Genomic DNA, 218,749 nt, shown 5'->3' with positions numbered 1-218,749 from the left:
TAAGGACCATTCCAGAGGTGCATGTTCATTAATTGTTTATGGTTGAAGCATGGGAAACAGTGTTTAAACCCTTTACAATGAAGATCGGGGAAGTTATTTTGATTATTACGAATGATCTTTGAAAGACAGGGTCCTGAAAAAGGGATGTTTCTTTTTTGTTGTTGCTGAGTTTATCCATCTCTCTCAATGTAAGCCTGCATTGGTTGTTTGTGAGTGTTGCATGGAGATTTAGTGTCAGGAGTTCTTCAAAAGCCTTAGTGAGTTGACAAAGGACAAGGTACTTAAAACATATAGACCGTTAAACTCAGTCACATCTAGTGTGTGGGAGGAGGGGTGTTTTGTAGTAAGGATGATCACTTACTGCAAAGGAGAAGGCCACAGATCCTACACCTCGCTCAAACGTGCCAAGTCCTATCTGTTGTAGGGTGATCAGTGTGGAGGAATCCCATATGTGGACATAAGGCTGCAGGGGCTGAGAGACACAATTAGACGTATAGGACTTGATGATAAGTGTGACCATTTACAGTACATAGATTTAGTAAACATTTTTCATTCATAAATTGCCTCACCTTGCCATCCTTATCCACCCCAGCCGTCTGTCCCGACGCCACCCGCACCTTGTCTGGATGGATGGTTAGACTGAAGGACAGACAAATTGTGATTTTTACACAGCATCACTTTCTTTTCACTTGACAATCAATTCTCGCATTTTGCTTGCTCAACAACAATTTGTGTTGATTTTGTACAGTTTGTTGTATTTTGTACACATGACAAACAAACTTGAATTATGATATGAGTGGTCATGGTTCAACGTGAGCCACTCACCAGCGGACACAGTCTGTGTGTTTGCTGTAGTGGCGTTGAGTGCGGTTGTTGATGTGGTACAGCACCACCACACACGCGATGAAGTATACTGCCTCCCCCGACGCCAGCAGGTACAGGTTGGCTCGGCAGTCGCGCCCCCGGTAACCGTAACTATGCGGCTCCAGTCAAGGTGACATCACTGAAACGTCTCATTGGCTGATCAGTCTAAAATCATTCATTCAGCCTAAAGCAATTTCACTCATAGCTACACCCATAATAATTGTTGATTTATGGGTGACACAACTTCCACTGACCTGAGGAGCGGATGGCTTGGCTCAAGGACATTAGGGAATTTACATACATGTCTCTATCTGACTCATGGGCAAAATGGACTTAATGGCTTTCATCCAATAAACTTTGCACTATAGGATATCAAATATTCTAAACAACCATGACTGGGATTTAAAAACACACAGTATGTTGCTAGATCAAAGCCCCATTGGTCGTGACTTGTGGGAGGGACTTAGGAAGGATACACCCAATCGAGTTCCAGTTTCTCTACAGGTGGCTCCATCCTCAGGTCATCGTAGTTCTGGATGTTGGAGGGGACGTACATGGTGATTGGTCGGCCGCGGATGAACATCTTGATTGATTGACCTGTCAGCCAATGACAGATGAAGAAACATGTATGACAAGACTGGACCATGGATACATATTTGTACATCTCCAATTGCTACCATGATTCAATATGAAGTTTCGCAAACCTATCCTCAACCAAAGCCTTGGTGATGCTACAATATCTACACCACAAATCACATTTAGATCCTAATTAATTCAATAATGTTAAGTCAACAGTGCAGTGCCATTAACCTGTATGAATCCCAAGCCCAAGTCTCAGACCTGCATGTAGTTAGTTGAATGACATAACAGTTAACACATAACATCCCCTATGATGTCTCGTACCTTGGGTTCCTCGTCTCGATCCGGGAGAACCTATGAGAGGAAGAGACAAATAAACACAGGGATCCGAGCAGAACTAAAATCACAGCCGATTGCAGCAGAGCAGATCCTGCTCTGACATTACGGATCCACTGGGACCAGTTTCAGAGCCGCTCGAATGTGATCTATGAGCAAACCAGTGGGTTGGTTTTCCAACATCAGGCCTGGTCACCTAAACCAGTGGTTCCCAAACTGTGGGACGCGCAATTGTTGGTCAAATCCCAAAAAATAAACATCAGAGCCTGACAAAATGTTCAACAGAGAACATAACATACTGTTTTAGGGAGGTGGAAGAAGAGGGATTGTCTGAGTCGTGTCCTAGCTTAAAGCATCCTGGGTATACATTATAGCTCAATAACCAGGTGAATCTCCTCTTGAAACGGACTGCAATCTGGGACCAATAACGTCTCACACTCCAATTTAAAAAGGTTGTGGAGTGGAGAGGTTGTTGTTTTTGTTTTTTTACACGTGTTGTGAAAGGTTCTGGTTTGGGATGTTTCTGGTGCGAAAAGGGGCTTGACCCATCTGCATGTCTCACTATGAAAAGGTTGTTAGGTTGTTAAAACTAAAAAAGGCAGGGCCCACGCCACAGGTTGAAGGAGCATGGGAGGGAAAGTCGGTACAGTTGAACTACTGTAAGTTATTATCTAGCTCTTTTATTAGTCATTGGTGACACTACATGGAATTTTCCCATAGGCCTGCTTCATACTGTTCCTGGACCCCGTCGAATCAAATCAATGACAGAATTTGATTGGTTTAAAATGTAGAGGTATTTCCACACTATTGCCATTCACATTTCCAAGTATGGACATTCAGTTAGGATATAGTGAGTTCAATTTTTTTTAAAGACCTGGTTACACTTTTACAACCCTCTCACGATGCAGAAGAGACAGTTGCAGAAATGACCTAACTCGTGTTGAATTCAGGCAGACCTGTCCCGGGCCAGCTCGGAGAAACAGTAAAAACACGGGAATACATCTAGCCCTGGCAAGCTCACAGAAAGAGAAAAAAATCTATATTTTTTTTTGAAAACTGTCCTTCTCGGGTAAAACAGTCATCCATCATCCCGTCAGGAGTCTCGGAGTGCTGCGGCAACATGGTTAACCACAATGGATGGCTTTCCAGGGAGAGTCCAATGCGAGCGTCCCAACCCAGAACGGAGTGGCGGGGCACTAAACAGACACTCTGTGTTTAACATCAGGAATGGCTGCCGAGCTGCCTCATAAACACGCAAGTGTAAAAAAGTTTCTCTGTGATCACAGTATGATGAGGGATATTTCTGACCAGGCTTATTTTAGTTTGTGGCAGAGGGATGGACTGTGGTGGACTCTGAGTGACCTTCGAGCCTAGAGACGACTAGAGGATGGGATGCAACGTCCAGTGGCCAGTCACTTTTTACGACTGTCATTATTATAATGTGTAGAGTATTAGTAATATTGTTGTTGTTGCAGTACGCTCCTAGTATATACAGACATTAAGCTCTTTTGAGGCTCACTCCATGCACCCTTTGTCTAGTAGAAACCCCTTGTCTTGTGGCTCACTGATCAAATTTACAGACTATTATGCTAATCGGATGGGCGCATCAAACTGATTTTCCGCCAATTGAATCCCCATTAGGTCCAACTGGTAAAAACACAGAAACAATCAAAGAGGGAATGTCCTCTTAACTCGCTCTGGTTTAGGAATGAGTCCCCATTATAAAGCTAAACCAGACTTCAAGCCAACGCTCATAAAAGCTACTATCTTTGACATCTAGTATGCAGTTTCGTGTCCCCAACTAAAGAATGGGAAGTTAACACATCAAAAATGAGATAACCTTTCAGCCTATAACTATGTTTAAGCATTTACAGGCCCCCTAAATGGAGGCTATGGACACATTTAATAATAGGTAGAATAAAACACAGGTTAGCTGGAGCTGTTATGTACGTATGGGCTATTCATCCTATCCAGATCTGGCCTGCAGTCTGTCTGTGAGTCATTTAAGCCAATATAGAGACTATGGTTGGATAATACTTTGTAGAGAGTCTGGAGAGAGTAGTGTTGTTGGATATACATTACCTGCACTGGCGATGAGATCTTTGGTCCGGCTGTGAGAAAAGAAAAACAACCATAACTGTAAAGACATTATATCCAAGAGACTCTTTCAGACACTTGGACCAACCGTTATATTATACAGTCTTTGGGCCCAGCTTACGCAACTTGGGAAATCCTAAGACTTTTCAAAAGGAAAGGAATTTTATTATACTAGAATAAAAGGGCACTTGTTTTCCAATGAGTGACTATTTAGTGAACTATGTTTCTGCGGCCGTAGGAAAATGAGATGTGGCGATGAGTTTGAAAGCAGCTCTTGCTGATGGATCAGATGGGCCTTCTCTCACCTCTCCAGACTGGGGGATCGGGTGAGGAGGTTGGCCGAAGAAGCTGCCTTTTTGTCCAACCGCTTCTTGGTCTTCTCCTGGGGGTCCTTTGCCAGTTTCTCACTGTTCCTGCGAACTCTGGACAATGAGGATAGGGAGTCTGTGTAAGAGGATTTATGTGCAGGGTTTGAGACAGACAACCACACTTGTGAACACAAACGCATACTTGCGCAGAGACATGCACACACACGCGCTCAGATGAACTATGAATGTGTGTGTTTCAACGTGTATTCTATGTGTATTCTATGTGTATTCTATGACGGGCCAGAGTTGTCCTGTAAGCCACAACAATTTTCCTGACGATGTGCTCAATAATCAGAGGAAATTGCCCTCGTCATGTGACAGGGATGTTCGAGGTATGTAACAGGAAGTAGAACTAGGAAGTGAAACCCAGCTGACTCCCTTCCCCTGAAGCCTGTGGCTCCTACTGATTATACACACACTAGGTACATTATGTAGACAGCATTTGTGTCTAAGTATGTAATGTAACTGAATAGCCTAGTTCATATTAATAGTTTGGATCTGGATAAAAGTACTTCATAACTTAAGACTTCCTATCCATAGCACCGCTGGCTCTCATGGTGTGTGGCATGATAGAGCTACCTAAAACATATGCTATCAATCAGCAATAGGCCTCTTCCAAGTCATAACTAGCAAACAAAACATCAACACACACACACAGAACACAAATCAGAGGAATAATGTAGCAATTATTTTGTGATTATGGCGCGGCATGCAGCAAAATCAACAAATCTACCAATGAAAAGCCCCCATTGAAATGTCCACATGCAGGAAATCATGCGGAATCAATCCATGCTTGAAGGAGGAGAACTTTGTTAAAGGGTGACGCTCAGGTTTGATCATCAGGTTAGTGTGGATTCATGAACACAACCCCAGTGTTATTGTTACACCGTGTGAACTACTCAACGTGTGTTTAACGGCAAACCCCAGTTGTTCTGAGCGCAACCCTTAACATTGATTCAATGTCTTATCTGTAGGGCATGGAGTTTAACTATGGTCCAGAGTTTTTCCTGATCAGATCATATTGACGGGAGAAAAAAAAAAAAAAAACTACTCATCTGACACGCATAACTAGGCTACCACTTCTTTGGGCTAAGATCAAGTTTTGTTCTAGACATAACTAGGCTACCACTTCTTTGGGCTAAGATCAAGTTTTGTTCTAGACATAACTAGGCTACCACTTCTTTGGGCTAAGATCAAGTTTTGTTCTAGACATAACTAGGCTACCACTTCTTTGGGCTAAGATCAAGTTTTGTTCTAGACATAACTAGGCTACCACTTCTTTGGGCTAAGATCAAGTTTTGTTCTAGACATAACTAGGCTACCACTTCTTTGGGCTAAGATCAAGTTTTGTTCTAGACATAACTAGGCTACCACTTCTTTGGGCTAAGATCCAGTTTTGTTCTAGACATAACTAGGCTACCACTTCTTTGGGCTAAGATCAAGTTTTGTTCTAGACATAACTAGGCTACCACTTCTTTGGGCTAAGATCCAGTTTTGTTCTAGACATAACTAGGCTACCACTTCTTTGGGCTAAGATCAAGTTTTGTTCTAGATATAACTAGGCTACCACTTCTTTGGGCTAAGATCAAGTTTTGTTCTAGACATAACTAGGCTACCACTTCTTTGGGCTAAGATCAAGTTTTGTTCTAGACATAACTAGGCTACCACTTCTTTGGGCTAAGATCAAGTTTTGTTCTAGACATAACTAGGCTACCACTTCTTTGGGCTAAGATCAAGTTTTGTTCTAGACATAACTAGGCTACCACTTCTTTGGGCTAAGATCAAGTTTTGTTCTAGACATAACTAGACTGTGTTTTATTCATTTTTATAGATATGCGCTGAAACGGCTGCTGCTTGGGACAACGCGGCCATTTTGAAACGCTGTATTCTAGATCCCCACATCAAAGAGGTGTTGACATGGCCCCCCCAGCTTATCCCAGCATCCACTGCTATTGTATACACAGGGCTGAGCCGCATGACCCTTAACACCTTTTCCACTGTGCTTGATTCTGTGTGTGTGTGTGTGTGTGTGTGTGTGTTGCCTCTCAAGGACGTGTCACTCAGCATACGATGAGCGCTGTCATTATGAGGGCACAGAGCCTTATGTTCCCAATCACCCTTATTTAGCCCCCGGCTCAAACACATGGAAAAATATCACCGCAGCCGGATCCAGCGGGAGAGAGAACGTAATGTATACTCCCCAGTCAACAGTCTACCACAAACTGATTCATAGATTAGAGTTTTGACACTGGGGGTCTGTAGAAGCACAAGCATAGAGAATAGGATATTTATCCCCAAAAGCCATGCAATCAGGCAGGAATAGAGAAGAGGAGAAGGAGACGATAACGCACAAGGGTTTATTCTGGCCCTCCAGGATAGTGGAGAGAGGTCCGCTCCGGGGGCTGGGGGGCAGGTCCTTAGGGGGGACTGGGGACCCCGAGATTGGGGTCTGGCGGGCTGAACTCAGGCTCTCCGTGGAGCCATTGGGGTCCTGGAGGTCCTCTCTCTGGAGGCTCCTGATGGTGGTGGGGTGGATGGGCTCCTCTACAGAAGACGTCCTGCTCAGGTCCTTTTCCTTCTCCACTTCCTCATCATCCTCTTCAAGCCCCTGGATGCGGTGGAGCTTGGCCTGGGACCCCTCAGTCAGAGAGATACCCTTGGGGAGGGCATCTTCCAGGGAGAGGCTCTGGATGTCACTGGTGAGAGCCAGGGGGACCCCGTCTAGCCCCTGGTCCTGCCCCAGCGGGGTGAGCTCTGTTTGGGTAGCCCGATCATATGTAGGGGCCTTACACATAGGGGCTAGGGATCCATTGTCCCCATAGTGACCATTCTCACCTTCAATGTTGTTTCCCACTTGGCTAGAGACACACACAGTGTAGAGTTGAGATCAACAAGTAGAAAACATCATACAGTATCAAAATTAATCCAATAAGACTTGACCATTCAAGTTGACAGCTAGAAATCCACATTCTGGTCACTAAGTCCAATGTCTTGACTGAACAAACGATGCCCTATTTACACACGTTGATAATCTAAGAGCACTATCTTTATATAGGTCTCTCCTACCCACACAGTCCCTCTGTGCTGGTACAGTACCTGGTGGCAGGGTGGTGGGTGCCATCAAGGGCTGAGCTGGACGACAGTTTACGAGAGCTGGAGAAACCATCAGAGCAGAAGACTTGGTTCAGGACACGGGCCGCTGCAGGGTTCACTGAGGTCACATACAATAAGACACAATCACACACATTGAGGATGGACATGGCATTGAAGCACAAGACAATGGTCATAGGGATGGGATAACATTCAATTTTATTAGATTCTATTCGATTGGCTTCGGGTACTGTAGACTTTTTGACATTAGTTAAACCAAGTCGTTTAAGACTGCGATCTGATCTAAGGTGTGATGGTTGGCCACCCACCTGCGATGAGCTGCTGTTTGAGCAGGGGGATCAGCTGGTCGTGGAGGCGGAGCCTGCGCAGCGCGTCGGCCAGTGACGACTTGAGCAGAGTGATCTCGTTCTCCTGCAACTGAAGGCGCCCTTCCATCACGGACACCCGGTCTGGGTACTCAGCGCTGCTGCCTGCCGACACATCATCTGTGCAGGTGGACCAAGACAACCAATCAGGAGATGGTATGGAACTAGATGGAACTAGACAGTCTGGAACTAGATGAACCATTGGTAAATGCTAAGTACGGACTAGGACAACCAATGAGGAGCCTATATCCAACTCCATGATGTCATGCCATTGTAACTCCCACAGAAGTGGTATAAACCAAGCAGTAGCAATGCGTACGCGGAATACCGTGAAAGAACTGTAGAGAAGGAAGAACTTCAAAAGATGGGCACACTTAGACATGACCGCAGTGAGTGTTGTAAATACTGCTAACAGCCTACATATCTTCCTCAAAAGAGACAGGACACACATTGTCCATGAAGGTGGGCCTGTGAAGCCAACATTAACGTGCCCATCCAGCACTGTTTATAACTTAAAAAGGAGAAGATGAAAGTGTCGATGAGTTTGGAGAGAAATGGTTTATTCACTTCAATATCACGAGGCTTTGATGCTGCTTACTGACTGAATCAAGTCAAATTTTTTATCAAAAATAAAGAAGGCAGGAGACCATTGCCATTATTAGGAGAAAAGGAGCTAAGCGCATGTGTTTCTGGTTCTCTCGACCGTTTGCAATTTCCAGGGGCAGCCTCGCAAAAAGGAGTGGAATGTTCTAATTGTTTATCATCAGGTTGTGTTTAGGGAACAAGGTTTAGCTCAAACGGTTGTTAAGTGTCCGCAGACTTACTTTCTCTAAAGTAAGAGCGTCTCGGGCCTTTTCCATTATAATTCTGTCTATGTCCACGTTTCCTGCGAATTTCCTGAGACATGGCAGTCGGAAGACTTGTTTATCATCAGGTTGTGTTGAATGAATGGATTTTAATCTGTTGGGCTATTAATCAATCACCACAGGTTTACACTTTCTCTGTGTGTACAACATGTTGGGATTAGATCTATTCTACCATCCTGTATGTTTACATTTCCAACTAATTTCCTCTGAGGTGAAAGGGAGACAGAAGGCATTCCAGGGTGTCGCAATCCATGTCATGTGACTAATGATCAGACCCTGAGCCAACTGCAGCTTTTTTTATTTATTTTTTCCTTCTTTGCAGCATACACAACTTCCTGCTTTGGTTGGCAACATTTGTTCTATTGTGTGTCAGTATGTATGTGTGTGTGTTTGTTTTTACTATCCTTGCGAGGACCAGAAGTCCTCACAAGAATAGTAAAACAAGGACAATTTGTGGGGACATTTTGCCAGTCCCCACAATTTCACTGGTTCCCACAAGAAGAAAAATGCTATTTTAGGTTTAGGGATTAGGTTTAGGGTTAGGGAGTTAGGGAAAATCGGATTTTGAATGGGCATCAATTGTAAAACAAACGTTTGTGTGTGTGTGTGTGTGTGTGTGTGCGTGTGTCTACAGTTCCCGGTTGGAAAATCCCCTGCTTCTTCTATCACTTTATGAAATACTTCCTTCTCCATAAATTGGACACATGTTGCTATGGTAACCATACCGACCAATGACCACGCAGTCCAATAAAACTGTCATGTCTCCCTGGGTCTGGGGAAAGATTAAGTCGTCTGATTTGATTAAGAACCTGATCATGGATAAATAGACTGATTCTCCGGGTCTACTTTTGTAAAACGTTCTATGACAATAACGTTTGAATTGATTTAACAAGTACACAGTCATCTATAGGTCACCTGACATGTCAAAGTGCATGGTGGTTTGAATTACAATTACGTATTCTGTATCATGCATATGGATCTGTAAGAATCTCGATGATGCACTTAAAAAACAGTGTTTCTGTGGGATGAAATGAAAACCGACCACGTGGGTGTATCACCATGAATCATGTTCCAAACATGCCTTAACAGCTCTGCGATCTACTGGGTTGAAGAGGCTTATATACCTTGAGAATCTGGCACAGCGGGTTCATGTGATGCAATGACTGATACCAGGCCAAACTGGCATCCAGTGGGTGTGGCTTCCGTTCTCCAAAGTCCATTCCAAGAGGACGCACACAACTGTCAGTTAACGTCAACTAGGAATACTGCCACATTCTTCCTCTCTTTCTCCACCTCCTTCCTATTCCTCCTCCCCCAGGCCTTCCCATGCATCATATCCAAGTTGGGGAGCTTATCGTTTCCTTTATTGTGTGAAAGTGACTCACAGATTGTTACTTTCCCTTCCTCCTTAAAACCCTTTACCTACTGTCACTGCAGGTGATATAGCCTATGCTACTACTCAACCCTCATGCTGACACAAGCACTGTAGCAGTCAAGCGATCGTCTAACAGTCATTGTTGTTGATAATAAGTATTTATAATGCAAGTGGGCTTATTCCCTTTTGAGGATTGAGGAGAGGAGTGGTTCTGACTGAGTGCCTCTCACCCACTTACTACTGAGCACTCGGCGAGGCATTTCTTAAGAATGTCTAAAGCCACTTGACTGTTTCGCCTTGCTTAGCTCGTAAGGCAAAAACACCACTTTAAACGGTTGGGTAAGAATGCAGTGGCCAAGCAAACATGCAAGTCCTCCCAAGAGGAGAACCAGTTTGGCTTATCGGCTTGAAAGTACGAATATATCCCTCGCCTTAAGGCCCGACAAGACTGTTTCGCTTTTCAGAGACAGACGGATTCCAGTGATGCCTTCATTCGATACACCCACACACTCAATCTCTGGACCAGAACCATGGCTCCACTCCACACACACAATGGGGTCTTTGAGGCTTGCTGGGAGGGAGTCTCTGTCTGCTGTCTGTGTTCAGACGGACTTGGCCAACCGTGTGCAGAGCCAGGCCTCTCACTACACACACACACACCACAGAGACAGAACAACAACAGCAATGGAAGAATACAGTGACATTTCACCCAGTATAATATTAAGGAAATGAGAGAATGACGCTAAAGAGATATCTTCCAGTTATATTAACATGACAGTAGTAGAAGTTTTTTGGATTCATTTAGGTCTATACTTTAGAACCATAGCTATATACTGTATATCTAAGGCTCTGGTTAAAAACGGCGTGTTAGACACTATGCCATGGTTTTGATACATTACCTACAGTACACATATTCTCGCCAGTTGAAATTCCACACTTTCAATGTAAAATCAGAGGCAAACTGTTTTTTTTTTTCCTTCTCTCAACTCCATGAACTTGGTCATGATGACATACACAGGCAAACATGACTTCACACACATTTGTTTGAAGAGGTCTTAGAATTTAGCGGGTAGAGCAAGACTACTGTACTCTAATTAAGGATAGGAAACACCTGACTCAAAAGTGGGTGAGGTAGGGCACAATGTCCACTAAGGAATGTTGATATTCACCAGCACAACGAGGAAGTCTAATCTCAGAGTCTTGATTAAACAATGTGGTTGTGAGGCTCTATGGCCGAGTTTAGACAGGCAGCCTAATTCTGATTTTTTTTAACAATTGATCTTTTGCCCAATCAGATCAGTTCTGAAAAAGAGCTGCTCGTTTCACATTAGATGTGATTGGTCAAAAGACCAATTAGTGGAAAAAAATATCAGAATTGGGCTTACGGTTTATGGGACTCAGTTGTATCGTAACACAATAATTAGGATCTGCTCCAATCCGCTGGCTTTAAACCAGAATCAAAAGCCAGCCTTCCAACTCTTTTGGAAAATCTCAGCTGACTTGATCAACTGTGCGTGAAGCATTAAGCAAAACAAAACCCCCCCAAAAAAATTTGTAGCCAAAAATGTAACCAAGTAATTAAAAACGTACGGGAGAGACAATGCAATGGACTGTGTACAGGAGCAATGAAACATGATCTATTCACTTGTCGATACACTCTTCCATGCAGTATTGTTTGATCACTCGCTTTCTCCCAGGCTCGTTCTCGCTCACACGCGCTGTTATAGTCACAGGGCAGGAGGGTTTAGGGTCATTCGATTTTGTGTGGATGAAGGGCGAGTGGGTGGCGGATTGAATAAAAATGTCCATAAATGTCTCATTCGTGTGCAATTTATATCTGTAGGCTTTTTATTTCATTATTTTAGGCTATCTGGTATTAGTGCGTAAACCTAAGCTTTGGGGCATAACTGTCAGGCGCCAGATAGCCTACGCGTCAATCACTTTTGGGAACGAGCAGAAAAATGTCAGGTCGAACCACGGAGGCACAAAGGTCAATGTCAGAGTTGAATTAAATAAGAGAAAAGCTGCGAAAGGAGAGTTGAAAATAAAGAGAAAGACCGGAAAATTAATGTTTGGGAACGATTTGGCTAAGTGGTAAAAGATGATGATAGCAGTGCAGGCTTTGTTAAGTGTGAAGATTGTGAGGCGCCATACAAATTTGACAGTCACAAGACGGGGACTTCAAATAGGCCTATGCCATGTCAAGGGACCTGTAGCCTACTGGGTTAAATGTAAACTGAGCCTATATATTAACTCCTGCAAAATTAAGAATTTCTTGCAGTACAATGATACACAAAATGTAGGCTAAACTTGGACTCAGGAACAGGAGTGGAGATATATTATTTATTTCAGCATCTTGAGAGAATGCGAATGTGCCGTTAAATACCGTCTGTATCAGTAGAGACTGGAGGGTAGGACAGCTCATAATCATGGCTGGAACAAAGCAAATGAAATGGCATCAAAGCACATGTTTGAAACCATTCCACTGATTCTGCTCCAGCCATAACCACGAGCCTGTCCTCCCCAAGTAAAGTGGCACTAAACCTCTGTTCATATAGAGGTGCTATCTCTATTAGTATCATGAAAGTTGATAGTATTTCAACCACATAAAATATACATCCAAGCCAAACTGAAATGTTATCAGAAACATGTTGGGTCTGAGTCGTTTTCAAATGTTTCTATTTACAACCGGTCAAATTGATGTCATATGGACATTTTGCACAGAAAATGTTTACAGTTTTTTTTTTTTTTTTTTAGAGTTAACCTACTGCATTTTCACCCCGGTCCCTAAATCTCTTCACTCTGCAGAGACGACAGAAAACTTCACAGATGTCAACTAAATTGAAGCATTCATTCCATCAATTTATGACATTACTTTGGTGAGCAAGAGTTTATTTAGTCTTCTAGGGTAACATATAATGACAGAAGAGAAGCTACATGCATCTAAATTATACACAAACTGACAACAACAAACAAATTGCCTACCAAAATGTCTGAAATTATAAGCAGAAACATCTAAATCAGGCAAAAGAAATCCGGCACCCCCTGTCAAAAACCCGTTCCGCTGTCTCTGACTGTGGCCCGCAGCGCATTTTCTATATTAGTGGGTTAGGGTCGGGTGCGGGTCACAGATTTTCACTTTAGCCTATCACAAACGGTGCATTCAGAAAGTATTCACAAGCCTTCTCTTTCCCACATTTTGTTACGTTACAGCTTTATTCTAAAATGGACGGAATAAAACCAATTCTTTAATCCATCTACACACAATACCCCTCTAAAAACATGTTTTTGGAAATGTTTTCAAATGTATACAAGAAAAGAAACAGATATACCTTATTTACACATATTCAGACCCTTTACTATGAGACTCGACATTGAGCTCAAGGTGCATCCTGTTTCCATTGATCATCCTTGAGTTGTTTTCTACAACTTGATGGCCTCCATCATTCTTAAATGAAAGAAGTTTGGAACCACACACTAGAGCTTCCTAGAGCTGGCCGCCCCGGCCAAACTGAGCAATTGGGGGTAGAAGGGCCTTGGTCAGGGAGGTGACCAAGAACCCGATGGTCACTCTAACAGGAGTTCCTCTGTGGAGATGGGAGAACCTTCCAGAAGGACAAACCATCTCTGCAGCACTCCACCAATCACATCTTTATGGTAGAGTGACCAGACGGAAGCCACTCCTCGGTAAAAAGCACATGACAGCCCACTTGGAGTTTGCCAAAAGGCACTTAAAGAACTCTCAAGTGTCACGTTTGGACGAAACCTTGCACCATCCCTACGGTGAAGCATCATGCTGTGGGGATGTTTTTCAGTGGCAGGGACTGGAAGACTAGTCAGGGTTGAGGGAAAGATGAACGGAGCAAAGTACAGAGAGATCCTTGATGAAAACCTGCTCCAGAGTGCTCAGGACCTCAGACTGGGGCGAAGGTTCACCTTCCAACAGGACAACAACCCTAAGCACACAGCCTAGACAACACAGGAGTGGCTTTGTTGAGTGCCCCAGCCAGAGCCCGGACTTGAACCTGATCGAACATCTCTGGAGAGACCTAAAAATACCTGTGCAGCGAATCTCCCCATCCAACCTGACAGAGCCTGAGAGGATCTGCTGAGTAGAATGGGGAAAACTCCCCAAATACAGGTGTGCCAAGCTTGTAGGGTCATACCCAAGACGACTCGAGGCTGTAATTGCTGCCGAAGGTGCTTCAACAAAGTAATGAGTAAAGGGTCTGAATACTAATGTAAATATGATATTTCAGTTTATTTTTTAAAACGTTTGCAAAAATGTCTAAAAACCTGTTTTTGCTTTGTCATTATGGGGTGGGGGGGGACTATTTAATCCATTTTAGAATAAGGCTGTAACGTAACAAAATGTGGAGAAAGTCAAGGGGTCTGAACCCCTTCCGAATCCACGGTATAGTCTGGCGGTTGCGGATGGGTTATCAGCTATTGCAGGGCGGATGAAGAAAAAAACAAACAAACAAAAACAGCTGACCCACGCACCATTAACACACACACAGAGAATGACTATCACATCCTAACTTCAGGCAAACACATGTACAGAAACAATCTCATGAGGCAACAACACTCCCACAACCCCAGTGTTTCTGCAGGAAAGGGGCTTAACTTCATACACAAATGAATGACGTAAACTTTGCACAGGACAAACATTGTATGACAGTGTGTGTATAAGGTAGAGTGTGTCTTGATTAACCTCAGATTGTGTGGGCCTGCACCTCTGAATCAAAGGGCTTTGAACATTAGCGTTAATCTATTTTAATGAACACAGATATTAAAGATAATGATAGTGCACTATCTGTTGTGAAAGGAGCCATACTAGTATTTCATGCCAATAATCACAGGTCTGATCTAAGCAAACATGGCTTCTGAGTCATAGGGGGTTATGAAAGATGTAGCCAAGAACGTGGGCAGAATCTTTGAGCAATTGCATGAATGCCAATATACTGTATGTAAGGTTAGCCTAGCAATATTAGCCCTCTCCTGGTAGCCCTACAGCTGCTGTTGCTAATGCTAACCATTAAAACTGCCACCACTAATGAAACCGATAATAAAGAGCTCCATTTCAATACATGTACCTATAAAAGCTAGTGTTCGGAGTACATTTTTCATGGAAAACAGTCTCTGCCATAACACTCCTACAGCAACCAGTGGGTGTGCCGGTGTGGTACCTATAACGTCTTCACCATAACAATTGGGTGAGAGACCTTAGCCATTTTTTAAAGGATACAGTTGGGCCTGGTTGGGCACTTGCAGGTACAGTTGGCATGTACAAAAGGTACAGTTGGGCACTTGCAGTCCCAGATTGCATTGCTCTAGGTAGGTCTGCACTCGCAAAGGAGAGTTACTGTAAGATATACTACATGACCAAAAGTATGTGGAGACCTGCACGTCGAACATCTCATTCCAAAATCATGGGCATTAACATGGAGTTGGTCCCCCTTTAGTGCTATAACAACCTCCATCCACTCTTCTGTGAAGGCATTAGTGACATTGGGTACTGATATTGGGCGAATAGGCCTGGCTTGCAGTTGGAGTTACAATTCATCCCAAATGTGTTCGATGGGGTTGAGGTCAGGGCTCTGTGCAGCCCAAACCATGAAAACAGCCCCAGACCATTATTCCTCCTCCACCAAACTTTACAGTTGGCACTATGCATTGGGGCAAGTAGCATTCTCCTGGCATCTGCCAAACCCAGATTCGTCTCTCAGACTGCCAGATGGTGAAGCGTGATTCATCACTCCAGAGAACGAGTTTCCACTGCTCCAGAGTCCAATGGCGGCGAGCTTTACACCACTCCAGCCGACACTTGGCATTGCGCACGGTGATCTTAGGCTTGTGTGTAGCTGCTCGGCCATGGAAACCCATTTCATGAAGCTCCAACAGTTATTGCTCTGACGTTGGTTCCAGAGGCAGTTTGGAACTCGGTAGTAGTGTTGGAACTGAGGACAGGCACTCAGTGTTCCCGTTCTGTGAGCTTGTGTGGCCTACCGCTTCGTGGCTAAGCCATTGTTGCGCCTAGACATTTCCACTTCACAATAACAGCACTTACAGTTGACCGGGGCAGCTCTAGCAAGGCAGAAATGTGATAAACTGACTTGTTGGAACGGTGGCATCCTATGCCACGTAGAAAGTCACTGAGCTCTTCAGTAAGGCCATTCTACTGCCAATGTTATTTCATATGGAGATTGCATGGCTCTGTGCTCAATTGTATACACCTGTCAGCATTAGGTGTGGCTGAAATAGCCGAATCCACTCATTTGAAGGGGTGTCCACATACTTTTGTATATATAGTGTACCTCGTAACTATGCATTTATTCATGAAGAGGCTTTGACTTTCAGGGGGATGTTCAAGAACGTAGCCAATAGCACTCCTGAACACATCGGGAAGTAATTAGAGGTTTGTGTTCTTGGTCCGTTTTTAGGGGAGGTATGGTATTTATAGTTGTGAACGGGAGCAACAGATGGGAATAGGATGTCCAGGAGGTGAAAGGGAAGAGGGGGACATGTTTCCTTTCTTCCAGTGCAATAATGCTGTACTTTGTTAAAGAGAACCAGCGAGGGTTGTTTGCTTACACACACACACACACACACACACGGTCACATGCACAAGTGTACAGGCAGCCCAACTCTAATCTTTCAGCTCTTTTGCCAATAATTGGGCTTTCCGTGTAAACGTAGCCCAACAAGCATGCACACCACACACAGCTATTACACATTTCCCTGCTTCTTGTTTTTTTTTGTCGTTACAACTGGCCTGAGGGTGAGTCACAGTCGTTTAGAAGAAGCTGGAGAGGAGAGATTCACAATGGCTGACTGGACGGGGCTGGAAGCAATCGAGAGTTGGCCACAGCTAAAGAGCTGAATTAGAGTGTGGTCTCTGGTCTGATTGGAGTGAGTGAGTGAGTGAGTGAGTGAGTGAGTGAGTGAGTGAGTGACACCCTCTCCCTCCCCCGCGCTCCCTCGATGACAGTGAGAAGCTCATACTTCAAATTGTTACTCAAGCACTCAGTCAAAGCCAATGTTTGTCCAGGGTTGAACGACATATCACAAAGACAGATCAGAAGCATCACAAAGACGATACGCTGACAAACGACAATACTGGTAGGAAATTAAAACAACATTCCCTGCTGGCTTTATACGGACCTGATGGCAGTGACTGAAAGACCGTGATTGAGTGAGAAACTAACAACGCCTCAACACCTCAAACTGCAAAATTGTCATTCGAGGGCTCAGTTTAAGCCAATGTTTTTCCAGAGATTGACGCCTTATCACAAAGACGGATCAGAACCGTCACTGATTATTGGCTGATAAAAACAACAATACTAGCAGGAAAAGAAAACGACACAATTGCGACTGAATCTTGGGTGAGGCCAGGTTTGGATAGGTTTCTAGCTAGTTTATAACCTTGCAGGATGTTGCTCTAGTATTCAATTTCACGATCACTTACTGTATATGCTAAGTGGCCTGGGTCATCTAAGGTCTTATTGATGAGGAGCCAAGCGGGTTTGGACAGAGAAAACGGACTCTTTGTTCAGACTGCATTTGCCCAAGCCGCTCCCTTTCTCATCCAATTTGGAGAAAGTTTCAATCAATTTGCTCAGCTCCCTCTCAAAAAGACTATTGCCCAGGCTGACTTTTTGAAGAACGGTAGTTTCATTCAAGGAAAAAGTACTTTTTAAATCAAGGTAGTGGTTTAACGGTTATGGGGACGCTATCGTCTCAATCTTTGTTTTTTAGATGTTCACTCTTCTCCAATTCCACTTTATTCTTATGTTGCTGTATCAAAGTCAATTTCCTATATATCTAGAAGGTCACCTTCATATTTTGGGCCTATTTGAGTGATTTATCATAATCTCCACCCGGCACGGCCAGAAGAGGACCTCCCCCTGGAGCCTGGTTCCTCTCTAGGTCCTTTCTAGGGAGTTTTTCCTAGACACTTTTCTTCAACATCTGCATTGTTTGCTCAATGGTGTTTTAGACCGGGCGTCTTTATAAGCACATTGTGACAACTGCTGATGGTAGAAAGGGATGTGTCAAATAAATGGGATTGATTGATCATTGTTATTTCATTGTCGTTTCAAAGAGTCTAATTTGAGAAGTGGATATTCTTCCAACCCAGACTCTCGGGAAGAGTCTGCAGTGACAGCTGGTTGAGTCTCTCTCTCACATACACAGACACACAGCGTCTTCCCACAGTTCGCCCACCCTGTCAGCTCCTTCCTGTGAACACCACCACCCTGGCAGCGTCACCACCGACAGAGAGCGTCCGTCCCCGTCACTCGTCCCCGGGAGCCGTGTGATCACGAGCACGTCGCCACCACAACACATCCCTGTGCCGTACTGTACTCCCCTGCACGGGCGGTGGGCGATGCGGTCTTCAGTCTAACTCGTCACTCTGAACCCGAAAACAGACAGACATATCACAGTCGAACACTCACGGTCTCACCCTCACTGCCTGCTGGTATACCTCCCTGTCCAAATATTTATTTTTATTTTTTATTATCGTGTGAGAGAATTCAGAGTAGAATTGTCTGATTGAATGGCGGTAACTGTGGACTTTCATCTTCATCAATCCATAACACACCCTCACCAAAGCCTACCATATAATACTATGTACTTGATGCCGGCTGAAGATTAAACATTGGCCGCAAATATTGAGGCTAAACACAAGATGAAGGGGATCTAAGCAATCTAAAAATAAACATTTTTAAAAAAGCACAAGGAAATTTCTCTTGAGCAGTTTGGGGTCAACACTGTCACTGAGCTGATTGTGATGCCAAGTCTAAATCAGAGGGAAATTATGCAAGACCAGACTTGCTTTGCTTGCAGATAACAAAGCTATGAAGTATTCTGTTGAACTGCTTGTACAGGCAGCATAAATCTTACAGAAATAGAGGTATGATCTCACACACACACACACACACACACACACACACACACACAGAGACGATGGTAGTGCAAAGAGCTTCTGGATATAGTCAACTGTTAAAAGCCCCTACCTTTTTCTCTCTCAACTTAAAACATATCTGAAGTTAAGTTTAAAAAATATATATGTTTACGGTAGATTTCGGCTTTATATGGGTGATTAATGTAACAGCTCAGGGTACTCGAGGGACTGGGACACAGATCTTGTCAGAACAATGAACCGATTTGCAATTTGTAAGAAACACAATTATAAACTGCAATGAAAATGCAGTATTGAATGAAGTTATCGGACATTGACAAGTTCTTAGACCCTCGTCAGCATTGATTTGTGATTGGTGACTGAGCAGCATGGTAGTGTCAGCTTGCCGTGGAGAGAGACACAGAGACGAAGGTGATTTGATGGACAGTTCAGCCTAACACCCACAGAGGCAGACAATGACCCCTGAATGTAAACTTGCGGACTCACACCGACACCCCAATCCTTCTTACTGAATAACACATAGCGCTGATCTGAGGGCAGTTTTGTTTCTTAAGCCCTCAAATGGTTGATTGCTGTCGGGTGAGCTGATCCTAGATCTGTGCTGTGTGTTCCCCTGTGTGCCTAACCGCCCACTATTTTACAAGACTGTAAACGAAACATCAGCACATGAGTTGGGACAGCAACAGATGTGGCACAATGGCACATTGTACTTCCGTCATTATAGAAGCAGTAAAAGTTCCATTGTCAAAGGTGCAAAAAAAAGGAGGCATAAACAATTAGCATAACAGCCACAGACTTGTTGTCGAGAGCCATGCGCACTGCTTCTTAACACAGCGCTCATCCAACCCGGAAGCCAGCCGCACCAATGTGTCGGAGGAAACATTGTGCACCTGGCAACCTTGGTTAGCGCGCAGCCCGCCACAGGAGACGCTGGTGCGCGATGAGACAAGGATATCCCTACCGGCCAAACCCTCCCTAACCCGGACGACGCTAGGCCAATTGTGCGTCGCCCCACGGACCTCCCGGTCGCGGCCAGTTACGACAGAGCCTGGGCGCGAACCCAGAGTCTCTGGTGGCACAGCTGGCGCTGCAGTACAGCGCCCTTAACCACTGCGCCACCCGGGAGGGCCTGCAAATGACTTTTTAATGAGCTCCTCTCTTGCTCAACCTAGGAACATCTGAAGTTGCTCTGGTGCAGCTGGAGGTCCAACAACGACAGTAACTGTAGAGAGACAGACACAGAACCAAGGGGAAAATCTGGCATCCGGGTAATTCGTTGGCATCGAAAATGGAACTTGATACTTTGTGGCCTCCTATCCATTTGGGTGAGAAACAAAGTAACATTCAAGATAACATTCAGTTCCCACGCCTGCCATTCCATTCACTTGAACCTCACACACCCGATCTCCGGAGAGACTATGGGGGGGATCGAGGTTACTTGGTTTCCCACCTGTCTATAGGATACAACAAAGTGCAATTTCGTGATTGAAAACAGTGAGCAAGAACATGTTGTACTATCAAGAGTGTTTTTGCAATAAAAAATCCCTGGCCTTAGGTTATCATCAAATGGATGTTGCTCATTTATAACAATTGCAAACATATGTTTTCCGTTTTGCAATTGCATATTATGCACATGAAGTTTACATGCTGTTTTGTAATTTGCAAACTGATAAACCCCCAGACGTAACTGTTCTATGGAGTGGGCTTGACAGGTGAAAAAGCACACAGCAAATTCTCAAGTGTTAAATCAACGCAGACTGTTTAATGTCACACTGTTCCAGTGTCTATATGGGGCCACACTTTTCAGGGTTAAATTAACACTTTGCTTCGTGTAAAGCCTTATTTGCATATTTCTCAGTGTGCCTTGCCTTGAGAGTGAATTGCGAGTGAGTTACCATCCATGACTGTGTTTGTCAGTGACAGAGAAATGGTTGTTGCATTCATTCATTTTCAGACCTGTGGCCTTCACCTAGTGAAATCCTAAGTGAATATGTAATCATTAAAATAAATGTATTTAAGACAATAGAATATGTATTTCATAAGGCTGTATTTTAAGGGCCTAGTTTAACCTTAATTCAGTGGCCTGAAACTCATGGTTTACAGGCCACATCAGGCCTGTAACTTACATTATGCTGGCTTGAAAAGTGACTTAATTCCTATTGGAATCCAGCCAGAGTGGGGATATCCAACGTTTTACATGTTTTATTCAGCCGCAACCTGCATTCAGAAAGACTGCCCGGGATTAGGAAAACCAAGATACACTACACGACCCAAAGTACGAGGACACCCCTTCAAATTAGTGGATTCGCCTATTTCAGCCACACTAGTTGCTGACAGGTGTATACAATTTAGCACATAGTCATGCAATCTCCATAGACAAACATTGGTAGTAGAATGGCCCATACTGAAGAGCTCAGACACATCATGGTAGGCCACACAAGATCACAGAACGGGACCGCTGAGTGCTAAAGCAAGTAAGAATCATGTTTCCTCGGTTGCAACACTCACTACAGAGTTCCAAACTGCCTCTGGAACCAACGTCAGCTCAATTACGGTTGGTCAGGAGATTCATGCCAGGAGAACTCTACCTACCCCACTTCATAGTGCCAACTGTAAAATATGGTAGAGGAGGAATAATGGTCTGGGGCTGTTTTTCATGGTCGAGCAGCCGCACACAAGCCTAAGATCACCATGCGCAATGCCAAGCGGTGGCTGGAGTGGTGTAAAGCTCGCCGCCATTGGACTCTGGGGCAGTGGAAACCTGTTCTCTGGAGTGATGAATCACGCTTCACCATCTGGCAGTCCGACTGACGAATTTGGGTTTGGCGGATGCCAGGAGAACACTACCTACCCCACTGCATAATGGCAACTGTAAAATATGGAGAGGAGGAATAATTGTCTGGGGCAGTTTTTCATGGTTCGGGCTGGGCCCCTTAGTTCCAGCAAAGTGAAATATTAACGCTACACCATTCAATGACATTTTAGACGATTCTGTGCTTACAACTTTGAGGCCACAGTTTGTGGAAGGTCCTTTCCTGTTTCCGCATGACAATGCCCCAATGCACAATGCGAGGTCCATACAAAAATTGTTTGTCGAGATCAGTGTGGAAGAACTTGACTGGCCTGCACAGTGCCCTGACCTCAACCCCATTGAACACCTTTGGGATGAATTGGAATGCAGACTGCAATGAGCGGTTTGACAATCAAGTATTCACGTGGTGTATTAGACTACCTAAATCATCTAAATAATTTCAGTAAGGGGTGCAATAAGACCTAGTAACAGATAGGATTAGTTTAGAAAAATGTGTTATTTATAATTGATTAGCATAAGATTAATGAATCAATGTGCATGCAAAAACATTGAAACAAACCCCCCCCCAAAAAAATGTTTTACAAAATCAACCTGCAATTGAGCATGCTGGGAAATTTGATAAAATATAGCTGTGGTTTTGGTTCAACTCTGATTATTAAAGGGGCAGAGGAGTCAAAAACGATTTTTTTTCTGTGTTTTACATACATTTCCACATGAGGTTGAAATACTGTTTTATTATGAAAATTATGATAATACACTTTTCCTGTTGGATGTGTTTAAAAATACTGCATGAAATGTTAGCTTGTTTTGCAGGGTGGGTTTTTTGGACTGCCTGTATAAATTCAGAGAGTTTGCCCTCCTCTCTGCCAATCATAATAGCTAGTTCAGGTTACACATCCCTCCCGTTCAGTTCCGCCAATTAGGCCCCTCTCTCAGACCATGCCCAGGAAGTCCTAGCAACATTTTTGCTTGAGAAATAGAATCTATTTTTGTTTATTTTTGCCAATTTTAATTGAAAACTATCACATCAAGGTACTTAAATTGTTACCCAGAAATGATTTGATAGAGATAAAAAACAGCTGCATTGGGATTACACTGAGGTTCTTTTAATTTACACCATCAACACTAGAAATGTTACAATGAAAAATCTAAACTAGGTAACACAGGCCAATTTACTGTGTAGTCTACTTAAAATTAAATAAATATAAAGTTACCTAAAAATACATTTTAAATGCTGGACTTACCTAGACTATTCGTAGAACCATCCATGATTGATTGTCCAGGAGTTATTTACTGTTTTCTAGTAGTGAAGTTTGTTTTTTGGTGTATTTTCCATACTGTATGCCGCTGCTTTACCTGAGGGTGTCAGAAGTCGTTCTTGAGAAAAGAGAGGAGGCACGCATGGCAACGAACGTACGCAGTTGCCGGAGAGGATTGACCTAAAAAAATTCACTCAAATACTTACTGTACATAAATCCAGGAAATGAGCTGAGCATCTGGTGGGCAAATGCACAATCGCCCAATAGATTCACATGCACACCGCACTAGAATTGCCAAAAATATTATCCTGGAGACAATGATAGGTTAACTATCGCCTCGTTTTTATATGACTACACGTGCATGCAATAATATGCTCCTTACTGAAACTTGTAACAACTTTTTGGGTTACATACACATCATGATGTATATAAACACTGGATTGCTAACGCCATGTATTGGCCATTGAAAGGCTCTAAAGAAACTGGTCGGCCATATTGGCACTCCCCAGTAGGAGCAGTCCTCCATAGGAATTAATGTGATTCTACATTATTTCAATTAAATGTTTCATAGACAAAATTACATGTATTTAAGTATTTTGTTGTTGTAGTGGGGACAGTAACAGTCATCTAAAAAAATGATACTGTTGGTAAATATTTGTCTTTCATTTTTTATTTGTGTTTAGCTCACATAATATAATGTTAAAGTGTCTGTAATAGAATAAACATGGCAGAAACGAATGTAGACATTAATAAGTGCATTTCTATAGTTTCCCCCAAAAAAATACACGGTAAGGGAGTGCCAGTATGGAGGTGAGGTGGCTTCAACACAGTGCCCCCAAAATAATTCATCTAGTGCATATATAAATCATTGGTTACACCCCCCAGTCGTCCAAAAGTTCAGTTCAACTGATTAGATTTTCATAGATTTCCTGCCGCCTGGTGGCGTGTTTGTGTACCGCATGTACAAATGATGGCGGAATGGAAGTCGGCGTCCTTGTTTCTGTTATTATGGGGGAATGAAAACGTGGTTGAAACAGGAAATGCACCCGGCATTCTTACAGAAACACTTTTGAGGAGATGGAAAACTCGTAATAACGAGTATTGTGTACGTTGCCCATGCGTCGTCAATGTGTCACCTTGTATTCTGGGCGATTATGGGACAATGAGAGCTCTCCTTCAAGATGTGAATGGGAGTCAATTGGGCGTTTGCTCAAAAAGTACAACATTACAACTATTTTCCGAGATGTGAGATAATTAACTTGTTCTCTATAATATCGTATAGCTTTTGAATCATGACATCATATACTTTAAAGAAAAATAGGCAGGTTTCTCGACTCATACCCTGACTATTCTGCACATCTATAACTCCAGTGTTAAATTGCTATATTGTAATTATTTCGCCACTATTGTCTATTATTGCCTTACTTCCCTTATCCTACCTCATTTGCACACACTGGATATAGTATTTTTCTATTGTATTATTGACTGTACTTTTGTTTATTCCATGTGTAACTCTGTGTTGTTGTTTGTGTCGCACCTGCTTTGCTTTATATTGGCCAGTTGTAAATGAGAACTTGTTCTCAACTAGCCTAACTGGTTAAATAAAGATGAAAAAAAATCATTAAAAAAATTACGCGTGTTATACGTTCCTCCATTCATTACCAAATGGGATTCCTATCTCATGCATTCTGTAATATCTCTGGTCCTTTATACCACAGCGGTTTCAACATGGAGGTGCCCATGGAGAGACATGTCTGAAGGAGACTGAAGGAGATACAAAGGAGATTAACCTCACCCTTTCACGTCCCCGTGTAAGTATCGGGCTTCTTTCACACACAAGTTGATAACTTGAACACTTATAGCTAGCGTGAAGATAAGTACTTAGTTAACTAGCGTTCCACAGTGCGTTACAGTATGTCGGTTGTCTCTTACTGTCAATGATTGTGTCATGCAACCCTCAAAACCACAGAGGTTGATCAGCAGACTGCACTTATGTGCTTGCAATTTGTAACAATAATCATGCGGATGCAGATGTATAATAGTGTACATGTGCTATTTGTCCCATCTGCTTATCTTATTCATCATGTCACTGTTTTCTCTTAGGATCCACATGATGCATGTACCATGAACTGTGCCCGCTGTCTACTACGGCTCCAGAGTGTGGGGTTCCTGGCCCCCTCTGTCAGAGCAGCTGTCCAGCATGCTGCCCTGCTTCAGCCAGCCACAGCACTGTCCCAAATAACAGTACACAACACACGTGGTCAGGTAAGGCACTCCCGAGGGGGGTCAAATATAGTCCTCTTTAAAGTAAACTCCAGGGTAAGAAAAATAAGAAGCTTAAGATCTCAGGTCTCTTTTTATTCACACTGCCCTTGCCTTTAAACGAGGAACTCAACTCTTGCCAGTTCACTTCACCTATTTTGTGGTTCGAGTCCTCTTTTGAATTCACATTGCTATGTTTAGGGAAGGTTTTTACAAAGTGCAGGACAAGCCATTCCATCAGAACGTGTTATCGGGCAGCTAGCTAGCTATACCTGCTTGCATTTTGGAAGCTAATAGATTACAATTATGTCTAATCTTTTAACTAAATGCAATCAGAAGATAATATTAACATGTCAATATTACTGGTAACAGAATGAATGGCAGAAGAATAACAGCAGGTGAAATAATGCTCTAATTGAAAATGGTACACCCAATGTAGGCTACTGCGCCTTTAAGAGCTAGAATTGATGTTGTACGGTTATGATTCTCACCGCGTATGTTGTCTTCTCTCGCATTATTCCAACCCCACAATTAATGAACAGTTTATGAAGCTCTCATCGTCTATACAAAATATCACATATTGCAAACAAATAATCTTGCACTAAAAACACCACACATTTTTTGTCTTTTTTTTTTCAATGTCGAAAAACGGCACACGTTTTTTCCGCAAGCCTGCACAACATAATTTTCTCTCTTTTGTGGCACCAATGTGAGGGTTTAAGGTAGGGGAAACGGTGTTGAAGTAGTCTAGTGTGTGGTGCGGGAATAATCACAAGCGAACCTGGGGTGCTTTGTGTTCACATTGGCCTAAAAAAGGGAACCGGACCGCGAAATTCAAGCAAACCGAACGTTCCAGATGCTCTCAGTTTGGTTCGCTTCGGGGGATATTTTTGAGGGTTCTGAGTCCCTTTGGAGTGTTAACAATGCACACAAAAACATCTCAAGGGGACCAAGGGTGAAACCTTTAGGAAGTTTCCCAGTTAATCACATCATGGTAGTCTGTTTTTGAGTTGATAATGATCATTATGCTCAATTGTAGGGTTAGGATGACGACAATATCAAGTTAACCTTTTATGCATTTTGTTAGAACTATGTCGACTGCTTGTATCTCCTCGCCAATGTATTTCTTCGTTATCAACAGGCACTCAGGCGTTTCCATGGCAGCCCTGGATGTTATAAGAGCCAGCCTGTACCCACAGACCCTGGTGAAGAGCATGAGGATAGAATAAAGAAGGACAAGTCACTGATCACTCACGATGACCTGTTTGAGAGGGTGGCCAGGGAGGCCAAGACTAAGGCTACCTTCAACAGAGTGGTGGATGTCTTCAGTAAGAGGGACATACGGCGTCGGGGTCACGTAGAGTTCATATACGCTGCCTTGAAGAAGATGCCAGAGTTTGGTGTGGAACGGGACCTTACAGTCTACAACAAGCTGTTGGATGTCTTTCCCAAGGAGGTGTTTGTCCCCAGGAATTTTATCCAGCGCATGTTCAACCACTACCCCCGACAGCAGGAGTGTGGGGTGCAACTGCTGGAACAGATGGAGAACTATGGTGGGTGGGGAGGGGACGTGTGAGTGAGAGATTGGGCCAACAATTGTTTTTCAGAACAGTGTCTTTTTAAACCATTAAAATAAGGAGCTAGTGTCTTTTTATTGACAGACCCCTTTTTGTCATACATTAATTTTGTTGTGTCATCAGGTATCATGCCAAATGTCGAAAGTAAGGTCCTGATTGTCCAGATCTTCGGGGACAAGAGCCACCCAATGAGGAAGTACCAGCGCATCATGTACTGGTTCCCCAAGTTCAAGCACGCCAACCCCTTCCCCGTCCCCCTGCAACTCCCCGAGGATCCTGTAGATCTGGCCCGGCTCAGTCTCAACCGCATCGCCAACGACCTGGACGCTAAGGTCACCGTCTACCAGATGCCCTGTACCGACATCTCTGAGTCAGGAGAGGAGATCACCTTCCCACACGTCGTAGGTAGATAATCAAAGTTCCCTCTCCTTTTACATACAAACTCTGATCTGAATCCAAGTTTTTTTTTCCCAATGGTATTAGAGCATGTGTCAAACTCATTCCACAGAGGGATACCTGGTCAGTTGTACAACTGAATGCATTTAACCCAACCCCTCTGAGTCAGAGGTGCGGGGGGGGGGGGGGGGGGCTGCCTTAATCGACATCCACGTCTTCAGCGCCTAGGGAGCAGTTATGAATTAAGGTCACTGATTAGTCAGGAACTCTCCTCACCTGGTTGTCTAGAGCTTAATTGAAAGGAAAAACCAGCAGACACTAGACCCTCCGTGGAATAAGTTTGACACCCCTGTATTGGGGGTTGCAAACATATGATAAACGTTGTTTCTGTCTTCTCAATGTTAATTCCTACCTCTCTGCCCTTTCCCCCTGTGTTAGGGATCCAGAGCCCAGACCAGATGGAGCTGCTGGCTAAACATAACCCCAACAGGCCTGTGTTTGTGGAGGGCCCCTTCCCCCTGTGGCTGAGGAAGATCTGTGTCTACTACTACATACTCAGGGCTGACCCACTGCCCCCTGAGGAGAAGGTGGGAGACCCTGTGCAACTCTGTTAAAGGCAAAGGAATATATTTGTAAATAATGGTGTATATTTTAACGGTAGCATTTGCAATGTCATCATTTTGATGATGAATATTGCCTCAGTAGTATCTGTCCCGTACTATTTATTACAATAGTGTTATTGTACGTTTTTGCTTGATTTGTTGATTTGTTTTCACCCTGTCAGGTGGAGGAGTCTTACGACCCTGAGAGGTGTTTCGACTACCCTCTCCAGCTGGACCTGGACTTGGACCGGGACATGGGGGACGACGACAGCTTCGACGTGGAAGACGGTAAGATGAAACACCTAGGACCTAATCAGTTCAATTCGGCAACGCTTTAGATATCTCGCCAACTAAAGTGATGCTGGGCACAGCTGCAGGAATCCGTACGGGACTTTGAGGTTGCAGGGGCGTGTAGTAAAGGATATACGTCTTGTTTTCTGCAGTGGACGAAGGGCCGGTGTTCGCCATGTGTATGACGAGCCAGGGGGATCAGGCCACCCTGAACCAATGGATCTCAGGCCTGCAGGAGACCAACCCCACCCTGGGCCGCGTCCCTACCCTGTTCCGCCTGGAGGCCGGACCCAGGGAGCTCCAGGGAGTGGCAGACCCAGGACCCGGGTACAGGGAGGAGGGCGAAGAGGAGGCAGAGATGGATATTGTGGTGGAGGAGGAGCATCAGCGTAGCCAGGGAGTGAAGCAGTGACAGGACTATGATACAGCTCACTTCACTACCAGAGATTACCCGGAGAGCTAGCTTTCTGTCACAGCGCATTTGTCAGAACACGGGAGTTCTTCTTGTCAGGTCACTTCTGGCCCTCATCATAACATCTGGTAATCATAGGATGTCTTCAAGTTAAACTGGGTTTAATACCTAATTATAATGTACCCACCTATAGTCAACTCATTTAGGATCTTTCAAGAAACCAAGCTTAAGTTAGCGATTGAGAAAATACTGTAGATAATATGTACGGCTGTAACCCGATGCCCTCAACTCATGTGATGTTTCTGTTAGAATGCCTTTGATAAGACTCTTGAAGGAACTTTGCATTTGCACCGTGTCAAGACATGCTCAAATCAACACAAAACAATAAATGAATTTATTTCTATAGATGTTTCTTTTGTATGGCATGTAAGATGGATGGTAACATGTTTCACAGGCCTCTCCCAGCCCACCTTACTTGATAACACCTACCCCCCCCCCCCCCCCCCCCCATTAAATCATAGAACCACTTTTAAAAAGTTACCAAAAGGGTTTATTAGTACCTAAAAAAAAAATGGCATTTGAACAAACAAGGTAGGAACCAATTGAAAGTGGTACATTCTCAACAGGTAAATAGTACAGCACGGTCAGTGTCCCCTGTACATTTTAAAGTTTGTCACAGCTGTACAAGAAAAAAATAAAACAGTACTTTCTGTTTTCAATGCATTTTCAGACTGTGCTCTTGGACATTATTTTCAGCATATTGGTGAACCAAAAACACTGCAAATGAAAATCTCTTCCACATGATTTCTGATACTTCCTATACGTATATATATGTCCAACACTCCACATCCAAGCAGCAGGCCATTGGATTGTAATTTTGACTGGGGGGGGGAAAAAAAATGCTCATTTGTTGATCGTTTAATCAAAGATATTAAATACGAATGAAATAGTCATGTGTCACTGACTGATTGTTCAGACCAAATAAATACATTGAAAGAGTTAAATGTACACAGTATGTATAGAGACAAGGAAATATTAACAAAATCAGAAGCAGTATGAGTACCACTAACCATAAAGGGTTAGGTTTATTTTCATAGGAAATCAAATAATACATTAAGGGTATTGACATTTAACCACCCCTTTAAACATAAATGTTGTATTTACAGTGCAGGCATACATGTGTCAAATCACCATTACAAAAACGTAAATGTTCTTAAAGGAAGAATTCTTTTACATTTCAGAAAAACGTTATACGAAAACAGTTTTAAAAAAAAGTATTTTGAAGATTCAGTGTTGTAAAGTATGGTGCATTAATATCTAGAAAAATCGGTCCCACTTTGAACAAAGTGCAACCTGTATAGCATGCACAAAGGCTTCATAAGCACTAAATAAATGCTTCACAAATCATCAATAAGCGTATGTCATACTCTTCAAAGGGTGACAATTCCCACTGTAGGGTAAATTGCCAAATGTGACGACATGCACTGTTTGTACACCATTCATAGAGTATCACATACGCTTACAGATGACTTGAACCTTGTTCGCATTTGTATACGATCGCATCTCTCTTCTGCTTGGGAATACTTTGGAACAGATCTCCAAAATTTAAATCTCAGAGCTGATTTGCTGGTGTTTACAGTCTTATTTTTTGGCTTAGAGAACTTGGGGGGGGCAAATAAAACCAAACTGGCGTGACGCCAGTTGGAGGACCCTGCTTTATAAGTTGCTCTCCGTTTTAAAGTGGGACCGAAAAAAAATCAACTTTTTACGGAATATTTAAAATAACCCCATGCAAGGACATCCCTTGGATCTGAATAACAAAACTGATAGAAATTGTGAAAAAATATAAAATGAAATTATAAAATGTCAAAAGCTTGGATACGCCTACTCATTCCAGGGTTTTTCTTTATTTTTTTACTATTTTCTACATTGTAGAACAATAGTGAATACGTCAAAACTATGAAAAAACATATACGGAATCATGTAGTAGCCAAAAAGGTGTTAAACAAATCAAAATAGATTTTATATTCTTAAAAGTAGCCACCCTGTGTCTTGATGACAGCTTAGCACACTGTTGGCATTCTCTCCACCAGCTTCATGAGGTAGTCACCTGGAATGGATTTCAATTAACAGGTGTGCCTTGTTAAAAGTTAATTTGTGGAATTTCTTTGCTTAATGCGTTTGAGCCAATCAGTTGTGTTGTGACAAGGTAGGGGTGGTATACAGAAGATAGACATATTTGGTAAAAGACCCAAGTCCAAATTATGGCAAGAACAGCCATCCTTACTTTAAGACATGAAGGTCAGTCAATCGAACATTTCAAGAAGTTTGAAAGTTTCTTCAAGTGCAGTCACAAAAACCACCAAGCGCTACGATGAAACTGCCTCTCATGAGGACCGCCACAGGAAAGGAAGACCCAGAGTTACCACTGCTGCAGAGGATAAGTTCATTAGAGTTACTAGCCTCAGAAATGGCAGCCCAAATAAATGCTTCACAGAGTTCAAGTAACAGACACATCTCAACATCAACTGTTCAGAGGAGACTGCGTGAATCAGGCCTTCGTGGTCGAATTGCTGCAAAGAAACCACTACTACAGGACACCAATAAGAAGAAGAGACTTGCTTGGGCCAAGAAACAGAGCAATGGACATTAGACCGTTGGTAATCTGTCGTTTGGTCTGATGAGTCTAATTTGAGATTTTTGGTTCCAACCACTGTGTTTTTGTGAGACGCAGAGTAGTGTAACAGATGATCTCCGAGTGTGTGGTTCCCACCGTAAAGCATGGAGGTGTGATGGTGTGTGGGTCTGTCTGTGATTTATTTAGAATTCAAGGCACACTTAACCAGCATGGCTACCACAGCATTCTACAACGATACGCCGTCCCATCTGGTTTGCGCTTAGTGGGACTATCATTTATTTTTCAACAGGACAATGACCCAACACACCTCCAGGCTGTGTAAGGGCTATTTGACTAAGGAGAGTGATGGAGTGCTGCATCAGATGATCTGGCCTCCACAATCACCCAACCTCAACCCAACTGAGATGGTTTGGGATGAGTTGGACCGCAGCGTGAAGGAAAAGCAGCCAACAAGTGCTCAGCAAGTGCTCATGAAGCTGGTTGAGAGAATGCCAACAGTGTGCAAAGGCAAATGTTGGCTACTTTGAAGAATCGAAAATCGAAAATCTATTTTGATTTGTTAAATCCTTTTTATATTTACTACATGATTCCATGTGTGTTATTTCGTAGTTTTGATGTCTTCACTATTATTATACAATGTAGAAAATAGTACAAACAAAGAAAAACCCTGGAATGAGTAGGTGTGTCCAAACCTTTGACTGGTACTGTGTGTACAGACGAATATCAAACAGCTGATCACCCGTAGACAATTTCAAATGACGCATGGTCTCGAGTCAAATTTACACGTCTGCAATTTGCCCTTAACCTGCATCATATCATATCTGATACATTGAGTCAGACCAAGGACATGTCATTCATTCAGATTGAAGAAGATAACTGACCTGTTCGTCATGGATGCATTAAAACAGGGATGTTAACCCATTCAGTTGACGAGGAGAGCCCTCCTGTCTGCTTAAGTGTGTTTCATAAAGCACAATGACATTATTGAACCCAGTGCCGACATAAATATGAACTGTTTGCTTCGGGCATAGGAGACTTGGTTTAGTAGTAGAGAATGACAATCGCTACAAAACTGCGCTTTCAAAAACAGCGAATGTGTGTTTGTGTGTATCCCAAAGTTAATGAGGTAAAGCTCGTCTCTTGTGGTTCAATGTCACCTATGTATGCAGTTCAAGTTTAGTTTATCTTTTGTAGAGGTGAACTGCTCTAAAAAAAAATAAACAGACATTAAAAGAAACCAGCAGTAACGTTTTTCTTTTCCTCCTCCACTTCTGAACAATGTTGTTTTACGCTGTCTGGCATTTAGTGATTTGTGCTTCTTCTGCAAATCCAAGACAAATAAGTAGGTGTATGTCAAGAAAATATGTGCAATGTCAGAAATATGTTTCATAAAAATGTGTTCTTACAGATAAGAATACCCCCCCCCCCCCCCCTTGGTACAGAGAGAGCTGTGGTGAACGTGGTGATATTTAGACATGGATGGTGTCAGTTCAATGTACTGTTTAAGAAGGCTCAAATGCTCACCTTTAGCTCTCAGAGTCTGTTGGTGGTTTTGGAGCTCTTGCTGTTCTTCAGGTATGACGAGTCCTCTGTATCAACCATTACTTCTACTTCTGCTGGGAGGTTGGCACTGTCCCCTGAAACAAAATGTGCATGGATAGATATGTCAGAAACCCTCAATCCCAAATGTCCCCCATTGCAAGGGACCGGAGACTTTCTTTTACCAGGAAGAACTCTGTGCCCTCTAATATAGGTCCTAATATAGGTCCTAATATAGGTCCTTATTACCTCCCATCCCACCGCTGTGCTGCTGCAGCTGGCTGGTGAAGAAAAGTTCTCTCCTGGACACCTGCTCGTCCCAGGCCTCCAGGATGTGCCGGCGCTCCGGGGGCACCAGGCTCAGGGTGTCCGGGTGGGCCTCCTCGATGTGGGCCCTCACCCCCTCCAGGCTGTGGGAGTACTGGAGCTCCCCGCACACCATGCACACCAGCAGCTGGTTCAGGGGGTCGTAGTCCATGAGGTAGCAGTTCCTCCATACAGCATCTGAGATAGGGCCGTTGTAGTTGTCGTTATGATCACCGTCTGGGAAAAGGAGCTCTGATTCCTCTGGGGGGGCAAGAGAGTGGAATTGCAAGACAGGGGTTCCCAAACTTTTTCAATCAGGCCCCGCTTCTAGCATTGGGGAACATAGCTCTCTACAGTATGCAATGACTGACATGACAATAAGAGAAACTGATGATGCACTACCCAATTTCGAAATTGCACCTTGTGCATTCTACTATTACAGCTTTGATGAGTAAGTTGAAAGCCGAACCGAGTTCAAAATAGTAAAACTGCCCATCCACAGTTTTTGGGCACTAGCCAGTCACAGTAGCCCATGAAAACATTCTACTAGCCAAGGGCTGAAAATATATATAGAAATATTTGGGCTAATTTGCAACAAGATTACTCTAAGAAAAGCCTATAGCTGTATCTAGATTTACGCCTAATAGATCTATAACAGGGGTATTCACTCTGACCCTACGAGGTCCGGAGTCTGCTGGTTTTCTGTTCTACCTGATAATTCATTGCACCCACCTGGTGTCCCAGGTCTAAATCAGTCCCTGATTAGAGGGTCACAATCAAAACAATGCAGTGGAACTGGCTTCGAGGACCAGAGTTGAGTGTGAGACATCTATACGTTTCAAATGTATTACCTTCTGTAGGTTCCGTATGGCTTTGGTCAGGAAAGTAGCCCATGTCTGTCTCTGTGGAAGTACTATGGAAAAAGACACCACAGTACTGGTTACTACCAACATACACATTGAGATAAGAGAAACGTCAGAGGGATCCTGAAAACGACTCTCTCACCTTAGATGTAGTTCAGAGCCCTCCGAGGTGTTGACCCACTGGTCAGGATCCTGTTCCTTTGGTTGAGAAAAATGACGGTCAGACCTAATGGAAATTAACTGACCAAGAGGAACCAAAGTTACCCAAGGCTGAATCCTCACCCCTTGGTACACCAATACCTGATTTACCATATAGTTCGGACTTAAAATATGATATGGTGTTTTCTTTGAAACATTCACCATTGTAAAAAATTACCTGTGTATCCAGCCCCTGGAGCAGGTGTTGAGGCTGACTGCTGGGGAGGATGGGCCTCCAGTTGACCGAAGCCCTCTTCTCAGTCAGCTCCCTGTCCCTCATGGCCTTCCTAGCTCTCTGTTCCTTCTTCTTCACTCTCCAGTACTCCCTCTTCTTCCTCAGAGTCTCCTCTTCAGACTCCCCCGGCACTGGCTTGGGTGGACCCATGGAGCTTATGTAGATGGGGCTTCTGGTCAGCCCCTGCATTGTAGGCAATCCTACATTTTGTAAATTCCCACTTTGAGGAATCTGAGCACCTTGACATTTGAAAGGAGTCTGTGTTGGTGTGAATGTGGACGTTTGACTGGGAGGATGAATTGGTAAGAGCTTGATGCTAGTCAGAGGGTTGGGCGGAGGTGTGAGAGTAGCGATGGGTGAGGCGTCTGCGTCTGAGATTTCCTGCACTTGCAATCGCCATTTTCTAACACGTGGCGAGTCAGGGCTGGACCCCGGGGCCGCTTCCTGTTGGCTCTCCACCAATAGCAGCCCGCCTTTCTTCCCCTCACCCAATGGAGGGACAGTGACACCGCCTCCTACAGGGAGAAATGCGGTACTGAAGCTGTTAGATGTCTGGGGGGACCCTGGGTGGCCAATGGATGAATTGGAAATACTGGTACAGTTGACCGGAGGTCTGAGCTGTAGTGTATCAGATGGCTGTCCCATGTTGGAGGTGGTGGGGCTCACAACCAGAAGTGTAGGGATGTTGGTGACCATGCTGAGGCTTGCCTGAGGTCCAGAGTCAGGGGGAGATATAGGCTGGAGAAGGGGGGAGGGCTGGGGTTTGAGCAATGGTGCGGCTTGTAGACTGAAGCTCCCGCCTCTCTGCACTGGCCTCTGTGTCGGAGTCTTGACAATATGGAGATTCGGAGCCTAAAAGACGACAACACAATCAATGGACAGCTTTACATTCGTTTTATGTCTCAATATATAATTTAGAGCCAGGGTTATTTGATCAATTTGTTTATCTTTACAAACATTTACTTGTTTATGTTTGTTTATGTTCAGTTCTCAGAATCCATATACCTCCTCCCCCTCTCCCTCTATTTTCGCTGCTTGTGTCAAATGCCAGAGAGAGATTCGTGGCTTTTCAGTTAGACAGTGGCCTTGTGTACAGTATTGCATTGAAAAAGACAGAATAGTTCCACATTCCAATTAACATAACCACAAAATGTACTTTTACCTCAAATTAAATTGAAATGATAGGTATTGGCCTACCATGTGAGTCATGAAATCTGCACTATGATGAAATCTAATAGCATGGATTACAAATTATATCCACCCACCTGTGCTGCTTTGAGGGCTAGTCGTCTGCTGTAGTCCCCCTGCCTCAGCCCCCCTCCTCCCTGCCGAGCCTTCCTGGCTCTCTGCTGCCTCTTCATCATCCTCCAGTACTCCCTCTTCTTCTGCAGAGTCACATTCTGGTCTGTCACCGCCGGGGCGTGGTGATGTTGCTGACGCTGCTGCTGTTGTTGGGGGTGTTTTTGATGTTGTTGACGCTGGTGTTGATTTTGAAGTTGGCAAGGTGGTTGTTGTTGTGGTGGCTGGTGATGTAGCTTCGGAGGTTCTGGGGAGCAGCAGTGGTGGTGGCCTGCTTTTTTGGCACGCAACCTCTGGGCTCTACGAGGGACAGGGAGGGGTGGTTCTCCGGAAGCTGCCTTGTGGGAGCAAGATTGTGTGGGTGTGTGAGAGGGGGGTTCGGACCGATTGAGAGGGGAAGCTGAGAAAGAGAGTGTGTTAGCACAAGGACTGGATAGGGGAGAGTCCTTAGGATGAGGACTCAGTGGACGAATGGTCACCTGACATGGTGGCGGGGCGTCAGCATCCACCTGCCACCCTTTGACCTCCAACAATAGGTCACCAGATATGGAGGCTTTCTCCTCGTCTCCCAGGGTGAGCAGAGGTAGATTTGGCTTGACCTCAATCTGGATGGCATTCTCCTCGGAGGAACAAGCCTGGGGTTCACTTTTACAAAGCAGCTGTTCTGTAATACAGTCAGGCTGTTCCGTTTTACAGTCAGCCACAGTGCTGAGAGATTCCTCCAGCAGCTTCTTCATAGAGGCCACTGCCAGGAGAGTGGTGGCCTGGCTGTCAGCACTCAAGGCTAGGTCTGGTGGCTCTGGATGTGGTGGAGACTGGGACAGTTTGATATCAACACAGAGGGGTTGTTCCAGTGGAGGACATGGAGCATGTGTTGAGATTGATTCTCTTTCTTTTTTAATTTGGTTTCCCTGTGGAGGCATGGGCAGACTGGTGTTTGAGAGAGGCTTGATAGTGTGTGTGTGGCTGACAGAGGTGTTGACATTGGGATTGGCTAATCGTGCTAACCTTTGGTTCCGCCTCTTCTGTGAGGCAGCATTTCCCCGAGCTTGAACTCCTTGCCTTAGGCGGATGGCGCGGGCTGCCCTCTGCTCTCGTTTCTTTACCCTCCAGTACTCCCTCTTCTTAGCCATACTTTCCTCCTCTGTTAGCTTTGGGTCCAAGTTAAGCACTGCTGATGCTGTAGAAGCTTTGACAGCCATCTGCATGACACAGCTAGCCGGCTTTGGCATTGCTGTAGGCACACCAGGAAAGGTGTTTTGGATGTTTTGAGGGTGTGTGAGGGTGATATGACTCTGGGGCTGGAAGACTGTGTGTAAATTCAAGAGGTTTTTCGGTGTGCTGCGAAATTCAGTCCTCGGTCTGATTGAAACCAACCTGGGAGGATTCATGATTGACAGGCCGACGGGAGGACAAGAGACTTGAAACTGAGCAGAACGGATTAGAGGAGGTGGTGGGTTGTCCTGTGTTTGATGACTTAACACCACATTACTAAAGGCATCACCAGTAGGTTTGGGAAGCAGTTGGTGTTGGCGGTGTGTGTTGGTAAATAAATTATTAACAGGCATCCCACTACTGTTACCAATTTCATCCCCAGTCTCTTTTGCTTCTGTAGTGAGATCAATTTGAGGAATGTTATTGGTCACTGTGCCATCCTCCATGATGAAACCTCCAATGATCTCTGAGGCGCTGGTGTGAGTAGGCCTATTTTCTGTTGGTTGTGGCAGCGTGTTGCAGCCCGCTGCTCTGTCCTTCCTCATATCCTCCAGGATGCTCTGGTAACGCTTGACTCTTTGCATCAGAGCATCCCTCTCCTTCATCTTAGCTCGGACTTCGCCAGAAAGCTTAGCTCGCTGCTCCCGCTTCTTGACGCGCCAGTATTCCCGCATCTGGGCCGCCCTCTGCTCGGGGGTCTCCTTTGAGTCATCTCGTGGTGCGTTGTAGGTTGTTAAGGCTTTGGCATGATAGGGGGACTTCCTCATCTTTCTCTGACCCAGGAAATTCCTTTGGGTTTCAATGAACCTCTGTCTCGGAGTCCTACAACGGACCATAACTCGGTTAATGTTGGCAAACTGCACTGGACCAGGGAGCCTTCTGCTTGGTTCCCCTGCTGGTTTATAACCAATGATATTAGATGTGATACCAGTCTGCATTGTTGCTTTAGCCTCCTGCAGATTCTCTGCTCTTAGCTGAACGGTCTGTTCATTAGCGTCGACTGTGGTTAGCTTAGCCAGGATTGAATCGTCAGACTCCCTTTTGACAGCAAAGCTAGCCACTGCTCTGGCGTTCTTCAGCAGCCGTCCGGCTGAGATGAACGGGGCACTGACCCTACTAACACACTGCCTCTGGCCCTGTCCACTCAAAGCGGACTGGGGACGTTCAGCGTCCATGTTTGGTAACAGTTCTACTTTCTGCAACGATACCTCCATGTTAGTGATTCTTTTGCTGACCTTGCTTAACCTAGCCGCTTGCTTCGCTCGCTGTTCTCTTTTCTTGATGCGCCAATTCTCTCTGCGCTTGGCGGCTCGCTCCTCCTCAGTCTCCAGTGTAGCTGATGTGTCGTTGATGCTTCTAACTTCTTGGGCCGCGACCACTGCACTCTTTTTCCCGCCTAGCGGTGTTACTTTCATCCCTCTAGGCCTAACCCCTGGTTTGTGAACGAGCATAGGGGCAGATTGAGTGGTCACGATGGCCATCCCTGTGGTAATGTTAGTGGTTAGCGATCTAGGCTGAACAGACACTGTAACTTGCGTCTTTGTCATTGCATCAGGCCTTGATACACTCTGGGTGGTCAGATGCTGCTCAGATGACACTACAGGAGAGCTGCCATTGTGAATAGTCATTCCGCTCTGTGGTTGGCGAGGTGCAGAGCCTGAGGCTCTCACCGCCACTCTTACCGGAGGCACAAAGGAGCCACTGTTGAGAAGCACTCCATTGGGTTTGGCTGAGGTAACTGTTCCAATCACAGCGCCCCCTGTTGGATAACTTTTCACTGCCATCTTGCAGACCATTGCACCTTTTCCTGGGCCTGCACTGGACGTTGGGAACTGAGGCAAGACTTTGTTGAGTTTTATCCTCTGGAACCAACTCTCCTTTTGGTTTGCTGAGTAATAGTTTTGGCCCCCTTCCCCAACACTATGGTTCTGATTATAGGAGACAGCAGAGCCCTTTCCCTTCAATAGGACTACAGGTGCACCGCCGACATAAGTTTGGTAGGAACCATCACTATTCAACAAAGGGGGGGCAGACCCTGCTATTGAACAAGAGGCACCAGAATTCAACCCCATTGAGGTTATGGTTTTATGGACTGCATTACTGTCCAAGGATTTACTTCCTCTGTTTGTTGCTTTTGACCTCTCCTTCTTGACCTCTGACAACTTAGCCCTCTGCTCTCGTTTCTTAGTCCTCCAGTACTCTCTCTTCTGGGCGAGGGTGGCGTTGTCAAACTCCGAGGCCGGACGGTAGCGCTGAACCCGTGGGCTGCCAGCCCCTCCGGTTCCCTGGGTGGTTGGCATGATGGTCGTGTTGCTGCTTGGTCACCGTTCCTACTCTTCACCAAACTGTGCTGGCAGCGAAATCCTCACTCATCCTACTATTTATCGTCCGATGTCCTCCAGATATGGATATCGTCAGCCTTTAGCTATTGAGTAGCATCCTATAGGTCTTGTTATGTCCATCTCCCATCTCGGGTGGTCACCCGCCACGTCTGGACATTAACAGACGCCAGATGGTAAAGTCCTAAAAGTATGAAAATAAACAACACGTGAATAAACAACTGAAGGTCACATTCCGATATTAATCATAACAGGGCTTGCAATTGGATTGTTAGCTGACTTATCACTTCTTGAAATAGTTTGTTGGGTAGTTGATAAAACAAAAAATGAAAGGTACTTCTTCAAGACACATATCATCAGTGTTCGCAAAACCCCATTTACAGGGCCTTCAGAAAATATTCACACCCAATGACTTTTTTCACATTTTGTTGCGTTACCGCTTGAATTTAAAAAATGGTTCATTTAAGATTGTGTCATTGGCCTACACACAATACCCAATAATGTCAAAGTGGAATTATGTTTAAATTCTTTAAAAGTGGAAAGCTGAAATGTCTAGAATCAGTAAGTATTTAACTCCTTTGTTATTGCTAGTCTAAATATGTTCAGGAGTAAGAATATGCTCAACAAGTCACACAATAAGTTGCATGGACTCACCCTGTGTGCAATAATAGTGTTTAACATGATTTTTGAATGACTACATCAGCTCTGAACCCCACACATACAATTATCTGTAAGGTCCCTCAGTTGAGCAGTGAATTTCAAACCCAGATTCAACCACAGACGTCCTTCCCGGTGGTGTAAAGTACTTTAGTATTTTTGGGTATCTGTACTTCACTATTTATATTTTTGACAACTTTTACTTCACTACATTCCTAAAGACAATAATGTACTTTTTACTCCATACATTTTCCCTGATACCCAAAAGTACATTGTAATTGCTTAACAGGACAGGAAAATGGTCCAATTCACACACTTATCAAGAGAACATCCCTGGTCATTCCTACAGCCTCTGATCTGGCAGGCTCAATAAACCCAAATGCTTTGTTTGTAAATGATGTCTGAGTGTGGGAGCGTGGCCCTGGCTATCCGTAAATGGGGGGGAAACCAGACAGCACCATTTTCTTGTTTTCTTAATAAACGGAATGTGAAATGATTTATACTTATACTTTTGATACTTAAGTATATTTAAAACCCAAATACTGTCCTACTTTTACTAGGTGACTTTCACTTTTACCACCACTGGTCCTTCCTAACTCAGTTGCTGGAGAGGAAGGAAACCGACTGGGATTTCACCAATGATGGCCAATGATGACTTTAAAACCTTTACAGAGTTTAATGGCTGTGATTGGAGAAAACTGAGGATGGATCAACATTGTAGTTACTCTATAATACTCATCCTACTCTCAACAACAGTGAAAAGAAGGAAGCCTGTACATAATACAAATATTCCAAAACATGCATCCTGTTTGCAATAAGGCACTAAAGACTGCAAAAAAACGTGGCAAAGAAATTGACTTTGTGTCCTGAATAGAAAAGCATTATGTTTGAGGCAAACCCAACAACACTGAGTACCCCTATTCATATTCTCAAGCATGGTGGTGGCTGCATCCTGTTATGGGTATGCTTATCATCGGAATTTTTTTATGATAAAAAGAAATGGAATAGAGCTAAGCACAAGCAAAATCCTAGAAGTAAACATGGTTCAGTCGGCTTTCCAACAGACACTGGGAGACAAATTCACCTTTCAGCAGGACAATAACCTAAAACACAAGGCCAAATATACACTGGAGTTGCTAACCAAGTCAACATTGAATGTTCCTGAGTGACCTACTTACAGTTTGGGCTTAAAAATCTATGGCAAGACGAGAAAATGGCTGTCTAGCAATGATCAACAACCAACTTGAAGTACATATTTACTATACTAACAGCTCTGAGCTATCTGTGGACATTTTCATTGATTTGTTCTACCATAGGACAGATTTTCAGAGTAGCCTTCATGCAACCTAAAGGAGACAGTGTTGCAAAACACATTCTTTGAAGACAACATGATCTTTGGCAAATGAAATCTGAAACGCTTCCAAAATGCAGGCTGTGTTCCTAGCAGCATGCACTACAACCAGGAAGAGAAAAATGGCACTGTCTCTTTAAGTCATGTCCCTCGTCTATCACAAAATATGTCTGTCGTGTGCCGTTTTTCATTCTTTATTTATTATCATGTGCATACCAAACGCAGTGTGATGACGAGTGTCCAAGTATCGCCACCAATTCCAAAGAAAAGCGTCCGGAAGATTGGACAAATTTGGTGATATTCATGCCGTTACCAGCGCTGTCTCTACCAGCGTACAATGGACAATATCTTCCTCCTCCCCTGTCCACACGGACTGGCGCCTGTCTGCGTGTGTGTTCCTTGTCGAAATGAATCGAAAAGCATAAAACCCAAGCCAGCGGTGAAAGAGCAGGATGTTTGGAAACGTGTGGAAAAAAAAACATGCATATGCATTACCTGGTAGTTACACCTAACTTTCCGGGACAGTTTGTTAACGTTTGGACAGATATACTGTCAGGACACTGCAGATACTTTCCGCGAGCCAGCCTTTCTCTCTATCGCTGCCTTGACAACGGTGAAAAGTACCAGGATGTGGGACCTTGCTGCTTGTGTGTAAACTGCGTCGCGTGGACAGATACAAGCCTCTTAAAGCAATACTTACCACAACAGGGGACATTATTGTTTATCTGGACCGCAACATGTATTTGAAATAGATGGACAACGGAATTGAGCCATTTCTATCCATATCCACGATGCCAAACATTTCCACTCTATAACACCATTTTATTATAGGGTATTGGTTATATCATTTTTGACCATGCTGAAAATGTTGTTGAGATGTACAACTGGGACTGCACCCAATCAAATCAATTCATCCATTAGAATCCAATCAATTAAGTTATTTGTAATTGAATATACACCTCCCTAATATTGGAGTTGCGCCCCCTTTTGCCCTCAGAACAGCCTCAATTTGTTGAGTCATGGACTCTTCAAGGTGTCAAGCGTTCCACAGGGATGCTGGCCTATGTTGACTCCAATGTTTCCAGAGTTGTGTCATGTTGGCTGGATTTCCTTTGGGTGATGGACCATTCTTGATACACAAGGGGAAACTGTTGAGCGTGGAAAAACCCATCAGGTTGCAGTTCTTGACACACAAACCAGTGCGCCTGGCACCCACTACCATACCCCATTGAAAGGCACTTGCATATTTGTCTTGCCCATTCACCCTCTGAATGGCACACATACACGATCCATGACTCAAGGCTTAAAAATCCTTCCTTAATTAACCTGTCTCCCCCCTTCATCTACACTGATTGAAGTGAATTTAACAAGTGATATCAATAAGGGATCAGCTTTCACCTGGATTCACCTGGTCAGTCTGTCATGGAAAGAGCATGTGTTCCTGACGTTTTGTACACTCAGTATATTCTAGCACATTTGACTTATGCAAAATTGACCATGGATTTTCACAAAATTACAGGGTTTCTTATGTGGGGACAAAATAATAGACAATGATGTTGCCACGCCCGTTGTATTAATTCATGGTTGCGAATTTGAGCATTTTGGCAAGTATTTCTCTCAGTATCTCACTAAAAAGAACGTGAAGCAATGACAGTGCAAGACACATTGTTATGATATCCCGAGATTATGCAAAGTCACTGTCCAGAAGGAGTTGTTCATAAATAGTGAAAATGTATGTCGTCTTTAGACAGCCATTTCAAAGACAGTAGATCCCGCCCCTCCACCCCATATTCATGTCATAAAAGTCTCTGTAACAAAACAAGTAACATAACAACCCCATTGGCAAACTGTCACATTTGTCCAATTGATTTTGCAGTAGAATTTAACATACACACTACAATACTTGGAAAGTATTCAGACCCCTTGACATTTTCCACATTTTGTTATGTTACAGCCTTATTCTAAAATGGATTAAATAAAATTAAATCTTCATCAATCTACACACAATAACCCATAATGACAAAGCAAAAACAGCTTTTTAGAAATGTTAGCAAACGTATTAAAAATAAACTGAAATACCTTATTTACATAAGTATTCAGACTCGAAATTGAGCTCAGGTGCATCCTGGCACATTGATCATGCTTAAGATGTTTCTGCAACTTGATTGGAGATCACCTGTGATAAATTCAACTGATTGGACATGATTTGGAAAGTCACACACTTGTCTATATAAGGTCCAACAGCTGACAGTGCATGTAAGACCAAAAACCAAGCCATGGGGTCAAAGGAATTGTCCGTAGAGCTCCGAGATCTGGGGAAGGGTACCAAAATATTTCTGCAGCATTGAAGGTCCCCAAAAACACAAAGGCCTCCATCATTCTTAAATGGAAGAAGTTTGGAACCACCAAGGCTCTTACTAGAGCTGGCCTCCTGGCCAAACTGAGATTTCGGGGGAGAAGGGCCTTGGTCAGGGAGGTGACCAAGAACCTGATGGTAACTCTGACAGAGCTCTAGAGTTTCTCTGTGGAGATGGGAAAACATCCAGAAGGACAACCATCTCTGCAGCACTCCACCAATCAGGCATTTATGGCAGAGTGGCCAGACAGAAGCCACTCCTCAGTAAAAGGCACATGACAGCCCACTTGGAGTTTGCCAAAAGGCACCTAAAGACTCACAGACCATGAAAAAACAGATTCTCTGGTCTGATGAAACCAAGATTGAACTCTTTGCCCTGAATGCTAATCGCCACGTTTGGAGGAAACCTGGCACCATCTCTACGGTGAAGCATGGTGGTGGCAACAGCATCATGCTGTGAGGATGTTTTTCAGCGACAGGGACTAGGAGACTAGTCAGGATCGAGGCAAAGATGAACAGAGCAAAGTACAGAGAGATCCATGATTAAAACCTGCTCCAGAGCGCTCAGGACCACAGACTGGGCCGAAGGTTCACCTTCCAACAGGACAACGACCCTAAGCACACAGCCAAGACAACGCAGGACGCACTGAATGTCCTTGAGTGGCCCAGCCAGAGCCCGGACTTGAATCTGATCGAACATCTCTGGAGAGACCTGAAAATAGCTGTGCAGCAACGCTCCCCATCCAAACTGACAGAGCTTGAGAGGATCTGCAGAGAAGAATGGGAGAAACTCCCCAAATACAGGTGTGCCAAGCTTGTAGTGTCATACCCAAGAAGACTCGATGGTGTAATCGCTGCCAAAGGTGCTTCAACAAAGTACTGAGTGAAGGGTCTGAATACTTATATAAATGTGATTTTTCAGTTTCTTATTTGTAATACATTTGCAAAAATGTATTTTTGCTTTGTCATGATGTGGTATTGTGTGTAGATTGATGAGGGAAAAAAATAATTTAATACATTTTAGAATGAGGCTGTAATGTAACAAAATGTGGAAAAAGTCAAGGGGTCTGAATACTTTCCAAAGGCAAATGCCTATAGAGTGCCTATAGAAAGTCTACATCCCCTTGACCTCAAATTTTGTTGCTTTAAAAAAGTGGGATTGATATAGTTAATTTTTTTTTTTGTCATTGATCTACACAAAATTCTTCATAATGTCAAAGTGAAAAGAAAATTCTTCAAATTGTACAAATTAATAACAATTAAATAACTACAATATAGTAGTGTCATAAGTATTCACCCACTTTATTTAGGCAAGCCTAAATTAGTTCTTAACAAATCACATAATAAATGACAATGAACAAAAATATAAACGCAACATGTAAAGTGTTGGTCCCGTGTTTCATGAGCTGAAATAAAAGTTCCCAGAAATGCTCCATATGCACAAAAAGCTTTTCTCTCAAATGGTTCACAAATTTGTTTACATCCCTGTTAGTGAGTATTTTTAATTTGCAAAGATAATCCATCCACCTGACAGGACTGGTATATCAAGAAGCTGATTAAACAGCATGATCATTACACAGGTGTTTGGGACAATAAAAGGCCACTCTCAAATGTGCAGTTTTGTCACACAACACAATGCCACAGATGTCTCAAGTTTTGAGGGAGCGCGCAATTGACATGCTGACCGCAGGAATGTCCACCAGAGCTGTAGCCAGAGAATTGAATGTTAATTTCTATACCATAAACTGCCTCCAACGTCGTTTTAGAGAATTTGGAATGCAGTACATCTAACCGGCCTCACAACCGCAGACCACATGTAACCACGCCAGCCCAGCACCTCCACATCTGGCTTCTTCTCCTGCGGGATTGTCTGAGACCAGCCACCCGGACAGCTGATGAAACTGTGTGTTTGCACAACCTAAGAGTTTCTGCACAAACTGTCAGAAACCGTCTCAGGGAAGCTCATCTGCGTGCTTGTCATCCTCACCAGGGTCTTGACCTGACTGCAGTTCGGCATCATAACCAACATCAGTGGGAAAATGATCACCTTCAGTGGCCACTTGCACCCTGGAGAAGTGTGTTCTTCACTTGGATAATCTGTTTCAACTGTACCGGGCAGATGGCAGACAGCGTGTATTGCGTCATGTTTGCTGATGTCAACATTGTGAACAGAGTGCCCCATGGTGGCAGTGTGGTTATGGTATGGGCAGGCAGGAGCGACGGACAATGAACACAATTGCATTTTATTGATTGCAATTTGAATGAACAGAGATACCGTGACGAGATCCTGAGGCCCATTGTTGTGCCATTCATCCGCCACCATCACCTCATGTTTCAGCATGATAATGCACGGATCGCAAGGGTCTGTGCACAATTCCTGGAAGCTGAAAATGTCCCAGTTTTTCCGTGGTCTGCATACTCACCAGACATGTTTGGGATCCTCTGGATCAATGTGTACGACAGCATGTTCCATTTCCCGCCAATATCCAGCAACTTCGCACAGCCATTGAAGAGGAGTGGGACAACATTCCACAGGCCACAATCAACAGCCTGATCAACTCTATGCAAAGGAGATGTGTCATGCTGCTTGAGGCAAATGCTGGTCCCACCAGATACTGACTGGTTTTCTAATCCACGCCCCTACCTTTTTTTGAAGGTATCTGTGACCAACAGATGCATATCTGTACTCCCAGTCATGTGAAATCAATAGATTAAGGCCTAATTCATTTATTTCAATTGATAGATTTTCTTATGAACTGTAACTCAGTAAAATCTTTGAAATTGTAGCATGTTGTGTTCATGTTTTTTTTTTGTGTATATGGACTCACTCTGTGTGAACTAATAGGGGTTGACATGATTTGTGAATGACTACCCCTTCCTCTGTCCCCCATTACATACAACATATGTAAGGTCCCTCGGTCAAGTATTGAATTTCAATCACAGATTCAACTACAAAGACCGTTGAGCTTTTCAAAAGCCTCAAAGAAGGGCAGTGATTCGTAGATGGGTAACAATAACAAATCAGATATTGAATATATCTTTAAGCACTGTCAAGTTAATAATTGTGCTGTGGATGATGTATTAAACCACCCAGACACATCAAAGATGCAGTCGTCCATCTGAACTGTACGACAGGAAGGAAATTGCCTAGGGATGTCGCCATGAAGACATTGGGGATTTTAAAACAGAGTTCAATAGCTGTGATGGAAAAGAACTGAGGATGGATCAACAATATTGTAGTGACTACACAATCCAGACCTAAATGACAGAGTGAAAAGAAGAATAAAAATATACAGCATATGTATGCAACAAGGCACTAAACTAATACTGCAAAAAACATGGCAAAGGGATACACTTTTTGTCCTAAATGCAAAGCCTTATGTCTGGGGCAAATCCAACACAACACATCCTTATTTTCAAGCATGGTGGTGGCTGCATCATGGTATGGGTATGCTTGACATCGGCAAAGACATTAAATCAGTTATGGTGCCTTTGATCGCTCCAACGTTACTTGGATAACTGTGGCAATTCTAGCGCTAATACATGCCAACGAGCGCTGACCTCCGGGGATGCGTGCATTTATCAGGAGTTTTTCAGGATGAAAATAAATGGGATGGAGCTAAGCACAGGCACAATCTTAGAGAAAAACATGGTTCGGTCTGCTTTGTACCAGACACTGGGAGAGGAATTCACCTTTCAGCAGGACAATAACCTACAACACAAAGCCAAATCTACACCGGAGTTGCTTACTAAGAATACAGTGAATGTTCCTGAGTGGCAAAGTTATAGTTTTAACTTACTGTTGAAGTTGGAAGTTTACATACACCTTAGCCAAATACATTTCAACTCAGTTTTTCACAATTCCTGACATTTAATCCCAGTAAAAATTCTCAGTTTTAGGTCAGTTAGGATCAGCACTTTATTTTAAGAATGTGACATTTCAGAATAAGAGTAGAGAGAATGATTTATTTCAGCTTTTAATTCTTTCATTACATTCCCAGTGGGTCAGAAGTGCACATACACTCAATTAGTATTTGGCTGCATTGCCTTTAAATGGTTTAACTTGGGTCAAATGTTTCTGGGTAGCCTTCCACAAGCTTTCCACAATAAGATGGGTGAATTTTGGCCACTTCCTCCTGACAGAGCTGGTGTAACTGAGTCAGGTTTGTAGGCCTCCTTGCTCACACACACAATTTCAGTTCTGCCCACACATTTTCTATGGGATTGAGGTCAGGGCTTTGTTTTGGCCACTCCAATAACTTGACTTTGTTGTCCTTAAGCCATTTTGCCACAACTTTGGAAGTATTTCCGGCGCCGACAGAGATGGCCGCCTCGCTTCGCGTTCCTAGGAAACTATGCAGTTTTTTGTTTTTTTACGTGTTATTTCTTACATTAGTACCCCAGCTCATCTTAGGTTTCATTACATACAGTCGAGAAGAACTACTGAATATAAGATCAGCATCAACTCACCATCAGTACTACCAAGAATATGTTTTTCGCGACGCGGATCCTGTGTTCTGCCTTACAAACAGGACAACTGAGTGGATTCCATGCAGCGACCCAAAAAAAAAACAACTCCGAAAAAGAGGGAAACGAGGCGGTCTTCTGGTCAGACTCCGGAGACGGGCACATCGTGCACCACTCCCTAGCATTCTTCTTGCCAATGTCCAGTCTCTTGACAACAAGGTTGATGAAATCCGAGCAAGGGTAGCATTCCAGAGGGACATCAGAGACTGTAACGTTCTTTGCTTCACGGAAACGTGGCTCACTGGAGAGACTCTATCCGAAGCGGTGCAGCCAACGGGTTTCTCCACACATCGCGCAGACAGAAACAAACAACTTTCTGGTAAGAAGAGGGGCGGCGGCGTATGCCTTATGACTAACGTGACATGGTGTGATGAAAGAAACATACAGGAACTCAAATCCTTCTGTTCACCTGATTTAGAATTCCTCACAATCAAATGTAGACCGCATTATCTACCAAGAGAATTCTCTTCGATTATAATCACAGCCGTATACATCCCCCCCCAAGCAGACACATCGATGGCTCTGAACGAACTTTATTTAACTCTTTGCAAACTGGAAAACATTCATCCGGAGGCTGCATTCATTGTAGCTGGGGATTTTAACAAGGCTAATCTGAAAACAAGACTCCCTAAATTTTATCAGCATATCGATTGCGCAACCAGGGGTGGAAAGACCTTGGATCATTGTTACTCTAACTTCCGCGACGCATATAAGGCCCTGCCCCGCCCCCCTTTCGGAAAAGCTGACCACGACTCCATTTTGTTGATCCCTGCCTACAGACAGAAACTAAAACAAGAGGCTTCCACGCTGAGGTCTGTCCAACGCTGGTCCGACCAAGCTGACTCCACACTCCAAGACTGCTTCCACCACGTGGACTGGGACATGTTTCGTATTGCGTCAGACAACAACATTGACGAATACGCTGATTCGGTGTGTGAGTTCATTAGAACGTGCGTTGAAGATGTCGTTCCCATAGCAACGGTTAAAACATTCCCTAACCAGAAACCGTGGATTGATGGCAGCATTCGCGTGAAACTGAAAGCACGAACCACTGCTTTTAATCAGGGGAAGGTGTCTGGTAACATGACCGAATACAAACAGTGCAGCTATTCCCTCCGCAAGGCTATCAAACAAGCTAAGCGTCAGTACAGAGACAAAGTAGAATCTCAATTCAACGGCTCAGACACAAGAGGCATGTGGCAGGGTCTACAGTCAATCACGGACTACAGGAAGAAATCCAGCCCAGTCACGGACCAGGATGTCCTGCTCCCAGGCAGACTAAACAACTTTTTTGCCCGCTTTGAGGACAATACAGTGCCACTGACACGGCCGGCAACGAAAACATGCGGTCTCTCCTTCACTGCAGCCGAGGTGAGTAAGACATTTAAACGTGTTAACCCTCGCAAGGCTGCAGGCCCAGACGGCATCCCCAGCCGCGCCCTCAGAGCATGCGCAGACCAGCTGGCCGGTGTGTTTACGGACATATTCAATCAATCCCTATACCAGTCTGCTGTTCCCACATGCTTCAAGAGGGCCACCATTGTTCCTGTTCCCAAGAAAGCTAAGGTAACTGAGCTAAACGACTACCGCCCCGTAGCACTCACTTCCGTCATCATGAAGTGCTTTGAGAGACTAGTCAAGGACCATATCACCTCCACCCTACCTGACACCCTAGACCCACTCCAATTTGCTTACCGCCCAAATAGGTCCACAGACGATGCAATCTCAACCACACTGCACACTGCCCTAACCCATCTGGACAAGAGGAATACCTATGTGAGAATGCTGTTCATTGACTACAGCTCGGCATTCAACACCATAGTACCCTCCAAGCTCGTCATCAAGCTCGAGACCCTGGGTCTCGACCCCGCCCTGTGCAACTGGGTACTGGACTTCCTGACGGGCCGCCCCCAGGTGGTGAGGGTAGGCAACAACATCTCCTCCCCGCTGATCCTCAACACTGGGGCCCCACAAGGGTGCATTCTGAGCCCTCTCCTGTACTCCCTGTTCACCCACGACTGCGTGGCCACGCACGCCTCCAACTCAATCATCAAGTTTGCGGACGACACAACAGTGGTAGGCTTGATTACCAACAACGACGAGACGGCCTACAGGGAGGAAGTGAGGGCCCTCGGAGTGTGGTGTCAGGAAAATAACCTCACACTCAACGTCAACAAAACTAAGGAGATGATTGTGGACTTCAGGAAACAGCAGAGGGAACACCCCCCTATCCACATCGATGGAACAGTAGTGGAGAGGGTAGCAAGTTTTAAGTTCCTCGGCATACACATCACAGACAAACTGAATTGGTCCACTCACACAGACAGCATTGTGAAGAAGGCGCAGCAGCGCCTCTTCAACCTCAGGAGGCTGAAGAAATTTGGCTTGTCACCAAAAGCACTCACAAACTTCTACAGATGCACAATCGAGAGCATCCTGGCGGGCTGTATCACCGCCTGGTACGGCAACTGCTCCGCCCTCAACCGTAAGGCTCTCCAGAGGGTGGTGAGGTCTGCACAACGCATCACCGGGGTCAAACTACCTGCCCTACAGGACACCTACACCACCCGATGTCACAGGAAGGCCATAAAGATCATCAAGGACATCAACCACCCGAGCCACTGCCTGTTCACCCCGCTATCATCCAGAAGGCGAGGTCAGTACAGGTGCATCAAAGCTGGGACCGAGAGACTGAAAAACAGCTTCTATCTCAAGGCCATCAGACTGTTAAACAGCCACCACTAACATTGAGTGGCTGCTGCCAACACACTGACACTGACTCAACTCCAGCCACTTTAATAATGGGAATTGATGGGAAATTATGTAAATATATCACTAGCCACTTTAAACAATGCTACCTTATATAATGTTACTTACCCTACATTATTCATCTCATATGCATACGTATATACTGTACTCTATATCATCGACTGTATCCTTATTTAATACATGTATCACTAGCCACTTTAAACTATGCCACTTTGTTTACATACTCATCTCATTTGTACATACTGTACTCGATACCATCTACTGTATCTTGCCTATGCTGCTCTGTACCATCACTCATTCATATATCCTTATGTACATATTCTTTATCCCCTTACACTGTGTACAAGACAGTAGTTTTGGAATCGTTAGTTAGATTACTTGTTGGTTATTACTGCATTGTCGGAACTAGAAGCACAAGCATTTCGCTACACTCGCATTAACATCTGCTAACCATGTGTATGTGACAAATAAAATTTGATTTGATTTGCTTGGGGTCATTGTCCATTTGGAAGACCCATTTGCGACCAAGCTTTAACTTCCTGACTGATGTCTTGAGATGTTGCTTCAATATATCTACATTATTTTCCATCCTCATGATGCCATCTATTTTGTGAAGTGCACCAGTCCCTCCTGCAGCAAAGCACCCCCACAACATGAGGCTGCCACCCCAGTGCTTCACTGTTGGGATGGTGTTCTTCGGCTTGCAAGCCTCCTCCTTTTTCCTCCAAACATAACGATGGTCATTATGGCCAAACAGTTGTATTTTTGTTTCATCCGACCAGTGGACATGTCTCCAAAAAGTACGATATTTGTCCCCATGTGCAGTTGCAAATCGTAGTCTGGCTTTTTAATGGCGGTTTTGGAGCAGTGGCTTCTTCCATGCTGAGCGGCCTTTCAGGTTATGTCGATATGGAACTCGTTTTACTGTGGATATAGATTTATTTTGTACCTATTTCCTCTAGCATCTTCACAAGGTCCTTTGCTGTTGTTCTGGGATTGATTTGCACTTTCCGCACCAAAATATGTTCATCTCTAGGAGACAGAACGTGTCTCCTTTCTGAGCGTTATGACGGCTGCGTGGTCCCATGGTGTTTATACTTGCGTACTATTGTTTGTACAGATGAACGTGGTACCTTCAGGCGTTTGGAAATTGCTCCCAAGGATGAACCAGACTTGTGGAGGTGAACAATTTTTTTCTGCGGTCTTGGCTGATTTCTTTGATTTTTTCATGATGTCAAGCAAAGAAGCATTGAGTTTGAAGGTAGGCCTTGAAATACATCTATAGGTACACCTCCAATTGACCCAAATTATGTCAATTAGCCTATCAGAAGCTTCTACAGCCATGACATAATTTTCTGGAATTTTCCAAGCTGTTTAAAGGCACAGTCAATTTAGTGTATCTAAACTTTTGACCCACTGGAATTGTGATAGAGTGAATTATAAGTGAAATAATCTGTCTGTAAACAATTGTTGGGAAAATTATTTGTGTCATGCACAAAGTAGATGTCCTAACCGATTTGCCAAAACCATAGTTTGTTAACAAGAAAATTGTGGAGTGGTTGAAAAACGAGTTTTAATAAACCTCCGACTTTAAATGTAAATCTGTTTGAAAAACTATGGCAAGACTTGAAAATTGCTGTCTAGCCATGATCCCCAACACCTTGACAGAGCGTGAAGAATTTTGAAAAGAATCTGCAAATATTGTGCAACCCAGGTGTGCAAAACTCTTATGAAGACTCACAGCTGTAATCCCTGCCAAAAAAAGTGTAACATGTATGGACTCAGGGTGTGAATATGTATATATTTTTTCTTCATTATTCACTTCTTTTTTTTAAACATTTTTCTTCTACTTTGACATTATGCTATTTTTTGTAGATTGTAGACAAAAAATGACAATTAAATCCATTTGAATCCCACTTTGTAACACAATAAAATGTGAAGAAATCCAAGGGGGGGAGGGGGAGTATGGACTTTCTATAAACACTGTAAATCATTGATCTGGCCCCCGGGTCTGCGTGTCGCTGCGTGAATGCCGCTACTGTCTCTTTAAATTTACCCAGGAGCCCCTTAAGGAGCCCCAGGGGCCCCAAGCTCGGCTCCCTACCCCGAAGACAAGCAGAGCCTTAAAATACATACAGGAGGCCGCTATAGCTTACCATACACAAGAGATACTCACACCCGCAGACTCGAAGAAGGATATGACCGACCAAATGTCGAGCTGATATGTGAAAAGTTAACTTGGCTCCAGAGCTGAGCGCGTGGGGGGACGAGGGGCACATTATAAAGACAGTACGGGGGCACCCTAAAATCGATGGGTCCGAACGTGTTATAGATAGCTTACAAAACGCGTGCCGAATGATTCTCCAAAAATACCGTGCCTCCCTGGTTTATCAAGGCGAATTGAAGGCAATCGTAAATAGTGTAACGTTGCAGAGTAATGGAAGAGAAAGAGACGGGGGAGAGCGAGCCCGTGGTCCACCCGTGTGCTGAGCAGACAGATTCTCTCTCATTAATAATAAGCGGAGAGGAGGAAGCAACACGAGAGCCCAGTGACTTGGGACACTGTTCAAGAGGTAAATATTGTCATGTTTTTGTTTCGAGATTATGGACACTCGACCCCTCATCCGCCCGCCACCATTAGACACAGTTAATCCGTGTGACGGACAATGCCATCTAGCAGCATGCCCTCTTGTGTCAGTGGCTCCACTATAAACAAAGGCAAAATAGCATGCTGGCTGCATGCTGTGATGCACAGTCGCCACCCAGCGGAAACCAGCGGCTGGCTAAATCGGCTAAATGGAGTCGCTTCCCCCTCTCCGATGGCTGTGGTGCTGTGCGCAATATTATCCACAGATTAACGATATTATTATGAATCCCTATTTTTGTCTCATCATATTTCTAGCGGAATGAATATCTGGAATGTCAGGCAGAGTATGTGCCACCAGCCATCTGAGAAATAGGCCTTGAATTGTAGGCTATAAAGCTTTGAAATGTGCAGTTTCATTATATAACCTATACCTACTGTAAGTGCATCTCCTAACACTCTCTCCCTCCTAGAGGAAGACGGTCTGACCAATGGCCACGTGGACAATGACGGCGATGAGGAGATGGTTACCCCACTCTGCTCCCCGGGCACCAGCTACTGGAGTGTCACAGAGGGTCCCGACTCCCCCTTTCTCCTGTCCCCCGTCCCGGGCCCCTCGGGGATCAAGGAGAGGGTCCAACGCGCCTCCCGTCCCGGCTTCAGCCGCATCCCGGGCCGGGACCACCGGCGCTACTACCACGAGTACTGGCGCAGCGAGTTCCTGATGGACTTTGACCCCCGTCGCCACGGCATGATCTGCATGGTGTGTGGGAGCTCGCTGGCCACTCTCAAACTCAGCACCATCAAGAGGCATATTCGACAGAAGCACCCAGATTCCCTGCTGTGGAGTGTGTCCGACAAGGAGGTGATTCGCTCGGGCTGGGAGAGCCACCTGAGTCTGGAGGGGGGCCAGAGGTTGTACTGTCCGGCCGGAGGGGTGGTCGCCGTCTCGCAGGGTCAGGAGGAGCAGCTGCTGGACTGCGCACGCCGCTCCACCGGTGGGTTGGGGTTTCTGGAGACTGGGGGGGGATGGAACGAAATGACATTGGCCTAGTTTTATGATAAGATTATTGAGTTTCAGGATTTTGCGCTTGGTGGCAGTATGAGCATGTCTGATAAGAAGTGTGTATGTTGTACAGTCATGCCCATGCTGCCAACATCCACTTTTACATTAATGTAAGATGGTGATGTCTTTGTGCAGTAGCTTGCTGTACTAGTAAAGCATTCCCTTGGTTGCCTATTTCGTGATTCACATTAGCATACATTTCAATTGCATATCCCCTCTCCATCTCTTCCCGCAGGGAAACCCGATGGTATGGTGACCCCCAAACTCCAGCCCCGGTCCACCACCCCATCTCCCCATACACCGGCCCCCCTCCAGCAGCAGGAGGAGCTCCCCGGGCCCTCGGCCCGGACCCTGGAGCGCTACCTGAACGACTCGCTCCACGCCTGGTTCCGACAGGAGTTCCTCATGGAGTACCAGGCGGAGGCGGGCAGGCTGGTGTGCATGGTGTGCGGCCGCCCGCTGCCCTCGCTCCACCTGGACCACATCAAGAGCCACGTGCTGGACATCCACCCTCAGTCGCTGGTCTACAGTTCGGAGGAGAAGCACGGCATCCTGCAGACCTGGGCTCAGACGCATGGTGAGACAGGGGAGGAGGGCGTAGTTGAGTAACAGTACAGGGAAAGAGGCATTCTGTCACTGCGGCACTAGTTTTTTTATATGCAATATGTCTTGTGTCTTGTATGATGCTAGAAAGAGTTAAGTGGAATCTTTTCAGCGCCGAATTGAAAAGCTTTTGTTGAAAAAGCGCTTGATGTTCTGTTATACTCTCCCCCCACCCCCACCACATGCCTCATTTTCAGAATCTGACCCCCTGAACGACTTCATCAAGTCGGAGCCCAACACCAAAGACGAGAGAGAGGCTGGGGTGGACTTCTTCCATGATGACCTGGAGACCATCCAGATTGGCGCGGACAGCGATGAGGCATTGTCCCAGATGCACGACATGGTTGGTAGCAGGGAAGGAGGTGGTGTTGGAGCTCCAGAGGTGACCAGCCCCATACCCCCTCTCCCTTTCCGCCAGCCCAGGAAGAGGCGTCTCCTCGGGGGCTTCCCCTGGCGCCTGCGCCTGGACTACCTGGTGGCCTATGGGCCTCAGGGTCGTGGCACCTTCTGCATGGTGTGCTCCCAGGCCCTGCCCGTGGCCAAGGTGAGCAGCTTCCGGCGCCACATTCAGGAGTGCCACCCTGAGACCACCAGCCTGGCCCGGGAGGAGAGAGAGGCCATGGCCGAGGCCTGGACCAAAGAGGCCCCCACGGAAGACCACCTGGCCGTGCAGATGAAAGAAGGTAAAACTTACAAGTTCCAAAAAAATGTAAAAGACAGACTGTAGCTACTCTTAGAGAAAATATTAAATACTAAGTGATTCACCAAGTGGTTTTTGTCATCCCCCGACAGAGGTGGACCCCGGTGACATCATCAGCGTCCATGTGTCAGGAGAGATGGGTGAAAAGGCAGCACCGGACAACAACAACAACCACCGGACCCCCAAGATGTCCGCCATTCAGACAGTGAAGAAGGAGGAGGGGGTCGTCACCATACCTGCCACTCTGGGACGCCATGGACACTACCCGGGTAAGGACCAGCGGCGGAACTACCAGGTGCGCTGGCGGATGGAGTTCCTGATGGACTATGACTGCCGGCGACACGGGCTGATCTGTATGGTGTGCGGGGCGACGTTAGCCACTCTTAAAGTCAGCACCATCAAGAGACACATCCAGCAGGTCCACCCTCATTCTCTGGAGTACAGCTCTGACGAGAGACAGCAAGCCCTGCTCAGCTACAACCAGACAGCCCTGCACTTCGTCCACTCGGACGACTGTTTTTCCTCCCTGGACCACGGACACTCGGCAGTCGGAGAGACGACCGCCAGCCTCTTCGTCAGTTAAGACGAGGGGCGACAGGCCCACGGTTGTTCTCATATCTCCTCGCTTCAACCCCAAGTCTTTCTTTCTCAAGAAGTTAGAAACATGAGGCTTGGTAGAGCCCTGTTGCGAGTGGTGTCTGACACAGTCGGTGATTGATGGTGTGAGGGAGCGTACAATATAGCACTTTTTGTCCCAAAAATGTACTTAAACCTAGCTTTGGGTGTGTAGGTGATTGAATGAGAGGGTGTTTGAGGTTTATTGCTTAAGACAATGAACAGCACTTAAAGATGCGATTATCTTTATTCACTTACGTCAAATACATCAAGTTATTTCAGAAATTCCTTGTTTACAATGAGGTAAATGGACTTCCTCCATACATTTTTTTTTTCTTACCTTGCATGTCTTTTCCAGTGTCATAGTACTATTGTTGCACCGGCCAGGAACTATTTTTGCTTCTCATGAGTCTTCTTAGCAAAAAGTTTCACACACACACACACAAAAAAAATCTATTTTATAAGTGTTGAATATTTGCATTTTATTTTTATTTTTTATTTTTTAACAAGCACTTTTAGACATGTTTTTTTTTACAAAAAAGGTTTGTAATTGCGGCCATTTTGTCTACTTCATTGATCAAAGTTAACGATGCCACGTAAATTTCCTTTTGCATGGCAATTCTGAAGTCATGCATGATTGTGGAGGGATTGCCTGGAATGGCTTGGGCGTTTTATAAGAGAGCATATTTATACAAGATTTCAAATGCAAGATTTCCATTTCAGTAACTCACCTATTACAAGGTTTATGCAACAAAGTGATAAAAGAAAAAGTATAATATTACAACAGCGTCAGGAAATAAATTGCCAAGTTGACCACCTATGAAATGAGCACCTCGGTTGCCCTTATTTCAGTGATCTTTAAAATATCACTCCCACCAGGAAAAGCACAACTCAGGGATTGTCCATTTTCCATCTGTGCTCGCTCTTTCGCTCGCTTGTTATAGCGCATGAAAATGACTACACTCTTAACATAACAATAATTTACAACCCATGGACTAATTGATTTGCTCAAAGAACCAGATGGCAGCATTTCTCCAGTTACGTGGAGAGGAGGGACGTGAGTGTTGAATTACCACTCTCTTTCTCTAACCTAACCTAAACTTAATTGGTGACTCGGGCTGGATCTCAAATTGTTACCAGTCAAACCTGTGCTTTCTCCGTCCTTGTTTCATGAATTCCTCTCAAAGGCATTGCAGGGCCAGAGGAGGGACCCTGAATCCTCTCCTCTAATGCACTTCAATAGGAATTGAGGAAACAAGGAGAGAGGAAGCAAGGATTTGACAGCCAGTAATGTTTTCAGACACATCCCTAGTTTGTGCAGTGGTCTTTTTAGCATGCAGGGAATGGGCAAGGAGTGATGAAATACTTATTACATCTGGGCTTTGAGCCACGTTGGCCACAGAAAGGTTAAAAGCTTTGTGACTCAGCACTTATTATTTAAATATGAATAGAATATAAATATGTGATTGAATAAATAAGAATAAACCTTGTTTGTTGCAATGATTTACGTGTATGTTTGTGTCGGTGTGCATAAGGGGCACGTTAAAATGACCCTTTGGTGGTACTTAGTTGGCTTGGGCGAGGACACGAGCAATGATCTTCGGTTTTATTTCGGGACCGAGTCCCTCATCTTTCTTCAATTTCATCTGTTTCAAGTATCCGCTCTGCATTTCGTCTGTACATGGCGAAAGGTTGTTGAGACATGCATTCTGTCATCAATGATACTTGTAATAAAAAAAAGTGTCGGAATAATTTTGTCTGACTGGTTCTCTGGTAAATTATGGCTAAAATTGACTCGACTCAGCTGTCATTTGCAGACAGCTGGTAATAACGTATAAAGCAACACATTCGCCGATTGGGTTTACCATGTCTGTGTTACCTCAACACGCAGACCTGGTCTAAAATGAGTAGCTAGTGTTATCCTCTTATCAAAACCACTCGTATCACCATCCCATATCCTCTGTCCAGGCGGGAGCGCGAATGCTGGACTCAGTCTCGTTTTCAATCTTGACACAAATGTATTTCCCCGTGGTTCAAACATGCTGTCACGTTTAGTGTTTAAATGTTGTTGAGCAGACCACAGATGGACAAAACAAAATCAGGGTGTCCTTTGACATGTGTTTATTAACTCCACTTTAACATCACTACAGGGGCCACAGTTTTGTTTTTTTTCTGCAAATTTTCTTCATTCCCCCCCCCCCCCCAAAAGCTCCAAAATGTGATCAAAAGTCATTGCTAACAGACAGAGCTGGAGATGTTAGTCAACACACCTAGTTACCAATATAGTCAAAAGCTAAACAAAGAATGCCAAAGAAGAAATAAACTCCTGCCAACCCCCTCCAAGAAAGGAAAAAGACAGGAAGCAGGAAAAATAAGAAGAAAAATACATGCTTCAAGGAAACCAGTTTAAAATGTAGAATTATCATAATTGACAAAGGAAGAATAAAGACACTAAAGTGAGAGGTTTGTATTATAATCTATTGAAAACACAGGTAGCATTGCCTTCAATGAAAAGGTTGAGGTGGAGCGCCCATGAAAAGCCTGACTGTCTGGAACACCTTGTCATCATGAGGTCATCATGGCAACCGAATGTATAATTAGTCCAGCATCACAAGGACACAGTGGTTTACAGACATTGGATACGTTTGACTGTGGGTGAGCGTGTATGTGTGCACGTGTGAAAAACAAAAACATCCAGAACAAACATGTCCAATAGCTTGAGTCGATGAATTGAGGGCAAAGTTAGACCTTATCCTAGCGAAGCAAGTAGAGTATGTGTCCATTGGCTTGAATGAACTGCCACAGAGTTGGATACAGAGACACATGTATGCACAAAAGGGAACCAATAAGCATTGTTGCACCACATCTCTGTGAGGTGGTGTGTACGCGGACAACATCAGGGCCACTGTGAAACACTGGTTTTCATGCACGGGGAGGAATGTTCTATTAATGTGGCAGGGTAACATTCAGCAGTTAACATACATTTGAGTAGTAGTAGTAGTAGTGGTAGTAGATGCATTGAGGCAATGCGAAACGGTCATTGTATAATTTATGTTACAACATTAGTGTTTCATCTTTAGTGACCATCCAATGTAGAGGGATTTCCTCCCAAAAATTACAACGGAGGTGCAAACCTACTTTGAGCACATTGTCACGGAGTATGGACGATGAGAATAGGAACAGTCTTTTAATATTTTTCAAAAATCTATTTCTAAAACCCCTTTCGAAGACACGAGGCCATTGCAGAGAAGTAGCCCTAAAAATAGATGACTATGGTTTTTATTGTAACCAAAACACAATTTAAGCAATCACAAATAATGATCATCTTATAAACAAAAACATTAACAGTTAAGAATGATACAGCCTATATATATATATTTTTTTTAAAAGTGTGCAAATGTTTCCAGCTCATGCAATGACATGCACTTCATGGCATTCAAAGAAAAAAATAAACTAAAGCCCATTACAAACACCCACCAAATATTTTCTTGCATCTATCGTTCCGTCATAGATATAAGTCGAGCTACTGTCAAAAAAGTGGCCGCTCTTTGAGCCCATATCCAAGAGGTCTCCCTGGAGAAGTCAAGCGGTTATGAAGCTTCAAGAAAGCAACTACGAAGCTTCCTGGAGCCTTTACGAGGCTGAAAGGGAGTCGAAAGCGGCAATCCTACGCGCAATAAGAACCATATCAATAATAGTAATAATATACATTTTACAGGTGACCGTGAAACATTGGATGTCGACTTGAACAGGCGCGACAAAAAAAAAAACGAGTTGTGACCGCTGTAAGAGGGAGTTGTTCTTTTAGAAACAAGCCAGGCTAACTCGTTTCATTACAGCACAGAAAGGGGGAGCCCGTTGTCGTGTATATACAGAAACATTAATGCGTTCCAATCAAACAGGGTGAACTTTGACCAAAAGTATCACAGCTGGTTCAGTGTTCCAAATCATTTTATTTCAACCTGCTCGTGGGATTAAAATAAAAAAATCTAGGAAATGTTCGGTACATTGCAGAAACGTTATACATACATAAGTGCCTTTAAGGTGAGCAAAACACAATTGACACCAAAACCGTAACAGTGAAATCCCAGTACCACGTTCCAAACACAAACTTTATATATTTTTTTTTTGTTTATCCATACAAACTGCCACAGAGCGAGAGAGCAGGAAAAAGACAAGCCACAATTGACACCCAAAGGGTACGTTTTTCTAAAATCATTTTGCTCTTTTTATGCGTTTTACTCTTCTACTTGTTCGGTTTACTTTCAGCTAAATATATATTAGTTAAAAGTACAGACATTAGCTTTTTTTGCGAGACTAACACTCATACTTACTCGTCAATGATAAACCCTACACACTCCAACTGTACACTACAAAACCAGGTCATAGATTCCGTCTAGTTCACTTGACCCCTGCATCATTTATTTGGATTTTTAGTGCGCCCAAAGACAGGCGTCCTGCCACGGCATTACATCACTTCCTCCTGCTAGACGCGTTTCCTGTCGACACAGTAGGCGCAGTTCTTTTTCTAAATGCTCTTAGTTAAGCTGCGCGGTTCACATTGAGTAGCATTACTTTGTTCTCTTCTACCTAGCTGGTTCAGTGCAGATGGTATGATGGTTGGTGGAAGGGAGGGAGTGGATGTTAGATGGTGGATAGGGGGAGGAGGACTGAGAAGGAGGGGAGGGCAGGGAGGAGGGGATTTAAGATGGGATACATGTGAGGAGGATGGTGATGAAGATGTCTGCGGGCCGCTCATTCAGCTTTCGTACGCTTGACGGCTCCAGGGAGTTTCTCTTGCAACCTGGAAGAGAAAAGGCAAAGAGAACATGTACACCGTCAACATACACATCTCTGATCACCTGGCACCACTGATATTGTATACGAAACTGTTAGTTTAGGTAGATTGTGATCGGAGACATCCTGTTGGCATTTAAACCATTTTGGTTGGGAACACTTACTTAGCCATTGTGGTGTTGACTTGAGTGCGTGCAATCTCCATGTAGCGATCAATCTGGGTCTGGGGAAGAAAGAGGGGAAGACAAAAGTGAGTTTTACATTAAATTACAGATCATCTGGGTCAAAAACAGACCTGATCCAAATAACATGAAACAATGCCTCATTGTTCACACAAAATGAGTTACGAGATAAAAAAACACAAGTAGAAAGATGCCACGACTTTTACCGTATTACGGTTGTTATGGTATTAGGGGTTGTTATGGTTACCGCGTGTGTGTTTAGAAGAGTAAAATACTGCCATTAATCTAGGCCTCCGTGAATTCAACAGACCTATACAGTTCACAGTTCACAGTAAGCATATAAAATATATGGAAACATTAAGGTGATGACTTTATTCAACCAGACACTTAAAAGCCATCTTGTAACTGTGACAGTAGGGTGACTTGTCCCATCAGCCTTGTCCTATGGATTACGATAAGTATGCAAAAACAGCCTCCAACGACTCGGAAGAGCCCAGTCATCCGGTGAGGTCACACAGAGCGGAACGATGGGTGATGACTTGTACGCGCCAGCAAATTGATGATGTTGTCATCATCATCACTGTTCACGGGTGAAACAGAACCATATATAGGCCCAGTTCTAGGTAAATGGTATGATTTCACCAGCACGACTCATGTCGACATAGTTCTAAAGCATGTAACGCAACAATAAAAGCTCTCGACTTCTTCGACGTCATAAGAACACAAAAGGGTCAAGGGTCAGTCTCTCACCTTGTTCTTCTCATAGAACGGGGGCACGGCAAATAGGAGGATGTCAGCTGGAGGAGAGGGAAAGAAAAACTTTGAAATAACAAAAATAACAACTGACCTCTACAAAAAAGCACAAAGCATCACAGGACTATATAAAGTTACCATTTATAGTCCATCACAATAATAATAATAATAATAATAAAGCCACTTTCAGGGAAGGAGACAAAGGACAGTGAAGAACATTTTACTAGTAAGAAATCCCCCCACAAAAACAACCAATTAGGCAGTAACACCTTGTAAACTGCGATGGCGTGACACGCCATTAAGAAAGTTCAGATCAATACTCCTGACATACAGTGTTGTTCAGAGCAGCAGGCTATTGGGTAGTGGTGGTCTAAACGAGCCAATCATCTGAAGGCCACATTCTGTGCCGCCAGTGACCTCCGACTATCATCAGTCTTGTCAATATTGGAAAAGGTCACGGGTGGACACTGAACAAGTGTGACACGCTAACAACAGACTAACAAGACCCACACAGTGTTCTAGTCTCACAGCAATTGTCCTGAGTTTCTATTCTAAACGATGCCGTTTACCAAGCATTATAGCGATGTAATTGCACAGTAAAAATGCTGGGACTGGGTTTTTAGTAATCCAGTGAGATTCTGAACTAATGTTTAATTATTATAATATATTTTTTTAAATGTAAAGGAAAATGTTTTATGATAAACCTTTTGTAGCACATTTCATGAACTTTGACCCCCTTTCAAGTGTGTCCCATTGCCCAGGTTGGTTTAAACATGCATGAAACATTTGAGCATGAACCGGAGAGACGAACGAATGTGACAGTGGATAGTTACTGTATGTCCACAGGTGCCTGAGAAATGGAGGCGCTACATCCCCACTTTCAAAATAGGCGTTCAAATATTACATGATTATATCTGTGAAATAATTGTGTGTCTGTATGCACCTATGCGCAAAATGAAAAAGAGCAAGATATGTGTACCTTGATAAAAACAGCTCTGCTTTGCTTGGTGAGTAATAATGACCAAATAAGCCATTTCTACCCTTGTTTCATCAAATATGTATGCTACTGAGACAAGTTTTAAACATTTTCATGGTGACACTGACAGCGCTTTAACCTGTTTGGGCTAGGGGGCAGCATTTTCACATTTGGATGAAAAGCGTGCCAAGAGTAAACTGCCTGCTACTTAGTCCCAGTTGCTAATATATGCATAATATTAGTAGATTTGGATAGAAAACACTCTGAAGTTTCTAAAAAACTGTTTGAATGATGTCTGTGAGTATAACAGAACTCATATGGCAGGCGAAAACCTGAGAAAAATCCAACCAGGAAGTGGGAAATCTGAAGTTTGTCGTTTTTCAACTCTTTGCCTATCGAATATACAGTGTCTATGGGGTCATTTTGCACTTCCTAAGGCTTCCACTAGATGTCAACCGTCTTTAGAACCTTGTTTGATGCTTCTACTGTGAAGTGGGGCCGAATGAGAGGGGAATGAGTCAGAGGTCTGGCAGAGAGCCATGAGCTCGTGATGCGTGTTCATATGAAAGTTACCTCGTATTCCATTGCTTTTCTACAGACAAAGGAATTCTCCGGTTGGAACATTATTGAAGATTTATGATAAAAACATCCTAAAGATTGATTCTATACTTCGTTTGACATGTTTCTACGAACTGTAATAGGAATTTTCGTCTTAACTTTTGCCTTGACCTGCCCGAGCGTCGTGAGTTTAGATTGTGTACTGAATGCGCAAACCGAAAGGAGTTATTTGGACATAAATTATGGACTTTATGGAACAAATCAAACATTTATTGTGGAACTGGGATTCCACTGCAATATTGAGAAAGAAAATTGTTAAAAGATAAATCTAAATTCACATTTGTAATTGTACTACATTATTGTGATCACATTATTTGTGTAAAAAAGAAAATGAGAATTCAACGTGCAATATAATGTTTTTTCTTAACCGACAAGGTACAAAATTCTAATTGTTATTGGGGAAAACAATATTGTTCCTCCCATTTTCGATTTCATTTCCTCATTGTCATGTGCTATCCTAGCCACATTCTTAACAGTTTGGCCTCTCAACTGATCACTGAGGGTGGGATTGTCAGGGGAGGAGCAGGATATGTTTGTGAGTCACAGAGATGGTAGGGTTTCAGATCTGTCAATCAATCACTGAGCTGCAATCAATCATTCAGCTGCTGATTCAAAACATTTCCCCTCAGGGCCCTAGCTGCTACTCTGATTGGCTGCAGTGCAGTGCTGAGTGCAGTGCTGAGATAGACTCTTACCCAGGATGAGGATGGTGATGCCGTTGAAGACGGCTCCTACGTAGGTCAGCAGCCACATCACTACAGCCAGCTGGGAGAAGAAGAAAACACACCCGGGTCAGAGCCAACGATGTCATATTAAGTCAATGATTAGAACACTGGGTGCCTGGGGCCTATTCAGAGGGGTGAGGCGGTTCAAACGTTGCAGAGTGAAATGTAGAACAGGCACGGTGTTCTGTCATGTAAGATAGGGAATCGTGCCATTTCTATGCATTACATTTCTATCTGAACGTTAGGTACAGTTGCATCCTCCCAAATTCATCCTCGGTTTATACATGCATACCCATGGTATCCATACTCAGGAGTGGGAGGATTAAGACGATGCCCCTTAACAACTGTTCTAGGGTCAAATATTGTAATATTTTCTAATCCCGTTGTTGGTTTATGCTATGGCATGGGAGGTAGGATAATCTGATCCTAGATCTGTGGTTAGGGGCTACTTCTACCTCCGGCTAGGGAAGGGATGGAATGTTGATTTAATAGGCTGAGAGTGGAGCCACAGCAAGGAGCATTAACCCTGCATGAGTGGCCATGGGATCGACTTGGTCTGATGGGCTGGTATGTCTGGTTGGCTGGGCTATAATGAAGTGCTAAGACTGGCAGTAGCTCTCCTCTACTCTCCTCCCTCCTATTCACTCACTCCACAGAGAGCTAGCTGTGAGCTGCATTCTGGGTCAGCGAGCTAGCTGCTATCGGATGGCCGCGGTGCAAAGCCAGGGCTAGTGTCGCGCCTGCCCTGTGTGATTGACGCACACGGGCATGCCATTGACATACCGTGAGCTCTCCCGCTCTCTGTCATAGTCACATGATGAAGAGTTTTACAGTTGATCACTGTCACACTCACACTGCAACATACAATAGGGTTGAGTTACTAACTACATGACCAGGGTTGGTGGTGGAGAGGCTTATTATAGACACACACACACAGCAGGGATCGCTCAGTGTTCAGATTACGTGAGTCAATAAAAAGTATTGTGCGGCAGGAGAGGAGAGTTTAAGGGGGAAAGAATAGACATAGTCTGGATTGTCACCTGTTTAGGACCGTCTTGCCTGATACCTTGTTTAGGATCGTGTACGTAGATTTATGAACGAGGTGAACAGCAAAATGATCCACCCACACACGCCAGGGTATGATGGAATGGATCACTGGTCTACCAACATATCCATCATAGTCAGAGGCACAGATACAGGGGGTGAACCGCCTGACAGGCAGCTGGACAGACACTTAAACCCACCTTCAGGGAGTCGATGAGGTCCTCGACCAGGAAGAGTTTGCTCATCTGTTTGAGGAATCGGTTAATGTAGGTCAAACTGACGTCCACGTGCTTGTGGAAGGTCTCGGGGGGAATGCTGACATCCTTCTCCATCAGAGCCCTGAAGAGAACCAACCCACAGCAGGAGTGTGAAGCTGCGAACTCAAAAGTCAGGCTAACCTGCTATACGTCAACTCTAACAACGGCTTTCATTTGATCATTTAATGCTAACCCGCTAAGAAGCGCCAAATCAGCTCAACCAACCCGAGCTGCTTTCATTTTAGAACTTGATCAAGTCACTGGATTTGAGGATTTCACTGGTTAGCTTTTTTCCCTACTCCAGCAGTTGTTTCCATATGCATTTACTGAGTGTACAAACCATTATGAACGCCTTCTCTTTCCATGACAGACTGACCAGGTGAATCTACTTGCCTGGTAAAATAAGTGTTCAATAAATAAACAAATAAGAAGTCATCATTCTGTGTTTGACTGGGCTGTAGTGAAGTAAGCCCCCCCACCCACTCTGCCTGGACCAAACATGATGTTTCTATTAATAAAACCAGCAGGAAATGAGTCACTCAGGCAGGGATTGTGATGACAAGCACAAACATCCTGCTGGAGCTAAAAACAGCAATGGCAACGATGATAATATAAAAATAGGGAATTTAGTTTTTTCTGGTCATGTGGTGAGGAGAAAAAAAAAACTCCTGGCCCTAGTGAAGACTACTCAGCTAGACGTTTTGTCAAAAACAACCACTCCTACCAACCACTCTTACCACTGGCTTTTCCCACGTTCGTTCTAAGGAATACAATACTTAGTAGCATCACAAGTTTCCAGGTGGAGTGTGCCGCCTTACTTGAAGGGGTGTCCGTCGTTGGACTTCTGCACGGCCTGGACGACGGACTTGTAGATGCGGAAGGAGATGGTGACACAGAGCAGGGCGAGGAGCAGGTAGGAGATCACGCTGATGACGCTGAACGCCGCCAGGGACAGGAGCGTCAGCAGGGACAGGCCGAACACCACGCCAGACTTCTTGGGGTCTCGCCAGTGCACCAAGTCCTTGACTAGAGTGGGTGAAAGAAAGGGTGTAGCAGAAAGGTGTGTGTGTGTGTTTAATGGAAGGAAAATGTGTGTTTGTATGAGTGCATGTTTCAGTGTGTGGAAAGCGGGTGAGAGGGAATTATTGTTTATGAGATTAGGGGGAGACAAGAGGGAAGAATTCAAGTTGCTTATTGCACAAGACACGTTCGGAATACAAGACCAGCAAATGGTGATATCCAACCGCCAACCTATAATAAAAAATGCTGTGTTTTCCCCCTCTGGCAACTCCAGTCTAAGAATAACATATTGTATACAGACTGCATTAGATACTGTTACCACACCTGCCCCCACAACCCTGTACATGTTTGTGTGTGTATACAAACTGAACTGATATTCCCAATACAGTGTTGTTACGCAACCCTTTTATTGGGCTCTTAAATATCCTCCCTCCATCCTTCGCATGAAAAGGGGGCATTTAAAGAAACCTGGTATCAACCGCTGCCTCCACATGGGACTACGCCTCTTCGGGCTCCGGGCCTGGGCTGCTGTGCGTTGCAGCCAATTAAGGGGGAGAGAAAGCAGAGCAGAGAGCATGGCATACACAACAACCCTTCCCACTCCCCTCACTCTACAGAGGATCCATTAATGCAATTCGGTTGGCGTCTTTCCGTTTCACTCTTCTTCGAAGGCTTTTCTACGTTTTTGACACCGTGGTGGCAGGCTGGGCTGACTACCAAGAAAAGGTTCTTGGAGAAACCGTAGGGAACGGAGACGCCCACTTTTTTTTACCACTTCTTCCTTTCATCCCCAATTTTGTTCATCCCACACTGTGCTAGACAGAGCACTGTTTCTACCCAAATATTTCTACCCCTGTGCATAGGCTACACAAACAGACATACAGAAGGCACACAGAGACAGAGACACACACACACACGTTTCTGGGGTGGGAGATGCCTGGCACACTGCTCGCCCACCATTACCTAACTCTGTGAGTGTGTGTGTGTGTGTGTGAGAGAGAGAGAGAGAGAGATAGAGTGACTCATGCTCCACTAACATGTAATGTACAGCTGAGAGCGAGCCACTGCGGCTCTGCATCATCTGGTCCCACATACAGACACTGAGGAGATGTAGCATGTCCCGCGGCCAGGGCTTGTATGAAGAAAAAAAAACAAGGCAGCTACGATTAGTATCAGCATATGTTATGAGCTTGTAAGCAGCCTCGTCGTGGGGCTACGCTACAGAAGGGAAATAGGAATTTATCCAGGGTTGCACATAGTCGAGGCACTCATGTACACGAGATTGTGTAGAGGCAAAAAAACAGAATCACTTAACTATATCCTGTTAAAGTAACAGGATTGTGTTGTGAAATTAGGCTACACTGCAGCTGGTTAGTTTTCCATGATTAAAATGCTCACTTACCATATAGGCTTCAGTATTATTAACTGATAGAAAGATTTCCAACTCGAGACAACCATGTGGGGTTTATTGGAGGGAGGATTGAGTGAATGGATTAGGAAACTTGGTTTATCATAGTTCTCTTTTACCCTTCCTCCAATTTAGTTTACCTACAACAAATGTCATAAATATAAACTTCTAAAATCTAAATTTCCATTATTAAATATCAAAATGTTCAAAATATACTACAATAGAGAGCTAGGAGCAATATTGTGTATCAGTTCAAAATGTGGAACATAGCTGCATGGCAAAGTGCATTTTTTTGTTTGTTTACAGACAAGTCATCCTGACAGAGCAGAGAAGCAAAGCAGCGCCCCTCTTGTAGCAGGACACAGACAGCACTCCATTGTTCCTGATGCTGCCTGGCTGGCTGGTGAGCGGTGCTCAGAGAATGAGTGGGGTTTCCTAGCCCAGCACTGCAGGGGTCTGAGTCCCTCCCAGCATGCTTTGCTGGTACCCACAGGGAGGTAGCCTGGGCTGGCGGCCCTCGTTAATCATCACTCCCTCCCTCCCTCCCTGCGTTATAGGCCCCAGATCTAGCAGCGAGTCCCAGTGGCAGCAGAGCCGCAGTGGCCTGCTTTCTACCTCACTGTGCAGTGAGCAGCTCTTAAAGGTACAAGCACCACACCACATTGCCTGCATTCCAGGGTGTGTGCGTGCGCGTCTATTTGCGTCAATGTGTGTGACCCCATTACAACATAGCCTGGCAACAGATTTCAACATTTTACTCCTGCAAAGCTAAACCAGCTTCTAAAGCAAGTCAAATACCATAGGTGATTATATACACATTGGCATGGGTGAATAAGTCTGACTCAAGTATTGACATGATCCACTCCCTCCCGACTGACAACGACTGGCTGGTCCCCGCCCTATCCCTCCCAGTCCTAGTCTAAACACACACACACACGCACACGATTAACACAAATCTTCCTACTACAAATGGACTGACTGATTTGAACTAATCTTTAAAGGCCTGGCAGAAGTCAAGATTTTCTCACTAGCCCAAGAGAGAGGAGCCTTTTCTGGCCACTGTTCAAATGTGTACCCTATTTGGGAGGATGAATGATTGATATCACCGTCAGTGTGACCATTTCTTGTTGAGGCCTTTTGAGGGAGAACTGGTATGTCCACACCGCATTATCATTACCAATAGAGCCAAGCCAACTAAAACAGGTTGTTACACCCACTAAAGTAACCTTAACTCACCTAGCCGGGCATACCCCGCCTAATAAACCACAGAGTTGAGGCAGCAACAATGCAGAAGGATGACTAAAATAGAATGGTTTGCGGCAGAGGGAAACGGGGTACTTAAAGAGAAAACTGTAGCAGATTGAGGGAAAATAACCCCCAAAATGTAAGCCACGCTACTTGAATTTTGGTCTTTAAAAGTACACAGAAACCGCCCGTGAAAATAATTACGAGCGCATTATTATTTGATATGTTAGAAGAAAATATGGGCTATACCGTCGATATGTATTGTCCTAAAGCACCTCCAACAGTAGCTAACTGTAATGCTTCATTATAATTCCCTCCACGACTCCTGCATGGCGTAAACTTCCCCCTAGTTACTGGTTGCCTCAGTGATGACCTACAGTTCCATAGCGTGCCCGTGGTGTAGGTTGCGCTCGCAGCACATGAACATGTTTGAGTCCACACTGCAGGCATCCTGCCTTTAACTCCCGTCTACATACCAGTTTGTGTGTGCCAGGTTTGGATTTCATGTTTGCACTGAGCAGGCATAGCATAGGAAGGGGTTCCCTATTGGGGGGGGGGGGGGCTGATCTGCTTCAACTCCACACTGTGAATTAGAGGGCCACCCTGCATTGGGTTAAATCAAATCACAGAAGACGATTACACAAAATGTACAGTTAGCTGTGACCTCGTGTGTTTAGAGTCTATGTAACATCTTGTAAGCCAGTAGGTAATAATGACAGCATTGGTAAGGCATATTATATTGGCAGATGTGATATATAAACTAGATGAAGCTCAGATAAGAGCCATATTCAAGCTTTTCACACTGAACAAAAATAGAAAACGCAACAATTTCACAGTTACAGTTCATATAAGGAAAACAGTCCATTTAAATCAATTCCTTAGGCTCTAATATATGGATTTCACATGACTGGGAATACAGATATGCATATGTTAGGGGCGTGGATCAGAAAACCAGCCAGTATCTGGTGTGACCACCATTTCCCTCATGCAGTATGACATCTCCTTCGCAGAGCTGATTGGGCTGTTGATTGTGGCCTGTGGAATGTTGTCCCACTCCTCTTCAATGGCTGTGTGAAGTTGCTAGAAATTGGCGGGAACTGGGACATGCGGTCGTAAACGTCGATCCAGAGCATACCTTACACGCTCAATGGGTGACACGTCTGGTGAGTATGCAGGCCATGGAAGAAGGGACATTTTCAGCTTCCAGGAATTGTGTACAGATCATTGTGACATTGGACCTTGAACTATCATGCTGAAACATGAGGTGATGGCGGCGGATGAATGGCATGACAATGGGCCTCAGGATCTTGTCACTGAAGCTCTGTGCATTTAAATTGTCATTTACAATTGTGTTTGTTGTCCATAACCCCAGCGACACCATGGGGCACTCTGTTCACAACGCAGACATCAGCAAACCGCTCGCCCACACGACGCCATACACGCCATCTGCAATCAGCCTGGTTCAGTTGAAGCCGGGCTTCATCCAAGTGAAGAGCACACTTCCCCAGCTTGCAAGTGGTCATCGAAGGTGAGCATTTGCCCACTGAAGTCGGTTATGATGCCGAACTGCAGTCAGGTGAAGTCCCTGGTGAAGACGACGAGCACGCAGATGAGCATCCCTGAGGCGGTTTCTGACAGTTTGTGCAGAAATTATTCGGTTGTGTAAACAGTTTCCTCAGCTGTTTGGGTGGCTGATCTCAGACGATCCCGCAGCTGGAGAAGCCGGAGGTGGAGGTCCTGGGCTGGCGTGGTTACACGTGGTCTGCAGTTGTGACGCCGGTTGAACTCAAATTCTCCAAAATGACATTGGAGGCAGCTTATGGTAGAGAAATTAACATTTAATTCTCTGGCAACAGCTCTAGTGGACATTCCTACAGTCAGCATGCCAACTGCACGCTCCCTCAAAACAAGACATCTGTGGCATTATATCATGTGACAAAACTGCACATTTTCGAGTGGCCTTTTATTGTCCCCAGCACAAGGTGCACCTGTGTAATGATCATGCTGTTTAATCAGCTTCTTGATATGAAAAACCTCAGATGAATGGATTATCTTGAAACTGAGAAATACTCACTAACAGGGATATATAAAAATACAAAAAAATTAAATAAGCTTTTTTGTGTGTATGGAACATTTCCGGTATCTTTTATTTCAGCTCATGAAACATGGGACCAACACTTTACATGTTGCGTTTATATTTTTGTTCAGTGTATATACCATGTATTTACTGTGTCCTTTGTGCCATTAAAATCAAGGACGGTCACAAGAAAAATGGAACATTCTGTGTATCATTTTCTAGAGGAGGTTGGGAGGGCTGTGCCAAGACTCAAGAGGAGGGCAAGAGGGGAATAAAAGCTCTTATGACATCCAGCTAATTACGGCGGTTGGCACCCTTCCTCTGAGCCAAGTGACAATTGTCACACAAAATAAGAGAACCAATGCCCCCTAGCCTGGTCCCTTCTGTATGGGTTTTTGCCAACTCAAACTGGCATGGCAACGTTAGTCAGGGGAGTTGGACAAAGCACGAGTAAGCTGTTATCATTTTTTGCAGTTCCTCCAGCGTGTCTGGTCATGCTCTTGTAATATCCAATCCAGCTAGTCGATAATAATGACCATCATAAAAGGTAAAGTAAAGTCTGCGCCTTCAGAATGATCACGCGTCTCTGGCATGATCGTCTCCTGTCCTGTCTAAGTGCAGCGTAGTGTGGAAAGTTGCACCAAAGCAGAAACCCAACACTGGTGAATCGACTTCTCCGCCTGACATCCAGGGGCATTGCAAGCAGACACTGGAGCGCCATGTTTGAACTCCCCACCACCCACTGTCCGACCATGATTACTCTAAGCTTTTAAGGACATGGGGGGGGGGGGGGGGGTGACGACAACTGCACTCTGTCTGAACGTGGAGACCTTCATAAGGATTGACTGTAAGAGCCAGATTTCAGTCTGGCACATACAGTACCAGTCAAAAGTTTAGACACACCTACTCATTCAAGGGTATTTCTTTATTTTTACCATTTTCTACACTGCAGAATAATAGTGAAGACATCAAAACTATGAAACAACATATGAAATCATGTAAAAATCATGTAACCAAAAAAAGTGTTAAATAAATCAAAATATATTTGAGATTCTTCAAAGTAGCCACCCTTTGCACACTGTTGGCATTCTCTCAACCAGCTTCACGAAGTAGTCACATGGAATGCATTTCAATTAACAGGTGTGCCTTGTTAAAAGTTAATTTGTGTAATTTCTTTCCTTCTTAATGCATTTGAGCCAATCAGTTGTGTTGTGACAAGGTAGGGGTGGTATGCAGAAGATAGCCTTTGTTGGTAAAAGACCAAGTCCATATTATGGCAAGAACAGCTCAAATAAGCAAAGAGAAATGACAGTCCATCATTACTTTAAGACATGAAGGTCAGTAACTCCAGAAAATGTCAAGAACTTTGAAAGTGTCTTCAAGTGCAGTCACAAAAACCATCAAGCTCTACGATGAAACTGACTCTCATGAGGACCGCCACAGGAAAGGAAGACCCAGAGTTATATCTGCTGCAGAGGATAAGTTCATGAGAGTTACCAGCCTCAGAAATGATCAATTAACTGCACCTGAGATTGCCGACCAAATAAATGCTTCACAGAGTTCAAGTAACAGACACATCTCAACAACAACTGTTCAGAGGAGACGGCATGAATCAGGTCTTCATGGTCGAATTGCTGCAAAGAAACCACTACTAAAGGACACCAATAAGAAGACTTTCTTGGGCCAAGAAATACGAGCAATGGACAAGACAGGTAAAAATCTGTCCTCTGGTCTGATGAGCCCAAATTTGAGATTTTTGGTTCCAAACGCTGTGTTTTTGGACAGATAATATCTGCATGTGTGGAAGAATCTCAAATATAATCTCAAATATAAAATAAATGTTGATTTGTTTAACACTTTTTTGGTTACTACATGATTCCATATGTTATTTCATAGTTTTGATGTTTACACTATTATTGTACAATGTAGAAAATAGCAAAAAATAAAGACAAGCCCTTGAACGAGTACGTGTCCCCAAACATTAAATTGGACCTGTAAGTAATACAGCCATGGCGCCGTATCAGGAAAAATAAAAAAAATCTAAATGGTGTTATCAAAATTCTCAGACACGTGCAACCATGTGTTATATAGTTAGTGTACTCACACTTTGAATAAGAGGACCAGATGCTAGAAGAAAGATGCAAGTGAGAGAGAGAGAGGAAGAGTGTGGTCATTGTGCTATGCTTGCGTGAGGTTAGCAGGCATAGAGCCCAGAGGGGAGGCATGTTACCTGACAAGTGCGTTAGTATTGCTGTCAAGACATGCTCTGCAAGGTGGTAGGCCTCAGCCACCCACACGTCGATGGCCTCTACCTCTTTGGAATACGCGCTGTCGGACGTAGGTTTGTTTTGGGGTAAAGGATGGTCAGAGGTTGTTGAGGTGAAGGAAGACTGGGATTTCTCAAAGGCCTTGAAACTAGACTGAAGGTCATCCTCCTCTTCTTGGCTGCTGCCCAACTCTTTAAGGGCATTGATAGTGAGGTGTTCCTGCTCCAGGTCCATGACCATGGTTGGTGTGGACTGGGAGGGAGGACACTCATCCCTGGCTGTGGGACCTTGACGGATGTCTTCTGGATCTTCGCCCTGTCGTGACTTCAGGCACTCCCTCATGAACTCGACGAAGCTGTCCGTGGCACCAGAGACAGAGCAGTCCGGCTCAATGCTTTCTGGATCACTGGTATTGTCTGGCGAATGGTGTCCTGCTTTAGTGTCCTTCTCCGCCACAGCTTCCTGTGGTGGGAGAGTCTTGCTGTTGACTATGCGATCTGCAATGATGTCATCGTTAGGTTTCTCCTCAGTCTTGGGCTCCATGGTGTTGCCAGGCGGTTCGCTCTGGAAAGAGGAGAATGGATCTTTGGGAAACTCCCTGGGAGATGGCTGGCCACCGACTGGCTTGGGGAAGGAATCTTCATCCATCGAGGTGAGATTCTCAAAATCTGAGATCATGGTAGTTGCATTGTTTTGAGGGAGTAGTGTTCCGATATGGATCTGAGAGGTTGGATCCGAGGGAGAGGGCTCTGGTACAGTGTCAAAGTTCAGCTCTTTATTGTCAATGGTGTCATCCGTGGGTGGCAGTGCGTCTTCGTCCTCAAAAGATCCGTATTTACAGATTGTGTCATCCTGCATGTAGTTGGATTTTGAAAGCTCAACTGTCTGCATATAATCTTGTTTAATATCAGACTCTTCAAACTTGGATGTGGGGTGAAGTTGAGGATCCTGAGAAGTAGCGTTAGCAGAGCTAGACTTCACTAAGATCTCTTGTGCGTCAGTTGACCAGTCATCGTCATCATAGTCTGTAAAGTCCGAAAGGTTCTCTGCGGTTTTCTCAGAAGGTTTGGCATTGGACGGAGAAGACTTTTCATTAGACTCATTGGGGGTCTGTGATTTATCAGACTCAACTTTCTGGGCTTGTGGTACCTCAGAACTAGAGCTCTTTGACACAGCAGCACCTTGCATCCCATCATTAGATAATGTTGTCTCTTGATCATCCGTATCGCATTCAGATTTCAAGATCTTGTGTTTAGGTGAGTATTCAGCATCAGAGTCGACCGGAGAGGAGGGAGGAGAGTAACCCTCATATTCTAAGGGGGGAATTTTGGAGAATTCCTTTTTAGTGACATCTGGTTGTGGCTCAGGGGTTTTTGGTGCCTCTTTCACGGTGTCTTTCACAACTTCAGAACTTTCCTCCTCCTCCGCTTCCTCTTCCTCCACTTCCATCTCCATCTCCTCATCGCTGTAATTCGGCTCGTCTGTCTCAATAACATTGATGGTAGGGACCTGCATTGGCTGCTTTGCTGGAGGAGTTTCCTTTTCTTCGGTAGGGAGAGAGGGAACAGAGGGGTTGGGGGCAGGTGCAGTATCACTTGACAAAGACGGGGTGGGGAAGGAAGGGGCAAGGATGGAGACTGCATCCTCAATGACAGTGTCATCAGAGTCTCCTGAGCTGTCGACCTCGACTACCTCATCACCCCATGGGGTCTGCTTGGTCTTTGAGTCGTTCTCTTTTGAGTCAGAGGGAGGGGGTGGAGGGGGAGAGTTAAAACCAGCAGGAGGGGCAGGAGAGGCAGGGTGCTCAGAGTAAGGGTCAGAGGGCCCTTGGGTGTCTGTCATGTATGCTGTAGGTAGGAAGCTCAGGTCAAATTCAGATTCGTCCTCAACACTAGACTGCTGCGCTGGGTCTTTGAACACATTTTTAAGTTTAGGCCCTTCGATGGGAGAGTCCATGAAAGCGTCAGGGACACACGCAAATGCCTCTGGAACATCAGTTATAGCTTTATCTTCCCCTTTTATTTCCTGGGATCTGCCATCGTTCTCTAACACAAGAGCATCTTTGTTTGAATCTACTTTGTCCTCAAAGTCAGGCACAGGGGGTAAGTGAGCTCTCATCCAGTCTGCGGTATCTTCAAAATCACTCCCTTGCCGTGCTTCTCCCAGGACCTCAAAGGGAGATTCTGGTGAATCCTGATCAGTGGAGGCTCCTTTTTTCTGGAAGGGTGAGGTGGTCTCTGCCGGCACCTCAGTAGGAGACTTTTCATAGTGGCGCTCTTTGAAGTGAGGAAAGCCTCCATCTGTCTTGGGCTCTGGCTCCTTCTTCGCTGCCAGGGCCTCCAGTGCCTTTATCCTTTCAGACACGGGGGATGTCACGATTGGCGAATCTGGCTTTCCATCAGACGGACTTGATGATGCTTCGCTCCCATAGTTAGCGGGCGAAAACGAGCCGGACTGAGAAGACCCGGCGAAGCGAAGGGAGGTGGTCACGGCTTCGGAGGTGGGCTTATCAGAGCCCAGCACCACTCCTTTGTCTGCATCGGCCATGCACAGAGGTAAGGAGGGGAAGGGGGAGAAAGGAGGGAGGGAATAAAAATCACAGACACACTCAAACTCCCATGCACTTCCAGTTATATTCGGCGGAGGCCATTTTGTTGCAGCCCAAGCAGTCATGCATGGCACTGTATAACTGCAGCAATGGATGAGGGTGTGTCAGTCGGGCATGCTGACTTAGCATCTCAAGTTGTTGCCATTGAAGAGCATTTTCAATGAGGCAACGTTCGAAATGACTTGCATGGTCGAAATGAAGCAGCTCCACAACAAAATAACAAAATTGCATATATAAACAACGCTGTTACACAACTGTGTGCCCTGTGGCCGTATATTCATTTATCTAAATGCATATTCATATATTTACAGCTGCATAGAATATGGCTGGGGTTTTGTTAAATCAGGTACTCTGTCTGACATGTTCTACAAAAGACATGGCACTTTATTACTGGGAAAAAAAACATGGGACACTACAAACCGCTCTGTTTCTCTGGCAGCCCTGTCAAGTCACCACCCAAAGTTTCCACATCTGAGGAAACACGATTGGGTAATACACAAAATCTTCTTCCCTCATCATTCCTTCCGCTTTCTGGGTTATATCAATGATCTCATGAGAACCGTTGAGCAGTAACTCACATCTCCAGAAGAATAACATAAAAGAGCACAGGGAGGATATCATAGAACTGAATGTGACACAACGGGGACGATATACATAAAACGTGCCTGGAAGACGAGTCCGGAAGCAAAGGTCACATAGGATAAACACTCCTTGTTTGAACTCGCAAGGCAATTTATGGGCGAGACTAGGGTTAAGTGACTGCAGCCTGGTATAAAAGACATTACACTATTTCCATAATGGCTTAATTAACACATACAGTGGGTTCCATAATTATTGGCACCCTTGATAAATTTGAGCAAAAAAAAAAAAAGGTATAAAATAATACCAATACTGAGCTATATTGTATGCTTCCACCCAGTTTCTCAGAGGAAGAGATTTTGTAAGGGCAATTCCGTCACTTTTCAACCTCTTATTCATGATCTCCGGCACAATACCAGTGTCTAGATATGTGAAAATGGCACATTTATGATCTGTGGTGAAAAGATTAAGAACGGCCTTAGAATAATGCTTCTCCGTGACATCACACGGCAGGATTAAAAGTAACAGAAATTGTGTTTTTCAAAACCCTGCAGTGAGTGTCTAGCCAGAGGAACGGTATTTACAGCCCATAGAGAGAGGTACGAGATTGAACTTCACTCAACTTTCTAGAGTGGTCCCTATTAGTTAATGCTATAAACGTTTCTCTTTACTGTGGCAATTGGGATCGAATCAACGCAACATACCGAAACAAAAATGAACTATGCAAGAGATTTTGTTGTAGGCAGAACACATCGGAGTAAGATTCTATTGCGCACTACTCAGCCACACTCTCCACAGAACATGGCATAGCCAATCAGAGCTGCAGTACACCTATATGCAAATTGACCATTGCCATATATGGACCTGTGCCATTTATATTGAACTGTAATGTTGTTTTTACACGTGTGGTCCTGAGTTTTGAGATCAAAGCAAGAGATGCCTGTAGCCGTGTGCGCACATTTTGTTCAGTTATTATCCCAGTTATAGATCATTTGTAGTCAGCAATAGGGGGGGTGATTGCTACCTACAAGAGCACAAAACGTGTACATTTCTAGGAAAAGTGAGTCAGTCAAAGAGATTTTTTTTTTTTTTTTAATTAAAGGGGCAGTGTTGTATTTTGTGACAGACTTGAATAAGCTAAGTAGCCAATAGGCAGAGGGTAGCATAATTTATCTAATTCTCTGTAATAATGGTATGGGAATAATAATGTATTTTATTTTGTGAAGTTGCATCTTTCATCAAACAAAAACATTTTTCAGTCGCCTCCTTGTCTGAAGGACAAGGGGATAAACAGGTTACTCTGTCAAGTGTTTTTCGAAAGTCACATTGGCTGCTACTGTAGGCTGAATGATAGGCTGAATGACAGAACAGCTATTTCCATGTTAAAATGTTATGGGATGGATTTTCTCCATTGTTTTTGATTGTAAGCAACTTGGTTAGACCTACATTATGATCAAAATAGCCACAGTAGCCTACATGGCCACTGTTAAAACTGTAACTTAAAGTGGGTACACCCTCAGTGTTCACAGCAAACGCCCGTTTTCATTACTAGCACCCTCCCCTTGCGAGGATAACGAGCCTTTTTCTAAAATGGTTTTAGGAAATTGGAGGACACGTTGGTTAGGATCTTAGACCATTCCTCCACACAGAATCTTTCCAGATCCTTAATAACCCCAGTTAAGAGCGGAGCAGTGGTCTAAGGCACTGCATCTCAGTGCAAGACGTGTCACTACAGTCCCTGGTTCGATTCCAGGCTTTATCACATTGGTTCGATTCCAGGCTTTATCACATTCGGCCGTGATTGGGAGTCCAATAGGGCGGCACACAATAGGCCCAGGTTCGTCCAGGTTTGGCCGGCATGGTAAATAAGAATTTGTTCTTAACTGACTTGCCTAGTTAAATAAAAATAATAATGCTTTATCTTCGTCTGCGCTTAGCGCCTGTCTACTTCCTTTCAAGCCACATGTATTCAAATGGGGTTCAAGTCCGGATACTGAGATAGCCATTTCTTTGTGGATTTTGATTAGTGCTTGGGGTTGTCGTCTTGCTGGAAGAGTCACTTGCATCCAAGAGTCAGCCTCCTTTGCAGAGACAACCAGGTTTTTTGGCTAAAAATAGTTCATGATGCCATTGACCTTAACAAGGGCTCCGGGACCAGTGGAAATAAAATATCCCGTAACATAAAAGATCCACCATCATATTTTACTGTAGCTATGTGGTACTATTCTGCATTTGCTTCTGTTTTTCTAACACACCACTGGTGTGCGTGGCCAAAGAGCTCGATTTTCATGTCATCTGATCATAGAACTGGTTTCAATCCAAGTGCCAATGACGTTGCTCAAAATCAAGGCGGTGCTGTGGTTTGAATTGAAGAGGGCAGTCCATAAGTGCGGACAAAAGGTTATCAAGGATCTGGAAAGGTTCTGTATGAAGGAATGGTCTAAGATCCCTCCCAATATGTTCTCCAATTTCATGAAACATTTTTATAAAAAGGCTCAGTGACGTTATCCTCGGACAGATAGGGTGCTGGCGTATTGAACACAGGGTTGCCAATCATTTTGACCCATATCTTTTTTAGATTCATTTTTATTACCTGTTAAACATACAGTATCAGTCAAAAAGTTTGGACACACCTACTCGTTTTTCTTTATTTTTTACTATTTTCTACATTGTAGAATAATAGTGAAGACATCAAAACTATGAAATAACACATGGAATCATGTAGTAACCAAAGAAATGTGTTAAACAAATCAAAATATATGTTATATTTGAGATTCTTCAAAGTAGCAACCCTTTGCCTTGACAGCTTTGCACACTCTGCATTCTCTCAACCAGCTTCACGAGGTAGTCACCTGGAATGCATTTCAATTAACAGGTGTGCCTTGTTAAAAGTTCATTTTCCTTCTTAATGCGTTTAAGCCAATCAGTTGTGTTGTGACAAGGTATGGGTGGTATACAGAAGATGGTCTTTTACCGAATAGGTTCCAACCACCATTTCTTTGTGTGATGCAGAGGTGGTGAACGGATGATCTATGCATGTGTGGTTCCCACTGTAAAGCATGGAGGAGGTGTGATGGTGCTTCGCTGGAGACACGGTCTGTGATTAATTTATTTTTAGCATGGGTCCCCAGATCCTCAAAAGGTTCTACAGCTGCACCATCGAGAGCATCCTGACCGGTTGCATCAACGCCTGGTATGGCAATTGCTTAGTATCTGACCGTAAGGCGCTCCAGAGGGTAGTGCATACAGCCCAATACATCACTGGGGGAAAGCTTCCTGCCATCCAGGACCTATATACCAGGTGGTGTCAGAGGAAGGCCCCAAACAATTGTCAAAGACTCCAGTCACCCAAGTCTTTGACTGTTCTCTCTGCTACCACACGGCAAGCAGTATTGGAGCGCTAAGTCTAGGACCAAAAGGCTCCTTAACAGCGTCTACCCCCAAGCTATAAAGACAGCTGAACAATTAATCAAGTAGCCACCCGGACTATATATATTGACCCCCCCCCCCCCCAATTTATTTTTACACGGGTGCTACTCGCTGTATATCATCTACGCATAGTCCCTTTACCCCTACCTACATGTACAAGATACCTTGACTAACCTGTACCCCCGCACATTTACTCAGGGACCGGTGCCCCCTGTATATAGCCTCGTTATTGTTATGTAATTCTACTGTGTTACTTTTTATTTAGTAAATATTTTCTTAACTCTACTGCACTGTTGGGTAAGGGTTTGTAAGTAAGCATTTCACGGTAAGTATTCGGTGACAAATACAATTTGATTTAAATTCAAGGCACACTTAACCAGCACTTAACACTTAACAGAGCAAAGGAAAAGCAGCCAACGAGTGCTCAGCATATGTGGGAACTCCTTCAAGGACGGTTAGAAAAGCATTCCAGGTGAAGCTGGTTGAGAGAATGCCAAGAGTGTGCAAAGCTGTCATCAAGGCAACGACTGGCTACTTTGAAGACTTTTTTTTGGTTACTAAATGATTCCATGTGTGTTATTTCATCGTTTTGATGCCTTCACAATTGTTGTACAATGTAGAAAACAGTAAAAAAATAAAGAAAAACCCTTGAATGAGTGTCCAAACTTTTGACCAATACTGTATTTTTCCCTGAGCAATAGTATTAGTAAAAAAATAATTATCATACACTATAGCTCAGTATTTGTAGTATTTATTTGTTGCTCATCTTTATCAAGGGTGCCAATAATTACAGACCCACTGTACATCCTTTACCCATGAGCTGTGTCTCCCATTCGAGCACAACCTCATTAGGCCTACATACCAAGGGGAATACACTTCCTGATGTCTTTAATACTGCAGATGTATGTACGTAATGCAGTAATGTAATGCAGAGCTCATTATAATAGTCATGTTAATGCATCGCACCACAATCCTGTAAATGAGGTGGGATATTAATCAAGCAGTTTAACGCAGATCCAATATCTTTAATGTACTTGAATGACTCATCCCTGGAATGTAGACAAGCATTAGAGCAAGAAATAATATAACGAATAGAAAGCTGAATGAATGAAAAACGTAATTGATTTACAGGACTTGTCCCATTCGCAGAGGAGGGCCTATGAGCCAATTTTCATGGCTGTAACTTGCACTCTACTGGCCTCTGTCTACCCTGCTATCTGTTAAATCAACAGGAAGATGTAACTGAACCGCAAAGGCTACGTTTACACAGGCAGGCTAATTCTGGTCCTTTCTTTTTCTTCACTAATTGGTCTTTTGACCAATCAGATCAGCTCTGAAAAGATCTGATGGGAAAATATCTGATGTGATTGGTCAAAAGACCAATCAGTAGAACTAAGACCAGAATTCGTCGGCCTGTAAAACGCAGCCAGATTTTCTAAACACCCAGCTAACACAACACAGAGAAAAAGCTGGACAATGCCCCTGGTGTGGGGAGGCTTCCTAAATAATGAACGCCCCCCCCTGTGCTGCTGTCTGTCAATCACGTCACTAAGCGAGCTAACCCGCCTCCAACTCCTCGTGCCAGAGCAGAGGTGACATTAGAATCGGACTGGAACAAGGATCCCCCTCCAATGACAGAGTGCCACAGGTATCCTGGGGCAAGGGGGCATACATATATAGTCTGCAATAATCACAGGATCCCTTTTCAATCCCATGGTCCCCCCTGTCAATTTCAACACAGTGACAAGCGAACATGGAAAATTGGCAGCTATAAAAACCAGACTGGACATTAATACGAATTAATCCAAAATGTGTGAAAGAAGAACAAATCAATGGTGTTTTCATTTCATATTAAATGTTACCGTACATTTCATAAACTAGCCTACTCAACAACTTGCATCAACGAGTTATCTGTAGTATTTTGTAATCACTAATAACACGACCCAAAACACTTCATAAGAAACACTGTCAAAGGGGAGTTTTATCTATTGTCACCCACTTGAACTGTTTGGTAATACTCATTCATCCTCAAAGGAGAGCATCACTGCACTTCCACGCCCCACTCCTCTTACGCAATCTACTCCGCATAGACATTGGAGTTGAGTGAGAGTGTTAAAGTGTGTGGGCTTCAAAAAGGGACACTTTCATTACTAAACCCCATTTTAAATGGACTGTTGAGCAGAGGCAGAGCAGAAGAGGCAAAGCGAGAGGTTTTACTCTGCCCAAAATCTGTCCATGAAATTAAGGCCACGAAGTGAGGAATTTTTGTAACGAGGTCAATGACAGTGTCGAATTTAGTCAACAAACCGTTTTATTTCTAATTTGCTATGCAACGCTTATTTGATCGAATAGATGTTTCATAATGTTAGGTTGTTACGAATGCACTGATAATTGAATGGCATTTCACCAACTTTGAAAATAACAACATTGCCATTGTGCCTGTTGTCAGAGATATCCACGATTGTGTCCTCACTATCTATAACCCGTTTTAGCATGGAAATTGCCATTGAGGGCTTCCACCATTTTAAAGTAGTCAACTGGATGGGGATTCCTATTAGTTGGTTAGCAATAGGCCAATGACAAAAGAAAATTAACTGCTTTAAAATGGAGATTAGGTTTGGACCGGGACAAGGACCATACAGTCACAAGATGTCCCAAGCAACTGCTCCAATAATCACGATCGACTACTTTAAAATGGAGATGCTGTCAAAGATAAGTCCTATATCTCTTATGGCCTGTTGTTTACACACTTATCTGCCCTCTCATTGGCTAGAATGGTCCAACTTGATATCGTCTCCTCCCACCTGCCTTCCATTTTTGAGGACATGCATTTCCATCGTTAGAGTGGTCACTTGACTATTTGTCAATATAATAGACAATCATTGGCACAGGCCAACTAACATCTCACAATATGCCTAGAAAGGCAACTTAAAAGGGATGTGCTTCTTCACGATGAGAAAGTCTCAATCACCTCAATCATTTTGACACTATGGGAAGGAGTCTTGTGCATCAAATCCCGTGGTGGTAGGCCTAACAATCTGTTATTGTTAAGCATTCGCAAAAACAAGTCTGAATCCAGCCAAATATTTTTGCTGCAGAGGAATCACAGAATGATAAGAGATCAAATTCCATTGGGTACAGCCCTGTCATATCCAATTAGTGATGGAGGGAATAGGTCCCAAGGCCCATGTGTGATTAGCTCACTGTTTGACTGTGTGAATATCCTAGCACGACATAGGATAGATTTTCAGTTTCTGCCCGTCTAGTCGGGGGTTTAATAATTTCTATACTATCCATTCTTTAGGTTACTTCCTAGGCCTAAAAAAACCACTGTATTATTATAAATACTACAAAATTGGGTTGTAAGAAAAGAAACCCCCAAAAAGCCATATCAAGAGAGAAAATCAAAAGAACTCAATCTAAACAATGAAACCATAAAAGAAAACCTACTTTTTGGCTCTAGCAGAGGTCACATGCAAAAAAGCCTAAGAAGCCATAAGCAGAGGTGGTGGGACAGCAAGCAGCCAGGGTCCAGGGCTCAGACCCCGGCCTGGAGAAGGCATAGAGCAGTGAGTGGAGTGGATCCCTTCACAGTTCTTCTCATCCTTCCGTGCCGGTGATGGTACTGGGGCGGGATTGATGGGGAGGGGGGCTTCTAGAGATAGGGCCTAAGGCCTGGAGGGAAGGGGCCAATCTATCCAAGGACAGCTAGGGTCCCCTGGGACAACCAACCTGATCCATTTTTAGAGTTTTAGCTCCTCCCGCACACAAAGTGATCTTGAACTTCTCTCTGCTTTCTTAAAATAAGTGGCAATCTTGGGATTATCTTGGACCTACAGTGCCGTTGACCTAAATAATGTGACAGAGCAGAAAGTAAAGACTGGAAATGGATCAGCTTGCTGTGAGACTGTGGGGAGTGGAGACGTGTTTTTTTCCCCACATCTTTGATTTCTAGGTCTTGTCAGTTTTCTGATGGGGTAAAAACATAGAGCAGGTTGCTTTTGGAGGGGAGTACGAGAGCTTGGGGGAAATGACTAAACTAATTTGAAACATGCTCTGCTCTTCTACACTGGATTGCTTGTTTGAGTATATAACGCTACTCTAGGTCACCCTTTTCAAGTGTTTGATGCCAATTTATTCCAATCTATTCCATTGGGAACGGCTCTATTCCAATTGGGAATGTCAATACGTTCCATTGGGAATCAACGTACTGTAGCACTGTACCAACAATAGATGGCTTACTCATTTACTGTACATAGCAATTAGACCTGTGGATTAATCACCATCACGTATCCGGCTGTGTCTAGCCTATATACTGTAGACAATATGGTACCTAGGTTGGGTACATTACATGTATGCCCGAAGAGATTTTTCCTCTGGCAGCAGAGATTAAACCGTTTTTGAGCCTGATCTCAAACTCCCGTTAAAAACAGTGATTCTCCCTCGACATGCACCATTGGTGTCAGTCAGGGGCTATGGGGTTAGCCATTTCGCTACTATTAATAGAGTATTTCTTGCCTCCAGTTGGGGGGGGGGGGGGGGGGGGTTTAAAAAAATTCCAACTGTCAGACACTGTTGAAAGAGGGATGGGCCACGCTGCCCTGCTAAATTGCAATTAGTGCAGGCAGCAGAGGGTCAGCAGCATAGGAAACAGATGGGATGACGTTACAGGGCTTCTAGAGGGAAGGAGCGGGGTGGGGGTGGGTTGAAGATTGCAGAGTGGGGGGATGATAGGGAGCAGGTTTCTTTGCAGGCCTCTAGTATGAAGTTCTTGGTCTGGTCTGGCCTAGAGGAGGAGAGGGGCACTCGAGAGAGGGATGGAAGGCATTTCAGTGGCAGCCGAGCAAGAGAAAAGGACAGAGAAAGAGAGATAAAGGGAGAGGGAGGACAGAGGACAGCAGGCGAGCACCGTAAGAGAACCATACACTTGCCTTGCGGAGACTGAATGAGAGATACAGGCGAAGAGGAAAGAAAGGAATCTGAAAAAATAAAAAGGACAGAATAATGAACATCCTACAGTGGGAGAAAATAACTCCCATCTCCATAACAACCCGTACCCACCCTGCCCAACTTTAAACATTAACAAAAACAAAATACATTGATTAGCTGGATGCCTGGTGGGGCTTCCATTATGCAACCATAGAACTGTACAATATGCTCTATAAACTTAGTGTCAGAAGCTACAGTGAAAAAACTACTAATATACTCTTTCTCACCCCATGCAACTGTTAGCGTCCACAAATGTACTACCAATAAACACCTATAATCAATTTAGAACCATGCACTTAACTTTTCCTATGCAGGCAAAGAGAAGACAATAACAGAGATATGACCAACAACAAACTATGACAAACACAAACTCTATTTTACTACACACAAATAACAACGATGCTTCGGACAATGCATTTTATAACAGGCAATTATATGGCATTTTCCACACAATTTATTTGCAATGTGCACATATTTCTCCCATGGTTTACGACACCCGATGCCAACCAAGCAGCAACACTGCACTCACTTGATGGCAATTATGCAGAGAGTGATCACATTTTCTACCTCACTTCTGAATCTCATGTGATCTTGAAGAACAAGAACAGCCTTTGTAGAGCACCATTACCATCAAACAGCTTCCATTTATATCAAACTAACAAGAAGTGCACGGCTTTGCTCTTTCCGTCTCACACATGCCACGGTTCGGGAACACCAAGGGGAGACTTTCCGGAGAATTTTCTCAGCCGTGAGTGGGATGGTATGTAAAGTTCATGAGCTGGATGATCAAGAAGCAATATGGTCGCCCAACCGGAAATCTCATCAGAGACTGGCTGAGCAGGTTGGCGAGCTCTTGCTGTACAACAGTCCTCTGTTAAAAGACTCGCCCAGACACGTTGATCCTCCCTATGACACACCTTCATTCTTTCCCACAATCAGAGATGAGTCAACATTCTTCTTCTTTCGCTGACATTTCCAAATGACCTGAAACCATTGCAAGAACCACTTCAGACCGAAGCGTCCACAGAAAAGCCATCCTCAAAATGTCACTTATATAAGAAGATCTACGCAAGAGAAACAAGGCAACAAAAAAGTGCCTTTTTACAGACTGGGACCATGGCTCCAGACAAGGTTTAAACATGGCTTCATATAGCTCATGTTTCCAACACCTCCAGCCGTGTGACAAATCTATCACGGGCAGCTGACCTGAGTAGGAAGAGAACCTGCTTTGGCACTACACAGCCCTATACTCAACTACTAGATCTGGATGTAGGACTATGCCCCCGAGGGCCGATGATACAGAACTGGAGGAGGCCCTAACATGGCATCCCAGTCACGCCAGGCATTTCTGTCCCTTCCCGAGGAGAGCCAAGACATGACACTCAAATACCCCCCCGGGGTCAGTTTGCTGCCTCAGCCCGATTCACTGACCTTAGAGATTATATGGCCTGCGCCGAGCAGAGCAGCAGTCTCCCAGAGAGAGGGAGAAAATGAGTAGCAGAGATAGAACAAGAATGGCACAGAGGGAAAGGGAGCCGAAAGTACCCCATGTTCTCTCCGGACTCTCTCACATAAACTACAGCCATATCTGCAGAGGACTAGATTCCAGATCATTCCTCAGCATGCAGCTGTACTTTAATCGCTCTCCAGGTAAAACCAGCAGCATGTTGAATCCCTACTCAGGGAAATACAGCATTTCACCTGATTAGATCACAAGTCCAAAGGACTCCTAAGTCACTACTGTATATTTAGTGTCATTTGGAAGTGAACGTGTCTGTCAAACTAAGCATAGACCTCGTCCTTGTCTCTGACCTTGAGCGTCATTCTAATTGAAAACAGGTGCAGAAACGCAATCAAATGTGCATAGCCTATGAAACCGGAGAGCCAGTGGAGCACTGGGTTTAGCATTGATAAAGGTCGGTAAAATGACATTATCGATGAGATTGAATAATGTTTCTCCAAAAGTTGCTTTGGTTTTACTGGCAGTGCAGGAAGAAATGAAATACAGCACCGACTCAAACAATTGCAGGTTTGACACCATGAATATAATTTCTCATTCAGAATTCATTGTAACGTGAATTCTTCTGTACACAGTCTAAAAGAGTAGACCTATGGCCTTCTGCCTGCTGTCGTAGATAAACGGTTCCATTGACAGAGCTTGCACAATCACCTTGTCAAAGAGACATGAAAAGAATAGGGGATGCTTTTCATGAACTTAACAACCCTTGACAATCAGACTCAATGCAACTGTAGACGCAAGATATCTTGAGCCTTACGATCTCTCAGGTCACTTCCTTAGTGGCCAGTGCAACAAATGCCACTCAAATGTGTTGAGAAGGAAGTGCTAGGCCTAAGAGAGACTGACCAGTGGTCGAGCAGTCTGGTGCAACACTGGGCACCAACAGATGGTATGATACCAAAGTAAAGGCAACAGATGGTATGACACCAAAGTAAAAGACCCAATGAATAACACAGCACTACCCTGGTCTGGGCCCTCTTCCATTCAGCTGAAAACTCTGCTGGATTCAGTAGATTTATATAGTTCCATTTGGATTCCTCTCGACTGGGTGCTTTGTTAACACAGCCATGTAACATCTGATACTGTATGACAGTGGCGGCAAGGGTCCAGTGACATCTTTGGTGTCATCATTGCCTGATCATACTGCCGAGGTGAGGAAGAAAATGGCACCGATAAGTCAGCAAGGGACTGTTCCGCATGACTGGGGTGAAATGAAAGAACACGTGAACATTTGCTTTGAAGGATTTACTTCAGAGAAATGCAAAAGGCAAATGCCAATTTCTTGGGAGAATTGTTCAAAACCTTAGTTACACTTTCAAAACAGAATAAAATTAATTATTCTCCCCGTGGAAACATGTATTGGTTAGAAATACCTTTGTTGTAACATAACCACTGAGACAATGCAACTGGTATTCAGTCTAATACAAATCACAGAAAGCATTCCCAATTTGCAATGGGAGCTGTATACTATTTTCAGCATGCCTTTTAAATGATATACAGTAAACTATATTTAAAATTAGGTTTGTTATTAACGGATGCTTTTAAGCCATAGTTAGCTGAATAGATAAATTAAATCGATTTGAAATGCCCCTCCCTCATGACCAAATAAGCTGTCAGTTTGAAGATCGTTGCAGAGGCAAGAGTGTCCATTTGTTTTCATCATATGGGCCTAGATGGCAACGTTCACTCTAGGGTGCACAGTAGCCCGAGATGGCCTCGTAGCTCCCCCAGGACTGCCGCGCAAGAGAAATATCAGCCCGCTGGAGAGAAGCACGAGATTAGAAAGTTGAGTTAAGTTCAGAGCAGTGGTCACCAAGCGGTCGGTCGTGATCGACTGGTCGATTTCCAAGACATTCCTAGTCTATTGCCAAACATTTCTGTAAAAAACTCAAGATAAAGCCTTTTTCCCCCCATCATTAGTCTGGGCAGTTAGCAGTAGGTGCACCAGATTCAGCTGCCCTGCGTGCTGGGTAGGCACACTGTTGCCATTTTGAACCATTTCATGTGTCTGAAGGAACAAACTCTGCCTTCCCACTGGGCCAGGGGGAGCAAATCAAGTGCCCTACCGCTGGCCAATTGAGTACCGTGTCTGCAGTAACGTAGAAGGTATAAAAGAAAGCTACAGCAAAGTTGATATTGTGAGATTTCAAAACCAAGACTAGAGAGAAACTGCAAATGAATAGAGAAAAGAGCTCCTGTTTTTAGGAGTGAGTTCATGTTTAAGTTCTTACTCGGCACTTTGTATTTAACACTTTTATAAGCCATAAAATACACCTTCTTCCCATTTCCACTCAGGGCTACAATGAGCACTGCAGCAGTAGTGAATGAGTAGGAAAGTCTATTGATAGGTTTGCGTTGTTGTTATTATTAGCGGCTTCGGTCTTTTTTAATATTGAGGAATATTTAAAGTTCTCTGCTCATAGGAGTAACAACGTGCATTTGTGCATGAGGCAGAAGATTCGCCATCAGTTGGAAGGTGTCCCTTTTTGGTCAGTGTCTGTGGAGGAAAGGGAGAGCGGAGGGACGGTGAGAGGCGGACCCTCAGTCTGCTGCTCTCTCCTTCCTCTAAAACTGACCATCAGATGCAGGCACCATCAGCCCAGTGAAATAAAAATAAAAAAGCGAATTATTTAAATGTCAGCTGTGCCTCCCTCAAAAGTAATACAACAACGGATTTATTATCAGTGTGATCATATAGCCTACCTCAAAGTTTGAAATATATATATTTTTAAATGGCCCAAACAACAATGCAATGACAGGGCAATTCAAGCAAAGCCAATATGCGGTGCTAATGTATGTGCCTATAGCTTACTGCACAAACCTCATTGCTACAGTACTGTTTTTAATTGGTTAATGTTGCATAGGCTTACATTCTTTAAGTCATGTTAAAAAAAAAAAAATCTGAGCAGTAGATCTCGGCTTGCAATTTGACTCAGAAAAGGTTGGTGACCAATGTTCTAGAATTTTCCCTGTTAACACTATCAACGTTTCCCTTCACTGTGGCAATTGCGATCGAATCAATGCAATAGTCACTTTCAATGCAACATAGCCAAACAAAACAAACTATGCAAGAGATTTTGATGCAGAACGCATCTGCATATTACAATGACACACATGACTCAGCCCGTACTCTATACAGACCGGTGTAGCATAACCAATCACAGCTACAGGAAGCCTATATGCAAATAGACCAATGCCATGTATGGATCTGTACCATTTACTTTGAACTGGACTGTGTTTACAGCATGAGCGGTCGTGAGTAGATGCGCTTATTTTGAGATCAAAGCGAGAGATGCATGTAGCCATGTGTGCACATTTTATTCATATCCTTTGCCAGTTAATGAGATCTTAGCCCAGTTATAGATATTTAGTAGTCAGCAATAGGGGAGTGATTGCTCCCTACAAAAGCAAAAAACGTGTACATTTCTAGACATCTTTGAAAAGCGTGTCAGGTAAAGAGATTGGTTTTGTCTTAAAGGGACAGTGTTGTATTTTGAGACTGGCTTGAATAAGGTACGGTAGTATAATTTGTCTGATTTTCTGTAATAATGGTATGGGAATATTGCATTTTATTTTGTAAAATGGTTTCTTGCAGCAAACAACAATATGTTCAGTCACCTCCTTGTCTAAAGGACAAGGGGATAGACAGGTTACTGTCAAGCCCTGCACGTGTTTTTTTTCAAAAATCTCATGAAATGTAGGCCTACATTGAATACCACACATTGGCTGAATGATAGAACAGCTATTTCCACGTTAAAATGTTATGGGATGAATTTTCTCCATTGTAGGCCAATCTGGTAGGCCCCCATTACGATCAAATAGCCACAGTAGCCTAATTGGCCACTTAAAACTGTAACTTAACGCGGGTACACCCTCAGTGTTCACAGTAAACATTCAACGTTCAAGCTCATCAGACGTGAAATTTGCTCAGTGCCGGAAAAAAATACGGCGAGTGCGCAACTATGGGTCAAAAAAGACGGTTGGCTTAGACCGTTGACATAAACTATATTTTGTCTCTGAATGTTTATTGAAAACATAAATAAATGTGAACTTGTCTCAAATACATCGTTACAGTTGTTTGTTAGATAACTAGCGAATGTTTGCTTTATTGGCATAGATATGACATCAAAACAAGACATGGTGTCATGCCGAGTTCAAAACAACTAAATACTCGGAAATCTCCGATAAGTGAACGCGCTTTAGTAGGAAGTCAGAGATTTCCCGGGTTCTCGTTGTTTAGAACACGCCATAAAGGCTACAGTAGGCTACACATTTTAAGATTTTTTTTTTTTTTAGAAACAGACCATAGAATAAATGCATCATTGTAACGAATGAGAGGGATTGGACTGTGAAACACTAATCTCCTCGCATGGGTTTGTTTACCAATGCCGATACGATTTGGAGGTCCTCCCTTCATTTGCCGTTTCCCAGTAACAATGCATCTGCAGTGCAGATTACCGTCGCCGCAACATGAAGCCTTTTCACCGCGGCCAACTAGGGAGTAAAATGTGTCACCATGTTCTGCTCCCTTGTCTGATACTAAATAAAAAGTTAGGTCAAATTAGAGGTTGGAGGGAACGTTGACAAAGCACACAAAAGACAGCCCCCTGAAGCCTTGCAACCAGCGGGAGACTGGTTTAGTGTTCCATCCAATCGTGGTGCGTGTTTCTCAAGCCAACTATCTGTGTTTTTGAACAATTTCTCGCCAGCGTAATATGGTTCGATTCCATAACGGGCGGTGGGTGCTTACTGGTCTAGCAGAATTTCTAATAGAGCATTTAGGCTAACACCCTTTTAACGCCCACAATGAAGAAAATTGCCTCATATCGGCTTACAAGGCTGCACTTGTCCCTCTTCAACAACTTTACCATTTAAAGTCTCTACAGGGAAGAGGCCAATATAAATCTGCATAACAAACGAAAAAAATAAGTGCAACTATTTTCATTTACGTTCCTTTTACCGACCTAAAAAAAATCGTGGTTTTGACGGTCTGCCATTAAAGCAACGGGCTACTTTATCTCAAAGCACCTGTGTTATTGAAAGTTTAAAACACAATGTCTATGTTGACCATTTCAACGTTTCCGTTGAATTAGGTACAGCTTTCTCTTACCGGACATTTTTGAGTCTTTGGCCGCAACAGAGTTTTGTCCATCGGCCAGCCCCTGCGACGATGATATCTGGGCGGACTGGGTCATTGGATCTGCCATTTTACTATAATTTCAAAAAATTCTGCACGGTGGCGGCGAGAATTTGTTGTGTATTATTGCTGTCCTTAAAATGTCTTCTTCCAACTTGCCTCGTATTCCCCAAGACCTGGACGCAGTGTCACTGAGCCTGTGCACCTTCACGCGCATGTACCAAGCACTGTGTGGATGGAGGGCACTGTATGGTTGAGGACTGATCGAGAGAGCAAAACAAGGAGTGTATTCATTCCGCCAATTCTGTTGCAAAACTGAACGATACGGGGAGGGACCGACCTAAAACTGTCCAATAGAAACTCTAGTTTTAGTTACAAAACTGTTTGGCGAATGAATATACCCGAGATTGAGATTTGCCATTGGCTCATTTAAAGGGCAATACCCAACATTATCTCATTGCGTTTCAAGGCAACAGCACGTTATATGCCGCGTTCAAGTGCTACTCGGAACTAGGAAACTCGGAAATGTTCGATTTAACTAGTTGTAGTTATAAACTGAACCAGAATCTGGCCTACATGAGACGTTGAATATGGCGATTCTCCTTTAAGCCCGAGAAGTAGCTGTTCAATTTGCTATTCACCAGCTTTTCAAGCTTAGTAATGTCAAAATATGTTAGGTAGCTTACTTATCAAAAAATGGAGTTTCATTGAGCAACTATCATCATTACTGCCGGTAGGTAATTCCAAAAAGGGTCTAAATGCAAAGTTGGAACCATGTGTTTTATGTATTTGATACCATTTCACTCCAACTCTTACCACGAGCCTGCCCTCCCCAATTAAGGTGCCACCAACCTCCTCTGTAGTAGACTGTTGTAGGTGATAAAACAGATCTGTATATAATAACAAGATGCTCATGTCTCCGTCCTAACAATGGGAGTCGTTGTCCCAAAGGCAGGCAAAACACATTTGGGCTTATTTTGGATAGATTATGGCTAGAGTGCAACCTCTCGCTTTGCCTCTTCCTCTGCAGATAAAATCAATGACCTTTCGATCAGCCGACCTATGCTTGGCGGTAATGACTGATTTTATTGGTGCAGAAGAGGTGGATTTGGTGAATGTGCACTTGGTCAAAAACAATACATGCATGTACCTTTTTACTTAGACCTTTTTTGGAAGTACATACCGGCCGTGAGGGCAATACTGACAACTTTCTCAGTGAAACTCCATTCTTTGATAAGTCCTGAATGTATTTTGACATTATTATGCTTAAAAAGCTGGTGAGTGACAAGTTGAATGTGTGCTTCCTGGGCTTAAAGGGGAAATCTCCTATTCACCCAGATTCTGGTTCAGTTATACACATGCTGCGTTCAACCAGTTAGCAAGTCGGGAAATGTCAGAGTTTCCTAGTTCCCACTAGCACGTGAATGCGGCATAGCCTACTGTGCATTCAGAAAGTATTCAGACCATTTGACTTTCCACATTTTGTTACATTAGTCTTCTTCTAAAATGGATGAAATTACTTTTGTCCCTTACTCTACACACAATAGCCCATAATAACAAACCGAAAACAGGTTTAACATTTTTGCAAATGCATAACCAATTAAAAACAAATACCTTATTTCCATAAGTATTCAGACCCTTTGCTATGTGACTCAAAATTGAGCTCAAAGTGCATCCTGTTTCCATTGATCACCCTTGAGATGTTTCTACAACTTGATTGGAGTCCACCTGTGGTAAATTCAATTGACTGGACATGATTTGGAAAATCACACACTTGTGTGATAAGGTCCCACAGTTGACAGTGCATGTTCAAGCAAAGACCAGGCCATGAGGTCGAAGGAATTGTCCGTAAAGTTCCGAGACAGGATTGTGTCGAGGCACAGATCTCGGGGAAGGGTACCAAAACATTTCTGCAGCATTGAAGGTCCCTAAGAACACAGTGGCCTCCATCATTCATAAATGGAAGAAGTTTGAAATCACTAAGACTCTTCCTAGAGCTGGCCGACCGGCCAAACTGAGCAATCAAGGGAGAAGGGCCTTGGTCAGGGAGGTGACCAAGAACCCGATGTTCACTCGGGTACTGTCCACAGTGACCAAGAATCCGATGGTCACTCGGGTTCTGTCCACAGAGACCAAGACCCCGATGGTCACTTGGGTTCTGTCCACAGAGACCAAGAACCCGATGTTCACTCGGGTTCTGTCCACAAGAAACTCTGGACAGAGCTCCAGAGTTCCTCTGTGGAGGTGGTAGAACCTTCCAGAAGGACAACCATCTCTGCAGAACTCCCGGTGAACCTTATTATGATGTTTTGGCAACAATGGTGCAATGTTGAACTACATCTCCATAAATGCATATGTTCAGTCGATAAGGAAGTTCGATACAATTCAATGTATTTGCTATCTGGGATCCTTGGGACGTCCCTACCCCCCTCCATTGAAGTTGAAATGTGAAATGGTAAGGGTTAAGGTTAGGGACGTCGCATAGAGCTAGATATAGGACTCGTCTTTATATCTGTGCCGTTATGACAGCTTCATAGAGTACCACAGTATGAGTCATAATACCGAGCGGTCAAACAGGTAAATGGTTTCAATTGTTTTTCCACCATTCATTTTTCCAATAGGGGACTTTAGAAACACTTAAAATAAGGGCTGTGTTTCATGTAGGCTTACCCTGGCGTGACGTTTTGATAACGTGTAAATCTCTTTAAGGCAAGGTGACTTATCAATATATTAGCCTGTATTTACCCCCTAAAATGAAACGCTAATTAGCCTATCATAAAGAACTACAAGACTGCCGAATCGAGGCAAAGGTAAGAATCCCTGGATGAATTATCTGTTAGCTAAATGTAGTAATCAATTGTATACATTTCTTTCAATTCTGTGAACTGTCTTGTGCAAGTTTTAAATTGACACAATACCTGTCAGCGAAGGCTTCTGTTAGAGATGAAGTGCAGGGATTTGTGGTTTTGCATGTCTACTTTGATGCTAATTAGTATTTTCACATCAAGGGTAAATAGAGCCGATTTATATTGATAAATCACCTTGTCCAAGAGAGATTTACATGTTTATCAAAACGTCACCCCAGAGTCAGCCTGCACGAAACACAGCATAAAATCCAGTTTCTAACATGCCCTATGGGAAAAATTAATTGTTGAAAAATGATTTAAAACATTTCCCTGTTTTGACCGCTAGGATTTGACATCTCAACCGTGGCACTCTATAGAGGCTATAACCCATAGGAAATCCCACCCAGTTGATTACTTTAAAATGGTGGAAGCCCTCAATGGTGGCAGGTAGCCTCGTGGTTAGAGTTTTGGGCCAGTAACCAAAAATTGCGAGATTGAATCCCCAAGCTGACAAGGTAAAAATCTGTCGTAACCACTCCTAGGCCTTCATTGTAAATAATAATTTGTTCTTAACTGACTTGCCTAGTTAAATAAAGGTTAATAAAACATAAATGGTGCTCCCATGGTAAAACGGCATTTTTTTTGGCAACTAGATGCCTCTATCATGCTCTATGGGACATATTCTGGACAGCACCAGAGAGGAAGAGACCCAACTCGGCGGAGCATCTGTCTCCATCCAACAGGTGGCGTATTTTCGTTGTTTCGCACACCAAGCAAGGAGTTTTTGTATGGAGGCCAAGAAGAGTCGACTTTGGTCAACAACAACAAAAATGAATGGCTTACTTCCTAGGTGAGATTTATTTGATTGAATAGAAATGTAATTATACTTGGTTTGTTTGTAGTGTACTGATAGGTAGGACATGTGACATTACGGCAACTTTGAGAAAAAACACTTTTTGTCGGAGATTGCTATGGGTATTCATGACATGAGGCTAGAAGCAAAGCAACTCAACTCAACTCAACTCAATTTCAATGTATGGGGCTTTATTGGCATGGGAAACAGATGTTTACATTGCCAAAGCAAGTGAAATAGATAAACAAAGGTGAAATAAACAATACACATTTACAGTAAACATTACTCACAAGTTTTTTTTTAAATAAAAAAAGACTATTCTCTCTCCATTGAATATAATACAGGCGGTTGACATCGTCAACCCTTTTCGAATATTCAAAAAGGATTACAATAATGAGATGTGTCCACCAATCCAAAAAAGGATACGTGGGAACTAGACAGCCCGCCGTGCCGTGGACAACGACTCCATTGTTAGGGCGGAGAGAGACGTATCTTGTCAGTATATCCATAATCTTTGATAGCACTAACACATAAACAAGGGGGTTAGTTCAAACTGAGCGTGCAGCTTCGTAGATCTACGGATACTCTGAACTAATATTGCATTGAGCGCGACTCACAATGTAAGATTAAGCAAGCGCGCCAAATCTTCGAGTTCTGACCGATTTGAACAGACTAACACAGTCATAGCACTGCGCGGCAAAGCACAAACATGTGGGTGCAGCTTTCAACAAACTGGTGCGTATAAGGTTTATTTGTACATTTTAATGAGCGGGCTATGAGTTTGGTAATGTTTATGTAGATTAAAATACACAAGTTGTGTTTTTCATGTTGGCATGATTACTGCTAGCATAGCTTGCTAGCCATATTGCATAGTATATTTGCATATTTGTAGCTGCCGGTTTTAGCTTCAATGTATTGCCTCCACCTGCACGTTTGGTGTTGACCAGAAATTAATCTTAATAATAAGCTAGCTAACGTTACATGTATTTAATTTTCCGGTCCTGTGTGGGTTGTAACCGTTCAGTTTCAGTAAACTATCTAACCTACCTAGCTACTGTAGTTAGTTGCCTGGAAACCCGACGTTGAGTTGCATTAAGTCTACGCCAAGGCAGAAATCAAATGACATTTTATTGGTCTCATACACATGTCTAGCAAATGTTATTGCGTGTGTTCCTTGCTCCAACAGTTCAGCAATTGCTAACAATACACATCTGTCTGTGTGATTGGATGTAGAGACATGATGGACCGTGTGTGGATAGAATATATAACGTTAGTATCGTTATCTGAAGGACGTGGTCAGAATAATATGCACAGCAATAGTTGAATAGGGTGGACTAGAAAAGTATTTAAACATAATTAAAGTGACCAGTGTAACATATTTAATTCATTTTATGAATAACTAAGATGTAAATATTGTTGTTCCTGGAAGCCGTTGTCGTAGTGATAACCAAGTGATACCTGCGCAGCCTCTTAAGGCGCAAGAATGAGCGTTTGAATCAGGAAGGTTTACTCTCGCGACCTCTACTAGCCAGAATGTTGAATACAATTATATTTTAATGTACTTCACCGGTTGTCTGTGCGGTTGGTCCTTTTGGTGGTAGTAATGTGAGACAATATATCACCAGGGAAGTATATTTACAAACTTTTCAAACCGCTGGTGTCACCTGAAGCTTGCGCAGAACCATGTCGCTAAACATGCTCGGCAAGTATGCCTCTTGTATCTAACTTGTGCGCATGCTCCAGGCCGTAGAAATATGAATGCACTACTAGCGCTTTGAGAAGTTAGTTAGCTAGAATAATCTGGATTTGTTATTAATTGAAAACCTTGTTCTTAACTTAACCCAGTTTTGTATCAGATATCAATATTTGTTCCCCGTATTAGTTTACAATTTTTAAACACATTTTGCATAATGAATGGGTAAGTGGATAAATGTCACGCCCACTAAGGCAACCTAGTCTATTCTATTTTCTCCATAGTGAAAAAAACCCACATTTGAATCTTAAGGAAAAATACAGCTCAAGTGATTTTAAGGTGTGTGCTGGTACTGATTTCCACATTGCTCTCATCCAGCCCCTATGACATCACTACAGCTGTGAGTAGAGAAGACACACTGGCCAAGTGAGTGACTGAGCTGTGGCAGAGGAGAGGGGTCAACATGGGGCTACACTCAGCCCAGAAGAAGCACTTTCCCCTGAAGGGGATTGGTGGCGTGGTTGCCCTGTTTGAAGCGGAGCTCCGTAAATCTGAACCGGACCTAGCCCTTCTCTCATTGGTCCTGGGCTTTGCAGAACACTTCCTGGCTGTCAACCGGGTCATACCAATTAACGTCCCGGGGGTGTGCTTTGAGCCGCTGGAGCTAGACTGCCCAAACTCCTGCTTTCCTACAGTGGAGTTAGGGATGCTATCGGCCCTGCACGAGCGCTTCGCAGCCCAGATCCGGGGCGCTGTGGATCTGTCCCAGTACCGCAGGCCTGCTGGCGGGTCCAGCAGGGAACTGGTGAAGAAAGTATCTGATGTCATCTGGAACAGCCTGAGCCGCTCCTACTTTAAGGACCGCGCCCACATCCAGTCCCTCTTCAGTCTCATCACTGGTAGGGGTCATTGGATGCAGGGACGGGTTATATGGGGGTACCACTACATTAATTGAATATGATCTATAATATTGATACAGTCTCCTATGTTGGATGATTAGCTATATTGCATTTGTGGCCCAGTAGCTATATTTCTTGGACAAACATGTTTCTGTGTCATTGCAGTGTGTCCATCCTCACACCAGTCAGTTGTCTGAAAGAGGGGTAAAGCTACAAATAATCTATCATATTTTTTTGTCATTTTCAACAGGCACAAAGCTGGACAGCTCGGGGGTGGCGTTTGCGGTGGTGGCAGCATGCCAGGTGCTGGGGCTGCGGGACGTGCACCTGGCCCTGTCCGAGGACCACGCCTGGGTCATCTTTGGCAAGAACGGAGAGGAGACTGCAGAGGTCACCTGGCACGGAAAGGGCAACGAGGACCGGAGGGGGCAGACAGTTGCTGCCGGTGTCGGTGAGAGGGTAAGTAAGATAACGATACTTCCGTCCCCCGCAGAAACATTATAATAACATGCACTCTCACATACCTTTTTTAATATAGCTACATATCAACTACATATAACAGCTGTTCTACACACACACACACACACACACACACACACACTCTCCTCTCACCTTGCATTTGTAATCACAGAGTAAAACACAACACCTCTCAACCCTAACCCCCATCTCTCCCCCCTTCCCCAGAGCTGGCTGTACTTAAAGGGCTCCTATATGAAGTGTAACAGGAACATGGAGGTGGCCTTCATGGTGTGTGCCATCAACCCCTCTCTGGACCTGCACACTGACAGCTCCGAGATGCTACAACTTCAGCAGGTCAGACCACCACCAATATTAACAATAGATGTGCACTAGCACAGGGGTTCCCAAAGTGGGGTCAGGGGGTCCATGGCCAGATCTCAAAATATATATATCTACTAAATTAATATTTGTTTTGAACATAAATGCCTATGGGACTCCCAATCACGGCCAGTTGTGATACAACCTGGATTCGAACCAGGGTGTCTGTAGTGACGCCTCTAGCGCTAAGATGCAGTGCCTTAGACCACTGCGCCACTCGGGAGCCCAATGGGTCCCTGACGCAAAAATGTTAGGGAATCCCTGCACAAGCACGTGTGATATAATGAATAGGACTTCCTGATATTGTAAGGGGAGAGTTGCACCTGTCGGCATCATCAAAGTCCAAGACATCAAGCATGCCCGAACTGTAGTTTATATTTACTGTGATCAGTGCTTCTGTGTGATGTCCTCTTTCTGATCTCTCTCCATCTCTCTCTCTGATCTTTTTCGTGCACAGAGGCTTCTATGGCTGCTGTACGAGCGAGGAGACCTGGAAAGGTGATACTTTTTGAAATGTACCAAAAAGTATCTGGAAAAACGCTAAGTTTTTTTAATTGTTGCGGTGAAAATGTCTCATGGTTCTTTCCAAATGAATTATTCTTTTCTGTGGTGAACAGGTTCTTATCCTGTCAAATCAACCATCTGGAGCTCTTTTCCCTTGCTGTTCCACAGATACCCCATGGCCATGGGCACCCTGGCAGACTTGGAGGACCAGGAGCCCATCCCTGGCAAAGAGAGCCCCCACGCCATCCACCTTAAAGTGAGTGTGTGGAGAGCTGTACATATTCTTGTAAAAAAAAAACTTTGTCAAAATGTCATGATCTTAAAATACAGGTTATTTCATTAACTTTGTTAAATAATTGCTTCTTTTTTTTTTAATGGCTTTTACTCCTTAACTTATGTCATCATTGTGAATATGTTTGCTTAAAGTGTGTTTATTTTGTTTCTAGGCTGTGAACTCTGCTAAGAAGTACTACAACAACGAGCACATCTACCCCTTCATGTACCTGGCCGGCTACCACTACAGACACAGGGAGGTCCGGGAGGCCTTGGGGGCCTGGGCCGAGGCTGCACAGGTCATGCAGGAGTACGTTACTGGAGCAGCTAGCCTGGCTACCTTCTCTATGCATCTTACACACTACTGCTCTGTGTCAACTGTCTTTCTTATTGCAATAAGTGTGTTTGACCCACAGAAATAACCTTTAGCATCATTCATTTAAAAATCCTTGTTAGGTGGTTATGATAATGCCTTATATGGTATGATAAGTTATATTGAAATCTGCATGGATGCTGAGACAAAGCCCGTTGACCATCTCTGGCTGAGGTACGCATTGACGATTTACACCAGCTGCTGTTTCACCTTTCTGACAGCAGAGGGCAGCAGATCCCTAGCGGTAATGTTATTGAATACTTCCTCAGTACTTTATGGTGTTAGTTAGTTTGTCGTCTCAAATCTGGAACAAGTTGTCTGAAATTGTGAGGTTTTGCATGGCAGTTTTTCCATTTTCTATGGCGTTATATAACTTGTTATATAGGTTGAAACACTTCTCTTTTTCTTATGATTTCAGTGATCCTAATGCATGCACGTGTTCCAGGGGTAGAATTTTGTCTAACTAAAAACGATCCAATCACAGGAAACATAGAGGTCTGACCGACCGGATCACAGGGAACATCCGAGGGGCTGATTCCCTCCCTTCTCTGTCTTCTCTAGCATGTGTGAGACTGGCACGCCCAGAGCAGTGTAGCAGTCAGTGCATTCCGTCCCTCCTCTTTCGCCTTCCCTTTCCCCCTCTGCCTTTCCTTTCCTGTTTCACCTATTGTTCTTTAATCTCGGCTCCATCTGTTCGCTGTCACGACAAAAAGGAACATGGAGTGTGATCTACAAACATACACAAAACGTTACGTTTTTGAGTATTTGCAATACTGTTTTTGATTTCCCGCCAAAAAGACGGGCTAGAACAGTGTTTATAAGTGCACACACCCTTTAATACCCCTTGTCCTGCTTATGTGGAAAACAAATAACAGAACAATTGTATTGGTGATGATCATGAATTGCCAGTTTTCAATGTGTGTTTAGAACAAGGTGTGATTTCTCACCTGTCTCTCAGCTACAACTACTTCCGCGAGGACGAAGAGATCTACAAGGAGTTTTTCGACATTGCCAACGACGTCATCCCCACCCTGCTGAAGGAGACGGCTGCAGCCGCCGAGAGCGGAGAAGGGAGCGAGGGAGGAGAGAAGGTAATGACTCTCGCCACCAAGGCACCATTGGAAATTTACATGAGAATGGAATAGAATGTTTCCCCTTCTCATTTTAATCTCAAGTCAAAGAATGAGGCTATCATATTTCATATTACAGTTACTGCCTCTCAAGCTATTCTCTGAGGGTTTCCTTTTTCTTCTCCATAACACACTTTCCCCCCACCCACCCCCCTCAGGACCAGCCCATACAGGCCTCTGCCCTCCAGGACCCAGAATGCTTTGCCCACCTGTTGCGTTTCTATGACGGCATCTGTAAGTGGGAGGAGGGAAGCCCCACCCCTGTCCTTCATGTTGGCTGGGCCACCTACCTGGTCCAGTCCCTCAGTCGCTTTGACCCACAGGTAAAATAACACAAACCTGGATTTTAAATCCGAAACCCTTCCCCATTTACTTTAAAGAGATCTAGTGTTCCACTCATAATACAATCAATCTAACTTGGTCTTTCCACAAACGTTGGCTGTACATGGTAGTGGTACATGCCTTTGAAACAATGTTATTATTATCCCTTTTTTTTTTTTTTCCTCTTGCCTTTTAATTATGTTGCCTCACATTGGGTTCAATGTAAATTACACGACGTGACCAAAAGTATGTGGACACCAGCTCGTCAAACATCTCATTCCAAAATCATGGAGTTGATTATTGTGCTGACGTTGCTTCCAGATGCCGTTTGGAACTCTATAGTGAGTGTTGCAACCAAGTACAGACGATTTGTACGCTCTACGTGCTTCAGCACTTGGTCCCGTTCTATGAGCTTGTGTGGCCTACCACTTCGCAGCTGAGCCGTTGTTGCTCCTAGACGTTTCCACTTCACAATAACAGCACTTACAGTTGACCGGGGCAGCTCTAGCAGGGCAGAAATATGACAAACTGGCTTGTTGGAAAGGTGGCATCCTATGACAGTGCCACGTAGACAGTCTCTGAGCTCTTCAGTAAGGCCATTCTACTGCCAATGTTTGTCTATGGAGATTGCATGGCTGTGTGCCCTATTTTATATACTTGTCAGCAACTGGTGTGGCTGAAAGAGCGAAATCCACTCATTTGAAGGGGTGTCCACATACTTTTGTGTGTGTATATATATATAATGTATGGACATCATCCACAGATCCGTCAGAGGGTGTCCATCATCACCAAAGAGCCTGAGCCCCAGGACGACGATGACCAATCCAGTGAAGACCCTCGCGAAGGCCGGAGACGTGGCCCGAGGCGTGAGTCCAGACTGGAAGACCAAGCTTCCCCTCCAACACAATCCACCCCCACCACCCCTGTCCCACCACCAACCCAACCCAACCAGGCTAAGAAAGTAGGTGGAGAGGGTGGGGCGCGGCGTCGCTCTTCAGGGCTCTGCGCTGGAGACCCCGAAGGCAAGGCCAAGTCATCCAGCCCGGTGCCCTCTCCTCTCAAGCAGCTGCCCTCCCCCAGTGGGAGTCCCCTGGTGGCCTTCCGGAGCAAGAAGATGAAGGGCATGAAGGAGCTGCTGTCTGCACCCAAGGTCAACGCCAGCGCCATCAAGCTCCAGCTCACCGCCCAGTCACAGGTGCAGATGAAGAGGCAGAAGAGCACTCCGTCGGGTGACTACACCATGTCCTTTATGAAGCGCCAGCGTAAATCTCTGTAGAAGGAGGACTCTGTCTGTAGAACATTCCTCTAGCATGGTTCCCAAGTCTGGTTGTGTTGTAAAGCCAACACTTCTGGTCATTTATCATAAGAGTTGACTATACAGCACACACAGATCTGGGACCAGGCTAGACTTTCTCTTCATTGGGAGAGAAACGAGGAGAGGCTGTCTGTGGGACATTTCCGTTGTGCTGTGACTGTGAGAGGCGAGGCAGCACCAAAAAGACTGCCGCATCAACTTGCTTCAATCTGCTGAGCATTATGCGATTTACTTTCCTTTTTCATCCAAAGGTTATTTTAGCAATCATATCATAAGTCCCAATAAGTAGGGCCGGGACGATACCAGTATCATGATACTCGTTAGTATTGTGGCAAGGAAACAAATGTCAGAAACATAAATCATTAAGTTGTAGGCATCCAGAGTCACATTTGTTTATTTTCCGAGCTATAGTGTACAATATTGTACGTACAGCAGGTTTTGTATGGTTTGTGTTTTCATTTTTGCCATGGAAAAATATTGTGATGCTGGCATCGTCCGGGCCCTACCAATAAGGCCATACGAGGGTCGGTAAGCACATGACTTGTGTGTTTAAGAGTGGAGGTAGTCACTTTAATCAAGTTTGAACATATGTTGACCAAGTTGCTCCTTTTTAATCTTGTGATTCAATAATGATTGTGTATCATACAATAAAAAAAAAATGCTGTCACTTTGTGAGGATCAACTGAGCAGTGGCACACATCAACTGTTGAGTTCTGATTGACTTGTGTGGAAGTTATTGTAAAGCCAAAGTAATGGGCGTTTAGATGATGATAAATTCACTGAAATCCCTGGAAGTGATTCGGACTATTACTGTGTGACAATGTCCAACCCTGCTCTGTTGTCTCTTACATGCTAGCTATTGGTTGCCTTATACACCGCCTTTTTTATTTCATATTTAGGTGGCTTTTTTTAGTTTTGAGACTAGCCAGAGCTGCAATAGGCAACCTCGTGATTAGAAAGTGACCAGAAAGACCATGCACTGTTTGAAGGGTATTGCTGTAGTTTCCCCAGCTACATACAGTAGTATTTTGCTTGATCATTGGTTTTATTTGCAGGTAATAAAATAATTTCAAATATGATGCCCTTTTCTGTTTTGAATATAATGGGAATACTGTTGCACGTGTCATAATGGGCTATTCATAGATGTACAGTGTGCGTCCTCTGCTCGTCTGCTCTAATGACCAGGAAAATTCCGACATGCGCCTATAGTCGACTTGAGAATTGAGATCACTTGACTTTGCATGATCTGGCGGGCTCGCCTCGGGTAACATGAATGACTCTGAAGAAGGGTATCTGTGGTGTCTGGCGACGTAATCAATACCCATACTGTCAGGCTATCAGTTATATTTGCTTGGTCAGAAGAGTCGTGGTGTAATAGTATTTCATCGAGACAGCACCCCTGGGATTACTGCAACTATACCGCGCGTCCAGTTGTTGATTCGCTGTATGTATTGTTGTCATGAGTGGATATCAACGTGCGTGAGTGACCAGACGCAGTTCTGTCTGCAGGCATGGATACTACTATTGGAGTCTCGTTTTTGGACCCGTTGAATGATTACGAGTTAATTCGTCGTATTGGGAGTGGCACGTACGGAGATGTGTTCAAGGTGAGTCGTGAGTGGGGGGAAATATCAGTTCGCACGTATGCGTATGTATGCGTTTTAATTGACATGCCAAGTCATTAAACCGTTAAACCAACGTTCCTGTATTCCACAATGGGACATTTTATTTAATTTTAGGTTGACAGACTCTAAACATTCAAAAGTGGATAGAAGCACAGCCACCATACGTTAACGCTCTTAACATAATCTATGTTAAACTTTACGTATGACCATTCAACAAATCATGTGTATGCAGGTAACCAATAACTGGTAAAAGGTTGGGTGGGCGCCCCTGCAAGTGTGACTGACTGCTATGTGAGAATAATGCGGGGATAGTCAATGAGCCCTCATCGTAATGATGCCTTTAGTGCCTATGGTTAATGTCCATAAACTACTGGTAGGTAGTTTATCTTCTGCTGTTCAGTATTCGTAATCAGGCTGGGATAGCATCCGGGCTGGTCAATTAGTTCAACATCCATAACGACCAAGGCCACTACAGGAACATTTATCAAGGCTCAAGGCATTTCATTCTAACTTTTTATTAGCTCTCTCAGCAATACTATAAAGCTCTCTGTAATATACTCTCATTTTGTGCTGGTTTTTTTTCATGAAGGTAGAATAACTGACTTCATAGATCATCTTTTTAAGACCAGGGGATGTTATAAGAAATCTAGTCTGAAGGGCACTGCGACATTTATCAGCATTTATGTTTTATGTATCTTGACTATCGATAAGGTCTTTTTCAGTCAGTCTCGTCTATTTTGACTTCGTGATGTGAGCTGCAGGATAAAAAAACATCCTGTGATCCCACCCTGAATGTAAAATACATGCATCCTGCAAGAGCAACAGACTCAAATTGCTATGTGCCTCTCCTCCCCTGCCAGAAACATTTGGTATCCAATAGACTACAAAAGTAAAACAGGTACAACAGGCAACATTTACTGCAAGCACAATTGTTAACTTTTGGGCTAATGCTTTATGAATATGAATAATTCAAAATGTCCCCTAGACATGTCCTCTGTTTCACTCAGTCTTGACGTTATGTAATGTTGTACAACCCCTGCCATGCCTTAGCGCCATGTCACTGCCCGGGCTATGCCTGCCTGCCTGCCTGCTGTGAATGGAGAAACTGCTACTGTCCCATAGACAATGGCCTATTATCACCTCCCACTACCTCGCTGTTCTCCTCCTCTCCTCCACTGTTCTGTTTCTCCAGCCGTACTGGAGCTCCGTGGAGGTCAGGGGTCAAACCACTGGCCATGTGACCTCGTGGGCTCTCTGACTCTGTGGACATTCATTAGATGACCATTGTTCACAAGATCCAGGAAACTGTTCAGCTACTCAGCTGAGGGTTCTGCTCTCAAGTGTGTGACCTGTTGCAGCTACGTAAATAAAGAATGAAGCCTTTGTCAAACAAGAAAGCATGGATTTCATGCCTCAAAAGTAGCCCTGATATTCATCTCAAAGACCTCAGTGGGAGGTTGCTTTTACGAGTGAGTAGTTATTTTTGTCTTGTAGTCTAGTGAAACTATGCCAAAGACAGGTTGAGGAGTCATACGTACAGTATGTGCATTCATGGTTATAAACTTGTGACCTGTGACCTGACTGAGATTACCTGAGGTTCGATGGTAGGGGAAACCCACAGAACAGAAATATGTTTCACAAACCAGCAGCAGCACTGCAATGCCCAGTCAACACTGACACACTGTGGGCTGTTGGTCATTTGTTATTGCAAGTTACATCACACACACACACACACATTTCCATTTGTGCTGTTGTTGCAGTTGTGCGGATCTGTCTCTCACTGAATATCAATAATGTCTTGAGGCCAGTTTAGTGCAACATACTTCCGAATGATCGTATGGAAAAGCAGGGAAAAAGCTGTCTGTTTTTATTGTGTGGAATTTCAATCATCAAGCCCTGAGAAATAACTACTTTTGGAACTATGATCAAAGTGATGAAGTTTTATTTTCATTACCATTGTCTGTGAACTCTATCCCACAACACACTGTTATTTCATGCTGCCTTTGGCGAACCTTAAAGAGACATTACTGTCACTTTAGTCACAGGAAGTGCTCTGTTATAACAGGAAAAAAACAGGAAGTCGGTGTAGCCAAGCTTCAGGTTTTGTCTACAGGCAATCTGATAGACCATTGGTTGATTCTATATTTGTCGGGCATAGAGTTAAGGGCCTTTACGACCTGACGTCACTTCAATGTTTGACCTGTCAGAAAGAATAGGAGCAATCCATGTTTTTAAAGGATAAAACGAGAGGAAATGACGGACGAACGTCGGATGGACATTGTAAACAACATCCTCTGGATTCAAAGCCAGGGACTTTTCCCCTTGTTCTCTCTTACGCCCCTGACATAGACCATGTCACTGAGCATGACACTTAAAGCTCTGGGTCTGCGTCTGAAGTGGCACACTATTCCCTATACAGTGCACCACTTTTGATGCGGGCCCTGGTCACAAGTAGTGCACTATAGGGTGTCATTTCAGATACAACCCGGGACTGTGTAGGAAATACCTCTCACTACTACAGTGTCCCCAGCAGCCCCTGTCTCTGTCTCCTGCTGTTGCATTTCTACAAGGTGAAGCTGAAGGTCAGAGGCAGCATGCGACCAGCCCGGCCAGACCAGGGTCTAATATTGTTTATTTTATCTTCAAGATGGCTGACTAGGGGGTTTGGGTTTTGAATGGATGCCCGGGGCTTCCTATAGTGATGGGAGGAATGTGGCAGATCTCCAAACTGAGATGAAAATGCATTTAGGAATGAGTTACAGAGAAAATTGCATTTTGGCCCCCCAAAAAATGGCTTTTCACTTGAATTTCACAAATAGGACTATCATAACTATATAGATCTAGATATTTTGTGATTTAATTGCATTAGCTGTTATGTTTTCCATTTCCAATACTAAGAAATTGTATTTAGAGTTAGAAATTGTGAGAGAAAAATGAAATGGTTGTAAACAACTAATTGACTGTTGTAAATAGAACGATTGCGATGAGCTGTCAGCAATTTGATGCAATTGCTTCGAGGAAACTGCTTGCTGATGGTTTAGTGTTTCACTCTCCCGGATGTAGGTGTCTAGTGTTGTAGGCCTATGTACTGCTGACTAATCCATGGACATGTCATTCTGTAGTCTGTATTCCCTGTATTCAGTTCACAGTATGAATCACTCACAGTTCACCCTTTCTTTCAGGCTCGCAACATCAAGAGTTCGGCAATGGCAGCCATCAAAATAGTCAAACTGGATCCTGGTATGTGACCAGTCTTGTCAGACCTGTATTATGGGTTATTTCTTGCATGTTTTGCCTTCCTGTATGCTTTGTGTAGTACATTCTTAAGTCTTTGGAGACAATCTATTGTGTGTGTGACACAGTTAACTACTACTACTAGCAGCAGTAGGCTAGTAGTAGAAGTAGCTAGTAGTTCTAGTACTAGTATCAGTATTGGTGTTGAGATGTCAGGAAATGGCCTACAGTGAGGGGGAAAAGTATTTGATCCCCTGCTGATTTTGTACGTTTGCCCACTGACAAAGAAATTATCCGTCTATAATTTTAATGGTAGGTTTATTTGAACAGTGAGAGACAGAATAACAACAAAATAATCCAGAAAAACGTATGTCAAAAATGTTAGAAATTGATTTCCATTTTAATGAGGGTAATAAGTATTTGACCCCTCTGCAAAACATGACTTAGTACTTGGTGGCAAAACCCTTGTTGGCAATCACAGAGGTCAGACGTTTCTTGTAGTTGGCCACCAGGTTTGCACACATCTCTGGAGGGATTTTGTTCCAATCCTCTTTGCAGATCTTCTCCAAGTCATTAAGGTTTCGAGGCTGACGTTTGGCAACTCGAACCTTCAGCTCCCTCCACTGATTTTCTATGGGATTAAGGTCTGGAGACTGGCTCGGCCACTCCAGGACCTTAATGTGCTTCTTCTTGAGCCACTCGTTTGTTGCCTTGGCCGTGTGTTTTGGGTCATTGTCATGCTGGAATACCCATCCACGACCAATTTTCAATGCCCTGGCTGAGGGAAGGAGGTTCTCATCCAAGACTTGACGGTACATGGCCCCGTCCATCGTCCCTTTTGATGCGGTGAATTTGTCCTGTCCCCTTAACAGAAAAACAGCCCCAAAGCATAATGTTTCCACCTCCATGTTTTACGGTGGGGATGGTGTTCTTGGGGTCATAGGCAGCATTCCTCCTCCTCCAAACACGGCGAGTTGAGTTGATGCCAAAGAGCTCCATTTTGGTCTCATCTGACCACAACACTTTCACCCAGTTGTCCTCTGAATCATTCAGATGTTCATTGGCAAACTTCAGACGGGCATGTATATGTGCTTTCTTGAGCAGGGGGTCCTTGCGGGCGCTGCAGGATTTCAGTCCTTCACGGCGTAGTGGGTTACCAATTTATTTCTTGGTGACTATGGTCCCAGCTGCCTTGAGATCATTGACAAGATCCTCCCGTGTAGTTCTGGGCTGATTCCTCACCGTTCTCATGATCATTGCAACTCCATGAGGTGAGATCTTGCATGGAGCCCCAGGCAGAGGGAGATTGACTGTTCTTTTGTGTTTCTTCCATTTGCGAATAATCACTCTAACTGTTGTCACCTTCTCACCAAGCTGCTTGGCGATGATCTTGTAGCCCATTCCAGCCTTGTGTAGGTCTACAATCTTGTCCCTGACATCCCTGGAGAGCTCTTTGGTCTTGGTCATGGTGGAGAGTTTGGAATCTGATTTATTGATTGCTTCTGTGGACAGGTGTCTTTTATACAGGTAACAAACTGAGATTAGGAGCACTCCCTTTAAGAGTGTGCTCCTAATCTCAGCTCGTTACCTGTATAAAAGACACCTGGGAGCTAGAAATCTTTCTGATTGAGAGGGGGTCAAATACTTATTTCCCTCATTAAAATGCAAATCAATTTCTAACATTTCTTACATGCGTTTTTCTGGATTTTTGTTGTTGTTATTCTGTCTCTCACTGTTCAAATAAACCTACCATTAAAATTATAGACTGATCATTTCTTTGTCCGTGGGCAAACATACAAAATCAGCAGGGGATCAAATACTTTTTCCCCTCACTGTATATCTGTGTCTTAGTTTGGTCATGTGACCTGCATGCTCCCTGTTCAGGTGATGACATCACATCCATCCAGCAGGAGATCACTATGATGAAGGAATGCAAGCACAAGAACATTGTGGCCTATTTCGGCAGCTATCACAGGTACATGTTTAGGCTTGTCTAATTTTACACTTCATGAGAGTTCCACGTCCATCTGTGGAATTCCTTGGATTGTGAGTGTTCTTGGATGTGTTGAATTCCACTCTTTTTATTTAACTAGGCAAGTCAGTTTAGAACAAATTCTTATTTTACAATGACGGCCTACCCCGGCCAAACCCTCCCCTAACCCGGACGACACTGGGCCAATTGTGCGCCGCCCTATGGGACTCCAGATCACGGCCGGTTGTGATATCGCCCGTAATCGAACCAGGGTCTGTAGTGGCGCCTCCTAGCACTGCGAATCAGTGCCTTAGACCGCTGCGCTACTCACTCATTGTGCCACTCGGGAACGCTCTTACCTCAAACGCCCACTTCTAGGACTTAGAATGCAGCATTCTCTCCCACACTACAGAAATTGTGGCTCTCAAAATGAACGTTATACACACAAAAAGCCCGGTTGTTGATAGAATACGGTCACTAACAAGCGCATGCATACACACAGAATTAAACGTATGCGTGTGTGTGTGTGTGTGTGTGTGTGTGTGTGCGTGCATGCGTGCGTGCGTGTGTGCGTGCATACACCCACACTGTTGCTAAGTCTCAAATTATTTTGCTGAAGGTTTTTACCTTTTTATCTTAGTCCTTTTGGAACGTCTGAATGTTAACTCTGTAACATTTCAAGGTCAGATAACATTGCGATTTGTTTGGATGGCAAAACAGTCCCTACTCAGTTCTCCTCTCCAACGAAGTTCATAGTAATTTTTACAAAAATCCATGTTATAATTTTTTTGTTGTCTGGAAAGTCAACAAAAATGCATTCCCGACTGGTAATCAAAGTGTGTATCTCCCATTTTTTTGCAGAAACACTAAATTGTGGATATGTATGGAGTACTGTGGAGGGGGGTCGTTACAAGACATTTACCACGGTATGTATTGCCACAACTGAACTGACCTTACCTTATAGCCATGTATTTTCCTTCCTCTCTTGTGTGGCCATTAATCTAAGGTCTCTACTGGTATTTCCACAGTGACTGGGCCCTTAAAGGAGAAGCAGATAGCCTACATCTGCAGAGAAACCCTCCAGGTTAGTCAGCCCAGGGATGTACTATAAGTGATGAGCTCTGTCACTTTCCTAACTGGGACAGACGGTCACAGTATAATCCAGTAGCAGTGTGTGGATAGAATCACTGCGGAAGCCAAGCCAGGACAACAACAAAAAATACATATTACAACCTATGTGTTGTGATAATTGCGTTGTTTGTTCTATAAGCTGGTGGTTCATATCCCTTTTTACCGTGATATAAAGGCCGAGACAATAAGAAGACACAGTGGCAGAATAAATTCAACCACACCTTGGTTTCATCATTAAACCAGAGAGCAACATCTGTCCGGTGAAGTCCACAAACAAACAGTTACATGACCTACTACTGCATGGTCAAGCAAGTTAATGTTTCCAACATTTTCTGACCACTAAACAACTCTTCATTTAGAACCACAGAGTGTTACCGCAAGTTACAAAGAAAACAGGAGCTGCCTCCACTTTTCCAGCACCATTTCAACTTCGACATCATCAAATCACCTATGCTTAGTCTAGTAATTACAACTAAAAGATACCAAAAAACAATTTAGTCCAATCAACGTAAACTAAATAGGATGTGGTTGTCGATGGTTCTGATTTCTGTGTGTGTGTATGCGCGAGCTTGCAAGTAGACAAAAACATGTTGACTCGCCCAGAAATGCCAATGTCATCCTCCTTTCTTTCATGACTCTGTCATACAGTACACACTTTAAAAAATGTTGTTGTCCTAGGCTACCTGGCTAAAATGCATGATCGCTATCCTGACTTCTTTTCATGGACAACGATGCGCCAGACCAGCTAGTTAACATTAGCCTACTGCATCTAGCTACATATTGAACTTCCATCCTCTCAGGCCAGGGGCACAATATGAATTTATGGTTGGATCAGAATCTCTGGATTAATCATTGGCTAGTCCATCATTAATTTAGGAAAGGGATGATTTTAGCTAGCCACCAGAGGACAACAACACTACGGGATGCAACAATTTAAGTTGTGTCTGTAAATGACGCTTGGCTTGTGAGTTGTGTGAAGCAAAATCCACTGGACTCTTTTAATTTAATTTATAAAAACATTTTTAATCTTTATTTAACTTGACACTTTGTTTTTGGTGCTCCAGGACCATTCACAGTTGAGCTCTCTCAGTTCAGCTCAATGCTGAACTGAATCCTCGCTGGCTTCCCTTACATTCAATGCGACGAGCGGCATCAATGTCATACTCTTTTTGACCAGACGGTATCATCTGTAAGATGGCTTACAGATCCAGAGACAGAGGGGCGCTGTTTCGCTCGCTCTGTTGTTTTCTCCAGTGAGATACATTCAACCTCCTGCGAATTGAAGAAAAAGGATGAAACAGAGAGAGAAAAAAAATATATATATTTTTATCTTTCTTTGTCTATTCTTTGGGGAAGGCTGGCTTCTCTTTGGAATCCTTCAATACACGCCACTGGTATAATCATGTGTTTCTAACCACAGGAAAGCAATGCAGCATGTTTCGTGACACCATACACACAGCACAGCAACATAACATTACCTCCCTTATTCGTGTCAACACTTTGTGTTTGTTGCACACTGTTGTGTTGTGTCTGGCTCTATGGGCTTGTGTGGTGAACTGAGGATGAGATTGAGAGATTTGTCAAACTGTTTCTGTGTTTTTGGTTTTCAACAGGGCTTGTACCACCTGCACGAAACAAGCAAAATGCATAGAGACATAAAGGTATCATTTTGACATACCGGTATGTTATTGTCAGTGAATGGCTCGGATCGGAATCTTTGTGAGCTCATATCTTTGTGTGTGTGTGTGTGTGTGTGTGTGTGTGTGTGTGTGTGTGTGTCTGTCCATCTGTCTATAGGGAGCAAATATCCTTATCACAGAACGAGGAGATGTCAAACTGGGTCAGTGAACATCTATTCTTATACCATCAATCACACTCACTCACTCACTCACTCACTCACTCACTCCCTCACTCACTCATATACATTGTCTGCGATAACTTTGAGGTTAACTAGCGTGGTAAAAATAAACCACTCACAAGACATATTGGATCCTGCATTCTGTCTCCCCCTGCCACCAAACTGTCATCTCTGTTTCCACGCAGCCGATTTTGGAGTTGCTGCAGAGATCAGTGCTTCTGTAGCCAAGAGGAAGTCTTTTATAGGAACTCCCTACTGGTAAGATAACTGGGCTCAAACCACGACCTTCAACGTTATGACTCATTGAAAACGATATACTTCAGTGCTTATTTATGCTGACACTGATACGTCTTACAGTAGTCATACGTTTCCTTCTTTGGATATGTTCTTTCAGGATGGCTATGAGACACTTTATAAGGTGGTCGTATGTCCTTATGACAAGTCCTATAATGCATTATAACCACATCATAATTCATAACCCCCAATCTCCCATTTCACCTGACTGGTGTTTATGTACCCATGCCAGGATGGCACCGGAGGTGGCAGCAGTGGAGAAAAAGGGCGGGTACAACCATCTGTGTGACATCTGGGCGGTGGGCATCACGGCCATCGAGCTGGCAGAGCTCCAGCCGCCCATGTTTGACCTCCACCCTATGAGGTGAGCTCTGAGACAAAGGACAGAGTTACAGACACAAACTGAGACGGAGGCAGAGATCCAGGCACAGAAAGGCAGAGATCCAGACACAGACAGAGACAGGCAGATTCCGTACCAGTCCCCTCTAGACTTTAGCCTTTAACATCAACAATAAATCGTTTCCATCCCCTTTTCATTCACTCCTCTAAATCCACAATAATTCCACTGAAAAATAAATGATGATGGATATATATATATTTGTGCTCTGTTGCATTTCGCGGGCTATCCACATACCTCTGAATCCAAATGGTATCATAGCTTTGTAGGTGACGACAACAACAAAAATCTCAAGCCTGGGAGCAGATCTGTTTGTGCTTTTGGAAACCGCCTCTGGAGTGTCTGTCGTTATGGCAGACATGTCAGCGAAGGACAAAGGAGCTGGCCAAGGCACACAATAAACAGATCTATGAAGAAGGCTAGGCTTTCCACCGTGTTAACGTTTCAAACTATTAAAACTATGTTCCAGAGCCTTGATGTTAATGTCGAAAAGCAGCTTCCAGCCACCCAGGCTCAAGGACAAGACCAAGTGGTGAGATGGACATGAGCACACCACATTCCCTGAACAATTCAGCCACCTCACCATGCATCATACTGTATGTGAAATACCTCTTCTCCGAAAGCATCCTCCTGACACGAGACTGTTCTTTGAATGCAGCATTGATATTCTCCATATTTCTCAACATGGTTATATGCATTTTTTTTGTTGTTGCTGTCTCATCTCCCTCCCTCCCTCCTCTCTCTGCAGGTCTGCGGGGTTCCAGAGCTTTGTGAAGATGTCCCTCATTAAGAACCCCAGGAAGAGACCGTCGTCCGAGACTTTACTGCAGGTACACTTCGGTACACCGCTGAGAGCACGTTGCTTTCCCCTCTCTCTCTCTCTCTCTCTCTATAAACCAGCGGAGGAAACATTAATGAAAAGCCCCTGGATGGCGATCAACATTCACCGTCATTATAGACAGAGCCTCTGGACTAGAGCCTCTGACTGAGGTGCTAAAAGCATAGCGATCCTGTATTCATGTCTATAGCTAATAGGGACCCCTAACAGGGCCTCGGGAGCTGTGAGAGATCAAGGAAATTAATGATGAAGTTATTTATTGATGTAGAGCTTTTACATAAAAAATATAAAAAAATCTGTTGTCGTATCCCCAGCATCCGTTTGTGACCCAGCTACTGACTCGTAACCTGATCATTGAGCTGCTGGACATGGCCAACAACCCGGACCTCCACTCCACACACGGCATGGATGATAACGACATGGAGGTGAGGATAGGTGACAATAGACAGACAGACGCACATGCATGGCCATCACCCAGAACTCTCAGGAACATTGCTTGTTCCTAGTGTGATTTATTATGTGTGTGTGTGTGTGTGCGTGTGCGTGTTTGTCTGCAGAATGTAGAAGCTGCTCCTGATAAGATCCAGTCTGCAGGAAAACACCTGCCTGTGGAGAGGACTCTGTCTGAACAGCAGTGTGAGTCTTCAAATCCCTACACAATTATGACACTGAAGCATCATCATCAGCCCACGCATGACATCATCACTACAATTTGTGAAAAGGGTTATCGAAGTTCTATTTGCTAAACCATCAAAATCAACATCAATGAGGGTCTTCTTCCCTGAACACTGTACATGGGCTTTGACTGTACATCCGTCCACGATAATTCAAGTGGACACTCATCTATAGTTAGAGAGGGTGTGTGTGTGTGTGTGTGCGTGCGTGTGTGTGTGTGTGCGTGCGTCTATCCTTGTGTATTGCACGTACTTGGAGAGTTGAGGTCAACATCACCCTCGCTAGCTTAATGTATGGAATTGGGGACGAGGTAGGAGAGCAGAGCAGCACGCAACACACGACTCTTGGGGTCCTGACTCCTGTTACAAGACGCCCATTGAGACTTGAAGGGGGAGATGAAGTCACCAAGTCACACGGTCACCCAACACAGAGGGACGCATAGAGGTGGCACTGTCCGCACACGCACATGCCATGTCCCCTTTCTGCCATGACTCTGACGTGCCTGGCGTCCCACGTGTGAGGAGGAGGTGGGGGAGGCGAGGAGGTGGGGGAGGCGAGGAGGGATGACTGAGGAACTATTGTTATGTCTCCTATCAGTGGGATTACAGCATACACAGGGTGCGGTGATGGTGGACAATGCGGCCGCTCTACAGCAGCCTGGGACAAAAAGCGTATATATAGACAAGCATGTCAACAAAGATGGTGGGAGTGGGGAGGGGTGTTGTGACTCGTCTCTTATGCAAATACAATAGGTTCTCGGGCATGTTCGTGGAAAGGGGTGTGGTGAGTCATTGTGAATGGGCATCACAATAGGTTTTCTGGGGTGAGCAGTGCGGTGAGTTGCCTGAAGCCAATGGTAGTACTTGCAACACATGATTGAGGTTGTGATGTGTGATTTAGCCTGTGAGAGTGTGCCCCTGAGCAAGAAAGTAGTTTACCAATCGATTGGAATATATAGCAAGTGATAATAAATGATAGTAAAATGAATCACATAAAACATGTTTTGTATCAGCAGTTAGTAATTATAAGTACATACTTTGTATTTAATTGTAACTTTTCCTCATGGTTAACTAAGCTGTGCTTGCCTTAGTTGACCAAATGAAGTTTGGGCCCCCGTTGAGGAAAGTCACAGAGCCTTATCCTGATATGGTGAGTGACATTTATTTCCTGTGTTTGACATGTTAGAGGTCAATTCAACATAGAATGGCTATTTGGGGAAGTGTGATTACGAGATGTATGAGTTCTTGTATGGCATAGTTTTAAGATGTTATTAATAGGGATACTATGAATGTGTATGTTGTTGATGTTTTTTTTTTGTCATATTTCAGCAAAGCTCGTATGAAGACGATTGGGACCTCTCAGAAGATGAAACTGAATCACCGTAAGATGCTCCTCTTCCTCACCAATTTTCTCAAATCTAGTAGCATTACATCAAAGACATAGTATTTCAGAGCATTATCCCAAATCTACTATCGGTGTTTGTGTGGCCATGGATGTGACATCCCCGCTAGAGAGGGAAAAACATTGAAAAAACTCCCGATGCATTATTAATAGACTCATATTTGCAGTAAAAGGAAAAGTTTGCTTCCTCATTGAGAGAGAACACTGGCTGCAATGCTCCTATTGTCACAGAACAGGCAGTGCTCTGTCACATCATGTACACAGAACAAGTGGCTCCATAGAGACATTAGCATCTTGTCTTCCTATTTCAGGAGCCTGTTAGAATGTGTGGAGGAAGCTCTGCAGCTGAGGTAGGCCTGCAGACCCCCCCCACCCCCTCCATTGTACAAACACTATTCAACACTATTCTACCCTGTGGCAACTTTTATCAAGGAAGCAATGAAAGTTTGTTTATTTACATTTAAATGATTAGCTTTTCATGTTAACTTGACATTATCTGGTAAAGAAGTATAGAATATTTGACCACTGATTATTAGTGTTTGGTATGCATATTTTAAATTACATTTAAAAAATCATTATTTAACCTTTATTTAACCAGGAAGGGCTCATTGAGATGAAAATCTCTTTTTCAAGAGCGCCCTGGCCAAGATAGACAGCACCAAGTCATTACAAAACAATTACAGACAGACAACATGAAAAACTACAAGTAATAACGAAGTTACGCAACCATAAATAAATAGGTTATTAGTAGGTTAAAATGTACTAGTCACAGACAAACGACTTGACATGCTGCCATCTTGGATTTGAAGTTGATCGAGTGTGATAGACAAGTTGTGTTTTTACAATTCATTGAACCTGCCCTGCTCCAAATCTTGTCCTATTAAGATCCAACACAATTGAGCCCATGTCAGTTTATTGACTGTGACAGCAAGTATCCCACATGGAAAGCAAATCTGATTTACCACAGAGTGCTTCAGTAACAATATTACCATTGACTATTTCAGGAGCTTAACCATCAAAAGAGTGCCATCTACTGACGTAAGTGCCAATAACACAACCCCAAGAAAACAAAGAGTTCCTTCTGAAATAGTGTAATGCAATACATGAAGACAATCCTTTTGACCTTTCAGCTATTTCCTATTGCATTATATGATGGTGTTTTGTCTATTGTCTTTGGTTGCGTAGGGGGGTAAAGGTGGGAGGAAGAGTGGGTTGTTCAGCCCTTCCACAGCCTCCCTGCCTGCCATCGGCTCCTTCTGTCCCACCCTGGAGGACAAGGACCTCACCCTCCGCCCCAGCTCCACCCTGGGGCCCGACTCCACACCCAACAACTCCATGTCAGGTACTGAACTTCCACACACAGAGTAAATGTTTCCAGGTTATATGTCAATCTGTCATGACAACTGATTTGGTTCTGGGTCCTGAGATTATACACTGCTCAAAAAAATAAAGGGAACACTTAAACAACACAATGTAACTCCAAGTCAATCACACTTCTGTGAAATAAAACTGTCCACTTACGAAGCAACACTGATTGACAATAAATTTCACATGCTGTTGTGCAAATGGAATAGACAACAGGTGGAAATTATAGGCAATTAGCAAGACACCCCCAATAAAGGAGTGGTTCTGCAGGTGATAACCACAGACCACTTCTCAGTTCCTATGCTTCCTGGCTGATGTTTTGGTCACTTTTGAATGCTGGCGGTGCTTTCACTCTAGTGGTAGCATGAGACGGAGTCTACAACCCACACAAGTGGCTCAGGTAGTGCAGCTCATCCAGGATGGCACATCAATGCGAGCTGTGGCAAGAAGGTTTGCTGTGTCTGTCAGCGTAGTGTCCAGAGCATGGAGGCGCTACCAGGAGACAGGCCAGTACATCAAGAGACGTGGAGGAGGCCATAGGAGGGCAACAACCCAGCAGCAGGACCGCTACCTCCGCCTTTGTGCAAGAAGGAGCAGGAGGAGCACTGCCAGAGCCCTGCAAAATTACCTCCAGCAGGCCACAAATGTGCATGTGTCTGCTCAAACGGTCAGAAACAGACTCCATGAGGGTGGTATGAGTGCCCGACGTCCAAAGGTGGGGGTTGTGCTTACAGCCCAACACCGTGCAGGACGTTTGGCATTTGCCAGAAAACACCAAGATTGGCAAATTCGCCACTGGCGCCCTGTGCTCTTCACAGATGAAAGCAGGTTCACACTGAGCACATGTGACAGACGTGACAGAGTCTGGAGACGCCGTGGAGAACGTTCTACTGCCTGCAACATCCTCCAGCATGACCGGTTTGGCGGTGGGTCAGTCATGGTGTGGGGTGGCATTTCTTTGGGGGGCCGCACAGCCCTCCATGTGCTCGCCAGAGGTAGCCTGACTGCCATTAGGTACCGAGATGAGATCCTCAGACCCCTTGTGAGACCATATGCTGGTGCGGTTGGCCCTGGGTTCCTCCTAATGCAAGACAATGCTAGACCTCATGTGGCTGAAGGTTGTCAGCAGTTCCTGCAAGAGGAAGGCATTGTTGCTATGGACTGGCCCGCCCGTTCCCCAGACCTGAATCCAATTGAGCACATCTGGGACATCATGTCTTGCTTTAGTCCAGGTCTGGGAGAAGATCCCTCAGGAGACCATCCGCCACCTCATCAGGAGCATGCCCAGGCGTGGTAGGGAGGTCATACAGGCACGTGGAGGCCACACACACTACTGAGCCTCATTTTGACCTGTTTTAAAGACATTACATCAAAGTTGGATCAGCCTGTAGTGTGGTTTTCCACTTTAATTTTGAGTGTGACTCCAAATCCAGACCTCCATGGGTTGATACATTTGATTTCCATTGATAATTTTTGTGTGATTTTGTTGTCAGCACATTCAACTATATAAAGAAAAAAGTATTTAATAAGAATATTTCATTCATTCAGATCTAGGATGTGTTATTTTAGTGTTCCCTTTATTTTTTTGAGCAGTGTATGTTGACTAGTGATCAGTGTATTCTAATGCAATCGTAATACGTTCCATTATACAGTATATCTTCTGTGTGTTGTAATCCGAATCATTGTAGCTTTTCTCATTCATGCTAAGATTGACAACAGGTCTCAACATGACAAATGGGTTCTCCCATCTCTCATCCTCTCGTGTGGTTCTCTAGTCTTGGCCAGGTGCTCTGCTACCCAGGACATCAGCAGACAGTGGTGCAGTGACCCCAGTGTTTCTGAGGGGAGCGCCGTGCAGGCGGAGAAGAAGACAGGGGGAGTGGCCTCTCCGAGCAGGGAAACCTCTCTCTCTCCAGAGTGGAGCACACTGAGGAGAAAGACAGAGGACTCTGTGAGTGTACAACACAGGAAAATGTTGGCCCACTACATATGAGTACATTAGTTTCATATCCATACTGTATGTGCTGATGCCGATAGTTGGCTTCAAGAAATGGTATGGATTCGAGGCTGTCAGTATATAGCATGGTTGGGGTTAAATCCAATGTAAATTCTGACACTTTGGGATGAAGTGAAATTTCAATGCAATAGTTGAAAAGTGGCATTCAATCCAACCCTGGGACGGAGTGACAAAAAGTGTGTGGTTTGTTAACCAAAAAAAAGTGTGTGGTTTGTTAACCAGCAAGTGTGTGGATTGTTAACCAAAAAGTGTGTGGCTTGTTAACCTAATAGCCTCTTTCAAAACATCCAGTTTTATCTCCTTTTAATAAACAATCCTTTTGTAACATTAATATAGGAGGAGAGAATTCAGAATAGTCAACCAAACAGCAGCCAGATCCCATGACATTGCTGTTTTTGCTCCATTCATTTAAACAACATTATCATTTGAACGACACAGTTACCCCTCTTTTTTGTTGTTGTTGTGTGTAACCCTTTTAACTTCTAGAGAGCTGATTGTCATGGACTCCCTCCTACCCCTCAAGTCCATGTAAGTGCAGAGGTCGAGTCTAACAGCATGTGCCCCTACGGTACAGGGACATGACCAATGACACTGCTGCGCCGACAACTAACAACCCATGCTTACACACAGACCTAGCTAATGGCTGTCGGTCTAACGAACGCCTGGTGGAATGCTCACTGCAACATTGCTTCTGTGTAGATGGACAGTGGACACATTTCAGTATTCTAACCATGCCTATTTTACCGTAATGTCGGAATTAGTCAACACGACATTAAAACACACAGTATGTTGTTTTGGTGTAATAGATGGGTGCCTGTTTCTCCAAAGTCTTCAATGGTTGTCCTCTGAAGATCCACTGCGCTGTGACCTGGATCCTCCCGAAAACCAGAGGTAGGTTTGCAGAAAGGGTTGAAGAGGTTCAAACGAGGTTCTAACATACGACCTAGAATATGAACCAAGACATGGTCTTGTCTCTTCCTCAGATCAGTACCTTATTCTGGGTGCAGAGGAGGGTGTATATACTCTCAACCTCAACGAGCTCCACGAGGACACTCTGGAGAAGGTAGTGGCACAGACGTTTATGAATAGGGTAAAGGGTGAGTTCGTGTTGAATTCCTGAGCGTGCCACTAATACCTCTCTCTTCCCCCACAGTTGCTCCCGCAGAGATGTGCCTGGCTGTATGTCATGAACAACGTTTTGATGTCCATATCAGGTAGGACAATCAATCCCCATTTTTCGTTCGGCCAATCACACACCTATCCGATTGGTCATAGGATCCTACACCATCAACTACACTGCTCCAAACCAGATCTGGGTTCAAATAGTATTTGAGTGTTTGCTTGAGCCTACTTTGACTGCCAGGTGGGTGGGGTTTGCACTCCGTTGGTTCCATTGTACCAGGCAAGCTCGAAAAAGAACTGCTAAATTGGAACACTGGTTTCTTACCATTCCTTCCCTCTCCACCCCCATCTTCAGGGAAGTCGTCCCAGCTGTACTCCCACAGTCTGATGTCTCTGTTTGAACAGAGAGGTCACAAGCAGCAGAAACAGAGTCACCTGTCCCTCAGTACCAACCGCCTCACTGAGAGGATCAACCCCAGGTAGAGTGAGTGAGTGAGTGAGTGAGTGAGTGAGTGAGTATTAATGTTATCGGGTTAAGTTTGCCTTCAATTTATGTGCATCTCCTAATTTCAAATGTTTTTCAAATGTTTGTCCATCAGCAGGAAATATGCTGTAACTGTGAAGATACCAGACACTAAAAGCTGTCGAAGATGCAGTGTGGGTAAGTGTAATTTGACGTTGCAATATGTTCAAGAAAGTTTATGAAATTGACCCAAAGTGTTTTCAGTTGCTCTTTGTCCCTCCCTCTCTCTCTGCTGCAGCAAGGAACCCATACACAGACAGCACGTTCCTGTGTGGGGCTGTGCCGTCAGGTCTAGTTCTACTCTTGTGGTATGACCCCATGCAGAAATTTATGCAGCTCAAGGTGTGTATTGACATAACTCCATATTGTGCTATTAAAATGATTACTTACAATTGATTTCAATGAACCGTGTCTGTTAGACTTGTAAAATGTATCCTCCTATGCTCTCTTCTTCCCTCTCCTTCTCTCAGCATATAGACATACGTCTACCAGATCCGCTCCCTATCTTTGAGCTACTGGTGTTAGTGACAGATGAGTTTCCACAGTTGTGTGTTGGTGTGAGAGACTGCACTGCAGAGAAAGGGAAACCGCCAACCAACCAGCAACTGAAGTTTGATATCGTAGAGTTGAACGGCACACCAAACTCTTCACCAGGTGGCACAGAGATGTTAGATGCCAGGATTTCAACCATATAACATTGTGTAGAGGAATTGTATAATTATCTTTCTTTCTCTCTATTTCTCTCTTTCTGTCTTGTGCGTGTGCAGAGAGTATGCCTGTCGGAGCCGGACCGGGAGCCGTGCAGGCGACACAGCTGGACAGAGACACGGTTCTCATTGCACTGGAGAGTAAGTCTATTGGAGCTCGGTTGGAATATATTATCTCCCTGGAATATCATTATCACTACCTACCCTTTAATGTACAATACTAATGGTATTTTTTACAGAGACTGTGAAGATTGTCACCCTGCAAGGGCTTCCTTCCAAGGAGCTGGCTTTTGAACTGGTCTTTGACTTCCCCATTGAAACACTAAGTAAAAACGTCATTCAATCCCAATTATCATTCTTTACTGCATAGAATGTCCTCAATTCGTCACCAAATCATAGCTACAGGGGGAGGTACTGTAGCTACAGCTAACACACTACGTACTGTATGTGTGGGAGATTCCTTTGTGACATTACTGTTGTGTGGCTAGTTTGTTTACAGGACAGTGTTCTGGCTTTCTGGAAGCATGGTCTTAAAGGGAGGAGTCTTCACACAAATGAGGTGATTATGATGCCTTCTCTCCACCATGCGCTTGTGCGCTCATTCAAACCAAAAATGCTTGATCTGCATTGTAAGTATTTTATCTCTCTGAAACAGTGAAATACATTTACACTCATCTTAGGTCACGCAGGAGATTACAGACGAAAGCAGAGTATTCCGGGTCTTGGGGACGAACAGGTATGCTCCAAACTCTAGCTGGCCTGTTATCTTGAAAACCACATTATGTGTGATCCCATAAGGGGTCAAAAGGTTATTTTGAGAAAAACCAATCACGCTGTCTTTTGTCATTTCCATAGGGATATTGTCCTTCAGAGTACCCCCACAGAGGACCCATCAGCAATGAGCAACCTCTATATCCTGACTGGCCATGAAAGCAGCTACTAAGATTAGACAGAGAAAAAGGAAGGAAAGGAGAGAAAGCTATATTAAAGGAAGAAGTGAAGGAGCGTGTGTCCCAGAGATGGGCAATTTTTATTGTGTGAAGAAAGGAGGCACTACAGGCCACTAGCTCTTCCCTGGCACCTAATAAACTCGAACGAGCCCCCTGGCACCTAATAAACTCGAACGAGCCCCCTCAGTGTAGACTCGTCTCAAACTGATGTAACCCCCTCTACCTGCATACTGGGAACAGACAGACCATATGAGACTCTCACACAATTAGCCACAGAGAGAAAACTGAGCTGTTGTGTGTTCAAGGAAGAACTTGTTGAAAAAGACTTGTTAGAGAGAGCCCCCCCCCAGTCATGACCCCTAACCCCTTGAATACGCACACACTACTTTTAACCTGGTTCCAACCCCATTGTGTTTTCTTACTGGTATGCCATTGGAAATACACTAACTGATGACCGAAGTCTGCACTGTCTCCCGATACAACATTGTGAAGTGGAAACCAACTACATCGGTGAACGGAATATACCACTAGACCACCATGCTCTGTTCACTACTTGTAATGGCATAGGTGGCACCGCTCCCAGATGTCAACATGAACAGTTTTCACCTCATACGCTTGAAAATATGTCACCTAAAATCAGAGTGCTAATACAGTTTAAAAGTGCTCAGATTAAGACTTTTCCTGGATTTAAAGTGTTTTCAATAGAGATCTCTGTTGAGCATGCTTTTTAGGACAGGATTGGGCTTAATCTGCATCTTGGGAAACCAGCCCTAATGGAGTTGAATTGTATGATGAATTCCAATATTGTTTTGTTGTGTTTAGTCTCAAACCAGACATGTGTGTTTGCCACAAAGTAAGACTACGTTGTGTTTAATGATACTGGTTTGCTTTTGTTTGGTTGTGCATGGGAGGGACTGGGCCCAATGTAACACTCGTCATCCCTGAAAGACACTTGAAGGAGAATACATGTTGCTATTTAATTGTTTCTTTTAATAAAAAAAAGTGAAAATATGGATTTGAGAGTTTTTATGTATACTTGTTGAACTTATGCCAAAACATTGAATTCCCAATGATAAAATAAAAAGATTTTAAAAAAATGTGAGTCGACTGATGCAAAGATAAAAGATGAATGTGTTTCTCTAAAGACATTAGACAACATTACCTATGAAGTTAGTCCAGTTTAGCAAGCCTCAAGAATGTGTGTGACAAGTGCCAAAATAGATTGGCATGCTAATTAGTATTAGTATAAATTTCATTATAGGGCTCTTTGTACAATTAGTTGATAAAAATTGTCATCCTTTTTATCCACTTGTAGTAAGACGTTCCTATACAAGACTATTTACAACAGTGTTATGAATTGGGTCAGTTTACGTAAAAACATGACATGATGCGTAACTTTATAATTGATGTAGTATCTCGACTGAACAGACGGGGGCGCCATTGCTTTTTAAAAATATTTTTTTATCCCTTTGATTGCGTCACACACTTCCTAAAAAATAATCACGGCGCCATTTCAGAATTCATTCATTGGCATTTGCAGTTTGAGTCGTTATTCAGGTAAGGGGGACATGATGGAAATTGACATCTCAATCAATGTTGATTTGTATTCAACAAGTTGCTAGAGGGAGGACTAAGACACGATATAATCACGATGTGTTTTGTTTGACCAGAATTAGTCATAGCTAGCACCATACCGTGCGAACGTTTCTTTTCAACAACAAATAATATAGATATATAGTTAACGCAATCGAAGACTAAGCTAGCTGGCTAGGTTATCAACCTCATTTGGATTTCAGTTGGAGTTTTTCGAGAGTGTCAGTCAGGTTGTTAACAGAACAGGTAGCTAGCTAAACTAGCTAAGTTAATTCCGACAGAACAAGCAACTAGCTGACGTTAACTGGCTAAAGTGAGGGAATTTCTAGTTTTTATAACTACGGTCAGACTTACGAAGTTAGCTGCAAGATAAAAATAAAAAATGTATATATTTATAAAATACGTTCTCTTAATAGCCATGAAAGATTAAATGGAAAGTTCTCAATACTAACGTTAGCTTTCCTATTTGGCCTGGTCAGTTACTGTTAGCTGGAGAATTAGCTAGCGGTAGGTAACTAGATAACATTAGCTAGATTGAGTTGCTAGCTACTGTACGTCTGATACCATGCAAACGTATTTTTCTTCATGCTTCACATAGTTGAAATGGACTTGGTAAACAAACAACTGCTTGTCTCCACTTCCAGGAATAACACGCCACAGATTTGAAGATGGTGAAAATATTCATAGGCAATCTTGACTCAGACACCACCGTGGACGAGCTACGCACTCTCTTCTCCCAGTATGGCAAGATCTCAGAGTGCGACATCGTCAAGAACTTTGGCTTTGTGCACATGAACGACAAAGCCGAAGCGGAGGAGGCAATCAAGAACCTACACCACCATGAGCTCAACGGGGAGCAAATGAACGTGGAGATGAGCCGCGGCAGACCAAAGTCCACCACCAAGCTGCATGTCAGCAACATCCCAGAGGGTTGCACCAACGAGGAGCTGAAGACCAAGTTTGAGGAGTATGGCCCTGTGGTGGAGGCTGACATAGTGAAAGACTATGCATTTGTCCACATGGAGTCTGTGGATGATGCCATGGAGGCCATCAGTAGGCTGGACAACACAGCCTTCCAAGGTGAACCCGCAGATAGTCTGAGCTTTCTGTAGTTACGGAATACACTTCCCTTTAGATGGCATAAAGATCGTAAAGTGATGCCGAAAAGCATTTTGGTTTAATTCTCTGAGTTTAATGGATACGTAATGGCACTAAAGTCGTGAGTCTTTCGTGATTATTTTATCCGGTTTCAACGTAACAGTGCAGGTGAACTAATTGATGCTAATATATAAGTATTTGCAATGAGGAAATAACAGCCGTTAAGAAGCAGTGGTGTGCGTGTCAGAACCCAACCGTCTCATGCGTCTCTTCTCTCTCCTCAAAAGGCAAGCTGATGAGCGTGCATCTGTCCACCAGTCGCCTGCGCACGGTCCCGGGAATGGGAGCTCAAACTGGCTGCTATGTCTGCGGGAAACAGGGTCACTGGTCGAAAGATTGCCCGAATGGCGGTCAGAACGGCGGTAGCTATGGTGACAGTGGTGAACGCCACAGAGGTGGCCTAATGATGGGCCCGGGCAGGGGTTTCCCACGGGGTCCCCCAGGTTTCAGCAGGAGTGGCGAAAGATACCCGAGTGGCTACGGGATGCCCCCAAGAGCTGCGGCATCCTATTACATGGGCAGACTAGGGTATAGCAGATCGTCCGGTTATCTGGGGGGGCCGCCTCTTCCCCCTTTGAGCCGTAGGCCTAGCTATGGCTCTGCTCGGGAGTACAGCGCCGATGCCAGGGATCGGTACAGTGGCAGGCTACCGAGCTCTTATCCCGAGAGGGTATCGGCCTATGAGCGAGACCGTTACAGCATTCATGTTGACTATTATGAGAAGTACAGGGCACGGCCATACGGCTCAAGCTATTTTGAAGAGCGCCGTCTGGGCTATATCCCCCCTCCCCCCTCTTCCTCCCTCTCAAGGCTCTCCTCTAGTGTCGACCCGTACGAGCGTCGCCCGCTACCACCATCCTCGGCGACCGCCTCGTACTACTTGCGAGACCGCAGCCCGATCAGACGAGTGCCTGTCACCTCTGACAGCTATGGTTATGAGCGTTCACGGCTGTCCCCGGTGTCGTCCTCCAGAAGCTCCTCGTACGCCGTCCCACAGGCCAGGGACCCTTACACCGATCGGACACGCTATGCTTACTGAGCTACATACTGCCAAGGTGAGCCAACCAACCAGGAGTACTGGCCCATTGCTCTGTGACATTTGGAATGGTGCGTGCCATTGAATGTAAAAAGGTACATGATGATGATGACACAGTGGGGGCTGGGAACTGTAGACTCGTGTTCATCCTAATATTTCTTCAATGAAGAACATAAACTATGCCCCCACCACAGTGCTTTTAAACCGTAAAACACAATCCAATTCTCAAAGCGAATACTCTGCTCTTTTCTAGGTGTGTATGACTCGCCAGACTTTTCCTTTGCTACCATTCCTCCTCCGAGCTGCATGGTTCCATCGAGCTGTGCCGCAAACAAACCTTTCGTGACTCGGAATGTGATGGCACGAGAATGATGCAGGTGGAAATCGGCATGTGCATCTTCCTGGCACCTGTGTGCCAGCCGTCGGCAGATGAATCTTCATCTCAACTGACTAATCAATCCATATTCAAGTCAACATACTTCCTTTATTTACAGTTGTCACTTACAAGGACACTTAGCTATCTGGAACCACAGGTCTGGCACTGTGTGTGTGATGATAATACTAGCTTAACTATACCGGCTTTCCACTCGCTTTGTTTGTCTTTTTTTTAATTCTTTTTTTTAGAAATTATACATCTTTTTATTTTTAAGAATCTCCTCAAAGCAAATTGGCCACTGAATTTGGCGTATTGAGGTGACCATAGTTTAGAGACTTTTGTCTTACTTGAGAAATATTTTTCATTCATTTAATTGTTTTCAGCTATTAATGACAAATTATCTCATTCATGCCATGTTTCGCTCAGTCATTCAACCACATTTTTTGTGTTGAATTTTCCCCAGTAATACACAATTTAAGAATAGACCGGTATGAATATTTGTGAAATTCATGCACTGGCTTTGAGAACGTTAATGAACATCTGTTTTCTCAAGAGGACATTCCACTTAGTGTTGAGGAAATCCTCGTCATACTGCTTTTGTTTAGAGTTGCTGTCACGGTGACATTATCCGTATCCCAAAACAAACATTCCAATTTGTCTCAGTTGATATGCTTCATCAATAATATCTGCATACGTCTCCTAACCAAAAAGAAGCATTAAGTGTGTACTAATTTGAACAGTGTGCATAGCACGTATAGATTCATGCACCGCCAAATGTAATCTTGCGTAATTCGGGAAGGCCCAATCTGATATACACCAATTCAAGAGGATATAGCAATATATTAAATATTGTTTTCTAACAATCTGTGTTTTAGTAAATCAAATTCACCTGTGTTCATTGAATATTCATTGCTACTAAACATAAACATGTTCAATACAGCAAATAACATGAGCATAACTCAGGGCTATGACATAATCATTAAGGTAAGGGGCTCTTGTCTTAATCACTTTCTATGGGTGCCTTTTACAGCGAAGCTATTTTGGGAATTGTTGTAGTTTGTATTTTTCCTAAGTCCAAGCGTGTACGTTTTTCGCATTTTATTTTTTAATAAACCATAAAGTATTTTTTGTGCCAATTTTCTTTATGTATGCTCTCTTCAGCCTTTATCCACATCGACACTAAATTGAAATGAATGCTTTTCTGATAATACCTACTAAAACCTGGTACTATTAAATCAAGTACAGTCGGAAAGAAATGCACGTATGCGTCTTTCGTCCAATCAGCCGGTCTGATTTCGACGCCCTCCAATCTGGTTTTGCCTTTTGAGGGGATGGGCAGAGATTGTGCTGTGGTTAGCAGGCGAGGCGCCATTTCATCTCGGAGACCAGTGGCATCCGACAGTGAAAGGTACGAAAGTAGAAAATGTGATTTATGTCGTTTTTTTTTTATGTAAATTTTGACGTTGCATATTGCCTTATGTGAACAGCAAATAACTGACATACAGCTATGAACGCGTTTCGGATCTATTGTTAGCATAGCATGCTCGTTATGCATGCATATACGGACACTTGCTAGAGTTGCCACAATACGCAATTCGGTGTCGCTAGCTGTCTTGCGCGTTACAAATGACTACACGTGCAAATGTATGCTTTAACTATGCTGAGATGGCGATGTATTTTAAACGTTCGCTTACGTGCCTGAATCATTGGGCTGAATTAATAACCAATGGACAGCTTGTCTAGTTCCAAACCTGCTAGCTACTTCTGACACTGGTGGCAGAGAGTAACCAGCATTATGATTGGTAAATTGGTCCTGTTAATGATCCAATGCATCCTCTTGCACAGCGGATTATTGATAGAGCGAATTTGTCAAATAATCAATGTGCTCTTAGGTTCATAAGACTTCTTGAGACAAGTTATTTCATGTTTCATCAGTTTAATTTCCTCTTCCACTGTTTATATACTGAAGCAGGAGCATCATCATCATGGTGAAAATCTTCATTGGGAATTTGTCTCCAGACACCACGGCGGAGGAGCTGCGCTCCCTCTTCTCCCAGTATGGCAAGATCTCAGAGTGCGACATCGTCAAGAACTTTGGCTTTGTGCACATGGATGACAAAGCCAAGGCAGAAGATGCCATCAAGAATCTCCACCACTACGAGCTCAACGGGCAGGCTATGAATGTGGAGATGAGCCGTGGCAGACCCAAAGCCTCTACCAAGCTCCACGTGGGTAATATCAACAGCAGCTGTACCAACCAAGAACTACGGGCCAAGTTTGAGGAGTACGGCCCAGTGGTGGAGTGTGACATAGTGAAGGACTACGCCTTTGTCCACTTGGAGCGTGTGGAGGATGCCATGGAGGCCGTCAGTGGGCTGGACAACACAGCCTTCCAAGGTGAACTCACACAGGCAGGGCTTGGTTGGTCAGTGCCCGGTGTGGTGTAGGTCCACCCTGATAATTAGAATGAGTTCTATTCACTAAGAAAAGGTCTTAACAAAACTGATAGGTAAGTCATGGATAAAGGTAAGTAGTGAAAGTAAGGGGCAGTCAACCGCTATCTCCAAATGCACATGTTGTACTAATTTTTGTATCTTTAAAATTCATCCCAGAATATGGACTGTGTCAGTTGTGGATATATTTCTGTATACCTGGGTCAGTGTTGCGTGGATAGAACAATCGTCAGTGTTTACGTTCAGAGGTGTTTTAAAATGTAGGCTATTAGGATAGTGTTTTAGTACGTGCCCGCCTCCTTTCTGATTCCGTAGCTCATATGCATAGATATAGATGGAACAGTTTATTGTATCGTCGTAAACTCTTGCGTCTTTTTTTTTTTAAAGGCAAACTGCTGAGCGTGAAGCTTTCGACTAGCCGCCTGCGTACTACGCCTGGCATGGGAGAGAGGACTGGTTGTTATCGGTGCGGGCAGGAAGGCCACTGGTCCAAAGAATGTCCGCTCGACACGTTGGGCAACTACAGAGAGGGTGCCGAGCCATGCTCTGACGGATTCGATGGCGGTGCCCCCAGGTTCGGCGGGGGGAGTCGCAGCGGTCGCGTGTATCAACGGGGCTTCAGTGGCAGCTACGCTTCCGTGCACGACTTTGGCAACAGAGGGTCTGTTTGCGGCAGTGTACCCGGGTATGGCAGGGGCGCGGGCTACGAGAACGCAATGAGTTACAGTGTCCCGCAGGGTTATGGAATGAGCGCTGCCGAACAATGCATGGCCCGGACATACGCCAGCGAGGCAGCGTACGGCGGCACCAGCTCGAGCTATGGTGCGATCCCAGCCAACCCAGTGCGCCGGTCATCTTACGAGGACCGGGATCCTTATGGTGTTGTGGACTTCTACGAGAAGTACCGGGCTCGCTCGTATGGAGCCAGTTATTTCGAAGAGCGCCGGTCTGTCCCTTTGCCAGCCCCACCTCCCCCCTCCTCCTCGGCCATAATGAGGGAGCGCCTGCCGCCCTCTAGCCTCGACCTATACGAGCGCTGTCCCCTCCCTCCTCTACCAGCCTCCATCTCCTCATACTACTCCCGCGACCGGAGCCCGATCCGGCGAATCCCTGCTGATGCTGAGGGCTACGCGTACGAGCGCGCGCGCCTCTCCCCGGTGTCCTCCCTCCCCAGAAGCTTGGCTTATGACATCCCGCGGGACCCCTACGCCGAGCGGGCGCGCTATGCTTACTAACCTTTTTCCCACTTGTCCAGGTGAGACCTGACTAGCTTTCACAGGTTAGCGTGATTTTAAGTTCCCTGGGAACTACACTGAACAAACATATAAACGCACCATATAAAGTGTTGCTCCCATGTTTAATGAGCTGAAATAAAAGATCCCTAGAAATGTTCAATACCCTGAAAAAGCGTATTTCTCTCCAATTTTGTGCGCAAGTTTGTTTACATCACTGTTAGTGAGTATTTCTCCTTTGCCAAGATAATCCATCCACCAGACCGGTGTGGCATATCATGAAGCTGATTAAACGGCATGATCATAACACAGGTGCAGCTTGTGCTGGGGACAATAAAATGCCACTTTGAAAATGGGAAGTTTAGTCACACAGCACAATGCCACAGATGTCTCAAGTTTTGAGAGGGCGTGCAATTGGCATGCTGACTGCAGGAATGTCAGCCAGAGAATTGAATGTCATTTCTCTACTGTAAGCCGCCTCCAATGTCACTTTAGAGAATTTGGCAGTACGTCCAAACGGTCTCACAACTGCAGACCACCTGTAACCACGCCAGCCCAGGACCTCCACATCCGGCTTCTTCACCTGCGGGATCGTCTGAGACCAGCCACCCGGACATCTGATGAAACTGGGTTTGCACGACTGAAGAATTTCTGCCCAAACTGTCAGAAACTGTCTCAGGGAAGCTCATCTGCGTGCTTGTCATCCTCACCACGGTTTTGACCTGACTGCAGTTTGGAGTTGTAACCGACTTCAGTTGGCAAATTATCACCTTCGATGGCCACTGGCAACAGGTGTATTCTTTACGGATGAATCTGTTTCAACTACCGGGCAGATGTATGGCATCGTGTGGGCAAGTGGTTTGCTGATGTCAACGTTGTGGACAGAGTGCTCCATGGTGGCAGTGGGGTTATGCTATAGGCAGGCAGATGCTACTGACAACGAACACAATTTGTATTTTATTGATGCCAATTTGAATGCACAGAGGTACTGTGCCGTGATCCTGAGGCCCATTGTCATGCCATTCATCCGCAGCCATCACCTCATGTTTCAGCATGAAAAGGCACGGCCCCATGTCACAAGGATCTGCACACTATTCCTGTAAGTTAAAAATGTCCCAGTTCTTCCATGGCCTGCGTACTTGTCACCCATTGAGTGTGTTTGGCATGCTCTGGATCAACGTGTACGACAGTGTTCCAGGTCCGGCCAATGTACAGCGACTTTGAACAGCCATTGAAGAGGAGTGGGACAATATTCCACGGGCCATAATCAACAGCCTGATCAACTCTCTATGTGAATGAGATGTGTTGTGCTGCATGAGGCAAATGGTGGTCACACCAGGTACTGACTGCTTTTCTGACTGAAGCCCCTACCTTTTCTTTAAGTTATCTGTGTTACCAACAGATGCATATCTGTATTCCCAGTCATGTGCAATCTGTAGATTAGGGCCCGATGAATTTCAGTTGACTGATTTTCCTTATATGAACTGTAACTCAGTAACATCTTTAAAATTGTTGCGTTTTTATATTTTTGTTCAGTGTAGTATTAATATAAACACTGGGTGTTTGATCGTTTCTCTAGGTAATGTCTTAGATCTGTCAGGTTTTCTGTCTTGTCATAGGTTGATATTGCCGACGCTGTCAAGCCTGTTGATCGAATAGGAGAGAATGCATGCCGTGGAACTTGACTACATCTTGTGGATGACCGTGTTACTATTTGGTATGCTCTCTTTTCAGGTGTCGCAACAGTGTCGTGCTCGGTTGGCCATCTTAGTTCCGTCTCGCTATGCGTTTCGACGTGGTCGTGGGATGGATGGGGAGTGTGCGGACATTTATCTTCACTGTTCGATATCGGTCTTGTGTGTTAACTGATAGCTTAGTGATGTTTTGTATTTCCCCGCTGAAAACAGAATGTAAATATAGATTTCAGGTATTATTAGATTTTAGGTATTTAGCAAAAAGCAACCATGTGCACGTTTTTATTTTTTAATGTGAGTCCTTCAGTTGGAGGTGTTGTAGCAGTAGTTGAATCAGTCATTGCACTTAACTCTAGTTAGCAGTTTTATGCATTAGTGCGATGAATGCAATCAGTTGCTCATCACATTCGCCTTTTTAAAATTCATATAAAACCATTAAAACAATAGATACAGGTGTTGTGAATGAATGTGTAAATAATATATATTTTATTTTACTCCACATCTAAGGCAGGGGAGGGAGGCATATTATGCATTTCGGCTGATATTTTTGAATACCTTTTGAAAGTGAAATTTCACTCACAAGGGAACCCCTGCTGCTTCAAATCTAATTTTCCACTTAACATATGACTGACTGTATTACTCATGTTTGAATGAAATAATACACTTTGTATACATTCTGAACATTTTAGAACATTTCTAAACTGTTGTATAGTCCCATTCCATCTTGAAAATAAATGTGTTTAAGAGTGCATTTGGCACTATTTGCCCTGAATGATATGAGAAATATTTATGTCCATTTTGTTTCTCAATAAAATCACTCTGAAAAGGTGTACTGTTTGTCATTTGATTTGTGATTTCGTTCCATGTCTTGTTCACTTTACCCCCCCCCCCCCCCCCCCTGAACTCTTTTGGAATGTAGTTTTCAAGCTCAAATGTTTCCTCCTTGGTATCTCAGCAGTACCATGAATATATTTTAGTGTATTTCTCCTCTTAGACTCTTAACATGATAGTGGTAATATTGAATGGCCATGATCTATACTGTAGGTTAATTAACACACCTGATAGGTTAATCCAGGACAAATCATGTTAAAATATACTATTTGGTTAGGCCTACACATTGGTTTGATGATTGACCCAAAAAATATTCTGAATGATTTTTCCTTTTTTTCTTGTCATGGTCAAATAACTCGGGCATAGATTGGTAGTTTTTCCTAATTTGGCACACACAAATTTGAGGCCGTGAGTAACTTGGTAAATGAAAAATAGCACCGGTTGGCCTATAGGTCGCACTGTTATAAGCAGCTTCACTTAAACCATCATATCCTTTGCCCTGTTTGAGCTAGAGACTATAAACTTTGTTGGTTGCAGAGGGGGGGCTATAGGTGGATGGGCTCATTGGAACGGCTGGAATGGAATTAATGAAACCGAGTCAAACGTGGTTTCCATATGTTTGTTTGATACCGTTCCATTCCAGCCATTAACATTTACAGGTCTTGCCTTAGATTTTCAAGTTAATTTAAGTCAAAACTGTAACTCGGCCACTCAAGAATGTTCACTGACTTCTTCGTAAGCAACTCCAGTGTAAATTTGACCTTGTGTTTTAGGTTATTGCCCTGCTGAAATGTGAATTCATCCCCAAGCGTCTGGTGGAAAGCAGACTGAACCAGGTTTTCCTCTAGGATTTTGCCTGTGCCTCCATTACGTAATTTTGTTTTATCCTGAAAAACTCCCCAGTCCTTAATGATTCCAAGCATACCCATAATATGATGCCGCCACCACTGTGCTTGAAAATATGGAGAGTGGTACTCAGTGATGTGTTGTATTGGATTTGCCATAAACAACACTAGCTATTCAGGACAAAAAGTGAATTGCTTTGCCACATTTTTTGCAGTATTAATTTAGTGCCTTGTTGCAAACAGGATGCATTTAAAAAAATTAAAATAATTCTGTACAGGCGTCCTTCTTTTCACTGTTGACCCATCCTCAGTTTTCTCCTCTCACAAACATTAAACTGTTTTAAAGTCTCAATAGGCCTCAGGGTGAAATCCGTGAGCGGTTTCCTGTATCTTTGTCGAGACTGGGTGTATCGATACACCATCCAAAGTGTAATTATTAACTTCACCATGCTCAAAGGGATATTCAATGTCTGCTTTTATTTATTTTTTACCTATCTACCAATAGGTGGGTCTTAGTGGTTGAATCTGTGTTTGATTTTCACTGCTCGACTGAGGGACCTTCAAGATAATTTTATGTGTGGGGTACAGAGATGAGGTAGTCATTCAAAAATAATGTTCAACACTATTATTGCACACAGAGTGAGTCCATGCAACTTAATATATGACTTGTTAAGCACATTTTTACTCCTGAACCTATTTAGGTTTGCCATAACAAAGGGGTTAAATACTTATTAACTCAATACATTTACCCATTTTTTTCTCCCCAATTTTGATCTTGTCTCATCGCTGCAACTCCCCAACGATCTCAGGAGAGGCAAAGGTCGAGTCATGCGTCCTCCAAAACAAACCGAGCTTCTTAACACCCGCCCGCTTAACCCGGAAGCCAGCCGCACCAATGCGTCGGAGGAAACACCGTTCAACTGACAACCGAGGTTACCATGCAGGCGCCTGGCCCGCCACAAGGAGTTGCTAGAGTGCGATGAGCCAAGTAAAGCCCCCCTGGCCAAACCCTCTCCTAACTGGATGACGCTGGGCCAATTTGTGCACCTCCCTGTGGGACTCCCGATCACGCCTGGTTGTGATACAGCCAAGGATCAAACCAGGTCTGTAGTGACTCCTCTAGCACTTAGATGCAGAGCCTTTGACCACTGCACCACTCAGGAGACCCTCAGCTTTTCATTTTTATTAATTTGTAAAGATTTCTAAAAACAAAATTCCAATTTGACATGGGGAATTGTGTGTAAGCCAGTGACAAAAATAACTTCAATTAATAAATGTTAAATTCAGGCTGAAACACAACAAAATTGTGGAAAAGTCAAGGGGTGTCGATACTTTCTGAAGGCACTGTATTTTAAGCCCATAACCATGTGTGTGAGGTGTATAATTTGTTTCAAAGTAGAATTGTTTAAGACTACCAAGAAACACTCTGTGTGACCCTGATTTAACCTACTGCAGCAAAATTAACTGTCCTCCAAGTTTAGCTGGAATTTAGCCCATAAGGATTTGACAAATGTGATTGGTTGGTGATATGACATTGGCACACGTCTCTTGCGCTGCGCATCATAGAAAATCACAACAACAATAGGAGAAATGTTTATAATCACCAGCACCATATCCATATAATATCTTGCCATAAGCGCAAAGTGACTGCAAAAGATACAGGTTGGAATGTCACTTTTCATCAAATGAATTGGAAGTCTGACTGAAATATGGGACAAATTGACCTTTTTTTCACAATTAGTACATTTTAATTCTGTTGATAAAATGCGGAACATGATTGGTTGGTTGCAGGGCGCAGGAAAAAGGGCCTATATTCGGGACTGTCCCGCACAATCCGAGATGTGGTCACCCTAGATACTAAAACAATAACTATTGATCAAGTGGACTTTGTCCTTCAAATTAATGTTAGATTTAAATTATGCAGACTAACTGTGAAATATTGTGATTAGTCGATCTGTATAATCACATATTATTGCCCTATTATGTGGTCTGAACTTAGTGAACAGTGGATATTTTATTCTGGAAAATTCCTGCCGCTTGAGCAGTCAGCGTTTTACAGCTGTGAGAGTGTGTTTTAGTATTTTGGAATGCTAATGTGGAATGTACCAACTCAAATTTAAATAATTTACACCACTCGGGGCTCCCGAGTGCCGCAGCGGTCTATGGCACTGCATCGCAGTGCTAGAGGCGTCACTACCTACCCTGGTTTGATCCCTGGCTGTATCACAACTGGCCGTGATCGGCAGTCCTATAGGGTGGCACAATTGGTCCAGCATCGTCCTGGTTAGGGTTTGGCCGGCGTAGGCCGTCATTGTAAATAAGAATTTGTTCTTAACTGACTTGCCTAGATAAAAAAAGGTTAAACAAAAAAATACACAAACAGATTTAGACAAAATGAGTCTCAGTATTCAAAGATGCCTGTAATATACCAATACACTAACGCTGAGAATATTTCACAAATGTTAACATACACCATTAGTCAAATTGACCCCAGAATTGGTATATAAACTCAGTATATTAAGTAATGACTATAAGAAGATTACCTGCTGCATTCAAAGATAACTAACCTACAGCACTAGATTAAACTTTACTTGAGTCATCCTTCTGGTAGTGATAGATACACATGGACATTTTCTCTGATTGCACATAAAGGAATATAGTTCCTACATGATAATGCTTGCTTTGTTATCCAACTGTCATCCTTCGAACTCAGTTCATTGCTGCTGACGGGCTATATTTATAATAATCTAATATCAAGAAGAGCATACCCACCATAACTTGCTTTTTCAATGTTTTGATCTACTATTTGTAGTATGGAGTGGTGATATTTCTAATTTCAATGCAATCATGTGTTAAGGTTTGTCAGTGCATGTTTATTTTTTTAATTTAAACGTATTAATCCAAAGTGACAAGTGAAGTGCTTCCCTGGCACTACCACCGAGGTATAACCAAAACGAGCACCAGGGGCACAACTGTACGGTCGCGCGCGCGGGTAATGGTTGGCGGACACCAAATGTCAAAGCCCAATCAAAGAGTGTGGCTCAATGATTGTCAAGATTAGAGTCCAAGCGTTTTTCGAGGAAATTGAGCGATGGCAGATTGACGCTATGTTTTATCCAATGATAACAACGGGCACAACAGTCACAACTGGGCGGTTGCGCGCGCAGGTAATGGTCAACACATTTCAAAGCCCAATCAAATAGTGTAGCTAAATGATTGTCAAGATTAGAGTCCAATCGTTTTTTGAGGAAGTTGAGACACTATGTTTTATCCAATGAAAAGCGGGCCGTTTCGGCTGGCACTGCTCTACACCAATAGCTGTGCTACGCTGTACAGTTCGTCCTCCTTTGTGATATTCCGCTGTGCGCCATCTTGTGCCCCCCCCAGCGCGAGTGGAGAAGGTTGTGCAAGTCGTTGAATTTAATATTTCTTAATATATTTACAAGCCTAATTTAATACAACCTTAATTTGAAACAGAGCACATTTGGAAATGGCTACGGGAGCAAATGCAACCCCTCTGGGGAAGCTGCACCCGAGTATTGGCGCTAAACGAGGCTTTGAAGCCGGGCCCGGTGCGGGGTTAATGCCTACACCGGGGCCGCCTGTTTCCTTTCCTTCGCTCCCGAATTTTCAGCCCCCAATTCCAAACGTCTCTTTCCCGCAAGCTCACCCAGTATTTACTGCAGTGGCCGCTTTTCCCACCCCGCCACAACCACCCCAAGGAGCAGGAATTCCGTCTCAGTCAGGTAAGCCAGGCTAGCTAACGTTATCTAGAGAAAGGTCTGCAGTGCAAGGCTGGTGTTGCTGGGATGAGCTAGCTAGATATGTTTTAGCCGCTGATAGCTGACTTTAACTGATCATTCACGTTTATGCGAAACATTGCAACTTCAGACATGCAGCATTATCACCCTGGCAAGTGAAGTGAAATAAAATAAAGATAGCTAGACATTGATTAGTAATAGTTAACTCTAGTTAGCAAACAATGCGCGGTAGTTACAAGTACAATGCTTTTGTGTGATAACTAGTTCATTGCAGCCACGGTAGAGCCCCGTTTCATAATATTACCATATGTTCCAGTTACCTGTCGTAGTTTTGAAGTAATCACGAAAAAACGGGCCCTTATTTTTAGGGTATTTTTCACCCTGGCGTCGTCTTTTAGCTGTGAAACGTTAGCTGACGTTAACGTCACTAATTTAACATTTAGCTAGTTGTCTGTTAATCCATTTGTAAATTCAGTGTAAATTGAGAATACCCTCTCTATCTCATCTGTCAGACTTCGGTCAGAAAAAAGCCAGGAAAAGAAGCCGCTGGAGTAGCGAGACACCCGACCAGAAGACAGTCATTCCTGGCATGCCCACCGTCATCCCGCCTGGACTGACTCGGGATCAGGAGAGGGCCTATATAGGTAACCATATTTTCCACTACTGTATAACTGAACTGTACACTGCACTGTACTAGTGTTTTAGATATACAGGAAATCAGTCATGTCAAGGGGCGTTAATGTAGCGTGTTCTTCTTTACCTGACCCAGTTGTGATTTCCTCACGTTTTGCACATTGAAATGTTATGCATAGGTCCTGACATGTTTGCTAAATTTCATCAGTAAGAGTTGATTGAATCAGATAACAGGACATTTTGGGTCACTCACTGGTAGAACTGGGAGACTGACCAAAATCCAGACTGGTGCATAACCACAAGGTTGAAATGCATTCTTCAAGATGATTCAAGTACAGTATTTGCCAATAAATTTAAGGGAAAAAATGGAGAGAAAAAAAGTTTAAATTATGCAACTGAAGCTATAATTCAAAATCCTATTGCTCAGATGAAATTCAGTATTCTTATCCACTGAGTATACTAACTTGTTGATGTGGAGTGTGAAGTAAGGCCATTGTCCTAAGACAAGGAGGTACAATAATGTGGTTCTCCTATAGCACGCTTTTTGTGGCATTAAGGTTTGCATACCACTGGACATCCATTAGCAAATCAGAAGGGTGTTGCTGCTTGCCGTGTAATTGTTTTGGGCTGCAGGTCACTGTCCCCTTGTACTTCACCAACTGCCCTGGCATGAAAGGGTCTACCCACGTTGTCCTTGTAACATGCAAAATGATTCCTTGATATCATACATGTGGGTTTAATGTGTGAGCAATGGCGAAAGATTCATATTCATTTCCAGTGCATCCTTTAAAATAGGCACTCATCTGGATGTTTTCAGACCAAATTAGTTCAAGAAACGGTTGGCTTGACAATAACTGCCTTTCAGCTGTAGTGTAACACCACCAAACTGTCTTTAGACACTTGTAAGGTGTTTGAAGCAGGTGAATCTACCCCTCAATAACAGAAGGGGTTATCAATGTATGTCATTGTTTATGGTTGGTCTTCCTTGGTATGTAAACATTCATTTCTGCCAGGGTTGGGCGGTATCCAGATACTATTTTTTTTCTTGATCCAGTAGGGGATTCATTGTCTGCTGTACCCAATAAGCTTGATCTTGCAAGCTAGCCACTTAGCTGGCAAGTTAGCAAGCCCTGAGCTTGAGAATTTATTTGGCACATCTGGGATTGTTAACTTAGTTAGAAGCCATTGCTTTATTTTTTAATTTTTTATTGTGTTCAAAGTCATGCTGTCTGTATTTCAAAATACCTCAGAATATGTCATACCGCCCAAGCCTAATTTGTGCCTGCCTTATGTTCTCACTTCTATGTTTACATTGCTCATTCAAAACAAGAACTGCGGGGGGGGGGGGGTCCAAAGGGATTTGTTTGAAGCCCGTAAGATGAAATAGCAGTGAAATATCAATTCACAGGGTCTGTCTTCATCTCTGGCATCATTTCTCAATTAAAGCAGAAACTTCATAATTGAGTCATTGTTGAATCTTGTCAGGAAAGGGTGGGAGTTTTTGGCGGGGGGGGGTATTTGGTCATGATCCCATATAGACAGAAATGTGCATGTCATGAGTGATTTATTTTTGTTCCTTCTCATTTTACATAACAAATAGCTCCTCAGCTGTAGCTCTACAGGAGTGCAGACAGTGACACTTCAACTTTATTCATGTATATTGTGTTAGTCCTATTTGTGGATCAGGCTCCCCTTTTATGCCAAAGCCACATTCAACTACCGTCGTATGACAGTCTCAAATTTAAATTATTCTTGAATCTTTTGGGGTGGGGTTTGGAATGTGGTTAATTTATGCTGGCGGGCATCGAATGGAACTCTGGTCTAATGATCCACGCTAAAATGTTTCTGTTTAAACCCTTCATCACTGGGATGCCAAACTTTTCACCTGTGCATTTGTAAAACATCCTGGAGCTTGTTGTTAGCTATTGACGACAGTTCACTTTCAGTTCAATTAATTGGTTCTAGAGTTTTGCATGGTCATTTTGGTACCTTTTTTTCCCAGAAATGAAGAAGGGTTTTTACTTGCGTAGAATATTTGCTGAATTTCAGAAGTAATTTTATTCCCCTTGTATTTTCATGTAAATTATTCATCATTCATTGTAGTCATGTTTTTGCCTCTCAAACAAATGAGACAGTGCTTGAATTTAGATTGCACTGTCTCCAGTTGAATGTTATTGTTGTAACCACATTTCTCTCCATCCTTCTTGTTTTTCTTTCCTAACCTGAATTCTTCCAGTCCAACTGCAGATCGAAGACCTGACTCGTAAACTGCGTACAGGAGACCTGGGAATCCCTGTTAACCCTGAGGACAGGTCGGGAAAAGTTTTAAACCCACGAACAGTAACATTTTCTCTACCTTCTTGTCGTTCTTTTTGACGCCAAATGTTGGTCTTTGGTAAAATTATACATATTTCTCAGAAGATGCTTTAGGTCCCGAAGTTTAGTAGGTTTAGTTGCCACAGTAAGGATGAGTTATTATCCAGCAGTGGTAGTGTCATAATATAACATATGTTCTCCTTCCAGTAGTATTTAGGGATGTCATACTTCTAGGTGCTTATAGTCACAACTTCCAGGACGACTGAAGACTAAAGTTTTGCTCAGAATTACTTTTTAGTGTTACATCCCAATCTGTGCAGTTGGGTAGTTATTTTGTAAATGTAATCCTTTAGTTTTTAGTTACCTGTCCAAAACTGTAATCAGTTAGGTACCTTTTGGATTACCCAAATTCCTTAATGAGATCACTTCCCCTTAAGAAGCATTAGAAGAAGACAAAAAGGACCCATTCCTTTTCCTGCTCTTTCCCGGCAATCCATCAAACACATTTGGTGTGCCATGATAGTGGTCTCTGACCTGTGGTCAGTCTCGCTCAGGTGGAACAAACTCAAACGTGCACCTTTTTTCAATGCTGAATTGAATGTCGTTGAGAAAACAAAGGTGTTCAAATGTACATTTAAGTCATTTAGCAGGTGCTCTTATCAGAGCGACTTACATTATTGCCTTAATCTTAAGATGGCTAGGTGAGACAACACATCACAATCGTAGCAAGTGCATTTTCCCTCAACAAAGTAGTTATCAGAAAAGACAATTGCATATATATGTGTGTGTGTGTGATTACTTTTTTTACTCCCCGGGCCAATTTGTTAGATGTAGATCTTCATTTCTGAATTGGTAGGCATCTAAATAGGAAGGAGTAAAAAGTGGTAATTATATAAACCTCATGGCTCTGCGTTAAGGTGTGACCATGGTCACCTCTGGTTTACTTGGGTGTTGAAGCATTTCCATCTAAATGAGCCTCGTAAGAGTTTGTATCCTTATAATATTCCTATATTCCATAATTATTTTCTTATACTTAAATGTCTCCTGACAGATGGAATTATTACTATGCATTACTGTGTGCTCTGTCAAAAGACTCTGTCAATTGCCCTAATATTCTGAACTCCCCTATGTCTTTATTTGGACAGTGAAACTAAAATGTTAGGTTTTCAGGTGGGTATGGGCCAGGTTTCATAAAACATCTTTTATTTTTATTTTTTTTAATTTTACCCCTTCTCCCCAATTTCGTGGTATCCAATTGTTGTAGTAGCTACTATCTTGTCTCATTGCTACAACTCCCGTACGGGCTCGGGAGAGACGAAGGCTGAATGTCATGCGTCCTCCGATACACAACCCAACCAGCCGTACTGCTTCTTAACACAGCGCGCATCCAACCCAACCCACAGCCGCACCAATGTGTCGGAGGCTACACCGTGCACCTGGCAAGCTCTGCGCCCGGCCCGCCACAGGAGTCGCTGGTGCGCGATGAGACCGACCAATCCCTCCCTAACCCGGACGACGCTAGGCAGCCTCGCCCCACGGACCTCCCGTTCGCGGCCGGTTTACGACAGAGCCTGGGCGCGAACCCAGGGAGCCCAGAGCCTGGGCGCGAACTCTGATGGCACAGCTGGCGCTGCAGTACAGCACCCTTAACCACTGCGCCACCCAGGAGGCCCATAAAACATCTTAAGTGTTTACCTTATGGACTAATTTCCCCTTACCTAAGTGAATTGTTTAAGGGCGTTGCATATAGCCGCTCAAATATTTCCTTAGGTAAGGGCATAGGGGTTTTAGGGTAGTTTGAAGGCACGTATAGCGGAAGGAGTATCTGGTTACCATGGAGATGGCCTGATTCACTGACTAAACATCTCCTCAAAGAGATCACTTTCATTTTGTGAGATGGCAAAATTAAGTTTATACAGCCAAGACAGGATAACTAAATTGCTTTAGAAGATAATAAACCATGTTTCTTGTAGTTACTGTTCTTTTTTCTCAACTCGTTTATATTACTTTCTCGTGCGTCAAGCTAGCTTACAGAGTAGCTGTAGCTAACTAGCCAGCTGGCTTTGTAGCCATGGATTGTGCATTGTTTAGCTAAGTAGGTAGCTGGTTGACGGTTTCCTTTTGGAACCAGAGCAGATGAAATCAACATTCACCTCTATAAATGCTGTTTCCATTGATATCCATACATAATGAGGCAGTTTAAAAAAAAAAAAAAATGTAACCTTTATTTTACTAGGCAAGTCAGTTAAGAACAAATTCTTATTTTCAATGACGGCCTAGGAACAGTGGGTTAACTGCCTGTTCAGGGGCAGAACGACAGATTTGTACCTTGTCAGCTCGGGGATTTGAACTTGCAACCTTTCGGTTACTAGTCCAATGTTACAGTGTTACAATTTTACCTAAACCACTAGGCTACCCTGCCGCCCCAAGGGACCTCAACAATTGTACTTAATTTAACGGGGAAATTCACCCTAAAATGTAATGTCAAACTGTCTTAAAGTTAAGGAAACTTTAAGGGAAAAGATGAGGGGAAAATTTTACCTAAGGTGTTTTATGCAACCGTGCCATGATATTTGTTCCACTGTAACTTTCTCACTCATTATTCACAATTAATTCATGAATATCCAGAATCATGTTAACATCCACCTTAATGTAGAAGTTTTCTAAAACGTATTATATTCTTATTTACAATATAAGTGACTACAAAATGATACAGTACATTATTTATCATTTAGTTCCTATTGGACAAAACAACGTAATCTGAAACACAATCTGCGAATGCATCCAACAAGTTTGACATGCCACAAGCTTGATGTAGTCATTGCGTACTACACTTTTGACTACTTTAATACGCAATGAGGGGAATTTAGCCAAATACTAATATATATTTATTCAAATGTGGGGACTAGATGCATAAAGGGCCTTCATTACTAAATGGTGAAACATATGAAACATTTGATCTCTAATCCAAAATGCTAGACTAAAGAGCCAAATGTTGCTTCACTGTCCAAATAAATACGTAGGGGAGTGTATATCACTCTTGCTATATATTTCCTACTGCCTTAGCTGTGACCTCTTGTATTTATCTATCATGGTCTTATTTTTGTTGACTATAATTGAGCTAATATGTCGACTTGTGCGTCATGGTTTAGCCGTTTCCTGTCAACTCAGATGTTGACAAAGTGTTTGAGTTTTTTTTAGAATGCATCTTAGATTAACACCGTTTCTTCAACTTGAAAGTAGGTTTGGGTCAGTACTTATGACAAAGTTAATCTATTTTTGGTTTAACAGCTTATTATGATTGCTTATAATTTAGAATTTGTGATTGCAGATTTCTCCTTTTGATAGTCATAGAGCTGTAAGTTAAAGTGAGTAAGTAGACCCAGATCTAACATCTTAAATAGTTACTCAATGGTATACAGATTGCTATATGAACAACCAACTAGGACAGGTTTGGTTTTCAGTAATGGTTTTCTTTAGAATAGCCTGTTTCTGCCAGTGCTTGACCTGACTTTAATCCTAATGTTTACCCTTTTTTCTTGGCTTGTTTCGTAAATTCAAATGGTCCTACCATTGTTAGATTCCACCTGAAACCTGACAAATTAACTTTTAACCGTTGGGTGTTTTTCCATGGTCATTAATGGGTTTTCCATAATGAAGCTTCCCAAAGTTCCGCCCAGTGGATTCGACAGTATTCCAGTTGGAACTTTGAGGCTCTGGAGGAGAAACCCCTCTGATCCTGGCTATTCCGGAATGACACAGATCGTCTCTGACACTGTAGAAGTCTGCATCTATTATTCCAGCAGGAAATGTCATAATATTTTTATGAGTGTGAGATTGATCTCTCTTTGTTGGCCACTGTCCCTGTCGTCTGTATTTGACATAGTTTCATTGTAATCTTAATCAGATATTTCCACAGCGACAACAAAAAGCTCATCGCAGGACGCTAATAATGTCACTCCAACAAATAACAGGAGTGTTTCAGGTTGTCACCGGTGGAAATTTCAAGATTTAAAAAGAGAACCCTTTCCTCTATTTAGATTTTTCTACTTTTTCTCTCCTGAATTGTTTGGCCAAATGTTAGCTCTCTTGTGGGTGAGCGCACTAAGAAAAGGGTTAACTTCTAACCATAATTCATTTTCTCTAACCCCAAATTACCCCTCGTCACCTTAACCTTTTTCAAACGCAGAGCCTCTAACGCAGAGTAACAGGTTTTCAGGAGTTCCATCCAAGAGGAGGTATGGACCTGGCTTAAACACCCACCACCTCAGCATCCAATATGGCACCTTCCGACTCCCAAAACCAGCAGTTCCTTGAGGAATGCATCCTTTTTTTTGCCCTTTGCAACCTGTATGCAGGATTAATTCTGTCACCCCCCCCCACCCCCCCTTTTTTCTATACTGAACAAAAATATAAACACAACATGCAACAATTTCAAGGAGTTTACTGAGTTATAGTTCATATAAGGAAATCATTCAATTGAAATAAATTCTCTAATATATTGATTTCACATGACCGGGAATACAGATATGCATCTGTTGGTCACAGATACCTTTAAAAAAGGCAAGGGCATGGATCAGAAAACCAGTCAGTATCTGGTGTAATCACCGTTTGACTGACACATCTCCTTTGCAGAGTTGATCAGGCTGTTGATTGTGGCAGCTGTTGATCAATGACTGTTTGAAGTTGCTGGATGTTGGTGAGAACTGGAACATGCTGTTGTACATGTCAGTCCAGAGCATCCCAAACATGCTTAATTGGTGACATGTCTGGTGAGTAAGCTGGCCATAGAACACATTTTCAGCTTCCAGGAATTGTGTACAGATCTTTGCGACATGGGGCTGTGCATTATCATGCTGAAACATTAGGTGATGGCGGCAGATGAATGGCACAATAATGGGCCTTAGGATCTCGTCACGGTATCTCTGTGCATTCAAATTGCCATTGATAAAATGCAATTGTTCATTGTCCGTAGCTTATGCCTGCCCATATCATAACCCCGCAGCCACCATGGGGCACTCTGTTCACAATATTGACATCAGCAAACAACTCGCCCACACGACGCCAAGCACTCCGTCTGCGGGTGTGAGGCCGGTTGGACATACTGCCAAATAGTCTAAAATGACGTTTGAGGTGGCTTATGGTAGAGAAATTAACATTCAAATCTCTGGCAACAGCTCGGGTGGACACTACTGCAGTCAGATGCCAATTAGTGGCCTTGTGTTGTCCGCAGCACAAGGTGCACCTGTGTAATGATCATGCTGTTTAATCAGCTTCTTGATATGCCACACTTGTCGGGTGGCTAGATTATATTTTTTTAATTTACATTTTTTTTATGTCGATTGATTAGGAGAAATGCTCACCAACAGGGATGTAAACAAATTTGTGTACAAAACTTGAGAGAAATAAGCTTTTTGTGCATATGGAATATTTCTGTGATCTTTTATTTTCGCTCATGAAACCAACATGTTGCGTTCATATTTTTGTTCAGTGTAGATAGATTTAGTTGATGAAGTTGTGGTTGCCCCTTCAGAGTAGTCTTTATTACATATCACAAGGTGATATGTCCCCATTTTTCAGAAGTGTATAAAATACCAGAACTGAATTGGCCAGTCCAACGCTACAGCCTATTGGCAACCAAACTTCTTGCATTCTCAAAAGGAAATTAACACCAATATTGATATCTCATAACAAGCCCTATGAGAGAACACTTTCTTTTCTCCACCAGTGACCGAAATGCTTGCTGTAACCATTGTTTTTCTTGCATTGCCTTCCCTTCACTGATAAGTGGCTTGGAGGCATGGCCATGCTATTATGAAGTGGGCCTTAAACTGTTTTATTTCATGGTAACATTATTTAAGGCGTAGTTAGACATAGGGAAACTTGTGTATGGTGGTCAGTGGTCTTAGAGATATTAATGTTTGTCTGTCTACTCTCTCCCCTCCCCAAGGTCCCCATCTCCAGAGCCCATCTACAACAGCGAGGGGAAGAGGCTGAATACCAGGGAGTACCGCACACGCAAGAAGATCGAGGAGGAGCGTCACTCCCTCATCACCGATATGGTGGCACTCAACCCTGAATTCAAGCCCCCCGCTGACTACAAGTATGTTTTCTCTATCTCCTAACATAGTCTTGTTTATTTGGATCCCCGTTAGCCGTTATCAAAGCAACAGATGTTTACCCTCTAGTTTGTTTCCTGCTCCTCCCAGAATGGTTTATTTCTTCTTTGTTCCCTATGGTGGTGTTGTGATATCTCATTTTCCTTTATGGTTGGTCTGAATTTCAGAGCTATTGCTGTAGGTCTCTGGTACTTTTCACATGGCTTCTGAGAACAGCCATGCTTTATTTTCTTCACCTTGGCATGAATGTGTAGAGACTGGGTTATAGCCTTCACTATACTGAACATAATTGTCCCCCACAGGCCCCCAGCTACTAGGGTCAACGACAAGGTGATGATCCCACAGGACGAGTACCCCGAGATTAACTTTGTTGGGTTGCTCATTGGGCCACGGTGAGTTATAGGCCTTTACCATGGATCTATCTAATGTTCCTTTTGAGTTGTGGGTCTATTTGGGGATTTGCCTAGACGCCCAGTAGGTGGCGCCTATGAGTCCTTACTGCAACACAAACACACGGTGTGTGTGTTATTTGTGTCCTTGCAGTGGCAACACCCTGAAGAACATAGAGAAGGAGTGCTGTGCCAAGATCATGATCCGTGGCAAGGGCTCTGTGAAGGAGGGCAAGGTGGGCCGTAAGGACGGTCAGATGCTGCCAGGGGAGGATGAGCCGCTGCACGCCCTGGTCACCGCCAACACCATGGAGAATGTCAAGAAGGCGGTGGAACAGGTCCGCTCACACCCCCACACCCATCATACTCACAACTCATCATCTACTACGAGCTTACCTTTCAGTGTCCATTGAGTTGGATTATACTGCCACTATGCAGTTGTATTTTGATTTGTCCACACATACTGAGAGTGGTACAATCTGGTCTCCTCCGTAGATCCGTACCATCCTGAAGCAGGGCATCGAGACCCCCGAGGACCAGAACGACCTGAGGAAGATGCAGCTGAGGGAGCTGGCCAGACTCAACGGCACCCTGAGAGAGGACGACAACCGGTGAGCCTGCCACATTTTGACAGCAGCCATTCTATGACGCTTGCATAATCGCATATACCCTGTCTGGCCTGGATACATCTGTTATCCTCTTCACTTCTCTTGGTTAAATATGAAATGCTTCTCTTTGTTCCCCACCCAGGATCCTTCGTCCGTGGCAGAGCACTGAACCCCGCAGTGTCACCAACACCACCCTCTGTACCAAGTGCGGTGGCGCAGGCCATATCTCCTCTGACTGCAAGTTCACCAGGTAACTAACCAGCTACATACTGTTGTGTAAAGGATTTCTGGTCAGAAAGCAGTCTCTTTGCTTAAACACATTGAATGAAAGATAATTTTTTGCTAGCCCAATCTGGTACTAGAGATGATGCCAGGAATCTGCCCCTTGAGGCGTTGCAGTTGGACTGTAAGTGTGGAGTCTGTGTCATGAGGGGCGTAGAGTGACATGTCTACACAGAGGACCCAGAACAGTGGCTACTTGGCGTGATTGTAGCTCTGACAGAAAATAAGGCCATTCAGGATCTTTTCCAAAAATCGACCATGTATTATAAGGACCTATCTCCTCTTTCTAGCTCCTTTGCGGCGCCCAGGGCCGGTGAGCCTCCCCAGTCTGCCCAGGACAAGGCCCGTATGGACAAGGAGTATCTGTCCCTCATGGCTGAGCTAGGCGAGGCCCCTGTACCTTCCTCTGGCGCGGGACACTGCAACAACCAGAACAGTGGCCACAACCGAAGCAACAACAACAACCAGCCACCACCGGTGAGTTAAATGAAGTGACGAGCACAACCTGAGCGTCCATTTTCTTAGTCTATCCATAAAAATGGGCCTTTACATTCCAAGTTAGAAGATTCATGGATTTGAGTTTCATCAGCAGACGAGACGATGAACAATTCAAGTGCCTCTCGTCTCATTCTGTGTTTGTACTGCAGAGCCGTCCTCCCTGGATGAACTCTGGCCAGTCTGAGAACAGGAACTTCAACAGCATGCACGGAGGCCACGGCGGTCATGGCAACCAACACGGTGGTCATGGCAACCACGGAGGTCACGGAGGCCACCACAACTTCCCACCCCCCATGTCCAACATGGGAGGGCACAACATGCCCCCCAACAATGGAATGCCACCCCCGTGGATGCAGCCCCCACCGCCCCCTATGGGCCAGGGACACGGCCACCATATGGGTATGAGGGAGACAGCCTGCTGTCGAAATGTGCCGTCTGTGTTGTTGTAGCCCGTTTCCGTTTTGTTATCCCAGTTTGTAAATTGCGTTGGTGGTGTCATGTACACACAAATGTAATAAACACAGGCCTTCTGTGCTTTGTTTTTGTAATCCAATCGGTTGTGTCCATTCATATTTCCTCCGTTTGTCTTCAGGTCTGCTGCCACCACCCATGGGTATGATGCCACCACCACCTCCGCCCCCCAACAACCAGCCTCCCCCGCCACCCTCAGGTCCCCTGCCACCATGGCAACAGCAGGCCCCCCCACCCCCTCCCGCCAGCAGCATGGCCACTAGTGCACCACTGCCATGGCAACAGAGTAAGAACACTAGCCGCAGGCTCTTTGTTTCTGAAGCTTTGACCAGTTAACCAGAAAAGTACAGCCAGTTTCTCACACTTTTCATGGTAGCTTTTGTAGATTTGACACATGGTGGCTTTACATATAATTTTTTTTGTGTTTCATCATTCCTGTAAGATCTTAGAGGGATATCTAATGTTGAGAAAGTGCAGCATGTTTTTTTGTTGTATGTCCTACTAACTAAAGTTCTTTCCTCCCCAGATACCACCACGACATCCAGTCCTGGCTCTGGCAACCTGCCCCCCTGGCAGCAGCCCCAACAGTCCGCTGCCTCGGCCGCCCAGCCCCCTCCCCCAATGGGCAACCCCTCCATGGTCCCCCCTCCGCCAGGGGTGCAGCCCCCTCTCCCCCCCGGCGCCCCACCTCCCCCTCCTCCCCCACCCCCCGGCTCGGCCGGCATGATGTACGCCCCTCCTCCCCCTCCGCCCATGGACCCCTCCAACTTTGTCACCATGATGGGGATGGGGGTGACGGGCATGCCCCCCTTCGGTATGCCCCCCGCACCACCACCACCACCCCCTCAGAATTAAACACCCTCTGTACCCCCCCAGGTTCCTCAGTCTCAACCACACAGCCCTCCCAGATTTTACCCAACACCATGGACTCGCAGCACACCACACAACCAGCTACCCAATGGACTGATACGCAGCTCTGCCCAGGGCATATAGTTGTTCAGTAAAATGACATGACCTGTGCTATACTCTCTTAATCACAGTCCTGGTTAACGTGCAGAGAAACTCCTCAAACAAGGGAGGTGGTGTGGTTGAATTTGTACATTTTCTTTACAGAATTTTTCTGTTTTTAAAAGTTACGTGTTTTTGTTGACTGTGTAGGCTCTCTGTGTCCATCCAACACTGTTGCTGTGCATAGAGTATATGGTATGCCTTGTATCTATTTTGCAGGGCTTACTCCCCTCCATGGTTGGCTTATAACTGTTTCACCATCTCTCACACCAAATAAATCACCTCAAACAAAAGCTTTGGTTTGCCGACTGGACTGGAGCTGAAGCTTAGTAACTATTTGTTTTCATTTACAGTGATCTTTTACTGTTCTGATGATCCATACAGTTTAGTAGGCATGGCAGTCCAATGGACTCTTCATCGTCATGTTCCATTCATTTGCTGTGGTTTCACGGCGCTGAATATTTTTGTAATTACACCTGATGTCAAGTGTAATTGCGCAGATCTTTTGGATGTGAGAATCTCCTTCCTAATTATTTTGTCAGAGAAACGGGTCTTTTGTAATGCTGTCTGATTTCAGAGGTTTTGGGTTCTATCAATTTGTTTGCATAATTTCTAATCCCCTATAATTGTATTTTGTAATTTTTTTTTTAAACCCTGTAAGCTGTTTCTAATTAACTTTTTCCCCAGATGCAAATTAATTTAGGTCCATGAGGATGCAACAGGGAATAGGACTTTGGATCCTAGAGTGAGTTGGCTTAAAAAGATACTCTGAACTACTTCTGATTCTGATCGTATGCGTGATTGTTCTGTTAACAACCTCTCCCCTCCTTGCTTATGATCTGTAGCTGTGTGCAGTGCTTATATCGCCTCTGCAACATCACCACGCCTTCTGTTCTCTTGTTGTTGCTTAATGAGAAAAAAGAATACATGATGTTAGATGATGATATACAATTTGTATTTTTACTCTATTTTTGGAATTGGTTTGTCAGCCCTGTTTTCGGTCTAGCCTGAATGAATAGTCCTTGCAATGTTGCTTGATTGTTATTAAAACGGAATATCTTTAATTTTGCTGTCGTTTTCTTTTTACCTTGCAAAAGTGTCATCGCTGACGCTTGGATACAGCTTCCACAGACCATCTTTTTAATCCGTGTAGACAGAATGCTTGCTCAGCCTCCCTCAATTTATGTAACATCCCAGTCATGAGGCTGTTTTTCTGTGTACTATGTCTGCAGTCCTACATAAGAATACAAGTAGTTTTATTGGTTTTACTTTGATTTACACAAGGCATGTGAAAGAAACTAATCTTGCAGGTAAAAACAAAGGTGTACAGGTGAGGTTGGGTTTACAGAAAAAAACATGTACAGTTGAAATCAGAGGTTTACATACACTTTAGCCGAATACATTTAAACTCAGTTTTTCCACAATTCCTGACATTTAATCCTATTTAAAAATTTCCTGTTTTAGGTCTGTTAGGATCACCACTATTTTAAGAATGTGAGATGTCAGAATAATAGTAGAGTGATTTATTTCAGCTTTGATTTATTTCATCACATTCCCAGTAGGTCAGAAGTTCAGACTCAATTAGTGCTTGGTAGCATTGCATTTAAATTGTTTAACTTGGGCCAAATGTTTCTGGTAGCCTTCCACAACCTTCCCTCAATAAATTGGGTGAATTTTGGCCCATTCCTCCTCACAGAGCTGGTGAAACTAAGTCAGGTTTGTAGGCCTCCTTGCAAACACGCTTTTACAATTCTGCCCCCACATTTTCTATAGGATTGAGGTTAGGGCTTTGTGATGGCCACTCCAATACCTTGACTTTGTTGTCCTTAAGCCATTTTGCCACAACTTTGGAAGTATGCTTGGAGTCATTGTCCATTTGGAAGACCCATTTGCGACCAAGCTTTAACTGATGTCTTGAGATGTTGCTTCAATATATCCCCATCATTTTCCTTCCTCCATGGAGCCATCTATTTTGTGAACTGCAGCAAAGCATCCCCACAACATGATGCTGTCACCCCAGTGCTTCACGGTTGGGATGGTGGTCTTCAGCTTGCCCTTTTTCCTCCTAACATAACAATGGTTATTTTGGCCAAACCGTTCCATTTCTGTTTCATCAGACCAGTGGACATGTCTCCAAAAAAGTACGATATTTGTCCCCATGTGCAGTTGCAAATCCTTGTCTGGCTTTTTTATGGCGGTTTTGGAGCAGTGGCTTCTTCCTTGCTGAGTGGCCTTTCAGATTATGTCGATATAGGACTCGTTTTACTGTGGATATAGATACTTTTGTACCTGTTTCCTCCAGCATCTTCACAAGGTATTTTGCTGCTGTTCTGGGATTGATTTGCACTTTTCGCACCAAAATATTTTCATCTCTAGGAGACAGAACGCGTCTCCTTCCTGAGCAGTATGACGGCTGGGTGGTCCCATGGTGTATATACTTGCGTACTATTGTTTGTACAGATGAATGGGGTACCTTCACCCGTTTGGAAATTTCTCCCAAGGATGAACCAGACTTGTGGAGGTTAACGATTTATTTTCTGAGGTCTTGGCTGATTTCTTTTGCTTTTCCCATGATGTCAAGTAAAGAGGCACTGAGTTTGAAGTTAGCCCTTGAAATACAGCCACAGATACACCTCAAATTGACTAAAATAATGTCAATTAGCCTATCAGAAGCTTCTAAAGCCATGAAACCATTTTCTGGAATTTTCCAAGCTGTTTAAAGGTACAGTCAACTTAGTGTATGTAAACTTCTGACCCACTGGAATTGTGATACAGTGAATTATAAGTGAAATGATCTGCCTGTAAACAATTTTTGGAAAAATGACTTGTCATGCACAAAGTAGATGTTCTAACTGACTTGCCAAAACTATAGTTTGTTAACAAGAAATGTTTGGAGTGGTTGAAAAACAAGTTTTAATGACTCCAACCTAAGTGTATGTAAACTTCCGACTTCAACTGTGTGTGTATGTACATATATCTATAAACTCAGCAAAAAAAGAAATTTCCCTTTTTCAGGACCTTGTTTTTCAAAGATAATTCATAAAAATCCAAATAACTTCACAGATCTTCATTGTAAAGGGTTTAAACACTGTTTCCCATGCTTGTTCAATGAACCATGAAAAATGAATGAACATGCACCTGTGGAACGGTTGTTAAGACACTAACTGTTTACAGACGGTAGGCAATTAAGGTCACAGTTATGAAAATTTAGGACACTAAAGAGGCCTTTCTACTGACTGAAAACCACCAAAAGAAAGATGCCCAGGGCCCCTGCTCATCTGCGTGAATGTGCCTTAGGCATGCTGTAAGGAGGCATGAGGACTGCAGATGTGGCCAGGGCAATAAATTGCAATGTCCGTACTGTGAGACGCCTAAGACAGTGCTACAGGGAGACAGTGGCAGACCACGTGTAACAATACCTGCACAGGATCGGTACATCCGAACATCACATCTGCAGGAACGGTACAGGATGGCAACAACATCTGCCCGAGTTACACCAGGAACACACAATCCCTCCATCAGTGCTCAGACTGTACGCAATAGGCTGAGAGAGGCTGTACTGAGGGCTTTTAGGCTTGTTGTAAGGCAGGTCCTCACCAGACATCACTGGCAACAACGTCGCTTATGGGCACAAACCCACCGTCGCTGGACCAGACAGGACTGTCAAAAAGTGCTCTTCACTGACGAGTTGCGGTTTTGTCTCACCAGGGGTGATGGTCGGATTTGCGTTTATCGTCGAAAGAATGAGCGTTACACCGAGTCCTGTACTCTGGAGTGGGATCGATTTGGAGGTGGAGGGTCCATCATGGTCTGGGGCGGTGTGTCACAGCATCATCAGACTGAGCTTGTTGTCATTGCAGGCAATCTCAACGCTGTGGGTTACAGGGAAGACATCCTCCTCCCTCATGTGGTACCCTTCCTGCAGGCTCATCCTGACATGACTCTCCAGCATGACAATGCCACCAGCCATACTCCTTGCTCTGTGTGTGATTTCTTGCAAGACAGGAATGTCAGTGTTCGGCCATGGCCAGCGAAGATCCCGGATCTCAATCCCATTGAGCACGCCTGGGACCTGTTGGATCGGAGTGTGAGGGCTAGCTCCATTCCCCCCAGAAATGTCTGGGAACTTGCCCGTGCCTTGGTGGAAGAGTGAGGTAACATCTCACAGCAAGAACTGGCAAATCTGGTGCAGTCCATGAGGAGACCTAGTCTATGCTTGGAGCTATTGAGAGATGATTTGGCAATGTGAAGATAGGAATTCCAAAGTATGGAACCTTTATCTGATAGAGAATGGACCATATGTGGCAGTGGGGAGGGTGAAGGTTATCTGTGTGTCTTGTGTTGTATGCATGGATTTCAGAATTAACCTGGAAGAATCCATTGAAGGGTTTGGGTGGGAGGTATTTGTAGATGAAGGTGCAGTCAACATGTCAGCACAAGTCTGACAAGTTGGTCAGTGTATAACTTGAAATTCTAGCAAATGGTCATTGACCTTTTTACAATTTGATATGTGGGTAAATCCATTTGAATTCAATCACTTTTTGACAACATCCCTTTTGATTTAAACAAACAAAACTTTCCACACATATTTGCCCATGGAAGAAGTGGTCAGAAAGTGACCTTTTGGACCTGAATGCCAAAACATTCAGGAGATGAAGGTGCTCATACCCCACCATACCATGAGACATCCATGTCTTTATCACTGGAAAATATACACTTGAGTTTGATATCATTTCAAATCTTACAAACAGTGTTGTCAAATTATTGAAAAAAATTATCTAAAAATATTTGTTCATATTCACGTATGTTGTTGCTTAGACCCTATTTGACATCATCTGAGGTTTCTGTGCCGTGCCTGCCATCAGTTGAGACAACATGCTCTTGAATACTTGCTATATTGTATTTACTTCGCCACCATGGCCTATTTATTGCCTTTACCTCCCGTATCTCACCTCATTTGCTCACATTGTACATAGACTTATTTTTCTACTGTATTATTGACTTTATGTTTGTTTTACTCCATGTGTAACTCTGTGTTGTTGTACTGTATGTGTCGAACTGCTTTGCTTTATCTTGGCCAGGTCGCAGTTGTAAATGAGAACTTGTTCTCAACTTGCCTACCTGGTTAAATAAAGGTGAAATATATATATTTTTAAAATAAATACAACAGGGTGGGTTTCATTTCTATCACAGAAATATAATGAATAGAATGGACCTATCCCTTCAGACCACTGCAATTTATCTGGTACACCAGTTGCATTTTAATTGAATTGAAATGTTAACTTCTAATTGCTACAACAAAGATGACCACCGGTCCACCCACGGTCGAATTTCAAATGTCTTTCTATTACATTGATCATCAGATATATGGGACCAGAAATCGTCCCTGGCATTTCCAACACACTGGCCTAATTGTTTCCTTGAGGCCCCCATACCAGCCAATTGTTTTCCTCGATTCCCCCACACCAGCCCATATTTTCACACCAGCCCATATTTTCACATTATTAGACAGATAATGATCTGTGGGCCTGTATAACTTGTTTTTTTGGCGCAAAATTATCATGATATGGCTAATAATTGTGGCCTCTGGGAAAATATGGGCTTGTGTGTTGGAAATGCCAGGGCCTATTTCTGGTCCCAGTCCGTCCCTGTACGCTGTACTTGAAATAAATGATGGGTGCATTCATAGAAATGCAGCTGTGCAGGACTGGCATACCATCTCTGGTGTCCTTGTCCATACTTGAAGAGACAATGGCAGGGGTTCAGATTGGCCATCTGGCAAATCAAATAAAAGTTTATTGGTCTTGTATACAAAAATCTGTCAGACGCCAAATGGGCTAGACCATTTTTTAGGAGGGTATGCTGGTCAATTTTTTAAACATTTTTATATCATTTATTTGGGGTAAAAAAGAGCCGGCCTGTTAATATAGACTACATGACCAAAAGTACTGTATGTGGACACCTGCTTGTCGAACATCTCATTACAAAACCATGGACATTAATAAGGAGTTGGTCCCCCCTTTGCTGCTATTACAGCCTCCACTCTTCTGGGAAGGCTTTTCACTTGATGTTGGAACATTGCTGCAGGGACTTTCTTCTATTCAGCCACAAGAGCATTAGTGAGACTTCACTAATGCTATTGTGGCTGAATGGAAGAAAGTCTGGGCACTGATGTTGGGTGATAAAGCCTGGCTCGCAGTCATCGTTCCAATTCATCCCAAAGGTATTCAATGGAGTTGAGGTCAGGGCTCTGTGCAGGCCAGTCAAGTTCTTCCACACCAATCTCGACAAACAATTTCTGTATGGGCAGAATTGTCTAGAATGTTATTGTATGCTGTAGCGTTAAGATTTCCCTTCGGACCTAGCCCCCAAAACAGCCCCAGACCATTATTCCTCCTCCACCAAACTTTACAGTTGGCACACGCTATGCATTGGGGAAGGTGGCGTTCTCCTGGCATCCACCAAACCCAGATTCGTCCATTGGACTGCCAGATGGTGAAGAGTGATTCACCACTCAAGAGAACATGTTTCCACTGCTACAGAGTCCAATGGTGCGAGCTTTACACCACTCTATCCGGCGCATGGCATTGCGCATGTTAATCTTAGGCTTGTGTGCGGCTACTCTGCCATGGAAACCCATTTCATGAAGCTCCCAGCGAACAGTTCTTGTGCTGACATTTCTTCCAGAGGCATTTTGGAACTCAGGAATGATTGGTACAACCGAGGACAGATTATTTTTACGCACTACATGCTTCAGCACTCGGCAGTCCCGTTCTATGAGCTTGTGTGGCCTACCACTTCGCAGCTGAGCCGTTGTTTCCACTTCACAATAACAGCACCTGTTGTTGATCCGGGGCAGCTCTAGCAGGGCAAACATTTTACGACCTGACTTGTTGGAAAGGTGGCATCCTATGCAGGTGCCATGTTGAAAGTCATTGAGCTCTTCAGTAAGGCCATTCTACTGCCAATGTTTGTCTATGGAGATTGCATGGCTGGGTGCTCGTTTTTATACACGTCAGCAACGGGTGTGGCTGAAATAGCCGAACCCACTAGTTTGAAGGGGCGTCCACATACTTTTGTATATATAGTGTATTTTTGTAGAAACCTAGGCTATAGCCTACCTTTTTCTCTGTTGACATAATCTAGCATCTTTCTCAACTGGGCAGATGCAGTGAGGAACATTCCCCCTGCCAGGATTGGCCGGCCCAGTTGAGTTCAAAGTCAAACATGCCAGTTAACCAGCCAGATCCTACTGAAGTTGCCGAAATGGCCGGTAAAAAATGTAAAGGTTGGTGTCGAGATAAAAAAAAAAGGTCTCAAAGCCTGTGCAGCAAAATGTGGGCTACCAAATTAACAGATGTTAATGTTTAAAAAAAAAGTTATGCTGGTGCTTTTGCCAGTTGAACTAAAGAAGCAAAAAGTGAGCAAGGCTTGTGAGGGAAATGCTACCACTACGAGCCGAGTCAAATTTGGATGATGAGGACCAAGAACGTGATTCTAGGCTCACAGACAGTTTAAAAAGGGAATCTGCCATTGCTACATCAATTTTTTGGACTTATTGATATATATTGATTCTTGAAAAATATAACTTATAAATGCCTCATGAGCTTAGTTCAACCGTCATACCTTGCATCAGAGCTCAAAATATTAGTTTGTTTTACTCCCATATTTGTAAACAATGTAAATGCAAACAAACACTGTATAGACTCAAAACATGGTTAAAACTATATTTTTGATATCATGGATGGTCAGTCCTTGCATCCATGGCTTTGTCTATGAATTTGAGAGTGGCTACATTACTCCAGACCCATCCCTCAGCTTTTTTTTACCAAAACAGAGGGGTGGTATGCTATTGTTTCAATTAAGGATGATTCTAGCTTTGTTTTGTGGCTATATAGTGTTTGTTTACATATACTTTGTTTACAAACATTGGAGTAAAACAAGACAATATTTTGGGTTCTGATGGGATACAACATTTGAGCGGTTGGTGCCGGGGCTGGCGGTATGGTGCAATATTGCCAGAGCAGTCCACCACTGGACGGTCGTCCCAAGTTACCACGGTCACAAAATCATAAACCCCGCCCATTTCTACAATTATCTTCTTAAAATCTGATTTTAAACCTAACCGTAACTTTAACCACACTGCTAACATTATGCCTAACCTTAATTTAAGACCAAAAAGCACATTTGTGTTTTCTTGAAGCTTTACGATATAGACTTTGTGGCTGTATTATCGCGTGGATCCCCACTGGTCAGAGGGAGGCAGGGCAAACACTGTGACAAGCATAGGCATAACACAGTTAGTTACTTGCCATCTCTCATCAGCCTAGGTCGATATTTGCCATTCGGATCTACAGTCGTACAATAGAAAATACGCATTTACCAAGATGCCTAAGCCATTGACAGACCAGGAGAAGAGAAAGCAGATATCGGTGCGAGGGCTTGCAGGTGTGGAAAATGTTTCAGACCTCAAGACTAATTTTAATCGCCATCTCCACTTTACACTCGTAAAGGACCGAAATGTGGCGACCAAAAGGGACTACTACTTCGCCTTGGCCAACACAGTGCGCGACCATCTGGTTGGCCGATGGATCAGGACGCAGCAGCACTACTACGAGAAAGACCCCAAGGTAAGCAGGCGAGTTGCCGCAGTGACACAGTGTTCCCGTCCCATCGCAATCTTCCGCACATATTGCAGGCTTCGGCACGTAGGCCTGCGCCTCTTTCAGACTCCGGGTAAAGTGGGGAGGGGGTGGTTTTCCCAGGGAAATATCACTGCGCATTATGTGAAATTATGCTGAAATCTAGACTCTGCGCTTCAGACGCTAAAATTACAGAAGTATGCTCATATAATAAAGGGAAAGTAGACTATTTCATCCTCAATGTGATTATGCAGGGAAAATGGTAAAGGAATGCCAAATTCTACATTGAGCGCTCCATCAAAGCTCCTTGCTAGTTAGGCTACATTATGATGTTGCATCTCTGGATGAGAAAACATTCAGTACATTTCTGTATATTATCTAATTCTTAATCACTGAGTTGATAAATAAACTGGAGACAGCATCCAAGATGGACGCCTGTCGTTTTCAACATAATCTACTCACGTTCGCATACTCTTATCATTTTTTTTCATAATATAAATTCCATAAATTTTGAAGGATATACATTTAAATGTGACATTTGTTAAGAATGTATAGATTTTTGTAACACAACATCACAAACACGCAAAACCAAAAACGCATACAGGGTTGTACATTCAAATACATGTAAAATGCTTAAAGCTGCAATATGTAACTTTTTGGGCGACCCGACCAAATTCACATAACAATGTGAGTTATAGGCCTGTCATTCTCTTTGAAAGCAAGTTTAAGAAGTGGTAGATCTGTTCTATGTGCGCTATTTCTATGCTTCCTGTTCTTACATTTTTGTGTCTTTAATTTTTGGTTTTGTACACGACCTACAATATTTTTGTTTATGTAATATATATTTCACAGCGGTTTAGAAGTTACAATGATTCTCTACACTATACTTGCTTGGTTTGTCACATAAACTGAAATTAGGCTAACTATTATAATTTCAGCAACCAGGAAATGGCGAGCGATTTCTGGATAGTGCATCTTTAAGAGTAGCAATAGATTGAATTACTTTCTTATTCTTACGGAGCATATTTTTTAATGTGACAAAGTAATTATTTAATTCAACCTTTAAAAATACAGAATATTATTTGTTATGTTCTTAAAGAAAGTAATTTTATGGGTGTAATATTGAGCAAGAGTTATGAACAAATGCATCACATAGGTTGAGAACCTTGGATTATTAAACAGAAAAATAACACCATACATTTGCAGATTTAATGTCTACCCAGAAAATAGTTACATACACACATTGGAAAAATACATGTTCAATTGATTCTGTCCAATTCTAGTGAATCTTTTTTTTCATTTCAACAATTTACTATCTGTAATGTGCTAGAAGCCTTGCTTAAGACTGATATCCACTGGGGCTGATATGCTTGATCCATTTTTGCTGCAGATCTCTGCCCCCTTGATTGCTGAATCATTAACCCATATTTTTAACCTGGCAAATATATCTGGTACTATCCCCAAGGTTTGGAAGGCGGCCCATGTTCACAAAGGTGGTGACCCTAAATAATTATCGCCCAATTTCTTGCCTAGATATATATATATTAGAATTCTTGATTATTTCTCAGCTAAGATCTTTCTTATCTTTGAAATGTATTCTAAATGTGCTGTACATCAGACAGGTTTTAGACCAGGTCATAGCACTATCTATGCTGCATCCCTAGTTATAAATGATTAACAGTATGGATAAAAGGCAACATTGTGCTGTCATCTTCATTGACCTGTCAAAGGCTTTCGATACTGTTGATCAATGTAACCTGCACTTGTATGCAGATAATACTGGGTATGCTATTGCCCCCACAGTTGACCAGGCTCTAAATGCAGGTAAAACAAAGTATATGTTGTTCTCTAGAGCGCATACAAATAACTAATGATTTAAGCATATGTACTTTGGATGGTGTCTATATTGATCTTGTCCCTGCTTACAAAAATCTGGGCATCTGGATAGATGAAAAGCTGTCTTTTAAAAAGCATATTGATGAGGTAGTTAAGAAGCTGAGAATAAAAATGGTCTTCTTCTATAGAAGAAGCAGTGATTACAGCCTCAAGTCGTCTTGGGTATGACGCTACAAGCTTGGCACACCTGGATTTGGGGAGTTTCTCCCATTCTTCTCTGCAGATCCTCTCAAGCTCTATCAGGTAGTATGGGGAGTGTCGCTGCACAGCTATTTTCAGGTCTCTCCAGAGATGTTCAATCAGGTTCAAGTCCAGGCTCTGGTTGGGCCACTCAATAACATTCAGAGACTTATCCCGAAACCACTCCTGTGTTGTCTTGGCTGTGTGCTTAGGGTTGTTGTCCTGTTGGAAGGTGAATCTTCTCCCCAGTCTGAGGTCCTGAGTGCTCCGGAGGAGGTTTTCATCAAGGATATTTCTGTACTTTGCTCCCTTCATCTTTCCCTCGATCCTGACTAGTCTCCCAGTCCCTGCTGCTGAAAAACATCCCCACAGCATGACGCTGCCACCCCCATGCTTCACCGTAGGGATGGTGCCAAGTTTCCTCCAGACGTGACGCTGGGCATTCAGGCCAAAGAATTCAATCTTGGTTTCATCAGACCAGAGAATCTGTTTTTTCAAGTGGCTTCTGTCTGGCCATTCTGCCATAAAGGCCTGATTTGGTGGAGTGCTGCAGAGATGATTGTCCTTCTGGAAGATCCACCCACCACCACAGAGGCACTCTGGAGCTCTGTCAGAGTGACCATCGGGTACTTGGTCCCTTCCCTGACCACGGCCCTTCTCCCCCGATTGCTCAGTTTGGCTGAGAAGCCAGCTCTAGGAAGAGTCTTGGTGGTTCCAAACTTATTCCATTTAAGAATGATGAAGGCCAAGATGTTCTTGGGGACTTTCAATGCTGCAAAAAAAGTTGGTACCCTTCCCCAGATCTGTGCCTCGACACAGTCATGTCTCGATACAGTCATGTCTCTGAGCTCTATGGACAAATTCTTCTACCTCATGGCTTGTTTTTTTTTTTTTTGCAAACATTTCTGAAATGCTGATTTTGCTTTGTCATTGGGGTATAGTGTGTAGACTGATGTGGAAAAAAACTATTTTAGAAAAAAGGCTGTAATGTAATAAAATGTGAAAAAGTCAAGGGGTCTGAATACTTTCTGAATACACTGTATTATGTGACTTGTGAAACACATTTTTACTCCTAAACTTATTTAGGCTTGCCATAACAAAGGGGTTGAATACTTATTGACTCAAGACATTTCAGATTTTAATTATTTATTCATTTGTAAACATTTCTAAAAACATAGTTCCACTTTGACATTATGGGGTATTGTGTGTCTTTTGTCTGCGCTTATGTCTGCGCTTATGTACAGCTCTGTTCCATTCGAACCACATGTTTTTTCAATGTGTTTCAAGTGTGGAGACTTAACAATTTCTTTGTGGATTTTGCTGTGTGCTTGAGGTTATTGTCTTGCTGGAAGATCCACTTGCGGCCAAGTTTCAGTCTCCTGATATCTGAAGTCTATGCCGTATTCTGAGGCCTTGAACCTCTTGTCCACTTTAGTAGTGTTGTTTGTGAGATTCACAAAGTCCCCCAGCATGTAGGGCTCCACTGTCACACAGTCCACCACCTTACCCGTCTCCAAGATCTGAAACACAACAACCAGCTGTCTAAACAGGAGGCAGGTTCACTTCCTCTGAAGATTTCTAAACATTACTAGTGCATAACATTTGTCATTTAGCAGACACTCCTAGGACCAGTGGAAGCAAAATAGCCCCATAACATCAAAGGTCCATCACTGTATTTGTAGGTAGTTATGGGTTTTGATTTTGTTCATGCATACCTACTGTAAAATATGATGGTGGATCTTTGATGTTATGGGACTATTCTGCTTCCACTGGTCCTGGGGCCCTTGTTAAGGTCAACAGCATCAACGTTGTTGCCTCTGCCAGGAGGCTGAAAGTTGGCCGGATGTGGATCTTCCAGCAAGACCATAACCCCAAGCTAGAGGTCGACCGATTAATCGGAATGGGCGATTAATTAGGGCCGATTACAAGTTTTCATAACAATCGGAAATTGGTATTTTTGGGCGCCGATTTGCCAAATGCTTTTTATTTTTACATTTTATTTTTTTAACACCTTTATTTAATCTTTATTTAACTGGGCAAGTCAGTGGGCAAGAACACATTCTTATTTTCAATGACGGTCTAGGAACGGTGGGTTAACTGCCTCGTTCAGGGGCAGAACGACAGATTCTCACCTTGTCAGCTCGGGGCATCCAATCTTGCAACCTTACAGTTAACTAGTCCAACGCAATAACGACCTGCCTCTCTCTCGTTGCACTCCACAAAGAGACTGCCTGTTACGCGAATGCAGTAAGCCAAGGTAAGTTGCTAGCTAGCATTAAACTTATCTTATAAAAAACAATCAATCATAATCACTAGTTAACTACACATGGTTGATGATATTACTAGATATTATCTAGCGTGTCCTGTGTTGCATATAATCTGACTGAGCATACAAGCATACAAGCATCTAAGTATCTGACTGAGCGGTGGTAGGCAGAAGCAGGCGCGTAAACATTCATTCAAACAGCACTTTCGTGGGTTTTGCCAGCAGCTCTTCGTTGTGCGTCAAGCATTGCGCTGTTTATGAATTCAAACCTATCAACTCCCGAGATGAGGCTGGTGTGACCGAAGTGAAATGGCTGGCTAGTAGCGTTTCAAACTTCACTCTCTCTGAGCCTTGGGGTGGTTGTTTCCCTTACTCTGCATGGGTAACGCTGCTTCGATGTGGTGGCTGTTGTCGTTGTGTTGCTGGTTCGAGCCCAGGGAGGAGCGAGGAGAGGGACGGAGGCTATACTGTTACACTGGCAATACTAAAGTGCCTATAAGAACATCCAATAGTCAAAGGTTAATGAAATACAAAATGGTATAGAGGGAAATAGTAACTACAACCTAAAACTTCTTACGTGGGAATATTGAAGACTCATGTTAAAAGGAACCACCAGCTTTCATATGTTCTCATGTTCTGAGCAAGGAACTGAAATGTTAGCTTTCTTACATAGCACATATTGCACTTTTACGTTCTTCTCCAACACTTTGTTTTTGCATTATTTAAACCAAATTGAACATGCTTCATTATCTACTTGAGGCTAAATTGATTTTATTGATGTATTATATTAAGTTAAAATAAGTGTTCATTCAGTATTGTTGTAATTGTCATTATTACAAATACATGTGTTTTTTTTTAATCGGCCGATTAATCGGGATCGGCTTTTTTGGTCCTCCAATAATCGGTATCGGTATCGGAGTTGAAAAATTATAATCGGTCGACCTCTACCCCAAGCACACATCAAAATCCACAAAGAAATGGTTAATCAGTAGCAATATGCTAAATGCGTTTACATGAAAGAAGCTATGCAAATATAGCAACAAGATAACAATATGAATTTTAAAAGTGTGATGTTGGTGATGTAGACGCCAAGGAACTTGAAGCTCTCAACTTGCTCCACTATAGCCCGTCGATGAGAATGGGGGCGTGCTCGGTCCTCCTTTTCCTGTAGTACACAATCATCTCCTTGGTCTTGATCACGTTGAGGGAGAGGTTGTTTTCCTTGCACCACAGGCTCAGGTCTCTGACCTCCTCCCTATAGGCTGTCTCATTGTTGTCGGTGATTGGGCCTACCACTGTTGTGTCATCAGCAAACTTAATGATGGTGTTGGAGTCATGCCTGGCCGTGCAGTCATGAGTGAACAGAGAGTACAGGAGGGGACTGAGCACGCACACCTGAGGGGCCACCGTGTTGAGGATCAGCGTGGCGGATATGTTGTTACCTACCCTTACCACCTGGGTGCGGTCTGTCAGGAAGTTCAGGATCCAGTTGCAGAGGGAGGTGTTTAGTCCCAGGGTCCTTAGCTTAGTGATGAGATTTGAGGGCGCTATAGTGTTGAACGCTGAGCTGTTGTCAATGAATAGCATTCTCACATAGGCGTTCCTTTTGTCCAGGTGTGAAAGGGCAATGTGGTGTGCAATAGAGATTGCATCATCTGTGGATCTGTTGGTGGGGTACGCAAATTGGAGTGGGTCTAGTGTTTCTGGGATAATGGTGTTGACGTGAGCCATGACCAGCCTTTCAACGTATTTCATGGCTACAGATGTGAATGCCACGGGTCGGTAGTCATTTAGGCAGGTTACCTTAGTGTTCTTGGGCACAGGGACTATGGTGGTCTGCTTGAAACATGTAGGCAATACAGACTGAGACAGAGAGAGCCTTGTACATGTCTCTATGTGTGGAGAAAAGTTGGTCTAGAATTTTTTCCCCCTCTGGTTGCACATTTAACATGCTAATAGAAGTTACGTAAAACTGATTTAAGTTTCCCTGCATTAAAGTCCCCGGCCACCAGGAGTGCCGCCTCTGGATGAACGTTTTCCTGTTTACTTATGGTGGTATACAGCTCATTGAGTGCGGTCTTAGTGCCACCCTCGGTCTGTGGTGGTATGTTGACAGCTACGAAAAATACAGATGAAAACTCTCTATGTAGATAGTGTGGTCTATAGCTTATTATAAGAGCAAAACCTTGAGACTTCCTTAGATATTGTGCACCAGCTGTTGTTTACATAAATGTATAGGCCCCCGCCCCGTGTCTTACCAGAGGCTGCTGTTCTGTCCTGCCGATAGAGTGTATAACCCTTCAGCTGTATGTGCTCAATGTCATTGTTCAGCCATGTCCCGTTGGTTGGATAAACATGCTTTCAGTTCGTCCCATTTATTTTCCAGCGATTGAACGTTAGCTAGCAGGACGGAAGGCAAAGGCAGATTAGCCACTCGTCGCCTGATCCTCACAAGGTACCCTGATGTCTTTCCGCAAAATCTCAGTTTCCTTCGTCCGCAAATAACAGGGATCTGGGGTGTTTGTATAATATCCCTCCCGTTCGACTCAGGGAAGAATAACTCTTCATACAGTTTGAGGTAAGAAATCGCAGTGCTGATGTCCAGAAGCTCATTAGAAGCAACATTATGTACAAAACAAGTTATGAACAACGCAAAAAAACAAACAGGATAGCATGGTTGGGTAAGAGCCAATAGGATGGCATCCTTCCCCTCCGGCACCATCACATAAACAATAGAGTAGATAAAGTTAGTAGACAAACAAGCAAGCAGTATTAACTCAAAAGCGGGCCTTAATTCGCATTAAAAAACAAGTGCACAGAATTTGCAAAAAATTCCATGTCAATGAACAACTACATGTAGCATCAAGAAAACTGATCAATGAGTATGTTTACATGCACTCTAATAATTCAATATTAAACTGCTTATGGCAGCAGGCCAGGCACGTGCACAGATAGGGGTCTACCTGTGCCTCCCACTTGCTCCTTTGCCGTCCCACTCGCCAAGTGCCCTTTTGGGTGGTAGTATAATTTTATTTTTGAATACAGGTTTTGGCATTGTTCTGAACCGACTGCCCGCAAGTCGTCGTGACATCGTCAAGTTCGCCACCCTCTACCCCCACCCAGTCCTTTTGTTGCGCCTGTTGTTCTGGCCTGTAGAGAGCTCGCACGCACAAAACAAGCTCTCAGTCTTATGGCAGTTAGATGTTCATCCACGTCTTCCAAACTTTTTTTATTTGCAGTTACTCCAAACGTCAAATTTCAAAGTGTTTTTGTTGCTCCTGCTGCTCGTAAGTTTAGGCACTCATTCCAAATGGTTACGGTAAGGGTTAAGTTTTGGGATAGGGTTAAAACCAAAAACCAGCTTGCACGATGGAGATCGAACGCACAACCTTCTGATCCAGAGTCATGGGACCACCCCCGCCCACAACACCCTAACAAAACCCAAGCCTACTTGATGGTAACAGCGCTCACTATTGCCCCAGTGGCCAGTTTTGAAGGCCTTTCCCGCCTTTTCCTTAGGACATGGATAGACGTCTTGAACTACCTGGCTGCGTATGCTTTTCTGCTGTCCGGTATTCAAATTTGAGATGTAGTCACCGGTCCAGTGTATAGCTAGCTACCTAGTTTAAATATCAACAGTACTGCAACAGCAGCAAAACATTTGATTAACACTTGATTTACATCATCAATATTCGGTCTGGTTGGCTGATACACGCAGCAGAGAGAGGCAGAAAGAGAGAGGATCAGATGCATCAATGAGGCCTCCGACTCAACTCCCCCCCTTCAGTTGGGAGTTGGACATGTGTGTCAGGGCAGCAGCAACACAGACCACAATATACTAAAATATCCAAACAAGCCAGCCTGACATTAATCATGAGTTAGAAGATTATGAATATTAAATTATGAAGTTATTATTTAAAAATCGAAAGAGCATTGAAGATAAAAAAAAGCAATCAGTCAAAAAAAGGGGGGGGGGGGGGGGGGTTGGGCTCTTTTTTTCATTTTGAGCACCTGCGCCCTGAAAAGTCTGTGCACGGCAATGCAGTAGGCCTGACTTTGACATTACTAGTCATATAAACGCCTTACTCTGTTTATGTGAATCGGCGTAAAGCGTAAAGTCATAATCGGCATAAGCAGGTCTCCTGCAACACGGTGATCAAATAAAGACCCTGAGAACATATTTGACCAATACCTCCATGCCCCGTAAGAATTATAAATAATCATTTGTTTACACGAATCCAGGAGTTCAATTACATTTTTGGTATTCGGCCCATTTTCCTATAATAGTAATTTCTCATAATCAATCCATTCTTCCCAAAGTCTTCATGTTTACAAATGCATTTAATAGCTGTAGTAATAGTTGTAACACTGCTGTTATTTAGAGTGTTTATGTAACCCCATCTCCACCAATGATTGGCATCTCCCTCCCTAGTCGCTCTAACCTTTTAGAAGGGGCCACTAATGCGACTATTTTTAACAAGGGACTAGATGCCTTTGTCACTTTATCATGGTCACACTCAATGGGACAGTAGGGAGCTCTGTTTTCCATGTCCTCATTTGCATGCCCTCCTTCCTATTGTCGGAATAACCCCATTTGAAATGTCACAGGTCAATCGAAGTCTCGGGTGTCGTTCCCTCCTAGCTCTTCATTTAGGATATCAAACACACCATCCCGATCAATTATGTTGTAGCACTTTATACAACGAGTGGGTCTAATCCTGAATGCTGATTGGTTAAAACCGCATTCCAGTCAGTGTCTATTCCACAAGTTATCACAGGCTAAATATATAACGTTAAAATGCCTATTTACTCTGTTCCATCTGACTGTGCAATCCACTGTCTCAAAAGCATCTAGACATTACCTTACATTTATTTTAGAATAATATTAAATTTTCAACAGCAGAGATTTGTATAAAGCTTGCTATCTGTCTCTCTGACATTTTCAACATTGTTTCAGTATTCAAATTCGATCTTCAGCTGTCCCATAGTAATTTTGTCGGGAGTCGGGACGAGACAGACAGGCAGCCAGCGTTTCTCAGCCAGTCAAAATCATGACTCAGCTGGCATCATTTTTATAGAAATATACAGGGCGCGACAAAGCCTATTTCCCCCTCAGGAAACTAAAAAGATTTGGCATGTGTCCTGAGATCCTCAAAAGGTTCTACAGCTGCAACATCGGTTGCATCACTGCCTGGTACGGCAATTGCTCGGCCTCCGACTGCAAGACACTACAGAGGGTGGTGCGTACGGCCCAGTACATCACTGGGGCTAAGCTGCCTGCCATCCAGGACCTCTACACCAGGCGGTGTCAGAGGAAGGCCCTAAAAATTGTCAAAGACCCCAGCCACCCCAGTCATAGACTGTTCTCTCTACTACCGCATGGCAAGCGGTACCGGAGTGCCAAGCCTAGGACAAAAAGGCTTCTCAACAGTTTTTTTATAAAACAACAGTAAAAAGACAGGCAATATACAGTAGCGAGGCTATAAAAGTAGCGAGGCTACATAAAGACACCAGTTAGTCAGGCTGATTGAGGTAGTATATACATGTAGATATGGTTAAAGTGACTATGCATATATGATGAACAGAGAGTAGCAGTAGCGTAAAAGAGGGGTTGGCAGGTGGTGGGTGGAGGAAAGTTTGCAGCCTTTCTAGCTTCAGTTTGAAGTGATTGTTTTAGCTGTGTTGTTGGCTAGCTCCTCTGAACAACAGTGCCCTGACGACTGAGCACATTTTCTATGTCAGGCAAAATCGTGCCTCATTAACTCATTGTTATGGATGTACCCAAATAAAGGTAACTAGAAAACAGCTTAAACAAATGCAAATGCAGCTACTTTGCTGTTATTCTGGCTGCTTTGACGTAACTGTAAGTTAGCCGTAGTTGGCTAGCTAGCAAGCAAGGGATGAGAATGATGCCCGCCAGTATGGCAATGGAACATTTGAAACGAACGACTGGGTCGCGTCCAGATACAGAACAAAAAGACTGAACGACAGGGTTGCATCTCTGGCAACCGAACCGATAGAAAGAACGACCAGCCGGCTTGGGTAGCAACCTTAGATTTGTGTAGGGACTATATGAAATAGTATGAATAAATTCATCAAAATAACATTTTTTAAAATAAAAAATATGTAAATCATTACTTAAATAAGATAGTAACCCATTGTATAAAAGTGATAATGCCCTCAAAGCCGGTGTTTGAAGGATATATTGGCACGGTTTGCCGGCCCTCAACTTCTTCTGGGGCCTAACAACACCCATGCCAATATATCCTCCAAACACCGGCTTCGAGGGCATTATCACTTAAGTGGGGCGGCAGGGTAGCCTAGTGGTTAGAGTGGTCGACTAGCAACCGAAAGGTTGCAAGATCGAATCCCCGAGCTTTGAGAGCATGCCCCTGAACAAGGCAGTTAACCCACTGTTCCTAGGCCGTCATTGAAAATAATAATTTGTTCTTAACTGACTTGCCTAGTTAAATAAAGGTTTTAAAAAAATTATAAATAAATAAAAAGTAGTGACCTTAGAAATAATGAAGCGAAGAGGATTTGCAACTAGAGGCATAAAAACTCTAGATCACCTTTACTCCACACACAGAGATGCTTGCAAAGCTCTCCCTTGCCCTCCATTTACCAAATGTGACCATATCTCAAACAGGAAGTACCAGTGACACTCTCAATACGGTAGTGGTCCGATGAAGCAGAGGCTAAACTACAGGACTGTTTTGCTAGCATTAATAAGTGCTTCATTAATAAGTGCCTCGAAGACTTTGTCACCACAGTGTCCTTACGTTCATATCCCAACCTGAAGCCATGGATTACAGGCAACAACCGCACTGAGCTAAAGGCTAGAGCTGACGATTTCAAAGACAGAGAGACTAATCTGGACGCTTATAAAAAATTCCGATACACCCTCCATCAAACAGACAAAGTGTAAATGCCTTTTATGCTCACTTTGAGGCAAGCAACACTGCACCACCATGCATGAGAGCATCAGCTGTTCCAGACAACTGTGTGATCACGCTCTCTGTAGTATATGTGAGTAAGACCTTTAAACAATTTAACATTCACAAGGCCGCAGGGCCAGACGAATTACCAGGATGGGTACTCAGAGCATGTGCTGACCAGCTGACAAGTGTCTTCATTGACATTTTCAACCTCTCCCTGACCCAGTCTGTAATAGCTACATGTTCCAAGCAGACCACCATAGTCCCTGTGCCCAAGAATGTCAAGGTAACATGCCTAAATGACTATCGCCCTTTAGCACTCACATCTCTAAAAATATAATGCTTTGAAATGCTGGACATGGCTCACATCAACACCATCATCACATACACTGGACCCACTCCAATTCGCATACCGCCCCAACAGATCCACAGATGACGCAATCTCTATTGCACTCCACACTACCCTTTCTCACCTGGACAAAAGGAACACCTCTGTTAGAATGCTGATCATTGACTAAAGCTCAGGATTTAACTCTATAGTGCCCTCCAAGCTCATCACTCATCACTCTCCCTCTGACACTGGATCCTGGACTTCCTTTTGGGCCACCCCTGGGTGGTGAGGGTAGACCACAACACATCCACCACACTGGCCCTCAACACGGGGCCCCTCAGGGGTACGTGCTTAGTCCGCTCCTGTACTCCCTGTTCACCCACGACTGCGTGTTTGTGCACGACTCCAACACCATCATTAAGACCCAACAGTGGTAGGACTGATCACTGACGATGATGAGCCTACAGGGAGGTCAGAGACCTGGCAGTGTGGTGCTAGGACAATAAGAACTCCCTCAACGTCAGCAAGACAAAGGAGCTATTCGTGGACTACAGGAAAAGGAGAAAAGGAGGGCCGAGAAAGCCCACATTCACATCGACGGGGCTGTAATGGACAGGGTCAAGCGCTTCAAGTTCCTCGGTTTGCACATTACTAAGGACCTATCATGGTCCAAACACACCAACACAGTAGTGAAGAGGGAACGACAACGCCTCTTCCCTCTCAGGAGGTTGAAAAGATTTGTCATGGACCCTCACATCCTCAAAACGTTCTTCAGCTGTACCATTGAGTATGTTTACATGCACACTAATAATTCAATATTATAGAAGAAGGCCGAGTATGACATTAGTCATGTCAACATCTTACTCTGCTTATCTTAATCTGCATTAGGTCATAATCGAAGTAAGCATACGGCGAGCAAGCTTTCAAATTGTTAGGACATGTAAACAGCTTAATCGGCGTTCCAGTGGGGGATTTGATCTGCGCATGTGCCAGGCCAGTCCCGGGTAGCGCAAGCTTCCGTCTTATGTGCGAGTGAAGTGAGTTAGGAAAAACTGTAGGTATGCATCTTATAAATCGTTTTCACATACACACCTCGCATGTCCCAACTCAGAATCAAATAGTCTTTGCAGAAATAACATGGTCACTGTGCGAGAACGTTTATTTTGTTTGCCGATGTTCTGCATTAACAAAATTTCCCATCGGGTAGTCTGATTTCAGATGTGTCCATGTAAACAGGATTGTTAGGGAAATCGTTCTTCTTACAAAGCATGTAAACGTTTTAAACTAACTATTATATTAACCTGACTATCCACAATAACTGCATTATTATGTGCATGTAACCATGCTCATTGAGAGCATCTTGACTGGCTGCATCACCGCTTGGTATGGCAACTGCTTGACCCGCAAGGAGCAACAGAAGGTGGTGCGTACGGCTCGGTACATCACTGAGGCCGAGCTCCTTGCCATCCAGGACCTCTATACCAGGCGGTGTCAGAGGAAGGCCCTAAAAATTGTCAGACTCCAGCCACTCAAGTCATAGACTGTTCCCTCTGCTACCGCACGGCAAGCGGTACGAGAGCACCAAATCTGGGACCAAAACCTCCTGAACAGATTCTACCCCCAAGCCATAAGACAGCTGAACAGTTAACCAAATGGCTACACAGACTATTTGCATTGTCCCCCTTTTTTTCTATGGACATTCTTGCACTTGCTCTATGCACACTCACTGGACTCGACCCACACACTCACACATACTACACTCACACACTATATACGCAGACACAAACAAAACACTCACACATAGACACTCTTCACATAGGCTGCTGCTACTCTTTTTATTATCTATCCTGATTGCTTCGTCACTTTTACCCCTACCTACATGTACATTACCTCAATTACCTCAACTTCCTCATACCCCTGCACATTGACTCTGTACTGGTACTCCTTACAGAGACTGGACTCTGTTTATCATGCATCCTTGCGCTTTATTACAAATGCCAAGTCACTCACCCACCATTGCAACTTGTACCAAATGGTAGGTTGGACCTCACTTCATATGCACAGAAAGCTACATTTGTATGTGTTCATCCACAAAGCCCTTTTGGGTAAACTCCCTCTTTACTTCTGTAGTCTGGTCTCCTTCACCACCAGCAGTTGTTGATTGTTGCTGCCTTCTTGGCCAGGTCTCCCTTGAAAAAGAGACTCTGGGTCTCAATGGGCTTTTCCTGGTGAAATAAAGGTTAAATAAATAAAACAATGGAAACTCCTTGTATATAGCCTCGTTATTGTTGTTTTTTGTGTTACTATTTCCTTTAAAAATATATATTATTTGCTAATCTTTTCTTACCTTTGAACTCACGGTAAAGTCTACACCTGTTGTATTTGGTGCATGTGACAAAAATGTATTTGATTTCATTATGATTTCATTGCATAGCTTCAGTGTGAGTTACATACATAGCTTGTCTCCACCTACTACAAGGACATACAGGTATTTACATCATATCCTCACTCAGATTCATGTATGGCAAAAATGTATTTGATTTCATTATGATTTCATTGCATAGCTTCAGTGTGAGTTACATACATAGCTTGTCCCCACCTACTACAAGGACCTACAGGTATTTACATCATATCCTCACTCAGATTCATGTATGCCATACATGAATCTGAGTGAGGATATGATGTAAAAACCTGTATGTCCTTGTAGTAGGTGGAGACAAGCTGCAGAGAAATCCTATACGGACGTAAGTAAACGAACTGCCACGGTTTGCAGCACTCTTTATGTCGGTTATTGTGAGACCACGGGATGAATCCAAGTGCTTTATAAAGAACTTTTGTCTTTTGAAACAGTTGTTGGTGTACACTAGCGGTATTAATAGAGGCTTGGGAGTTAGTTGAACTCATTCCAATGCTCTCTCAGAAAGAGCTGTTGCTTGACGGGTCGCCAAGTATAGATCTGCTGTTTTTGGCAGCACCGGCTCTCCCCTCTTGGCTACAGCTGCTTCCTCTCTAGAAGAATAGGAGAGGCAGAGATAATGTTTGCATTTCTCAGGGCTACCACATGGGGGCACACTAGTGTTTGATGGCTGAAGGTGTGTTGAATGCAGAGGGTATTCCGCGCTGTACTGTATTGCATTCACTTTCCTTGATGTACCTTCCTCTGTTGCTCCTCTCCAGCGTGTGTACTACCTGTCCCTGGAGTTCTACATGGGGCGCACCCTGCAGAATACCATGGTGAACCTGGCACTGGAGAATGCCTGTGATGAGGCCACCTATCAGGTGACTGACGGATAGGCCTTAGGGCCATAGGACACTTCTGGACCATAACAGTGTCCCATCATAGTTACCTCAACCTAGTACATTGTCTGTGACATACACTGTGGAGGGTATGAAACTGGCACATTGAACATTAATGACACTGACAATGAGTGCTTTTTTTTTGTTACACTCCATGTAAGATTCAAGAATACTTCCTGATTATTTAATAATTTCAGGTACGTGGCCCTACTCTGAGATTGAACACTGCCCCATTCCCTTGTATTCAGATGCTAAAGCTTGGCTTATTACGCTAATGTAGCTCCCATCCTCCCTCCACCCTAAAATGTATGAAGGCTAATAAAGTACTATAAATCTTAACAATGTATCTTCGTCTTCAACAGTTGGGTCTGGACATGGAGGAGCTGCAGGACATTGAGGAGGATGCCGGCCTGGGAAATGGTGGTCTTGGACGGCTCGCCGGTGAGTTTCTCCTCCTACTCCTTGGCTCTCGATTAGTCTACCTCACTGGTTCTTCCCTGCACAAATAGTGTAGCTCAGGCAGTGGTCAGGAAAACCCCCACCTCATCTCTCCCTCCCCCCCACCTGTGCTCTCAGCCTGCTTCCTAGATTCCATGGCGTCTCTGGGGCTGGCAGCTTACGGCTACGGCATCCGCTATGAGTTTGGCATCTTCAACCAGAAAATAGTCAATGGCTGGCAGGTAGTTTGACTGACTGGCAAAGTTGATTATATTTATGTACATGTCTGTGAGTGTATATGGTACTTTCCAGTGCTTGTTGGAGTCATGTGCTTTAGATGGTCCACTTATTTGATGAATCATTTCTCACATTTTTGTCATCTACTCACAGTAGAGTCATGATGCTGTATAATCAGAACTAGTTCATTGTAGTGACTGACATCTCCTCACAGGTGGAGGAGGCTGATGATTGGCTGCGCTACGGCAACCCCTGGGAGAAGGCCCGCCCCGAGTACATGCGACCTGTCCACTTCTATGGCAGAGTGGAGCACACCCCCGATGGGGTGAAATGGGTTGACACACAGGTGAGAGGCCACATAGAAAGGATACAACATAGAAATAGTCATCATTGTAGCCATAACTAAACATTACATGACCCTGCTATGTTGACAGGTAGTGTTGGCCCTTCCTTATGACACCCCAGTCCCTGGCTACAGGAACAACGTTGTGAACACCATGAGACTATGGTCCGCCAAGGCCCCATGTGATTTCAACCTGAAAGACTGTGAGTTACTTCTGGACTGTTTGGGCTTGCCTGGTTTACCGCTTGAACCTACTGATTCAATTATGCATTGCTCAACATCTTTACAACCTTTGTAATAGCTAATTCACCAGTCAGATTGTCAGGATTGGAGCTGGAAAACAGTCTAGTGCAAGGCATTTTAAATGTATGATGAGACCAGACGTTTTTCTGCCATTCTACAGTCAATGTTGGCGGCTACATTCAGGCTGTGCTGGACAGGAACTTGGCTGAGAACATCTCCCGTGTCCTCTACCCTAATGACAACGTGAGTAGAACCCAGTGTTTATGTAACCGTTATTTACCCAGCCGTCAATGCACTGTTATGAGGAATTCATAATAAACAAGTGGGATGGACTGTGGATCTGTGTTTGACCCTAGTTCTTCGAGGGCAAGGAGCTTCGTCTGAAGCAGGAGTACTTTGTGGTGGCGGCCACTCTGCAGGACATTGTCCGTCGCTTCAAGTCCTCAAAGTTTGGCTCCACCGAGGTTGTGCGTGTGGACCTGTCCACCCTACCTGACAAGGTAAGCTCGATACAATAGATATCCTTAGCGTCCTAGACCATGTTGTAACCGGACGATATGTATCAAAGCACCGTATACTCTCCGAATGTCTTTGTTCACTGACCACTCTACGGTACTATGCCAAAGACACAATGGCGGAGTGTGAGACTATATGCAAAAGTTTCCTTCCCTAACTGCATCGTATCTATTGTGCTGATGTCCTCTCTCTTGCCCATATTGTAGGTGGCCATCCAGCTGAACGACACCCACCCTGCCTTGGCCATCCCTGAGCTGATGAGGATCCTGTTGGACATGGAGCACCAGACATGGGAGAAGGTACAGTGTTGGTCCCCCTGCTTAAGCAAAAGTGTTGCACAAAAAATAGAAGTGTAACGAATACTCACCACGAAAAGGGGAATGCTCCCAGAGATCTTTATATAATGACGAGATGCTCATGTCTCTGCCCTAACAATGGGAGTCGTTGTCCCAAAGGCGGGAAGGCAGGTCACAAGCTTAGGTCTAAAATAAGCCAATAGAAACACATTGGGTTTATTTTGGACAGATTTTGGCAAGAGTGAAACCTCTCGCTTAGCCTCTTCCTGTCACAGCCTCTTCCTCTCACAATTTCCTTCTACATGCATCTTTGTGTTTTACCCCTCTCTCAGGCCTGGGACATCGTTACACGTACCTGTGCCTACACCAACCATACAGTCCTGCCTGAAGCCCTGGAGCGCTGGCCAATCGACCTGTTCCAAAACCTTCTGCCCAGACACCTGGAGATCATCTTCGAGATCAACCGACGCCACCTGGAGGTAGAGAGAGGAAGAAGGCTGGAGGGAGGGGGGTGGAGTGGGAGAAAGAAAGACAGTGAGAGAGAGTGAGAGAGACATCCAAATGTTCACTCCATATTACAGTGTGGGTCAAATAATAAAGGCATGGGTCTTAAAACCACCAGACTGTACAATTTTAGCCGTCTTACGCCATGATTTTGCAGTCTCAGACAAAATGTCTACATCATGGGCAAATTCTTATGTCGTAAACGATTGTCGGACATCTTGGCTCATTCAGTGTGGCAGGGTCTAGGTCTGCTAATTAAGTACCATTACGTGTGGTCGTAGGCTCCAACAAAGTTCTGTCAGTGTCTGAAATGTTGAGCCTTTATCGTATAGTGTGGCTGATGTTACGAGCCGATCCTGGTGACTGACCTCAGCCACAAGGCACCTGACGATTATTGTGAATCGTCAGATTAATCTAACGGTTTGTTTTAAACGTTTTCATGCTTTGAAAGAAGAAGGATTTCCCTGAAAATATTTGTTATGTGATACATCTGGAATCAGGCTACCTGGTGGGATTTGTACAAAATCAGCAATCAAAATAAATGTTCAGCGACCATGTTCTTTAGGGGAAGCCTATTTAATTCTGAGTTCGGACACCAAAAGAATGCAGGCACCTGCTCGTCGAACATCTCATTCAAAAGTCATGGACATTAATAAGGAGTTGGTCCCCCCTTTGCTGCTATAACAGCCTCCACTCTTCTGGGAAGGCTTTCCACTAGATGTTGGAACATTATTGCAGACACTTGCTTCCATTCAGCCACAGGAGCATTAGTGAGGTTGGGAACTGATGTTGGGCGATGAGGCCTGGCTCACAGTCAGAATTCCCGAATCCTCAGAAAGGTGTTCTATGAGGTTGAGGTCAGGGCTCTGTGCAGGCCTGTCAAGTTCTTCCACACCGATCTCGACAAACCATTTCTGTAGGGACCTCATGTTGTGCACGGGGGCATTGTCATGCTGAAACAGGAAAGTGCCTTCCCCAAACTGTTACCACAAATTTAGAAGCACAGAATCGTCTAGAATGTCATTGTATGCTGTAGCGTTAAGATTTCCCTTCACTGGAACTAAGGGGCCTAGCCCGAACCATGAAAAACAGCCTCAGACCATTATTCCTCCTCCACCAAACTTTTCTGTTGGCACTATGCATTCAGACAGGTAGCGTTATCCTGGCATCCGCCAAACCCAGATTTCTCCATCGGACTGCCAGGTGGGTAAGCGTGATTCACCACTCCAGAGAATGCGTTTACACTGCTCCAGAGATCAATGTCGGCAAGCTTTACACCACTCCAGCCGACGCCTGACATTGCGCATGGTGATCTTAGGCTTGTGTGTAGCTGCTCGCCCATGGAAACTAATTTCTTTTTTCTTTTACCCCCTTTTTCTTCCCAATTTTGTGGTATCCAATTGTTAGTAATTACTATCTTGTCTCATCACGACAACTCCCGTACGGGCTCGGGAGAGACGAAGGTTGAAAGCCAAGCGTCCTCCGAAACACAACCCAAACAAGCCGCACTGCTTCTTAACACTAACACGCATCCGGCTGCGACAGAGCCTGGGCACGAACCCAGGGTCTCTGGTGGCACAGCTGGCGCTGCGATGCAGTGCCCTAGACCGGGAGGCTGGAAACCCATTTCATGAAGCTCCCGACCGAACTGTTCTTGTGCTGACGTTGCTTCCACAGCCAGATTGGAACTCAGTAGTGAGTGTTACAACAGAGAACAAACGTTTCTTTTTAACGTTCTACGCGCTTCAGCACTTAGGAGTCCCATTCTGTGAGCAAGACATTTCCACTTTACAATAAAAGCCCTTACAGTTGACCGGGGCAGCTCTAGCAGGACAGAAATTTGACAAACTGACTTGGTATATGACGGTGCCACGTTGAAAGTCACTAAGCTCTTCGGTAAGGGCAATTCTACTGCCAATGTTTGTCTATGGAGATTGCATGTCTTTGTACTTAATTGTATACACCTGTCAGCAACGGGTGTGGGTGAAATAGCCAAATCCACTAATTTGAAGTGGCGTCTACATACTTATGTATATATGTGAAAACTATTTCTAAATTGCATACTTTAAGTTGTTCCAAACTCACTTCACTCGCACATAAGCATAGAGTGAGGCTTGTGCCGCTGGTGCTGGCACATGTGCAGATCAAATAAACCATTGCAGTTGGCGTAGCCTATGTCAACCTCGCAAGCCAATTGCAGAATGTGACGACAGAACTGGAGCAGATTGTACAATCTGTCCAGGTTGACATCAAGATCTAATTTTGGAACACCACACAGTGTGACGTGATGAAAGACTGAATTCGACGTACCGTCTGCAGAGCCTTTTAGAGGGATTAAGAGTTAGATACAGTCCAAACCATTGCCTCAACATGTATGTGCTAGCATCTCTCACTAACGTGATCAAAACAGGAAGGGCCGTACAACTACTATAAAATCCTTTGTCCCTCCTCCCTCAGCGCATTGCTAACCTTTACCCTGGGGACCATGACCGTCTGCGCCGCATGTCCCTGGTGGAGGAGGGCGACCAGAAGAAGATCAACATGGCCCACCTGTGCATCGTGGGCTCCCACGCCGTCAACGGAGTGGCCCGCATCCACTCGGACATCATCAAGGCCACTCTGTACAAAAAAAAACGTTGTTTTATTTTGGCGTTAGCTATACTGTACTTTGCTATCCCATTGGTCAATGAGATGTTGAGGGGCATTTGATCATTCGCCCATTGTGTCCACAGGTTCAAGGACTTCTACGAGGTGGACCCCCACAAGTTCCAGAACAAGACCAATGGCATCACACCCCGACGCTGGCTGGTCATGTGCAATCCTGGACTGGCTGAAGTCATTGCAGAGGTATGTGGTGGAGTATACAGCTAAAGTGAAGTAAGAGTGGCTTTGACAGTAGTGTTTGATAGAATTCTTCTAAACATGGGTGTTTCTGAATGTTTGAATGTGCAGAGGATTGGTGAGGATTACATTCGCGATCTGGACCAGCTGAAGAATTTGCTGGAGTTTGTGGATGACGACTCTTTGATTCGGGACATCGCCAAGGTCAAACAGGTCAGAACACAACAGTCTCTTCTCCTATGGCGTCGTTGTCATTTCGGTCCACATCTCCGTCTTGAGACAATGACTATCACTCCTCCTAACACCTGTTTCTATCTGTAGGAGAACAAGCTTAAGTTTTCTGCCTATCTCGAGGAGCACTACAAGGTGAAGATCAACCCCAATTCCATGTTTGACGTTCAAGTCAAGAGGATCCACGAGTACAAGAGGCAGCTGCTTAACTGCCTGCACATCATTACTCTCTACAACCGTGAGTGGTACTCCATTCTTTCACAGCTCTAGTGAGAGACATTATTCAGTAAACCAAGTTAGCCTGTCTTCTTTTTCAATCAGGCATCAAGAAGGAGCCCAACAAGAATTGGACCCCCAGGACTATCATGATTGGAGGAAAGGTGAGTAGCAATTAAAGTGTGATTACATAACAAGGATACACAGTGTATTGTAAAAGTCTTAGTCATAGATATATTTTGTTAGCCTGGTCCTACATCTGTTTGAGCTGTCTTGCCAACTCCCATGGAGACAACGACTATAGTTTTTAAGACAGCACAAACAGATCTGGGACCAGGCTAATCTTTTGAGCTACCCTGTATGAGATTTTGGCATCCATGTGCTTCCATATGTTTTTCTCCATTTTCCCCAGGCTGCCCCTGGTTACCACACTGCTAAGCTGATCATCAGGCTGATCACGGCCGTTGGAGATATTGTCAACCACGACGAGGTGGTGGGCGACCGCCTCAAAGTCATCTTCCTGGAGAACTACAAGGTCACTCTGGCTGAGAAAAGTAAAAAAAAGTCACATACTTGTTGGTTTCTTTCTTTATGCTCCCATAGGAGCTAAGTAACCCTCCATGTCTTCCTTCTTCGTTTAAGACTTCGCGCTCGCTAGCGCCGGCAAATTTTGTTAAAGGTTCGAAGACCCATCTTTCTCTGCCTGGTCTCATCTCTCTATTTCTGTTTATCCCTGTCCCGCTCTCTTCCCCCCCATCTCTCTTTCTCTCTCTACCCAGTCATCCCTGCGTCCGATCTATCTGAGCAGATCTCCACAGCTGGCACAGAGGCGTCTGGAACTGGCAACATGAAGTTCATGCTGAACGGAGCGCTCACCATCGGCACAATGGACGGAGCCAACGTAGAGATGGCTGAGGAGGCCGGGGAGGAGAACCTCTTCATCTTTGGTATGAGGGTGGATGACGTGGACGCCATGGACAAGAGCGGGTAAGACAGTGGAGGGTGTGAGTGGGTGGATGGATGGATGGATGGACAAAGAGGTTCTGGTTAGTGATGGTGGAGAAGACAAAAAGATTGGTATTGGATGATAGCTATGGAGAGAACTTATGGATTACATGGAAGGATGCTTACTTGGTAAAGTTTGGTGCGGAAGCCAAGACGTTTGGAATGGTGAAGGATGGAACGGAAGCAGATTTTTTTGGGGGGATGACTTGGAAATTATAATAGGTGGAAAAATGACATAATGGAAAAAATGTTTTATCTTCTTTATAAATGTATCCTCTTCTTTAGTAATTTATCCATCTTCCAGATATGATGCCATGGAGTACTACAATCGCATTCCTGAGCTGAAGCTGGCCATGGACCAGATCGCTGGTGGATACTTCAGCCCCGACCAGCATGACCTCTTCAAAGACATTGTCAACATGCTACTGCATCATGACAGGTGGGTGAAAAAGCTGAGTCACCGAAAGAATACCCAAATGCTGACACACTGTACTCAACTGATATACACGCAGCCACACAATGTCTAACCGAGCATGATGTTTGTGTTGCAGATTCAAGGTGTTCGCCGACTACGAAGCCTACATCAAATGTCAGGACAAAGTCAGTGCTCTCTACAAGGTCAGTGTTTCATAGACTGAATATCTATTGTTTTATTTTTTCTTAATTTCTTTTTTTTTTTGTAAAGTGTGTTAAGATCTGTTTAAATGCACTGTAAATAAAAGGTGACTTGACTATTCCCCTGTCAACTCTCAGAGTTTTTCCACATACATAACATAACAGTATTCCTTCCTTCTGCAATGGTTTTAATTCCCCTCTCTTCCGATCCATCCCAACAGAACCCCAAAGAATGGACCAAGATGGTGATCCACAACATCGCCGGTTGTGGTAAATTCTCTAGCGACCGCACCATCTCCCAGTACGCCCGGGAGATCTGGGGCATGGAGCCCAGCCTGGAAAGGATCCCTGCCCCAGATGATCCTCGCCAATAAGCCCCAGCCAGAAAACCAGCCTCAGGCTTGTCCACATTCCCAACCTCTGTTTTTCCCACAGCCCCCAACTTCTGCCTTTACCTCTGGCTATTCCACAAAAAAAGAAATGTTAACTTGAGAAATGGTTTAGAAACCTGAAATCTCCCCTATAACTAGTACCTTTTCATTGTGCTATTTAATTGTGGTCAGTATTAGTTAATGATTGACTATAGCAACCCCCTGTCCAGCTATGTGATGGCCAATAACCTGAAACCACTTTTAACCTCAGTACTAATTTTCAATGGGCTGGGTCAAAATCTGCATTCACCTTCTCAATGCATAGTAGACTAGCTGTGCAACATCAGTAACACTGTTGACCATCATTTCAGACAATTTGGCCGGAGAATACACCCTTTAACAGTCATTGGGGTCAACAAGTAGCTGGAAACCTCAACACTGTCTAATGGTACCAAAACCATATCTTCCAAGGATGAGACAAGATACAACATTAGAGTGGCTGAAAATATGCACGTTCTTCTCACATAGACACTGTGATTCTACGCTACAGCTTTGGCCTGCCAATGACCACCGCTTTAATCATATCTGCACCAAATAACGAATCAGGTTCAATGGACTAGGTTGACATGCTCATCTTTTGGCTAGCCCCCCCACACCAATGCTTATTACTAAAAATAGTTTCTGCTGTCAGCTGTGTTTTGTTTAGCATGATCCCATCAGTATGTCCTCAAAACGTTGTTCCGGTGTCGGAAGTTATGATCCATCATTTAGTGCAACAAACTAAGCCTTCTCTCCTCCACCTTCTCTGCCTAATACCTCTATGATTGACTATAAAGCTGCCTTAACGAAGCTGTGTTAGTAGTTGTACGGCCTAAAGTGAGCCCATGAACACCTTGACTGCTCATGTAAGCAGCTATTTTTTTTTATGTTCAAATAAATAAAAATTTCTGGTACAATAGTATTTTTCAGTGTTTGGAAGTCTTGGACTTAACTTTAAGATTATACTAGTCATTGAGTGTGTAGGGTTGATGTAAATTGCACTTTCCATTAGTTTATTAATGTTTATCTTCCTTTAGGAAGAGTCTGAAAAGCACTGAAAGCTTCAAACCCTGCATTCTCTTGTTAATGTGAAACAACCGTCAATAAAGGAGACAAAGTTACAACAATTGTTGTGATATTTTGTTACATTCCAAAATAGCTACATTCTCTCATCACTTTTTGTCTCTACATTTTTGTGTCTATGAATGAAAACTGAGGAAATTACACCACGAAAATTAGGTAAAGATCACATGACGGCGCTACCGCAGGACTATAGAATTGCAAACAAAGCCAAAGTGAAGTACACACAACAAACACACAAACAAGCTAACTAGCTGTATAACTGGAACCTGTTGCTGCGTTTGAATCATGTCTGGCCTTCTGCGGGGAATGCTGAAAGTACAGTTGGCTGTGGCTCTTCTTTGAGATTGAGTTGGTGGATCGTATCCAACTTTTAAGGTGCATACACCGACACCTAAGATGCATGCACCGCCACCCAAAATACAAGAGCCACGCGGGACAACTTTGTTTGGATGTCTGGACGATACTGAAAATATTTAGCTAGCTAATGACCTCCTTTTCCACATGGAAAAGACAGACAGAGACTTGCTAGCTATGTTAGCTAGTTAGCTGGAATTTTCTACAAGGAATCTGCCTCCCGAAAAAAGCTTCTCCCAAGTGGGTGTGACACCTACTCCCATTGCCTGCTGCACTGCTGCTTGGATTCCATCTGGCGATCTGTTCACCGTCTGCCCTGGCCTGTCTCCCCCTGTCTGGTATAGGTACCCCCACCACACTCACCTCTCTCTCCCAAGCTTTCGACTCTGAACTTACAATGGCTAGCCCCAAGTTGTTATATTTTTCGAAAGTGCTTTATGCTATTTGCCTCACCACTTCTGCATGCTTTGTTGACTATGAACTTGCTTGTTTACCCAACATGGGACAGTCTATGTTATGTTTGTTCCCATACCCGGGACTCTGACTCTCTATTGGCCACACGGACTCTTGGCCTCCCATCCTATTCTAACCACCTCTCGCCGGCTTTGTATTCATGTTACCTGATGAAATTGCTGTACAAAATGATCTTGTTGCCATCTAATACACATTCAAATGTAATAAATCAATACTGCAGAGCTCTCCATGTCCTTTGCCATGCCCTGATTGTATTACTGCTTATTATATCTGGAAATGTGCATGTTGTTGGTCAATTTCTTCAACAGATGATCAGGTCTATATAATTATCAAACTTACATATATTGGTAGTAGAAAGGAAACACAAACTCTTTTTTAAGTATTACAATTCTCCTTTAGCAATACAATTGTAGGCAGAAGTTGGTACAGAGTACAGTATATGATAGACACTTTGCATAACCTGGGTAGAGCTAAGACCTCCTGTAACTCCTACAGTGCCTTGCGAAAGTATTCGGCCCCCTTGAACTTTGCGACCTTTTGCCACATTTCAGGCTTCAAACATAAAGATATAAAACTGTATTTTTTTGTGAAGAATCAACAACAAGTGGGACACAATCATGAAGTGGAACGACATATATTGGATATTTCAAACTTTTTTAACAAATCAAACACTGAAAAATTGGGCGTGCAAAATTATTCAGCCCCTTTACTTTCAGTGCAGCAAACTCTCTCCAGAAATTCAGTGAGGATCTCTGAATGATCCAATGTTGACCTAAATGACTAATGATGATAAATACAATCCACCTGTGTGTAATCAAGTCTCCGTATAAATGCACCTGCACTGTGATAGTCTCAGAGGTCCGTTAAAAGCGCAGAGAGCATCATGAAGAACAAGGAACACACCAGGCAGGTCCGAGATACTGTTGTGAAGAAGTTTAAAGCCGGATTTGGATACAAAAAGATTTCCCAAGCTTTAAACATCCCAAGGAGCACTGTGCAAGCGATAATATTGAAATGGAAGGAGTATCAGACCATTGCAAATCTACCAAGACCTGGCCGTCCCTCTAAACTTTCAGCTCATACAAGGAGAAGACTGATCAGAGATGCAGCCAAGAGGCCCATGATCACTCTGGATGAACTGCAGAGATCTACAGCTGAGGTGGGAGACTCTGTCCATAGGACAACAATCAGTCATATATTGCACAAATCTGGCCTTTATGGAAGAGTGGCAAGAAGAAAGCCATTTCTTAAAGATATCCATAAAAAGTGTTGTTTAAAGTTTGCCACAAGACACCTGGGAGACACACCAAACATGTGGAAGAAGGTGCTCTGGTCAGATGAAACCAAAATTGAACTTTTTGGCAACAATGCAAAACGTTATGTTTGGCGTAAAAGCAACACAGCTGAACACACCATGCCCACTGTCAAACATGGTGGTGGCAGCATCATGGTTTGGGCCTGCTTTTCTTCAGCAGGGACAGGGAAGATGGTTAAACCTGATGGGAAGATGGATGGAGCCAAATACAGGACCATTCTGGAAGAAAACCTGATGGAGTCTGCAAAAGACCTGAGATTGGGACGGAGATTTGTCTTCCAACAAGACAATGATCCAAAACATAAAGCAAAATCTACAATGGAATGGTTCAAAAATAAACATATCCAGGTGTTAGAATGGCCAAGTCAAAGTCCAGACCTGAATCCAATCGAGAATCTGTGGAAAGAACTGAAAACTGCTGTTCACAAATGCTCTCCATCCAACCTCACTGAGCTCGAGCTGTTTTGCAAGGAGGAATGGGAAAAAAATTCAGTCTCTCGATGTGCAAAACTGATAGAGACATACCCCAAGCGACTTACAGCTGTAATCGCAGCAAAAGGTGGCGCTACAAAGTATTAACTTAAGGGGGCTGAATAATTTTGCACGCCCAATTTTTCAGTTTTTGATTTGTTAAAAAAGTTTGAAATATCCAATAAATGTCGTTCCACTTCATGATTGTGTCCCACTTGTTGTTGATTCTTCACAAAAAAATACAGTTTAATATCTTTATGTTTGAAGCCTGAAATGTGGCAAAAGGTCGCAAAGTTCAAGGGGGCCGAATACTTTCGCAAGGCACTGTAAAGCCTCCCCAGTCTCCCTTGCGAGATTTTCCATGACCACAACATTTTAATAAATCTAACCTCCCTCTGACAGCAGCAACCATCTTGTCAGCAATTAAAAGCTCAGAAGTGGGTTTGACCGAAACTTGACCTTTCATTACAAGTATAGGGTCATAACAAGGTGTACGGGTCTAAGCATCCTCTGACAGGTGGCTGTTTTCATCAGGCCTGCGGCAGCCTTGTGTTCTCAGAAAACCAGTCGTATTCTCAGAACCTCAGACGACGAGACGGCCTACAGGGAGGAGGTGAGGGCCCTCGGAGTGTGGTGCCAGGAAAATAACCTCACACTCAACATCAACAAAACAAAGGAGATGATTGTGGACTTCAGGAAACAGCAGAGGGAGCACCCCCCTATCCACATCAACTGGACAGTAGTGGAGAAGGTGGAAAGTTTTAAGTTCTCGGCGTACACATCACGGACAAACTGAAATGGTCCACCCACACAGACAGTGTGGTGAAGAAGGCGCAACAACGCCTCTTCAACCTCAGGAGGCTGAAGAAATTTGGCTTGTCACCAAAAACACTCACAAACTTTTGACTCTGAGGGTTTTTCAAAATGACTACATATGAACCAATAGGCGTCTACTCAGATTTTGGACCATGTTTACCCATTGATGACTGGTTTTCAATTGGTTCCCCTGGATCTCTATTCCTCCGAGCAGAGACTGCTGGTGCAGAATAAGAAGCACCAAAACATGTACCTTAAAGGTTTACCCCAAGTTTTGTTTTTAACAATGTGACCAAAGTGGTCATGTGTAACAACATCTGGGTCTGGGTGTGCACTCTTATCTGATATGATGGCTGTGATGTCTTCTGGCAGTGTGATAGGTGGTGCCTCACCTGACGTTCCTGGACCTTCACGCCAAATCTAGGGATGATTTCCCTTACCAGAAGTTTTGCTACTGTTTTGGCATCACAGTGCACGGTTGGAAATGCTTCAACCCACCTGGTAAAATTGTCAATTATTACCAGGCAGTATCTCTTTCTTTCTTTTTGTTCAGGCATGTCTATGAAATCCATAGCTAAATGGGTGAACAGGCCGGCCAGCGCTGGGAATTTCCCTGGTTTCAGGGGGTTACCCTTACCAATGTTGTATTGCATGCATGTAGTACATTTATACACGTTTGTTTTGCCATCACTTGTCTCATCGTGCACCAGTGACTCCTGTGGCGGGCCGGGCGCAGTGCGCACTAACCAAGGTTGTCAGGTGCACAGTGTAGCCTCCGACACATTGGTGCGGCTGGCTTCCGGGTTGGATGCGCTGCTGGTTGGGTTGTGTATCGGAGGACGCATGACATTCAACCTTCGTCTCTCCCAAGCCCGTACGGGAGTTGTAGCGATGAGACAAGATAGTAGCTACTACAACAATTGGATACCACGAAATTGGGGAGAAAAAGGGGTAAACATTTTTAAAATAAATAAATAATAATAATAATAAAAAAAATAAGGGTACCAGACGCATTAACAAAGTCCCTACCCTTCCAAATGCCAACTCAGGAGAGGCAAACACCAATGGCTATGCAGAGTCAGAATAAATGTTAACCTTCAAACCACTACCTAATATACATGCTTCAGTAAGTGCTAGAAGCTCAGCTTGTTGTGCTGATCAATGTTCTAGCAAAGGCTGTTCAATCAATACTGTCCTATCTAATGAAACTATACCAAACCCTGCATGTTTCCTACCAGTCTCCCTATCAATAAAGGCAGAGCCGTCAAAAAGGAAAGTAACATCAGGGAGCTCAAGAGGTTCATCATAGAGGTCAGGCCTGGCTTTAGAATCACGTTGGACTTGATCAGGACAGCGGTGAGGTTCTCCATCTTCCAGATGTGCTGGGTTAACAGAGCATTGTTGAATCGTAAGGTGAGGCTGTGTCAGTAGACATTTGTACCTAGCCAGTCATGCAGTTGTAAGGAATGAGTTTTTCTGATTCAGTACACAGTAGTAGGGTGTTGTAACGTCAGAGTGGCATATTTCTCAACTGCATAAGCCGTAGTTGCCAGTGCCTTATCACAGGGATGCAGACCTCATATTTTGGTGTATCCCAGCGACTCCCATTGTCCTCACTGACTTAGATGTGAGTCCCAGGTGTTGGCCTGTAGATCCAATGCAGGAGGTATGAGCTCCAGTGTCTATTAAAAATGGTACCTCTTGATTGTTGACCTTCAGAGTAATGACTGGTTCTTTGGTACCATCCGGAAATATGTACTGGTGACACTGGAGAAGGGGGTCAGGGCATCCCTATTGTAGATTATTCTGCTGTGGGAACCACACCTGGTTTATCGCAGGAGGCTGTTGGGGTCATCCATATTGTTGACCATTCATTGGTTGAGTCTGGGAAAAAACAGGTTGAGGCTGTCCAGTGTAGGCTAGTCTTTCACCTCTACCACCTTGGAGGTTCCCTCTACCAGCATTCCCTTTCCATTGACCTCTTCCCCTCTGCTGCCAAGGTTGCTGCTGTGGTTGTTGTCGGCACATGTTTCTCATATGACCTGTCCTTCCGAAATTCCAGCACACCAGAGGTTGTCTCAGTGGTGGAAGGTATGGTTGTGTGTTGCCGTATGGCTGAGGAGGGAACTGAGCTGCAGGTGCTTGGTGAAACTGTGATGCAGGCGGTTGATTAGAATGTTGGTTTTTCCTTTGTCCAGTTGGGCTAGTTGGGCTTTCTTGAGCTGTGTGTCAAGTCCAGCCTTTCTTGCTCTTTCCTCAGTCTTCATCTTTTTCCAGGCTCTGCAGTGATGTTGGGAAATTGTTTCGCTGCTGTTTCCAAGTCCCCAAAACTCCATGGTTTGTAATCATAGTACTGTTGTCCCGTACCAGAGGTCTTTATTACCAGGGGATACGTTCCCACGGGACGGTCATCTTCACCTGGCTGTGTCTTCATCCATTCAGTCTGTTTCATCTCCAGTCTCTGTGATGTTCGAGGCTGTATGTTTTTAAATTCACCCTGAAATAGTGCTACTTCACCATGTTTGATAAGCGCCTTAGTTCTGCCCTCGAGCGATCCAGCTGTTGTTGCATACTCTGTGAACCGGCAGCACATGCACGAGAGTCCTTCAGACATTCGGAAAAGTCGCCTTCTTCTTCAATTTCAGCTCCTTTCTCCTTATCTCCTCTTCTCTTCTCTTCCTTTGTTAAGTTGCTTCCACTTATCATTTTGTCTCTGTCTTCATCATCGCAATGTCATCTGATTTTGTCAACAGCTTTATCCATTTCTCTCTGCACCTTCTTTTCTTGAGCTGCCATGAGGTCCTTTGCCGTGGTAATTCTAGGGCAGAAAGGTGTTGATTGTGTCCTGGCATCATTCCATATATCTCCTAGTTCTTGATACATCTTACCCGGTGGTGGAGAGTTTCCGTCTTGGTCTGGCAGGGGACCAGGTTCTCATGTCTCCCTATTCAGAAAGGTCAAGTCTCCAGTAAAGACAACCTTCCTGGTACCATCAAATCAAATCAAATGTTATTTGTCACATACACATGGTTAGCAGATGTTAATGCGAGTGTAGCGAAAAGCTTGTGCTTCTAGTTCCCACCATGCAGTAATATCTAACAAGTAATCTAACCTAACAATTTCACAATAACTACCTTATACATACAAGGAATGAATAAGAATATGTACATAAAAATATATGAATGAGCGATGGCCGAATGGCATAGGCAAGATGCAGTAGATGGTATAGAGTACAGTATATACATACAGTGCCTTGCGAAAGTATTCGGCCCCCTTGAACTTTGTGACCTCTTGCCACATTTCAGGCTTCAAACATAAAGATATAAAACTGTATTTCTTTGTGAAGAATCAACAACAAGTGGGACACAATCATGAAGTGGAACGACATTTATTGGATATTTCAAACTTTTTTAACAAATCAAAAACTGAAAAATTGGGCGTGCAAAATTATTCAGCCCCTTTACTTTCAGTGCAGCAAACTCTCTCCAGAAGTTCAGTGAGGATCTCTGAATGATCCAATGTTGACCTAAATGACTAATGATGATAAATATAATCCACCTGTGTGTAATCAAGTCTCCGTATAAATGCACCTGCACTGTGATAGTCTCAGAGGTCCGTTAAAAGCGCAGAGAGCATCATGAAGAACAAGGAACACACCAGGCAGGTCCGAGATACTGTTGTGAAGAAGTTTAAAGCCGGATTTGGATACAAAAAGATTTCCCAAGCTTTAAACATCCCAAGGAGAACTGTGCAAGCGATAATATTGAAATAGAAGGAGTATCAGACCACTGCAAATCTACCAATACCTGGCCGTCCTTCTAAACTTTCAGCTCATACCAGGAGAAGACTGATCAGAGATGCAGCCAAGAGGCCCATGATCACTCTGGATGAACTGCAGAGATCTACAGCTGAGGTGGGAGACTCTGTCCATAGGACAACAATCAGTTGTATATTGCACAAATCTGGCCTTTATGGAAGAGTGGCAAGAAGAAAGCCATTTCTTAAAGATATCCATAAAAAGTGTTGTTTAAAGTTTGCCACAAGACACCTGGGAGACACACCAAACATGTGGAAGAAGGTGCTCTGGTCAGATGAAACCAAAATTGAACTTTTTGGCAACAATGCAAAACGTTATGTTTGGCGTAAAAGCAACACAGCTGAACACACCATCCCCACTGTCAAACATGGTGGTGGCAGCATCATGGTTTGGGCCTGCTTTTCTTCAGCAGGGACAGGGAAGATGGTTAAAATTGATGGGAAGATGGATGGAGCCAAATACAGGACCATTCTGGAAGAAAACATGATGGAGTCTGCAAAAGACCTGAGACTGGGACGGAGATTTGTCTTCCAACAATACAATGATCCAAAACATAAAGCAAAATCTACAATGGAATGGTTCAAAAATAAACATATCCAGGTGTTAGAATGGCCAAGTCAAAGTCCAGACCTGAATCCAATCGAGAATCTGTGGAAAGAACTGAAAACTGCTGTTCACAAATGCTCTCCATCCAACCTCACTGAGCTCGAGCTGTTTTGCAAGGAGGAATGGGAAAAAATGTCAGTCTCTCGATGTGCAAAACTGATAGAGACATACCCCAAGCAACTTACAGCTGTAATCGCAGCAAAAGGTGGCGCTACAAAGTATTAACTTAAGGGGGCTGAATAATTTTGCACGCCCAATTTTTCAGTTTTTGATTTGTTAAAAAAGTTTGAAATATCCAATAAATTTTGTTCCACTTCATGATTGTGTCCCACTTGTTGTTGATTCTTCACAAAAAAATACAGTTTTATATCTTTATGTTTGAAGCCTGAAATGTGGCAAAAGGTCACAAAGTTCAAGGGGGCCGAATACTTTTGCAAGGCACTGTATGAGATGAGTAATGTAGGGTATGTAAACATTATATAAAGTGGCATTGTTTAAAGTGGCTAGTGATACATTTATTACATGTTTTTTTCATTATTAAAGTGGCTAGAGACGAGTCAGTATGTTGGTAGCAGCCACTCAATGTTAGCTGATGACTGTTAGCTGTTGATGGCTGTTTAACAGTCTAATGGCCTTGAGATAGAAGCTGTTTTTCAGTCTCTCGGTCCCCATTTTGATGCACCTCTACTGACCTCGCCTTCTGGATGATAGTGGGGTGAACAGGCAGTGGCTCGGGTGGTTGTTGTCCTTGATGATCTTTTTGGCCTTCCTGGGATATCGGGTGGTGTAGGTGTCCTGGAGGGCAGGTAGTTTGCCCACGTGATGCGTTGTGCAGACCTCACTACCCTCTGGAGAGCCTTACGGTTGAGGGTGGAGCAGTTGCCGTACCAGGCGGCGATACAGCCCGACAGGATGCTCTCGATTGTGCATCTGTATAAGTCTGTGAGTGTTTTTGGTGACAAGATGAATTTGAAGAGGCTCTGCTGCGCCTTCTTCACCACGCTGTCTGTGTGTGTGTGGACCATTTCAGTTTGTCCGTGATGTGTACGCCGAGGAACTTAAAACTTTCCACCTTCTCCACTACTGTCCAGTCGATGTGGATAGGGGGATGCTCCCTCTGCTGTTTCCTGAAGTCCACAACCATCTCCTTTGTTTTGTTGACATTGAGTGTGAGGTTATTTTCCTGACACCACACATTCACCTCCTCCCTGTAGGCAGTCTCGTCGTTGTTGGTAATCAAGCCTACCACTGTAGTGTCGTCTGCAAACTTGATTATTGAGTTGGAGGCGTGCATGGCCACGCAGTCATGGGTGAACAGATAGTACAGGAGACGGCTGAGAATGCACCCTTGTGGGGCCCTAGTGTTGAGGATCAGCGGGGTGGAGATGTTGTTACCTACCCTCACCACCTGGGGGCTGCCCGTCAGGAAGTCTAGGACCCAGTTGCGCAGGGCGGGGTCGAGACCCAGGGTCTCGAGCTTAATGACGAGTTTGGAGGGTACTATCATGTTAAATGCTAAGCTGTAGTCGATGAACAGCATTCTTACATAGGTATTCCTCTTGTCCAGATGGGTTAGGACAGTGTGCAGTGTGATTGCAATTGCGTCGTATGTGGACCTATTGGGGCGGTAAGCAAATTGGAGTGGGTCTAAGGTGTCAGGTAGGGTGGAGGTGATATGGTCCTTGACTGGTCTCTCAAAGCACTTCATGATGACGGAAGTGAGTGCTACGGGGCGATAGTCATTTAGCTCAGTTACCTTCGCTTTCTTGGGAACAGGAACAATAGTGGCCCTCTTGAAGCATGTGAGAACAGCAGACTGGGATAAGGATTGATTGAATATGTCCGTAAACACACCGGCCAGCTGGTCTGCGCAGGAGGATGCGGCTGGGGATGCCGTCTGGCCGGCAGCCTTGCGAGGGTTAACACGTTTAAATGTTTTACTCACGTTGGCTGCAGTGAAGGAGAGCATGCAGGTTTTGGTAGAGGGCCGTGTCAGTGGCACTGTATTGTCCTCAAAGCGACCAAGACATTGTGGTTCGTGACGGGGCTGGTTTTCCTTTTGTGGTCCGCAGTGGTTCGCGCTTTCAGTTTTGCGCAAATGCTGCCATCAATCAATCCACGGTTTCTGGTTGGGGAATGTTTTAATAGACACTGTGGGTACAATATCAAGCTAATAAACTCGCTCACCGAATCAGCGTATTCATCAATGTTATTGTTCGATGCTATCGAACATATCCCAGTCCACGTGATCAAAGCAATCTTGAAGCGTGGAATCCGATTGGTCGGACCAGCGTTGAACAGACCTGAGTGCTTCCTGTTTTAGTTTCTGTCTATAGGCTGGGAGCAACAAAATGGAGTCGTGGTCAGAATCCCCTCCTTGGCTCGGGACTCTTCCTTGGTCCTGGAGACCAAGCACCTGTAGCTACTAGTTTGTTTGGGAGTAGTGGATAAATTCCTTTAAACCTATCTCCGCAGTAGGGAGGGGGCTGGTGGAGCATATAGTGGAGCGCTGCATTCTAGAGGAAGCTTCTTTGTCTTAAGAGAGTCAGGGTGTTTAGACATTGCTAATTCTTTCTTCAAACGGGTGGCTTTTGGTTGGAACCAGAATAGGTTACCCTCAGTTTTTAACATTTGCCAAAGCAGTCACAGAGAACAGGGTGGATTTTTTCTTTCCCTTTGACTTATTTTCCTGTCTTCTTTTCATGATTTCCTGCACATGGTGATACTTGGTTTAATTAAACGACCCATCTGCAGGCCATCTATATTCAGAGGCTTCTTTTTCCATTGTGGGATATTTTCCTACTAAGAACTGTAGAGGGGTGGTGGGTGTCATAGCAATAAGCCCCTCAGGTAACTCTGAGCTCTCGTCTACCATATCTCAAAAAGTTTTTAATTTTTACCTTTTTTAAAAAATTAGGCTCTACGTGTCATTTGAATACAGATAAAGGAAGACAAAATATAAGATAATTGGTATATAACTGGTATAAACTTTGGTGTAACCTCCACAACAATCCTGGCATATCTGTGATAATCTTCTCCTTCCAAGGGAGAAACCAGTACTTCCAAACTATTTATTTTTAAATAGCGTGGGTCAGTAACACATGGGCAGGTGCATTCCCTAATACAGCAATGGTGTATGCTTTAAGGTTTATCCCTCCACAGCCAACCCTTTGAGCATCTGATCGAAATGTTCACTCCGCTAATTCAAATACACAGGCTTTATGTTGTCTATAACTAATTCCCGATTAAACATCCCACCATCCAGTCATACCACACATAAGACATAACACATAGAACAATTACAAAAGACATAGAACAATTACAGAGTACTTATCAGAAAAATATTCAAACACTTAACTCTATCACAACAATTGCCGTTTTATACTTGGAATTCATGCCCTAAGCCCTATCACCAAGTCTCATCAAACACAGAAGTAACCGGCAGTTTATACTTGGAATTTATGCCCTAAGACCCATCACCAAGTCTCATAATCATAAACATTTAACCCGGGAATTTATAACCTATTTCCACCTAGGTGGTTTGTGCTTCCTCCCACGGGTTATGCAACAATAATTTAAAACTTTCGATTATTCCACTATTACAGAGAAATTTAGGTTCGTATAAATTTAACAGCGAGGCGCCACTTAAATTGGTATAGAATCAGCTTGATCCCCTCTGTCGAAGACGCCTGGACCTTCTTTTTTTCATATTTTCAGTGGTATCGTTAACAAATACGCGCCCATAAATAAAATTAGAATAAAAAACAGGTTCGGCACCTGGTTCAACCGTGATCTGGCAGAGTTACTCCACCTCAAGAATTCCATTTGGCAAATCACTCAGCACAAGCATACTCAGGCTCTGGCTCTCGTTCAGGCAAATTATAAAAATAAATGCACTCAGGCTATCCGGAAGGCCGAAGTTAGTTACTTTAAGGAGCAGTTCTCTCTCTGTGGGCCTAACCCCAAGAAGTTGTGGAAAATGGTTAAAGACCTGGAGAATAGACCCTTTTTAACCTGTCTCTCCTCTCTGGGGAGGTTTCCATTCTATTTTGCCCTGCTTATCAAAAGTGTTGGAAAAACGTGTCAATAATCAACTGACTGGCTTTCTTGATTTCTATAGTATTCTCTCGTGTATGCAATCTGGTTTCCGCTCAGGTTATGGATGTGTCACTGCAACCTTGAAGGTCCTAAATTATGTCAAAATTGCCCTTGATTCTAAGCAATGTTGTTCTGCTATTTTGATTGACTTGGCCAAAGCTTTTGACAGTTCCAGGAGTATTGGTGTTTCTGAGGGGTCTTTGGCCTGGTTAGCTAAATACCTCTCTCAAAGAGTGCAGTGTATAAAGTCAGAACATCTGCTGTCTCAGCCACTGCCTGTCACTAAGGGAGTACCCCAAGGCTTGATCCTAGGCCCCAAGCTCTTCTTAATTTACATCAATAACATAGCTCAAGCAGTAGGAAGCTCTCTCATCCATTTATATGCAGATGATACAGCCTTATACTCAGCTGACCCTTCCCCAGATTTTGTGTTAAATGCTCTACAGCAAAGCTTTCTTAGCGTCCAACAAGCTTTCTCTGCCCTTAACCTTGTTCTGAACACCTCCAAAACAAAGGTTATGTGGTTTGGTAAGAAGAATGCCCCTCTTCCCACCGGTGTGATTACTACCTCTGAGGGTTTAGAGCTTGAGGTAGTCACCTCATACAAGTACTTGGGAGTATGGCTAGACGGTACACTATCCTTCTCTCAGCATATATCAACGCTGCAGGCTAAGGTTAAATCTAGACTTGGTTTCCTCTATCGTAATCACTCCTCTTTCACCACAGCTGCAAAACTAACCCTGATTCAGATGACCATCCTACCCATGCTAGATCACGGAGACATAATTTATAGATCGTCAGGTAAGGGTGCTCTCAAGTGGCTAGATGTTCTTTACCATTCGGCTATCAGATTTGCTACCAATGCTCATCACTGCACTCTATACATCACTGCACTCTATACTCCTCTGTAAACTGGCAATCTCTGTATACCCGTGGCAAGACCCACTGGATGATGCTTATTTATAAAACCCTCTTAGGTCTCACTCCCCCCCATCTGAGATACCTACTGCAGCCCTCATGCTCCACATACAACATCCGTTCTGCCAGTCACATTCTGTTAAAGGTCCCCTAAGCACACACATCCCTTGGTCTCTCCTCTTTTCAGTTCGCTGCAGCTAGAGACTGGAACGAGCTGCAAAAAACACTCAAACTGGACCGGTTTATCTCCATCTCTTCATTCAAAGACTTAATCGTGGACATTCTTACTGACTGTTGTGGCTGCTTCCCGTGATATATTGTTGTTCTCTACCTTCTTGCCCTTTGTGCTGTTGTCTGTGCCCAATAATGTTTGTACCATGTTTTGTGCTGCTACCATGTTGTGCTGCTGCCATGTTGTGTTGCTACCATGTTGTTGTCACGTGTTGCTACCAAGCTATGTTTTCATGTGTTGCTGCCATGCTATGTTGTCATGTGTTGCTGCCTTGCTATGTTGTTGTCTTAGGTCTCTCTTTATGTAGTGTTGTGTTGTCTCTCTTGTCATGATGTGTGTTTTGTCCTATATTTTAATTGAAAAAAACATTTTTTAAACCCCGTCCCAGCAGGAGGCCTTTTGCCTTCTGGTAGGCCTTCATTGTAAATAAGAATTTGTTCTTAACTGACATGCCTAGTTAAATAAAGGTTAAATAAAAAATATATATATACTGTACTGGAGTGTGAGGCCAGTCACGGCCTACCTACATGAAATTATCTTCATTAGTCCTGTTCCTCTAGGAAAAAAATGCACCACCAACTAACCCAACACCTATAGACCACTATTTCATTAAAAAATATATATCACCACCTCATTCCACTACTTTGACCCTAACTAATCCAACAAGGTCTGGGAGGCCAACGGTCTGGGAGGACGGGATTCTTTTGTTCAACATATCTTGTAACTCTTCTGCAGTAAAACCCAAGTACTTCTCTGCAGCTCTCTGTATTGTTCTAGGCCTAGTACTCACCCTTGACCCTTCACTCCTCTACTCTCTTCACTGCCTCAGCATACGACACCTTCTGTTCTACTCTTCCTTTGTCCCATGCCCTCCTGCACACTTCTCACATCTCGGAATCTCCCTACTACACACTGCTGCAACATGACCATAAGCTTGGCATCTGAAACACCTTAGTGGGTTCTGCACAAAAAGTCTCACTGGATAACTGACATATCCTAACATGACTTTATCAGTTAAAAACTCTGCTTCATATACTCAACAGGACAGACAATGTCTTCTCAGTTTCACCATGCTCGCCACCAGGTCTGCGTCGCACCAAACAACGGGCGTCACAGACAAAGAGAACTTTCAATTTCAGTTGCTCCACCTCAACACTTAATGCCACCCTAGTAATCACTCCTTTCAAAGGCGCTCTGCTCCTGAGATCAAAGCAAATCACAGATCTTGTCCCTAGTCGCGTGGCGGGATGCACCAGGTCCCTCTGGACGGAAGGAATATAGAAAGTCCACTTCAAGCTAACCCGATTTAACAGTACCCAGCTTAATTTTTGAATTAGCCAAAAAGCAGGGAACACGTTTTTCAAAGGATTTCACTCCCACTGGGCTCAAATCATCCTTTGCATGACAATCGGTGTGAGGTTCGAACTCGGAGGTCTTCACCACACCTGCTACCACAGGTAATTCATCCTCACTCGTCAGGTTCAATTTCTGATCCATCAGAGACAGCAGAATATGGTTTGTACTTGCCACCATTCTTCCTCAGCACACATCTTCCCACTACACTCTGCCCTTCTTGCTAGCTGTCCATAACCACGTCCATCTGTTGATCATGATCTTGGTGCGCCTTTATCCGTTGTATTGCTCGCAGAGCACGCACTGATGGCGATTCTCCAAAACCCAACTTCTGTTCCTTAGCCCAATTTACAATCTGGCTATCTCCGGCCTCTCCGTGTTTCCAGCTCTTCAAGGTCTTTACAACCCTCCTACATCAACAAGTGACTCAAAATCGCTCAAGCGCATTATCTCGTCAGCAACACTAAAAAAGTACTTCTGGGTGACACATGCAATCAACAAGCGTGCAAATTTACCCAGTAAACCACCCAAAGACAACATTGGCAACGCAGTGGGTGGGCCAGCAGTGCAGCTAGCCAGCTAGCTCAGACCATAACTAGCTGATTTGACATGCCCACTGAATTTTCTAAACAAACTTATCAGAATGTGGGGCGGCAGGGTAGCCTAGTGGTTAGAGCGTTGGACTAGTAACCGGAAAGTTGCGAGTTCAAACCCCTGAGCTGACAAGGTACAAATCTGTCGTTCTGCTCCTGAACAGGCAGTTAACCCACTGTTCCCAGGCCGTCATTGAAAATAAGAATTTGTTCTTAACTGACTTGCCTGGTTAAATAAAGGTAAAAAAAAATAAAATGTGGGTTTAAATCAATGCATTTCTTGCATGCCTTATTATTGGCAATTTGACAATAATATTTATTGCCAACCTGAGTGTTCTTGGGTGACCTATATGACAAAAGTGATGTCTTGTCTGCCTCTGTTTACAGGAAACAGTTTCCGCCATGAGTGTTTTTCCACTGACCATACTTGGACCTTCTGGTTGGATCCTAGTCAATGTTCAAAACTACCAGAAGTGCTTAACTGTTTCACTACCACCTGTCTTGGTCAAAGTCTACTGTGCTGCATACCTTTTTCTGGCCTATGATGCTTGTACTCATCTAACAAAATGACTTTTAGACATTTTTCCCAATAGAAACATGTAATCCAAATCTAGTGTCTGATCATTCTGTTTCATTTTTTTTGGCCCGACATGCAATATTATGAGGTGAAGCATTTTGAACATTATCTACAGTACCAGTCAAAAGTTTTGACACACTTACTCATTCCAGGGTTTTTCTTTATTTTTTTTACTATTTTCTACATTGCAGAATAATACTGAAGACATCACAACTATGAAATAACATATGGAATCATGTAGTAACCAAAAAAGTGTTCAACAAATCAAAATATATTTTATATTTGAGATTCTTCAAAGTAGCCACCCTTTGCCTTGACGACAGCTTTGCACACTCGTGGCATTCTCTCAACCAGCTTCATGAGGTAGTCAACTGGAATGCATTTCAATTAACAGGTGTGCCTTGTTAAAAGTTCATTTGTGGAATTTCTTTCCTTAATGCGTTTGAGCCAATCAGTTGTGCCGTGACAAGGTAGTGGTGATATACAGAAGACAGTCCTATTTGGTAAAATACCAAGTCCATATTATGGCAAGAACAGCTTAAATAAGCAAAGAGAAATGACAGTCCATCATTACTTTAAGACACAAAGTTCAGTCAAACCGTAAAATTTCGTTAACGTTTCTTCAAGTGCAGTCGCAAAAACCAGCAAGCGCTATGATGAAACTGGCTCTCATGAGGACTGCCACAGGAAAGGAAGACACCTTTGCTGCAGAGGATAAATTCATTAGAGTTACCAGCCTCAGAAATTGCAGGCCAAATAAATGCTTCACAGAGTTCAAGTAACAGACACATCTCAACATCAAGTGTTCAGAGGAGACTGCACGAATCAGGCCTTCATGGTCGAATTTCTGCAAAGAAACCACTGCTAAAGGACACCAATAATAAGAAGAGACTTGCTTGGGCCAAGAAACATGACTATGGACATAAGACTGGATGGAAATCTGTCCTTTGGTCTGATGACTCCAAATTTGGTTCCAACCGCAATGTCTTTGTGAGACACAGAGCAGGTGAACAAATGATCTCCGCATGTGAAGTTCCTACCGTGAAGCATGGAGGAGGAGGTGTGATGGTGTGGGGGTGCTTTGCTGGTGACACTGTCAGTGATTTATTTAGAATTCAAGGCACTTTTAACCAGCATGGCTACCACAGCATTCTGCAGCGATACGCCATCCCATCTGGTTTGCGCTTAGTGGGACTATCATTTGTTTTTCAACAGGACAATGACCCAAAACACACCTCCAGGCTGTGTAAGGGTTATTTGACGAAGAAGGAGAGGGATGGAGTGCTGCATGAGATGATGTGGCTGCCACAATCACCCGATCTCAACCCAATTGAGATGGTTTGGGATGAGTTGGACCGCAGAGTGACGGAAAAGCAGCCAACAAGTGCCCAGCATATGTGGGAACTCATTCAAGACTGTTGAAAAAGCATTCCAGGTGAAGCTGGTTGAGAGAATACCAAGAGTGTGCAAAGGTGTCATCAAGGCAAAGGGTGGCTTTGATGAATCTCAGTTTGAAATGTATATATTTGTTTATAACACTTTTTGGTTACTACATGATTCCATATGTGTTATTTTATAGTTTTGATATCTTCACTATTATTCTACAATGTAGAAAATAGTTAAAATAAAGAAAAACCCTTGAATGAGTAGGCGTGTCCAAACCTGGTACTGTACATCAAACCATGATATAATAGGTCATTTTCACATGTGCTGACCCAAGTGTTTTGGTGCTTTTCCATTGAGACTCATTCCCACATCATTGGGTTGCGATTCACCAATTTATGTTAAGCTCTGGCTGGGCCACTTTATGTTAAGCTCTATTGTTCAGGAGTTTGACACTACAGACTTGTGGCTTTACAATGGCTTTGCCATTGTAAATGCAAGCTGAAAAGTACCCAGGGCTGTGCTTTGGCTCCCAGTAAGCAGATACGCTGGAGCCACAGTCCAGTGAGACAAATGTGCCGGGCGGCCTGCTTAGATGAGAACAAAAGTCTGTGTTTTGGGTAAAACACTGGACTAAATCGTCAGTGGAAATGAGCCATTTGAGAAAGAAAAAGGTCTTGATGATTAATATAAAATTGGATTAGCTTTTCACTCAAACACATTCATTGCAAGTATAGAAAATCTAGTTATTTGAGACAGAAAACCAATGACCCGTTCTAAATATTTGTGATATCTGCATTTATGTGCATTTGTCATAGGGAAATATCCAGCTGCTGTGCTGGGACCCGGAAGTTTAGAATGAGGTCAGTGAGACAGAGGAAACACAATTCTACGGCTAAAATGGCGCAGGAGCAACAGCAGGAAACAACACAGGGAGAGATGGAGGGTGAGTGAAACAACATCAGAACGAAAGATGACCGAAATCTAACCGGCTTCGGCTATCAACGCATTGTTATTTATGCAAGTGTAATGTGATTGTTAGGCAATCTAGTGATAGCAGTTGATGGACAAGTTGCCTGCATGAATATGAGAGGGCAATAGGGGAGGCCAAAGCATTAAAATCACACACAAAGAAACGCATTTTCGACCTGTAGTTTTTGGAGGATGAAGGTGATACCACATTATGTCACATATAATGCTTAATGGTATCTAATTCACAGTATATTTTTGCCGGATTTCAATTGGTTGTCAAATGTTTATTGACACCATAACTAAAATAGGATAATTGGCTAGTTAGCAAGCTTAGCTAGCTTGCTAACCAATACATTCAACCTAGTTGTACCTAAAAATATGGTCTGATGTTGATAACATGGTTGCACTTTCACCCCAAGTGAACCAGATTTAATACTGTTGATTACCAATGGTAGACGGATATGTGATGACAGAATTAGCTAAAACCCCATGCACGTTGTCATCAATTTCATGTTGTGGTATAAAGTACGTAACCAACAATTGTTATTAAAAAGTGTGATTTTGCAAATATGCCTCTCATCACTGTGTTGACACAGCTACTCCAATAACCATTATGTAATATTGCTAGTTCCCACGTTAAATTCAGAATTGGGGGTAACTTTTTTTACAGCACCATTGCACTTCACTCTCTGTGAATGAACTGTCATGTTACTTGTAAACGTCATGTAAACATCTATGTTGTTGTTTTCTTCCCTCCAGCTGGAGGAGTAAACTGTCTTGCTTATGATGAGGCCATTATGGCACAGCAGGACAGAATTCAGCAGGAGGTGAGAGATTTTACACTTGAATAGGCGTTGATAATATGTAGGCTAAGGTTTTGAATTAGACTGACATAAGTCAGCTGTGGAGAAGGTTGAACTGCACTAGAAATGCATACCTTTGCATCACATGATTTCAATCACCCAGTGTTCTTGTTTTATATTGGTTTCTGTAAGTCTATGAGTATGAAACGTCCGTGCGTTAACGTGTGTGTGTGTGTGTGTGTGTGTGTGTGTGTGTGTGTGTGTGTGTGTGTGTATGTGTCTCTCTAGATCGCAACAAGCATCCTTTTAGTGTCAGACAGACAGGAGCTGTCAGTTTTGCAGAGAGAGTATGCTGCGGAAGACACCATTTATCAGCTCAAGATCAAGGTCAGTAAAAGCACACAATTTTTCAATTACAGGATTTGAATCCGCATCACTTCATACTGGTTTAAGGCGAAAGGGTTCCTTACGAACACAAAATCAATCAAGGTTAGAAATGGTGACATAATGATTGTATTTACTCTCTTTCTGTCCCTTTTTCCCCCCTTAGGATTTACACAAAAAATACTCATATATTCGTAAGACGCGACCAGACGGGAACTGTTTCTACAGAGCTTTTGGCTTTTCACATCTCGAATCACTGCTCGAAGACAGCAAAGAGCTGCAGAGGTAACATAACACTTCCATGGTACATTTAGCTCATTGGTGGTCGGTAACGCAGACTATGTAATACGAAAGATGGATGCAATATGATTAGTGTTGCTGCATTAATTAATAGGCACTGAATACCGACGCAATGTTTTATGTCTCTATAGGTTCAAAGCAGTGGCAGCAAAGAGCAAACTGGACCTGGTAAACCAGGGTTTCACTGAGTTCACCATTGAAGACTTCCACAATACTGTGAGTTGCTTCCCTCTTATTGTACACCACATGAACAACAGTGACAGCTCACACGCATGACATACACTGAGCGTACAAAACATGATTAACACCTGGACTTTCCATGACATAGACTGACCCAGTGAAAGCTACGATCCCTTATTGATGTCACTTGTTAAATCCACTTCAGTCAGTGTAGATGAAGGGGAGGAGACTGGTTAAAGAAAGATTTTAAAGCCTTGAGACAATTGAGACATGTGCTATTGAGGGTGAATGGGCAAGACAAAATATTTAAGTGCCTTTGAACAGGGTATGGTAGTAGATGCCAGGCACACTGGTTTGTGTGAAGAACTGCAAAGCTGTTGGGTTTTTGTGTGTATCAATAATAATCCACCCAAAGGGCATCCAGCCAACTTGACAAAACTGTGGGAAGCATTTGAGTCAACATGGGCTAGCATCCCAGTGGAACGCTTTCAACACCTCGTAGAGTCCATGCCCCAAGGAATTGAGGCTGGTCTGAGGGCAACCTTGTCTCATAGATTAGACGTAACATAGTAAATTAAATCCGGGATACTCAATTAGTATGATATGTTACGTTTGGTATGGTTACATAATAAAAGTAGGGTGGTTGGTCAGAGTGGATGGGTGGGCACATAACGCGTAAGTCTAGCATCCCAAAGGTTGCATGTTTGAATCTCATCGCGGACAATTTTAGCAACTCTGGAACTACTACTTGCTGTTTTTAGCTACTTTGCAACTACTTAGCATGTTAGCTACCCCTAACCTTAACCCTTTTAGCTAACACTAACAAATTGGAATTTGTGTCATACATTTTGCAAATTTGTAACATATTGTACGAATTGCAATTCGGATCATATGGTACGAATTCCAATTTGTAACATATCATACAAAATGGATGATGGATATCCATAAATTACATTCCATACGAAACATAACAAACATACTAAATACAGTGTCACGGATTTGCGTACAGAATAGTACGAAATGCTCTTAGACCAGGATGAGGGGGGGGGGGTGCGCAACTCAATATTTGGAAGATGTTTTGTACACTTTTTGTATACAGTGCATTCGTAAAGTATTCAGACCCCATAACCTTTCCACATTTCTTTACATTACAGCCTTATTCTAAAATGGATGAAATAGTTTTCCCCCCTCATCAATCTACACACAATACCATATAATACACAGCCCATCTGTAAATAGCACAACTACTTCATCCCCATATTGTTATTTATTTACATTTTTTGCACCCCAGTATCTCTACTTGCACATCATCATCTGCACATCTATCACTCCAGTGTTAATGCTAAATTGTAATTATTTTGCCTCTATGGCCTATTTATTGCCTTACCTCCCTAATCTTACTACATTTGCACACAATGTACATAGACCTTTTCTATTGTTATTGACTGCACGTTTGTTTGTGTAACTCTGTGTTGTTTTTGTCGCACTGCTTTGCTTTATCTTGGCCAGGTCGCAGTTGTAAATGAGAACTTGTTCTCGACTGGCCTTCCTGGTTAAATAAAGGTTAAATAAATAAATAAATAAAGCAGAACAGGTTTTTAGAAATGTTCACATAAGTATTCAGAACCTTTACTCAGTACTTTGTTGAAGCACCTTTGGCAGCGATTACAGCCTTGAATCTTATTGGGTATGACGCAACAAGCTTGTCACACCTGTATTTGGGGAGTTTGTCCCATTCTTCTCTGCAAATTCACTGAAGCTCTGTCAGGTTGGATTGAGAGCGTCAATGCACAGATATTTTTGAGTCTCTCCAGAGATGTTTGATTGGGTTCAAGTCTGGGCTCTGGCTGGGCCACTCAAAGACATTCAGAGACTTGTCCCGAAGCCACTCCTGCATTGTCTTGGTTGTGTGCTTAGGGTTACTGTCCTGTTGGAAGGTGAACCTTCACCCCAGTCTGAGCTCCTAAGCACTCTGGAGCAGTTTTTCATCAAGAATCTCTCTCTACTTTGCTCCGTTCATCTTTCGCTCGATCCTGACTAGTCTCCCAGTCCTTGCCGCTGAAAAACATCCCCACAGCATGATGCTGACACCGTGCTTCACCGTAGGGATGGTGCCAGGTTTTCTCCTGATGTGATGCTTAGCATTCAGGCCAAAGAGTTCAATCTTGGTTTGTAGTGGGAAAATTACATTTAATTTTAGACATACTATGCTGTTTTCACTCAGAGAATTGTCCATTGTTATATACTAGTGTTTTTTTTACTGGTGAAGGCTTGTCTTGTGACTTAGTGATAAGTCTTGGCGTACAGATAAGAGCCGGGTGTGACTGCAGTATGTGACATCCCGTTTGTATCTGTAGGAACTCATCTGTGTGGAAACTTGCTGGACGGAACAGACGAATAGTGTGAGCTGTGGTAATGTCAGCTATCTTAATCTGCATAGACAAGCGAAATGCCTTTTATACACTATGTTCCCCACCCCTGTTTGCTCACATCTGCTAACTGCCCCATATACACAGAGGTTGGACTTTTCAATAAAAGCTGAGACTCAACTCTGTTCGTTGGGCTCTTAACTCTGCACTGTTGAGTGTATTGTTAACGGCTCCATTTTTGCAACTCTTATAAAGTTGCTGTTTGAGGAATCTTCAGTCTCTCTCTTCCTTTTGGTTCGAAATTTCCACCACCGGTTTCATCAGACCAGAGAATCTTGTTTCTCGTGTTCTGCGAGTCCTTTAGATGCCTTTTTGGCAAACTCCAAGCGGGCTGTCATGGCTTGGTTTTTGCTCTGACATGTACTGTCAACTGTGGGACCTTATATAGTCAGGTGTGTGCTGTCGTGGAACTGCACCACCACGTCGTGGAAATGACCACCAGGGACACTCTCTAAGTCAATCTTAAATGAATCATCCTTTATTATCAATGCGCTGGAGAGGTTCCAACCAATTCAATGCACCATAGTACACATGTCAATCAGGAGCTCTGCTGGGAAAGTCCCAGAGGTTGTCTCTTCACAGACAAGTTATAGACAAGTTTATATTTGCATGATTTAGCATAATTAATTCATTAATGTTTTTGTTTCATTCGTGTGACCGACCCATACTGGTTCATAACATGTAACAGACCAATACGTCACAAGTATTATTCTCTCTAAGCTGAGACCTTGAAACTGAGATGTCTTTTGTTCTCAAAACAAAGGTCTGGGCATACTGCCAAATTGCAGCTACTGATAGTGAGGATTCTTTCAGTCAGTCACTTGCATGAACATAGAAAACATTTATTAGAAAAGCACATGAATAGAACACAGAAACGAGTTATTAGAAAAGCACAAACATTACAATTTTCAAGCACAGTGCCTTTCCAAATCATGTCCAATCATTTGAATTTACCACAGGTAAGACTCCAGGTTGTAGAAACATTGCAAGGATGATCAATGGAAACAGGATGCACCTAAGCTCAATTTCGATTCCTATAGCAAAGGGTCTGAATACTTATGTAAATAAGTAATTTCTGTTTTTTATTTTTAATACATTTGCAAAAATTTCTAAACTTTTTCTGCATTGTCGTTGTGGGTAGATTGATGAGGGGATAAAAAAAAAAAGAGTAAGAGTAAGGCTGTAATGTAACAAAATGTGGAAAAAAGGAAAGGGTCTGAATAATTTCCAAATGCACTGTACTGAACATGTTAACTTTTAAGTCAATTGACGTAAAAGCATCAGCAAACTGAACATTATTGTTTATTCTTCCCCTAGTTCATGGACCTGTTAGAGCTGTGTGAGAAGCAGCCAGGACTCAGTGAGCTGCTGGGCTCCTTCAGAGACCAGAGCGTGTCAGACTACATCGTGGTGTACCTGCGGTTGCTCACTTCAGGCTACCTGCAGAGGGAGCACGGTTTCTTCCAGCACTTCATCGAGGGGGGACGCTCTGTCAGGGAGTTCTGTCAGCAGGTGGGTTCCTTATGGAACATCAGAGAATAAGGGAGATCTACAGTGCCTTCAGAAAGTATTCATACCCCTTGACTTTTTCCACATTTTTGTTGTTAAAGCCAGAATTCAAAATTGATTAAATATACGCCAGTAGCCCATAAAGACAGTGTAAATACAGAAGTATCTCATTTATATACAGTACCAGTCAAAAGTTTGGACACCTACTCGTTCAAGGGTTTTCTTTATTTGTAATATTTTCTACATTGTAGAATAATAGTGAAGACGTCAAAACTATGAAATAACCAAAAAAGTGTTAAACAAATCAAAATATATTTGAGATTCTTCAAAGTAGCCACCCTTTGCCTTGATTACAGCTTTGCACACGCTTAGCATTCTCTCAACCAGCTTCACCTGGAATGCTTTTTCAACAGTCTTGAAGGATTTCCCACATATGCTGGGCACTTGTTGGCTGCTTTTCCTTCACTCTGCGGTCCAACTCATCCCAAACCATCTCAATTGGGTTGAGGTCGGGTGATTTGTGTTTAATTGATGAGCACTCCATCACTCTCCTTGCTTAAATAACCCTTACACAGCATGGAGGTGTGTTTTGGGTCATTGCCCTGTTGAAAAACAAATGATAATCCCACTAAGCGCAAACCAAATGGGATGGCGTATGCTGTGGTAGCCATGCTGGCTATGTGTGCCTTAAATTCTAAATAAATCACACAGTGTCACCAGCAAAGCACCATCACACCACCTCCTCCATGCTTCACGGTGGGAACCACACATGCGGAGATCATTTGTTCACCTACTCTGCATCTCACAAAGACATGGCGGTTGATCTCCAATTTGGAGTTATCAGACCAAACAACAGGTTTCCACCGGTCTTATGTCCATTGCTTGTGTTTCTTGGCCCATGCAAGTCTCTTCTTCTTTTTGGTGTCCTTTAGTAGTGGTTTCTTTGTAGCAAATCAACCATGAAGGCCTGATTCACGCAGTAACTCTAATGAACGTATTCTCTGCAGCAGAAGTAACTCTGGGTCTTCCTTTCCTGTGGCGGTCCTCATGAGAGACAGTTTCATCATAGTGCTTGATTGTTTTTGCGACTGCACTTGAAACTTTCAACGTTTTTGAAATTTTCCTGATTGACTGACCTTCATGTTTTTTAAGTAATGATCGACTGTCATTTCTCTTTGCTTATTTTAACTGTTCTACAGTTGATGTCGGAAGTTTACATACACTTAGGTTGGAGTCATTAAAACTCGTTTTTCAACCACTCCCCACATTTCTTGTTAACAAACTATAGTTTTTGCAAGTCAGTTAGGACATCAAGTAATTTTTCCAGCAATCGTTTACAGACAGGCTATTTCACTTATAATTTACCGTATCACAATTCCAGTGGGTCAGAAGTTTACATGCACTAAGTTGACTGTGCCTTTAAACAGCTTGGAAAATTTCAGAAAATGATTTCATGGCTTTAGAAGCTTCTGATAGGCTAATTTTTACCTTTATTTAACCAGGTAGGCTAGTTGAGAACAAGTTCTCATTTGCAACTGTGACCTGGCCAAGATAAAGCATAGCATAGTGAACAGACAACACAGAGTTACACATGGAGTAAGCAATTAACAAGTCAATAACACAGTAGAAAAAAAAAAGAGTCTATATACATTGTGTGCAAAAGGCATGAGGAGGTAGGCGAATAATTACAATTTTGCAGATTAACACTGGAGTGATAAATGATCAGATGGTCATGTACAGGTAGAGATATTGGTGTGCAAAAGAGCAGAAAAGTAAATAAATATAAACAGTATGGGGATGAGGTAGGTAAAATTGGGTGGGCTATTTACCGTTAGACTATGCACAGCTGCAGCGATCGGTTAGCTGTTCAGATAGCACATGTTTGAAGTTGGTGAGGGAGATAAAAGTCTCCAACTTCAGCGATTTTTGCAATTCGTTCCAGTCACAGGCAGCAGAGAACTGGAACGAAAGGCGGCCAAATGAGGTGTTGGCTTTAGGGATGATCAGTGAGATACACCTGCTGGAGCGTGTGCTACGGGTGGGTGACATAATTTGAGTCAATTGGAGGTGAACCTTTGGATGTATTTCAAGGCCTACCTTCAAACTCAGTGCCTCTTTGCTTGAAATCATGGGAAAATCAAAAGAAATCAGCCAAGATCTCAGAAAAACAATTGTAGTCTGGTTCATCCTTGGGAGCAATTTTCAAACGCCTGAAGGTACCACGTTCATCTGTACAAACAATAGTATGCAAGTATCAACATGCAGCCGCCATGCCGCTCAGGAAGGAGACGCGTTCTGTCTCCTAGAGATGAATGTACTTTGCAAAAAGTGCAAATCAATCCCAGAACAGCAGCAAAGGACCTTGTGACTTAGGGACCTTACAATTATCTGTATGTGTTGGGTACAGAGATGAGGTAGTTATTCAAAAATCATGTTAAACACTATTGCACACTTTTGGGACTTAAGAACATTTTTACTCCTGAACGTATTTAGGCTTGCCATAACAAAGGGGTTGAATACTTATCGACTCAAGACATTTCAGCTTTTCATATTTTATTAATTAGCAAACAGTTCTAAAGACATATCCATTTTAAATGCAGGCTGTAACACAACAAAAGGTTGAGGGGTGTGAATACTTTCTGATGGCACTGTATTGCTGAGGATGTTAAAGGCAATGAGTTAGCGCTCAAGTTGCCTGGAAACCCGACGTTGAATTGCATTCAATTCTACGTCGGGCAGAAATGAGCATTTGAGTCAGGAAAGTTTTCTCTCGGCATCTACAAGCCAGAATGTTGAGTAAAATGATATTTTCACATACTTTACCAGTTGTCCGTGCGGTTGGTCCTTTTGGCTGTAGGAGTGTGAGACTATATCCACAGGAAAATATAATTGCATAAACTTTTCAAAGCGCTGGTAGTGTGTTCAGATTTCTATCACCGGAAGCAATTATACTTTTCTGTGGATATATTGTCTCATTCCTACTGCCAAAAGGATCAACTTGTACTTTTTCTTGCATATGTACATTCCGGTATCATCTAGAGTTGCGTAACAAGTCCCCAAACTCAAACACTTTGTTTGTTCTCTGTGTGTTTACTATCAGGAGGTGGAGCCCATGTCTAAAGAAAGTGACCATATCCACATCATCGCCTTGGCCCAGGCCCTGAACGTGTCCATCCTAGTGGAGTATATGGACCGGGGTGAGGGGGGCACCGTCAACCACCACGTCTTTCCTGAAGGCAGCGAGCCTCGTGTCTTTCTCCTCTATAGACCCGGCCACTACGACATCTTGTACAAATAACTACCTGCTGTTTAGAAAATCCCCCCCCCCCCCAATGTCCCAATGCTGTAGTGGCAGTGGCGAAATACTTCACCTGCCACACTGATGCATACATGTGTGTTTGAAGACTACACTGTTTTTTTTCTTCTCAAATACCAATCACATTATACAGCCCCCTTCTCCCTCCTCGTCACTCAATATATTCCCTTCATCACAGAACAGTGAATTAATAAAACAAATATTTACCAAAAAAATAGCAGTGGCTCCAGATGTTTAGAGTTGTACAGTTTTTATTTTGTGGTTGTAAATGTTACCAACTTGCTTTTTTTTGTTGGATTATTTTTCTTTGTTACACTGCGTTTTATTAAAGGTATTTACATCTTATTTGATTTGTATGTAAATGTCTCGTTTGTGCCGTTCTTCTGGTATGGTAACCCATGAAATGCTTCTACTGTCATTCCGCATACTTGTTGCCATGGTCGACGCATGCTCAGTTGCCCTCCACTGCGCACACAGCAGGTAGCTTGCTGTTCAGCAGTGCGTGAGGGAGGATTTCTAGGAGAGATACGAATCATGGCGCTGATTTTAAACATCCTGTCGCCAAGGAGGTTAGGGAAGTTAATTGCAAACACACGTGTAAGGCACCACTCCAGTCTGACAAGTATGTCTCAATTTATTGGTGTCTTGTAAAATGAGTTGATGCAAACTAACTAACGCATGGCTTTTTAATGCTAGCTAACAGTTGACCTCTATGGTGGCTGCAAGCTAGCTAGCTATCTTACTTGCTATATACAGCTAGACAGTGGCTTGCTCTCTATTGATTCATTGATTTTGGGTGGAATGTGCGTTGGACTAGTAACTGAAAGGTTGCCGGGTCGAATCTCCGAGCTGACAATGTAAAAATATGTCGTTCTGCCCCTGAACAAGGAAGTTAACCCACTGCTCCCGGGTAATTTAGGCCGTTATTGTAAAAAAGAAAAAAAATGTTATTAACTTACTGGCCTAGTTAAACACAGGTTAAATTCAAAGGCCTTTATTTGTGTATGCAAATACCCCCGTTCATTGATGAAATGTAATTTGAGCACAGGTTGGTCAAGTTAACTTGTTTGTGCTAATCTCCACAGCTAAGTTTTAGTTAGCTACCATAGCTAGATACTCATTGTTAGTATCGAGCTAACGTTAGCAATATTTTAGGCGCTCTCATTTGTTCTATGGAATGTTATTTTAAGGAAACTCGAACTGACAAAAATATAATACCGCTAGTATGTCTTTTCTCTTCCTGACATTCACCCTCGTTTGTCCCTACTTCTGTAGCTGAACTTATCAACAACATGGACAAGAAAGCAACATGGGACCGGTTCTACACAGAAAACAGCAAGGCAACCAACTTCAAGAATTTTGAGTGGTTCTTTGGTTTCGACGCAATCCGGGACTTCATCTTGCCTATGCTGCATTCACAGCACAACTCTGATGTCCTACATGTTCTGGACATGGGTTGTGGTACCTCTGCCCTGGGACCCTGCATATACAGATACTCTCCCTGGCCAGTGCAGGTGACCTGCGCTGACATCTCTGCTATTGCTGTGCGCCTTATGCAGGAACACACAGAAACCAAAGCCCTGCAACCTCAGAACACTTCCTCTAAGCTGGACTTCTTAGAACTGGACTGCACTCATCTCCACAAACACTTTGGTTCTGAGAGCCTAGACCTCATTCTAGATAAGGGCACCATAGATGCCTTGCTAAGGTCGAGGGAAGGTGGGGCCAAGGCCAGTCAAGTGCTTAAGCAGTGCCTAAAGGTGTTGAGGGACTCTGGGTCTCTCCTTCAGTTCTCAGATGAGGACCCTGATGCCAGAATGTTGTGGCTGGAGAAAGAGGGCCAGGAGCCGGGGATGATGGTTGCCGATGTGGGGGTGCAGGAGGTGGGAGAGTTAAGGGGAGTAACTTATTACTGCTACCAAGTTACAGCTCATCCTGTAGCACAGTAGATAGTTGTTTGTGTATGTCTGCATAGTCAGGGAGTGAACATCTTTGATGTGACTGTAATAAATAATTCATTTCTTGATACAACTGACCAACTTTTATCTAGACAAAAGATGTACACACATTTCTTTCTTTGTCTACACGATATGAACAGAGGTCTTGTGAAGAGCTGTCTAACTATACTATAGAACAATTACTGTAGACTTGACATTTTATTCAGAAGGACAGTTCACAGTGCAAGTTTACATTTCCAAGGCCTATATGTAGATAAGGAAAGCAATTAACATTTGTCAAAGGTAAAATGTTCACATATGTTACATGGTCAGTACTGGAATTTTTTTCTAATTCATGGTTTAACCCTTTTCTTATACATTAATGAGTTATCCCTTTTTATAATTATTTATAAATTCATTAAAACATTTATCACAGGTTAAAAATAAGCAATAGTTGTGTGAAAATCTCATAAGAAAAGAAAATGAAGGACCTGGTCCGTTAGTTTATGTTTTTAAAAATGCTGTAGAAGTTGGCTGCATCTGCAGTCGCATCCAGTTTAGCGCCCTGACAGAACTTAGGAGGGAAGAACTGCTGGGGGTCATCGATCCCAACAACAATGTTGAAGAAGCTGTAAGTGAAAAGAAATAAACAGAATTATCACATAGCATAATGGATATCTTATCTGTAGATTTAACGAAAGTCAAATCCATGCGTCGGGATAATTATGAAAGTACTGATCATTAATAATTCATTCAACTTTTAAATAGAAATTATGGATTTTGATGATTCCAGAAGTGTCAAACTAGCTACTGAAGACATTCTTTTGAATGTTTTGGAGCACAAAAATGGACTGAGGAACTTCCTCAGAATGAGGATATGTAACAAACACTACATAGGCCTACAAGACTATATATTGATGTCAAATATTACTATTATAGCATTGTCAGTAGAGCAAAAACTCAGCCATTTAAAAATAAAACCAGTCATATTTTACACACTGCCCAATAATATACACACTTACGTTGTAAGCACCCAGCCAGTCTTGTCCGTGTAGTACGTAGTGCTGACAGGTATGCAGCCAAACTCAGTGAAGGTGCTCAACCACTTGTCTTTACCTGAAGATTACATTGATCAATCAGATAAACAAAATCAGGGAGCAGAAATTTGATTTGAGAACACAAAAATCACAAAACTTAATTGCCATAAAAATAAAAAAAAAAGGTTGCTAGGAATGATTCTCTCCCTGACCGAGTCTGTAATACCTACATGTTTCAAGCAGACCACCATAGTGCCTGGGCCCTAGAACACCAAGGTAACCTGCCTAAATGTGGGCAAAGCTGTCAAGAGTGGCTACTTTGAATAATCTCAAATATATATTTTAATTTGTTTAACACTTTTTTGGTTACTACATGATTCCATGTGTTCTTTCATAGTTTTGATGTCTTCATATTATTCTACAATGTAGAAAATAGTAAAAATAAAGAAAAACCCTGGAATGAATAGGTGCGTCCAAGCTTTTGACTGGTACTGTACATATTACCTCGACTAACCCGTACTCCTGCACATTGACTCAGTACCGTTACCCTTTGTAAATAGCCTCTATTGTTATTTTATTGTGTTACTATTTTGCCTTTAGTTCATTTAGCAATTTTTTCTTACTTAAAAAAAACTAATTTCACAGTAAAGGTGTTGTATTTCACCTGTTGTATTTTGCACATGTGACAAATTACATTTGACTTTGGCGTTCCTCAGTAAGGGGAAGCTCCCAAATGAAAGGCAACATTTAAACCAACTGCATGCCATGCCCCTTACCACCAGTTGGGGTTGCACGTTCTCCATACCAGGTGTTGACCAGCAGACCCTGTCCTGGACCAGAGGAGCTCCCTAGGATCACCTGCCCCAGCAGAGCAGCATCTGCAGGGATCTCCATGGGGTGGAAGTCCTCCTTATTCAGCCTCTCCTTCTTACATGTACGGTTCTTGTGGTTAATCGTATACATGACGCCCTGGAAGACGTCGGGGAAAGATAAGCATCTGTTTCATGGCAGGCGTATTGTTTTTGTTGTTGTAGGAAACCATTATTTTTCTAACAATGTAGCTCTGTTTTTATATGAATAAATTGAATGTGCATGACTGAGTTGTGTACCAGTATGTTGTATTGAATACAGGGTTGTTGTTGTGAATAAGTGTTTGTTACCTCTCTGAAGAGCAGAAGGGCATCCAGGCCGAATGTCTTGTTCTCATAAGATCCCATCTCCTTGAAGCGGATACGTTCGCCTAACGCGTCATAGTCGTATTTTGCATATGCATTAACCTTCTCATTTGCCTGAAAGGACAGGAATGTGAGATATACAGCACATACTATTTGCATATATATATTTTCTAAACCAAATTTGTATTTTCTGTTTTTTTCTTCATATACTGTATATACAGTGCATTCATAAAATATTTAGACCTCTTGACTTTTTCCTAATTTTCTTAAGTTACAGCCTTAGTGGTGGAAAAAGTACCCAACTGTTATACTTGAGTAAAAGCAAGAATACCTTAATAGAAAATGACTCAAGTAAAAGTCACCCAGTGAAATTCTATTTGAGTAAAACTCAAAAAGCGTATAGTTTAGTTTACCTGAGTATCAAAAGTATAAATCATTTTAAATTCCTTATAGTAAGCAAACCAGATGGCACCATTTTCTTGTTTTTTTAGTTACGGAATGCCAACGGCACTCCAACATAATTTGTAAATGAAGCATGCGTGATCAGTGAGTCCGCCAGATCAGAGGCAGTAGGGATGACCAGGGATGTTTGGTTGATAAGTGTGTGAATTTGACAATTTTCCTGTCCTGCTAAGCATTCAAAATGTAACGAGTACTTTTGGAGCAAAAAGTACAATATTTTCTTAAGGAATGTAGTTTAGTAAAAGTAAACGTAGTCAAAAATATAAATAGTTAAGTAAAGTTACCCCCAAAAACAACTTAAGTACTTTACACCACTGCAGCCTTATTCTAAAATGGATGAAATAGTTTCCCCCCTCAATCTACACACAATAACCCATAATGACAAAGCAGAAACAGGTTTTTAGAATTTCTTGTAAAAAATTAATAAATATAACATTTACATAAGTATTCAGATCCTTTACTCAGTACTTTGTTGAAGCACCTTTGGCAGCGATTACAGCCTCGAGTCTTCTTGAGTATGACCCTACAAGCTTGGCGCACCTCTTTTGGCTCTTTCTGCAGGTCCTCAAGCTCCGTCAGGTTGGATGGGGAGCGTCGATGGCACATTTTCAGGTCTCTCCAGAGATGTACGGTCAGATTCAAGTCCGGGCTCTGGCTGGGCCGCTCAACGACATTCAGAGACTTGTCCCGAAACCACTCCTGCATTGTCTTGGCTGTGTGCTTAGGGTTGTTGTCCTGTTGGAAGGTGAACCTTCGCCCCAGTCTGTGGTCCTGAGCGCTCTGGAGCAGGTTTTCATCAAGGATCTCTGTACTTTACTCTGTTCATCTTTCCCTCGATCCTGACTAGTCTCCCAGTCCCTGCTGCTGAAAAACATCCCCACAGCATGATAATGCCACCCCCATGCTTCACCGTAGGGATGGTGCCAGGATTCCTCCCGACTTGAAGCTTGGCATTCAGGCCAAAGAGTTCAATCTTGGTTTCATCAGACCAGAGTTTGAAAGTCCTTTAGGTGCCTTTTGGCAAACTACAAGTGGGTTGTCATGTGCCTTTTACAGAGGAGCGGCTTCCTTCTGGCCATTTCCATTTAAGAATGATGGGGGCCACTGTGTTCCTGGGGACCTTAAATGCTGTAGAAACGTTTTGGTACCCTTCCCCAGATCTGTGCCTCGATACACTCCTGTATCGGAGCTCTACGGACAATTCCTTCGACCTCATGGCTTGGTTTTTGCTCTGACATGCATTGTCAATTGGGGGACCTTAAATAGACAGGTGTGTGCCTTTCCAAATCATGTCCAATCAATGGAATTTACCACAGGTGGACTCCAATCAAGTTGTAGAAACATCTCAAGGATGATCAATGGAAACAGGATGCACCTGAGCTCAATTTCGAGTCTCACCGCAGAGGGTCTGAATACTTATGTAAATAAGTTATTTCTGATTCTTATTTTTCATAAATAAGCAAAAAGGTCTAAAAAAAACCAACTGTTTTTGCTTTTTCATCGTGTGTAGATTGGGCGAGGGGGAAAAAACAATTGAATCCATTTCAGAATAAGGCTGTATCGTAACAAAACGTGTCAAAGGTAAGGGGTCTGAATACTTTCAGAATGCACTGTATATATCACACACTGAACAAAGATATAAGCGCAACATGCAACAATTTCAGTTCATATTAGGAAATAAGTCAATTGAAAAAAATGATTAGGCCCTAATCTATGTATGTCAGATGACTGGGAATACAGATCTGCATCTGTTGGTCACAGATACCTTTAAAAAAAAGGTAGAGGCGTGGATCATGAAAACCAGTCTGTATTTGGTGTGACCACCATTTGCCTCATGCAGCACAACACATCTCCTTTGCATAGAGTTGATCAGGCTGTTGATTGTGGCCTGTGGAATGTTATCCCATTCCTCTTCAATGGCTATGCGAAGTTGCTGGATATTGGCGGCAACTGGAATACGCTGTCCTACACGTCGATCCAGAGCATCCCAAACATGCTCAATGGGTGACATGTCTGGTGAGTTCAGATGTCTGGTGAGTACAGATATGTACAGATCCTTGCGACATGGTGCCGTGCATTATCATGCTGAAACATGAAGTGATGAATGGCACGGCAATGGGACTCATTGTCTTGGCTGTGTGCTTAGGGTGGTTGTCCTGTTGGAACGGTATCTCTGTGCATTGGAATTGCCATCAATAAAATACAATTTATGTTCATTGTCTGTAGCTTACGCATGCCCATACCATAGCCCCACCATGGGTGGGTCACAACGTTGACATCCCAAACCGCTTGCCCACACAACGCCAAACACGTGGTCTGCGGTTGTGAAGCCGATTGGACGTAAATTCTCTAAAACGACGTTGGTAGAGAAATTAACATAACATTCTCTGGTAACAGCTCTGCGGGACATTCCTGCAGTCAGCATGCCAATTGCATGCTCCCTCAACTTGACACACTTCTGACATTGTGCTCTGTGACAAAACTGCACATTTTAGAGTGGCCTTTTATTGTCCCCGGCACAAGGTGCACCTGTGTAATGATCATTCTGTTTAATCAGCATTAACCTGTCAGGTTGATGGATTATCTTGGGGCGGCAGGGTAGCCTAGAGCGGTGGACTAGCAACCGGATGGTTGCAAGTTCAAACCCGTGAGCTGACAAGGTACAAATCTGTCGTTCTGCCCCTGAACAGGCAGTTAACTCACTGTTCCTAGGCCGTCATTGAAATTAAGAATTTGTTCTTCACTGACTTGCTTAGTTAAATAAAAGGTAAAATAAAAAACATCTTAGCATAGAAGAAATGGTTACTAACAGGGATGTAAACAAATTTGTGCACAAAATCTGAGAGAAATAAGCTTTTTGTGCATACAGAACATTTCAGATCTTTTATTTAAGCTCATGAAACATGGGACCAACACTTTACATGTTGCGTTTATATTTTTGTTCAGTATATAAGGCAGGATAACAAGATTTTCTAAATATTTCTAGTATTTGTCAAAATGTTCCGTCTGATGTTATTGTAGTTTACAATTGGCTCATTAATCCCCCTCCTCTCCCCTGTAACTATTCCCCAGGTCGTTGCTGCAAATGAGAACGTGTCCTCAGTCAACTTACCTGGTAAAATAACAGATAAATAAAATAAATTGCTATGGGAACTCCCATATTCCCATCTACTATGGAGAAACAAACAGACTTACCACTGACAGGGCTCCAGTCAGAAGAGGGGGAGACCCTGAGCAAGGGAAATGTGTTTTATTGGTAACAAGTGAAACATTTATCCATTGTTTTGCTAAACGGCCAATTTAGCCGTAAAAGTGGACTACACATTATAAACATAGAAGAAAACATCCACCTTAATTGCCATCACATGACTTTTACAGCTCTGCTCTGCCTCCAGTACAATGCACAGGTGTTAAATCAGGACTATGCTGTACGCAGGAGCTAATCTTTGACTGGGGGTCAGGCATTCATAACACACTCTTAAGTTAACAACTCAATTTACAATACAATTTCTCTGTCTTTTACTTACTGCACGGATGAGGTGCCTGAGCCAGGCAGCCCACTGCAAGGCACATCAACAACACGAAGGTCCTCATGCTTCCAAATGTCACACACACACTCACGCCAACAAACAGACGGGACTGCTGTAGGAGTGCAAAGTCACTTCCTTATAAACAGTACGACACCGAGGCTCCAAATCCTAGATCGGCACAGGTGCCAGGTTTTCATTCTCACCAGAGACCCAGAAACCCCTGTCCTATGAGACTAAAGAATGTTTCCATGGGCCAGGCTAAGATAATGAACTGTGAAGGCTGTTATCTTATCTTGATAAGAGTCATATAATAATGCGTTACGTGACAGTACCTGAGCAATATAACTTCAGGATATAGCCGTCTGATCTGAATGAATATGTGGATATGTGGAGTGTGATAGGTCTAAAGATGGCATTTTGTATGGATTTTTTTTTGCTGTCATAGGTATTTTTCTATATTGTTTTAACTGTACTTGATCGGTACCTCAACCCCTCGCCCCCACTGTAAGTACTGTATTCTGTTTCCTGTGTATAGCCGTTCAGGGGAGAGGACAAGATTGTGCAAATAACCATTGTTGAAGGAGGAAGCTAGTAAAACATGTAATGGAATAAAACAGGTCACAAGCACTATTAGCACCATCTGTGACACCACGGTCATATGATCCAGGGGGGTGGGCAAGTCACCTGATGCAAAGAACTAGAGCGCCTGAACTTACGCCTAGTGAATATTGTGTAA

The 218,749-nt window shown here is 43.6% G+C and overlaps 14 protein-coding genes and 1 long non-coding RNA gene across 37 annotated transcripts in view; 10 read left to right on the top strand and 5 right to left on the bottom strand.

Moving 5' to 3' along the window:
• The window catches only part of LOC110531857 (echinoderm microtubule-associated protein-like 3), a 32,435-nt gene extending 8,945 nt beyond the window's left edge, over positions 1-23,490 (bottom strand). The window contains exons 1-12 of one of the 5 annotated variants that reach the window (XM_090183956.1): positions 23,165-23,490; positions 22,944-23,055; positions 7,664-7,840; positions 7,341-7,455; positions 6,596-7,102; positions 4,182-4,298; positions 3,862-3,890; positions 1,768-1,797; positions 1,341-1,461; positions 826-975; positions 570-639; positions 362-472 (exon numbers count right to left, since the gene is read on the bottom strand). In XM_090183956.1, the coding sequence (XP_090040082.1) occupies positions 362-472; positions 570-639; positions 826-975; positions 1,341-1,461; positions 1,768-1,797; positions 3,862-3,890; positions 4,182-4,298; positions 6,596-7,102; positions 7,341-7,455; positions 7,664-7,840; positions 22,944-22,968 (1,452 nt within the window). In that variant the 5' untranslated portion in view covers positions 22,969-23,055; positions 23,165-23,490. Of the gene's footprint in view, positions 1-361; positions 473-569; positions 640-825; positions 976-1,340; positions 1,462-1,767; positions 1,798-3,861; positions 3,891-4,181; positions 4,299-6,595; positions 7,103-7,340; positions 7,456-7,663; positions 7,841-22,943; positions 23,141-23,164 lie in introns of those variants that run through there. The other 4 variants (XM_090183958.1, XM_090183957.1, XM_090183960.1 and 1 more) reach the window with 4 other exon arrangements.
• A 503-nt stretch (positions 23,491-23,993) lies between these two features.
• LOC110531856 (ECSIT signaling integrator) lies at positions 23,994-28,901 on the top strand. The gene is made up of 8 exons (XM_021615321.3): positions 23,994-24,203; positions 24,677-24,769; positions 25,062-25,223; positions 26,362-26,773; positions 26,921-27,202; positions 27,632-27,780; positions 27,978-28,083; positions 28,239-28,901. The coding sequence occupies exons 1-8, from the start codon at positions 24,075-24,077 to the stop codon at positions 28,496-28,498; spliced, it is 1,593 nt and encodes a 530-aa protein (XP_021470996.3). The 5' UTR covers positions 23,994-24,074; the 3' UTR covers positions 28,499-28,901.
• A 124-nt stretch (positions 28,902-29,025) lies between these two features.
• On the bottom strand, positions 29,026-41,809 carry LOC110531855 (uncharacterized). Of its 5 annotated transcripts, none has more exons than XM_021615318.3 (8): positions 41,634-41,809; positions 35,543-39,314; positions 34,221-35,129; positions 33,987-34,084; positions 33,833-33,894; positions 32,925-33,242; positions 32,661-32,773; positions 29,026-32,457 (listed from the first exon to the last, which is right to left on the bottom strand). In XM_021615318.3, exons 2-7 carry the CDS (start codon positions 39,089-39,091, stop codon positions 32,670-32,672), a joined length of 5,040 nt encoding a protein of 1,679 aa, XP_021470993.3. In that variant the 5' UTR covers positions 39,092-39,314; positions 41,634-41,809; the 3' UTR covers positions 29,026-32,457; positions 32,661-32,669. The 5 variants fall into 5 exon arrangements, with proteins under 5 accessions (XP_021470993.3, XP_021470994.3, XP_036843620.2 ...); XM_021615319.3 differs by having other exon boundaries at positions 33,987-34,042; XM_036987725.2 differs by having other exon boundaries at positions 41,355-41,798.
• Positions 41,810-52,797: 10,988 nt separating this feature from the next.
• Positions 52,798-57,861, top strand: LOC110531854 (zinc finger translocation-associated protein). Its single transcript, XM_021615316.3, has 5 exons — positions 52,798-53,363; positions 53,848-54,372; positions 54,676-55,017; positions 55,241-55,726; positions 55,836-57,861. Exons 1-5 carry the CDS (start codon positions 53,228-53,230, stop codon positions 56,324-56,326), a joined length of 1,980 nt encoding a protein of 659 aa, XP_021470991.2. The 5' UTR covers positions 52,798-53,227; the 3' UTR covers positions 56,327-57,861.
• Positions 57,862-58,462: 601 nt separating this feature from the next.
• Positions 58,463-92,225, bottom strand: LOC110531852 (reticulon-3). Of its 4 annotated transcripts, XM_021615311.3 has the most exons (9): positions 91,962-92,225; positions 85,275-85,322; positions 73,691-76,261; positions 66,529-66,736; positions 65,654-65,792; positions 64,380-64,449; positions 62,088-62,134; positions 61,320-61,378; positions 58,463-61,162 (listed from the first exon to the last, which is right to left on the bottom strand). In XM_021615311.3, the coding sequence occupies exons 1-9, from the start codon at positions 92,056-92,058 to the stop codon at positions 61,114-61,116; spliced, it is 3,288 nt and encodes a 1,095-aa protein (XP_021470986.3). In that variant the 5' UTR covers positions 92,059-92,225; the 3' UTR covers positions 58,463-61,113. The 4 variants fall into 4 exon arrangements, with proteins under 4 accessions (XP_021470986.3, XP_021470988.2, XP_021470989.2 ...); XM_021615313.3 differs by lacking the exon at positions 73,691-76,261 and having other exon boundaries at positions 60,292-61,162; XM_021615314.3 differs by lacking the exons at positions 73,691-76,261; positions 85,275-85,322 and having other exon boundaries at positions 60,292-61,162.
• Positions 92,226-94,387: 2,162 nt separating this feature from the next.
• Positions 94,388-104,111, top strand: LOC110531851 (menin). 6 transcript variants are annotated; one of them, XM_090183947.1, is made up of 11 exons: positions 94,420-95,349; positions 95,488-95,684; positions 97,759-98,279; positions 98,530-98,738; positions 98,964-99,092; positions 99,574-99,614; positions 99,789-99,876; positions 100,067-100,203; positions 101,225-101,357; positions 101,555-101,719; positions 102,481-104,111. In XM_090183947.1, exons 3-11 carry the CDS (start codon positions 97,844-97,846, stop codon positions 102,991-102,993), a joined length of 1,851 nt encoding a protein of 616 aa, XP_090040073.1. In that variant the 5' UTR covers positions 94,420-95,349; positions 95,488-95,684; positions 97,759-97,843; the 3' UTR covers positions 102,994-104,111. The 6 variants fall into 6 exon arrangements, with proteins under 6 accessions (XP_021470985.1, XP_090040073.1, XP_090040076.1 ...); XM_021615310.3 differs by having other exon boundaries at positions 94,388-95,684; XM_090183949.1 differs by lacking the exon at positions 94,420-95,349 and having other exon boundaries at positions 95,569-95,684; positions 97,779-98,279.
• Positions 103,952-124,152, top strand: LOC110531850 (mitogen-activated protein kinase kinase kinase kinase 2). 4 transcript variants are annotated; one of them, XM_021615308.3, is made up of 32 exons: positions 103,952-104,639; positions 107,840-107,897; positions 109,776-109,866; positions 110,725-110,789; positions 110,892-110,947; positions 112,608-112,655; positions 112,792-112,834; positions 113,038-113,110; positions 113,379-113,510; positions 114,013-114,075; positions 114,292-114,373; positions 114,696-114,806; positions 114,939-115,017; positions 116,147-116,205; positions 116,385-116,437; positions 116,769-116,807; positions 117,462-117,495; positions 117,643-117,799; positions 119,598-119,773; positions 120,326-120,367; positions 120,646-120,730; positions 120,823-120,902; positions 120,993-121,053; positions 121,317-121,440; positions 121,564-121,622; positions 121,723-121,826; positions 121,955-122,138; positions 122,252-122,332; positions 122,431-122,517; positions 122,680-122,750; positions 122,872-122,927; positions 123,047-124,152. In XM_021615308.3, the coding sequence occupies exons 1-32, from the start codon at positions 104,544-104,546 to the stop codon at positions 123,132-123,134; spliced, it is 2,637 nt and encodes an 878-aa protein (XP_021470983.1). In that variant the 5' UTR covers positions 103,952-104,543; the 3' UTR covers positions 123,135-124,152. The 4 variants fall into 4 exon arrangements, with proteins under 4 accessions (XP_021470983.1, XP_021470981.1, XP_090040072.1 ...); XM_021615306.3 differs by having other exon boundaries at positions 121,561-121,622; XM_090183946.1 differs by lacking the exon at positions 120,326-120,367 and having other exon boundaries at positions 104,106-104,639.
• LOC149980876 (uncharacterized) lies at positions 119,216-135,256 on the bottom strand. The gene is made up of 2 exons (XR_016483193.1): positions 135,109-135,256; positions 119,216-119,749 (listed from the first exon to the last, which is right to left on the bottom strand). It is a non-coding gene; the product is annotated as an uncharacterized LOC149980876 (long non-coding RNA).
• LOC110531849 (RNA-binding protein 4.1) lies at positions 124,598-128,429 on the top strand. Its single transcript, XM_021615301.3, has 4 exons — positions 124,598-124,698; positions 125,379-125,814; positions 126,120-126,947; positions 127,182-128,429. Exons 2-3 carry the CDS (start codon positions 125,403-125,405, stop codon positions 126,929-126,931), a joined length of 1,224 nt encoding a protein of 407 aa, XP_021470976.1. The 5' UTR covers positions 124,598-124,698; positions 125,379-125,402; the 3' UTR covers positions 126,932-126,947; positions 127,182-128,429.
• LOC149980877 (RNA-binding protein 4.1-like) lies at positions 128,619-133,513 on the top strand. Of its 2 annotated transcripts, none has more exons than XM_090183951.1 (4): positions 128,619-128,712; positions 129,274-129,701; positions 130,145-131,012; positions 132,724-133,513. In XM_090183951.1, exons 1-3 carry the CDS (start codon positions 128,636-128,638, stop codon positions 130,990-130,992), a joined length of 1,353 nt encoding a protein of 450 aa, XP_090040077.1. In that variant the 5' UTR covers positions 128,619-128,635; the 3' UTR covers positions 130,993-131,012; positions 132,724-133,513. The 2 variants fall into 2 exon arrangements, with proteins under 2 accessions (XP_090040077.1, XP_090040078.1); XM_090183952.1 differs by having other exon boundaries at positions 128,636-128,712; positions 129,277-129,701.
• A 2,399-nt stretch (positions 135,257-137,655) lies between the features above and the next one.
• Positions 137,656-151,508, top strand: LOC110532979 (splicing factor 1). Of its 2 annotated transcripts, XM_021617122.3 has the most exons (12): positions 137,656-138,105; positions 138,633-138,764; positions 140,990-141,065; positions 147,020-147,172; positions 147,491-147,580; positions 147,732-147,915; positions 148,073-148,188; positions 148,328-148,435; positions 148,758-148,944; positions 149,115-149,364; positions 149,558-149,722; positions 149,963-151,508. In XM_021617122.3, exons 1-12 carry the CDS (start codon positions 137,850-137,852, stop codon positions 150,289-150,291), a joined length of 2,046 nt encoding a protein of 681 aa, XP_021472797.2. In that variant the 5' UTR covers positions 137,656-137,849; the 3' UTR covers positions 150,292-151,508. The 2 variants fall into 2 exon arrangements, with proteins under 2 accessions (XP_021472797.2, XP_090040070.1); XM_090183944.1 differs by lacking the exon at positions 140,990-141,065 and having other exon boundaries at positions 137,734-138,105.
• Positions 151,509-158,477: 6,969 nt separating this feature from the next.
• LOC110531846 (glycogen phosphorylase, muscle form) lies at positions 158,478-183,045 on the top strand. The gene is made up of 20 exons (XM_021615296.3): positions 158,478-159,074; positions 173,875-173,976; positions 174,357-174,435; positions 174,571-174,674; positions 174,884-175,015; positions 175,104-175,215; positions 175,416-175,498; positions 175,612-175,755; positions 175,978-176,070; positions 176,400-176,546; positions 179,029-179,192; positions 179,304-179,418; positions 179,524-179,625; positions 179,734-179,881; positions 179,965-180,023; positions 180,272-180,413; positions 180,639-180,846; positions 181,169-181,303; positions 181,416-181,482; positions 181,701-183,045. The coding sequence occupies exons 1-20, from the start codon at positions 158,832-158,834 to the stop codon at positions 181,851-181,853; spliced, it is 2,532 nt and encodes an 843-aa protein (XP_021470971.3). The 5' UTR covers positions 158,478-158,831; the 3' UTR covers positions 181,854-183,045.
• Positions 183,046-197,294: 14,249 nt separating this feature from the next.
• LOC110531843 (ubiquitin thioesterase OTUB1) lies at positions 197,295-210,217 on the top strand. Of its 2 annotated transcripts, XM_021615292.3 has the most exons (8): positions 197,295-197,530; positions 200,798-200,925; positions 201,711-201,778; positions 202,043-202,141; positions 202,305-202,423; positions 202,570-202,654; positions 206,365-206,559; positions 209,657-210,217. In XM_021615292.3, the coding sequence occupies exons 1-8, from the start codon at positions 197,475-197,477 to the stop codon at positions 209,852-209,854; spliced, it is 948 nt and encodes a 315-aa protein (XP_021470967.1). In that variant the 5' UTR covers positions 197,295-197,474; the 3' UTR covers positions 209,855-210,217. The 2 variants fall into 2 exon arrangements, with proteins under 2 accessions (XP_021470967.1, XP_090040069.1); XM_090183943.1 differs by lacking the exons at positions 197,295-197,530; positions 206,365-206,559 and having other exon boundaries at positions 200,806-200,925.
• Positions 210,218-210,227: 10 nt separating this feature from the next.
• On the top strand, positions 210,228-213,310 carry cskmt (citrate synthase lysine methyltransferase). The gene is made up of 2 exons (XM_021615293.3): positions 210,228-210,494; positions 211,148-213,310. The coding sequence occupies exons 1-2, from the start codon at positions 210,320-210,322 to the stop codon at positions 211,819-211,821; spliced, it is 849 nt and encodes a 282-aa protein (XP_021470968.2). The 5' UTR covers positions 210,228-210,319; the 3' UTR covers positions 211,822-213,310.
• epdl1 (ependymin-like 1) lies at positions 212,016-218,248 on the bottom strand. The gene is made up of 6 exons (XM_021615294.3): positions 218,011-218,248; positions 217,679-217,713; positions 214,007-214,135; positions 213,623-213,815; positions 212,832-212,925; positions 212,016-212,438 (listed from the first exon to the last, which is right to left on the bottom strand). Exons 1-6 carry the CDS (start codon positions 218,075-218,077, stop codon positions 212,309-212,311), a joined length of 648 nt encoding a protein of 215 aa, XP_021470969.3. The 5' UTR covers positions 218,078-218,248; the 3' UTR covers positions 212,016-212,308.
• Positions 218,249-218,749: the final 501 nt, after the last annotated feature.

This window comes from Oncorhynchus mykiss, chromosome 9 (genome assembly GCF_057628025.1).
Source record: "Oncorhynchus mykiss isolate SJ-2025 chromosome 9, ASM5762802v1, whole genome shotgun sequence".
NCBI classification, from domain to species: Eukaryota; Metazoa; Chordata; class Actinopteri; order Salmoniformes; family Salmonidae; genus Oncorhynchus; species Oncorhynchus mykiss.
The sequence above is the reverse complement of the archived record's forward strand: the minus strand, read 5'-3'. Positions and strand labels throughout refer to the sequence as shown.

What these genes read in the sequence shown, in the direction of transcription:
- LOC110531856 (XM_021615321.3), top strand. Translation starts at nt 24,075, where the DNA reads ATGCGTCGTCAATGTGTCACCTTGTATTCTGGGCGATTATGGGACAAT. An exon ending in TCACCCTTTCACGTCCCCGT is followed by an intron (nt 24,770 to 25,061) that starts GTAAGTATCGGG and finishes GTTTTCTCTTAG; the next exon opens with GATCCACATGATGCATGTAC. An exon ending in CACTGCCCCCTGAGGAGAAG is followed by an intron (nt 27,781 to 27,977) that starts GTGGGAGACCCT and finishes TCACCCTGTCAG; the next exon opens with GTGGAGGAGTCTTACGACCC.
- LOC110531855 (XM_021615318.3), bottom strand. Translation starts at nt 39,091, where the DNA reads ATGCCAACCACCCAGGGAACCGGAGGGGCTGGCAGCCCACGGGTTCAG. An exon ending in TAGCCCTCAAAGCAGCACAG is followed by an intron (nt 35,130 to 35,542) that starts GTGGGTGGATAT and finishes GTCGTCTTTTAG; the next exon opens with GCTCCGAATCTCCATATTGT. An exon ending in GGCTCTGAACTACATCTAAG is followed by an intron (nt 33,895 to 33,986) that starts GTGAGAGAGTCG and finishes CTTTTTCCATAG; the next exon opens with TACTTCCACAGAGACAGACA.
- LOC110531854 (XM_021615316.3), top strand. Translation starts at nt 53,228, where the DNA reads ATGGAAGAGAAAGAGACGGGGGAGAGCGAGCCCGTGGTCCACCCGTGT. An exon ending in CTTGGGACACTGTTCAAGAG is followed by an intron (nt 53,364 to 53,847) that starts GTAAATATTGTC and finishes TCTCCCTCCTAG; the next exon opens with AGGAAGACGGTCTGACCAAT. An exon ending in CTGCGCACGCCGCTCCACCG is followed by an intron (nt 54,373 to 54,675) that starts GTGGGTTGGGGT and finishes CTCTTCCCGCAG; the next exon opens with GGAAACCCGATGGTATGGTG.
- LOC110531852 (XM_021615311.3), bottom strand. Translation starts at nt 92,058, where the DNA reads ATGGCAGATCCAATGACCCAGTCCGCCCAGATATCATCGTCGCAGGGG. An exon ending in CAAAGACTCAAAAATGTCCG is followed by an intron (nt 85,323 to 91,961) that starts GTAAGAGAAAGC and finishes TTATTTTTTCAG; the next exon opens with ATTCCTTTCTTTCCTCTTCG. An exon ending in AACGACGGACACCCCTTCAA is followed by an intron (nt 65,793 to 66,528) that starts GTAAGGCGGCAC and finishes GGTTCTCTTCAG; the next exon opens with GGCTCTGATGGAGAAGGATG.
- LOC110531851 (XM_021615310.3), top strand. Translation starts at nt 97,844, where the DNA reads ATGGGGCTACACTCAGCCCAGAAGAAGCACTTTCCCCTGAAGGGGATT. An exon ending in AGATGCTACAACTTCAGCAG is followed by an intron (nt 99,093 to 99,573) that starts GTCAGACCACCA and finishes TTTCGTGCACAG; the next exon opens with AGGCTTCTATGGCTGCTGTA. An exon ending in GGAGCGAGGGAGGAGAGAAG is followed by an intron (nt 101,358 to 101,554) that starts GTAATGACTCTC and finishes CACCCCCCTCAG; the next exon opens with GACCAGCCCATACAGGCCTC.
- LOC110531850 (XM_021615306.3), top strand. Translation starts at nt 104,544, where the DNA reads ATGGATACTACTATTGGAGTCTCGTTTTTGGACCCGTTGAATGATTAC. An exon ending in GAGGAAGCTCTGCAGCTGAG is followed by an intron (nt 116,808 to 117,461) that starts GTAGGCCTGCAG and finishes TGACTATTTCAG; the next exon opens with GAGCTTAACCATCAAAAGAG. An exon ending in GGAGAAAGACAGAGGACTCT is followed by an intron (nt 119,774 to 120,325) that starts GTGAGTGTACAA and finishes TTTAACTTCTAG; the next exon opens with AGAGCTGATTGTCATGGACT.
- LOC110531849 (XM_021615301.3), top strand. Translation starts at nt 125,403, where the DNA reads ATGGTGAAAATATTCATAGGCAATCTTGACTCAGACACCACCGTGGAC. An exon ending in GGACAACACAGCCTTCCAAG is followed by an intron (nt 125,815 to 126,119) that starts GTGAACCCGCAG and finishes TCTCCTCAAAAG; the next exon opens with GCAAGCTGATGAGCGTGCAT.
- LOC149980877 (XM_090183951.1), top strand. Translation starts at nt 128,636, where the DNA reads ATGGGCAGAGATTGTGCTGTGGTTAGCAGGCGAGGCGCCATTTCATCT. An exon ending in GTGGCATCCGACAGTGAAAG is followed by an intron (nt 128,713 to 129,273) that starts GTACGAAAGTAG and finishes TATATACTGAAG; the next exon opens with CAGGAGCATCATCATCATGG. An exon ending in GGACAACACAGCCTTCCAAG is followed by an intron (nt 129,702 to 130,144) that starts GTGAACTCACAC and finishes TTTTTTTTAAAG; the next exon opens with GCAAACTGCTGAGCGTGAAG.
- LOC110532979 (XM_021617122.3), top strand. Translation starts at nt 137,850, where the DNA reads ATGGCTACGGGAGCAAATGCAACCCCTCTGGGGAAGCTGCACCCGAGT. An exon ending in AAGCCCCCCGCTGACTACAA is followed by an intron (nt 147,173 to 147,490) that starts GTATGTTTTCTC and finishes TGTCCCCCACAG; the next exon opens with GCCCCCAGCTACTAGGGTCA. An exon ending in TCTGACTGCAAGTTCACCAG is followed by an intron (nt 148,436 to 148,757) that starts GTAACTAACCAG and finishes TCCTCTTTCTAG; the next exon opens with CTCCTTTGCGGCGCCCAGGG.
- LOC110531846 (XM_021615296.3), top strand. Translation starts at nt 158,832, where the DNA reads ATGCCTAAGCCATTGACAGACCAGGAGAAGAGAAAGCAGATATCGGTG. An exon ending in TGTCCACCCTACCTGACAAG is followed by an intron (nt 175,756 to 175,977) that starts GTAAGCTCGATA and finishes CCCATATTGTAG; the next exon opens with GTGGCCATCCAGCTGAACGA. An exon ending in ACATCGCCAAGGTCAAACAG is followed by an intron (nt 179,626 to 179,733) that starts GTCAGAACACAA and finishes TTCTATCTGTAG; the next exon opens with GAGAACAAGCTTAAGTTTTC.
- LOC110531843 (XM_021615292.3), top strand. Translation starts at nt 197,475, where the DNA reads ATGACAATCGGTGTGAGGTTCGAACTCGGAGGTCTTCACCACACCTGC. An exon ending in CACCACACCTGCTACCACAG is followed by an intron (nt 197,531 to 200,797) that starts GTAATTCATCCT and finishes CATTTGTCATAG; the next exon opens with GGAAATATCCAGCTGCTGTG. An exon ending in AGGACAGAATTCAGCAGGAG is followed by an intron (nt 201,779 to 202,042) that starts GTGAGAGATTTT and finishes GTGTCTCTCTAG; the next exon opens with ATCGCAACAAGCATCCTTTT.
- cskmt (XM_021615293.3), top strand. Translation starts at nt 210,320, where the DNA reads ATGCTCAGTTGCCCTCCACTGCGCACACAGCAGGTAGCTTGCTGTTCA. An exon ending in GCACCACTCCAGTCTGACAA is followed by an intron (nt 210,495 to 211,147) that starts GTATGTCTCAAT and finishes CTACTTCTGTAG; the next exon opens with CTGAACTTATCAACAACATG.
- epdl1 (XM_021615294.3), bottom strand. Translation starts at nt 218,077, where the DNA reads ATGAGGACCTTCGTGTTGTTGATGTGCCTTGCAGTGGGCTGCCTGGCT. An exon ending in TGACTGGAGCCCTGTCAGTG is followed by an intron (nt 214,136 to 217,678) that starts GTAAGTCTGTTT and finishes CTGTCCTTTCAG; the next exon opens with GCAAATGAGAAGGTTAATGC. An exon ending in ACGTGCAACCCCAACTGGTG is followed by an intron (nt 212,926 to 213,622) that starts GTAAGGGGCATG and finishes TGTAATCTTCAG; the next exon opens with GTAAAGACAAGTGGTTGAGC.